The sequence below is a fragment of the Netta rufina genome, assembly GCF_964035555.1.
Source record: "Netta rufina genome assembly, chromosome: 6".
NCBI lineage: Eukaryota > Metazoa > Chordata > Aves > Anseriformes > Anatidae > Netta > Netta rufina.
In genome coordinates, this window is record NC_140129.1 from 1,521,494 (window position 1) to 1,809,851 (window position 288,358).

Consider the following 288,358-nt stretch of genomic DNA (forward strand, 5'->3'; position numbering starts at 1 on the left):
AAATTGGAGTAACTTTATCTGAATACTTAAGATTAAAATGTCTTTTGTAATATTTGCTTCAAATATTGCTGTTATGTATTCTGTTGCATGCATGTTGTCTGCATTCTTCACATCTGCCACTGCAGAGTTTTCTGCAAAAACACTAAGCTCTGATATAAAAGGTGAGGACTATCTCTACTTTCTCTTGAGTTAGCTGGAGCTTAGACCACTCGTGCTTTTGTAGAGCACTGCAGAATGAAAAGTACCATGCTATCACTATTTATTCTTTGGATAGTCAAAAGTCACTGACTTTATAGGCTTTGAAGTCTAAAATTTCAGTAAAGTGCATGGTAATGTATTGGTTTTAAAAAAATGGTTTATATACAGCTTTATACTAGGTCAGTGGGATGATAAATTTTCTATATAAGAAGTGCCAAAATGCCTACATGGTATTCTGGGATATTCATAATAGCAAGCCTAAACATACAGCTATCTTGCAGGAAGAAATGCTTTGCACAGTTTTGTGGATATATTTTATCCAAGCAGAGTTGGCTGCATACTGACACTTATATCTGGGGAGGATGGAAGGTGGTCTTTTCATGTTGGCCCTTCTGGTGAAATTTGGTCATACAAGCAGTTTCTGGAGTGTGTTGCGGTTGCACGATAGGTTGCTTGAGAACATGACACAGTACTGGAGTTTCTTATTTTTTATCATGTGTAGAAGAGTAAACACTCATTTTGATATGGTGCTTAATTTTGCTTGAAATTTTACTGTATTTTGGTATTAAACTCTGGTTTTGGTATTACTTTGAGGGCTAAGGTGGTGTAAAGCAGCAACCTTTTTGGTGAAATGGTTTCACTTTCTTCCACACAATACAGCATCTTTCCTTTTTCCTTCAGGAGTCTTTACAGGTTTCTCTTCTGTATTTCAGGATGAGATTTCCCCCCATCTATTACTGTGATTGATAATTTGAAGTGCATTGTGGAGTGAGGAAGAAGCTGTTGACAATCATTGAGTGCAGTCCTGTATTTCTGATCCATGAGTTCAGAGCAGATTGACAGAAGTCAAAGAAAATGATATAGAAGCACACTGTCTTAATTAAACATAAGCCTTTACTTTCTGTTGTGACAGAAGCTTTACTACATCAAACTTCAAAAATTGCTTTAGTAGTAATAGAAGAAATCATGGTTCAAAGAGAAAGAGGAATGCTGTTCACATTCATATTTTACATATTGTTTACATTTTATGCTATTGCTTCTGCCAGTAGAGCATTAAGGGCTGAACCACAGAAACAAAGTTTGTCTATAGAGGGTATAGTGGTGGTAGAAGAAAAATGCATGTCAGGCTTAAACATCTTATTTTAACTCTGGATAATAGTGAGATGACTTGGTTGTAATAGATCCTGTGTTTTAAGTACTCTGATTCTCTCTAAACTGAGAATCACTCAGTTTAGTGATAAACTGAGAATCACTCAGTTTAGTGATTCTTCAGATTTCCTCTGCTGAATCTTCTTTCTTTTCAGTTGTTTTAATCTTATCCACACATCCAAAATACTCTGTAATAGAAATTGTCATTATAGACCTGTTTCCAATGTTACAGTAATGCAACTTGAGCAACTGTTGATTTTACTGGTTTGTAAAATGAGACCAGACCTGAGTCACTACTTCATGTTGTTTTTCAATATGGTATTTCATTTTAGGAAATACAAGAGTGCTGGTAGCCCTCGAGCACCTATTTGGAGGGAGGTGAATCTATTTACCCTCTCCTTGTTCTTCCATTCTGTTTGCAGATAAGATTTGACTGAACAGATTTTTAAAGAACAATCCTGGTAACAGGGATCTTTGAGTTAGTCTGTTACGGTACATTGCACAGTCCTGTGAAGAGGAGGGACAGGCAGGGAGCTAGCTCTCTAGGTGAGAATTTTTCTATTACATCACCTTTTTGGTGGAAATAATTTCATCCAAATTATTCTTCGTGGAAAATACAAAATTTCATTGACAAGAGTTTTTTTTTGTTGTTGTTGTTGTTTTGTTTAAAAAAAAAAAAAAAAAAAAAAAAACTTTCCTCTACAGTTAGAATGATTCCTTTCTTGTGTTTTACTTAAAACTGGAACTCATCCCACCCCATGGGTTTGCATCAAGTTCAACATTCTAGGAGTAAGCATTTAGAATTAGAGAAGCTCACAAGCATTTTTTTTTTTTTTTTAAACTTGAACTTTGACTTCTTTTGTCACCTAGTTTTCCATTTACCTGTTTTGTTCATGTCATTGAATTGACTTTTTCCTCCTGATTTATCTCTCTGCAGATCAGCATTTGGGTTATTTTTGAGTATGTCTGACTTCAGTGAGATTGTGGAAATCAGGGTCTGCTCCTCTTCATTCTGGTCATTCATTGTATGTTTTCCTTTCCAGCACTGAGTAGCACCGAACACTTAATCAGGGTGTGGGAAGGTGGAGTGGCATGTAATTTCAGTTATAGCACAGGCTGCAATATAAAACCCACGTCTGCTTTGTCTGTTAGATTGATTCATATGTCTGTATGGATTTCTAATTAGCTTTAGCCTCTCTCACAGTATGCGTTTTCAGGATTGCAAAATGCTGTCAATATTCTGTAGTTTCTGCTTTTTAGGAGCTGTTACTTTTTTTCACCGCTACATGAGAGGGCAGCAGCTGGCTACTAATGTGTGCATCTCACGGCATTCTCTTTTGTTCTCAGCTTGCCACCTGGTGGCGAAATATGGAACGGTGTGGAGGAATGGTTAAGTGAAGTAGGTCATGTGAATGTTGAGCAACTAGGAGGCCGCGAGCTAAAAAAGTATCGAACGCAGCTCATATGAGTCTGAGAAAGTGCGTAACGTCTGGGAGCTAATCAGGCACAAGGACACGATATCTGTTGGTGGTTTGGGAAAGTACTGACTGTGTTATTTCGGTCGATGGGAGTGAGAAACTAGCTGATAAAATAGAGAAATGCACTAACCAATCATGAGCTTAACTTTTGCAATATGTATGAGCTAATTATATTGAATTAGATAAAAGACGACTGAGCTATCCAATAAATTGAAGTTCACTGATCACTCATATTGAGCGTCTGTGTCTTCCTTCCATCGACAACAAAAGTCCTCGCAACAGAACGGTGCTTACAGGAGCACAGTGGACTAAGTCCTGACTGTTCACCAAACCCAGGCTCTGTTTCCAAGTGAATCCTTTGATTTTAAATACCACAAGAATTTTCATAGGGGTCCAATGTTAAAATACTTGGTTTTGTGCTCTGTATCAGAAGTTTGAGGCTAACTCTGCTTTTGCTGAAGTAAACAGTAAAACTTGTATTTTTTGTGCATGTTGTATGCATTAGAAGTAAATATTAATTGTTTGTGTTTTTAACAACTTCAGTGTTGTTATAAAGTGGTCACGTTAAATCTTTTCTCTTTTTTAAACATCATGTTGTTTGGCATTTCTAGAGTTTTATTACAGGATCCTATTTTTACATAATTTTCAGCAGTTATTTAACCAGGGAAATAAGACACATATATATATCCTTAGTTTTTAAATGGCTTTTTGATGTATTACTTCTTGAATAATGCCAGCATTATCCCTCTTGCTGAAGGACACCATTATTGAGGCAGTTCTATTATGAGTTTTAAGGAGCTTAAGATTAGAGTTTAAGATTACTTGTAGTAAATATACACTTATCTGATTTAATTAAAAATAAAGCACTATGTAGATTTCTTTCCAATGTTTTTATAAGTAAGATTGTATTCTTTAAAATTTTACTGTAATGAATAATTTGTATTTCATGACAATAGAAGTTGAACTTCTACTTTTGTATATGTATAAATATGAAGCATATGGATATATGTACAAATATTCAAATATGCATCCTTCAGTGAAAATGATTACTTTATTGTATGCTCAGAAATGCTGCCTTCACTTAATGCTGTTTTGCTGTTGGTTCTGTCGTGATGCTTAATTTTTAATGAAATTAAAACGCGCTTCTTCCTTTATTCTTGGGCCGTTTCACATTCAGTTCCTCAAGGAATTGTGCAAGGGCAACATTAGGTTTGCATTAGTGTTATTTTTCAGATCATGCACATTTTGCAGTCATTGAGGGTTCAAAGCCCATGACAGTTTAAATAAGGTGGCTGTTTAAATTGTAGACCTGAGAGCTTTTCAATTTTTAATGTTTGTCTTCTGAATAAGAAGATTCTGGTATAATTTAAGATGCTTTATTGAATGGAACACAGTGAACTGCTCACGATGAAGCAGGCCTTACTGAGGTTGCCTTGGCAGTGGGGTTGATGGGATTCATGCCAGTTAATCAGTCTAAATATATGAATCAGAATATCCAGTTGTGCACTGAAACCTGGACACTGGCTTTGAATAACTTTTGGTTAGAAATACCTGATAATTGCATACCAGTTATCAGATGGGTTTTGTGTTTATCAGCAATGACTGCCAGAAGGTCATTTATCCCTCCAAAGCATGTAGCCAGCTGTGAATCTCTTAGATTTGTGTAAGCAAGGCTACAGTTGCTTCCCAAAGTACTTAAAAGCATCTTCAACATGCAAAATAACTTCATAGTCCCACAAACTGATTAAGCTGACAGGAACAAATCCTGCAGTTCAAAGTAATCATACTTTCCCCCATCTGGTTATTTCAGCCATTTTGCTCTCCTTTGCTCTATTCCAACTCAGTGGTTTATAAACATGGTAAATTAGGTCAGAGTCTAAGCCATTTTTTGTAAATGGTGAATTGATTGATGACAATACAAAAGAAGCTAGAGAAATCAGAAAGCTTCTAGCCTGAATGGTTGAGTGATGAGTTGACTTCATCATGTAAAGATGGTGAAATAGCCAAATTTTGAGTCACTTATGTAATCGCCAGCCTCTTAGGAACATATGATTAAACAGTACTAATGTCACTCTTAAGGAGACATTTATTAGATAACTCATCTAAATGATTTTTCAGTAAGTGCATACAATAGCTGGTGATTCAGTTTAATGGTGCAACTTCTTAATGTTTGTATGGTTAAGTCAGTGCCCATGGAAGCTGTGTGTAAAGCTCTGTCACCTTAAGCATCTACTTACTTCTGGCTAGAAAGATGCAATTTTACTTGACCTCTCAAATGAGCAACAGCAAATCTGACTTTTGAGTCATGTTTCACTCTTTTTTCTTGGGTGGGGAGATAAGGATAAAGATACACGATACAATGAAAACATTGCACATCTTATTTTTATTGGCCATATTTTTCCGGTATCCTTCCAAGTAATGAAAGAACTCTGGAGTAACACCTGATGTGTCAAAGATCAAGTGACAAAACTGCCCAGTTTGGTGGAACACAAATAACTGTTAAGGGAATAGCTCTTCGTTTTCACTTTTACTGGCTGAATAATATAGTCATCTTTTTGATGCCAATACCAACTGCTAGCTGTGCTTTTTATTGGGTGACAGTGCAACAAGCCTTCATTTTGAAAAGGTCTGAATCACCTGCAAGTCCAGTTTACATCCTAGAATAAATTTCAAAAGCGATTCGGGATGAAAGCTTGCCATTTGTTGGGCTGTAACCTGAAGAATAAAGAAAATGTTGTGTTGTACAGAGATGGAGAATAGTATGAGAAAGCTAAAATGCCACTGTAGAAAACTAAGACTTGGGTTTACTTGAACTGCTATGATCTGGTTACCAGTTTGCAAGAAAAGCTGGTGCAGCAAAACTACACTTTTCTCATTAGTCAATTCACTTCGTTCTTTACTATGATCTGGTCTGACACAATTCCATTTCTTAAAGTTTTTGTATGTAATGTGTGTGTATATTTGTATATTATATTCAAATGCGCATATTTAGTATATTTTTATATATAAAAGTATACATTAAATATTATTTATGGCTTGTTTAGCCTAGTAAAGTGAAAACAAAGTGATAGCTTTAAATATGGAGGAACTAGAGGTGGGATAAATACCAAAAAAAAAAGAAGTTACTTAAACTGAAATGATGGCAAAGAGCAAAAAGACATACTATGGTTATTAATAAGTTCCAGTAAGAACTTAGTCTACAAACTATCATTAGAGTGAGTCTTTAGAATTGTGTTTTGTAATTCTAAGAGAAAGAAAAGGAACAAGGAAACCACACTACTTTTAATTCAGAATTTGATAAATTTGAGTGGAATCAAAGATTAGATCAGCCACAGACTGGATATGTAACCTAGGAGGTCTTCTCCCCGGTCTGCTATCACTAAATGAATTGTTTTGAGTGCTATAATATGACACAAAAGTAATATAAATTTCACATTAAATACAGTGATGCTCTTAAATGTGTTAATATAACATGTTAAATGACCATATCTCTTTACATTTTAATTTTAGCACATTTATTTTGATAGTACAAAAGAACTCTTAGAACTGCTATGTAAAACAGCTTTGCAAGTTGCCATAGCAATTAAATTGTGGAGTTCAATAATGTTTCTTCCTTTGTCTTAACTCTGCTGTATGATTTTTTTCAAAATCAAGCCAATATTTCACATTTTCTTCTCATTTTTCTGACTAGTTGAATAGCAGGTACAAATCATGTTGAATTTTGATTTGTGCTCCGTGCCTTATCTGTGCTAAAATTTATCACCTGTTTCAATTTTCTAATTTTGGTTCTTCCTGTATGCTTAGCTTGCTCATACAGACTGCAAACAACACAGGGCAAAGCCAATGATTTCAAAGTATCTCTGACAACCTGGGTATCTGTTCTTCTGTTTTAAACATTGTCCCTCTATGTGGCTCCATTTAATGCTTCTAAGCTAAAAATAATAAGTGGGAGGGTCTTTTTCCCCTTTCTGCTTTGCTGTTGATCTTTAAAATTATGAACTCAGGCAGAACATAAAGAAGCTGTGCTAAGACTTTTTGCTTATTGTATTTCTCCCCAGAGGCCACAAATTAGCATGCAATAAGAGAGCTCCTCTCCTGGAGTATTTTCAAATAAAAAATGTATGACTGTGGGAGGGAGAAAAGAGTGATAACTGCCATTTGATGGAGGAGGATCTGAAACACCAAGGATTATATTCAGTATTTCTTCTATAGTGACCAAGTTGAAGAGCTTTTCCTCAGTTCAAGATAGCTTCTATTTCTGGTCTTTGCACTCTTGTTCATTGAGTCCTGTGATGTGGAGAAAGTCGTTGTAGTATGAGTGGGACATAAGCTATGTTGGAGTATGGCCCAAAGCAGTTAGCAGTTAAAGGGGGGAGGCAGTGAGAACTTAGACTTGGGAGGGGGGGTGGGGGGCAACAACTAGAAATTCTCAAGCTTCCCACAGAAAGGGAATTCTAGAAAATTAACGTTCTTGAAGGCCCTGTAAATAAAATATCATTTGTTCTTTTGTTATTGAAATGGAGCAGACAGCCGCCCTCAACTCCTGGGAGGCATCCTGTGAAATACCCCTACATTAAACAGGTCCCCATAACAAATCTATGAATCTGAAGAGTCAGGTAAATTGCCAGGGAAGTAACCAGTGTCACAGCAGAATTTTGTCGAATGTTTTCCATGAAACATTTTTATGAATCAGTATTTTCCATCAAAAATCCATTCAATGAGAAAATTTCCACCTATAATTAATTCCCAGTTGTAACTAGATTTCCAAAGGCCATTGTAGAAGACTGTCAAAGCTGAGAACTGAAACAAAACCTCTCTGGGTGATTACATTACTGGCAAGACTAATTCCAAACTTCTGAAAATGAGTAAATAACCATTGTGGAGTAAAGAGCTGCACACAGTGTTCAAGGTAAGGCCATACTAATATATAATATGGTATGAGAATTGCCTCTTTTGAGCAGCTGGTGTTTAATGCATCCTAAAATGCAGTTTGCCCTCCTGGCTGTCAGGGCATGCTGCTGACTCACGTTGAGCCTGTTGTCAATCAGATTTGATAGATTTTCTGTAGGAAGATTATATCTTTTAAGTGACAACAGAACTGTCATCTTGTTTTCTAATAAGCTACTGTGTATTAGCTTGTTGTTTTTTTTCCTGTAAGATAAAAATACTTCATGTTCTGAGTTTTGACTCAGAGATGCTTCCTTCCATTGAAGTGGAAGCCTGTCTGAGGTAGCTTCCTTGTGTTCTTGAAGACCCACATCTCTAGCTGAAATTGGTCAGGTGCCATTTCTTCATCATCTTTACTGGGCAATATTGCTATGTATTTGGCATGTCTGTGGACCCTTTTTTGGCTGTGGGAAAAATGGCTGCACTTTGTGCTGCATTCCTGATCCAGTCAGAAATAACATTTTTTTTTTTTTACTGTTATGAATCTCAAGAGCTTGAGTTATGTGGTTTCTGGCATAAACATTTCCAACTGTTTACATCATGGGCCTTTGATCAGTTGCATCGATAGGGCAATGCCCCAGAGCCTGTCTTGGACTAAGTAAGCTCTGGGTCTAGCCAGTGTTTGTTTCCTGGATGATGTCCTCAGAAGGAAGACTAACTTGTACAAACCTCAAATCCTAAGCAAGATAGTTTAATACACCTTTCCCTGCTTGAGAAAACAGGTAGGGAAAGGCACATAGTTATTTCTTTCTGGAGGGCTTTATCGCAAGGCCTTTGGCTCAAACTGGGATTCTTGGAGACTTAAGAGCGAAAGGTTTTGTGATCTCTGGTGGACCTTCATAAATTTAAAAACTTCTGATCTTGAATGTGAAAACTTAATGTTCTCTTATTTAAAAGGTTACTTGTTTATCATTGATTTTCTGAAGTTAATATTTTGACTGTAAGTTACCTGCAGTGCATATCAAGTTTTTTTTCTAAAGGCTTACAGTACAGGTGCTGAGTGTTGTAAATATTGAAGTGATATGAAAAGAAATAAGGAAGAATTTCAAGAGAATCATGTACATTTCTTTACCAGGAATCAGTAGAATAAGTCCTGTTTTTATTGATGGTATTTAGAGAATTGGGCTGCAGCTGGAAATGCGACTAGTCATCTCCAGTTGTCTTAATCTCTCTGCCTACAGCAGACTATAGCAGCCTACGCTTGTCCTTACCTCTTTCCTAGCATTAGCAGTTATGGTGATCAGCACAAACTACTCCTTTTTTTTTTTTTTTTTTTTTTTTTAAGAATTGAAACTCTTTTATCAGAATGAGAAAATGTCCCCATGACAATGCCAATCAGAGAGGAATTCCCTTCCAAAATGTGGGAAGCAGTAGTCACCAGCTCTAAAACAACACTTGCAACATGTGGCCTCTCCTTTTGCCATCCATTTCTGAAATGCCTGTTCGTGACCTCATTCAAAGAGAAACTAAGCAGCTACTCCCTAATCTAGGTGCAGCTGCTATTGCTGACCCTGCTGTGGCAGGCCTTCAGCCAAGGTATGAGAGAGAAATTGGTCTCTAAATGAGGAATAGGTTGTTGAAAGGAACTAGAATATCTAGCTACAGATGTCTTAGTTCTAGCCCTTCCCCAAACAGTATTGTCTCTTAATGAAATATCTCCACTGAGCAGAGAAAAAGTTCTTGTGCATAAACTTTGTTTCTGGGAGGATCTTCTCTACCTGAAGAGCCCAGACTGCATTCTACATCTAAGCACTGTTGTACATGTAGAACACACTATGTGTTTATACCTGTGTGTGTGTGTGTATATATATATATACACACACACTTACATGTGTCTATATGCGCATGCATGCACATGAATACATATAAATCGTGTGTAAGTGTTTATGAATTTCCCAATCTGTTTTCCCAGGCTTTCTTCAGGGAAGGAGTGGGAACTGGGTAGCATTCTGAGACTGGCTTGGAGGAGCCATCTGTTGGCTCTGATCCAGTTTGTAAACACTTCTGTATTGTTGCTCTGCCAAATGTAAAGCATGTGTTAAGAAAGTGACAATCAATGCATTTACAGTAAGTGCATTCTTATGCATAGGCTCTGCTTAATGTTTAATTCTGAAGCAAAATACAATGTATCTATGGCTATCCAGTATCCTTTTGTTAATCCAAATGAGAAACCATATATGACTATTTATACAAACTGTGAAAGTTCAGCTGAAACTATAGTACAAAGCTGATGGAGTTGAAGGCATGTTATACTGGCAGAAGATCTCATCTAGTGATCTCAGAACAGTTCACTGTCACGCCAAATGCTTGAGTTGTTTGCTCAAAATGTCTATGCATAGTTTCAAGCTTCAAGAACTGTCTCAAATGTAATACTGTAACTCTGTTCTGAGGTAATGATTTTTAAATGGCTAACAAGCATCCAGAAGTACTTAACAGCTTACATTATTTTACTTGTATTCAAATTATAGTTAATAGAGGGAGTTGGATATAATATGCTGCTCCCTCCCCCTTCTCAGCACTGCACAGAGAACATCAATAGTCAGTGCCTGGGAAGTGACAATGAACACTTAATCTCTCCCATAAAAAAACTCTTCCCTTGATAGAGCAGAGATCAAAAATAGTCAGGGGGAGGCAGAAAAATGGATATAATGTTGTTCCTTTCCAAGGTAAATGCAAATCCTGCTTTCCAGAACAAAGGAGCTGGCAAACAACAGGAAGCAATTTCCTTGTGTATAGCTCAAACCCTCCTTCAGCTACCACTTGAAGCTTTTTTTTCTTTCAGGATCATGAAACTAGTGCTTTTTGAGACTACACTTGACTTCAGAGTTTTCTTTTCCTCCTTTAGTGCTTTGCTTATCCCATGCTTTTTATACAATTCAAACTTCTGGCAAGTATTTTGGTCGCTCTTGCTCAATATGATTCCATACACTAAAGTTTGAAAACTATTTCAATTTTGCAAAACCATTACAGTTTTAAGGTTTCTTTGAAGGCATCAGTCCTATCTAAATTTCAGCACTTGTACAATATTCACAATGACAATGTATTTTTGGAGACACCTCCCTCTATACCAGGTTGTCAAAAGAAAACGAGAAATTTGAATTGTGATGTTCTCATTCATAGCAGTTTTTAGGAAGGGGATGAAGCAACATCAAAAGGCTGATCCGACACTGGTTTCAGCAAGTGAGAAAGTAGTCAGTTGTTTTTGGGCCTGAAAATGTCCCAGTTTGTCATTCTCTAAGACCAAAAATGTTCCAGTGGCCTGGTTTTCTTTCAGAGGGTTTTATTCAACATTTTTTAAAGCCTGTGTTACCAAAATGGATTGTGTACTGACAGTCCTAAGTGCTAATAACTAAATATACAAATGAAGATGACCTACTTTTAAAAGGCTATAGTTTTCAAAGATATTATTTCTCAGTTCAAGTTATTCCAAAAAAAAAAAAAAAAAAAGGCATATCTGATCATTCTCCATTACAGTGTTTTTATCAGTTTTGCAAAGTTAAAGAACTTTTTCAATATAAATAATGTCTATTCTATGAATTTTGGAGCCTATTTTTACTGTCTGGTATGACGGCATTCAGACCACGCAGCCTGGCAGGCACTGGTCTCTCCTAGTGGCTTACCTCCCTAGTGACCATTTGTTTGCTGTGTCTTTTCAATCCTTTCACAGTACAAGTAGCAAAACTTCATCGGACTAGATTCTCACACAATTTGTACTCAGGCTAGCTAGAAACCTAAGATGTGCTAGAATCCTAAATGAGTTTATGAAATGTAAATTAATAATCCATGTAGAGAGCTGGACTTTCCAGTTCTTTCTGTATGTATAAGCTATGTAAGGGCTAATGGTGATCAGGAGCAGTGGAACTTTTTTTCCTGTGCATGAGTAAAGCATTCAGCTTGTAAGTACAGTGTGGATGAAAGGTGTATTTTTTTCAGAACTGTTAGAAACAACTCCCTGAATAAATGTCCTTAAGTCACTTTGATATAGGTTTATTCACTTTCAATATATTATAAATAATGCAAATTTAATGTCCATCTGGACAGTAGGTTTTTTGCCAATTCCTACCACCAGCTGCAAAATTCACTGACTACAAGCTATGCAGCTGCCACACACAGTCAGTGCCAAGAAGGAGCATACTGCTAATGCTCCTTCAAGTGTCTGGGCTGGTATGCTGTACAGGAAAACAGATTAACTATGAGTGAGAAAGCAGGAAGAGCAAAGATTTGTGGTGGGGGCATGCACCTTTGTTTTAAAAGTTCACCTGGGGGGGGGGAGAGAGAGCCCAGCTAAGATCTAATCACCTTTGCTTACATTGGTAGTGGCCTTCATGACTTGTTTTATTTTGTCTTCTATTGTAATGCATGTTGTTGACATTGTCTGCAGTTTGTCATATATGTTGTAGTAATAAGAGCTGCATAAGTGCATAAAATTACTGTGTACATATGATTTTTATGTATGTCTGGATGCTTTTTTTTATATTTTGCTTAGTCTTCCCTGGTTTATAGGCTTCTTGTCTGAATGAAATGGTAGTCATCTTTCCCTAGGGAGAGCTCTCTATCAACATTTTCAGACTATTTTGTCTGCTATGCTTTTGGATCCACTTGTCAGTCTCTAAATATTGAGGATCTCCTCCATTTCTTTAGGCAACCAGTCTGGTTTGTTTCTCTCACTGTTTTGGAACGCACGTCCCAGGGGACCTGAAGATGCTGATGAGGAACCTAGAGCTAACACTCCGTAAACTGAAATGGAGAATTCATAGCAAAGGCAGTTGAAGCTGATGATGGGAGAAAATACAAGGTCTACACTGGGGATGGATCCAAGTTTGTTGCGAGTTTTTTTTCATTAAGAGGGTGTTCTTTACCTTTAGGGAGAGATCCATGCTTTTTGACAATTGATATTTATTAAATTAGCTAATATATTTAAATCTCTAAGCATACTCCTGTGATTTGGACACCCACAGTATATATTAGCTATATAAAGCAATGCTCAGTTATGAAAGAATATTGCTTTTCAACAAGGACTTCAGATGGATAAGTGTAGTAGTCTTAAATTGAAGGCATCTGATATTCAGTCATGTCTTCCGGCTGCTTTAAGGTTAAGGGCAGAGTTTAAGCTAGCAAAAATCATTTTTTTTATTATTTTAACATGAGCTGAGAAGCCAGGTATCTCTTTGTCTTGGCATGTGTGTCTAGGTGATTATGCTGCTCTGTTTGTGGTGTTCACCAACCTTAGCACTGCACTTGGGGAGGTTTCCAGACCAGGAAGAGCAAGAATCTCGATCATTTTGACTTGTTCCGTATAGTAATGGATGCTTTGGTGGGAATTAGACTTCTCTGCTACAGAAAACAGCACCATAGCACCTTAGTGGGGAGGCATTCCCAAATATTTGTATTTAATATCTGTGTAACTAGCCTCTTCAGCAATGAATGTTTCAAAAGTCCTGGTTTGGGGAGGTTGTTGTGTTATTGGTAAGTAATTCAGAACTTACCCAATGTTAGTCACATTACAGTTCATAAGAAAAGGAATTTCATGTTCCGTGTAATAAAAGAGCAAAATAAATTCTGGTCCTCCTTTGTCCTCTTCTCTGATTCAGGTGCACTCACAGTTGCTTTTTGAGACAGCCTATATAAGGATGTCAGATTCACTCTGAAAATAAATACTGTGATGGCAGAATTCATTTTGAGTAGGAAGGAAAGCTATTAAAGTGAAAGATCACCTTGTTTTTTTTTATTTTTTATTTTATTTTATTTTTGTGTGTGTGTTTTTTTTTTTTTTTTTTTTTGTATGTTTGTTTTTTAGAGATTTTTAGAGGTTGTCAGCCTCTGATGGTGTTCCTCAACCATGTACTCACTGGAAGATTTTTTCCCAAATGTCTTAGGAGCCAGGGTGTCATTACTTTGGGAACAAGGTAGACAAACTGCAAAAGACCGAGTTTAGTCCCATTCGTTTTTTATAAAAAAAAAAAAAAGTATGAATAGTGATTTCAAGTTTCCTTTTTTACAAATGTTCCTGCAGGCAAGAGAATTTTCTCAATTAATGAATCAGCTCAACCCTCTAGAATTCGTAGTGCAGTCTCCTGTGTTTAAATCAATTCAGTGAAAACAAATCCTTCATTAAACTCATTGTGAGTGTAGGTGTGATGTTTCTCTATATGAGTAGTAAAAAGAAAGGTAGAAATGTTCATACAGAGGAAGTTTCACAGTTTCAGATGAGCTTACCTCTTCCTACAATTCTTTACCACTATTACATTTACCCAATATTGTAACAGAAGAGACTGCTGGGGGGAATGTTCCTTTCTAATTAAGACATCATAGAATGATGGCAGTTCTAGTGTAATTACTGAGTCCATTAAAAGCACTGCATAGAAATTAGTAAAATTCCTTCAAAACATAACTCAACCTGGAAGTACGTATATGAAGTCTTGGATGTTAGAGCTGGCTGATTTTAAAGATTCAGAATCTCAGCTACCTCCAGTTTTAAGGCTTTCTTGATCAACTCTCCAGTGTCTATGAAGAATGAAATGTGCTTTGCGATGGTCATTCTAATAGCTTGTTTACTGAAGTCCAATGTCAAAACTACTAAACCCTCAGTATCTGTGCGAACAGATTTTCTTATAAAACCTCAATGTGTTTATGATGGACTCAACCAACCCTCAAAGCTGAACTTACACAGATGCATTCAGCTTGGCCCTATTTCTATTAAAATCCACCTTGTGATAACAGGTGCTAATATCAGCTTGTTACTGGGTAAAGCTAATGAGTGGGAGACACCTGTCATGATGACAGGGTGGGTGTTGAAGGCTAATAATATTCTTGATGGCTAGTCTGTTGCTGACTGCCAAAATGTGCCATTATGGTCTCCAAGTAAGTGCCCTGGAGGACTTCATTGCAGCTGCAAGATATGGCTTTCAAATAGGAAATATTTCTAGGAATTAAGTCAATCAGAGATTCCTTCTGAAGGAAATATGGCAGAATGAAGCAGCCAAGTGAGAAATATAAGCAGCCTCAGGAAAACTCCTAAATAAAGGACACTTTTAAAGCTGAGTTTAGAGATCTGCTATTTTTCCTCCCCTCTCCTCTCCTGCCCCTACCGACACCTCTTTCAAAAGCTGACAGGCAATAAGGAGACTGCAGACAGAACTTTGCTTCTGTGGAAGGAAGTGGTAAATTCCTATTGACTCGTATTGCTAGTTCACTTTCATAAAACGAGGAGGTAGAAAGAACTGATAGGCACTGGTGGAATGGGGATTAGCTTTTAGGGCCTTTGTGTTGTTTTTTTTTTTTTGTTTTGTTTTGTGTTTTTTTGACTTTGTAAAGTTAATTTCACATGAGAAGAGGAAAAGAATAGAGAGCATGCATTATTTTTTCAGTGCTCTTTTTTGGATCTAAGTCTGTATGACAATAAGAACATGATTGTGAGATTAATGCATAAATTTGAGGAAATCTTGGCTATGTGGTACAGCCAGTTCCAAGTCTTTTTTTTTTTTTTTTTTTTTTTTTTTTTTTTTTTTTTTTTTTTTTTTTTTGTCCTCTATAGTGCTACGGCTTCACCTCTAGTTGACCTGAAGTCAGTGTTTGTAACTTTTGTTAGCTTGGTTAACCTCTACCTCTGTCAACTATAAAAAGGAGCAACATGTAGCTCCCAGAAACCAGTTATTGTTGCAAAGTCCTCTGCCATCAGGTGATGTTATGTAGGTTGAATGTGCATTGTTTCTATTGGGGAGCTCCTGTGAAGCATCAAACAGACCATTAATCAAATCAGTGAATACTAAAGCTGCTCAAGATTACTAACTTTTTTCCTTGATCTCTCTGTTCATCAGAGCATATTCCAAAAAGTGAAACAAAATGGTCAACATGTATGTATTTTAAGTATAAAGCTGACTTCACACCTTCTAGATAATGCTTGCTGAAATTTTGCACAGTTTTCATGTTTTTATTACTTCAAAGCTTATTACTCATATATTAATTACAATATTATTTTGAATTTTATTTCAAATTTATTTTAAAACTACTTTTCAGTTCTGTTAGCTGTGAAAGATACCTTCTTTGCCTTCTTTGCCTCAGTCTTTAGCGGCAATACCGGATGTTCTCTGGATACCCAGTACCCTGAGCTGGTGGAAGGGGATGGGGAGCAGGATGTGGCCCTCACTATCCACAAAGAACTGTTTGGTGACCTGCTATGGCACTTGGATGTGCACAAGTCGATGGGGCCGGATGGGATCCACCCAAGGGTACTGAGAGAACTGGTAGAGAAGCTGGCAAAGCCACTGTCCGTCATTTATCAGCAGTCCTGGCTATCGGGGGAGGTCCCAGTTGACTGGCGGCTAGCAAACGTGGCGCCCATCTACAAGAAGGGCCGGAGGGCAGACCCGTGGAACTACAGGCCTGTCAATTTGACCTCAGTACCGGGGAAGCTCATGGAGCAGATCCTCCTGAGAGTCATCACGCAGCACTTGCAGGGCAACCAGGCGATCAGGCCCAGTCCACATGGGTTTATGAAAGCCAGATCCTGCTTGACGAACCTGATCTCCTTCTATGACAAAATGACACGCTGGGTGGATGAGGGAAAGGCTGTGGATGGTGGTCTACCTTGACTTCAGCAAGGCTTTTGACACCGTCTCCCACAGCATTCTCCTCAAGAAACTGGCTGCTCTTGGCTTGGACTGGCGCACGCTTTGCTGGGTTAGAAACTGGCTGGATAGCCGGGCCCAAAGAGTCGTGGTGAATGGAGTCAAATCCAGTTGGAGGCCGGTCACTAGTGGCGTCCCCCAGGGCTCGGTGCTGGGGCCGGTCCTCTTTAATATCTTCATCGATGATCTGGACGAGGGCATCGAGTGCACCCTCAGTAAGTTTGCAGACGACACCAAGTTAGGTGCGTGTGTCGATCTGCTTGAGGGTAGGAAGGCTCTGCAGGAGGATCTGGATAGGCTGCACCGATGGGCTGAGGTCAACTGCATGAAGTTCAACAAGGCCAAGTGCCGGGTCCTGCACCTGGGGTGCAATAACCCCAAGCAGAGCTACAGGCTGGGAGATGAGTGGTTGGAGAGCTGCCAGGCAGAGAAGGACCTGGGAGTGATGGTGGATAGTCGGCTGAATATGAGCCAGCGGTGTGCTCAGGTGGCCAAGAAGGCCAACAGCATCCTGGCTTGTATAAGAAACAGTGTGACCAGCAGGGCTAGGGAGGTGATCGTCCCCCTGTACTCGACTCTGGTGAGGCCGCACCTTGAGTACTGTGTTCAGTTTTGGGCCCCTCGCTACAAGAAGGACATCGAGGTGCTTGAGTGAGTCCAGAGAAGGGCGATGAAGCTGGTGAGGGGCCTGGAGAACAAGTCCTACGAGGAACGGCTGAGGGAGCTGGGCTTGTTCAGCCTAGAGAAAAGGAGGCTCAGGGCTGACCTTATTGCTCTCTACAGGTACCTTAAAGGAGGCTGTAGTGAGGTGGGGGTTGATCTGTTCTCCCACGTGCCTGGTGACAGGATGAGGAGGAATGGGCTAAAGTTGCACCAGGGGAGTTTTAGGTTGGATGTTAGGAAGAACTTCTTTACTGAAAGGGTTGTGAGGCATTGGAACAGGCTGGCCAGGGAAGTGGTGGAGTCACCATCCCTGGAAGTCTTTAAAAGACGTTTAGATGTAGAGCTTAGGGATATGGTTTAGTGGGGACTGTTAGTGTTAGGTCAGAGGTTGGACTTGATGATCTTGGAGGTCTCTTCCAACCTAGAAATTCTGTGATTCTGTGAAAGAACATTTTTGGACAAAATGTATTGGGTTTTCATGTAATAAATAAAAAATAACGTTAAAGTAATTTTTTTATGATACAGGAATAAGTTGGACGAATACATGCTTTGAAAACACTGACCAATATTGCTCTTAAGGGAAAATCATGGTTGCTGTAGTGTACCAATGTGGTTACTCAGCCCTAGCTTCTTTTGACATGGTTAGTGTAGTTCTTTACTTTTAAGGTTAAGGTACTTTTAAGATCATGTTTTTCCCTGGTGAAGCAATTCACCTGATGATTGTGATAGCTCTTAAGGCTGAGAGATCCGTAAATCACGCAGTCTGAGTTCTTCCAGTCTTTGCTTAGTACAGGAATGCAATGAAGGTCTCCATGGAAATCATTATTCACACTCTTACAGCTGCCATGGACATATTCAGAACATAAATATAAGTTTTTGAAGCCCCTATGATATGCTGATTCTGGTGTGATGGTTAAATAATTTACCATCAGATTAAAGATATGATTTGACAGACTTGAGCAACTATGGGGAATTGCTGAGATATTGTCAGTGTAATTTTACCCATATAGTAGGATTAATCATAAATCCCAGTCAAGCTCCCTTTGGAGACAATGGAAGTCTCAGATGAGCCCAAAATGAGGCTAGAGACAGGGGCTGAGGTTTGCAATGCTACTTAAAGTGGTATTTGGCCACTCAGGTCTCACTGAAATGAATAGAAACTGGGCATTAAATACTGTAGATGGCTTGAAAACCGGTCTTGAATTTTAACAATGATCTCTCTCAGTCCTACTGAGACTGTTAGCAGGCGGCATAAAAGAAATAAACAGCGATCCTGTCCTGAGTCTGGCTTCTTTGTAAAGACAAGCTATACCAGAATGTGCAAAATAGCGCAAATAACAAAATAGCAAAATAGCACAAAATATGTGCCATACACATATTCAGCCTAATGGGTCAGCCTGTTTGACTTCCAATGGTGTACTGTCTTTATTAGAAAATTACTGATTGGGCAAGGATATTTAAAATATTAATTTTGGTGCCTTAGGCCAGGTATCAGGTGGCTTTTATTATGGCAATCTGTGTGGTCCCACGTTTAACTCCATGGATATATAGAAGTGCAGAAAACACTGTTACCCTCATTTATTTTTCGTATCACATAGCTGAATAAACATCTTATCTTTCAGATCTCTACCCCATCTTTTTTTGCTAACTAGTCTCTTTTTATGTTATTTCAATGAATAGGATCTTAAAGTTTTTCTGACCGCAGATGGTTAACTATTTGCATATGGACAATTCTGTTGTTAGCATCAAAGCGATTGGGATAATTCCTCCTTTATTTTCATTTTTTTTACTCAGTGTAATAAACCCACCACAAGCATCTCAGCAAGGTTTGGTTTTAATGCCTGTTAGCACTGGAATGGGCTTTGAATTAGCACTATATATATATCTATATTTCATTTGAAATTTGAATTAGCACTATATATATATATGTATATAATGATGAATTTATATGTTGAAGGAAGCAGATAATGCCTCATATTAAAATAATATTTAATTAGAAAAGTAAAACAAAACTAGAAGTGATGTTTCATTTTAAAAATAATGCAGAATAGAAGTGCTGGCCTATTTGACTGTTCAAGAATTGATTGTGTGGTGTGGGTCAAAGAGGGGCCATTAAAACATTCAATGTGATGATATTTTATACTAGTAAGATAAGAGCATCTGTTTTTTTTGTTTGTTTTCTAACAGGGCTTTTCCCTTTTATCTTTACCCATAGACCTGTAAGAGAGTCTTATTTGTCTTTGAAAGAAGAGTCTAGTTCTCAAGGTAAACAAAACTAATCTTAAGGGCATACAGAACACTCAAAAGAAGAGATCAGTAAAAAGAAAGCCAGAATTGTTGTTTTTATGAATATCTTGATTTGGGTGGCCTGATTCATGGTCTTTTAATTTTAGGTGTAGGCAATTAAGTATTCCCTGGTGCTTTATGTCTTCCTTGAGCTGTGCATGCACTATTAATTCACACCAGACCCCAGAAAAAAGATTTGCTTGTTTACAGGTAGAAAAGTGAGACAGAGACTAAATGACTTGCTAAAATGTTGGTGTGCAGAGGAGAGAAGCAGAATTTGGTGTCCTGCTGAGAATTTCAGTTGTCCCAAGCCCAAGGTTTTTGTTTCTTAGCAGCAAGAACATTTCCATCCTGTTTCTCATCTAATCGTCATGATTTGGAAAGGTTTACATGTCTTCTCCTTGGGCTTATTGTGTTTTCACTTCTTTGTGACATAGGGAAGTCCTTTGGAATATCCCTTAACCTAAAAATAATCCCAAATCTTTTTAAACACAATGAGGTATTTACAGCTCTCAAAATATTCTTGGAAGAGGAAAAAACCAAGTCTCTAGTCTCTGAAACTTGGTTGCTGGAAGTACTGAGCTTCTGGTGACTTCAATTGGCTTTGTGAGTTAGCATGACAACAATTCTCAAACTAGGCTTACTTCTTTGGATGCTTAAGCAGATGCTTAGTTAGCTAATTTCACACTTGGAAATGTTGGCTTTAGTTGTCTAGATGAAAAACATGATAAAACCCCGAGGAACCATTTGTGTTCACTGGAGTGCTAAGGGCTAGCCACTGCAGCAATTTTCTTTTCAACAGGCAGGATAAGTTCTGAGGTAATTTAAGTATTTCCTTTGTCTACTTCAACTGACTGCTTGCCTCAACTTTAACTTTGCATGGTGGTGCCAGAAGATGCTGGGGAATCCAGTGCCAGATGCACCACTAAAGCTGCCCTGCTTGCTCTGCAGTTGGATTCCTTAACAATGAAACCACATCTGGAGCATTTGCTTACCCAACTCTTCCAGCCCTGTTTCAGATGCACACAGAGGAGTGTCCTTTGAGGGACTGTGGTGGTAATATTTGGGTCTCCATATTGGTCTAAAAAAATATTTGTTCCAAATAACCTCAAAGTTCAGTACTGCCCATGATGCCCAACTTCAAAGATAATCTTGGCTGTGTAGTAGAATTATTAGTATCTTGTTGGCACAGCAGTTTATTTGCATATGATTGTAATTAGCTTATTTAAACAACAAGTTTCATAGCTTTACTTTGTTTTTGTTGTTGTTGTTTTTGTTGTTTTTCTTTGATTGTCAGTAGTAGTTTGAATTAACTGGTCTTGATGTAGGTATAAGTTCTGACTGGTCTGGGTAGGCATTTGATCATTTGAACTGCACTTAACTGTAATTTTGCTGTTCTAAAAATATAATCTTCTAATAATCTTCTAATTCTGTCAGTCTAGAGGCCTGCTCTTTCAAGGAACTGTTTGCTCCAAAGATATTAGTAAGCATCAGGATTGTGTGGGACTGGTGAGGTTGAGCCTACCAAGAAGAAAACCTTTGTGTGCTTTATGAATAGCTTCCATGCTAATAAGGCCCAGGACATAAAACAAACAAACAAACAAACAAAAACCACTTGGTGCTTTTGTCAGATTATCAGTTTATCTGAATGTGAAATTCAAAGCAAACCATGGAGGGTGTGAACGTAGATGTGAACCAAAACCAGAAGAAAAGTTCATACACCACCATGAGAACTAAAACTGACTTTTTGTACTGTTCTCATCTGGAAGTTAAATACATCAAGAAATCAAACCTTCACATAATGCCATCTTAGTGAAGAAATATGCAGACATTTTTAGACTTCTAAAAATGTAGTGATCTGCTTTGAACAGTCAGCAAGACCACTAAAAAAGGAATAGAAGTCAAGTATGGGGGCTCGGAGGAAGTCTCCACTGTTTTTGAGAGTGGGAGACTCAAATTTGGATTCAGGCTTATGGTTAGACTGCTACAGTTTGATTTCTTCCTCTAAGTGAAAGAGAAACTCAAGTTCTGGTTGTTTCAAAAGTTAGCATTTCCAACCAGAAACTAGATTCATTCTTCTGCTGTAGGTCCCTCAAATAACAGAATAAGAGTGCATTTCCATCAAACTGCCTTACATTTTTTTTTTATTTGTAATAAGGGAATGCTGCGGTCCCCTGCTTCTTCCTTTTTCACTCTTTTATTTCACATATTCATTAGCAATTTGCATTTATCAAATATTTGAACATATTTAGTACCAGATTGCAAACTCTAGTGGAGATGGATGTAAATTAGTCACATGTGGAATCAATAAGCCTACCCAGGTGGGCTCATAATCCACAGCACAAGATTCACTAATGTGCCCATAGTGATTTAATTGTCAAAAATATTAATTGATGATTGTCTTAATTTCTTTCTGAGACAAGTTTAATAATTGCGTCATGACAACAGATAAGCTCTAGCAAAGATTCTACTGTACTAGCTGCTGACTACAATCGAAAAAAAGGAGAGTCCCTGCCCAAAAGGCATATAGTCAGTGTGGAAACATTAGTGTATGGGCAGAAAAGCACGATAAAGTGTTGAACACTCATAGACATTACAGCAGAGAATACAAAGTGATGTGGAAGAGAACAGTGAAATAGTTTAAGTTACCTCCTGTTGTATGTGAAGGGCCACACAGAACAAAGCATGAGGAGGCTTCTCTAGAAATGCCACAAGTAGGTAATGAGTGCTGCAGAAGGGGGTGGGGGGGAGGGCAGAAAGACATCATCATGACAAAATATGAGATGATACAAGTAGAGTAAGATTTGTCCTTGATGGCCTTGAAATAAATGTTGCATCTTACTCAACTTCTTTCTAATAAAAGCAGATCAAAGTTGAAGAGCTATGTGAGATTAAAGAGAAAACATTCTTTTTTTCTTATTTGGCAATTGCTCTATAAACTAATTGCCTCTCTTGAGTGTCTTGAAATTCCTGTGAAGTGGATGTCATTATCCATGATATTCAGAAGAGGGCAGCATCAACCTAAACAAGTGGTGAAAAATTTTTAAGGATTTCAGTCTAGATGGGAGAGATTCCAAAAGGTAACATAAATGCAATTGTTAGGTTTGTTAAAACCAGAATTTAGATCTGTATTCTGACATTAAAACAAAGCAAATCCAGAATTTAAAATTATAGGAGTATTACGGTGTTTCTGTTGTGACATGGTATTTGTTTTGTAATCTTGCAATCGTAACACATTCCTTAGAGTAGTGGTTACAGCACCTGAACTATGATTATGATACCTCTAGCCCTGCAGTTGCAGGTCTTTTAAAAGATAAAATTGGAAACAAATTGAAAAAAGGACCAAATCCTAAACATTGTGCAACCGAAATGCTACTGAAGTCATGGCTACAGCTAAGGCAAACTAGGTTTCAGTACAGGTAGCAACACTTATACTGGTCCTGAGGATCTGAGTTGGTAGGAAAGTTCTCAAGGACATTTTGGTTTGGGTTCAGGGATTGAACCAGATGTAGGATTTGGACTAAAGCAGGCAAACACTCATGTAATTAAGTGGTACTTTTAGGTTTAAGTAAATTCGCTAGAAGTTTTGACTGAACAAGGACTGGAGTCCAGTGCTACTGGATTAGCCATTCTCTATCTTCCAACAACTAGTGATGCTCCATGCAATGTTCATGAATGTTCTGTTCCTATTTAATGAGCCAATAAGAGAGTAACAGGATTTTAATTTAACAAAGCACTTATAAATGTGGTCACTGATGTCAATGGTACTTACATATGTGCGGAAGTGTTTTGCTGAGAGGACTCCAAAGCAAAATCCAGATCCTTAGATCATCAATATAGCAAGACTGTCAGTGTGTACAGTGGCAATAAGTGATCTGGAAAAAAAGAAGTGTGGGAGCTTTAGTTAGAAGAGTTATCTAGCTATATTCTAAATCAGGACACAGGGAGATAAAAACGTACATTGCAAACATTATTGTTCTCCTGCTGGCTTCGTTTTGAAGTGTTTGAGTAATTACAGATTTTTTCCTGGATGTGTTTTAGAGTTCTCTGGCTGAGGAAGGTGCATCATATTTCGCTTAATTCCTTTCTTACAAGCTAGAAGAACTGGAATATGTAAGCTGTTCTATTTTGTGAATCTCAAGGTGGGTTATTTAACCTTGCATTATGTGTCAAAATCCTGTTTCAGCAGAAAGGCTGCATGTGTATGGACTTAATGAACAAGACCCTAAAGGTTTATAAAGAACCTAAGTTTATATGTTCCATTAAATATGATCTTCACTGGCTAATTAGTTAGAAATTTCACCCTTGCTTATAGTATATATAATTTTATGGTCAATAATAGTAAAATCTATGTAAACCATGCTCTTTATTAATAAACATTATGTGCTTCTGGCTTTCAAATAAGGAAATGGATTACTTGTTTTTCTCTTGTGTCTGGACTGCTAGCATTGTAAAATTCAAGCAATTACCATTATGGATAGATCATTTCTTGTGAGATATGAAAGCTGTACAGATAATTTAGTTTTATAAAAGTAAGACTTCAGCAAGGACGCTAGTACAGTAAAGAAAACATCAAGCAATATCTAATCTCACATACTTCTGGAAGGGCATGAGGTCTCTGGCGATCAGTACCGAATGGCTTGTTTTTCCCCTCTATGTTTCAGGTTTGGATCCAACCAAGATTAGTACTAACTGCAATTGTTGGATAGCTCCTGTCCAGTTCTTTGCATATAACTCTAAAATCTCCATAAATGGCACTGTTGGCTTTGCAAACTGAGACACTGGAAATGGAGTGATCCTGGATGTGCACCACCCTCCCCATCCCTGCAGGGGCCTCTCTGGGTTAGCATTTGAAACAAAATGGTGAAATAAATTATCTCTGTGAAGCTGTTATGTGATAAGCTGCTATTCTGCCAAGGCACACAGACATGATCATCCTTCCAGTCCAAGAGCTCTCCAGATGATACGTACTTCAGTGATGATATATAAACGATCAACTCATTTTAACTTGTCATCTAGTGGGATTTTCAGTTTATGTCAGCAGAAAATACCTGTGACCTAATGTTTGTGCCCCTTACTTCCCCAGAGAGTGACATTATTGAAACAAAATGGCCACTCATCCTAGAATGACAGGTTTACTATGTACAGTTAGCCATGTATGCCATATACAAAGACATAAAAACACATGGCAGAACAAATATTTTTATTAAATGTCTCTTGTGGTAGCTGTCTCTTCCTTAGCCACGCTTTATAAACAGATGCTGCAAGTATTTTAATGATGTAGTTAGAAAAATCAACCTAGTAGTTCCTGTAGCTATGACTAAGAATTGAGTTTGCCTTTGTACTTTGCAAATGCAGTTGTTCAGCAGCAATAAAAGACTTAGACTGAGTGAAGAACAATTACTTTTTTGCAAAGAGCTCATTGTATTAGTCCTGTCTGGAGAAAGCAGAATGTTCATCTGTAAATATGGTGCTGTTTAAAATAGTAATGCTAGCAAATAGCACATCTTTCTTATCCCTCCAAGATATTTCCAGAACAGCAAACATTCTTAGATACACGGAGAAGCATGTGAGCCAATATTCAGCTGAGAACTACTCATTTCTCCACTTAGAAATGGAGCTGTTAGGTATGGGAGACTTCCCTCCTGTATATTCCATTCTTTCATTTCCTTTTTGGCAAGTATGAATTTTATTTAGAAGGACATTAGGAAACTTTTCATACCTTTTTCTCTCATATAGTATTTCCTACAAAATACATATGTTAAATTAACTTTATGGGATACAATTATTGCCAAGTTTGAAATCTTAGGATGTATGAAGGATGAGTTAACCTTTCCCATGAGTGCTTTTCTCAAAGCAGCCTTACAGTTCCTGAGGTATCTATGGATAATTTTTTACATTACTTCTTCACTAGACTATGCAATGGCTTGGACTAAGGCAGATTTGACTCACATAGAACTAAACAGTTCAGCCCTGTGTGCTGGGGCAATGACTAGTCATGAAGTGCCTCTCCCACCCTCCTTTTTTTCCTTACCTCCCCCTCCCCCCTTTTTTTTCCCTGGAGTTTAGATCTGATTTTTCTCTAATTAGTTCTCAAACAGACATCAGGTATATCCAGGTGCTGTGAACATTACTGGAAGTGTCTTATGTGATGCATGTATGTATGATGTTGTGCAGATGAAGGGCAAAAATTGTGCCATTCAAGTCCTCTCTTTTGTGCATCAGTTTTTCTTCTTCCAAAACAACCTTCTTCTGATCGTTCATATTTTTACATGCACTCAGAGAAACAGTATTTTATTTTTTTTTCCAAACTTGCATGGCTGTTCCTGACTCCTGAATTTCACAGTTCTTCCCCAGGCCAGGGACCTAAGTACTGAAGTCTGGTTGTATTCCACATGCTGCCAAAGTCACCTGGTTTAGAGAACATAGGAGCATGCTACAGACAAAAGTAGAATGCAGCTCGTTTCAAAATACAGGCTTGGAACTGGTTGTTATCCAAGCTGGTGTTATGCTCTTGCATTTTAAAGGAAAACATTTTCTTCTGAAAATGTGTTTCCAAAAGTAAATTGCTTTTTCTCTAGAGAAGTAAAGAGGTGTTCAGATCACAGAGCTGAACTTCCATCTGCTACAGAAATTGTCTCCTTGTGCTAAAAAGTAGGGGCCTGTGGACGTGAGTGGATGCTTTTGTTGCTGAACATGAAAGCACATTCATATTGCTACTTGGATGGTGGATTTCCCTTAGTAGGCACCACCATTTTATTTACAAGGAAATCTCAACCATTAGTGTGTATGCAAACTGCTTATGGTCGGTTGTTTGGCTTCTAGTAGAGATGACACAAAGAAGAAATAAGACGTCTATTGGGTTGAGGTAAGCAGTCTCTATTACCACATCCATATTACTAACTTATGTTTAATTGCTCAGCATTTATGAGGTTCATAGTTTATTGTCTTTCTTGCCACACAATAGGCTGAGCAAGTTAAAAAAGCTCCAAGTTTCAAAGGCTAGAGTTTTGGGTGCCTGCCAGCACTGATCTGTTTAACAAACAGGCAGCAGGGTGCTTATTAGTAGCTTGTGGTTTGCAAACTGTGAAGCCTGTGGGGCCAGATGCACTGATCAAATAGTGTATCTATAGATCAGTAAGCCCATTAGATGAAAAAGGGGAGCACCACTGAGTATAAATGTATTTTTCATAGGCTTCAATTAGGCCAGCATAAATGACTCCTGTAACTCTTTCTATTGACCCGGCAGTCTAAATATTAAACATCAGTATAAGCGACATTTGTTTCAAATTGCTTCTCTTAGAATTTCCCGGTGACTTATAATTATATAGTACCTGGTACTAAAAGAACAAGTGCCAAATTCCTTTTATTATTTCTGTTTATTTCACTGTAACACATAGTGCCTACTTGCAACTCAAGGTACTTATATATTATTCATAAAAGCACAACAAAATTTGGCAGTAAATTAACCACTGCAACAACCAGGTGATTAGCTGGTCTGAATCACCTGGTTCTATGAAAGCCAAGATGAGTTTGTGAGTTCCCTAAAGTTACTGGGGCTATGATAATTTCGAGTTGTTCAGCATCCAGCCAAAGGACTCTGCAAATGACATTTCACCCCTTTATTTTCAAGCTTCAGTTGTAGCTGCACAAATGGCTACAGCAGTCAATAGCTTCAAGCAGTGGCTTCAACCATGAAGTTTATGAGAGCAGGTTTTACAAAGTCAGTTACTTGAACTTCTTTGACAATTGATTTTTTTTTTTTTTTTTTTTTTTTTTGCAGTTGTTTTGGCCTGTGAATCACTTGTGAATTCTTTGTGAAGACAGCTGCTAAAAATAGTTTATGCTGTACCTCATCACTTAAGTCACGTAGCGTGGTTCCTTTTTTCCTGTGTACCTGCTGAACTGATGGCACTTCTACAACTTGAGCATTCCCAGTCCTGCTCCTTTCTGTAAATGTTCTTGTGAACATAGTTTTAGTGTTACAAATGTTTGCAAGGAGAAAGAGGTTGTAACGCCACTAAACCATCACGCTTTTAATGCAAAAAATTGTGAATTCTTTTTGTAGTACATACCTGACTCTGGTTTCATTTTCTTGACAGGAAAGATTGGTAGAAAAGAAAGACCTGAAAGAGTATTTTGAAGGTTGATCCAAATTTATTTAGATAATAAGGTGGAAAAAAACAAATTAATTTCTGCAGCTGAGAATCTTACATTGAAAATGCTCAGAGAAATAGAACAAAAATAAAGTACTCTTCTCTCATCCTCTTTCTACTCTGTTGTCAGCATCTTCTCTTTGTTTTCTTTCTGTTGTGCAACTCAGGGCTGTCCTAAGTTTTGAGAAGAAAAAAAAGACCACAAAAGAAAACATGATGGTAATATTCTTTCGGTGATTTTCTCAAGCTTTGCACAGTTGACATGAATTAATTTAGTTAGGAGGTACTGGTCACAGCCAAAACTCTTACTAATCTGTATTTTCTGTGTTAAGAAAAGTGAGGTACTGCACCCATTTGTCAAGAACCCGTTACAAATAGCATTATCAGAATGACATCAGGTCTCTGTACTACACTGGTAGAGAAACATATATTTGCATAATAGAAAAGGTAACCAGGCTTGACTTTGCAGCTCATCTGTTTAAAACTCTACAATGACTTCAGCAGCATGCAGCTTTATTTTAGGTCTCATATTAGCAAGATACCTAATTACATAGTATGTCTGTAGTTCCACACTGACATGCGAAGGATAGTAGTTTGTTTAAAATTCAGTGTTTCTTTCAGTGTATCTTAGGCTAGTGCAAACTGGGGCTTTGCAGTAGTGGAAGTGAGAGCATGCTCAGTCCTGATGTCACCAGCTAAGTAAAATAAAAATAAATAAATAAAGTTTGGCATTTTCAGAATGTGTAATTTACTTGGATGTTTTTTACCCTTCAGTTACAAGTCTACTTTAAGTCAGATCATCTAAGGACTATGTTAGCTCTTTTTAGGTAGGAAAACAGAGTCTATTGTCCTAAGATTAAATTAGGACTAGAGGACAGATTAATTAATAATGATTCCCTTTTCCAGAATTCTTAAATGTTACTGTGCAACTCTACGTCTCTAAGGTTTATTAGCATCATTATTCTTGTGCAGAACTGACATCTAAGAGCACAAACAGGAACAAATACTAACTGAAAAAAAGCCTAATGCGGAATACCTACATGCTGTTGAATATAGGGCAATCTAAAATGCAAGAAGCTATATTGTAAGCATCTTTATTTTTTTAGCTTATTGCAAGGGAAACACAATTGCTCTGTGACCCTTATGTTAAGTTGATCCATAAATTAAGGTTTTTTGGTTTCCATGTTCTCTTCTTGAGTGCCAAGGACTATAACCCAACCAAAGCAACTACTCACTCCTCCATGTGTGTGAGCACTGATAACCCCTGTCCCCGGTCTGTTTTTGAAGCCTATGAAGTTTCAGAGGGAGAAAGGCAAGAACCAACAGGCCTTACTCTGTTGCCATCATTTTCTATAACATTCCCAACAGGAACTGGAGAAAAATCTTTTCCTCTTTTCTTGTTGGAAGATCTCTGTAGCTGGAGAACCTTTTTCTACTTGTACAGCTGGAGTACAAAATAGCTGTGCAGGACTTAATGCTTTCCAGTGACCTTGGCCATGGAAGGGAGTCTTAAATAAAAAGCAGTAGCAGTTTTTCCTTGCTAGAATGTCTCCTCAGAATAAACAAGAGCACATTAATCTCTCACCTCTTCATGTCAATCTCAATACCTCTGTCTGTTGCCAGTTAGTCCAGTATAGGAAAACCTCTTGCTAGAGCACAGTTGTTGTGACATAAAGGTGCAGTAAGGAAGGAAGTGTTCAAATTTTAGCTCCACCCATAGTTTTTCTTCCATCTCAGTTCTTATTTGTATGATGCCACACCAGAAAAGGGCCAAAACTATTTGGATTGCTCAGATGAAAAATCCTTCTGCTCTGGCAAAAACTGCTGTAGTGTGCGTTAGCTCAGACTGGTTAAGCTACGTTAACTACGTTGATTTGAAATGCCAAAGAAAAAAGGCACATTGGATTTTAACTTGGGATAGTGCTTGCTGTCAACTTCAGGTTCCTCAATTGTCTGTTACTTTAGCCTTTAACCTGTGTTTGAATCTTAGTTTTCTTGTTTTCAGTATAACCAAGGATAAATCCACCAACCCCTTTTTTTCCTTTTCTTCTTCCTGATTTGCCAAGGGATAGGTCCCAAAGGTTTTTGTTGCTGTGTTGGAGATGCTCAAGACTTCTGAACTTTGAATCTTTAATGATGCATGGGAAAACCAAGAAAATACTGACACTCCAAGAATACCACATGCTGCATGTCTGTTGAGGAAGATGAAAACTCTTTTATTCTACTAAATCAATGGATTATGGATAATGCCATGAAACTGGACCAATGTTTTCACAAAACCAAGTCGTCTTTTTTGAATTCATGCCATCTTGCTTTGCCTCAAATGCTCTGTTTGGCTGAAGTTCAGCAGGGGTATTAGGAACTGCTGCTAGCAGAATGCAGAACAAACTCTCACAGCCAAAATTAAGAACAGTGCTGTCTTCTGCAGAGTTTTTAAAACCTAATTAAAGCAAATACTTGGGAATGATTAAAAGGCACACACCATTTTAAGATAAAAGTTTATTATAGTTAAAAAAGGAAGCTCTGTAATTTAAAATGGAAAGTTTATGAAGCTTCAGGATAAACCTCAGCTAGGAAAAATAACAGGTTTCAGATGTTCCAAATATCATACATTAACCCCAAATGATCGTTCTATAACACCAGCTTCCTTAGTCCACGGTGGTCAGAATTAGAACACCCAGTCTGCTTAAAGGCACAATGCTCACTACAGTCAGCAGTTAATCACCCCATTCCTGACCCACAGCAAGGCTCCATGCTTTGTGATTGAAAAAGGGGAGAGTGGTTGTACATCTCCCCCAGCTGAATCTGATTTCATCATTTCTTGGCCTGCTTTGAGCAGGAGGTTGGACTAGATACCTCTTGAGGTCTTCTCCAACTTGCACAATTCTAGGGTTCTGATAAAATAAATGAATGCTAGAGTAGTATATAATAAGACCAAACAGCTAGGAAATAGTGTGTTTTGCAAGATTGTTAGTGAATGAGAAAGGGATAGAATACTCAAGTGTTATTTACTTAAGAGTAGCTGTTAATTTAATCTACAGAGTCAGATTTATTTCAATAGTTGCTATAATTAAGTTCCAACCGACTACTAGAAACATATTGAAAGTTAACAACTATGTAATAAATTTTCTAAGAAACAACTAAGTGTGTTGGGGAGATGAGTCTACAAATCTTTCAAAGGTGCTATCAGAAAGGAGGCATTAATATGTGAAAGCAGTAGAGTTAAAAGTAAGGTATTAAAAAAAAAATAAAATCAGCCTTTGTTTTGCCCTTTTGGGAGCACCCACCTGATAGTGAATAATAAAATACTGTGCTGTTAATGTAAGGACCTGTTTGAGGCTTTCAGTGTGCTGTAATTGAAATTAACCAAAACATGAGCTGGAGTCTATTTGGTGTAAGCAAAAAGAGTAGCTCAGAGAAAATTTCTGTGAGGTGTGTTACTCAGGGTATTTCCTGATTTTGCATTTATGCCCTCAGCTTGGACCACTAATGCCTGGCATTTTTTTTTTCCCCTCAAACAATGTGTATATATATATATATTATTTTTTTTTTTTTTGAATTGGTATGTAACAACTAGTGCTTTGGGTACTTCCCAGTAAATAATTTCATCATAAAAGAAAAGTATATAGGGTGACAAGTGCAAGAAATACAGCAAGACATATCCTGAGTTAGTCAGTAAGATAAACTGAGAAAATCTGAAGCCTGTTCAATTTCTAGCTACTCTACTACTTTTTTGATTTTGTGCCAGAACTGTGGGGTTTCACCGTAATAGGCATAAATAGGTGTAATAGTAATCTTGTCATAATCACGTTTGGTGAAATAGTGTCAAGGATGTCAATAGTTTCCATTAGGGCAAAAGTTAAGTGAGATATTTTAGAATTAATCCCAGAAATACTGTGATTTAGGAACTAAATTCTTTTCCTGAAAATTCGTTGTTGAACTGGACTGGAAGTATCAGTAACTGAAAATCCTAAAACCAGAGGGCCTCCTTAGAAAATACATAGGTAGGTTAGATTAGGCAATCCTCCAGATGGTTCTTAGAAGCACCATGAAATCCAATACACAGCAAAATACACAGTGCCTTCAGTAGGCAGATGGAATCTGTTTTTTCCTTGTTGGAAAATTTGATTACCTGAGGATTCCTTTCAAAATATAACTTTTAATACAGAAAACTGTGCTATCCATTATATTATAACCAGTCTCTCAATCCCAGGCCAAAGTCATGGAGAAAGTACAACAAAAAGTCTGAAAAATCATTGAATCATGAGACAAGCTGTTACTGTTCTTCGTGAACAACCACCACATGGCAACAAAAAGAGTATTGGATGTTCCACCTTGTTCAAGCTCTTCATGATCCTCACAAGGGGTTATCCATGGTAAACCTCTATGCCATGTTCTGGAACTGCACAGCTAGAAACACACATACACGAAAGGACCTTTATGACCTTTCTGCATACCATGCAAGTCTGAAGATCTGTATCTTGGCTAACATGAAGGACTAAAATACACACTGCTAGATCCAGAAGCTTTCATCTGAGATAAAGAGAGACTGAGGATGGTAATGTCACATCCTCTGGACGTATTTGCATCTAATATATCACAACCACTGTACAAAGGCACAGAATGGTCCTTGAAGAATCGGTCACAAAGTGTCTTATTTCTTAGAATGTTCAGTTTAATATAATTTAGCTGTTATTTTCCTCAACACATAGGGTATGATATAGAGCTTTGTCTGTATGCATAGGTGAGTTTGAATTTAATGCAGGACCCGAATCCTAAAGTGCTAAATGTTAAGATGGCAATCACATTTCTTGAAGCAATTGACAGCACTGGTAGTGCTTCCTGGCTGAGCTGTTTTGGTCATTTTGGTGGAGTCTGTTCACCCAGTGAACCTCACCAGTGTTCACGAGGACTTGAATTCATACTCACAGTGGGAAGAGTAGCAATGTTTCTTGTTTATTCTATCTGTGTGACCTGAGAGTATTAAAATTAAAGGGAGGTGTTGAACTGTTTTGTAAATTCAGCTCTGTTGTGATAAAGCCTGGATGGATTTGTTGTGCAGACAATATGTTGAGACCATTTAATTTAATTATCAGATACAAAATGGGGGTGTTTGTTTTCTGTTATTGTGGGATACAGCAACCCACTATGCTTACTGTCAGCATGCTGTTGTAGCTCTTACTTTGAGTTCAGCTTTGTTTATTTTCCAGTTATAACTGGGATTTATCTGTTGTGGCAGAACCAGGTATCGATTTGGATCTTCAAACATCTGGGATGCTAACATACATATGTTAAAGAGCAGCTTGATCTTGCACTTCTTACACAGACAAAACTCCCATTGACTTACTGAATCTGACCTGAAAATGCTGTTAATTGAGTTATCAATAAAGCTTTATTGTAGTGCCCTGGGAAACAGCATGGAGTTTTACAAGAATATACAATAAATGGGTGTTGGTTTTGCTTGTGCTTTTCTAAAGAAAAAGAACACTAGTGCTTTTGTGATTATAAAGGCATAGTACTTCTTACAACCTGAAGGAAGGCCAAGTGCTGTCTTACTGATCAGTGTATGGGTAGCCAAATACCACATGGTTACATGGAGTGGGACTTCATGAATGGCATGACATTTTTCCATAATTTTTTTGCACTCCGTTTTAGTGCACTTTATCATTGGTCGTTCTATTAGTTATGCATAACTTAATCCTGTGATTGCTTGTCACTAGGCATTGTATTTACTGTGGTGGGGAATATCTTCACAGTAATGAGCATTGGTATGATTTGGCCTTCAACATATGATGTCTTTGTGGTTGAAATGTCATTCAATCTTTTCCTTCACACTGTGCTGTTTTTATAAACAATAATCCAGAGAAACTCTGCAACCATAGAGTTCAATAATACGCTGTCAGCAATCAATTACAGAAACACATGATATTCAGATACACTGTGTCAATATTAAAGTACAATCAAAGGATAGTAATAGCAGATCAAATTTTTGCAAAGGATAAATTAAATCCCTAGATCCCAATCAAAACAGCTTCTTTTCTGTCCTTTTCCCTTTGTTAAATGTGTTCTCTGCTCTTCTGAAAGAGCTTTCATTATTCCTTAGAGAAAGCCTGTTTTAAAATCATCACAGTAGCTTCATGTCACCCGTATTTTATATTTTTTCCCATAAGAAAAGAGAGAAAATTCTTCATCTGCTAAGTCTTGACTGGTATTTAGCTCCCTCTGTTTCTTTCTAGTCTAGTCATTTCATTCCTACTGTGTAACAGTCCTTAGAAATTTTGCTTCAAAACCCTGGTCTTGAAGAAAGGTTATGCAATGGGACAATATGAGCTTCATTTCAAGATCAAACCTCAGTCACCAGAAATTTTGTATTCAAACTTTCCAATAAATGAACCTAACTATTTCTGGGCACACTGCTTTAAACGAGTAGTTAGCTAAGATCCTTAAGCCAGCATATCTTGATTTATTGTATCCAACTCTCAAATTAACTTTATGATCCATATCCCCTCTTTGCCAGCCACAGCGAACATTTATTAAATGTAGGTATTAAAATGCTCTCTAGCATAAGAAACTTGTATGATGAACCCTGGAGTTGTTATAATGTGCTTCTCAACTGACTCCCTTAATTTGATGAAGTTATCTATTAAAAGTACAGTCAACACTAATATTTCCTGGCTAAAACTGATGACTAGCTTGAGCTTTTTAAAGTATATGCTGATAAAAATATCTGCTAAACACCAAGAGATTATCCAATCAGGCTACCCATCATTTACCATTGGAAATCTCACAATTAAAAAAAAAAAAAAAAAAGAGAGAGAGAATCTATTTATAAAGCAAATGTGCAGGTAGGCTATGAGATTCTTTTCCACACTTTTATGGCTGATTTATTTTACAATTTTTTCTTTTCTCATATTTGCCAACCACTTGATATCAGAAGATGTGCTTTAATATTTCTAGTACGTAATAGATGGTATAATAAAGGACAGCGTTCTGTAAATAAAACTTACAAAGTAAAGAAAAAATAATTTTCTGCTTTGATTTCAATTAGGATCAATTGCTAATCAATCAGAGAATCCTGGAAACTGGTCTTGTGTGTTCTTATTTCACAACCGGCATATCTATCTTAAAAGGTTACACATAGTACAGGTAAAGATTTCATCATCTGCTCTGTTGCCAGGCTTGCATTATTATGGCCTCCTGTTTTCTCTCAGCATTAAGGTGATACCGGTATCACAATTTAGACACGCCTATCAGAAGAAATGACACTGAAGGACTTTTTATAAAAATATATATTTTTTTAATTTGACCTTCTGCGATTAAAGAGGGCTCTTTGGGAAGCTGCCTGCTTGTCACTCAGCTACATTTCTCAGAAGGCAAAGTTCAAATAATTTCACAACTGCAGTAAGCCACAGTTTTAGGCTGTGCATAAGCATTTTCAGGACAACTGGAAGGCTAGGCAGAAGTTGGAAGTAGTTTTACATCTCACCCTTTTCCACAGAAGAAATTCACACAGAAGCACTCTGCAGCTCACTAAACATGATCATGTTACTGTTCATTACTTTCACTGCATATTTTTGTAAGCTGCTTAATTTAACTTAAACTCTAACTACTCTATCTCAATAATACTATGTCTTTTTTTCAAGACAGGTTGATATGCTTTCATAGTACTCAAGGAAATGCCTAAGAGCTAAAGGAAAAAAATCTCAATCTAGCCAATGTCTAGTTAGCCTACCTTAAGGGACCAAAGGAGGTCCCTCCCGTCCATGGCTGCTGGCCTAGCACATAGCTTAGCTGATATCTGTCTGTAGTTTATTGAAAATGTGAAGAGTAGAGGTTCTGTACAAATTGTTTTTAGAAAGCAAGTAACGTTTGATGAAAGGTTAGTACGACAATTATAAATGTATGCATTCATTATCAAATGAGTTTCTTGAACTGCTTGCCTTGGTAATGGTAACTTCTGTGTTTATAGTTGATGGTGCTCTGTTGTCTACAAACTTTTTTCTTTTGAAGTAGATAGCCTAGTCACGTAGAAGTCAGTTCTAATCAGCAGATGCCGCATTATGGTGTTACCTGTCAGTTGTGATTCTCTTATATAACATTAAATTTTGGTGCTTTCACACTTTAATGACTCTTTGGTGAAACAACCTAATAAATAAGATATAAACAAATAAAATGGATATGAAAAAAACATCGACATTCATGATAACAGATTTTATTCCAGGTTTATTTTGATACTTATTTGAGGTGGACTGGATTGTTTTTTTTTGGATTATAACCGTAGCATTGTTTAGGAGTTATCTTTCTGAGCAGTTTTGCATCATTTATGCTGAATTAACTAAGTGTAATGAAGTGTAATTTTCTCCGCATGTAATTTTGTATAATCTGATAATAAGCATGGTTAAAAAAAATGGTACACGCATCATGTTTTAAGGGGTGCAGTGTAGTTTTAAAAACACTTCATGACCTGCTGTGAATTAGTGTGTGTCTGAATTGGACTGAGGACTGTTGTTTCCATTGGATCTCATAGCGCTTCACAGTGCAACATGTTTTCAAGTAACTTGATATGAACTGGGAGCAGAACACTAATCAAAAGCCCTCTGAGTGCTCAGCGTTATCTACTTGACTCCTGTACGTCTCATGATCTTATGCATAAAGAGGTTTATTGATTTTTACACAGTTCCAGTTATCAGTAGTGGCTTTCTTTATTTGGGGCGAACATCAAAGTATTCATCTACTGCAGACTGTGAATGGAAAAGCATAGTCAATAACTTTTCCTCTTTATAGCTTCATAAAGAGGACTTACACTTAAAGAAAGGCTGCCAAAGTCTTTCTTCCTTTGTTCTGGAATCCTGGTGGCTTGTTTCCTAAAGATAGAAGAGGTGGTATTTCCACCTGTGGAAAAGGAACTAGGCAACCTGCTCTGTTGGTCTTGATTTTAGAAGTGATGTTGTACTAGGTGATATACAAAGGTATCTTCCAATCTCACTTATTCTGTCACTCCTTACCATAAAGTAGGACTGACCAGTCAAGAACAAGAACTTCTTTGAACAAAGACTTGTCAGGCTCTTGAGAAAGACAGACAGAGCAAGTTTGTTGCCAGCAGCCCTCAGCAGTACTTTTCATACAAGTGGAAACCTCTCTTAACACAGAAATGCTACTGCTGTTCCACTCATCAAGTCACCAGGAGAGTTTTTTGGTGCAAGGTTTCTTAAAGTATAATTCAGTTTATGCTTCAAAATGGTAGAAGCTGAATTAAGAAGTTTTAATTACATTTGAAATGACCTGCTGGCTAGAGAAAAGTGAAGCCCATAGCAATATTTTGTTCCTTTGTCTTTTGTATTGGAAAATATCCATTGCTAAAGTTGAACTTCACAGCCACATGAGCACTAGAAGTCAAAAGCAGAAACTGATGGCTTACATTGCTGAAAGAAAGTATCAGCCAGTATCATTCATGATGCTTGGTATGGTTGAAGCTATGCATCAACAGAGAGCTAGCCCCTTTCTTGCTGAAAACCAGAAGGGAAATCACAATCACTGCCACATAAAGCTTACCCTGTAAATGTCCATAATCATGTAAAGAAGTGTCTGCAGGATGTTGTGAGAGGCTTGCCCTTTTCCACTACTTTTATTAAATAAATTTTCTTTTATTATCACAGAATTGTTAAATTATAAATCAGTGTTTTTATTTCTAAAGTTTATTTATCAAAATAACACACCACAAAATAGGTCAGATGTGGAAAGGGTACTTTCTTCAGGTCAGAAGCTGTTTATTTGTATTTTGTTATGTTAATATAGGCATGAAGCTGTTATTCCATAGCACCCATTATTCATCTTATATGTACCACATTGGTTTGCATGGCTATTTCCATAAAATTCAAGAGTGAGGGAATGTGACTTTAGTTGAAGGTTGGAGCTCTTCTGTTTTGGTGGGTAGATTAGTGCATTATGAAGCAGATTTAGAACCTTTTAAGTGACATCATTAGAGAGCTTCCTAAGAGTAAATGACATGTTCAGTGCTGAACTGAAATGGTATTGTAGCTGGAATCATTACAATAACTGTATCAAAGGCACCCAAGTCCTCTGGTTATGAATCCTTTTCTTTAGGGATTTTAAGGTTTGAGAGACTTCTACTGTGAAAATTTTACATTCTTCCATAGCAGACCTCAGCACAAACGTGACTATATGGAAAATTTGAACAAACATACTTCCATCATCTATTTGTGGAGAGAGAGAGATTGAATATATTGCATAAGAGAGAAAAGATTGGAAGACTTTAAATAAATTCTCATGAACATAATGTCCTCAAAACCATGGAAGGGAAAATCTGAGCTTGATGACTTGGGCAATCCTAAATTCTGATAGATTAACAGTATTTACAAGTTGCTTTCTGCTCCCTGTATAGGATTACTTCATAACTGGCTGTTTTCACCTCTAAATTCTTTCTGTCTTACCTCCTACCCTTTTCCTTTCTCTTTACAACATTTGTAGTTTCCATACTTTTGTTAAAAAGATTTCAGTACTAGCAGGACATTATATATTCCAAATTGACTCCTTTTCATGTTTCCAGACAGAGTGACATTGTGGGAATGGGATCACATCAGTGAAAGGGTATCCAGCTTGGCATACAGTGTTGTGCTGGTGATTTTGATTTAAAGAGGAGTTGGTTAACTGACTTGAAGAAACAACCACAGTTTTACAGCTGTGGAAGCCTAAGGAGACTTGCTTAAATACCTTACTGGTAACCTTTACTGGCTTTTCAGTAATTCTTTCTGTTGCTCGCGTCTCTGGGAACTTGTGAAGTTTAAAAAGTGAGTAGCTATGTCCTCAAAATTCTCTGAAGCAGGTTATTACTCCGTTCTATACCTGTGCGAAGCCCAGAACAACAGTGATCCCATACTTTGGGATCCTCAGTGACACAGCCATACAAATGAACAGCAGCAAAGGCTGGTTTGCTTGCATTTGAAAATAGTAATTCAGATTGAGTGGGGTGTTAGTATGTATGCATGTCTGTGTGAAAATACATGGCAGTCAAGACAGAATGGTGTTCAAACTACATTTATAGACAGTAACTGAATGATCTTGTATATGAAGCCATAAGCAGACTGAGCAAAAGCATATATTGAAACTTCTGATGCAAGACTGTGTGAAATTCACCTGTACTTTCTGTACATAGTAGCATTTGGGTCTTGCATCTACAAATGCTCATAGTTCATTCAACAGAATAGCTCTTAACTGTGCTGTTGTTGAATCCAGTAAGGTGTGTGGTGTTGTTTGTTTGTTTGTTTGTTTAAGGAAAGGACGTAGTTATAAGACTGGTTAAAATCCCACTAAATCTGGTTATATAGCTGTTTATCTCAGTGCAAAGAGAACTGAGAGTAAAGCCTGTTTGTTCCCATTGGAATACCTGAAAAATCCAGGCTCAGAGTCAGAATTTCTTAAGGCCTACAGGCTACTGATGAAGCTGTGCTTGCATGGAGATATGCCTGAGGACACCCATGTGCAGCAGTGATCCTTGAGGTCCTGACCCTGGAGACTTGTCTTCACAGTTAAATGGGAGGAGAGCAAACACATGAGGATGTAGAGAGGGCTTACAAGAATGTGTGTTCCACTTTCCCACCTTGTTCCCAAGATGACTTGCCACTTCATGTTTGGAAATAATTGGGCAGCTGCTCAGCTTCTGTAAACTGCAGCTCCATTGAAATAAGCTGTGCTTTGATTGTCCTGCTAGCTGTGGCACTGTCCCAATATCAGTTGTACGCTGCTGTCTGCATATGAGCAGTTTTGATGCATGTACCGTGGACTGTGGAATAACTACGTAAGTGTGCTCTCCATGTAGTAAGTAAAACACAGCAATCTTCAGGAGAAGTGTTGTGGGGGTTGGGAGGGAGCATGGAGCATATTACTTATGTCCCTTTGCAAATAAAATGATTGTTCAATAAGCTCTGTTTCCCTTTGATGAGTCAAGGTCAGTCAGGGAATTTGAAAAGAAAAACACTCATGGTGTCCTTAATGTTAAGTGTCCTCAGACTTAAGAGGGCAGTGCATTTTGGCAGAATGGTATTGCACTCCTTCTTTGGTGTTTCTGGACTATGTAGTTATTCCCTACCTACCAGGAAAAGGAAAGTCACTGTGGTTTTAAAATACTTTAAGGCAAATTAGGTTACTTTTCCATTGTAATAATTTGCTTACTTTATAAGCAAGCCATTGTTAAAGAGTGGATATCAGCCACTGGTGTAGCCACAAACAATATAGATGCAAGCTTTAGCAAGAACAAAACTAGTTCAGTTGTACTTGCCCCTGACTCTTTCTGTCAGTAAGGATTTTATTATAGATCAGTGCCTATGCTTACCAGCCTTTGGTGTGGATCCTTGCTGGTCCCTAAAGTGTGTCAAAATCCTGCACATATACCTTTGCCCTCAAGCAATGAAATAGAACACTAGGAAAAAAAAAAAAAAAAAAAAAAAGGGGTGAGGAGTGAACCCATTCAAATTTGTGTTGGTTTGTAAACTGGGTAATTTAGCACGGGATGATGCTTCCCACTCCTCCCCTGCCCCCAGAACTTAAAAAGATGAAAAAGATTTATACATTTTGTGAAACCTTATACTAAAATTTACCACTATTTAAACAGCCTTTTCTAGCTGTGGATGCTTTGCCAGGGAGATGATACTTAAAAACAGGTGTATGTTTCCTAGGAGGCACAGAGATAACAAAGACCTTCTTGCAGCTCAGTGTCAGAGACAGTTTTCCTGGTGCTTGCTACTAAAACACACCATTTCTCCAAAGAGGATCTGATAGTGCTCTGTTTCTTCATTGACTATTGTTCACTAGCCCTTTAATCTCTCAGGATACTGGACAGTGGAAGAAATTTCAGTTCACTGCCCGACTCCACTGCCATACAATTCCTTACCCTCAGTTGATGACCTCAGCCCTGAGGTGGAGGGGCCATTAAGGGCAATTCAGCCCACATTGTGTATTTAACTTCTGTTTTTTTCAGATGAGGCTGCCAAAGCAGGGAATGGTTAATGCCAATTACAGTTAATGCCTATTACAGTCGTGGCTTTTGTGTGAAGAACATTAGTCCAGTAAGAACTGTCCTGGGACCACCAGGCAAGTAAGCCACCCAATGAGTCTTGAAAGTACGGTGTCTTGCCAGAGTCTTGGGGAAAGTTCTCACAAATGCAATCTTTCTTCACATGTTGAAACCAAGAAATTCCTTTCAAGGCCTTGGTGACATCTCCACCTTGATTTTTTTTTTTTTTTTTTTTTTTAATAACGCACTTCTGTTTTTTCATGAGTGTTTTAAAATAATCTTCTGAATGTGATTAAATTCTGTATGTGCTTGAGGCTTTCGTGAACAAAACAGATTTTAAAGTGACTTTTCCTTTTAACATAAAGTTACATGTAACCAAGAGCCTCTGCCAGAATGTACTGTGTGAAAGCTTCTGTGCCAGGTAGGTTCACATTTCACCAGGGTAGCATTGATTTCTTTTCACTCCTCAGTTTACATTTCCAAACATATCAGTATACAAGTTCTGGAGGATTAATTTTACATCTTGTAAAGAGGTTAGCATTGTTCATGATAATGCACAGCCTTTGTTATAATTACAGCAAGTCATGGGAAGGTTCAACTATTTCATTAGCTGGCTGAAAACAACAGAGTCTAAAGTTTCATTAAAATCAGATGTAATACTTGCGTTCCAAGATCATTTGGAAACTAATAGGAATAATCTAAGCCATAATATCCCAACTAAGTCTGAGCTCTGCTAATTACATTGGGGATCATACTGTAGTGATTCTGTATTAAATTCTGTATTAAAATTGTATCACAATCCCAGCCTCTAGATGTACTCTCCAGGAGATGTGGAGACTTAAGGCAAGACTATGCATACTTTGTATATGGGAGCATAATATGTGGGGCTTTTTCTTGCAACCAAGTTCCAGGTTAAAGAGCTTATTTGGGTACCCTGGTTGTATTTTTCTCATAACTTAATCCATCACAAATAACAGCTGAAGGGCATGACAGATTGCCTGAAGAGCCACCAACAGTCTGTGGGCTCCTTAGTTTGAAGGCTGTGCAGAGTTTATGCAGGGATTCCCTCTCCAATTATTTTTTCCAGGAAACAATCGTAGTGGTATATAGAAGTGAAATATAGCCTGTTGATTACCAATGGTCACATTTGGCTTCTCACTTCCTCTTGCTCAAGGAAACGAAGTTGAACTTGATTGTACTTTATATTTAAAAGCAGCTCCTAATGGTAAAGAAAAGAGATGGGGATTTGACTGCTCTTATCGCAAAGAAGTCAAATCATTTTAACAGCAGCAGTACTCACTGCTAAGCTTTATAGATCCCCTTGCTAGATCAAGAGTTATATCCTTCACATTAACATAGGCAAAAAGGGTGCACAACTGGAGGGTTTTGATGGACTCTTCCAACTGGATTTCTTTTGCACCTGTTTCGACTTAACTGAGACAAGAAATTTTGATAGGGTTAAGACAAAGAAGCATAAACAACTTTTAACACTCCCTACATGTAACAGAAAAAAGAGAGCTGCAGTTTTCCTTTCCCTGAAGTCGATGAAGTAAATTCTTGCTTTTCTTCCTTCTCCCTTACAGATGGTTTGGCTTGTGCCAGCTACTGTCTCCCATGTCCCATACCAGTGATCAGCACTAGTTTCCTGACCAAAATTCTCCCTCTTTATGTTGGAAATGAGAAATATTCTGGAGATAATGTAGTAGTGTAAGTGTCAAGACCTTTTCCCATTATACCCAGGTTGCCTTTATGGCTGTTCCCATCAAAGAAAAAAACAAAAACAAAATCAGATACCTCTCTCCCTCCCCATTTGTTAGCCTGTTCTCTGCACAGCCCCCTTCATGCACATTTTTCAAAATCTAGCTATTTTCCTCTGCAAAACTCTCCTCTTAACTTAAATATGTCCCCAGCCTCCCCTTAACCAGGTGCCTAAAGGAGGGTTTCTTTCAGAGGTCCCACTTCCATATTTTTTTGCAGTCCCAGCCCTATATTAAAAAAAAATATAAAACAAAAACAAAAACAATGCTTTGGACAGCTGATGAAAGCCTTACTCTACTGTACTCATATAGAGAGGTGGCAGTTTTCAGCACCGTACCTAACCACTAGCTGTGGCAAGCTGGGCACTTTTAGAGTGTTTAGGAAACACTGCATCTTAAGCAGTTACAGAAAGATGTGGAGGAATATTGGAAATATCTTCTGAAGTCTCCAAATAGGTTATTAGTGTGACCAAATCCTCCAGGGACTGTAAGTGAACTACCTCAACAACTCACCAGGTTCTAGTGCATGCTGTGTGCGTAGAAGAGGCTGCCTCAGTCACCCTCGTCTTCTGAGAATCAGTCTTGAAGTCTCCGTGGCATGGAAGCTGTCCAGAGTTATGTGGTCTGGCTCAGCTCAGCACATACAGAAGCTTAAGCAGATCCTGAGAGAGAATAAAACTTTGCCCCAGGATGTCTCAGCAGTGCTTTTGTGGCTATACTGCCTTGGCCTGCCTGGAACAGATATTTTAACCCTGCTCCACTGGTCACCAGGGTTTAAATGAAGAAGGACAGGATGTGTATAATATTCGCTCATGCTGCCAGTAAGGTAATATTCAGTTTGTGGTGGGGACATGGGAAGGCAAGGGAAAAGCTGGGCTAAAGTTTTCGATACTCACTACTTTATGGCATGCAAAGAAGGGCAGAAAAGCAAGGTTTCAAAATAAAGGAAGCAGAAGAATTTGGTTTGTTCCTTTCATAAAAAAGTCTTCCCCAGCATGAAAAGCTGAAAAGAATAAAATAATTGTGCAGAATCTAAGAGAAAAAAATAGAGCCCTCGATTTTTTCTTTTTTTTTTTTTCTTTCTTTTTTTTTTTTAATATCTGTTTAAATTTAGGAGCTAACACAGTGCAGGAGAAAGCCTTTGTTAGAGAGCAGAAAACTGTGTCTGTTAAGCGAAGTTGTAAAAGCTGTCATTATACATGTTCTGAGGAAATCCCAGGAAACGGAAGTTAATTCATCGTGATGTGTTTATAATCGAATTGCATTCTGATGGGAAACACAAAAACCACAGTAACACCATGCATTAATATTAGAAATACAACAATCAAGAAACTCATGATCAGCTCTCAGCTCTCCGTCTTACAGGGGGTGTTATGATTGAAGAGTTTAACCTTACTGTCTTTTCTATAAGTAAGCCTCAAATGATGAAGCAATGAAGGGGTATACAATTCCCAATCCGTTTTCTTTAAAAGTAGATTGAGAACTCTGTGGAAAACCTACAGAAATCAAGATGAACAATTCCCAGGGACTTCAGTGGGATTGAATCAGGTACAAAATCATTTGGGGTCTTACTTCCCAAGACTTAAGAGCTGGAAACTCTGCCTTTTCTTTAGCTCCCATGAAGAAATCATCTGCGGTGAAATGGAATGAAACCGAATAGAGCAGGACATGTCTGAACTTTAGCTGGACAGCACACCTGCATTTGGATAGATACAAAGAAGGCTCTAAATGAAGAAGAAGGTATAGACCAGACAAAAAACATTTTTTTTCCCATGGTAGCAAATAGTTTGTTTGCAGTGCCAGAAGTGAGAGTTCAGCTTGGGGAACTTGAAAGACTGTTCAGTGTAGGAACATCTGTGTGAGTTGCTAAGCAAGAGGTTTCTTAAACTGCAGAATTCTGAACCCCAAGAGAAATTTGATGCTGAGAAACTAACTTGTTAGAAAGTGTGCCTCTGATAAAGACACCTACATAGTGAGGGAGGCCTGACTGGGTTAGAAGAAAGCTAGGAATATAAAAGTGATGCAATATAACCTAGCCAGTGTTTTGATTCAAGAACCCTTTCAAGGAATGAACGGAAGTAATTGAACTTCACATAGCAATACAGCCTTACTTGTGCCATGGTACCTTTCATCAGACAAATTAATATTCAGCCCAGAACTAAAACATTAAATAAGAGGATATGAAATGAAAAATAAGAAGCAGAAATCATGACTTTTGACTAGATGAATTGGCTGTAAAAACTGGGGTGAAAATGTTGAGGTTTAAAATTATCAAAGCTCTCTTTGCAATTTTGCAGCACTTTCTCAACCACAAATATGCTTTCCCACATAAGACAGTAACTGTGTTTCTTTGTAGACCTATCATTAAGATCGGCAGAATGCCAAGCGAATATCAAAGCTTTGAATGCAAACTGTTAGTGTTTTCTTTCTTTCTTACTGCCTTTAGGAAAAAAAAAAAAAAAAAAAAAAAAAGAGGTTTATTTCAATTATGCATTTTTAACAGATCCAGATTATAAAATAGTATGGTCTATACACATATATAAATGTAGTTGCTGAGAATTTCTTTAAGTAAGATCTTTTTTCAAGATCTCTTCTTTCCTGTGGAATGTGTATATGAGACCTTTGGAAAGGTGAAGAATATTTTCAGCATACAGATGGTGATCTATGTTTTGGTGATAATGTTTTCTAATTCTACTTTGTCTGACTGACCTGGCTGAACGTTCTTACTGTCCAGAAGTGTCCGGAGCATGCATGAAAACATACTAACACACAGCACTGAGGCAACAGTAGTGGACTGAGAACAAGTATTACATGTGAGGGGCATTTCAGTCTTTGTAGTTTTGGAGGCCTGTTAAGTTCTTTCCTCATAATTAGATTGTTGCAACAGCATAGCTAATGAAACCACAACTCCATCTAGGACTGAGGTTGTGTTACAAGAAAAGTTAGTTATGTCTACATGGCACAATGCAGCGTTGTACAGCTATAGCAAGCTAGATGTCAGGATCAGAAGTATAGCCTTATGAGCTGCAAATATATCCCCAGTGTTGTGCGACGGAGGAAGCTCAGGAATGTGGGTTGGTGGCAAGATAGCCACAGGCAGGCATACTGAGAAGTCTGTGTAGCCATGATCCTCCCTACTACTACCCTGTTGACATGCACTATTTACTTCATTGTTTGTGAAGAATGTGGTGGATATGCGTATGTTCTTTTCACACTGCATCTAGAACCCAGAGGTAGGAATGTACAGGCAAGAGTGCTTCAAAACGTTGTATTATATAGCGCTCAAGAAGAGGATTCTCTAGATTGATGGCCTGTGTTCCTCAGGGTTACTGTGCATAGCCTTGGCCTCTGTGAATGGGCCTGCCAGTGGGTTTTGTGCAACAGTAAAGGTCAGTAAAATTAGGATGTGTGTCTGTTTCTGCCGTGTCTTTGGGATACAGATAAGTATAAACTTTCTCCTTTATTCTTATTTAAATTAAATAACTTCACTATCAGTGCTGAAAAAATTGTCTGCTTTAGGTACTGTCCCATGTGCAGTTTAATTCGGTTATACAAAGAACTGCCTCGCTGGAGAGTAACCATTTGAGGGTTTTTAGTTATTGTTGTTGGGTTGGTGGTTTGTTTTTGTTGTTGTTGTTGTTTTTGTTTGTTTTTTAAGTGTCAGCTCTCATCTGGAATATTTTAGAAGAGGATTAATCACTTCCCAGTTTTGTTGAACCTGAAACAAGACTTTCTGACTGAAATGCATGTAACTTAATTTTCTTGTGGCTGAATATAAAAACCACCAAGAAATCATGTCATCCAGTGTGGATACTTTAATTTGGTTTTAGGGAGAAAGAGGCTCAGTTTGGCACAGAGTCATGGGGCAGGGGGAACACTCATGCAAAAATAAGACAGCCTTTTTTTTTTGCCTATATTCCTGATTCAGTAAGCATATTTTCATTTCCAGAAGCATGGACTCTCTTGCAGGGGTTTCCTTGTTCTGAGAGAAGATAGAATCAATTGGCAAAAATCACAATCTTGCTTTTTCAATTTCATGTTGCTTGCAGGAAAGCAAAGGGAACAACACAGATTCAGCACTGAAGTGAAGTAAGTAAATTATGTGATGGCAAAAATTAGGTATAGGAAAGACAAAATCAGTGTTTACATTTAAGAGTAGAACATGCAGATCATGTTGAAGTGTCCCAGCTAGCTTTCATCTTACTAGCTGGGTAGCGGTGAGTTGGAGGTGGTTTAGTTTTCAGCACAAGCACCATTCCTACTCGTGGAAACATCCTTTGCTGAGTTTGATGCAAAGGGGAGAGGTTCTGTGGGCTGCAGGCAGCACAGCTGCTCAACACTCCTCTAGTGGAGATGGTCATCCCCCTGCCACATCTACTGGTGGAGGTGCTTGTGGGATCAGAAGGGAACCATTCCTGATGGGTTTTAGGCCAGCCTGAAATCTACCACTGCCTGAGCAGTGTTAGATTTGAAGGAGGCACTACTCCCCAGCAAAGGTCAATGCTGAATAGCTGGAGTGTAATGAATAAAAACATGTTTTTCTTTTTCTTTTTCTTTTTCTTTTTCTTTTTCTTTTTCTTTTTCTTTTTCTTTTTCTTTTTCTTTTTCTTTTTCTTTTTCTTTTTCTTTTTCTTTTTCTTTTTCTTTTTCTTTTTCTTCTTCTTTTTCTTTTTCTTTTTCTTTTTCTTTTTCTTTTTCTTTTTCTTTTTCTTTTTTTTTTCTTTTTCTTTTCTTTTTCTTTTTCTTTTTCTTTTTCGTTTCCTTTTCCTTTTCCTTTTCCTTTTCCTTTTCCTTTTCCTTTTCCTTTTCCTTTTCCTTTTCCTTTTCCTTTTCCTTTTCCTTTTCTTTTTCTTTTTCTTTTTCTTTTTCTTCTTCAGATTATTTGCTGGATCCTGTCCTACTGCATCTTCACTGCAGTCATCAGTAGATTAGGAAAAATAGAGCTACCTCAAGTAGGCCATTAGTTGCTGTAATCAGGCTCCAGTGCAATTGATTTACCCTGTTTCACCTCCACAGAGAGTATTAGCATACGTATCAAGTCACACACATCAAGAGGCAGATTAGCAACTCCCACCTCACACTTCCATGTAATTAGGATGTTTGTTTTTTTCTTGCAGACATGCAGTGCAGAGCCACAGCCTTTTCTGAGGTGTATAGCCCATCAGAAAAGCACAAGTAGTCAGTAGATCACTGAAACACACCATCCCTTGTCTCTGGCAGATAGTGGCATGGAGCAGGAGGGAGGATGAAAAGCTATGCAATGTCCAAGGTGTGAGTGAAGTATCAGGGCTCTGTACTCAAAATGTATTTGCTAATACAGTCTAATACAGAGGCCAATTCTCTGTTACATAAATTTATGTGACAGGTGCTGCAATCAGCTCAACAGGTCATGGCACTGTCTAGTTAGAGGAAAGAATTCACCCTCTTTCTAACGAAGACTTAGAAAACTGCTCTTGTTAAGAGCCATCTTCAAAACTGTGGCTAAACACCCTTTCACATCATTGTTTCTGATATCAGTTTCCCCAATAGTTTCCTATCAAAATATTTGTAAACCTAGCATAGCCTATGTTTATCAATAAGAATTTTTGTTTCTGCTAAATTCCTCTATTTTTTTTCCAGAAAAGTAATTTAAAAAAGAATCCAGATTTTCTAAAACAATAAGCATGTAATGGGAAAAGCTTTTCACAAGAAGAAAAAAGGAAAATAAATTGAGGGCTTTGGTTTCCTGTAAAAAGTAGCTGTGAAAATCATGATAAAATTGATTTTACACGAATAATAAAAGATATTTTCAATATTTGAGCTTTTTCTGTTACTCTGTGCTGAGAGCAAGTCTTTATTTCATCATAAACATCATCAACAGCCACATGTGTGATAATCAAAACAAAAAAAAAAAAGGATGGTTTGTATATCTGGATAATCTCTCATTCACTAAACAGCATTTTCAATGGGAATATTTGTACATAATGTAGCCAGTTCCATAAAACCCCAATAGCACATCAGTAGCTCAGTTTCCATTTCTTAAACAACTGCCAGGACCTCTGTGTTTAAGCATTGGTATTGTTACGGATGTAGAATCCTGACTCAAGCAAAGTATCATGTTAAAGCATATATGCATATAGTGTAGTGTCAAGTGCGAATATTGGCATTCAAACCTACCATTTTCCAGACTGCCAGCCAAATGTGTGTTTAGGATGTCTAGCCAGAGTCACATAAGTGGCTGGAGGTTTTCTATCCATCTGTTGTTGCAGGTTGCTTTCTATGACTGACTGTTTGGCTTGTTTGGTCATTGTGAACATTACTTTTAAAAATTCCAACTTTCTTGCTTCATCCAAGATGGAATTTAGATATCTGAAATAGGTGGATGCACAGTGTGATGTACTTGAGAAGGATTCTGGATGTCACAAGATTTATGCCTAACTTGAAATGTTTGAAGAAATTTAAACTGATTTAAGATGTTTTAGATAGGCAACCACAAAAATGAAACACAGCAAAATCACTTCAGAAACTTCCTATGTAAAACTTTACCTTGGTTTACTATGACTTAGCACTGAGAAATCCAACTGCAAAAAGAAGACAATGCTGTAATCTGGGATATGCAGTTTAGTAAGTAGTGTGACAGCATAAGAGACCTTTCCAAACATAAAAGATTTCCTATTGCTCTGAATACTTGTGTTTGGAATGGGAACAGTTAAAAAGAGAGCATGTCATGGGAAGTGAGGCTGAAACACAGGTGCTTTGTCAACTGTATGTATGCATGTAGGGCTTGTAACTTGTAAACATTACTCATTGTTATACTCATGTGTAACATCAGTGGGTACGGCTTTGCTAGTTAATCCTTTTGCAGAAGTTCTGAATGTGGAGAAGATGAGCGTCTTGTGGATGAATCTGCACTGATTATCACATCAGTATCAACTCAAACTCCCATTTTTCATTAATTTTGTATTCAGGCTTGATAGCAGCTTCAAACAATCCAAGCAGATCAGGATCCTAAAATAAGATGCATTTCTAGGTCTCCTTTCTCACCCAGAACAATGTGATGTACTTTCAGTGGTCATGTTCACTGCAGATTTTAACAGTTTGGTGACTGAGCTCTCAGTCAATGTGTCAGTATAGGTTCAATATATTATGCTGTCTAACTTGCAGAATGCTGAGGCAGTTCCCAGCTCCTGGGTTAATGTACACTTATTTGGTTTGTTCTGACTCTGTATGAAGGCAAGAATGGACATGCATCATGCTCCCTATTTTCGACGTCTTATTTCAGTGGGATGGCAGGTGCGCCACTAGGAAAGAGCTGTGGAACGTACCATCCCAAATTATTTAAGATGGAAGTGTGTGCTGCAACATACCTGCCATACTACATATTTGGAAATGGGTATTTAAATACTCCCCTTCCTGAATCCTTGTGATTTTACAGGAGTGTGGCCTCCATACTTACAGAGGTAAGATGGGGAGGAAATTTACTTTAGAGTCCCATCTACCCTCGATTTCGCATAGATTATCTGAGGTGCAGAGATGCATGTGAGAATAGGCTAAATATTATTTCTAATTACAAGAAAAAAATCTATAAAGAAATAAGAATATATATTTATACGGGACACTTTATATCTATTGTGTCTCTGACAAAGTCTCTGGATAAAGTTGACTGTATTTCAAGGACTCAATAGATGATATGTGGAAAAAAATTGTAATAGCATTTTGAATACGCAGGTATCTCAGCTTAGTATATGGATGCAAATATACAGCACTTTGTTCACTGAACTTTTCCTAAAATGCTGTAAGTACTGTTGCTAGGGTTAGGGTTAGGGTTAGGGATAGGGTTAGGGTTAGGGTTAGGGTTAGGGTTAGGGTTAGGGTTAGGGTTAGGGTTAGGGTTAGGGTTAGGGTTAGGGTTAGGGTTAGGGTTAGGGTTAGGTTGATAAATGCAGTGTCAGTATTATTGTAGATAGAAACCAACATTTCAGAAGAGGATTATTTATCTTATGACATCTGATGAACAAGTCTCAAACGCTTTCATGTAGAGCCTTTGCATGTGACTTCCTTACTTTGTTAAGACAAAATTCTTGCACTACTAACTATCTACTATTATGTAGTTGCCTTATCACCTAAAGGGCAGTGATTACAGCCACTATAAAGAGGTGAGAAAACATCTCTGGTGTTCTCTGCTTCAGTAAGTGAAGCATGAAGTTGCTCATCAAATTCCTTCTGCAGTTGATCCCTAAGGCAGATAAGTGTGGTCACCTCCCAGGTCTGCTAGTTCTGACTCATCTACTTTGAAAATGGCAAATTAAAACATCTGCAGGGAGTGGAGACTGCTGCTGCCAGTGCACATGGTCTGCATGTGAACCTGTGGTCTTCTTGGGATCTCAGAGCATTCCTCACAGGGCACTGGGATGGGCCAGCCTGCCCTTTTTAGGATTGATGCAGTTTAAAATCCCTGCCAGACAATTAAAAAGCTACAGAAAAACAAAAACTTCTGTGGGTTCCTGGAAAGTTTTCTGCATTGCCCCTAGCAGGTTTGACAGACCTCCAATCACTCCCTGGGAGGAATGGCAATGCTCTCCTAGAATCCAAGCTGCCTCTGGGTTTGTGAAGTTGTGCTACAGCCATTAGCTGAATATGAGGCCCTCTAGAAAGTGCCAAAAAACATAATACAAAAATTTCATGTGTTGCAAACACTGCAGCCTCCTGCTGGAAAACATGGAATACTTGTAATATCAATTCAGTGATACAAAAGTACTTCATAACCTAGAAAACATCTCTGTCTTTTCCTTGCTGGAAATGTGTTCAACATCAAATTAAATGTACATGACAGTACACCACAAGTTATTATATGTTGTTCACTACCACTGCAACATTGCAAAAGCCTCACTGGTGGCAGAGTAGCATGAATTCATGGCATTTGATACAAAGCGTCTTTCAAAAGAAAGACATGCAAAGACTATTAACTTTAAACCATTTCATTGCTGTCATTCCCCTAAAGAGATATGTGAAATGAATTAGTCCATCGTCCCTCATTAAATCATTTCTTGTGCTCAGCTGTGGAATTTCAGGACATTAAGAAGCTTGTGAGACAGAGGTGTTGATTGCCAAGTCAGCGGAAACTTTAGAAGACTGTCAAAACTAAGCTTGTTTGACATGTGGGACCAAAATATTTGCAGTTGTATAATGAAGAGAAGATTTTGGGGTTTGATTTGGGTTCATTTTTTAATAGCTCTGGGATAGCAGTTGATGTCCCATTTTGCAAGACTCTAATATCAGAGGACTCTGATGTGGAGAAGAAACTGTTATTTCTTGGGTTGTGCCATCAGAGGTTGTTGCTTCATAATGATGAACAAACAGTAATGAAAACTTTAGCTGTCCAACTCGTGGGACAGAGGTCTCAGGCATACATTGTTCATAAATGCACGGGTACGGCTTTGAACTGTACATACCACATTGCTCGCTCCAGTGTGTGTACTGCATGTCTATGACTCACAGGTTCCCATGGCTGGCTCGCCTCTGCTGGATGGGAGCTGGGGCTGGCTTATACATATATGCCAGTTCTTCAATTAGGTTGTCTAGCCTGTAGATTTTTAATGATCATCATGCAGGTCTTTATCAGTATGCTAAGTTTTGAGGATTCTTTCTGACTGATGTGTCACCAGGAAGAGTTGAAGCTAGTCTGGCAGTGGCACAAAAAACTCCAGTCTTTTAAGTTTTGGGCTGTTTGGTTCATTTTTAAAATGAGTACTTCTTATTCATTATGAAATAATAAGGAATTATCTATTGTAGCATCTTGTGCATTCCAGCAACAACCATTCCTGTAACAGCAGTGCAGACCTAGCACTAATTCCAGGTGACTCGTATTCCCAGGGAAAGATGTTCTGGGAGAGGAAAATGAGTACTGGTGGATGTTATTCTGTCTGTTTTCATTGTTTCAAGCACTGCTATATTTAGATATGTAATTACTGATATTGTGCTGCTCTTCCTATCCTCTGCAGCAACCTCCCCTCCCTCCCACCTCTTACTGAGCTTTGTCTTGGTGAGAGACTTGCATGAGGGAGTAGTCAAATCATACGCAGCATTTGTTCCCCTTGGAAGCAATCAGCCATCAATCCAGGGAAGCCCCACACTCCTGCAGAGCTTCAGGTGGTAATGATGGGAACAGAGGATCCTGCACACTGTCTTTGATGCATCGGTCACAGATCCATGGGTTCTTGGGATTGAGCCCTCTGCTATTCTAGGAAGGGGTAAATCCCATCACTGTTGCCACCAAATTTATTAAAACTCAACAAAGTAAGGTGGCAGAGAGGTGTTTCAGACAGCAGAAAATATATAGTCTTAAATAAGCATTTTGATTAGTTTGAATAAAGGTAACAGAAATCTAACATTAAGCTGGTTTAGCTGCTTTCAGTCAGTTAAACAGAACCCAGGCTAGGACTGAGAAGATCTGTGTTCATTTTGTTCCCCTTCAGAATTCCTAAGTGACCTGGAGAAATCATTTAATCTCTGTTCCCATCTAAAAAGACCCAGTTATAAGACTCCTTTTCTTTATCTTAAGTTTTTAAGTTATGAGGTTTGACAGCAGGGATTGTCTATTCCTATGGGAATACAAGGCATTCAGTAGGAGGGAACCTCATTTCATCTGAGTCGTTGCTGTTACACAGGCAATAATGGTACCTGTGAATACGACTGTCCTATTATTTAAGTTTAAGACTAAAGGAAAAAGTTATGTGTAGGCTCTGAGGCTTTTCAAGTTACCAGGAGATTTCATACATCTCCCCAAAGCCTGTGTTGTTATAGAATTGGCTGGAGGCAGAGACTTGGAATCTGGAACTGCCCGACAGAGAAAGGGAGAGCATGGGCTCTTGTATTGAAACAAATCCTATCAGTGCTCATCATATCTGTGGGAGAATAAGGGAACTGCTGTGCACAGCAGAGCAGGTGGACTACTGAATTTGGGGCACAAAGAGCGAAGTTACTGCTGGGACACAAGCTGCCTTCCTTTCATGTTTTAGGTAGTAAAGGCAGCCATGATTTGAGTGTCATTGCATAGCTTTTGAATGAATACAAAGGAACAGACGGTTCCACTTAGTTCTGAAATGAGATGCAATCATATCTGTGAATCACACAGTGGCAAATCACAGTAATCTGCATTACAATGTATCATGCTGTTGCGCTACCAAACTGCGATGCACTGCAGCAGCAGCAAGCCCTCCTCACTGACCTGGACTGTGTCTGCCTTAGGCATAGTGCCATTGAAACAGTAAGATACAAAAAGAAATGCTTTCTGCTGCAGAAAAGAGCAATCTTAACTGGAGTCAAGTCTCACTAATCCAGGACTAGCATTGTTTTATTCACAGTTTGCATGATTGCATCTTGTGAATAGTTACTATTATTGTTGTTCTTCAGAAAATAACCTACCATTTTCTAAGTTGGCTATTTGAACATGACTTCCCTACCAACTCGCATAGAGTAGTGTGAAGAGGTACTATCTTAGAGCTTTCACTTTCAAAATAAATTGAATTTCTCCTATATTATATATGTAGATTGTCTTCTATTTCTGCTGTCTTGAGACAATATGAGAACAACTGATTAATGAATTTTGCCTGACTGCAGCAGAAACAGGATCAAGAAAATATCCCTACCTGTATTTTTCTAGTCCATTCATCTTCTCAGAGCATTTATTCTTATTCATATCATTCTTATTCATATCATTAAAACAGCAAATTAAAGTCCTGTAAGTAGAAGGTAACTAACACGAAAGCCAAATGAACAGCTGATAATCACAGCCCAGATAGTTCATAAATACTTGCCCTTCTCACCACTTCGTCTCATTTTCTTTTAAAATACTAGAATGGTATTTAAGTATTAGAGCACTGAATGGAAGGAAACAAAGTAGCCACCTGATACAAAAACCTGGAACTCTATAAATAAGGAAATTCAGGTGCTAGCAGATAGAGAAACAGTCAGAAATCTAGCTAAAATCTGTTTTCTGATTCTTTTAATTCCAATATTTAAGCTTATAGATCTTTGAAATAAATAAATCAGTATGTTTGTCTTTTCTCCAGACTGAAGGTTGTTTGGAGATTATTTTATTTTATTTTATTTTATTTTATTTTATTTTATTTTATTTAGAATTAGAATAGAATTTAAAATGATTTTGCTTGATTGAGCTTGTTGGAAAATCGGAATTTTTGATTCTCTGGATTTTTCACTAACTGTAGCATAGAAAAGTAGCCTCTGCACATAAGGATTCTCATTCTGAAGAGTAGCATGTATGGGAAAAGTAGGTGTACAGAACCAAGTTTTCTAAATAAAATAACATATGTGTTTATTTTTTAGAGGTTTTGAACAAAACTCTTTATTGTGAAGGAGCCATAGAATTTCTTCCATTTGACTAGATAGTGGCTAGTTAAGGCAAGGGACACATGGATTAATGAAGTAGAAAATGTTCCTGTACAGAAGATTTACTTGACTATGAGTTGCAGCCCTTCGGGGCTTGTGTGCTTAAACAAGTGGCTAATGATTTTAGAAATACACATGTATTCACTGATAGTGATGATAACTAGCACTTGATCTCCTGCCTTCAAAACCCCCATGTCTTTTATTTAAGCAAAAGCAGATGTTGCTTTCAAGTCCAGAGTCTTTAGTTCTTATGCAACAGATGAATACAGGTTCATATTTTTAGGATCTGGTGTTAGATGGGATCATACTGAGCCCAATATGGAGGAACCAAGGCCTCCAGTATATGTGCCCTTCTGTGTTCTACGTACAGGTCAAATGTATTTATTTAAATGTAGAGATTAGGAGGGTGTGGATTTTCACAGAACCACAGAATCATCTAGGTTGGAAGAGACCTCCAATATCACCTAGTCCAACCTCATACCTAACACTAACCAGTCCTCCACTAAACCATACCCCTAAGCTCTACATCTAAACATCTTTTAAAGACCTCCAGGGATGGTGACTCAACCACTTCCCTGGGCAGCCCGTCCCAATGCCTCACAACCCTTTCGGTAAAGTTTTTCCTAATATCCAACCTAAAGCTCCCCTGGCACAACTTTAGCCCGTTCCCCCTCGTCCTGTCACCAGGCACGTGGGACAACAGACCAACCCCCACCTCACTACAGCCTCCTTTAAGGTACCTGTAGAGAGCAATAAGGTTGCCCCTGAGCCTCTTCTTCTCCAGACTGAACAAGCCCAGCTCCCTCAGCCGCTTCTTGTAAGCCTTGTTCTCAGACCCCTCACCAGCTTCGTTGTCCTTCTCTGGACTCGCTCGAACACCTCCATGTCCTTCATGTAGCGAGGGGCCCAAAACTGAGCACAGTACTCGAGGTGAGGCCTCACCAGAGCCGAGTACAGGGGGACAATCACTTCCCTAGCCCTGCTGGCTGCACTGCTTCTTATGCAAGCCAGGATGCTGTTGGCCTTTTTGGCCACCTGAGCACACTGCTGGCTCATATTCAGCCAACTATCAACCATCACTCCCAGGTCCTTCTCCGCCTGGCAGCTTTCCAACCACTCATCTCCCAGCCCGTAGAGCTGCTTAGGGTTGTTGCGCCCCAGGTGCAGGACCCGGCACTTGGCTTTGTTGAACTTCATACACTTGGCCTCAGCCCATCGGTGCAGCCTATTCAGATCCTCCTGCAGAGCCTTCCTACCCTCGAGCAGATTGACACACGCACCTAAGTTGGTGTTGTCTGCAAACTTACTGAGGGTGCACTCAATGCCCTCATCCAGATCATCGATGAAGATATTAAAGAGGACTGGCCCCAGTACTGAGCCCTGGGGGACGCCACTAGTGACCAGCCTCCAGCTGGATTTGACTCCATTCACCACAACTTTTTAGGCCTGGCTATCAGCCAGTTTTTAACCCAATGAAGCGTACGCCAGTCCAAGCCAAGAGCAGCCAGTTTCTTGAGGAGGATGCTGTGGGCAATGGTGTCAAAAGCCTTGCTGAAGTCAAGGTAGACCACATCCACAGCCTTTCCCTCATCCACCCAGCGCGTCACTTTGTCATAGAAGGAGATCAGGTTCGTCAAGCAGGATCTGCCTTTCATAAACCCATGTGGACTGGGCCTGATCACCTGGTTGCCCTGCAAGTGCCGCGTGATGACACTCAAGAGAATCTGCTCCATGAGCTTCCCTGGCACTGAGGTCAAACTGACAGGCCTGTAGTTCCCTGGGTCTACCCTCTGGCCCTTCTCGTAGGTGGGCGTCACGTTTGCTCGCTTCCAGTCAACTGATAGCCAGGACTGCCGATAAATGATAGAAAATGGCTTGGCCAGCTCCTCTGCCAGTTCTCTCAGCACCCTCAGGTGGATCCCATAAAGCCCCATCGACTTGCATACATCCAAGTGCTGTAGCAGGTCGCCAACCCTTTCCTCGTGGATTATGAGGGCCACATTCTGCTCCCCATCCCCTTCCACCAGCTCAGGGTACTGGGTATCCAGAGAACAACTGTTCTTGCCACTAAAGACTGAGGCAAAGAAGGCATTAAGCACCTCAGCCTTTTCCTCATCTCTTGTAACTAGGTTTCCCCCCGCATCTAGTAAAGGATGGAGATTCTGCTTGGTCCTACTTTTTGTGTTGATGTATTTATAAAAACATTTTTTGTTATCTTTAACGGCAGTAGCCAGTTTGAGCTCCAGATGAGCTTTTGCCTTTCTAATTTTGTCCCTGCACAGCCTTGCAACGTCCTTATAGTCCTCCTGAGTAGCCTGCCCTCTTTTCCAAAGATTATAAACACTCTTTTTTCTCCTAAGCTCAAGCCACAACTCTCTGTTCAGCCAGGCTGGTCTTCTTCCACACCGGCTTGTCTTTGGGCACGTGGGGACGGACCGCTCCTGAGCCATTAAGATTTCCTTCTTGAAGAGTGCCCAGCCTTCCTGGGCTCCTCTGCCGTTCAGAACCGCCTCTCAAGGGACTCTACCAACCAGTGTCCTGAACAGCTCAAAGTCAGCCCTCCAGAAGTCTAAGACTGCGGTTTTACTGATCCCCCTCCTGACTTCACCAAGAATAGAGAACTCCACCATTTCGTGGTCACTCTGCTCAAGACAGCTCCCGACCACCACATCGCCCACCAGTCCTTCTCTATGAACAGAAGGTCTAGCGGGGCACCTCCCTGGGTAGGCTCATTAACCAGCTGCGTCAGGAAGCTATCTTCCACACTCTCCAGAAACCTCCTAGACTGCTTTCTCTGGACTGTGTTGTGCTTCCAGGATATGTCTGGGAAGTTGAAGTCCCCCACAAGAGCAGGCGCTGACGATTTCACAACTTGTGCCAGCTGCCTGTAGAATTAATTCCTCATCCGTCTCCTCATCCTGGTTTGGCGGTCTATAACAGACCCCCACCAGGATGCTAGCCTTGTTGGCCTTCCCGCTGATCCTAACCCATAGGGACTCAACCTGACTGTTCCCAGCCTCAAGTTCCACAACATCAAAACACTCTCCGATATAGAGTGCCACACCACCACCCCTGTTGTGCTGCCTGTCCCTTCTGAAGAGCCTATAGCCAGACATTGCAGCACTCCAGTCATGAGAGTGGTCCCACCATGTTTCCGTGATGGCAATCAAGTCATAGCCTGCCTACTGCATGATGGCTTCCAGCTCCTCTTGTTTGTTGCCCATGCTGTGTGCGTTAGTGCAGATGCACTTCAATTGGGCCATTGCCTTCTCCTCTGGCCTAGCCATTGTTCCCCCTGGCACGCTTCCTCAAGCCTTGTTTCAGCCCCTTCTTACCTAGTTTAAAGCCCTGCCAATGAGCCCTGCCAGCTCCTGGGCTAGGATCCGTTTTCCCCTTAGAGATAGGTGGGACCTGTCTGCAGCCATCAGGCTGGGCGCCGAGTAAAGCACCCCATGGTCAAAAAAACCCACAAAATTTCTGTGTTGGCACCAGCCTCTGAGCCATATGTTTATCAGGTGGCCTTTCCGTGTCCTGTCTGTACCCCTCCCTGCCACTGTAGGGATAGACGAAAACACCACCTGTGCCCCCGCTCCTTCCACTAACCACCCCAGTCCCCTAAAGTCCCGTTTGATAGCCTTCAGGCTTCTCTCTTCAGTGTCATCACTGCCAGCCTGGACTATCAAAAGAGGATAGTAATTAGATAGTAAACCTCACCCACGGGTCCCTCAAGATCCAGGGCCTCAAATCTGTTATGTAAAGGCACCTGGGAAGGTGGGGCCGGTAGGGAGGCCATTGCTTGCAAGGTCGAGCAGGGACCTGTCTCCATTCCTCCTCAACTCCCAGGTCCCCTCCCTCTGCCCGACGGAGACAGGGCAGGGGGTCCACCCCTATTTGGGGTGTCTCACCCCGGTACCTCTCCTTCAGGCCCTGCAGGGAGTTGCTCCACCAGTCTATCTCCTGCTCACACTCCTTGATGGCCCTCAACCTTTCCACCTCCTCCTTGAGCTCTGCCACCAGGCTGACCAGGTCATCCACCCGCTCGCACCTCACACACATGGTGTCTCCACTGCCCTCAGAGGGCAGCAACAGGCTCAGGCACTCCCTGCATCCAGAGACCTGAACTGCCACATTGTTTAGCGGTCAGTCAGTCTGGGTGGATACAGACTTCCTAGGGAGAGCTCTCTGCCTGGTGTAGACCATTGCAGCCTAGCTAGTGGAAGACAGCCATTAGAGGATTTGTTCTTATGGGCGGGGGGATTGCTCTGCCCTCCCTGCCTGCGCGAACTGATGCGCCACGCCATTTGCCCATCCTGTTGGCGGCGCTCCTGGTTGCTCGTGCTCCCTACCGGCTGCTTTTGAACGTCAGCCTAGAGGGGCACTGCTGGCTCTGCCTACACCTCATCAGCCTCCCTCATGAGGGCTGCTGGGCCCTGGTGGCTCCCTCGGCTGCCTCGAGTGGCCTTGATGCTGGAAAAAAAGCCATGCCTGTCCCGATCCCCCACTCCACTGCAGAACGCCTCTGCCCCAGAGCCAATTGCCTCAGCAAGAGGCATTTTAGTATTACTTGTCCATTATATTATCAAGTTGCAAGCTAGTTAGCAGTGAAATGTTTTAGAAGTTTTAGGAAGTGGATACCTAGTTTAAATATAACAGGAATCAATCCAAACCTGCAAATATGTGTGAGAGGTTTGATGGATTGAACAACACATTCATATGCAGTTCTACATCCAATCATCTCAGTCTCTTAAAGTGTTTGGTTTGACAGTGAAGAAGAGTGTAAAAGACCCTAACCTGACCTGGCCGGGAAGGCTGCTTTCTGTCAGCACTCCCGTGGTCATGGGAAACCAGTACAGTGGTAAAGAACAAGGGGTGGCCAGAGCAGGAGTCTGGAGATTTTGCTCTGGTACGTCAACATCTCTCAACATCTCGTACCTGAGGGAGAAGGGGAGAGGGTATGTGACTATGGGTTTGAAAGGACATCTGCAGGAGTGGCTCTTTACCCTGGGACTGAGAAGAGGATGCTGAATCTAAGGTTGCAGAGTTTGGGGAATACTCTGCTATCTGCAATGTCCAAATAAAACTAGCCTTTTGAAGATACATGGAATAAGAAGTGAATGAGAAAGACCTATTCTTGACTGGAATCAGGGATGTTAAATGAATATCTTTCAGAAAGGAAGATTTATATGGCAGGTAATGGGAATACATTCTCCAAGAAGGCATTCTGAAAGCTTTGCGAAACAGACATTAAGGGAGCCTTTGGCACCAAGGTGCTCGCTGAGGATGATACAACCACACTGCAATTCTTTGGTCAAGTGTTTGTTTATTATTTCTAAATTATTGACTGGGATCATGAACAGGCAGCAGCTTCACTGCTGTGACTTTCTTTTTCCTTTCTTATCTTCTTCCTTTTCTTGAATGTTAACATGCATTTTTAGTGTGTGCTAGCAGTGCTTTTTAAGCTGTTGTGATGATGTGAAAGTGAGAGGAAAGAGTACTAGGCTAGCTGTACTGGGTGAGCTTTTCATGCAGGCTGTTTTCTTAGTTTCAGATGAAAGGTCTCTGACAAAATCCCATCTGACTCTCTAAAAGTGCAGTATTGACTGCTGACAGGAAAACCAAGAGTAGATGGTGTTTTCTACAGCTGACAGCATGAAGCTTTATGGCTCTTGGTATGTATTAATGCAGCATGCAAGCTACTACACAGCTGTGTCAGGCCTGTGCAAGTCCTATTCCATATTGGGGTGAAGCATTCAATACTGTAGATGCTTGAGTAGCACCCTGGTGTAAAGAAGCTGTCAGCTGGGAAGGGCACACACTTGTACTGCTGAGTATTTTTGTGTAGCAAGGCAAACAACTCTTTTATCTATTTAACTGCACAATGCAAAGGCCTCTTGCCAATAGCCTCTCTTCTCAGTTTAAATATGTGTTAATTGAATAATAGCCAATATTTGTCATGAGGGAACTATATATCTCAGGGATGTCTGCCACTGGATCCTGACAAGTTCTGCTGAGCAGTATTTTCTTTAGCAGCATACCCTTGCTGCAGTGTGTGGGTTCTGCTGTGGCTATAGTTCCAGACAGGACTGGCCATAACCCCTGGAATAGATCAGCAGCATGAGCTTTGTTTTCTTATTGTGGTAACTCTTGTAACTTGAGAAGTCAATAGCTGACTTCTTTAGGTTAATTTATCTTATAATACAGAAATGGCAATGTGCTTCTGGTAAGGAAACCCAATTCTGTTTATTTTTTCCAATCCATAAAGAAACATTGTGTTCACCAGATCTTACTACTTCAATCATTTTCAGACTATGGTCTTGAGATTATCCCCCTTCTAAAACCTAGGAAGGATTTTTCTGTTTAAATACTTCCAGGAGCCAAGATAATTTTTGCATGCTTTCGGTGCTTGTCTTCATCTAGGCTATCAAGTCACTAATACTTGAGAACTTTTGGAAATAAGATTGCAGGACAGTCCTGAGATGTGTTAAACAATTTTGCCTCTCAGATGATGGATACTCAGAACTTAGTAGAATCAGTCATCTTTCAGATATACCAGATCAGATACTCAAAATCACTAGTCATTTTGAGTGCTTTTTGACAATGTATCATACTGAAATAGGACTTGTTTTTTAAAACTCGTAACCACTTTGGACATCTAGAATGATATGAGCTGTAGTTCATAAAAACTGTATGAAGAAATTTGGACTGAAATTAGAATCAGACTGCTCCTGCTTCTGGAACACATTGTAAAAGTATTGTACCAAATACATATCAGCAATGACTGAGTTATAAGAAGCACTGTGGCCAGCAGGGCTAGGGAAGTGATCGTCCCCCTGTACTCGGCTCTGGTGAGGCCGCACCTCGAGTACTGTGCTCAGTTTTGGGCCCCTCGCTACAAGAAGGACATCGAGGCACTCGAGCGAGTCCAGAGAAGGACAACGAAGCTGGTGAGGGGTCTGGAGAACAAGGCTTACAAGGAGCGGCTGAGGGAGCTGGGCTTGTTCAGTCTGGAGAAGAGGAGGCTCAGGGGCAACCTTATTGCTCTCTACAGATACCTTAAAGGAGGCTGTAGTGAGGTGGGGGTTGGTCTGTTGTCCCACGTGCCTGGTGACAGGATGAGGGGGAACGGGCTAAAGTTGTGCCAGGGGAGCTTTAGGCTGGATGTTAGGAAGAACTTCTTTACTGAAAGGGTTGTGAGGCATTGGGACGGGCTGCCCAGGGAAGTGGTTGAGTCACCATCCCTGGAGGTCTTCAAAAGACGTTTAGATGTAGAGCTTAGTGGTATGGTTTAGTGGAGGACTGGTTAGTGTTAGGTATGAAGTTGGACTCGATGATCCTGAGGTCTCCTCCAACCTAGAAATTCTGTGATTCTGTGATTTTAATGTTAACTTCTTATCTGCTGTCTGGGAACACTGAGGTGAATTTACTAGCCACAGCCACACTAAAACACACCACTGCTGGCCCTGGTAGAGAACTTAGCACAAGGTGGTAGATCACTAAAACAAATTAGACACACAGGCACAGTTCTTAGGATCCATGAGGACACAGAAAGCAAAATGCCAGAGTTGTGTAGGCTTTCCCTACAGCAGGAAGTTCTTGCTCAAATTTCCCAGCTGTTGTCACTGTTTCATTCATGAGAAAGCTTGTGATGGAGAGACTCTGTTACTGAGATTGCCTTAATAATTGTTGCAGGGATGTGTCACTTAACCTTGAATAAACTTTGATGATAGGAAGTTTAAAATAGAATCACATTCCCAGAGATCAGGTTATACTTATGTTGTTGTGACAGGCACTGGAAGAAGACATAGAAAAAACATCCTATCATAGATGCAACTCAGAGCAGGAGCATCCTCCAGCTTTTCAGCCACCTGCACCGCATAATTCCACCTTTTACCTAAAATAATTCTTCACTTGCATTAGAAGTTTGCTCATAAGTGAGGATAAATATTGAAATAGAGATGTAATTGCACTTAAGGCTGCTGCTATTTTTTAATCAGTCCTATCATTAAGGCCACAAAAAAGTTCCTGTTGCCCAAGAAAAAAATTTGTGGAGCCATCTATGTATTAGGGTTTTGCGTAACAGCAAAATTTTCTTGTCTTTCAAGGGAATTCCTCTGAAGGACCTATTTGGTCTTGTTTGAAATCATACCCTCTAATGAATGACTGAAAAATGAGTGAGAGCAGGGGGTTCTGTCTCACACACTAGAGTGGCCTAACAGATGATACTGTGAAATCAAATTTTAGAAAAGAAGATTCTGATTTGGTATTTCAATCTGGTACGAGCTCTTCACATGTATAATTAGGTGCATCAGAAACTGAGGAGGAGCTGCCTCCTGAGTAGCCAGAGGAATGTAAGCTGAGAGGGACCTTTTGGAAAAATTGGCATCAAGTTCTATAAATTTGGTTATATTTGGACTTGAAGTGAAGCATCAAAGGTGCAGGGATGGCCAGTGCTATTGTAAGAGTTAGCCGAGAAACTGCATCAGTCATTTCACAAAGCCTGACTGCTGGAGGAGGTGGTAAGGGTGAGAGCTGCAGGGTGTAAAAACTGAAATCCACAAAACTTTGCGCTGTGTATTTATATAGGAAGGGTAAGAATACTGTGAAGTAACACATAACATTACTGTGTGGTTAATGCAGGTGTAACATATTTGGAAAAGAAGGGAATTTGATTATAATACTAAAATTAAGAAAGCAGATTAGCTTGATGCTGGCAGTATGGAAAAAGTGTTCACATCATTTTGGAAATGATGTCTAAGTCTGTGGTCAAAGCATTAATGTCAAAAGATCAGATCTTTCCTTCCTCTTCACTGTCTCAAGTTTTTGTTTAGATCTGGGCAGTTAGACAGCACTAATCGGAGTTTGGCTTGTGAGCATGTTTTTAAAATTTTATTATACACAGCCGTTTTTTAAACCTTGAGCCATCCTGGGGTGTATTTGTGTTTTCTGGACTCAGTGTGATCCATTTCCAATGGCTTGTGATAAACTTAGGACTGCCAATTTGAAAGTAAACTCTAAGCCACGCAAGGTGTTTCTAAAATATGTGATCTGTTTTGCAATGTGAGGGGAAATTCCACTGAGAGAGAAAAAGATGAATCGAGAAACAATTAGCTGACTCTCTTGACGCTCTCTGCTGGGCAGTTGTAAATTATTCTGCTTCCACTAAGGTTTATTTGTGTGCTGGCCAATGCGGCTAGATCTGCTTTGCAAAACGGACTGGGACCATTTCAGAGATCAGCAGAGCAGGGCATGAAACACAGTTTCCAGAGTAGCTCAAACGTATTCACTAACTGTTCAACTTCTTGGAGACCCCAAGGCAGCAGATCTCATGGCAACAAACATACTGTCTCAACAGAAGAGTTGGACTGTGTGACAGAGTAATTGGAAATGATTTTTGTAAAGGGAAAAAAAATAGCAAAGAGTTTTCTACTGAGTCAGCATAGTGAATTAGCTCAGCAAGGAGGAGAGCAGGCTGTGTGGACAAGAGCAGTGGCAGAGAGGAGACAGATGGGTGGAGGGGAAGCAATATTTTTCCCTTTCAGCAATGGAGACCTGCTAGACGCCTACCTGGGCAGCCTGCTCTAAGGAACCTGCTTTGGCAAGGGGGTTGGACCCGATGATCTTTCGAGGTCCCTTCCAACCCCTTCAATTCTGTGGTTCTGTGGTTCTGTGGTAGATTGGCTCAGCTTTAATGTAGACCTTTATCATTGTAAAACATAAGGAAAAAATGGGTGATGGGTATCAATCCTGTTGGGAAAAATAATAACTGGAAGTGTTATGATGCTTAGGAGGAGGCTGTGGAGGAAACACGTACTTGGCCATGGAGAATACTTGCTGGTTCAGAATATGTGGTGTCTCTGAAACCAGAAACCAAGGACTGGAAACTGGACCCATAGCCAGTTCTCCCTTGATGGGCTTTGTCTGCTACCGCCACCTTGATTATAGACATGAAAAATGATGTGGTTAGAAATACAAATGTGGCACATGGAGGAAGCAAGTTTAATTCCCCATTTCACAACACAGTTTCAGTGCTGCCCTGGAGGATTTTCAGTCTTTTTATTCTTTACTTCTTTTGACAAATGATCATTAGAAAGAATAGCAATTCCTCTTTTTGCGGGGTGTCACGAAAATAAATACCTAAAAAGTAGAAGGTGCTTGGACGCTGTGCTAACAGAGACCATACTGAGACATTAGATGGATAGCATTGTAAGTTAATTTCTGCTCAGCAGTGAGGAAAAGGATTCGTTTCCCTGACTTTCAGCCTTTTACTAAAGTATTGGTATCATCTCAAAATATGCATTTCTTTCCATCCATCAAGGCTTTCTAAGCGAAACGATTCAGGGAGGATGGGGACAAAAAGCATATTTTAATATGATTATAGATAATTCAATTTCCATGCTGGTGATCAGCAATTAATTAGTAGCTGAAAACATTAATCCAGTCTGTGAACCACAAAACTACAGGCTAGTCCAATGACTCCAAGATAGAGCAAACCTTTGGAGCCAGTTTAGTAATATAAGTAGAGCGCAAATCTAACCAAAGAGATCTAATGAAAAAGTTCAAGCGCGACCCAATGGTCTCTAGAAAGTTAGAATTCCAGAATAATTGAATTCAGAGTAATTTCATCCATTTGTGTGGGCTTCTGTGAAGTGGGAGATGGACAAGAGTTTTATTTCATTCTGGCTCATCTAAAGAAATCTTAGACTTTTCCTTACCGATCAGATTACCTTTAGTTTTCAGTACAACTTTTTATAACAGCTTGTTGGGACTGTCTGCTATTGTTCCTCACGTAATCTTATGGAAATTCTGGGTAGAAGGAAGCACAATGGTTTTACCACCGTGATTGGTACATATTTTCCACACTCGATAAATGTGAGTGATTTGCTAAATGCCTGTCAATTACATACTGTAACTTTCCCCTTTAAAGCAATTATTCATATAATCTAGAGACTCCAATCAGTGTTAGTTTGTGAAGCTGCCTTTATAATAATTAAACCGGTTGTGGTATTGAAATTCTTGTATCTTCTACTGGCAGCTACAATTTTGGTTAAAAGGATGGTGAATATAATCTACAACAGTTCCAAAAGAGGGAAGTACTGCATGCAAATTCAAGCACAGTTTTTTGTCTGGCTATTTGCAAAGTTCCCAACAACTTCCATCTGTCTACTCCTGGCTTCCATGTAATAAGTTAATAGTGCAATAATAGCTGATGAACTGGGAGGGAGCAGAGGAAACAGCAGAGCTGTGCTAAGAATGGAACGATGTGCCCTTACTATGATAAACTGATCCCATTCCATTAAATCACAAAGCTGTCTCCACTCTTCTCTTCATCCCGTATGAGCGGCTGAAGAAAAAAAATCATGGAATTGCTATCGCTCACTGCAGCTGTCAGGAAATGATACTAATTAGTTTAATTTGCAATAACACAAGCACTTAACTCTCCAAATAATCTAAGTTAGTAAGTCAGTTTTTATATTATGACAATGACATGTTTAAGAGCCTCTGGAGCAGTGATTTCTTTAACCTCTGACTCAAATGTCTTACAAAAGGAACATGGCAAAACTCTTTGTCCCAGGTTATTTCAGTATGTGTTTGTGAGGGCAATTACTTGTTAGGAAACTGTGGCAGCATAACTTGGAGGAGAAAATCTGACAGCTGTCATACACTGGTATTCTGCAAAGCAATGTCAAGTAAAGAAATCGTATTTAAATCAAAAATGTCTGTCCTATGGTATTAATTACTGTAAGATGATACCAACAAAAATGGTCAAATTGACTCTTTTTCTTCATTTATTCTTTGTTCTGTTTCTGCATTTGGCTGTATTTTCTTATTTGTTTCGCTTTCTGGCATTCAGGAACTTGTCTTCTGGTATTGTGTGCGAATTTCTAATTCTTCTGTCCAAGCCATTGTTAATGAAACATTTGGAAATGATAGCCAAACTCAAAAAGAGAAAAAAAAATCACCAGATCGGCTTCAAAATCATGAGATTAAATGAACATTCAAGCAAACTATTAATATGTTTGGTTTTGCTTACTGCCTTTACACCTCTCACATTTTAACCTAGACAGTCAAAGGTGGCTGTACAATATTGTGAATTTCTCTGATACAATCAACAGCAATTTATTGTAACATCAACATGCCAGCTTTAGAGTGTTAGAATAATCAAAACTTAAAAATGAATGGGACACTTTATACTGCTCCAAGTCCTTGTTCTAGGCTCTATGCAAATTCAAATGGTACATTAATTAATGCATTGCCTTTATTTTCAGTGGTTACTTTAGCATTGCTTAATATAATGATAATGATGATGCGGAGAAAGAGGGGGAATGGGCATACCCTGTTATGGCTGATCTTCATTTTTACATAAAGAATTAAATTTTGGAGCAGAATTTTGTACAAAGAGGAATATTCAGTGGCAAGTCCCCAGTGATGGAATTGTGGAAACTGAAGGCTTTCAGAGCCAGTGAGCTGACTTTGAAGCCTTGACTGTGTTGTCTTTTAAAGGCAGCAGTCAGATTTTCGAGGTTGGGGTTTAAGAGCTTTGTGTAATTGGTACAGTTTCACTGAATCAATCACACTCCTCTCAGCATCTTTCCTCTATTTCCTGAATTTTATTTCAAGACATACTATCCCCAGCCTTTAAAAAACTGAATGCCAGGAATAGTGATAACAGTCTTGAAAGAGTATTGGTGTAATAAACAGAAACAAAAAAACAAACAAAAAAAGAAGTCTGTAATCACACACACACACAAAAATAAGAAAACAAAAACTTGCTTACTTAAAAAAAATCTCATAACTTCTTCTTTGTCCTACTTTCTTCAAACCTCATAATTCAGTTTATCAACTGTCAATAACCAAATGCATGTTTTTCTTTTCCCAAGAGCTGATTAAAGCTGTGGTCTCCTCCTGTAATTCATGGCATTCCATTGTGTTTGTTTCTCCTGGAATTTTCAGGCTGAATTACTGTAACTAATATACCGCTAACTCTGTACTGCAAAAGCCCTGACCTTTTGAATCTCTCCTTTTTAGCAGAAAATTGGCATAGAAAATTTCAACACAATAAATGCTTTTAACATTTTTCTTTATCTCAATCCAGAAATACATATACACCATCTTATTAAGTTAGTTTGCCACCAGTATCAGGTTGGGTTAGACAGTTCTGAAGATGAGGAGATAGGAAAAGATGAACTATTGCATTTGCGGTGGATTAGCGATAACAAGGAAAAGACTAAAAACATGGTCCTTTTGGCCTCACTCTGAAAATGGGAGCATGCAGTTAACTCATGTGTGCAAGTACCCATACAGACTCTGATCGCAAGTCCTCTCAGAAGTCAGTCTTTTTCCTTTTGGAAATGTTCAGTTTTTTTATATCTCCTTTAAAAATTGTTGGATAAATGTTTTGTAGAAGAAAAAATTACTATCGGAAGGATAGTTTTGATTATTCCTTGAATTCAGTCATATCATTAGCTCTTTAGACCCTGCACAAGTTGAGAGTATTTCAAATCACAAGTGCTAAATATCTTTGCTAGGTAAACAGATACCATCTTCTCGTGGTCATTGGTACCATGTCAAGATTGCTGCTTATGATGGAGCCTTAGCAACATATTCTGTTATATGAAATGGAGGTAGTGGAGGTTTACAGAGAATGTCTTTTATTAGGCTTATAGTATGTGGTATTTGGAGGGTTATAAAATGACACTCATCTGGGGGTGCTTAGGTACTTTTTGAACTAATTTAGGAAGTCAGTGTTGAGTCTGCTATCTTTTTTCCTAATGTTGTGAGGCAAATGTTGGTATTTTTCAGGCTGTTGTATGTTGCTTTTGCAGACACATTATACGCTGAAACAAAAGCAATAAGCTTTTGATCAAGATAGCACAACATATAAAGTGAAATTACCCTTGGTCAGGGACTTGTGTGCTTTCTGGGCAGCATTTTCAGGCAGAATGACGTGTATTTTCCTGTGAGTTCTGGCTAGGCTGCAGGCATGATGCATGGAGGAATAGATAAATGACTTGAACCTCTGTGTGAAAAAGCAATAACCAGATAATGATAGTTCTCTGGCTGTACGAAACTGCAGGATTCCTTTGAGAAGTAAAACCTTGCTCAGCAAGTGAAATGAAAGCCTCAAACTAAAGGTGAGTGATCTAGTTGCCATTGGAGGGACCTCACTGCAAAGGACCAGGAATAACAATATTCTGTCTTTGCTAAAGTAGTTTCTGATACCTTCCTCATTAAACTGGAGCTAGTGAAAAGGGGATCAACTAATTTCAGGTAGTGATATGGATAGAACAATGCAAGTTTCCCCCCACACCTTTTCTCATCCATTGTTGCTGATTCTCATCCTCGATATACCTGTTTTCTAGTGCTGACTTCAGTGTTATAAAAAAATTAGCTTTTTGATTCTAAATCCAATAAAATACTCAGAGCCATGTCACAGCTCAACTAGATAAATTCCTGTACAGACCGGTGTTCAAAGAGTAAACAGATAAACCACTCAAAAAATTTAATTAAGATTCTTGATCAACAACACAAATGTATTATTTAAAACAGGATTTTAAAAAACGGCAACATTAAGCAGGGTTGAGTATTTAGGGGAAAAACATTGTGTAGTCTTTGCAATCTTTGTACATTTAGTTAGAATCAAAGCAAGAAGTAGGTTTTTCATGGAGTCTGCTCTCTGAGGACAGCAACATAGCTGAATTGAAATACCCACATTCTTTCTGCCTTTTTTTTTTTTCAGTAGGTTGTTATGTTCTAAATGCATCATGAAAAATATCTTCTCCTAGAGTGTGTAATTACCCTCTGTCACTCTCAAATCTCCTCTGGCTTCTGAGCTCATTTAGTAAGAGTGAAGAGATGAGCAAAAGTTACAAATGAAGGTACTGTCAATTTGATACTCAGCACATAAATACCTATAATGATAGTGTGCTTGTCAGTGTCCATTGTTTCAATTTCTGTCCATTTTCTTTTTCTACAGGGAGGATCATCCTCTTGCTCAGAAATTGAGAGACAAATAGGGATTTCAGGCTATACAAAAAGGGTCCTAAGAATTTGGGAGTGTGTAAAATGATCCCTTTATTCCCCTAGGTTTTAGACTGCTGGATCAAAAAGTTTTAAGTTGAAGATTCACATCTGCACTGCCCTGTGACAAATCTGGACAGATTCACCTGCTTGTAAGAAGCATGTTGAAAGAGTGAATCAGGGCAAAGGGTATAGGCTTATCTCCAGTGTGTCAAAAGCAAAACCCCATATTGTATACCATATTCCACTTTATCTAATATCTAAGTGGACTAAGCAACAAGGAAATGTCCAGAGAAGAGCAGTGGAAGATTCTGAAGGGATGACTGAGAGAGATTCATGGGCAGCATTATCTCGTACGGGAAGAAGACAGAAAAAGAATGCAAGTCCAAGGGTATAAAACAAAGAATCCCTTACAATCTGCCTTACAGATATTTTGACCTGTGACTATTGCCTTGTTCTTGCCACCTCTCAAAGCTTCCTGGCAGCCACCTTGAAGTCATAGCAAGCATTTAATTGAAAATATTAGAATAGTGTTTATGCTGTAGTGGACTGTTCCTCTGATAGCTGTGGGCATGGCTGGCTTGTAATGTTGTTGTCATTATAAACAAGAAAGCTTCACAGGCCCATGGAGGTTTTCAGTATCCCAGTATGCATGCAGGGCTGGTGAAAGGTTACAGCAAAAGAAACCAGCAGCTTATATGGGGTGGGATGCTTTCAACAATAGATAGTCCAGTCTTGGAAGGTGCTGTCAGGGCCCCTTCCTGGAGTGTTCCTCCAGTATCTCGTTTAAAGTATTCTGCTCTACAGAGGCAGGCCTGGGGAGGATTTGGCCTCTCACGTGTCACCCTGGGAGTGCTGTACAGTTCCGGTGTTATTCTCATTTTCAGATGTGCTAAATTTGTAAACATATCCTGCACTCTGTTCCAAGAGGAAGCCTTGAACTCCAGAGCTTGCTGGAAGTGAGGAGACATCACAGACCCCAAATTATTTTGCTCATATACTTTAGATCCACTGGGTTTTTGTGACATACATGTAGGGACCACGGGTCAATTCGAACATGCCTGAACCCTGCCACATCGTAGGCCACCCTTGCTAGAAGAAATATGTCTTGTGCCAGACCTCAGATCTCCCTAAATCCAGTAAGGATGTTGTGTGGGCAGGGTAGGGCAGAGTTAGCCATTGCCATTCTAGGGGAATCTGTGTGGGTCATGTGGGTATGTGTAAACATGCACACCATTTCCTCTTTTATTTTTCTGTTTTCTTCAATCTTTCACTTCAGACAAAGACCAGATCTGAATCTGCTCTTTCAGAGATCTGCCCTGCCTACTTTTTGCAGGTAAAAAAAATGTCACTCTTCTGCGTAATATTTCAAACATCAGTATTTGCAGCACAGGCTTCTCCAAATGGATTGCTCTGATGTTGCCTTAAGACAGCACAGTAGAGATGGGACAAGGCTGGGTTGTGACATTTTTTATGAGCAGTGGGACAATCCCCTCAGGGCAATCATTTGCTTTGCTACACACAGACATTCCAGGGCAGAGTCAACAATGGTGTCTAAAATACCTTCCTTCTGAATATATCCTTGTTTTTGTGATGTGAAGTGTCGGGCTTCATCAGTGCTATATAGGCAGTGCTCCCATAAAGAAATTGTTACTCAGTATTCTACTGTTTGTTTGTTTCTGTAGGGATATGGCCCATGTATCTTAACTCTGAAAGGAAACACAGATGCTGCTTGTCTACCTTGTTTGCCCTATTGTATTTTCCAGAATTGAAGGCATAGTCAGTGGAATCTGAGATATATGTAAAACCTGCAAAAGAAAATATTCTGAAAGTGAGGTGGAATTAACCTCTGAAACATCTCCTGCATTATGTTGTTAGAGCTTTTTTTCCTTCTTCTTTAATAAATTGTTTTCTCTGTCAAACACAGAATGAAACTGGTTTATAGTTTTTAAATTGATTAAAATTTTAGGACCAGCTTAGTTAATAATGTATATAGGTACTGAATGGCAGATGTCATAAGGATGTTTCTGAAGATATAATTCATCATTCACTTTTCACTTACTTTTAGTAATATCTCCTAAAAAGGTTTGCTGAACTGCCCAAGCTCCTGATAGAAGAAGACATTACTGCCTTCTCGTTTGTAGAGCCCGATCTTTGAGCTGAAACCTGCCCTGGTTCTATCTCCGTCATTTCTTTTCATATCAGAACTTCAAGTTTGTGACTTCCAGTGTAGGATTAGAGGGATATCCCAAAGAGTCTGGTTGTTGATAAGACCTGGAATTTTGGTAAGAGTAAGGAGGACAAAGATAAGTCCTGCCCAGCAGCAGTTCTCCCAGCACTCACTTCTGCTCCCTCACTATTCCTGTGTGTGAATGCACACACATGCATGTATGCATCTCCACAGGGAAGTGAGACCATTATGCCTCTCATTCACTGTATTTTACCCATCTTAATTTAATTTCACGAGGTGCACAAGACACTGACCTGTAGATAATTAATTATAAGTTACATCTACAATAGAGAAAGAGTGTTTATTCTGTTTGTCTTTGTCTTTTTTGTCTTTTTTTTTTTTTTTTTCCTTTTGTTCAGATCAGGTATTTTTTGTAAAAACATTCTCTGCTTTTTGTATGTGTGTTAGTTTTATAGGACAACAAAAGCTCTTTCTGTGAGCTGGAGTGAAAGTTAACAATGAACACTGCTCACTGAATTCGTTAAAACCTTTTTTCCATATGTTGGGTCTCTTGAGAATAGGTCCTAACTCCGGGCCTTGTCATCCAATCCAAAGCAATCCAGGTGGTAAATTCCTGATCCAGAAGCCCCAAAGTCACAGGCTGTGAGTCCCTGCTTCTATGCAAATATTCCATATTGATCCTCAGTTTCCCACCACCCACCATTGCAAGTTTCAGCCAGCAAAATGCTGTCATGATCTCCATCAGAAGGATTTCTCATTCAGCTTCTCTCCTCGCCACACCTGTACAGCAGCACCAGTTGGCTCAGCTCACAGTGTAAAAAACGAGATACAGCTGCATGCATCTTTTGTTCATTAAGCCATCCTTGAAGTGAACAAGATAAGCTGCAATGCTTAACTTCAATTCAGATGTAGTGTAAGGGATGACAGACTGTGGGACTATATGAAATAAAGGAATGGGTTATGTTTTTTTATTGATTGAATAGATGTTCAGTCAATATAAACCTGAGGCCAGATTTGTGTTGTAACTGAGCCCAGTGATTAGTATCACAACTGTGAATACCACAATCAAATTCTTACTGATTTTATACAGTACTTAAAAATAACTTGCAAAACCACAAGGTGATATTACCTACCTATAGATCTTTCTTCTTATTAGTTTTGGGGTTTAATTATATTCTTACTTGTTCTGTATCTCTCCCAGACCTTCCTCCCCCTTGTCACTCACAAACACGTGTGTACAAATGATGTACACAATATATTGAAAAGACCCAGAGGTGCTTTGCAAATTGTGGACTCTATTCTTTCTTTTAAGCCATTAGCTTTTCACCTGTGAAGTGTGATGAGCCAGCTAAGCCAGCTGTCAGGCTGTGCCAAATAACTGCAGCAGTTCATGGCACTTGAAAGCAAGAGGAGGTTTGGTGCTTTAGGTCTCGATGTCCTTTTCTCCAAAGAAAGGATCTTCTCCATCCCCATCATAGCAATGTGCCTAGAGAGACTGTTAGAGCTAGAGGCCTTTATATGTGTGTACATGGGGGAGAAGAGATGCTGATTAAAAAAAAAAAAAAAAGTGAAAGAGGATTGGAAAAGTCATCAGTCATCTGTTTCAATGACCTTCTAATTCTTCTGTACTGGTACTCCAGAGGATGTTGCTGTCAACGGCATTTACATCTATGAACTTAAGGGGATATATGACCATGAGTTAAGGACATTCATCCATCCTTTAAAATTATTAGTTGACTCAGTTCCCCTCCTTCCTGCTTGAAACAGAAGAATACTGCTTTCTGAGAGCATTTGTAAGACCTAGCTTTTGTTTTCCTCAAAATATAAGTACACGAGAGCCAACTGTCAGGGTTAATCATGCTCTTTCAAAGGCAGCAAGAGGTAGCATTACAGTTAACAATTGGCCAGCTGTTCTAGGATGAACACAAAGCAGTCTAAACTCAGAAGTGGAAGGGAACAGGACAAGACCGTGGAACCCTGACCATGTTGTGTGTCCCAAGCTGACTGGTGCTGCCGTTGGCAAGACTGTTGCCAGGTGCTAGCCAACAAAATGTGTAAACTGATTTTCCATCTTACAGAAAGGAAGAATGAAATATAGAATTATGTTTTGCAGGTAGTTTCAGCAGTGAATTAAATCAGTTTCTGTTGATGTTATTTGATTTTTCTTTTAGTTATCCCACAGTTCCTATGTTATGTAACCCTGTATCCTGTGATAGAGTTATACTCTTTTAGACATATTTTCAGAAATAGTTGGTTTTCCATATAAAGAAACCAGTAAACACTTATTTTGGGGTTAAAAAAAAACATACAGGATCAGGTAAAGTTTCCTTTGTAACAATGACCAGATTTTGCCAACTGAAACTTGTACATGTTTAGTGTATCTGAAGAGAACAGTTCTCACAGTTCAAAGTCGAAATCACAGCTTACTCAGGGTAAAATAAGTTTGAAAAAGCTCCTCAAATAAGGTTTTTCAGCTAGGAGAGCACTCAGCTATCATCTGAAATTATAATGTTTGTGCAAGTTTGCATATCAATAAATAATAATACATCTGCCATTCAGGTCTTGTTCTTGAGAGCTGGAATGGAAGAGCATATATTGTAACCTCTGCAGTTTTGCTTTTGCCTGAGGCAAGATCCTGGCTCTACTGAAAGCAATGGCAAATCTTGCATGAGTTTAGTAATACAGGATTTCTTCTCAAATTTTTGGTATTGCAGCGGGCATCATACCCCACTAACCACAGTCTGTCTCAGTACCCCAAGCATTTACAAATTCTCTCTATTAGGAGGAAGTTCTAGTGCTTGCGTTACCAGAAAAAAATAATTCAGTTTTAGAGTTATTGACATTGGGGCTGAAGATAGGTTATATATTGCCTTTGCACCCAGAAAAATATGCATAAGTGCTCCACACCTGGTCTAAGGTGCAGCAAAACATCATATTTAATTTTACTCCTTTTTTTTTTTCTTTTTTTTTCTCCCCCACAGTTTATAGCTAGGTGAATAATTATCAAGGCCAGAGTCTACTAACAGGCCTTCATGGCCTCAGCAGCCTCACCTTGGGCCTCCACTTACACCCCCTGCCTCTCAGCCTAAAGACTGCATTTAAGCTCAGCCCTGGTTAGCCTCGACTGCTTGTTGAAAGTAATACACTTCGTAAATCATGAACAAACAATCTATCAAGAAGAAAAAAACACGTTCTAGTTAGAGAAAAAAAAATCTGGAAAGGTTAACCTAATTTATTCCATTGAAATCAAAGGGTAATTTTTTTTTCCCATTTGGAGCTATTAGCTTTGTTTTTAAATCACTTGCTTTTTAATTTATTTATGTTTTAAGTGGAAAAACAAACAGACAAACAAAACAGAATTAAAAGTGTTGTCTGGAAAATGTTGTGAAGAAACAGTTGTGTCTAGAATGCAAGGGTCCTTGTCCCCAGATACCTTATCTGCTGTTGGGGGATGGAATGGTGCTGTGCAAAAATGCAGGTGGTGCAAAGATCTCTTTGCTTTCCCCATAGTTGCTATTTACAGCAGGAAATGTATGGAAACTTGATGGCTCCTGACCCTCATGCTGCAGCTCGCTATCTTCTCTTTTCAAGAAATTCTTTAACTGAATGCTAGATTCAGGCTGCTTGTTTACAAGTTCACAAATATAGTATATTGAATATACATGCTGAGTAATGGGTTCTCTATGTGTACTTTTTCTCCTGGTTCTCTTCCAGGTTCTTCATACTGCTGCTTGTCAGAGCAGTACTTTCTAGCATCCTCATCTGCTGAATGTCACTAATTATTTTTTAATGGTTGCATAATTCTCTTGGCTGACAATTCTGAACTTTTCCCACTAACTTCCAAATATTTGCTAAAGACCCATGGAGAATGAAAAGGAGATGAGACAGAAATGTGGCATGCAATTCATATGAAATTAGAAATTAAATGCACAATTGGTTTTACTTTCTTAAGGTAAGTAGATTTCCATTTTTCACATGAGACTACTTCAGTGGATGTTGTTCTTAACATATACAACTAACATAAAACCAAAACAGTTACGAGAAATAAATTTCTCACAAAGAATGCCAGCCTACAGAAACATTACAATGAGCTAGAGCATGTTTTTTTAATCTCAAATACCCCAAACATCATGCAATTGCCTTATTTTTGTACAATGTTTATTACTAATGCACTGTCAGGAAAAAAAATAAATCCAAATTCCTAAAAATCATTTTGAACAATTAATTATAGCCACTTGTTTAAATAGACTGTCTCTAAACCCTAAGGCAACAGGATTTGCAAGAGAATAACTCACCTAAAACAATAGCATTCATCTAATGTCAAGGTCAACATCATCTGGCAACTAGCAAGTGCTGATGAGCTAGCCAGGACTTGTGGCCAGTGGCACAAAAATGAAAAGTGTTTATGTCTTTTAGGTAGGTATCTCAATGAGGCAGCTCTGAACTGCAGGTGAGTGGCTTCATTTGCAACCCTACTGGATATCACAGGAACATAAAACCCTGTGTGTCTATCAGAGCCATTATTTGGAGGTCTTGTTATAAAGCTGAAATCATCCAGGCTATCCATAGTCACTGAATCCCAGAGGACTACACAGCTACAAGCTTTCTGAATTTATTTAAAGCTGAATGTTATTCATCTTTCTGTAGATACTGCTAAGGTTGAAGTTTTTTTTGTAGAATCATAGGATGGTTTGAATTGGAAGGGGCCTTAAAGATCATCTAATTTCAACCCCCCTGCCATGGGCAGGGACAACTTCCACCAGACCAGGTTGCTCAAAGCCCCACCCAGCCTGGCCTTGAACACTTCCAGGGATGGGGCATCCACAGCCTCTCTGGGAAACCTGTTAAAGGGCCTCACTACTCTCTGAGTGAAGAATTTCTTCCTACTATCTAATCTAAATCTACCCTTTTTTAGTTTAAAAACATTATTCCTTGTCCTGTTGCTACACTCCCTGATGAAGAGTCTCTCCCCAGCTTTTCTGTAGGCCCCCTTTAGGTATTGGAAGGCTGAAATGAGGTTTTCCTGGAGCCTTCTCTTCTGCTGGGGCTGAACAACCCCAACTCCCTCAGCCTATCTTCATAGGAGAGGTGCTCCAGCCCTCTGATCATACTTGTGGCTCTCTTCTGGATCTGCTGTAATAGGTCCATGTCTTGTGTTGGGGGCCCCAGAACTGAACACAGGGCTCCAGGTGGAGCCTTACAAGAGCAGAGGGGAAGAATCCCCCCTCTCCTCAACCTTCTGGGCTGCAAGTGCTCACTGGTGTCTCCTGTTGATCTTAACAGCAACCAACACCTCCAGGTCCTTCTCCTCAGGGCTGCTCTCAATCCATTCTCCTCCCAGCCTGTGTTTGTGCTTGGGATTACCCTGACCCAGGTGCATGACTTTGCACTTGGCTTTGTTGAACCTCATGAGATTTGCACAGACCCACCTCTCAAGCCTGTCCAGGTCCCTCTGGATGGCATCCCTTCTCTCCACTGTGTCGACCATCCTGCACAGCTTGGTGTCATCAGCAAACTTGATGAGGGTGCACTCAATCCCACTGTCTATGTCACTGACGAAGTGCTGGTCCCAGTACTGACCTCTGAAGAACACCACTCAATACTGATCTCCACATGTGCATTGAGCCATTGATCACAACTCTTTGGGTGCGACCATCCAGCCAATTTCTTAGCCACCAAGTGGTCCATCCATCACATCCATGTCTCTCCAATTTAGAGACAAAGATTTTTCAATGGTAGTGTCTTTTTTTTTTTTTTTTTTTTTTTTTTTTTTTTTGACAGGCTGCTTGAATCTAATCAGGGTTATCTGATTATCTGATTACTCATTTTTGTCACACTGACAATGAGTGGTGTTCTTGGAATTTATGATTTATGGCCTGGATGAAAAAACACAGCAGTAGGTGGATGAAAAAACACAGCAGTAGGTATGCTAACCTGGCAAAGTTTGCCTAAAATATTTCCTTATATCCTGCTATTGGCTACTAATTTTACATTTGCATAAGGGGCTGGGTGGCTTTGTTGATATGATGACACTGACAGTTCATTAACTCCTTTGAGTTAGTAACAGCAAAAGTAGTTTTCTGAGATAGGAAAGACTTGTGATATGAGTTGAGGAGGCCTCGTGGAGTAACCCAAAGAACAACAGAAGACAGAAAGTTGGGGAAAAACTTCCGGTTTTGCGTTATTGCAAATTTTAGTTGACTTTAACAAGATTGTTTTAATTTCTGTCAGGCTGCACAAATCCCAGGCTTCTTCAAACACACAATAGATAAGAAAGGAATCATCTGGAGGTGTATTCAATGTTTGAACATTCTCTACAACAAGAATTGTCAGTGTAGAAAAGGAAAGATATATGACTATTTATTGTAGATAAACCTTCAGTAAATTGGTGAATGGCGATTGAATAGCAAAGGGTTAGCACATTTTAGCATAGTTACTTGTGTAACAGTACAGAAACATATTCTGGATGCAACTGTAGAAATGGGACTTTTACCATTGATTTTTATACATGTAAAATTAAGCCCTGACTCTGAAGCTTCTTTCTCACATTGACTTGATTATTGATTCAGACCAGGTGATGAGCCAAATGAAGTTTTAAAATATTTTAAATGTGTGAAAGAAGATAATAAGTGATAATAAGAGATAATAAGCACATACTATTTTTCCTAGGGAATTTCTAGATGTTACTATTAAAAGAGACCTGACAAAATGTGTAATCCAAATATTTGTGTCCCAAGAGACAGTTCAAAATGATTCTAAATATGGAAAGTTTGCTGATCATCCAAAACCAAATGAAAATCTGAGAGTCTGGATTCTGCTTTGCATTTTGGAAATGTTTTCCCAGATTGGGAAATTGGGATTGGTCTGGAAGAATGCACAGCACAGGGAATCAGGAATGACTGGGGAACCTGCCAGGGACCAGCTGTGAAGCCTTGGGCAGTCATTCAGCTCCTTGTCTCACTTCTGCCTTGCGCAAAATGATTCTCAGTGCATGCAGAGGGTGAGAAGCTGTGGAGCAGCAGGACAAGATCCTTGTCTTTCTTGAGCCTGCTTTCGTGTGGAACAGCAGTGTGATGGTTCTGCAGGCACTTGACTTCCCCGTACTTGAGGAAATATCAAGAGCTGTTTTTGGCAAGTCCAGTGGTTTTAAAACAAACAAACAAAAAACCCCTTACAATTGTCAGCAAATATATCCATATAGATGTCTGTAAGATTGTCTAGTGGGTCAGATTGGTTTCCGTTTCCAGATGTGGAAAATAAGAAGTGACTTCAGAAGAAGAGGTTCTTAGTTGTTCTTTTTGACTTAAAAGGCTGAGTCTGGTAGAAGATTAATCAGACTTGTGCTTCTGTGTCAATAATGTTTCTGAAAATCCCACCCAAGAGATCTCTCTGTAAACAGAGAACTGGAGCAAAACCAAGTGTGTAGCCCAAGCCTCTGAGTAGCCAGGCTGTGCACTAACCATTACACCATCTCTTCAAAACAAGAGCTAATGATTCTTGAGCTCTACCAAACATTAATAGGAGTAAGTAACTGCTCATGTGGAAGTTGTCAGGTGGCAATACTACATCCCAGAGGACAAGTTCTGTTACTTGTTATGTAGCTTCAGCTCTACTAAGCCTAAAACCACATTCAGCAAAACAAGTCCCAGATCATTCTGGCTCTTAGCATGTGGGATAGATATAATGTTTCACACCACTGCAGAGTCTGGGTCATTCTTGGTATCTGAGGGCTGGATTTGGGATGGTGCTTATTCTCTTCAGTGGCTTTGTTCTGGACAGTGGAGGAACAGGTCTGGACTTGTATGTGTTGATTGTATTTCATCTGCTTATATAACCTTGGAAGAAAAACATTGTCTTCTGTACTGTTCATAGTCTTTAGCAAATCCTTTTTCTTTTCTGAGAATCTGCATGCTTTAAGTGTCCGAGTTTTTACCTGTTACACCTCTTATTTCCACCCCCTCTTTCCCTAGCAGCTTCTGAAAACCTTACAGTAGATCATAAAACAAACTAGACTGCCAGTTACTAATCTAGTTCAGTGAGTTCACTGACTGATAAGGACCCTTAGCGAAGTTCCACCAGCACTTGCACTCAGGTCTTGAAAACGTACACTACCTGTCTCTTCTGTTAGGCCAGCCTTTGCTGTTGGCAACTGGAAGCGTGATCAGGAAGCTGTACCTGCATCACTGTTCAGATGTTGTATGTCATGTTTAACTTTGCTTCTGGTCTGCTGTGCTTCACTGTGTTGTCAGTAAGTGCAATTTCTCCTTCCACTGAAGGTTTCTTTACCTTTCTCTTCTGTATATGAGCACTGACTTGCTGTCACCACTAAAAACATGAAGAGAAGGTAAGGCAAAAGAAAAAAAATAAGACAAAAGCCTGTCTTCTCTCTTTTTTCTTTTATGCTCATAGTGTTGTGACAGAGCTAGCGTCATAAGATTATCTTCACTTATACTCTCTGGGGATATGATTGTGAAAAAATGTCACTACAAATCCTAAATATTATTTTTCAAAGTATTTTAATGGAACTGCCCTCTTTTCTACTCTTGTAGAGGCTGTGACTAAGTACTTGAGATGAAATCCTGAGGCTGTTGAAGACAAATGGAAGTTTTCTTGTTGATTTGAGTTAAACTAGGAGTTTACACTTAGAAGAATGAGATTTAGAATGTTATCCAGGGGAAATAATAGATTTTTAAAATTGAGCTAATCTTCGAATGGATCGGTTTATGAAAAAGATCTGATTATTTGGTTGTTGGGGATTATCTGTTTAATGAGAGCAATGACTGAGAAGTGATGACCAAGGTGGCCTTTTTTTTTCTGTTTGGAAAAGAAGTCTGGGAGCTCTACCTGTGTTCTAACCTAGATGAAAATTGCTAAAGAAGTAGATTTGTCAGTAGATAATGTTGTTACTAAAATGTTACAACCATAGATTGCCACTGTGCTGTTACATGGGAAGGGACAGATGTCATAATGACATAGAGAATTAAATATTGATCACACGACACAGAACATTCTGATTTAATTTGCTTTTCTACAACTGTACAGAGGCACACCACAGCAACGCTGAGTAGCTGGTTTTCTTCCGTATTCATCTGGTTTATATGCATTACACAATACTGTACATTTTTACAGCAGTGTGCAGGACCTGGGGTTCAAAAGTATGAGCTGATGTTCAGCCCTTCTTACTCCATCTTATGTAGAACTGTCAGACGCAGCAACTGTACTGGACAGAACAGTCGTGATACTGAGGCTAACTTGACCACAGCAGTCTCCATCAATACTGTTGCACTGTCTTTCACACCAAAACAAGGTGGCTTCAAGTAACTGCCTTTTAGGGTTGAAGCATGGCCCAGGCTAACTCTTGAGACATGTCCAAGAGCTGTTTCAGGGAATGCTAGTTGGCTTGGGCCAACACCATGCCAAGAATTGGTCTAAATCTTTGGTGGCACAGGCACATGTTCAGGAGCCCAGGAGCGTTCCTAAAACTGCTAGATATTTATTATTATTGACAAATCTGCTGTTAGCTGGCACAAAATGTGCCTTGATATGCATATATTAAAAATATTTAGGGGGAAAAAAAAAGTATTTAAAACCTTTCAGTTGTGTCAATAATTGTAGTTTTGATTGTAGTAGAGACGCACAAAGGTAGCAGGGACATCAAAGCGTGGTGCTGATAAGACTCTGCAGAAAATGAACAATGAGAGCTTTCATGGCACCCCAAAACTCAGGTGGTTACCGAAGCTTTCAACACCTGAGCTGATGATAGGAATAACTAAACGTGCCACTTTGTCATGGCTGTATGGTGCCTTTGCAGGAGGCGATGTGTGGTCTTTGTTCCTAAATGACAAGAAAAATATGATAGAGAAGGAAAGATATGGGATTCAGAAAGGATTTGCAGTACAAACTATCCCTACCCCTACCCCCCAAAAAAATAATAATAAAAAAAAGTTATGAAACATTCAAATTTTCAACTTTTTGTTGTGGTTTGAAATAGAAATTGTTTTTTATCATCTTGAAAATTTTGTTAAACCAGAAAAACATCTTATATACAGCTCTGAGCAAAGTATTACAGCAAAACTCCAAACAGGGTATCAGCAGGCCAAAAGAGATTCTGCAGCCCACCAGAAGTCCTAGAAAAGACTTGTGGTGGAGAGAAATTTGCCTTCATTTGCATAAGAAGAAAAAGTTTGCATGACTCTAGAAGTGATGAAAGATAGCTGAATAAAGGCTCAAGGAACTGTGACTGTAGTGAGGGAAGTGGGTGGACAGATCCCTGTATACAATGGTGCTAAGAGATGTGAAATTGCTAAAATAGCCCCTGCCTAATGTAATCACCTTTCAAAGAATATTTGAGAGGCATTTTGTCAGTCAAATATAAACAAAGACTATGTTTGAAATTCAAAACTTGTCCAAAGTAATTTTTCTTTCAAAGATTGTTTCCCCTGCTTGTGCTCTTGCTTGTGCTTTGAAAAAGACATCTTTTAAAAGACAAGCTATTTTTAATTGTTTGAAAAACAAAACACAAAACCTTTTACAAAGCAGTAAGGAAAGCCAAATGTATCTTCCAATAACTCTGGTCTTCTAGGAGCAATAGCAAACACAATAGAAACCGCATAAAAGCATTCATTACCCAGGAACCTTTAGGAAATGCTGGTGCAATTTCTAGAGCAGATATCTTATGAGCATATAGAGAGAACAGTATGCCATGGTACCAGTAATTTTGTTTTACCATTTATAAAATATATACATAGATAGATAGATATATGAACAGGAACCACTGAAAGGGAAGGGAACAAATCTTTTCATACTGTCCTATTAGCAGTCTTTAAGGCAAGAAATTAAAGAATAATAATAATAATGTTCTTATTGCTGTCAAACTTATGTTGGGAATTGAATTGTGGAGGATGTAAATTGGTGGCATTGAGATTGGACCCTGAATACTATTACACTTGTGACATTTCACAGGGTATCATCCGGTAGCTCTTATAATCACAGATAATCAACTCTTCCGTCTTGCATCTTGGACCCGCAAGTTCCGTGAACAGCGGGAACGGTGACGTGTGGTTTCTATTGGGTTTGTGTCTTGTGGCTCACTGAGCTAGGAGTTTCTTTCCTGCAGGTGGAGTGTTTATATAAGCTTTCTTCCTCTGCTGATCCTCTCCTGTCTAGTAAGATGGGTTTGTTTTGAGGCAGATCACAGTGGGGGACTACTGGCAGGATTGCCCTGCTCTCCCCATCTCCGGCTTGCTCACCTCTGATGGGAAGTTTCTCCCTTCTTCTGGCTGTGCAGGTCTCCGTAGCTACTTTTGAACCATGGCTTGTTTAACCATCAGCTGCAAGCTTGTAGAGGGAGCTGTGGGTATGTCAGAACTGTGCATAGCTTGATTTGTAGGAAACTGGATTGCAAAAGAAAACAGTCACTGGCACTGTTTGTAGGCATTAGTAGAAATTATCTCAAAGGGAAATATTAATTATTGTGCACTTGCATGGCTTTAATTGGTTGCAGTGTCAGGCACCAAAAAGATTCAAAATCCCTTCAAAAGCCCTTTGTATGCTCTGCCCCTTTTATGCTTGGAGTATAAAGATAAAAATAAAATTAAAATAGGAGTCTTTGCTCCAAGGAGGCCTCGGGGAGGGCACAGAGCCCAGCTCTCCTCAGACCCTCCACTGGGAAACCTGTGGTTGTACAGTGTGGGGAAGGAGGAGGGCTTGTGGCCCCCACTGCCATCCCCAAGAGAAAAGTCACTCCTCCACCAGCTCTGGGCCACATCCTGCTGTCCTCATCCACTCAGATGGCCAGCTGGAGCCCGGGTTTGGGATTCGGCCCTATTCTTTAAAAATTTGGTGTAACGGCTTGTGCATTATCCATCAGTCCTAAATAAAGGAAAAAGCAATCCAGCCTGGCAGTTGCGCAGCTACTTCCCATGCCTCATTTCCCATCGAGTCTACCTCCCATTTTGCTTCTTTATTAGCTGTTGTTTCTAATTTTTGCAAAGGGTCGGGAAGTCTGTCTTAGCTGCAGTGAGTAAACTGGCGGGGCAGCAATAACGAAACTGTTACAAGGGAGGGGCCGCTACACTGTGCGGGGTACTTAGTTGTCTTAATCGAAAATACAAAAACAAAACAAAACAAAACAAAAACAAACCTCAGACTTCCTCTCCTTTCCTTTTCCAAGCTGCGAGGCACCCGAGGCCGCACCAGAAGGGGCCGGGCGCCTCCCTGGGCTCTTGCCGAGGGAGCTGCCGAAGACGGTGTAGATCCGGGTGAGCGGGCTGCCGGCGGGCCCAGAGCAGCAGGGCCGTCTGTCTAACCGAGGTGGCAAGCAAGGAAGTGATTTACTGGGTTCTCTTCCTCGTCACCCCCCTTCTCTTCCTTTCCTTTCCCCTCCCCGCCCCGCTGCCGTACTGCCCCGCTCGGCGCTTCCCGGCCTGGTCGGGGCTGAGCCCGGGGGGCCGAGGGTCTGCGGGCGGCCCCGCCGTGCCCCCCGGGGGCGAGGGCAGCGGGCAGGCAGCTGCAGGCGTGCAGGGGCAGCCGGAGGGCTGGTTTCTTTCGTACGCTTGCGACCGCTCCGCAAATATTTGTTTGGCTGTGGTCACCGCCGAGGCAAATGTGCGGGGGGGGGGAGGGTGCTCCCAGGGCGCTCGGTTCCCAGCGTCGGCGGGGCTTGGGAAGCCTGCGAGCGGCCGGGCTCCCGTCCCCGTCCCCGCCCTGCCGGCGCGGAGCCCCCGTTGTGCCCTTGGCTCCGTGCGCCGGTGGCCGCTACTCCCCTACAGGCTCCCGGGGCCCAGCGAGGGGGTGAGGACGGGGGCGCTCCCGCCCCGGTGCCAGCTGTCAGGCGCAGCTGCTGCTGCGGGCATGGCCGAGGGAGCAGCCCTGGGGAAAATGTCCAGCGGTGAAAACCTGGCCCAGACAGGTTTTCCGTTTGTAGGCCCACGGAATAGCCCCCTCACCTGCCGGAGGGAGCCGAGGGGTGTGAGGAGGATGAGTGCGAGCGAAGGACGGCGTTAGTTATGCTGCTTGCACCGTCTGGATTCCCCGCGGAGAACCGACGGACTGCGGGAATGGCGACCGGGGAAGGGATCCTGCCCCGGGGGCATGCTGCAAGAAGGGGAGGGCCCCGGGCGTTTGTTAGGCTCGGGCCGCCGGCCTGGCGGTGCTTCAGTTCGGCCGTCTTCGTCTGCGGAGCGCCAGAAAGAGGGAGATGGCACAGGCTGCTTCCTCCCCGGGCTCTGAATACTGCCCGGCGGCCTCTGCCAGGCCCGGGCGGCGCTGGAAAGGGTTCTGCTGCTGCCCGTGCCCTGTCCTGAGCACTTGGCCTGCGTCGGGCGCTCTTCCCGTGCCTGAGACATCCCTGCGGTCGAGGCATTGCTGGGGACAAGGAGCCACCGCCCAGCCCCGTCTATCGCGTCGCTGGCGTCGCCCCGGCCCGCGGCACCTGCGCCCTGCCCTGCTCCGGGCCCTGCGGGCAGCGGCGCTGTGCCGGTGGCGAGGGCAGTCGCCGAGGTTGGAAGCGTGCAAGGCCAGCCGCTGCTGAACCTTCCCTGCCGGGCGGCAGAAACGACACCCTCCTGTCCCCATCCTGGGGAAGGTCCCCGTCTCTTTCCTACTCGATGGGTGGGCGAGCTCAGACTGGGTGCGGAGCAGAGCAAGAGGGAGGATAGAGCAGGGAGCCGCCGGGACGCGGGGGGCTCATAGCAAACCTCCGAGGTGGGCGCTCCTCTCCCGGCCGGGCACACACGCCGCCCTGGGCCGGAGCGGGGCAGCGCTTTGAAAAGCCGCCGCAGCTGCCTGGCAGGGTGGCCGCACTTTTGGACAACCTCTCTAGCAAGCGCATTAGTAAAAGGCGTGGGGCTGAAAACAAAAACAAAAACAAAACAAACAAACAAACAAAAACACACCACCACCACCAACAACAAAAAAGCACTTTGCTGAAATTGAGCAAATCCCTCCCCGTTGTGCGAGGGGAGAGTGGAGCCACTCGCACAGTGCGCGCCCGGGCAGCCGCTGCGACTTCGGGCTGCTATCCGCGCTGCGGGGATGCGGAACCTCAATTGCAGCCCCAATCATCCCCTCGGATCTGGTTCAAAACAGGCTGGTGCAGAGGGGCAAGGTGCTGACAAACCGCCTTTCCCCTTAGCAATTGTGCGCAGAGACGCCACAGAAACCGAGGGGCTGCTGCTGTTCGAGTCGGGATGTGCAGAGCTATGGCCAGGGACAGAATAAATATCTGCACAGAACTGAAAGCACCACAAGTTGTTGCAGAGATGAATTGATCCAGTAATCGCGAGGGCTATAACACCCTTGTTTATGCTAAAGCATGTGACACAATATTCAAAATGTAGTAGCTCCGAGTTACCACCTCTTTATTACTTATACAAGCTAATAGGTGAAGTGACTTTTACCTTCTTTACTTGAAGGAGGCTCAGAGAAGCAGACAGGTAATTCCACGCTGCTAATTTTTATGATGTGATGGGTAGGGAAGGGAGAGGTTAAAGTAAAAGATAGAGACCGATTGCGAGATGTCGGAGTTGAGTGACCAGCTCAGATCTCATCTTTCTTTTTTAAACTGCCGTTGCAAATCTGAAATCGTTAGAAAATCTGGCACCTAATCTGCCCGCATGTGAACCGATTTGTTTTGTCCGATGGTTTAGTAATAGGCACCTCCTGTTCTGTCACTAATTTGAGATCTCTCTATGATATTAGCGCTTTAAATCAAGTTTTCAGTTGTTGCGTTTTAGGGTACGGAGAGAGGGGCACGGTACAGCAGAGCATTCAGTGCTCCCGCTCCGGGCGCTCGAGTGCCGGGGGAGGGATGTGAAGGCGCGCGGGAGCGGAGCGCTCCTCTCGCCGCCTGCCGCGCTGGGTGCCGGCAGTGTTACACTTTGTCTCCCGGGAGAGACTTACCAGGCTTAAGGATTTAAAAAAAAAAAAAATCGTCTCATACAGAAAATGGCCAGAATATTTACAGGTAATTGTGAATGTCAAATACTCCACCGTGTTGACGAAGCGCAGAGGTCTCGGAGCGTTTCGTCTCTCAGAGGTGGGGTTGCTGCGGCGGTGTGGGACCGAGCGCTGCCAGGGGCGCCGGGGGCCGGCCGGCCGCCCGGCGGGGCCGTTGGGCCGAGGGCCGGGGGTGCCCCGGCTCCCCCGAAAGCCTGGCCGGGAGGAAATAACTGCGGCATCCCCCCAGCCCCGAGAGGCGCTTCCTGGGGCAGGAGCGCAGCGGTTCGTGGCGCAGAGCAAGCGAGAGCTGTCAGCCCCGCTGGGACAGACCCGCTGGTTACGTCCTGATTTAGTCGAGTGATTCCGTGACGGGGAGCAGACGAGCACCGCGTCTGGTCTTGGTTTGTAATGGGATTTCAAATGGCGGATGCCGCTAAACGGTTCCTTCACAAAGCTGAAATTTGTCACGGGAGCTCCGGCGCGGGCTGCAGGGGAGCGGGACTGGCGGCAGAGCCCGTGCTGCCGGGGACCGCCGCGCTCCCCGTCTGCGCCCCCCGGGCACGCAGCCGCCGCCGGCCGCTCGGCGCTTCGAGCGCTCTCCCGAGGATCCGGCCCCGTCAACGGGGAAGGTGCCCGCGGCGAGTGCCACCCTGGGCACTCGCCCTGTCCCGCTCCTCACACCGGTCGGGGCCGGCGGCGGGTTGATGCGCGCCCGCCGAGGTACGGGCACGGCGCCCTCGGAGGCCGGGGAGGCCGAGCGAGGCCAGCTCCGCGGAGCCCAGCGGGCAGGAGCAGGGGGCAGGTGGGCTCCGGGCCGTGCCTCCAGGTCCCCGGCCGGTCAGAATCTGCCCGGAGGCGTCTGCCTCGTCCCGCCGCGCCGGACAGCCGGCAGCGGGGCGCCCCGGGACTTTCGGTCTCCCTTGAACCCACCGGGAGAGGCCGGGCAGTCCCAGACCTGGGGGGTCCCATCGCGAGCCAAGTACAATCCCTGGCCCCGAGATCTCTTTGCAAGTGCCTGCGCATATAGGAAGGTGAAGTCCTGAAATCGGGAGAAAAGACCACAGGGTTGTTTGCAGGAGGAAAGGCAACAGGGTTTGGCCTCTTCCTCCCCCGGGGCCCAATCTGTGTGTCCTCTGCGGAGAGCGCTCTGTCGGTAACAGTACAGGGCTTGTGAAAGCCTTAAACACCTGAGCGTTACCCGGTGTGCCGCTTGCAGCTTTCCAGCAGCGGTGATTTCCACGAGGACAGGGACGACCCCGCTTCGTGGCGCGACTTGGGAAGGCACCGAGCTGCCTGACATTTGCTGGAGCTGGGCTGTAGCATGTTTGCTGGTCTTGTGCGTGAGGGTGCGTTTCCTCGATCTGTTCAACGAGATTTTCAGCCTTTACAGTTCAATAAAACCTCTGTTGTTTATCTTCACTCGAAATTCCCTGCTGCGTCTGCCCTCTTTCTCAGGGCAGATCCACAGCTTTCAGTTATTTGCACAGAAAACTATAAATCCCCAGCCCCAGCCTTGCAGCTCGGCCACCCCAGCTGCTGGCCGACCCTTGGCTCCAGAGGGGAGCAGGGCCGGGGAGGTGGGGGCACGGCACGGCACGGCACGGCACTGCTCCCGGGCACCATTTTGCGCTGCGGGGAAGGAGCTGCCGGGAGCCGCCGAGCCGGGCTCGGAGTGCTCTGCCGCCGGCGTGGCTCGCCGGGGCGGCTCACGCGAAAAGCTCGGCCTAACTGCCACGGGGCAAAATTGGGATTTGAGAGAAAAACGGCCCCGGTTCCGCAAGGAGTTCAGGCGCCGGAGCACCGCAACGCCCGGCACTCCACGCTGAGCGCGGGGCGGTCCTGGGGCCGCCGCTCCGAAGCGGCTCCGTCCTCTCGGCGCTGCCGCCCGCCCCTGGCCGCCGGGACGCCGCGGGTCTTGGGAGGCGGCGGTGCCCGACGTGGGCGGGCGATGCTGTGCTCTCGGCTCGGAGCCGGGCGGGGAAGCCGGGCAGCCCTAGCGCTAATTTACGTTAAATCGTTGCAATTAAAACGATTCGTGCCCCGGGGTGCAAGTTTTCGGCGCTACACGCTCGGAAAGCGCGGCTGGGCTCCGCCGGCGCTCGCCCCCACCTCGAACAAGAGCTCGGCGAGAGGCGAGAGCGGGCCGGGCGCGGAGGCTCCTCCCCGACACCCCGCGCCCCGCCGCCACCTCCGGGGGGCACAGGCAGGTGCCGGGCTAGCCTCGGGGCGACGCCGGGCGGCGGGGGCCGGCTGCCCCCTCCCGCTTTCGTTGCGGCGGCGGCCGCTGGGAGCTGCCGGAGCTGCCCGGCCCGGGGCGCCGGAGCTCAGGGGCCTTGGGCTGCAGCAGCCAAAAGTGTGCCCGGGCGGAGGGGAGCGCCTCAGCACTTGGTGGGAGTTTCTTTCTCGGGTCTGGGGGGTATTCTTTACTCGCAACGAAGGAGGCAAAACTCTTCCTTCGTTTCTGGCTGTGAGCTGTTCGTTTGAAGAAGAGCCGCGGGGCACGGGTAGTTCGGGCTGCCTCTCTGCTCCCGACAGTTTAAAGCATATAAACCGATTTATTTGAGCAAAAAACGTACAAAACCGAAGAGTCACGCAAGTCTGCTAGGGTGAGGCGGGTCGATCAGCGTGAAATCTAGCGGATGAAATCCCTTGCGGCTCGCCGTGCGAGCGTGTGATTGCGGAAAAACGCAAACCGGCGGCCAGGGGGACAGGACAGGCAGGGGCGGAAGGCGAGTGCGAGGAGCGGCGGGGAGCCGCAGCTGGCCGCGGGGCCGCAGGGCAGGGAGGAAGCGCCGTGGCACCTGAGCAGCGACCGCTCGGCCCCCGCGGGGCGCCCCCCGGCCCTGCCCTGCGCTGCCGGCCGGGAGACAGCTCTCGCCGAGCGCTGCCTTCCTGCCCGCCGGCCTCCGGGGAGATTTCCTCCTTGGTCCGCTGCTCCTTCTCTGTGTACTAACATTAGTGGCAGACACTTACTACTAAAATCTCAGAAGGCGATGGTAAGGTCTGCAGAGATAGTGTGCCCTCCCGAAATCGCTTATTCGGAGCCCGGACGTCTTAAAGACGCTTTCGTTTCTGTGGTGGTGGTGTTTTCCTTTTCCTTTTCTAACTGGCACGTTACAAACGAGACGTGCGGACCCCGGGGGCTCCGGGGGCGGCTCGCAGGGGAGGCAGAGACGCCGCGCCCGCCTCCGCCAGCTCCCGCGAGGGCTGCCCAGGCACCCCGCTGCTGCCGGCTGCTAGGGCTCGGGCAGCGGCCGGGAAACGGCGACGTCGCGGCCGCCATCCCGCCGGCCCGGCCGCTAAAGGCTATGCACGGGGACGGGGCCGGGCTTCTCCCGCCGCGGGGATCGGGGCCGAGCCCGGCGGCCCGGTTTTCGCCTTAGCGTCGCGCCCGAAGCCCGACGAGCGTCGAGCGAAAACTGGCGGTGGCGGGGCCGGGCTGTCCAACAGCGGAGGCCTGCCGGAGGGGCAGCGGGCTGGGAGAGCCTCGACGGCATGCGGCGCGCCGGGCGAGGCGGCAGGGCGGAGCGACGCTGCCGGGCCCAGGGCACCAGCGCGACCCTCCCGCGGAGGGCAGCGGGGCCGGAGCGGTCCGCAGCGCCCAGGAGGGGCCGGCGGTGCCGCGGCAGGTGCCGCTCGCCCTGCCTGGCCGCACCGGGCCGCGGGTGCCGCCGGCGGATGGGAAGCCGCTGCCGTCTTGGGCTGCGCCGGCGCCGCCTCCCGCGCGATGGCGCTGTGCGAAGGGGAAGGCGCCGGACGGGTGGTGCGGGGCGGCCCCGGCCCCGGCCCCGGCCCCTGCCCCGAGGAGCGGCGTCTGGCCCGGGACCCGCCGAGACGGCGGCCAGCGGGAAGGGAGAGCCCGGAGGCCCGGCAGGAGAGCACCGTCCTGCCCTGCCGCAGCCCGCCCGCCCCGGCGGTGCCCGCTGCGGTCGCTGCCCCGGCGGGGTCGCCCCTCTCTCTCCTCTCCTACCGGCCGGGGCGCCTCCGCGCTTCCAAGTGGCGCCCCACGCATCGGCTCCCCCGGCACCCAAGCGGCCGGGCTCCCGGCTCGGCCCAGGACGCGGAGCTCCGCCGCGCCGCAGGGGACCCGGCCGGCGGCTGCACAGGCGGTCCCCCGGGCAGGCTGCGGTCCCCGCGCAGCCCGTGGCCTAGGGGAAGCAGGAGGAGGAAGGGGGAAAAGCAGGAGGCGAGGAGCGCGCCCGGGAGCCCGAGGGCAGAGCGCTCCGGTGGATCCCGCTGCAGGCGCTGCGGCCGGATTTCGGGCGCAGCCGCGCCGGGCCAGGGCGGCCCCGGGCCCGAGGCAGCCCCGCGGCATCGCGGGCGGCAGAGCCGCGGAAGCGCCCGGCCCCACACCGCCGGCCGCTTACGAAGCCTGCGCAGGAACACAGCCGCAATGGCTTCAAAAGTGGTAGTTAATGAAAAACAAACCTTGCCAAGGAGGTGTTTTTGTTCATTTGTTTTGTTCAGATTTTTTTTTTTTTTTTTTTTTGGCAATCAACCACTTGAGGCGTCCATAAACTTCGGTAACGGGGAGCGCTGGAAGCTTGAAGCGCGTCCACTCCTGCTCTCACCAGCGCGTGTGAGAACAGAAAATTCTCGCACTGGAGTTTGTGTTAGAAAGAGAAAAAGAGGTTACTAATAACAATTAAAAATGCGATTTTTTTTATAACGAGATCGGGGGACGGATTGGGGAAAGCAATGGGAAGTAATCGCCCTTTTTTTTCCAGTGGAAATAAGGACAACATGTGAAAATCATACACGGGAGGAAGAAAAAAATATATATTATTCGAAACAGAAAGAAAAAACTTTTATTGGGAAAAACATGTTAAAGAAAAATAAGCATTTTGTATCATAAAATCTGTCTAAATTAAATGATGTTAACAAAACAATTTACCAACCAGCAAAATGTCTATGCGATCGGTTCAGTTTCCCCTCAGTTTTAGTAACAAAACCCTTCACTTCTGTGTCGACGTGTTCAAATGGTTGCCGCTCCTGATTGCAAAGTTAAAAGAGAGTTTTATAGAAATGTTCATTTTATAAATAAAAGGAATATACACATAATTAGCGATCCTAAGATTCCCGTGAATGCACAAATAAAAAACTGGCTGCCGGTGGGGAAAAATGCAAACACGACATAAAGGTGCAGAGGATTCATTGCAAATAAAGTAATTTCTACATATATATTTAAATGTATTTAATTGTATGCATTATTTAAATGCTCTTCTGAGTAGTTTAATAATTTACAATCGATAGTTTTCCTAAAAACTTTATAAAATATTTACACTTAATAAAATATTAATCGATTAACAAGCCAGTTGTACTCTTACAGGAGCTTTACTAAAGTCCTGTAATCGTGCTTTTGCCACACGTCTCCGCTGTTAAGGAAACGATCATTGACAAAATGTAAATGAAGATCTTCAGACGGTGGTGTTTATAAAATATCTCATTAATGGGCTTGGATTGAATCTCTCCATCCATCCACATCATCAGATATAATAATAGTAACGAATCAGACAGGGAAGATCCTGTCTAAACCATTGGCATTTTTTTTTCCAGAAGTACTGAAGTCCTAAATCACCAATTCTTCTAACTTTCTGGCCATTGAACCGCGGGAATTCGTAGTTCAACATCACAGGTAAGAACAAAACATTATTCAATTATTCGATAGCTGGTGAAAAATGTTACCTTCCTGTTACATAGCTCTTTGAGATTTTATAAAAACGGGGAGAAAAAAAATAAAAAAGGAAAAAAGGAGGAGGGTGTACTTAGGTGAGGTTATTTAAAAGAAAAACGGGAGGTCTCCAAACTTTCGGGCTTCTTTTCGAAGGGGCCGGCAGTTAGCGGCTGGCTGGCGGCAGCCGCCGCGCTCCCTCCTCCTCCGCTCCTCGGCACCGGGCGCGCTCTCAGCGCCGGCTCCGCTCCTCCAGCTCCCGAGGAGCCCCGGCCCCGCGCCCCCGGCCTTCCGCTCCCCTCGCCCCCGTTCCTGGCCCCCCAAAGTTCATCTTTCGGGACTCGGCTGCCACCTCCCTGCGCTTCCTCCTGCCCCGGGCCGAGGGCACCTGGCCGGGACGGGTCCCCCTGCCCCTTCCCAGGTGGGGAGGGACGCGAGCCCTCCGGCCGCGGCGAGGGAGCCGCGCTCGGCGCTGCCTTTCGGGGGCACGCAGGGAGGCTGTGGCTGCAGCCCGGGGTGGACGTGGAGGCGAACGAGTTCTCTTACCCTGCCCGGGGATCCGCCGCTTCTCCCGGCACCGCTTCCAGGGGGGGCTCGGCGGGCCGGCACCGCCGCTCGGAGGGAAAGGGCGGCTGCGGGGTCGGCGGCGGCTGAGCTGCGGGGTGACCTGTCCCTGTCCCTGTCCCTGTCCCTGTCCCTGTCCCTATCCCTGTCCCTGTCCCTGTCCCTGTCCCTGTCCCTCCCTCTCCTCTCCTCGACCCGCAGCAGCCACGGCAGGGCTGGCCGCGCCGGACCGGCTGCCTGCGGGCAGGGGACTGCCGCCGCCTCCCCGCCACCCGCGACCTGCCGGGGAGAGTGGGGGGGTTCTCCGGTGTGCTCCCCCCCAGCCCCTCTCTCTCTTTTTTTTTTTTTTTTTTTTTTTTGACCCTCCGGCGCCACCGTAAAAGGCAGATCTCTTAAGGGGGCCCGGCGGGGAAGCCGGCGCCTGCCAGGCAGCGAACGGGGAGGCGGACGCCGGAGCGGGGTGGCGCGGCGGCCGGAGATGGCGTCCGCTCCGCCACCGCGCCCCCCCAGGCCGCCGCCCCCCGCCCAGCCGCCAGACCCCCCCGGCGAGGGCTATCTCCGGGCTCCACCTTAACGCGGGGCTCGTTCCGCTGCCGGGAGGCCGGTGGCGGGCGGGGAGGGCTCGGCGGAGCGGGGCGCCGGGTGCCGGCTCGTTCCCCGGCGCCCCCCGGGCCGGGCAGGGGGCGCTGCGGGCTGTCGGGGCGCGCCTTCGGGCATGGCCCCGTCGGGCAGCGCCCGCTCCGCCGCCGGCCCCGGGGCGCGGCGTGGCTGCACCTTGCACCCGGGGGAGCGGCGTTCGCCGGGCGCTGCCCGCCCCGGGGCCGCCGAGGGGCCCGATCCCGCCCCGAGGCTTCCCCGCCGGCAGCCGCCGGAGCCTTCCCCTCGCCGCTCGCTCAGCGCCCATCCCGTGCCCCGTCCGCAGCTCCGCTATTAAATAATTCAGCGGCAGCAGCGGCTCTTCCCTGCCTGCCTCTCGCCTCCTCCCGTCCCCGCCATCAATTATTCAGGCCCGGCCCGGCAACTGCCTGCAGCCGGGCGCGGCGAGGAGGGCGGCGGCGGGGCCCTACCTGGGGCCGGGCCGCTGCCGGTACCCCGGGGCCCCCGGACGGAGCGCGCCCGGCCCTCGGGGCGGCAGCCCCCAAAAGTTCCTGCCGCCGGGGGGAGGCTGCGGGGGGAGAGAGCGAGGCCGCGCCGGCTGCGTGGGACCGACCCTAGCGCCCGGACTGGATGCCGGTGGCAGCTTTGCTCTTCCCCGGTCGGTCCCGTTTCTCCGGCTTCCCCTGTTTCTTCTTTTTTTTTTTTTTTTTTTTTTTTCTTTTCCTTTTCCCCCCTCTCTTTCTTCTCCTTCTTCCCCAGCCCCTCCTCCACTCCTCCCCCCTCGGCCCACCCCCAGCCCGGCTGCCCCTGTCCTTGTGCACTTCTGCCCCGGGTCTCCTCCTGTCCCCGCCGTCTCGTCCCGCCGCTCTTCCCCTTCCCCACCCATCCAGCCCCGCTCCCTCCCTCCCTCCTTTCCTCCACCTTCCTCCCTTCGTGCGGCCCCGCGCTCGCTTTCCGCGGCCGCGATGTGCGCTTTATTTCTCGGGCTTTAATTTCCTGCCAGGTGGGTCCCTGCCTCCCACCCCGGTGCGCAGCGGTGCCGGCCGGAGCGGCGGCGGCTCGGGCAGCGCAGGGAGGGGAGGCTGGGGGGGGGGGGGGTGCTGCCGAGCCGTCGCCTGCGCCCGATCCCGAGCTAAGCCCGGCGACTTTAGTTTGGCGGGGGGGCGGGGAGGGGGAGGGGTGTCGGAGGCGAGGAGGGGTGGTGATGTTTGGGATGCACAGCCCTGGGACGGGAGCGCCGCGCAGCCAGACAGGCAGGCACGCACACACGCGCGCGCACACACACCAAATCCGAAAGCGAGGACAACCCCAAAAAGGACTCACTTTGCCTCGATGACTCAACGCAACTAATAATCGTTTCTCCGCTCTCTGTGGCGAGTCCCTCCTGCCGCTGCTGTTGCTGGCAGGGGAGGGAGAGATTGAAAGTGACACATCGGGGGCCGCCGCCGCCGCTTCCCCGCGCCGCCAGGCACCCGCCTCCGCCGCGGAGCCCGGGAGAGCGGCCTCTGGGGGAGCGGCGCAGCCTCCTGCCCCCGTCTCCCCCGGTAGCGCTTTTCTCTGCCGAAGGTGTGAGGAGCCGTCTCCCTCTCCCCCTCTCCTCCGCGCCGGAGCCGGCGGCCCCCCGCCCCCTCGCCCCTGCCCGCTCCTCGCCGCTCCGCTCCGCCAGGCACCGCTCGCCACCGGGACCCTCCGGGAAGGGGTGCCAGCCCCCGCCGCCCCGCGCAGCGCGGGCACACCGCCCGGCCCCGGCGCCTCGGCACCCCGGGACGAGGGCAAGCAGGGGGCTGGGGGTGGGGGAAGGACTAGGAGGGAAGCAAGCGGCGCGAGAGGAGGCACCGAGAAAACTTTCCACCCTGGATTCTCTACTTTTGATCCATGGACAGAGCCCAACTCAGCCAACTTACAGACAGGCTCTAAGCAGTAAGTACGGCGGCAGCACCCGCTAGAGGCTTCCTCGCCGGCAGCCGGCTGCTTCGGCGGCCGCACAGCTGGCCGGCGCGGGGGGGCCGTGCGAGAGGGGCCGCCCGGGCTGGCAGCCGCTTCCCCGCGGCCCCGGCGGGTGGGGCAGCACCTGGCTGGGCGGCCGGCGGGTGGCTGGAGCCCGGCTGCCTGCCCGCTGCCCCGCGGCTGCCGGGCACGATGGGCGCCGGGGCGCAGCGCTGCCGCGGCGGGCTGGGGCCGGGCGGCGGGACCCGAGTCGCTGCCAGCCGGGCGGGTAAGGAGAGGCACGGCGGCGCGGGGACGAGCCGCGGGCGCCCGCTCGCCTTCAACGGGGCCGCATCGCGTGGTCGAGCCCGGCCCCGTCCCGCCGGGCAGCCCAGGGGAGCGCCGCGGGGAGCCGGGAGGGCGAGCGGGGCCGGGGGCGGTGGCGGGCGAGCGGGGCCGGGAGCGGGCCGGCGGCCGCTGAAGCGCCCCTCGCTTCTCTCCCCTAGGTCCGTGCTCCTTCTACTGCGACCTGCCAGCGGGAGCCGCGTCTCCAAGCATGGAGCGGAGGAGTGAAAGCCCCTGCCTGCGGGACAGCCCCGACAGAGGCAGCGGCAGCCCCGATGTCAAGGCCCCCCCCCCCGGGAAGGTGGCAAGGCTGGAGCAGAACGGCAGCCCCATGGGCACCCGCGGGAGGCCCAACGGCGCCGTCAGCAAGCCCGTGGGAGGTAACCGTGCGGCCGCGCTCCCGGCCCGGCGGGCGGCGGTTTGCGGGAGGCTCGCCGCCGGGTGCCGGCGGGTCCCCGCCCGGCCGCCGAGCGCGGCGAGGGGCAGCCCGGGCCCGTCCCGCGGGGCAGCCCCGTGGGGACCCTGTCCCGGCGCTCGACGCCCCCTCGGCGGAGCCCCCGGCACTCAGCGGGGGCATCGCCGCCGCCTTAGCGCCCGCAGCCCGGCCGCGCTGGCGGCCGCAGGCGGGGGGAGGTCGGGGACACGGCTCCCGCAGCGGGGTCCCCGCGGAGTGGGGAGGGGAGCGGCAGTGGTCGCGGGTTTCTTTCGGCCGTTAATAGCGCTTCGCAGCAGTTCTCTCGTTGGAAGAGGGCAAAGCACATGCGAGGTTCAGCTCTTTCCGCAAAATTCTTGAGCGCTAGTTTTGCAGCAGTCCCGCACTCTCTATGACGCTTTAACTTTTAGGCTCCCTTTGCCATCAAGTTGCTGGGCGATTTTGTACTTAGAGCGTGCTTAGAGCAAGTTCAAGGAACGCACGTGGTTGCTTTTCTTTCTTTTCTCCCAAGCGGGTAGACTTCCTGGGAACTTCTCCTAAACGCTCGCTTTTTTTTCCAGCCGAACTCTGGTGCTGTTCCATTTAATGCAGTGAAGCCTCACATTAGGAAAAGTATCTTTAAAACTCTTGAAATTAGACCGATGTTATGAGGAAAATAGCGCAGGGCAGGCCACGATTAACTTTACCCTTTTTAAAAAAGCTTCTGTCTGTATTTGTATTTACCAACGCGCGGAGAGGTAATACACAAATGTAGTTGTTTATACACAAAGAGTTTGTGTAAATGACATTTCAAGTGATACTTTGATACGGTCGTCACATGACTCTCTATTATGTGAGGTTTATTTAGCGATTTTCCATTAGATGCTTGTTTTAAACCTCTTTGGCTCAATAGGCTTTCCAATTGTCGAAGTTTGCTAAGCGGCTGCAGATTTTATTTTCTTTTATTTTAGAAACGTAGGATTCATTTGTGTACCTAATGAAGGGTAAGAGATCTCACGAGTTTTTTATGTTTCTTGGATCACTATATGTCTGTTTTTAAACCTCTTAACTGTTTTCTTCTAATGTACAGAAAAAGAAGAAACAGCTTTGCAAACAAAGACTTGTAGCACACTAATCCACTTACACATTGATGGAAAAATAATTTATTGAATAACTGTAAAAATCAACGAGTTAATAATTTAAAAAGTGACAAAGTAGTAATATATGTAGTTTTAGATGCCTTTTGAGAGACTGAGGCATTACAGCTGCTTGATTTTAAAGGGAATGTTAGAGATAAATCTTTTTGCTTGGGGGATTTATTGAAATACGCTTTAAAGGAATGTTTTTAAATGTTTTGGAATATATATGTTGCTTGCTAGTAGCCACTGTGTTAGCCAAGAGAAATTCACAAGGTTTTATGAATATATTGGTGGTTCAGATTGAAACTGGCCTGTTAGGTTCTAGAAGATTTCTTACACTTATGAGAAAGACTCATTTCTGAAAGCAAACTTTTAAGAGCTTACGTTTTCATTCATTACTCTTTGGCTCATTTATAACATCGGTGTAGAATAGAGTGTAAAAGTGTGGGGACATAGGAAATGCAAGAGTACGTATTTTTTTCCTAGCTGGTGTTTTTTAAACAGTCTGAACCTCTTTAAGCAATTCATAATAAAGTTTATACATTACTCCTTATTGATACTGAAAGCAAGAAGAAAATTATTCTTGTCTGAATACTTACCTAGGTTTTGTAATACTCAATACTAAATTAGTTAAAGCAGATTTTTTTTTTAATAAGATAATGGTGCTGTTTAAAATTGATTTTTTTTTTTTTTTTTTTACCCTCTTGGAAATGCTCTCAGGATAAATCGACATAGCTGATTTCCAGATATTTTTCCTTTGCTCTTTTTGAAGTTTGATCTGTAAGAACCTGTGTGACCAAGTGATCTTTTTCTGAACGCAGATCACAGTGTACTGGGTATTTCTGGATGTCTGCATCTTTGTAGTGAATGCTGCGGCATTAGTAATTTTTTCTGTTGAATTGTGAAATGCAGCTGTAGACATTTGCAGAAAGACTTACTTTTAATATACTGGCAGTCTACTGTAGAACTTCTCTTCAAATACATATTAATAAAAGTCCTTTTAGTGCTATTCCTGATATTTGATAAAAAGGAAACTATTGAAAGATGTAGTGAAATGACATCTAAAGCTTTAGTTGTCAATTTTTCAGATTATTCTTATCTTTCAAGCTCAAGAAAAAGTGCTTATATTAATTGAATGTGAACTATACTGAGGAAAAAAATGAAATACTTTATTGAAACTAGAGATCATTTTAATTTGGATTTTGTTTTATTTTTTATTCTGAAATGTGTATCTGAAGATTTTGATGAAATCTGAAGATTTTAGCAGACAGATGCTAACATTTTTTTTTTTTTTTCTTTCTTTTCCATCTCACGTTGGGCCTTAGATATGTAAATGCTGAAATTCCTTCCTCCTTGTCGAATGTCTTTCTGGCATAATACCGTGTTTCTCTGCACAAAATCCCTGAGCATAGAAAAATAAGCTCTCAGCTAACTGGTGCTACGATGGGATTGATGACCTTTGGTAACAAGTTTTATAATTACAGTGACTGCAACAATTGTTTTTACAGGGACTTCCTCAGAAATAGAGAAATATTATACTGCTGTAGATGTTTGTTGCTGTTTCTCTAGATCTTTGAGTGAAAAAAGATATAGGAATAAGCTTTTTTAGCACAGGCAGAAAATCAGTTGTTCTCATGAGAAATTTTGTCTTTGTGGCCCTCCTACTCCTTCCTTCCTTCCTTCCTTCCTTCCTTCCTTCCTTCCTTCCTTCCTTCCTTCCTTCCTTCCTTCCTTCCTTCCTTCCTTCCTTCCTTCCTTCCTTCCTTCTTCTTTTTCTCTTTCTTTCTCTTTCTCTCTCTTTCTCTCTTTCTTTCTCGCTTTCTCTCTCCCTCTCTCTCTCCCTCTCTCTCTCCGTCTCTCTCTCCGTCTCTCTCTCCGTCTCTCTCTCCCTCTCTCTCTCCCTCTCTCTCTCCCTCTCTCTCTCCCTCTTTCTCTCCTTCTTTCTCTCTCTCTTTTTTTTTTTTTTGTTGTTCCTAAACTGAATGTACTTAATGCAAAGGGCCATTACAGCAGCTATAATAAACTAGTGAACGTCACAAAAAAGATAAATGGGCTCTTAAAGGTTGTGGTTTAATAGGGGATTTAAAAGTTTTGGTGCTGTTTACAATGTTGTTAGTGTAAGTCCAACGTGTTAGAGTCCAATTCTGGTTAGCCCTGACTAACCCAGTGCTTTCTAAAATGTTTCAGCAGTTACCAACCATTCTGTTTTAAAAGTTGTATGTAGTAAAGCACAAGTGCTCGGATGTTCAAGAGAGGCAGGTTTTATAAAGGTCCCTGGGAAAAAAAAAAAAAAAAAAAAAAAGGAGAAGAAAAAAAAGAAGAAGAAGAAAAAAAAAAGGCTAATATCACTTTAAAAAACATATGAAGCCTGGGAGAGAGTTTAGAGCAAGCAAGAGCACCATGGTGTTGACAGCTTTATGTCCCTGTTGGGTAACATTCACTTACTAGAATTGGCGTTTTCTCTCAGTTAGTAATTCACTCCATAAGGATTTAAAAGGGGAAAAAAAAAAAAAAAAAAAAAAAAGATTAATGGCTAGGAAACTTATATTTGCAAATTTGTTGATTGCAATTCATGAACCTCTTTGTGTGTGAGTGTACGTGTATACGTATTCATTTGTTAGGAAGAGCATAGAAAATAAGCATTCAAAGCCTCTGAATGTAACTTCATATGCCAGCATAGAGACAGAGGTGTTCTGAGGTTTGGTTTGCTGGAATAAAGTGTAGAACTGACATACAGCCAAGGAACACGTTCGGATTTTGAGCAGGAAATTATTGCAAAAAATTTGATGGTTAGATTAGTTTCATGCAGTTTGATAGTAATACATTCTTATTCATTTATCTGCTAAAATTTGTGATTTACTTTAGAAAATATTAATGGAAGAGAAAACTTCCAGACAATTCAAATCAAACTCCGTAACTGGGATGTTAATCTGTAGCTGCAGTTCCTGTGCTTGTATGGAGTCATAGGCATTGGAAATGTGGACGCAGCGGCTCTTTGTAGCGCTGCTGCTAATTGCGGTGAGCCTCTTCGAGATCTGATGTATCAGAGCCTTGACTGCTTAGGTGGAGTGAGAAACCTGGTCTGGTATCTCTCTGGGGCAACAAAAACATTGACCAAGGACGACAGTTAAAGAGTTTGTCAAAATCCTTTGTAACTATTTCTGCAAAAATGTCGTAGGGTTTTCGCTACCTCTTGTACTTTTTACAAGGATTTAACGTACTTTAGTGAAGAGAAAAATCCACTTGTGTGCAGCCGGAAGAGTAAAGCTTGATCAAATCTGCTCCTCTCTTCTAACTGGTTAGGTGGCATTAAGCTCTGAATGTGATCCAGAAGGGAGTAAGGGAGCATGTCCCAGTTGTCCTTACAAATTGAGCAAATCGAAAGGTTAAGATTGTGGCAGTCTTCCTACCTAGATGAAGAGTATATTCTTACTGCCTGGAAGAAGTCCACAGCTATTTGAAAAAACTGAACGTATGGAGGTGCAGAGGCACGGAAGCTGTGAATCCCTGTTAGTGTGGGAACCAGCAGTGCGTGAACATGTTTTATGTTTTATCTGTTGTAGCATAGTTGGAAAATGTTGTCCTTTGTTTCGGTATAATTAAGTAGGAATTATGAGGAAATGCAATCATTTTACACGTTTCTGACGTGTAATGAGGAAGAGACTTTTAGTTTAATGTGAACCTTAAGAAAAGAAAGACAGGGATTTCTTTTCCATGACCAATGCTTAAAAATGAGTTTCTTGTCTTTTTGATGATTCTCCCCTCCCCCTTTTCCAATCAGATTATGTCACATAAATAGAATAAACAGAGCAATCACTCCTGGAGGGTCATGTAGTGCATCATCTGTATTTTTGCTGAGGTAGAAAAATAGCCTTTCTTTATGTGTATTCGGTAGTTGGCCTGTTATTAAAATAAAGACACAGTTGGTTAAAATATATGTGCAATTGAACATACACATTAAACAGAATATAGGGTATCCACCCATTCAGTGACCTAGGCATAATTTGATGGTTAGAGTAATTTTGGAACTCTAAGTTGCATCTGAAGAAAGCCACTGACAATTTTGAATTCAGGATTTAAGATTAGCTGTAGCAAGATTTTATTTTTTCCCGCAACAGTTCCTAAGTATTTAGAGTCATCTCCCCACTTCCTCCCCACCCCAGACACATAGCTGCGTTAGTTAGCTAGATGCTATTGCTCTCATCATGAGCCAAAGGAAAGAAAAAAAAAGCAACATCTTTGAAAAAGTCAGTTTGAATTCTTCTCCCCCTTCCATTTATAAATTTGGTCCTGCCTTTTCTTAGTGTCACTGGGATAGTCAGAGTAGATTTATCATCAATTATTTATAGGACACTTATTTGAAAACTCCTGCTAGGGTGATTCAGTGACTGCCCAGGATTCTCTTCATGCCTGAAGAAGATGGCAAAATCATATTAAAAATGACCAAGATGCCAGTGAGGAAACATAGTTTTGAGAAATTAGTTAGCGAAATCTTTCTCATTCCAAATTTAGATGAAGGATTTGGACATTGAAGAAAGAAAAACAGTATTAAACTTTTATTGTTAAGAATAAACATTTGAATGTGAGGTGTAAAGATTCATTTCCTTTCCTAAATGATTATTTTTGGAGAGAATTTATATTCTGTTTAAATTTTACTGTGCAAAATATTTTGTCTAGATTTAAAAATAGAAGGTACCTGGCGTAGCGTAATTTTAATCAAGTTGTCATTTCAACAGCCTACTGTCACCCTTACAATTTCTGGTTTGTAGCACAGGTTTTCAGATGATACCTTAAAATAACTCAAAAAGTATTTGAGTTTAATGCTCTTTGTTAGGATGCTAGTCTGAGTATTTATTTTTTGCAGTTGATTTCCATTATTACTGTTTTCCTTGAAGCTGTCTGTCTGGCATGGAGAGGAAAAGGGACGCAAAATTGGTTTTGTCACTCGCGGTGACACAGGAGATGGTAAGGCAGCACGGCATCTGTGGTGGTATAGGCTGCGGACAGCTTTACTGCAGCCATGTACTTGTATTCGCCAAACAGCTGCGTGCCCTGTTTAGGAAAATTCTTTTTATGTGTGTGATCGAGCAGTCCCCAACCTGCTTTTAAATCCTATTTTTAAACTTCTCAAAATAACCGAAAATCTCTAAAACTTAAGATTGTTTTGAATCCCAAATTGCAAAGCATAGATAAGCTAGGCCTTTAATTACTGTCCCTCATCATAATTTAGCTAAATTAGTAAGTACTGCTGTGTTCTGGATTAAAGGCACAGTTTTCCAAGGTATGAGTTATTCCCAACTCCCTTTGAATTGATATGGCTGGGGTTTGTTCAAGATAACCTGTGCCTGATGCAGGCTCAGTAACCACTGACCAAGTGTCATCTCCTTCTGAAGCACACGGCAGTTTTCTAACCAGCCCAGTGTGTTGAACGATGAATCGATGCCCTGTCTACCTCTGGAAAAATTGTCCTGGGGTAATTGGTTCCTACTGTATCGAATGTGCTGGGTCATGTGCATTGATCCACATGATGACATGTGTCACTAACGCAGATCTAAGAAACAGTCACAACAGACAAAAGGCAGCTGAGTCGTTGATGGCTTCTGAGAAACATTTCCTAGCCTCTAGCCATACTAAAAAGAATTGTCGCCCACCAAGCGTAGTACTTGTTGCAGAACGCTCAGCGGTGACGTACCTGCTCTTGGCTTACATACAAATGAGTTCAAGTTGATTAGTGGTACGAAACACAAAATATACACTTTGCCATTTAATTTGGGAAGAATTGTTAGCCCATCTAGCTGAGGGTCTTGTGGCCATTCACAACGTGTTAACTGCTCTAATGTGCAATATGTTTTCTGCCAGCAAGTGATGTTGTCGATACTGTTGCAGTTCTACAATTAGGATTTTTTTTTTTTTTTTTTTGGCATTCTACACTTTGTACAAAAGCATGTATTGCAGCTGTTATGTGTACTTTGTCTCCTATCTTCATATGCATTCATCCAAGTTTTAGTGTGGGAAGAATACGTCATGTAGTATTGCCAATTTTATTTTCTTTATTTTAGAGATTATTTTTTTAATGTAAACTAGTATTTTAAGTTTGTTTTTGACCTGTGCAAGCTCTGCTGGTATCCCCTGAAGATTTACAAATTTACCAAAATATCAGCTTTTATCTTTTTGCAATATATTTGTATTTAAGACTGCTGATGTTGTAAAGCCCTTACAAACAATGCTTGAACAGCTTTTGTTTTGAAATGTGATTTTCTCTGAGTTTTAAAGATGTTAACACCGATGTTGCTAATATCAAGGATTTATTTAAAACCCTCCAGGAATCTTTTCTGCTTGGAATAAGACTACCCAAATTATTTACAGGGTTGCTTAAAAGACTGAGTGGGAGCCCTGCATTGCTGGTATTGTAATCCGAATGCCAGGGCAGAAATTGCACGTCTGAATCCAAGATATGTTTTATATTTCCTGTCAAATGCTAAATGATCATTGGTGTTACATGCAGACATGTTAGGAAAAATGAAATAAGACTGCCATCATTTGTAGAAGCTGTATGAAGGAAACAGAAAGAATTTGAAAAAAAGAGACAGGTAGCTCTATATAAATGCTTAAGTATATGACTTGTTTTCTAAATAGAAAATTACCTGCCTAATAGTTTAAACCTTGTCAGTCATTTTGCTTTACCTGGTGTCCTTGTATCAGACAGGCATGCAATATTAAACAGTCTCAGTACAACTATACATTGTTAGTAGCAGTGCCAGCAAGGTAAAAAGGCTCAGAAAAAGCTTAATAAAAATAACCTGTCAGACTGTTTTGTATGAAGCTGAGGCGTCTCGTGAGATAACCATACACCCACCGCACTTTCACAGTGCAGTAGAAATGTCTCCTACTGATATATGCTCCCTTCTTATTTATTCCCCAAAGACACTCAGTGAGATGAAAAGACACTGACAGTAAACCTTCTCAAAAGTACTAAATCTGGTAAGAAATGTCTGAGGGGAGTGTTTTGTGTATTAGAACCTTGCCTTGTATCACTGCATACAGCCACAAGGTTTCCTTCTTCTTTCTGTCTCCCTTTTTAAGATTTTCTGTTTCTATTTGTATTTTGTTGAGGTGCAACAAGATAAGTCGGCCTTTGCTTATGTATGGCAGACACTTCACCCTCTAGAAGTTGCTGACTTTGTCTACATTTGCACTGAAACTTCAGATAAGTGAGGAAACTCAAATATAACTATTTACCATCTTAGTAATCTAAACTCACAGAGTGTTTTGTCATAAATTTAGCTGACAGGCATATATTGGAAATGAAGCATGTCATTTTCAAAACTATAACCAGACTATTTTTCCAAAGTAATATAAATTCATATTTTGAGCATATTTTGGTTTATATGCCTTCCTATTATTTATATATTAAAATTAGATGTGCACAATTTCCAGCCTTATTATTTTGAATGGTTATTAAGAAATGTAGTTATAAATGATGAGTTATACAATACTTCGGAGTAAAAGGTGATTTTCATAATGTCTTTTCGCAACTTACAAATAACTTTTTTTGCCATAATACAAACATGCTAGCAGAACAACATGATAGATGTCTCTTTAAGTATCGTAGTAAAAGAAAATGACTTGTATTCTGAGGCTGTGGATAGTTTATGTTGTTTTGGACCCATTTCCCAAGCAGTGATCGAAAACAGATTACAATAACAATTATACAGTCAGAAGATGCAATATCCATTTCTGCTTTAATTGAGTGAAAGAATAATAAAAACATCATTAAGAAAAATGAGGTGGACCTGTCATACACTCTACCAATTTTTAGACTTGGAGAAAATGCAGAGTAACAGAAGTATGAGCTTTTTTTTTTTTTTTTTTCCTTTTTTTTTTTTTTAACTTGAGTTTGTTGCTCAAGCTCTGGATGGTAGACTTCATACAGGCTGCTGTGAGCAAGTGTGCAGTAAGTAGGCATATTGCTTGACAGTAAAACATTATCTGGGTGCCTGGGTTTGGCTTAATAATGAATGTAATGTTTTTGTCATTGGTTCAAGCCTTCCTGATTATATTAGTCTGAACACAGTGTAATACTGACCTGCCAAATAGATGAGTTCAGAGAATGCCATGGACAGGTGGAAAATAGTGGAAAAATAAATAAATAAATAAAATCCTCCTTCAAAATAAAGTGCTGTTCTACTTGACGGGGGAAGAAAAATGCTCTGATTTCTTCCAGTTTTTTCTTCTCCAAATCTGTGGACATGGGTGCCAGTAGAAGTACTAAATCTCTTAGATTATTGCTAGCTGGGACAGACTCCTGGGTAACCCTTTAGCTGTCTCCCAAACTGTCTTTCACTGAAGCCCTACAGATGGAAAGGCCCTGTGCCAGGCAGCATGTGTAAGCCATGTTGCCCTTGAAATAGGACCTCATTGCAGGTGAAGGTCCAAGGATTAGGGAACCTGCCTCTCCATTTTCTCCAAAGCTGAGTCCCAGAGCTGCAAGCAGAAGTGTCCTTTCTGCTGTACATACATGGAAAGAGATCCTCGCTGCAGCAGCCTTGGCTCTAGTCAGGTGCCATGCAGCTTCATAAATCAACATTTGGAGTGGCATCCGGAAATGAACTGGGAGCCAGTTCAGTCTTTGGAGAGCAGATGTAATCCGCTCTCTTTGGCTGACACCTCCGAGCAAGCACATGCCTTTGCACTAGCTGGAGTATTTGATTCTCCAGTGCAGCTCAGTGTACGCAGTGCTGTAGCAATTCAGCCTGCTGAGCCCCAAAGCATGGATTGCTGGCTCTTAACCAGTGAATCCACACATAGGAGGTTGGCCTGACCAGGTCCTTTGCACTTTCTCCCCAAAATGTAGCATACTGGCTAAACAGAGTAAGTGTTCTGTGTGTACTTGAGAAAGGGAATGTACCTATTGATTCTCGTTCCTTGATCTTGTGACCTGATTGACAAAGATGTGGTATTTATTAAAAAACGGGAGATTGATGTGACCTTCTGGCTGTTAGGTGTGCCAGGAGAATAATGTTTCAAATGGAAAGTTGTCAAATGTGTGATCTCTTCTTTCTGAAAACATGGAATGCTTCCCCCACAGCCCATTATCTTTAAAAAAGCTCTTTAAAAAAGGAGGAATTTGGGAATGCCACTCAAAAAATGTTCTCTCTCCAGGGGTGTGGAGGATAAATTTGTAAGTACAGGCCAAGCCCCAGATGCCTGTCACTGCTCTGTGATGTGCTGGGTTGTAGGTGCAGGCTGGCTGGAAACGCGCTGCACATGGAGAGTACAGCTGGAGCCTGCAGTTGGTCTTGAAGACAGGGATGTAGGTGCAGTAGTTATTTTAGACTCTTGGTAAGCTACTTAGCTGGTAACATGAAGGAGGATGATATAGTTTCTTCTTTTTCTTGTCAACGGGTGGTTCACAGAAGAATGGAGATGAAGGAAAAAAGAGGTTGCTGGTGGGTCCCAGTGGAGGTCCCAAAGCAGGCTTGAGTGTGCTATGCAGCTCTTCTCCAGAAATAAAACCTCAAACCTGCTACGAAAGCTTTTCTATTACATTCCAGGGGACTTATCCCAGTACCAGGAGACTAGTTAATAGAACCTTCATTAAAATGCTTCTGCTGGAAGATGTTTTTTTTGCCGTAAAATTACATAATATGGTGTCATCTGCTAGCACCACCAAAGTTAAGGGCTTATTAGTGGTTCCAGTTTTCAGGGTTTAAAAATGTTGGTTATTAAAATTAATTCTGGGTGGAACTTGGCACAGAAAGTCTTAGCCCCTTAGGCAGTTTTTGTTAGTAGTTGAGAGAAAAACAACAGAAAGCAGTCCCCCAAACCCAGAAACCCTCCTGAACCCTAAACTTGTTTTTAAATTACAGAAACCAAAACCTAAAACTTATAGGAAATTAATGGCTTAAGATGATTTTTAAAAAATATGCTAGTTTAATTTGAAAGAGTTTCCTTCACTGGTTTTGAGTGAAATGAGTATATTTTCCATTAATTCATATTATAAAGTACTGCTGCAGGGTATTTTTTCTTCTTTTTAACTGGGAGACACGTTGAAACAACTGAGCTCTTTTATTTAGGGAAAATGTAGCTATAGTGTCTTCATGGTTGCCTTTCACTGTGAATTGGACAGCCTGTGTACAGATCCCAACACGGGCATGGGGCTGGTACTGGCACAAGTGTTTCTGCATATCAGGGGGGCTGGCAGGGAAATGTTGCTTTCAGCTAGAATCACGGCAACAGTTGTTTGTGCCTTCTTCGGTCTCGGGCTTCTGTAAAACCGTATTTTGAGGTATGGGCTGCCGCTCTCCCTTGTCACTCGTTTAGGTGCCTTTGTTCTTCTGTTTAATTGCCTCTGCCTCCTGACTGCCTGCACACTGCTTTGCCTGGGCTAACCAGGTGGCAGCAGGGAGGCCGTGCTCAAAACTCAAGCGTCCGCTCTCTTCCTTGCCCTTTAGACCCAAGCAGTGTGACAGATCTGGAGTTGAGGCTGAGTTAGGGTAACTAGTTTAGTAAAGGCAGTTAGTCACCAGGAACAGCTGAGCCACTGTCACTAACAAAATGCCTCGTCTCCCTTGAGTGCCACTTCTGTCCCAGACACGCAGCAGGAGGGGCTGCACTAGAGGTAAATATTCCATATCCCTCTTTCTTTCTCATTTCTTGTTAGTCTAAACACATGCTCTTAATACTGCTTTTCTTTTATATAGTTTTTTGAGAAACTCGAGTATTATCAAATCAAGTTATGAGATTCATAATATGTTTCTGTGGTGGAATAGTGGCCTGGAATATTTTGTGTTAAACAGTAAAGTTGTTATTTCAGCTAGGAGAAGGATTCTTTGGCTAGTTAAGCTGTCAGAAGCAGGGGACATCTGCAGAGATGTTAGTGACTTCTTTATAAAATTTTCTGAGAGCTGGGATAGTTGTGATGGTTGGGAGACTGAAGCCACAGAAAGGACTGGAAGCTGAAGAAGGATGTAAATAATATCTTGTGGTTTGCATTCACCATTGGCTAAAATATAATATGTAGAAATGCATTTCCTGCCTACAGATCTATTGAATATTTTAAGCCAGAAAAAATAACAGGGGAGGAGGAGAAAGATATTGTCCTTAGTTTATTTCCTCTGGCCCTCCTAAGTAGAAAACTTCTACAATGTAATATTATTTAACATGATTTTTTATTTGTTTGTTTCTTTGACAAACATTGTATTAAAATCATCTGTGGACTGAGCTCTTCTTTACCAAATTGCATCCTGGAACAAATTATTTGCAACAGGCTTATAAACCATTGAAGAGTAGGAGTTTAACAGCATCACATTACTGGTTGTGTACAAAATTAGATAGCTCATGTTTTGTCTAGAACACATTGGAGAGCAGAGGATTAGCAGAAAGTAAGGTTCTTGTTTCTAAACAAAATTTTTTATTGTAATGAGGTGCTTGGTTCTGTTTTTTTTTTTTTTTTTTTTGTTTGTTTGTTTGCTTGTTTGTTTTTTTTTTTTTTTTTTTTTTTTTGGAGGGGGGGTATAGAATTGTACAGTTGTGAAGACGCTGGTGCAGTCTCTGATATTTGATGTACAGATTTCCCAGTGGCCTCCTGTCACTGCATACATACAGCTTTCTTCACATGTTTCCAAGTGGTTAGTGACAAACAACTGCAAAGTAATTCTTCCAGTCCCCAGTAAAAAAAAAAATTTACAGTGGAAGAATGCCCAGCCTCATAATGAAACTGTTGTACGTTGGTGCTTGATGTGTAAAATGGTGAAACACAGTCCATTTACCCAAACCACACATTTATTGTAAGTAAGTTAAGTGCCAACAGCTTATATTCTGTCCAATTTAATTACATTTAAAATTTATGGGGTGGCTTGAAAGTGAACCCTAATGGACACGACTAACCCTTGCTGAAACGTGTGACCTCTGTCTCATCTACCTCTTTGCTGAACTGCACAGGCACAGGCTGAACCCAGGATCTGCTTCAAGCCTGATCCTTCCTGAGTGTGAATAGTCAGATGTGTGTGTCAGTGTGGGAATGGTCTGGTTCTGCCTACTCAGCCTGTCACTGTGTATCCTGTATCTAAAGGCCCTAATTGGACTCCATGGGATTTTCTGGGTAAGATCTCGCATTACCACTAGCTCGAGCTGTGCTATGATTTAAATAAAAGTGGTGTTGACTTCAGAATGACAAAACTATTTTTTTTGAATACATGTTGGTTTCCTTCCTCTTGGAAAGAAATGGAATGCAGTTGATCTTTTCTCATTATAAATTTTTCTTTTCTCATTATATGCGGCTAGGCGAGTCTTGAATATATAACTCACGAATACAGACATACACACTAGATTTTAATCTCTGTAAGCTGTAAATCCTGAAGTGATTGCAGTTTTGAAGAATTGGCACCAGGAAGCTTCAATCTTTTTTTTTTTTTTTTCTTTCTTTTTTTTTTTTTTCTTGGTGTTGGTGGTCAGTTTTTCAGAATAGAAGCTCTGGATTTATGTTGTAGTAAGATATGATATGGACATCTTGTTTTGATCAGGTGTTTCTGAATTTGTTCAGGTGTTTCTGAATAACCCAAAGCTGTGAAAATTAATTTCTTTTGCCTCTTCAGTTAGAGGTGCAGGATGTGAGGAGGAGAACAGGTAAACCTCTCCGTGCCAGGTGGATGCTGCTTTTTCAATTTATGTTCATTTTTCCAATTCATTTAAAAGAAAGGGGAAGAGAGTTAAATACCAAATCAGTATATTTAAAGTCAGCTCTATTGTGGTGCAAACATAAATAAATAAATCGATTGCTTTACTGCCCCTGCCTTTGTAGAGTGAAGTGCTCTCTCCTGAAGAAAAAACAGAAGCAGATTAGTTTTGAGGACTGTTTGTAGTTTGATTGCTTCCTGTGGTTATTCTCGGTTGTGTAAGCATGTTTTATTGTTAAACGTATGGAATCTTTATCCAGATAATTTCCTCAAGATGACCTACACTCTGCTAACCGAGCTGCAGAGCCTGTGTCGCAGGGCAAGGCTCTTATACTTTGAAGTCCAGCTGAGATTGCTAGTAACTCAGTATTTCGAAGGCATTCAGCACCGAGTCTCATTGCAGATCAAGTACAAACTTCAGATGCATTGGACAGTCAGAGATGGGGAACAATGTGCTTTTATCAGGTAGATTAATTTTTTAGTCATCTTAGTGTCCTTTATGGTTTTGATTTTTTTTTTTTTTTTACACTGGATGTGGAGGTGTGTGTGCAAATAAACATTTGTGGATATTGCTTACCTTGTCTTAGTTTTGATTTTTTTTTTCCTATTGAAAAGACTAGCTTTGAGAATGACCCATGCTACAGTCTCTGCTAGGGAAAATGTTTTCTGCATGCAGTAATGAAGAGTTTTCAGTAGTTTATGAATTTTTCAAATAAATGTCCTGGTTTCTAAACTCCCAACAATAGAAATTTGCTTTGTCTTTGAGAGAGATTGCACTGTGTGTATGTCTGTGTTCTGTTAAAAAAAAAAACAAACAAACACAAAAACAACACAAAAACAACAACAACAAAAAACAACAACAATAACAACAACAACCAAAACCCAAAGCGCAACAGCAACAACAAAAACTTTATTTTCCATTTTCTTCATTTGATAAAAATCTCTCCACTCTAGAATGATTTCCTTTGGGTTTGACACCACCATTTGATCTCAGTTTTTAATAATTTTGGTGGGTTTCACTCCCAGAAGAAAACATGTTTGTGCTATGAAGTATTCCCACTAGAAATCTGGGAAGTCTTAAAACCTCATGTTACTCAGGGCTAAGAACTGGCTTCTTTATTAATTCCCTGCTAGACAACCCCTGTATAGTAAATCTTTCCATAACACTGTGCTGTTGAAATTAATCAAGCTGATGTTTGGAAATTGTTCAAATTAGATTAAATTAAATAACACCTAGATGGGGCTTAAAACTTGGGCTGATGAAAACTGATTTTAATCTAAAAAGACACAAATTTTATTGGTGCCTTTTCTCATTGGTTGATCCTCATACTTACTAGGATGAGCAAGCACTGCTTCTGATTTAACGGGCAGGAGTGCTGGGTGGCTGCAATCGTTTAACCTCCTCTGCAGCTTTCCATAGTGTCTTCTTTTTTGGTTTAGGTGCCAAGCGTGGGGTGACTGTGTGGTACTGGGTGATGTGTAGAAGTTGAGCGCTAATAACATCACATTTATTACTTGCTCTGAAGTGTGCACTGGACAAAGTATCATTTGAAAATGAGCAAAATTGCTAGTTATATGCAAACTTGTTAAATATCTGTCCTGTCTTGTCTTTCTAGTTGGCTATTGGAAATTAACAGCTTCTGCTTGTAAATCTTGTAGCCTAAATTGTTTTCTGGGGGCTGCTTGTCTTCAGTTTGATAATACTTATAACGGGCTGCAAGCTTTTTTATTAAATTAACATTTTACACAGCAGATTGTCAGACTTTTCACTTCTTGAACAAAGTACCTGTTTCCTTTTTCCTTCATTTTTAAGAATGAATTACTCCGCAATAAAATAAAACTATACAGTGAAACCAGCAAGGAGGAGAAAATGTGCATTTGGGCACAGGTCTCTTTAGTACATATTTAATTTCTTCTTGATTTCTCTGCCACTTAGAAGAGTCTCAGAAAAAAAAAAAAAGGGCAACTAAGTTTACAAAGCCTTCTCTGTACATTGTGTGTTTTCAATGAAAGCAATAGCAGAGCTTAGCTTCCATCTCTGATCTGCTTTAAAAATATGTGTTATACAGAGGTACCAGTCACCACTCACCGTTCAGTTCTTCTGGGAATACTTTGTCCCTGTTCTCATCAGTGGAATACAGGGAATTCTTGCAGTGTGTAGATGTTTTTATAAAAGCCTTTACATGGATCTCGTTTTATGTTCCCTTAACTTTTTACATAGATGCTATCTATGTGTGGTCAAAGCACTGTCAGAAGCACTGAAGAAATGTTTATAAGCCAGCTAAATGAATTAACATCAAGGAGAAAAAGTCTTTTGGATAATTTATGATCATTATTAATGTTTTGTTTTCATTTCGGCATGGTGTTCCTCCTTTAAGGAAACAAAATGTTTCCTTTTTAGCCCTCAGATTATCCCTTGTTTTCTCCATGTGTGAAAATCAGTGCCGTATGTCATCCACCATGAATTATACCGCATTATTCACTGAAGCATCTCTCTAAAGCTGGGAGAGCAAATGCACAGAAGTTCTGCGCCTTTTTTGTCTGTATGCATGGGAGAGGGAGGATGACTAGTTCTGGCTGATCAGGCATCAGGGAAAAGAGCTGAGGGGTTTCAGGATTTATGAGTAAATTTCCTTTTCTTACTGCATGCAAGACTTCATTCTGGATGCTTAGTATCCTGCTCTCAGGGTATTGCTATAAATTGTTCAGCTGGGATGCTGATGAGCACTGACTAACTTGAGTCCCTTGTCTGTAAGGGCCCTGTGGAGGTGCAATAGATGCATCTCGGAGCAAGACATTATGCATGTTGGTGTGTAAAGAGATTGTTGGTTTTGGCTGCAGGTGTTTTTTCTTCTGATTGTAATGTACTGGAAGTATGGTAATTTATATCCAGATGACATCGGGAAACAGAGAAGTTGAAGGTAATGAATACATCAGAGATGTTATAGCTTAACTCTCTCAGTACAAAACAGAGGGAAAAGCAGAGAGAACTTTGGATTGAGATTTATTTGAAAGAAGTTGGATTACTATCATTTTTTAGTAAAGTAGTGGTATTAAGACTGCATATGCTAGAGTGAGAGGCATCAGAATGTGTTAGCAGTGGCAGATGTGGTAACCTGCCCTTTGCTCTCTGTTTTTAAGGTAATCATAACAGCTTATTGTCAGTTACACTGGGTCATTGAGCTCAGAGATGTTTTTGAAAAAGCTGTTTCTGTAGCAGGGTTCCTGCAAGCACGGGCAGCAGGAAGGGGCCATTTAGAAAATCATCACGGGCAAGGCTCCTGTGGGTCTGTCGTGGCATCCCTCCTATGGTACTGTGGACAATGTCAATTCCAGCATTTGAGGTCCTGTTTGTATGGAGACAGTAAACAATGGGCATAATTTGTGCCGAGAATAGGTACAACCTCCGTGTTGAAAAGGTGGGAAGACTGTTCTGTGACAAGGAAAGCATGCAGCAAGAGCGTAAAAGATCCAGTGGCATCCCTCTCATTAGTTTGCATTCACCCATGTATGCCGTCTTGCCAAAATGCAATTTACACAACTGATATCACAGCCGTAGCATTTGGCCAATTACCTTACTCTTTCTTTTGAGACATTAATAGCCTCATCAGAAGTGCTGTGACAGACTGTATGTTTGACAGGAGGGCAAGTTTGTCGCTTGCAGAGGTTAAGTTTCATTTGAAATAGTTAAATCATTTATGGACAAACAGAATTCATTTTTTAACCTTTGAAAGGAATAACAATTTTGTTGTTGACTTCAGTGAGAACAGGATCAGCCTTGCACTCTTTCCAGGAAAGCACCCAGAGATTTTTTTTTTACCTTATGTTCTTGAGTGAGTATGTTAATATTTGGCTGCTTGAATTTGCAAAATGCATCAGAATAGCCCAAAATCAAGCACTAAAGAGGAAGCAGCATCAATATGATGCTGTAATATACCTACCCGTTACTAAAGGATGTAACACAGAACTAAAACCCATCAAGTGGATATCCAGGCTTGTAGCTACTGCTGCTGGTGTGCAGTTCAAATCTCAGACAGCGAGCTACTCCATGGCAGCTAGAGCAAGCAAACGATCAACATGTATCTAAAATACATTTTTAGGATATCAAGTCTCTGCAAATTCAAGACAGGAGGATTCAAGTCCCTTAGCAGGTGCTACAGGTATGACTGTCTATTTCAGGGCAGGGCAGCTCTTCTGAAGGAGTATTTAACTGTTGGTTTGTAGATACTTAAACTGCTAATAGTAGAAGATCTTGAAAATATTTAACTGACTGTACAGAAGGAGATAGGAAACGTGACTTTCTCCTCACTTTCCCTTAAAGAAGTGCCCAGTCCAGGAATACAGTGATTTGTATCTAGCCTTTTAAATACTTTCATAATAATTATTTTCATAGTTATTAGCTACTAGGAATGTTTCTAGTAGCTAATAGAACTAGAACTAGAAATGTTTCTAGTTCTTTATGAAGAACAGGAGCAAGAGGTAAACTTTCTGTCAGTACTGTGAGCCCTAGATAGCACGTTTTGAAACTGCTTTGAGCTGAGATTTATCTTTACCCCAGTATTTTGTAATTTATGTAGGGGCTAACAGATTGTATCAAATTAATGAATTTCTGTTACTGGAGGTAATGCCACACCCTACCTGCCCTATAGAGAGTGATGGAAACGGATGTTCCAGCTCAGTAGGCATTTTGCACATTCCTTCCTTGTGTCTTCCCTCCATGAATGCACTTAGAGTACTATAAGGCCATCTCCTGCAGATTGGCTTGTTTCTGTACTGTCTGTAGTACTGGATCCCTTTAAGTTCGTGCCCCACAATTTATTGCCATAGATGCCTTGATCCTGTAACCACAAAAGTAAGTTTACAATAAAACAGAACAAAATTGAATCCAGACCATCCCTTGAGTTTTCCACTTCTGTGGTTCCTCCTCATCCTTGATCCTCTTTCTAAGAGAGCTGTTCTCAGTCTCTTAGTGCATGCAGTGGGAAAACAGCCACTGGCCTCTTTGGGTCTGCCAGGCCATCAGCTACCAACACCAGAACATGATCCTTTTCAGCAAAATCTAAGCAAGGTTATTTTCTTTGCACAATGACATGGGTGGCCAAGGTCTGAAAAAGTGCAAATAAACTAACCCATCCCAGAAGTGCATCTGGTACTAACCTCTGTTGATATCTCCATGACATTCACTGCATCATGGAGAAGCAGGAGAGCAGTATTTGTGTGTCAGGTTTTCATATGGCCGAGTGTGGAGAAACTCTGACTTGCAAGAATAAGACATTGACGGAACTCTAGAAAACTTCTGCAATGTTGAAAAGGTCTTATTAGGAAATCTTGTTTGTCCTCATACTAACTGTGATTCTGTTCCTGAGTTGTATTCTCTGGAGCTTCTAGTGTGGTTTTTAAATGAGTCAAGTGATGAGACTTAAGTATTTCCCTTGGAAAGAAAACAAAAGCTATCCCACGGGGAAGAAAGGCAGATATCCACTTAAGATGAGCCTTCTAGGAGGTGTTTTAATTTAAAGCTTTAATCAGAGATGTATGACACATTTCTTGTTCCTCTCTTAATAACTTATTTTTTTTCCATCTAGGTTTGATGATTCCAGTCTTTTGTGTGGTGGAGCAGTCAGACACCTCTCTTGAATATGATAATCGAGAAGAACATGCTGAGTTCGTTCTGGTTCGCAAAGATGTGCTCTTTAGCCAGCTGGTGGAGACAGCGCTCCTGGCTCTGGGGTATTCCCACAGCTCTGCAGCTCAGGCACAAGGTATTCAATAAAGTTCTTTTCCCCCTTCTTTGTACTGGCAGAAGAGAGCACCAGAGGTTGTTCAATACAAGGAGAAAACAAGAAATTTGGTGGCAAATCTTGAAATTGTTTTACTAAATTGTACTGATTGCTTAATCTTAAACTAGGTGTACAACAACCCCTACCTTGTTAGACTGTCTAGAAAGCATTAGCTGGATCTTGCTGAAGTGTGAAATATGGTGATAATGATCAGTCAGCATATTTATGACACATTTGTTCTGTATCTCGAGCCAGGTTGCTGCTTCAAGGAAGTCAGCACAGAAGAGCTGGGTAGACCCTCTAGGTGTACGGCTAGGTGGCATCTGGTATTTCTCTTTGTATCAGGGCCACTTAAAAAAGTGTATTATAATGTTTCATTTTTTAAAATGATATAATGTATATAATGGTGTTATACATGTATATAGTGGTGTATTTATGGCCAATAGCTGTAGTATTAAATGTGCAGACTCATTTCTCTGTTTCTACTTACCTACTATACTGCTGCAAAGTCCTTTGCAAAGCCCTACAGTCCCTTTCATTTAGAGAAGATTCTCCAGAAGTGGTGAAATCTTAAAATAAACAAAGCTTTCCTCTTTATACCCAAATTATCAGCATGCAGAAAACAAACCCAAAACCCTAATCTTGAGGGAAACAGGCAGGAGGTGGTGGGGTAGGAGAAATCTTTCCAAAAAGAACTTTGCATTTCTAGAGACTTCCTTATCCTAAGCAGATTATTTAATTGCTTTTTCTTTTTGATGAGAAACCTGTAACTTTCATCTTCATGTCATCAATAGAACCTGTGTGTGTTTAGAATAGTTCAATAGTAGCTTTGCCTGGGGATAAGGATTTTAACTGTTGATTTTAGTCATTTTGTATAGCTAGGAATTTGAACGTGCGAACAGAGTGAGCAGTGGTTGTGTCGAATCCAGGAGTTCCAGGCAGTAGTTAATAGCACAGCACTCCTTGTACAAACTTCTTTCCAAGCAGGGTGATAATGATTCATTTCCTCTGTCAGCCTTTCTGTTCTGTGAGAGAGGCTCAGGATCTGCTTACAGGCAGAGCTCATGCACAGCGCCAATGTGCTAATTTGCACAATACGGTACTAAACGCTATATGAGAAGGTAGTTTCATTTTTTAATAGGAAACATTTTATGTCATTTTAGGAATAATTTTTTTATTTTTCATTTTTTATTTTTGAATGTAAAAGGTCAGCGTTTCCCACTGTTTTCATCCTGGTGAGCCAGTTTCCTGTTTGACAGCGCTATCCATCTCAGTTAGCACAGTTGCTCAACATGTTGTGGGCTAACATGTGGAACACGCTGCATTCGGTGGCCAAGATTTGTATCTTGGCATTTACAAAGGGGAGTGGGCTTTGGAAGAAACCTGCTCCAGGAAGGCATGCCACTCAGTGCAGTGATCCACACTGGCTGAGCATCTCACTTGGGGAACCTTGCTTTTGCAGCATCTCTCTGTGGTGAGAATACCAAAGAGTAGAGACAGATTGACTCACAAAGGGAATTAGTCACTGTGCAGGGAGGAAACGGCCGCTGCGTTTTTAAACTACAGGCTTTGACAGTCATCAGGCTCAGATACTAATCTGTCACTTGGTGTGTTGCTCAAATAACTCATCTAGAAAATAAAAGTTGAACCTCTAATTGAAACAATTAATCTAAAAGACAATGCCATTTTTGTCTTTAAGGAAGCAATTACCTTCCACTAGAAAACATCAAATGATATAATATTTAGAAAGGACAGAAAATACCTCAGAGGTCTGTCAGCTACCAAATCTCTTACTTGGTCAGCATATTTACATTCACACTGAAGGACTAGTTCTCCAAAGTCTATTATACATCCTGTGCAAATACTGTAGGGCATGCTGGTTATAACATCTGAAGCCGAAGTGTGCAGCATGTTCTGTAATAGCTTATTCCTGTGCTAGCTGTCAGCAGGCTGAGATGAGGTCCAGGCAGAGACAGAGTGCTAATAGGTCTCTGAGATTGTTTAGTCTCATGTGAAAATTTATAAAATATTGGGCTATAATCTGTCAACCAGTGTTGACTGAAGCATGCTGCCAAATCGTTGATAAAAGGATTTATTTGGGAACACAATTTTTTGGTATTAAAAAGGGGCTATTTGCTCTGTTCATTCTGGTTACAGGAAGAGTCTGCTTCTGTTCTAGTGCTTGGGATTGATTTCATTTGGCAATATACATTGATAAACAGCCACTTAGTTCTTCTCTATGCTTTATGATCAGCTGAATTACAGGATCTGCCTGAGAAGCTGGAGATCTTCAGGTGCATTTCTCAAAACGGTAAAGCTTTGAGCAGCACACTCTGCAGAGTATTGGCATGAGTAGGTGTCCTCGTTTTCTCTAGGGACAAAGTAAATGTGAGCATGTCAAACCTTTTTGTTTTGTAAAGGCTGTTTAGGCAGTAATGTAGTGTGTAATAGTTGCCACCTTTTGAGTTAGAAAAATGTGTAATTTTTTCCTTCCTCTTGCTTTGGCTGACTGTCAGAGAGGAGTACCAGTGTTCGCTTCATCTCATGGGAAACTTTTTGAGTTTGCATGCTCCCTTCTGAACAGGGTCTCCAGTGTCAGATAAGAGCTACTTGTAGGGGGAAAACAGAATTGTAGCAGCGAGAAAACTGCTGTGCAATTTCACATCACCCTTGCTGCAGTTCACCATGGCACTTGCATAGACCTGCCAAGTTTCAATCAAGCGGTGTGTGACTTGTCCCATTTCACACCCACCAGCTGTACAGCAGAGTCTGGGGGCCAGAAAGAAAATGTGGCATGGGGGGAGTTGGGGGAGGGTATGTGCCCCAGGGGTTCTGCTGTGGGGCTGCCTGCCTGTATAGCAGCCCAAAGCTGTGGAGCTCCCCAGGGAGGTGGTGCTGTGGCTGGGCATTCAACCTGCACCCTGCACACACAGCTGGCACCTGGCCTGGATCACCTACCGGCTCACGGTCACTTGGCTTGTCATGTCTAATTGTCTGTTCTGGTCATTAGGTAAATTGGGGAAGTCTTGAGACAAATCTATAGTGGGAGATGGACGTGAAGGTGGCCTCATGTCTCAGTGGAAGAAGCTCTTTATTCCCATACAATTTGGGTAGGACACAATTGATACACCAAAAGCTGGTTGCAAACATTTTTTGTTGATGGTGGCAAGTGCAGAGACTTTTCCAGCGAATACTAGCCTCGTGAAACTTCCCTTTTCTGACAGGCGCTGTGAAAATTCTTCTGGAACAGAATGGGAATTTGTTAACAGCTTGGCATTGGGGTGTGAAAGTTGGTGGTGTGAATGGCAACAAAGGTTTAATAAACATTTATGTATTTTTCTTCCATCACTTGAGTCTACATCTGACACTAGGGAATGAGTGACGTGTGACTTCCAGAGAGGAAAAGAGTCATGCTTTAAAAGGGCACCTGGCACCTGTTTCATGTGTAATTTAATAATTTTTATTTTATTTTATTTTATTTTATTTTATTTTATTTTATTTTATTTTATTTTATTTTACTTTATTTTATTTTATTATTTTATTTTATTTTATTTTATTTTATGGTCAGGGTACTCTAAATAGGCTGTGTAAGAGGAGACAAATGGTAGGGACCAAGTACCGTGACCCAAGTAATATGAAAGTATCTGCAACTGGAGTACTTTGTGTGTAGTCTTGCCGCTTTGGGACCTGCTTTGAAAGCTGACTCCCTCCCTGCTATGGGGTGGAGGAAGAGCAGTGCTAATTTGACACATTTGGCAAATTCTATCAATTTATTAGAATCCATATGAAAAAGAAAATAGCGGGATTTCTTGTGGATGTATGTGTATATATATATATATAGGTATATATATATTTTTTACTGGTTCCTTGCTAGCTGTTGTAAGTGTACACAGAAGTGGTGTATGTTTTCTACAAAGCCTCACAAAGGTGAATGGGTCATCAAAACAGGCTTAGCCTTCTCCAGGGTGCTTTTGCTGGACAGGGCAGTGTGGAGTGCCTGCCCTGATTGCTGTTTGCGGGCTTGTGTTTTTGTGGGTAGCTTTAGCTGGGCATTGGTGAGACAGTTGCCTGGGATGCACATCTTGAATGTTGCTGCTGTGTGATGTTACTGGCTGGGATCTACTTCTCAGGAGCAAAACACTTTGACAAGGACCTGGCTGAGCAGGGGCTGGGAAGAGAGGCCACCACAAGGAGAGGGGTGTACAAAAAAGTGAAATGGTGCTGGGATGCCAAGTGGAGCAGAAAGGACGGGTGAGAAAACAGCTAAGGGGAGTTAACACAGAGCAAGAGAAATATTAGATCTTTCCCATCTCTGTCACTGCAGAGGTTGCCAACCCTTGCTTCTTAAGCAATGTATCACCACAAGCAGAGCTGCTGCAAGAGGCAATGCCTTGTGTTAATGCCTTGGAGGCCTTTCTTCACGATGCCCCCTTTCTTCTAGTGCTGCACACTGCCTGAAAAGGGAGAAGCCTGGGGGCTGTACAGAGCTATGCAGAGTGGCAGTAGCTGAACACGTAGAAGGGTGATGCTATGTGGGGGTCATGACTTGGCGAGCTGAGGTCAGGCAGCATCAGTCCTATCAGCCCTGCACAGCCAAGTAGGAAAGGGTAGAATTTGGTTGATGCTGGGTAGTGCCTGGCCAGAGTAGCTGATGGGGTGCCTTGGCCCTGATGTTGTGCGCCCCAGAGTTGTATCTTAGGACCAACTAACATTCTCCTGCTGCCTCACCTCTGAGGCTTTGTTGTTGTTTGCAGCTATGGGAAGTTTTAAAACAGACTTGGCTAGAAGAGTTTGGTGCTGCTTCTGCAGCATGCTCTGCTCTGGAACATGAACGTGAGCACTCCTTGCAGTGTGCTGCAGCAAGAGAGAAATGAGAGGAAACATGGGGTCAGGTTTCTCCCTGTAAATAATGTGCAATAAATTACAAGGATGCTATTATTCAGGGTCTTCTGACTCCTTAGCCAAGTGTCCAGTGCCATTTGTATGTCTGAGCCAATGCTCCCTGTCCACGGGACCAAACACCTTCTAGTCAATATTATACTGGCTTTAATTAGTAGAAGAGACATTGATGACATGGTGACTTAAGTAACAAGGGAATGTGATGATCAACAAATCAAATGTTGGGTCATTTCCTAGCTCTATCACTTTAACACAACTTTTTGTTTTTCATTTGTGTAGAGATAGCATACTGGTCTCACCTAACAGCTGTCGGTCATGTAGACTTGATGTATTTCTCTCCACTCAGACTCTTTTGCTGCAGAATATGATCATCCTTCTAAACTGATGAAAACAACCCAGCTCACTTCAGAACTCTTTTCACCATAACAGTCTTACTCCATTTTTAATTAACAGCTCTTTACATTTAGTAATCCCCTGTTGCTGACCTTGCTTCTATTTGGGACACTTACAGGTAAACTCTTCTTTCTCCTTTCCAGCTTTGGTGGTGAAATTATGAAGGGCCCAGATCAAATCATTTAAGAGTAGTAAGCATGGGGGCTACAGTTCTAATGTACATCTTGCAGTAAACTCAGACATTAAATTTAATGACAACTTTGTCTGGGATTGCTAAGCAGGCTGGATTTCTTACAGTGATACTCAGCCATCCATATCAAAGCACTCCTTGTAAAAGCAGCTCCTTGAATTGTACATTGCTAGAGTTGTATCCTTTGTCTTTCTCCCTGATGTTTAAAGAAAGTGAGCTGAGTACTGCTCAAATATTTATTTCCCTCCCTGTATACAGACATTTACCAGCAAATCACTGTTCTGTCTACCCTACAAAACTTGATGACAAATATGAATGAAACTCAATTACAGGAACCTGAAGAGAAAGTCAGAATTTAATGAGTATGCTGAAAACCTCTTCTTGCTTTGTTTTTTGATAGGTGTTTGAGTACGTAATGGACACAGGGTTTGAAAGGCACTTGTTAAAGGTTCAGCATCTTCTGCCTTTTCAGTTACAGCCCAAGAGTTGTCTCTAAATGTTGCTTGGAACTCTTAAGAAATCTTAAGTAATATATTAAAGAAGAGAGAGAGGTTGAGGCTGCATATATTTAAGGTTTACTAAAACTAAGGCGAATTTTTTGTGGAAAAGTTGACCTACAAAGAAATGTTAGGATGTCATATTCAAATGTATAATAAACTGAGTACATTTCATGTTTTACTTTTATATAAAGAAATGAAATAGGTATTATATTTGTAATTTATATCTACAATATGAATACATATATAATATACATATGTAAAATAACACGCACACACACATATATATATATGAAAACAGAAGTTCAAAATCCAGTAATAGCTCACCTTCCAGGTTGTCACCCTCGTTCCCCATCCATAATGCTATTATAAGTTACTTCATTATCCTAGCAGTGTGAATTACAGTGAATACTTCACTCTTTGATAAGCTCATGATGGAAGTTCTTTACTTTCAAGTAGCGGTAGAGAAGTGTGTCTCTGTCCTTTTCCTCCCTGCCACCCGCTTAGTGCTGATGTGTGTAAATGTTGTCAGGTGGTATTGGCTTTCTGATCCCAATATATTATTTACAGGATTCTTGTGATGGAACAAAACCTTCTACAAATAATAATCTATTTTTCTAGATGGCAAACATCTGGGTAGTATAAGTAAATGGGTAATTTATTGGTGTTTGAACAGCTTAAAGGAGAGTAACCAAACGTAGCCCTGAACAGCTCAGCACTTCTGATGGCTGCTTTCTGTCTCATTTGCAGTTTGTGACTGAGCAAAACACGGCTTGTAATCAGGAGGAGGCAGGGATGGAAAGAGGAGAATGGAGGGGACAGAACAGGCTTGGGCTGTCACAGGAAAACACCCTGTCTTCGTTTGCTTCCTGCCTGCCCAAGACTTCTCATGCCTGGGAGGAGAGAGCTAGGCCCAGCGCTTTGAAATGCAATGTGCCTTGGTGACGGCTTCGGGCTCTGACGAGCTTGTGGCAGCTGAGTGCGTGTCATTTGGTTGCTCCGTGCTCCTAACTGATAAGCCTCAGACTGTGTTACAGATAGATATCATTACGCATTTTGTTCCTCTCTTTCCCTTTGTTTCTTAGAAATACTGCTATGGCCGTAACAGTAAATCTGTGCTTCTGTTTTATGAGTGCTGTAGCCTGTAGTGCTTCCCATTTGGCGTGTGCAGGCTGTGTGCAAAAAGGTAACCGGGCAGGACAGGAGTTTCTTCAAGCGTCATGCTCTTCAAGGATATATTTTCCTGTGTTCTGGTAGTTTTATAGGCCAGTGAAGAAATGCTGGGGATGTTGAGCCACAGGCTTCCTTTTTTTATTTTTTATTTTTTTTATTTATTTTTTTCCTGTCACAGAAACCCTTATAATAATTTGGGTTGAAATAAAAATCAAGCTCACATTGAAAAGCCTGCATGTGCTTGATTAAGACTTAGACCAAAAATTCTGATTTTTCTTGGCCCCTTCCCAACCTCTCAGCTAAGCCTGCAAACCCATGAACCACTGGTATTTTTTGAGGAAAATTGGGAAATGGTGTTTATTACTTTTAAATTGAAAACAACAAAAAATTGTCTTTCTTGCATGAATCCGATAAGCAGAGTTATGTTTAGAAATGTGAGTAAGTTAGGTTAGACTTGGTCTTCCCCTGTCAAGAGAAGGAAAATGAAGGGCATTTAGCAGCCTGGTAGCTAACAAGCTAAATATATTTTAAATGTTCAGTAGCATATGAAGAGAGCAGAGCCTGGTGAGGCTTCACACAAGTTAGGGTAGCTTTTTTTTTCAGTTTGATTTTTCTTTTTAGATATTCTTGTCTACTGAGATGTTTTCCAGTCCTTGCTCTAGATAAAGGCAGCAGCATTTTAACCCCATAGCATGATAGTATGCTTTTTTGCCACAGCTGCCCATGGGGCACAAAGCTGGGCCCAGCTCCAGCTGCTTCTGTGCTTGACCCTAGCAAAGGCAGGGCTCATCCACCACATTGATATCTGCTTTTTGGGAAGTACATCCCAACTATTAGGACTTCAGAGGTTCCCCTGTGCAGTGTTTATAAGGGGTGTGCTGCTCTGGATAAAGCACAGCTCTTTCTGGTGGCTGTTCTGCCCCAGGTCCCTTTGTCATGAGAGTGCTCTGGTCTGGGTCTCCCTGCACATGTGAAGAATTGGTTTGAGCATGTGGGGAGCAAATTTTCTGGCTGTGGGGTCCCTTTCAAGCTCATGGTGTACCAAAGCAGTACTTCAGTCCCCTTCAACTACATCCACAAGCTAAGCATGAACTTGCTCTGTGTTTCTGATCATCTCTTTAGGAAAGATCCTTCTGGCATGGACAACAGGGGGTCAATTCTGAGTGTTGCTCACCACCACATATGAGCATAGCAGAAGGGATCCAGCTAAATATACAGAATGAAAAAGGATAAGCAAAAGACAATTTTGTTGGTGACCTCCTTTTGCCAGTTAGCATAGAAACCCATTCAGAAAGTAACTGATTAAGGCTCCAATGCAAGCTGTGGATGAGAGAAGCTGGTGTTTATGCCCTCCTGCTGCCCACTGAGCTACTTGGCTGGTCAGGGTGGGTCTCTCTCCCTTTCCCTGCTAATGTAGGGCTTATGAAAGGATCACTCATGCTCTGTCTTTCAGTCCATAAATACTTTTGGTTTATCCAGGGAAAAGAAAACAAAAAAGTTTATACAGGTGTGATTTAAAAAAAAGGCATTGCGTCAAATTGAATTAGATGAACTTAAGATATTCTTCACTGGATATCTGTGGGTAAATTTACTTCCAACTTCATTCCAATAGAAAATAAGTTTTCTAGGATGAAATATCTGTCAATTAAAGAATGAAGCAATAGTAATCCTGGGGTCTGGGGTCTGTATTTTAATGTCTTCACGCCTTAATTGTGTACATGCAGCATCTTCAACTTCACCTGGCTGGTTCCACAGTTACAATAAAGAGTTAAATTCAAACAAGCAAGCTAAAAAGAGAATGTGTGCCAGTCAGGATTCTTAGCTAAATTGCTTTCATATTTTGTTTTTATAATATATTTGCTGCTTAGCCACATTTTGGCCTTTTTCCTTTTTCTAACAAAAATCATTATGTGGGATAGCTAGTAGATAGTTCCTGCTTTTGCAGTGACAGCTCCATGCTAAAAATGTCCCTTGGCATAGGGATTGTTAACTGATGGCAATTTGTCTGCCTTTCTGAGTAGTTTTTTTTCAGCACCAGCTAAAGAATCTATGAAATAGTCTGTGGGGGAAAAAGTGTTTATTTTGTGTTGAAACTGAGGACGGACCAAATGCTTGAGGAAAGAAACATATCAGCTAATGAGCTATAGATAATACCAAATCTTTTCAAGATCCTGGAAGGAGATATTCAGGCAGAATTGTACAGCACTCAGTATGAGAAAATTGGCATTTTATGAAATGCTTCCATAGAATATGTTTCAAACGTCACTGTTTATATATCCACTTATATAGATAGCATCTATTACATATTTTTAAATGCTGATGATGGGTCTAAAAACTGCATGCATTACGAACATAAAACTTTCTTTTTCTGTGGCTTGAGTGTGGAGAACGAGTGTTTTTTTTTGTATCTGTAAGCTGTATTTGCTTAAAAGAACATGGAATGGCATTTCATTGGTAATATTCTCAAAGATTTATTAATATTTTATCGTCAAGCTTTTAAATAGAGGGCTACACATGCTAGTTATTTTTTTCTGAGATGTCTGCTAAAAGAGCATAGCAACACCATGCATTTGCATTTTTCGATCACTAAAAAAACCCCTATCATAAATGCGTATGTGAAATTGAGAACCTAATTAAAAGATTAACAGCATGTACAGTACTTTACCCAAAAGGCAAGTGTTAATTTGTTAAAACACTAAAGATTTTTATGCTGTCTTTTTTGACACTATCAAAATATTTTCAGTGGAACTGGTTGAACCTGTTCTCTTTATTATAAATTCTTCTGCAGAGTAAGATGACTTAATTTCATATCTAATTGCAGAAGGAGTTGTAAATTATCTTTTCTAAGAGACCTATGACACTAAAATGCAGAACGAACAAATAAAACTGATTTGTTCTAGTACAAATGAAGATATATGGCACTATTTTTATTACAGACACCATTTGTTTGTGTTGCATGTCTGAATATTTTACAATAAGATACAAAGTGCTCTTTGTAGAGCAGTCATTCTAGCAATGCATCTTAAGGTGTTTTACAACTAATTGCCATGAAACAAAGAAACCCAAATCAACAAAAACCAGCCCCACCCATAAAATCAAACCCCATGCTGAATGGGACAAATCTGTTCAAAAGGAAATACATTTTATATACGTTCATAGAAACAATGAAATCTGCTTCTTGGATCAAAGATACATGTAGAACTTTTGTTTTGATCTCTGAGGAAGGACCTGTTGATTTAAAAAGAATGTTTTATCTCTGAAAAATATGATTTGCTGCATCAATAGCAGTAGTTTCCAGCTAAGTAAAAGATACCACAGTCTAGGGCATGGAGGTGAATCATTAACAGTCTGATCTATTGTCAGGAAGTGTGACTGCTGTGAAGGACGGTGTGCTGGAGGTGGGCACTTCTGCAATGAAAAGGGAAACGCAGGTCCTGCCATGGTTCCATTGGTGCCACATAACCCGAGGAGATTTGGTGCTGCAGAGTTACGTTTCCTTTCACCCCTGAGAACTTTGTAGGAATCTTGAATGAATCCCACTGGCTGCTCTGTCCCATAAAACACGATCAGGATGTATTCTTCCGACACAATTGGCTATTTGCCAGCAAAAAGTGGCATATTGCTTTACAAATTGAGTATTACCCTTATGGCAGAATTTAGTAGAAACTGGCAGTTGTTAAAATTTGTCTTTTGTAACTACTCTCAATGCAATTTTATTCTGTCATTAGAAGTTTAAAATGTTTTATAGTGAATTTACCATTTTGTACTGAACGTTATTGCTGTGTGTGCCAAGGCTGTTAGAATGCTACTAAACTTCTCTTTAGCCAGGTTGGATCAAACCTTATTAAATTTTTTAGATTTGGAGTATTTTGCTCGTAACAGAAAAAAATCATATTCTACTGACCTTTCAAGGGTTGAATTAATAAATTTATCACCAGGATAAGTTTGCTACTGTATAAGAGAGACATTCCTTTATTTCTTTGTCCAGGAGTACTTTTATCATGAAGTTTACTGATAGAAAGCTGCTTCTGTTAAGCCGATTGTCATTCCCATATTCTAAAAGGACAGTGCCAAATCATCAAAATCCCAATGTGTGTGTTTATGATTTTTTGTTTTAGAGAGGTGCCAAAAGGGTAGTGTCTGACTTTATAAAAGGAAGTAGGAAAGAAATGCAATATTTTTTAACTAGAGATCTTCTATGGTCTAGTTTGAATAATATGAGAGGAAAACTGCAACATTTATGGTGATCTGTGCATTACACTTTAAAAAAAAAAAATTGTCTCATAATCAAAGTTGATTTGAATAACAAGGCTAAGGCATATTTTTATTATCATAAAATCATGATTTTTTTTTCCTCACCTTTCTGTAGCTCTGTAGTAAAATTAATTTTTTTTAAGGAATTTCTACGCTTTATAAATATGTTGTCTGTCTGTGCAGTAAGGTGGGGAAGGAAAAAGAAAAAAAGGAGAGACTGCCAAGAAATAAAGTGTTCCCAGGCTGTTTGCAATCGCAATGTCAGGGCTCTGTGAGGGGCAGCTGCTTGATTTTTTGGTACTGTGGTAAGTGCTTGCACCATCTCACTGAGGTGTAGCAACTCCCCTGTCCAACAGTTTTCCATCTCCTTATCGAAGCAAAGTTGGGATAGAGGTTCAGGTACAGCTGTAGTACCAAAGTGGTCACAGCGTGGATTTTGTTGAAGGAGAGGCACAACAAAATTGCCATCAGACATCTTCACAGCTTCTCCTGAATCCTTCTCTTAGGTGCATCTCTTGTGCACAAACTGTGGTTTTGCATGTAAATGTGCAGGAGATGGAGAAATCTTAGCTAAAGATGGGGGAAAAAAACAAAACAAAACAAAATAACACAGACAAAAAAAAACAACCACTGTCTTGATATTTGAAAAAATCCAGAATTAGAAGGAGATAAATTTATATAGCCTTTGCACCATAATAATGTGGAAAGACCTGGCACAAAGCCATAAGGCTTTTTTCACAGATCCAGTTGTCTGGAAATTGTGCAATGCTGTTTAAATGGAATGACTTTTAACAGATCACAATAAATTTGAAAAAAAAAAGTCATGTTTTCAGCAAGGATTACACGATGGCAGTGCTAACTCCCATGCAATTAATAGACAGTACTTTGTTTTCCTTTGAGTACTTAGCTTTTTGTCTAGATTTTATCTGGCCATGTATCCAGGAACTGGGTATGGATGCAAGCTGCTGGTAACTGTACTGTGTCAGAACTATTAAAACACCCTATGGACTATATGGCAAGACTTGCAGCTAAATCAGCATTTGCAGCAATGTAGCTGTTGCATGTGTATACTCCAGCAGATAGGCAGCCCCTAGTCCGTGTACTTTTAAATTTAAATTGGCTTATGACAAAATAACTTTGTGTGTCTACATAACATTTGTCTTGTACAGAACAGGCAGTTATTTTCCTGTAGCTGTTAGGAGATGCAGTTTGTAGCTTTGCGGGACAAAAGGTGGAACAGGTTCTAATTTTGGCTTGGGTCGTTGGGCCGTTGAGTTATGTCTTGTGCTGCAATTGTTGCTTGTAGTTCCTTGTTGCCTAAGGCTGGTTATTGTTTCCCTGAACTCGCACACCTACTGAATGTCATTTTATACACAGCTAGTTGTGTGATGTAGTATTTAGGGGTACAAAGATGCTGTCTGATTTAAGGAGCGATGAGTTTGTATCTAGAAGCAAAATACCCCATTATTTTTATACTTGCTGGATTTAAGCCATTTCTATAACATGCTTTATAGAAAAAGGGTTACGTTTGTACAGAAGGAGGTGCCAAAATGCTGGTAGAAATATAGTAACTCATCTGATGGGTGGGATAGACTTCTACATGCTATTCTGGAACAAAATTAACACTGGGTGGGATTATAATACCTAGTATTGTTAGCTCTTGACATTTTCGTTCTTTTCCCTATGCTTCTGGGGTTCTTGATAAGGGTAACCTCAGCTTTTCTTTAAAAATTTAATTTGTAAATGTAAGAAAATCTTAGAGGATTCTTTCAGACGCTTGTTAGCATGATCCCATCTTTGGCATAAGAACACGGAATAGAAAAGAATGCAAGTATTTTAATTTGCTGGGAACGAAGCAAGAAAATGCTTGGTGACTTTAGGATATGCTATATGAAGCACATTACTTCATGGGTGCGCAGGCATGTGATGGTGTGATCGTAAATGGGTGTGTGTTAGTTTCAAACATGACTGGGGCCTCCTGTGACCCTTTCATTACTTTTAAGCCTTTGGAACTGAGTGCTGGTGGGGGATGTGTGGAGATGGGGAAAATGAGAGAAGCTAGATATTAAAACCCAGTAGCAGATTTCAATTAAGCAGAAACCTCAGTACGTTATAAACTTGTAAGGCTATATATACACTATGGCATGTGGCTGGACCATAGTCATGCTCAGCAAACCGCTGAATATTATAGGACAATTCAAATGTTTTCTAGTTCATCCCAGAAAAAAAAAGAGGATCTCAGTACTGAGTAACATCTTATTTTTCCATTAACAGCAGCACAGCAATTTGAGCTTGCAAAAATAGCAGATTAGCTATTTGCCTGAAACTACATGAACAGTTTTGCATGTTACTGATGTTCTGGCATAACATCAGAGGGTTTGAAACTGGGGCTGAAGGGGACTTAAGGGAGCTACTATAGCATAGCAAAGGTTATAAAATAGCAGGGCTGTTCAATAGATTTCCTATAAACCATTGGCTATTTAGACAATGTGGAGATGGGAAAGGTAGAAAGATGCTGAAGTGCACACCATAAGCATATCTTTTTGAGCTGAGAGGAGTCAAGGATGATAATTCATTTGGGGCTGTGCTTCTTTGGGAGAAGTGCACACAATTCTGCTAGTGTTAATAATTTTTTGTGCTGTACTTCAACAAAGGATTCTTTACAAAAAATAAACTGTGTTTTAAGTTACAGCAGTGTAAATAAAGTTGAATGCTTCTGAAGTCAGTGGAGTTTTCAATTCCCACTGATGCAGCTGAGGGCAGAGGTTGAAACATGATTTTTATTTCTAGATATATCTCAAACTACATTTCAGAACTTGTTTTATGTGAAGAAGTAACTAGTCTGTTAAGAGGCAGTTTGATTACAGCATAGGTAACACAACTTCAGATATTTTTATCTATAAAAACAGTAGCTACTGTTGAGTCCTTGCAAAGAGCTTGTTTGGGATGTTCTGTTCACATAATTTTTCAGCTGTGTAAGGAAAACAAAAAAAAACAAACAAAAAAAACTTGATGCAACTATTCTGTGGCAGGTTACTTAGCTACTTGTGGGATAGGCCAAAGCTGTTTTTTGGCAGAACATTTTTTGTTATATGAAAGCAATCAGTCTGCAGGATATTTTTGTCTAATGATCTTCAGAGTATCTTGATTATTTTTTGTAATACATCCTACAAGCTTGGGTTTAGGTTCTTGCTTGCTTACATGAATACCCAAATAGATGTGAATACACTTAGGATGGGACAACAAAATAGAAATTACTCATAGGAATCCTCCTAATGATGCAAAGAGAAAGATTACCTGTGTCCTCAGAGGACAGAATTGTGGGAGTGCTGAGGCTGAAAGTGGGGAAATGTGTTTATTTCAGTAAATATAAGATTTGACCTTGTTTCAAGTACCTTTCTTGAGAGCATAGGAAGAAGAAACTGCATAAAGTAGAGAGACGCATGAAACCTGAGGCTGGGAGTCTTACAAGCAGGCTTACGGTTTTGCTTGAGCTGTGTGTGTTTGACTGACGGTGAGGATGGCAAACATCCACCTTTTTGAAAAGGACTAAGAAGTTGGTCTTCAGCTTGACTAATATGTATGTGGTTTTAAAAGCAAGGGAAAATACTTGTTATATTTTTTGCACTATTTGTGGTTGAAATATCATAAACACTTGGATGTAATAAAGGAAATACAATACCTTTTTTTTTTTTTTCTTCAGAGAACTTGTTAGAAGTATTGAAATTAAGAAATATTGAAATTAAGATTCATACGTTTTTGTGGAGGAGCTGTCTATATGAGATTTTAATGTGAAAGTTGGATACCCTGTCTAACAGTGTCCGTAAAATAAGATGGTGCCTTCTTCTTTACTTTAAGACTGAAGGTAAAGTGTTTTCTTTGTAAAGCGTAGGGGGTTTAGTACTTGCCTGTAGACCTCTAACTTGAAATGCACAAGATTATTCTTTGATTCACCTTTTTTTTTCTTTTTTTTATTTTCTTTTTTTTTTCTTTTTTTTTTTTTTTTTTTCCATTTATTAACACAGTGGTTATGTGTGACCATTCATCAGAGGCTTTAGAAATCATGGGAGATTTATGATGTCATATGATGTCATTACAGCAATGTGTTGCATTGTAAAACTTGAGAGCCACCACTGCAGTACCACCGGAATGAATAATGGACCATTCATTCACTCCTACCAAATCCCAACATAAAATATTCCATGGGCTCTCTTAAAACAGAAATAGTGCGTATAGGAACACGTAGGGCGAAGTTACGCCTGGGAGGGTGTAATGTGAGCACCTCGCAGGCCCAGGTAGACACTTGAATTCCCAGCAGTCTCTGTGTTAAGACTGCACAAAAGCTAGAGCCTCTCTGAGGTCAAATCCCTTCAGAAGGAAGTGAAAAAAATCTTGGCTGGCTCTTGGGGAGCTTGTGAGAACAAGTACTAGAGGCCAAATTCTGCCCTGTTACACCATCCTAAATTTGGAACAGTGCCAAAGAGGAGTGCTTTCCCTGCTGCGACTAGGCTGGAGGGAGTACAACTTGGAGGGGTCTGAGCAACCAGTGACTCTACTCTAAACCACACATAAAATGAGTTTAGCAATCTTGGACTGTTGAACAATGATTCATTTTATAATATGACCACAAAATGTAGCTGAGTTGGTAATGATTGCTTCAAACAGCTCAAGAAATTGAATGAGCAAGGAGGAGTCAGGATTACCCTTAGCCCTACTAAGTGTCCTTGTCGGGCCGGAGGTCAAGGCTTCCCGGCATAGCTCTTGCCCAGGGCTGCAGGGGCAGGCAGGGGAGAGCTCTGCCCGCACTAGAGGCAGACAAAGGTCTCATTCTTTACTGGTAAGCGTGCCTTAACAGCCACCGCTGCATGCTAGTGCTTAAAGTGAAAGGAAATGTTAAGTCTGCTGCATGTTACTTGTTCAGGATGTTAACAGCTGTATGGCAAATACATCTATAGCATAGGATGAAGAGCAAGAAAGATACAAGCATAGTTTTGCAGACATCCTTTCATATCTGTAATTACATCCAGACTTAACAGCAGTGTCATTTTATTTCACAGTGGAGTGTGGCAGTCCTTGAAGTGAGATTTCTTGGCGTTTAGTCCCACATGGTAGAAAAGGTCCCTTGCACTCTGATCTGCTTTAAAACAAACCACACCAAACCAAACCATGCATGTGTGCTCAGAGAGCCCCCTCTTTTTACAGACAACTGCCATTTGTTGCAGGGGTTGTCATGTTAAACAGCAGCAGAAAATCCTATCTTGATGCTCAAGTGAAATACTTAGAAATTGTAAGGAGACAGATTTTGAGAATATAAATTAATTAAATGGCAGTAATTGCATTATTGCACTATCTTGCCAGGGAAATAGCTGTTCCTTTGACAGTCTATTACTGTGCTAGGTCTTGAAGCAGAGTGTAATTTTTGAAAGTGTGTTAGGTTTTCCAAATGTGTTTTTCTGATTATATTTAGTTCTAACTACTGGTAAGCAGCAGCTCAGCACTGCAAAAGTGGTCATCATCCTGCATGCTTAGTAGTTATAACAGTAGGAAGACTGAATGAGCACTTACAATTTGGGCTTAAGCTGACAGAAGTAAATAAATACAACCTCATCAAGCTGGCCCAAGTAGCTGCTTGGTAGCTTGCCCAGCTGGGATTAATGTTTTTGGATTGGGACAGAAAATATTAGGCTTCTTCCAGAGAGCAACCCTTCAGCCATCTAATGGGTGTTTTCTTATTTGGCTGCTGGAGGTGCAAAGCATCAGGAAGGTAATAGGCTTCTATGGTAAATTTCTTCATTTGCAAGAAAAAGAAAAAAGCAGGCCAAAGCTACTTTTACATTGCTTGCCTGATTTTTTCCTTACATCTTGACTAGACACTTAACACTTCTGACCTTAGGGTTGTAGTTTCATCCTTCAAATGCCCAGTACAAGGATAAAGAAAGAAGAAAAACAAAAAATAAAAACTGGTTGTGGTCTAGCATATTTTTAGTCTGATTAAACAAATTGCTTGGAAATATGTTTTGCTTTTAATGCTGAAAATAGGCAGTTCTATATCTCTACATATATAATAGCTATTCATTAGAGCATTTCTTTGTATTTTGAGTGGAACTATGTTATGGTCCTTCGATAAATCTGGGGAAAAATGAAGGCTAAAATGCCTGCTTCACCAATCTAAAAGAGAAATTCAGATTTTAAAGGACAAAGAGATCAAACTACTATATATAAAAAGGAACGTAAGATGGACTTTGTAAATACGTTACCTTGAGCCTTACTCAGTTGATCTAGTGAGTGAAGTCCTTATTTCAGGTGGGGCAGATGCTTGGTGTTCTCCAAGTGTCTTTGGTCTTTGCTCAGTTGATCCGGGCAGTGGTATAGCCAACATCTGTCTGGCGGAATGTGGGCACAGGTCAGTGACTCATTATGCCAATATTGCTGTTTGCTTTTGTGTGCACATTAAGAATTGGGCAGCAAGAGCATGGCAGTAGCCCAGACTTAATACCTACATGAAGGGAACTCTTCAGGAACTCTTGGATCTTCTCAGTTTTGCCACAGCTTGTTTGTCTTTGAGAATTCATCTTTGGCTGGTGCTACTAGTACAGCGTGATTCAGTTGGTTGTGCTTATGAGCAAAGTTAAATATGTGCTTCTGCCAAACTTCCAGAGTTCATTTTAGTGCACGAAGGGTGTCATTTTGCACGTTTTCCTTACATTCCTGAGTAGGCTGTCCTGAGTAGACTGAGTAGGCATTCCTGAGTACACTGTGCAATGCATCCAAGGAATGCAATGTAACGTAACAAAGCTTTTGCATTTTGGATTGAGTCTGATATTTTGGTAGGGGGGAACCAGCAAATTCCCAAATGGGATTAAAAAAAAAAAAAAAAGAGAGAGAGAGAAACCTAAGAATGTTTATAGGTAGCTCAAGTTAGCATCCTCATCTGGAACTGGCAAAGTCTAGTTCAAGTTTCTTTTCATGCCACTGCAGTTGCCAGCTACCTCTTAGACTACGCATTTGTAGTGATTCAAGAGTTCAACCCTGTGTTACAAAAAGAAAGGCATTTCTTGTGGAATCTCATTAAAGGCTGAGCCAAGATTTTTCTCATTTAACATTTCTTGAATCCACTGGCTTTCATGGTGTTTTGGGTAGAATTATTATTTCTTGTTACATTTATTGTTTTTCAGTTGAGAGGTTTTTCACTGTATTTATCCATGTTAAAATAATCTCATGTTTGAGGCTAAAATTCATGTATTTTGAGTACCTGGGTATTCTGACTGTCACTAGTGCAGAGATTAGGTATAGATGACGGAGTGTTTTGAAAAGTATCTTTGTATCCACTTATCAGCATTTATCATCTTCATAAAAACGACAAAGAATCAAATAATCTTAAAAGTATAAAAAAGGTTAATTAAAAACTACTTTTCCGTACATGTTGCAGTCATTCCTTATGGGTAAACACGTGCATAAAACACTATAACTACACCCATAACATTCATTCTTACTAGATGTATACACTTTTTTGTACTAACTGCATGGTAAGTGAATAATTTCTAACTTAAATTCTACATTTTTCCTGTGTGGTTACAACCAAAATTATACAGATTCCCTATGTGGTATTATATCCTAAACTATTGTACCCTGAGGTATTTTTAAATTTTTCTTCTCAACGTGCATTATTTTAATTACAGCACATAACAATTATCTGGAAGCTATTGGTTACTATGTCAGTTTGAGGTGCCACTTAAGTCCTTTTCTTCTGACAATTAACAAAATAATAATTGTTTCAAAGGCAGGCTGTGATACGAACCCAAATCAAATCATAGCAGGCATGTGATTATCGTGGCAGGGGAAAGCAAAGGAACAGGTCTCTCCCTGGGTGAAAGCATCAGGAAGAAATGGGTGGTTGTATTTCTTTTGGCAGGCTGAAGATGTTGTGAGCCCAGAGTCCCAGCCAAAATGGAGTGAGCTTTGAGTTGGCTTGGGCCTTTTATCAAATGTTTTTGTGAACATTTGCTTTTTTTCCTGTATTGTTTTAATGACAATTCTCAATGGTGGGAGCGCCACACCAGACCTTCCCTGTTTTGGGCTTATTTTTAAAAGGATTTCTCATCAGCTAATAACCTTAATTTCAAAAAATCTTCATTGGTTGGGTTAAGATCTGAGCTCAGATGTGTGATCACATAAGGGAAAATTCCGTGGAGACTTGGAGTGGAACGAAACCCCCTCCTTAATACTTTTGTCTAACATATGTCCCTGTATTAAAAATAATTACTTTGGCTCCTTAGAGAGGAAGAGGAAGGTTTTGTGCCTTTTTTTTTTTTTTTTTTTTTTTTTTATAAGCTTGAAATTCTACATTGAGTAGGCATACAAACTCCTGAGATTGCTTTCATTTGGAAAGGATATTTTATAAGGTACCTTTTACTTGAATGTTGGCCAGTTTAATTTAGATTATTGCTTCTGACAATTAACCTCATGTTGGGCTGCACTTGTCTCATTAGCAATGTGGCAAGTGATGAACTTGGATGCATGAGGGCTGAGCCCTCACCTGGAGAACTCACCCACCGGGGCAGTGCTGCTGCTCTGACAAGTAACAAATCCACCTAAAAGCCATCCATGGAGGGCTGGTGCTGGGGGACTGAACAAAGCTATTAATAGTCTTATCAAATACATTGAGTGCTTTTGCTGGGAGAGAAAGTTAAACAGCAGGGGAGGCATAGAGCATGAGATTTAAAAATATGTTATTTCAAGGTGATCTGGTCTTGATTTTTTCCTGTTTCAGCTTTTTCCTCTTTGAGACAGAATTCCTACTTTAAAATGTATCTTCTTTAAAAAGAGTTTTTCAAATAAAAAAGGCATAGAGCAATAGGGAGGGAGTAAAGATAGGGCTAAATAATAAAAGAATAAAATACTTATATTCTCTTTGAATGTAATGCTTTGTCTGTCAGGAAATGATCAGTTTTTCATGTAAGGAAAAACAGTTATGCAAGTTGCAGTTTCGTGAACTGACTCTCTTCCTCTATCCAGATTATTGTCCACTGTAACAAAATATCTGTTACTTCCACAATCTACAGATCTATATTACACAGGGAATATTCAGAAAAAAATGTTGTCTTTTGGGGGTGGTTTGAGAAGCAGAAGGATTAGAGGTAATTTTCTGCAATGGAAATAATGGCTTTACCGGCTTGGTATAGTTGAAAACTTCTCTTCCAAATATTGTCAGAAAATGAGTACTTATGTTCAAACCTCAAGACAAAATGTAAAGGCATTTTCTGGCATTACTCAGAGAAAGAAAGAAAAAAAAAATCTAATTTACAAATTTTTAAACTTTTTTTTGTTGTTTGTTTTTCATTTCTTAGTTATGCCAACATGCTATGTACACATATCTAAATGGATATACATTTGAATGTATCAACTATGTTGTGTCCAAAATTAATAGAAATATACATATGTTTATTCACAGAAAAGGGGAAAAGTGTTAGTATTAGTCCCTTAAAGTAAACACTTTTTTTCCCTTTAAATTTACTTTCTGTTTTATGGTGTTGGCTCCCTACAAATACTTTACTACTTCTGCTGTGAAAATCAGTAAGAGGAGTGTGATTTAAACTTACTGCTCTGTTCTCTCACATTGAGTGGCTATGTACATGTATATAATACTTGCAGCCACTTAAAAGGCATTAGACATGTTCTAGATAAATAGTTATTCCATCAAGTATTTAATAATGTATACATAAAACTGATCCAGAAGAGAGTGTATGGAAAAAAAAAAAAAAAAAGCTATGGCAGTAAAGTGGATAATTTTAGTGGAAAAATCATTTTTTTAGTCTTCTTGACTGCAGGGAGAGAAGGGCCTGTGCACCCAACTGGTTAAATGTGTAGCCCGTATGTGCACAGTGTGGACAGCTAACGCTGAGGTGCAAATGTGACTGGCAGATGTCATCATGCCTGCCCGCATCACTTCTTTTTGATCTCCATGGGAAGCTGCCCTGTGCCCTGGAGGCTCGCACTGTTGTGCCTTCTGGGCTGCTCTTCCCTGTACAGGCTGAGTGAGCCTTGAGGCAGGTACCCTCAGTCATGGCAAAAACGGTCCTTGAGGAGAAGGCATCCCTCACTTGTCCCAGTAGGCCAAAACCACGGCAGTCTCTAATGATCTCTTCTTCCTCCGTTTTTTTGGGGTAAAGTGCATGGGAAGAAGATGGGAAGAAAGGTCATGACTCAAGCTAAATTGAGGGCAAGTGTTGCCTTGTAGGTAGGAGGAGGGGATATTAAAGGTTTGCGGTCTGGTCTTCCTGTAGAGCTCCAAGGTGGCTGCCATCATTCTGAGACGTAGCAGCGTGGCGTGGTGGGAGGAGGAAGGCAACAGTGATGTGGCCTGGGGTGGGCAGGTGAGCAGGAACTGACCAGCAGAGCTGCTTGCCACAAGGGAGTCTTATGGATTGTGACTAATCTGAGCTCTGTTTTAGTAGGAAATAAAATCAATTAATATATTTGTAATCTAAAAATGAAAGTAATTTGCTTTGTATAGGAGGCCTAAAGGGCTGTCAACAATGTCAAGACACAATTTTCTAGCTGGGACAGTTATTAATGGAGGCTTTTGCTATCTCCCTGAGGCCTAGAAACAGTGTGCATCCTCATTGCCTATCAGCCTGTCAAATCTACCTGTTGCGAGATTTTGGCTCTGCAAATTCCTGTTCTACTATTGGCAGAAAACCCCTCAGCCGTGATAATAGCATGATTTTGTGATTCTGACAAGATCTTTCTAAGGTTTGAGTGCTGACATTTTGTGACATTTGCTAATATTTTCCTTCATTATAAAAGTTACTCAAAAGATTCTTCAGATATGACATTCCTCTTATTTAAATACAGCGTATACAAGTACAAGATACAGTTAATGCAATATGAAGCCTTTCATATTCTATATACCTGCATAAAAGCTGGCTTGAGGCCTTGGTGTCTTGACTTTGGCACCTTCATTTCATGGCTGTTTGTTAAGAGTTTATGCTGCCACAGCCTGAAAGCAGTGTATTTCCTTTACAAATTGTTACCTTAGTTTCTGTCAGTTAACAGTGTTCTTTATGCATTTCCAGATTATGGTCTTCCAGATCTTCAGTTCTTTTCTTTAAACATGCAATAAAAAATGTTACCTCAGCAAAGGGGGAGAAGGTAACACAGAGGCCAATGTTTTGGGCCACCAGCAATAAAATCACTTATGTTTGTAAAGATGGGTTAGAACTTCATTTTCAGCATGATTTGATTGGACAACTTCTCAAATTTCATGTAAGCAACATGTTTAGTATTGAAAAGGAAGTGTATTTAAAGCAAGCCATTTCCCATACAATCTTACGGATTCATCCATTACTTATCAATTTTATTTAATATTTAAACTACTATTTTCCTATATTACAATTTTAACGGTATGGTGCTGGCCTTTTATGTCTAGACCACAATCGTGCCTGGTCACACTGACTGGTACCCTTATTGCAAGAGGAACTCTGCAAATTAATTATTTTGTGATAAAGTGTGTGGATGTATCTCAGGAGATACCTACATCTCTTCGCTATCTCATGAGCATGTTGGCAATGCCACCAATACTTTAGCCTTTATTGAGACTTGCAGCATCTGGTGGTGTCCCTTAAACTCCACATCTTTTAAATCCTGTGATTACCTAAGAATCTTAGCAGGTACGTAAAGAAGCAGTAGACTTCTGGAAATGCTTCAAAGCATGATTTACACATGCTGCAAACCTCCAGATTGGAAAGGTGAATTACTCTTTCCAATCTTTTTCATGTGCACAAAAATTATTTAAAATAATGAATTTGTTCTAGTGGTCTTTTATTCACAAACTAATGTGAGGATGGAAATGCAAGCAAGATCCAAAAAGGACCCAGTGGCTTTGTAAGGAAATAGACTCAGTTCTAGGAAGATGTGGGCTAAGAAAACAAATCTGGGTTCATCTCAGCATAGTGTGGGCTCATGAACACTACAAGAGGAAACTGATTTTTTTTGAGTGTGGTAAGATTCCTGCTTGTTCTGAGTCATCTCCGCTAGTGGTAAACTACAGCCTTTTTTTTTTGTTTTGTTTTGTTTTTTGTTTTCTGTTGATAGGAAATATAGCATAGTTTGGTAACCAGCTAAGCTTTATTTAGATTTGTCAGAAATGCAGAATTGTTCTGCTCTTCCTTAGAATAGAACAGGGAGATGAGGAAGCCAAGAATCAGGTTACTGAGTGAAGTGGATGTCAGCGAAGGAAGGATTTGTATTGAATTTAATGTCATGACCTGAACTTATAATGCTGCCCCAACTAGGGACTAGGATTGTTCAAATGTGTTTTGAAAATAAATATTGCAACTTAAAAGATACTATTCTCTGTCTCTCTCTAGTAGATCTATTTATAAAAGAAGGGTAAGATTCGATCATTTGCTTCTTACCCCTTTGTGAGCTATGATGAAGTCCTTTGCCTAAAGATCCTCAAACCTTCAGTCTCTGGTATATTGCATATTTTAAATATATGTATGCATGCACATTTACATATAGATTTTTTTTAAAATGCATATAACAAGTACTAGAATACAAGTCTCACTTCATTTGTTAACTGCTTCATGGTGGATCTAGTTCCTAGCTGAATGTCATTGGCGATACTAGAATTAAGCCTACAGACATTGTAAGGTCTTGTATGGGTCTGGATATGCTTTTACAATAATGCAACTTCAGAGAGCAAAAGAATTGAGTCAAATTGCAGAGGTAACAGCAACCATATCTTTACATATTGTATTCGTGTTGAAGTAATTAGCAGAAGCAACTGTTCTTTAGGGTTTTCAGTGAAATCTCCTACCCCTTTCTTGCCTTAGCAATTCATGCTTTTCCACCCTGCTAGTTAGATGTTGTCCTACCAGTTCTTCAATTGTTCAAGTTGTATTTTTTTTGTGGAAGTCAAGGACTGAATGTGTGGGGGCAGAAAGAAAAGACAGAAGGCAAAACAAAAGTAGTAATTTAGTGAAAAACCATTCTGGTAGTTTTGTATGCAGTGTAAGGAAAACCCCAAAGTCACAAATCTTAAACTAAAGAGATTAAGCTGTTAAACTGTATAGGCCAAAATATGAATCTGCATTTGGTTTAGGGGTTTGTTCATGCAGGATAGCATGCTGTGTGTCCTTATTTTTCTTTGGTCTTGAGACCCATGGATTTTCAAATCTACTTGTAGTTGACTCAACACAGAGATGGTTGGCTACTGTATGTCTACAGTCTGAGCCAGATTTCTGTGCTCTCTGTAGCAGTGTTACTGTGAGTAAGCAGGATATTCAGATTCATTCAAGGCCAAACAATGTCTGGAGGCTTAATTCTAAGCCTATTAGCCTCTAGAATGTCCTATTAGCAATGCTCTTTTATAACCTTTAAAATGTGTTTTATGTATTCTGTTGCAATGCCATGTTATTGTGCTTTTTTTTCCTGCTCAGTGGGCTGTCTTGCCATGTGAAGATTATAGGGGAGCATTGAAGCTGGGTGAATTGAAGTCTGGGACCTCTTGCATCTTTTTAAAAACAGATACAGGATTTTTCCTCAAAGAAGGAAAACATTTTTCTGCCTCTCCCTCTCTTCTCCATTTGAAAACATCACAATATAAGATCCAAGGAAGGCTTCTGGAGGGATGACCAAGGACAGCCTCAAAGGCTGTCTGCCCAGGTGCTTTGTTCTCCTTGGTCAGGGTGCTGTGAGGCAGATTTTGTCAGTGTGTTGTGCTGGCAGGAGGCTGATGAAAAAGGTTCAAAAGCAAACCTCTTGTGTAAAAGTTCTGGTCCTTTTACACATATGCAGGCTCTTGTAGGTCATGAGGTGGCTATACAGTCACTGAGTCCAGAATTTTGGACTAGATGATCCAGGTACCCTTTGTGGCTGTTAAAGAAACATAATGTGCAATGGAGAAAAGCACCAGCTGTTAAGGATGCTTGCATTCATGTTTTTCTTAGTAACTGAGGCAAAATCACTAAAGCTCCAATTTTCATCCTGCAAGACTGAGGTGGAAGCACATTACAAGTCCCCACCAGCAAGATCTGTCTGCATTGGCTCTCTGGGGCACTCTGAATTACAGACAGGAGCTGTGGTCCCGGTGCCAGGCAGGATGGCAGAGAAGCAGCCAGTGTTTTTCCAAGGAGGCTGGGACAGACTCAGCAAGAGGCAGCTGCTCCAAAGCCAAAGGAACCGTGGTGGTTTTTAGATGCCAAAGCAACCCTCCATGCATGGGAGCAGCTAAAGAAAGCTCTTTGGCCAGGGAGCAGGCTGAGTCATGACACTGCTGGTCTGTAGGTGTTTTGCTGGCATTCAGCAACCACTGCTCCCTGGCAGGAGGCGTAGCCTTTGCTCCTGTGGAGCTGAGCAAGTTCAAATGTTCCCAGGTTTGAGCTGCAAAAGATCTTAGTGTAAGTAAGAGTAGAGGTTGCCCCAAAGGCAATAATTACATGCAAAAATGGAGCGAGTGCTGTCCATTGAGCATTATGTGGAGATTATGTCAGTGAAGGAATGAGTGCTGCAACCCTACAGGCACTGGGGCTACTGAATAATACTGCTGAGGAAGTGTAATGGTGGAGGGTAAAGCTGAGCTGTGGGGTTACTTGTTATGAAGCAGCTATTAGGAGCTGTTTAATATCCTAGACACAGTAGCCTTTCTTTCATGAGTTTTGATAACGGAAAAGACTTATTTTTTATACTATGGAAGTGACACAGAGGTTTGGTTCCCTTTCTCAGACGAAAGATGGAGAATGAGGAGTTCTCTTTCTTTATTCAGGTATTACTTCTCTTTATTCATGTATTACATCTTGCTATCTAGGGTAAGTGCAGACTTATTCTCAAAATGCCAAAAGAGAGGTGTTATGCAGGGGTAAATGTTTTTCCTCAATGGAAATAAGAGTTTTAAAAAACATACAGAGTAACAAAAAATAAATAAATACAATTTTGGTAATATTTTTTAACCTCTTTTGGTTCCTTAACCTTCTGTGTATTTGAAGTATTCATCATCTATTATATAACAATTTAAAAAATAATCCCCTGAAGTAAATAACATCAACTTTTTTTTTTTTTTATGTTGTTTTTCCTTACCAGTTATTGGCTGTTTTTCAAACAGAATAGTGGGTTGGAAAATTAAATAAAGACTTCCAAAATAACAAGCTTCAGAAATTTTTATTTAATTTGCGGGTTCATGCTGTTCTCCCACCCCCCCCTTTTTTTTAAGAAGATCTTTATTAATTTAGTCTAGTAAGTTAGTACCTATATTAAATTAATCTAATAAAAGTCGGAGTCCTAACATAACATTTCCCAAATGTGAAACAGCATCTATTACATGAGGCACAATCTTTATACAGTAAAATGTAAACTTGATATGTAGAATTACAAGGCTGTTTGGTATATGTTAAGTCTAATACTTGAGTATCGTCATGCTGGAAGAAAGGAATGGACAACACTAACATTCAAAAAATTAAAAACTCTAACCAAGCTTCATATATCAAAGCAATTTTAATTTGTGAAAACATTCTAAAGTTCAGCAATTAAACCTCGTCATACTAGCAATCTTTCTGTTGACAGTTACTCACATCCGTGTTTCTATAAACATTTTAATATATAATCATATAAGTGTATAACCTATATTAACATCTGCATATTAATGCAGATCTGAAAGCCAGAAGGGCTAGGTGAGAGTATTTAGACAGACCAACCAATAGATGTGTTGTTGTACCACAAAAATTAATTCTGTAAACTCACTTTTATACATGTAGTTTACATGTATGATGCCATTTCAAAAACAGCAATAGAAAACATCTCCAGCAACAGCCGTATAAGCAGCCTTGCACTGCCAGAGCTTCAGGTGGCTCAGTCTTGCCTTTCCCTTGGGTGAAGGTCACCCTTTTTTGCAGAGCCTTAAAGTTGCATGAGTCTGATCAGCTGGGATGGAGAATTAGTCATTCAGGGAGTGTGGGTGTTCCCGTTGACTTGTGGATGTGTACATCACAGTGTAATCACATAGTTTATTCCTGTTCTCTCACTGAATTATTTATTACAGTCTGAAATGAGGAAGGAGGGGGTTTCTTTTGTATTGGCATAAACATAGGATTATGCTCATTGTGTGCCTTCAATCACTAAATCATTGATATGTCAATTGGCATAATACAACCTACCTCACAAGGATGTTACGAGGCTTAATTAATAAATGTTTTTTAAAGTGCTTTGGGGTCCTCTGGTGAAAGGCGCTTTAGAAGTGCAAAGGAGGATTATGCTGATTATTTTTCCCATCTATTACCCCAATGTGTCACTGATTGAAATTCAACAGAATAATATGGGCACTCTTATGATGGTAAGCATGTTGGCTGTAATATTTTAAAATTTGCAATATGGTCTAGAAAAGGCAGCTTAATAATATAATCATGTAATACAAAAATTATTATTTTTTATTATTGTTCCTGTTTCCTTTTTTCTCCTTTCTGCTTGAAAAGTCATTCCCTTTGCTGGATTAACAATAATAACTACAAATTATGGCTTGATGTTGTTACAGTTTGATGATATACTACAGCCAGGGCACAGGTTAGAAACACAGGCTGAATTATTATGCATTGCAGGGTAGTGATTTCCTGCAAACTGATTTATGGTTAAATAATTCTGTGTACTTATTACATGGGACAGGCAGTTTTTAATTTCTCTAACAAAGCACAGCTGAACAAAGGAAAATTACATGCTATCATATAGGGACAAGATGAATCTGAAGAGGATAAACAAATGCAATCAGCGTCGCAAGAGCTTACCCATTTTGCAAGGGGATCCTGTCAGTAGTGGTTGATGGATAAACAGCTTGATTATCCTTGAGGTGGGGGTTTTATTGAGTGTTTCATTGAGGTCTTTCATTTGGAGTTGTAAAATGAATCAAAAGTGTTTGGGCACTAATGCCAAGCTGTAGTTTCTTCTGGGTGTCTGTTGTGTTGATAAAAACTCTGTTAAAAAGTAAGGTGGTTAAGCAAGGCAGTTTGGTTGAACTCATGGAATGGCAGCAGATGGTTGTGTTCTTCACCCAGCCTTGTGTTTGCAGTCAGATGTGTTCAGGCTGTGATCCTGTAATGCAGGAAACTGAACTCCTGGCCACCTAGTGTGGCTCAGGAATGGCCGCAGCCACACAAGGCACAGCATTGGTCTGGTATAACTCTGCCGATTCAGATTTGCTCAGAGCACTTTGAAGTGGCAAATATAACTCAGGAGATCTTATGCTGGATTGGGCACTGCCTAAACCATTCTTAAACTCACATAAACACCATGTTGTTTGCTGTGTCTGGTTTCACAGACACATGTTCTTGCCAGGGCTGGATGTAACTTTTGCCACCAAAGAGTGCTGACCCAGGGTCAGTGAACATGGAGCTGGAGTCTAAGAAATGAGCTTTGCAGTTCTGTGTTTTACAACCTGAGTGTGCCCATCCATCCACAAGGAGAGCAATTGTCTGCTTTAACACTTCATCCATATGAGTCTCGGCAGGTTACATTTATACTTATGTTGTAGTAAAAGAAAAGTTTTGGTATTCTGCATCAGGGATTCAAATGGTTTGTCAGCTTAGTGTTGACAAGTACTTTTTTACCAATGCTTGGTAAAGAATTGGTATTCTCTGCAGTCCCTCTTTTCCCCTTTAGCCAATGAGCACAAAATTTCATCCCTTTCCCTCTCTATACATATTTGGGCAAATGTTGACCATTAATTTTGTTGCTGTCTCCAAAAGAATGTTGAGGTGGGGGTGGTGATGCTAATATGAATTTTGAAATGTCCTTAATTTGATCCAGTGACTTAATTTTAGCCCTAGCAGATTAACATTTTACATAAACTGCATTACTCCTGTGTCATTTACCTGCAAGTATCCACTTAGGATGTAATTTAGATATGCTCACAGTTTAGGAAAAGTGAAATCAGGAATCTAACTATGGTGGGGATGGGATAGTTTGTGAAGGAAGACATGAAGAACCTGAGATGTGTTCCTGTGTATTCCGTTTAGCTACAGAAAGGAGTTTGGAAAATGCCCTATTTTGTGTTTGCTTTTACAATATACTCTATTAAAAAGTGTCCAGACTTTTGTGAGATGCTTCAGTAGTTCCTGTAGGACTATCCAGATGAAGTTGGCAGGACAGGAGACTGGGAGATTCAGGACCCAGACTTCATGTTCTTTATCACCAAGAAATGTTATAGTTAGGCTATAATATGCAGTATTCTAACCTCCCAGATATTCTGTGAACTGCTCTACTGTATGGCAGACTTTTTTTGGAAAGACAAATGAGGCTTCTAGCCCTATTAGGTAAATAATTTTCTGGGATGATATAAGGTACATAATAATGAAAGGGGCTTGCCAACTTAGCTGGAGCTTTTTGCCTTTTGGTGTTTTTATGCCATGTTATGATTATTAAATGCTCCTAACATTGTTATTCTAGAAGTGTGCTTTAGCTCCAACTTTGCAGCCACTCCGTTCACATCTCATTAACATGAAGTCCTAGGAGTAATCCAAGTGCTTTGGATTCATCACTCTTTTAGGTGAAACTTTAAAGGTCATAAAGATCCTGTGACAAGTTTTGCTAGGCATAGAAGTCAGTTGTGATGTAGCTGGTCAAGCCTTTTCTTCAATGTGTTGTATTGCTCTCACATGCACAGTTATGACTTTCTTCTCCAAAGTAGCTGCATTTTAAATTAAATTGAAAGCACTCTGGCACAATGGTAAATCATTGGCCAAAGTGGAAGAGCAGCAGTGAATTGCAGCAGTTGTTGTGTATGAATTTGAGGCTTGAGCTTGAGACCCTTGAGAATTTTGCTTCTAGTCTGTTATGGTATTCTTGTGGGTAAAGGGAGTTGCACAAATTTAGAATTAGGCTGCTGTCCTTTCTCCCTGTCTGCATTTTAGTAAAGCAAACAGCAACAAGTATGTCTTCAATGGCAAGTGAACACATTGCTGATGCTTAAATTTAATAAAAGACCTGTCTGTAGCAGGACATGCTGTTAAAGAAACAACAGTCAGCATGGGTAGAAAATGCCTTGTAAAATATTTCTTTTGAGAAAACTGCTTGGTCTGTTTATCGTATTTAATTGACTAGCTGGCCTGGGCTACATTCAACCATTCCTTTATGAGTTTCTGAGAGCTGTTGTTGTGTACAGCCATTTCTTGACCATGTAAGCTTTGAAATCTGTTGAACTTCCCTTCCAAAAAAACTGTTCCAGGAGGAGTCCCAAAAGGTCATTGATACAAGAAAGACAATGAGACTCATTAACATGATAGTTTTGTGAATTCATGATAGGTGTGCTTTCAGAATTCCTGAGCAGCCTAATCTGAAGGTCTGGAGCTGTCAGAAGAGTAATACTCCTTGAGCAGTAGTGTATTCATTACTAAAATATGGTGTTTTGCTGATTTCTGTCCTCAGTTCTAAGTCTCAGGTCACAGTAGGATAAATGCTCGGTCTAGCCAGTTAAAGTGATTTCATCAAAACTCAGAACTGTGCCACTTGGAGTCAGTGAGTGGAGCCATAAAAAATTGTATGTGGAAGGGACTCCTTGCTACCAGGCTGTTCCCATCTTGGCGATGCTGTTGCATTAGCAACACCCAGCAGTCCTGGATGGGAAGGGACCTCCTTGGGGGGAATATTTTATTCTGCTCAGATTTTACATTCAGAGCTATGCCTTGTAGCGTGCTGAGAATGGATTTGCTCTACAAGCTGGCATCATCTTCCCAAATGCAGCCCAAGAGTTGCCCTAAATACAATGCTGGAGCCATGAAACAAACCACCTGCGAAGTGTGCTGAGGAGCTGGATGGAAACCATGGCTTCTGGCTATCGTTTGGACCAGCTTAATGTGTTCTGGAAAAAAATTTATATGTCGTATCACACCGGCTGAAAAAATAGCGTACATCAGCAGTGCTGTAACACAGAGTAAAGGACTTGCAGCAGGTGTTAACATGCAGAGGCGCAGAGCATTATGGTAACACCTGTGTTTGTCTAAATCCAGCCAAAACAATTTCCTCTCCAGTTATAGAGGAGGATTAAAAAAAAAAAAAAAAAGAAAAAAAAAAAGGGAGCCTACCTAACTTCCAGTAGTAGCAGACATTTCCTGTGAAACAATTTGCATAGTATTTTTTTGTATTTTTTTTTCTTTGTACTTTCTAGTTTGGGGACACCTTTGGTAACTTCAGTGCCCCCCTACTGTCTCTTTGTCTCTCACCAGCATTGCCAGGGCTGAGCAGTTGCAGATGGTATGCTCTCTGAGCGCTTTCCTTAATTGAATGAAAAATAAAGCCTCTTGTAAAATATTACCAATTTAGATGTGACTTATGGGGCACATATGATGCTTATTTTTTCAATTACGTGAAAACTTGGCGTGGTTAAACATAGGAAGCCAAGTGTTCTGTGAAGCTGGTATAGATTTTTGGTTTTTTAGGTGATTTTGCTCTAAATTATTATATAGCAGAAGGGGGTGAAGAAAGTCAGCAGCTAAACTGTGTTTTCCCAGCATGTATTTCACTCAGTGGACCCTTGATGCTCATTTCATGACTAATATATGCTGTACTATATGCATTTCTTGTTGTCACCAGAGATAACATTAAGTAAACTATCCCCTTAAGAAAAACAGCTTTTCTTGGCAAGTGAAGTATGACTCAAGGAGCCAGCATTGGAGACATACGGTACTGTGAATGAGTGCTGTGTGTTACTCTACTGGATCTGAGTCCAGGCACTATTTATACTGCAGCATATTCAGCACCAGATTGTTAAATCTTAATAGTGAAACAGTGCATCATTTAAATGTTTTTGTTCTGTTTATGTCCCATTTTCAAGCATTGGATATCAAGCAAGCTAACTTTTTATTTCATTTGGACAAGATCTCCCCTTGCCAAAAGCTTTCTAATCTGCTCTTGAAACATTAGCCCGTCTGTACTAGCATGTTGCAGTGAAATTTTGTACCACTGAAGACGAATTAGGTCTCTTCTAGCTTCTCTCAATATGTGGTGATAGAATACCTTGCAAATCAGTATGTCCATGGTAAATGCAAGCATTTAAGTGCTACTGAAAAGGAGTTGTGCTATAATTATTTCCTCTTCAACCTGTGTAGGAATGAGACAAAAAATAGTCCACAGCAAGTATTTCATGTGCTCATCATATTGTGTCCTGTTGTATCTGTGCAAGAAGCTTTGTTTTACTGTTTCAGACGTGTTATTTATTTTACAATTGTACTTTAAAGATAAGGATAAAAGGCCTTTGCCATTTATTTCAAGCTCTGGATTAGTTCCAGAGCTGAGAGTAGAATGTGAGGAGGAGAGGGCTGACATTTCTTAGCATCATAGGATCCTTCCAGATAACCAAAAAGGTGTCTTGGAGCTGCTGTTATCACAGAGGAAGTGTTTTTCTCATGTATTAATGTATTTCTTATAATAGGGCTTGCAGATACTCTTTGGGAAGATCAGAGAATATATAAGCAGACCTCAAAAGTCGTTGGTTTAAATGTGAGATAAGGTAATATGTGCCTTGTAGGGCTGTGCTAAGAAAAGTTATGTGAGCAGAGCAGTGGGGCAATGGCAACATGGTGAAAGAGGAAATAAAAGTGATAGTTGTAACGTGTAATGCACTGCAGAGCAGGGCTGAGCTGCTCTGTTTTCATGTAAGGTAGCACTGTGGCTTTTTTTGTTTGGTGTCTTCCTGGAAGTCATTCCCGGGTATTAGTCATTGTTTTTGGTGGGGGTGGGCCCTCTGCAATTGTCTAAACAGAAATAATACCTCTGCCCCCAAATGGTTTACCACCCCAGTTTATAGCCTTTGTGACAAACCCTAGAAGAAGATCCCTATTGAAGAATGAGCAGAAGTAGAAACAGGATTTAAAACATCCCTCCTCCCCCCTGCTATTTTGGATCTGTGGTCAGCAGCCTGCAGTTGCTTGTTGCAAAGAAAAGCAACTGTCTGCATAGTGCAACTTGCAGCTGGGAGTGAACTCTTCCTACTTCATAGCTTTCCAGTGTTATCCACTGGCAATCATACCATGATTAGATTGTAACTGTGCTGAAAGCCCACACATAGGAATTTTCCTGTTCAAGTCAAAACCAATTCATTTATTTACAGAAGGGTTTTGGAGACTGCAGAGGACCACAGAGTATTTAAAGCTTCTTCTAACTTAGAAAAGCAGACTTTAGTAGGATGATGAAAGATGTGACGGGAGGAAGCATCCTGTGCTTCCTTGAAGTAATTTAAGAGCCAGGAACATGTCAGCAGTCTCTGCTAAGAATTTAAAGTCTATTCTTACTGTTTCCCATAGTTTGCTTCAGGATTCAGTACAAAACATCTTTTTGAGCAAGATTGGAATAAACCTCAAGGCAGATCTTGAATCTCCTGAACAAACAAGCATATCAAAGGGGTTAGTAAACAGACAGCAAAATGTAAAGTATGAATGTTTTGTTTTCTTTTCAGGAATAATCAAGCTTGGGAGGTGGAATCCCCTCCCTCTCAGTTATGTGACTGATGCACCAGATGCGACAGTAGCTGACATGCTACAAGATGTCTATCATGTTGTGACATTGAAAATCCAATTACAAAGGTGGGTGTTTCTGAACATCTGTCCTTGTCTATTCTCTGAGCTGCTCTGTCGATTACAGTATTACTATAGAGATTAGCACATCCTGTCTTCATTAATTTCTGGTCTTTTGATGAAAGGGAAAGAAAAATGAAGAGAAGGGTAGGTCAGCTGACAGCTAATCGGTGCATGTTCCAACTGATATTTTGTGTTTTCTGAAGCAGCAATATGGTAGCAGAGAGAGAAACAGAAAGTCAAGTACAGGTACGGGGCTTTAAAGGCAGAGTTTGCTACAATCCCTGATTTAAGGGGTTATTGAGGCCTTATTTTATACAGAAAATAAACACCTTGCCTTTTTCCAGGGGTTACATTGTGAGAAGCAAGGTCTTCTCCTGCCAGTAGCTGAGATGGGGGAGGGGAGGAGCTTCTTGACTTTCCTTTGTTCTCCAGTGGTCTTCCCAGTGGAAGAGCAGAAAGACGAAGAAGGGATCTGTTACTGCAGATCTGTTTGGCCTTTGGAAAATATTTTCCTTCCCCAAATGCTAGTTCTGACTAGCAAAGCAAAACCTCCTGATGTTCTTATACTTACTTGCTCTCCCTTCCAAAACTCCTGCCCACCCCACCCCTCTGTTGCTCTTCAGAAGAGTTCTCAAATAGCAACTGATGCCTGTGCAAGGAGATGTTGCAGGTCCCTGGGAGTGCATGGCACTCCCTAGGAGTGCTTATAAGCCTACATTGCATGGTCAGTTGTAGCTTTCTGACCAGGAGATTTCAGGGGAAAAGTGAAAATAACAGACAGTCTGGAATAATTTGCATACAGCTCCAGGAAGCTCAACCAGAACAAAATAAGGTTCCATTGTGAATTGTGTCAGCATCCTTTGGTGGCAGGTACATATCTACCAACTGTTCAGTTCGGTTTGGAATTTGAAACTAGCTGCTTCCTCACTGACTAATGACAAGCTCACAATTAACAACATTTTTTTCCTGTTATCTCTGATGGGGTTTGGGGTTTCCAGTTCTCATTTACAGACCTTTCCTTGGTTTTATATGCTGTTACTGTCTCTCACCTAGGCTGCATCTCTGCAGCATAGTTGTGAAAGCATCTAGACGTCTGTACCTGCTGTAAAACTGGAGTGCAGTAACTCATCTCCTCAGAAGTATGAGCTACCAGGAGCCCACCTAGTCTACTGTCCTGTTGGAGGACAGAGGTTGTCGACCCAAGATGAAGGTCTCATTCTTTATCTTCCAAATGCTTGAAGATGCAGAGTAAATAAAAGGTAGCCCATGACTTTGAGATAAAGATAGTCATTGACTACTTGAACTTCTCAAGCACAGCTGAACTTTTCAGCTCTGAGGGTAAAGCCTGTCTTTATAGGCACAAAGCAGAACCACCTCAGCTGACTGGAGAGCATGCATTAAGTCTCTCAGGCATCAATGGCAATGACAAGCTTCCCCCAACTTTTTGATGTTGATGTTTGATGTTTTTTGGTCTGTCCCCCTGTATGTAGACAGAGACCATGAGCTTGTTAAACTAGAAGAGGCACAAATCACACAAAGACATAAGGTTTACTACATGTGCAATTCTTGTAAAATGAAAGTGAGAATGAACTGCATGTGACAGATGTTGGGCATATGGCTTAATGCATTTCTGAAGGGCTCTCAGATACTTTAGTGATGAGGGCAGTATAAAAACCTGTATACAATGAAATTCATTTTTCAGACCTACTGCTCCACACAGTGAGGACCCTTATTTTGCAGTGATTTTGTTAGTGGCAGTGCTGCATATATGTTTATTTTTCTATCCCAGCAGGAGTATCTTTGTTTGGAGAGGATGGCTTTATCCAGCCAGTTCTGTGGCTTGCTTTACAGAGTTTCTTTGCTCTCTATGAGGTCCTTCCCAGAGGAAATGGTTATGCCACACAGTATCATAGTAGGATTAACTGCTATTCCTGCCACGTACTATCATTCTTTTGGTTGAACTTCACATCTGGGAGCTGGGCTTGGAGGGGAGGGGAAAGAGGAGAGAAATACCTTGATGAGCTGGCTAAGTAGGAAACAATAAAGTTGTGCTCACTGCTTAGAGGTCTATGGCTCTTGTACACAAAGAGTAAGCATCTGTGAAGATGATGTTTCTATCTACTTTCTGCTTTCTGTTTTGACAGTTGTTCAAAGTTGGAAGACTTGCCAGCAGAGCAGTGGAACCACGCCACAGTTCGCAATGCCTTAAAGGAACTGCTCAAAGAGATGAATCAGAGCACATTAGCCAAAGAATGCCCTCTCTCACAGGTCAGTGTTTTTAGCAGGTTTAGGGAAAGACAGATTTCCAAGATCCAACGTTTGTATTTGTTCAGTAAAGGGCTTAGTAAAGGGGGAAACAATTCCATGAATATTGAATCATTTTCTTGTTTTCCTTAGAAAGAAAAAATTCTAATTAATATGAAAAATATTATTTGTATACCAGGTCTTATTAGTGGGTTGTCAGGTGGAAACTAAGAATTAGTTGATTTATATTCAACTATTCTGACGGTTTTCATCTAGATATTTTTCTGAAGCTTTTTCAATAGGACTGACAATTGTCAAGGGTGAGCTCAGAGTAGCTTCTTCCCACTAGGACCTGCCTCCCCTACTAATCCACAGGTAGCTCTCATCAGCTTCCAACTTATATAAAAGTATGCCTTTTTAATAGTTGTGCCTCAATTTCTAAAGAACAGCAATAAAAACATAGATGTAATTATTTTTAAAAAGGAACAAAAACTCATAGTCTCGTTCTCCATGACTGCTTTATATATGACAGTAATGTCATGTCTAAGACAGACAGGTTCCTACAGATATCATGAGCTCTATTTGTACTTCAGATTGTCATAACCAGAGGTTCAAAAAGTTTTAATGACTGAAGCCTCCTTGCTTCGCACAAAAACAGAAAAACATTTCATCACTCAGACCAAGCAACTTTGCTAGGACCAAAAAGTATATTACCTTCTAAAAACTTAATTAGAATCTTACGTTAATCTGTTTGTTGTATCTTTTAAAAGTCAAAACATCAGTAAGTCCTGCTTGCTAAAAATCCATTGCATCCAACTGCCTGTCTTGCGTTACACTGTACGCTCATCCTGCAGTTCATGATCCAAAGCCTCTGTGAACCAAAAGAATTCTTTCTATCTGTAACCAACACAAATTTGCCTCACTGTCTTATGACTACAACTCCAGGGAAAGCATGGGGGTACAGAGGTGAGTTACAGAGCAGAATTTAGGTCTCTGCAATAGGTAGGAATTGCTTTCCAGCAGAAAATGTTCCTCATCTTCCTTAGTCATGTTAGGTCTGCAAATCTAAAACAAATGGAAAGGCTGGTTAAGGAAAAGCTGTGTAAGTTGCCTTACTTACTAAAGCAGTAGCAGCGACTCGAGATATGCACAGAGCATAAGTGTGTTGAATACGGAAGTATTTTTCTTTTCACACAGTTTAAGTGTAATTTCTTTAAATAGAATTATCTGTGGAATCTGGTCAGCTAATGATGATTGCAGTGTATGGTTGTCTCTGCCCAGTCTTCTTCAATATGCAGTATAACTAAACTATGCATCATTTCATATGCAAAATTCATTTGTTGTCTAAGTCTTGTTCCTCCCACTTGAGTTTCAAAGCCTACCAGGTAGAAATGCTGTAGTTGGTTTGTTCTTCCCATAACATCAGTATGACAGATATTAACAAGATTACTGGTGGCAGGACTGTAGCAGCAAGAATCCTTGCCCTAGTAGTTATTTAGTGGTCAAAGCTAAATAGAGATAGAAAATTAAACTTGCTGAGTTCTAAGCACAGCTGTAGGTCACCTTGAGCAGTGACTAACCCCTGAACCAGGACTGCAAGAATTCAGCATTTATTATTATTATTGCTATAAAAAGTTTTAGTCTCTTTTTGTTTTGGCTCAAAAAATGCAAAAGATACAATGGAAGGTTGTATAGGAACTGTCTATTACCATCATCTGAATATGCCTCTAATACAATTCCTTCTCCCAAATCAGTTTTAGAAAAATATCGTGCCAAATGTGAAATGTCATTACAACCCCCTTGTGGTTAATATATTATTGACAGCAGCAAATTGCAGAGTGGTCTCTTAGGAGTCGAACTGCAGAGTAAATGCTGCTGCTTATTAATGTGTTCACAGTGCCTCAAGTACAGAAGTGGAAAGGGGCAGCATGGGGAGCTTTCGCTTCCACCCACAATGGTGCTCCGCCTCTGCTTCTCAGTGCATGAGCTCTCCATGCAGCCCAGATGGGCTGATTGCCACTAATGGGAAATGTAATCATTCACTTTGATTTAAATTTTTTTTTTTTTTCTCTGCTAGGTGTATTATGTGGCTGCAGCTTAGCTACCCTTAGCATAAGGCTGCTGTTCAAACAAATAAATCCCAGTTAACCAAGCTGAGAGGACAGAGGGTAGGTTGGGGGAGTGTGTGTGGCAGAAGGAAATCCAATTACTTCAGCATTTCCATCTTTGCATAGAGACCTCTATCTTTCCTGTATACTATATAACTCATTTCAATGCTGACCATGTATTTTGTCTCCTTGCTGGAGCAAGATTTTTTGGGATGTGAGCATATTTTTCTCCTTGAACTTACTGCACCAAATTTTCTTTATGTGGATATTTCTCAGGTTCAAGTCCCAGAAGTTTTCCTTTGAGATGGCAGTCTTGATGACACCAAACATATCCGCTGCTTCATATAATCTATTCCTTTATTAAGGATTTTTACGGGAAAGATATGCACTATTTTGAAATTTGCAATTAGTGAGTGGTGTTTGTTTGTTTGTTTTTGCCACTCTCTTCTGGATATGTATTCCCTTTTTGCATACTCATCAAGATTACTGACAAAAATACCCCTAGGATTCCTTTTAATTTAATAATGAGGGTTGTTTGTTGTTTTTTTTTTTTTTAGTAGTCTAAAAGTTGTTACGGTTCTTTCCTCTGCTGTATTGTCAAACCGCTGAACAGAATCTGTCCTGAGATTTTTTGCCAGTGGTTGATTTACTGCTTAAATTTACTATTTAGCTTAAACTTTGCTTTCTCAAATAAAGGTTAATGGGTTAATATATTCCATGATACTTAATAGCCCTACATTTTCAGTAATGTCAATTTATTGTAGAGCTAGAGGATTTGGGGAAGAAAACCAGCAAAGCCAGGTTGTTATGTAGACAGACCTAAACAATTTTCCCACCTTCCCTAAGTGACTGGAAATGTAACTAAAGTGAGATTAAAAAAAAAGGAAGTTAGCTCAACTTTGTTCAAAATCCTTCCTTAGCAGAGGCTAGCACTGTACCGTGCTTTCAGAATACTGCTGCTTATTAAAGTGATTCAGAACAAGGGAGGATTTATGGGGAAGGAATTGTTGCTGACTACCACAATGCTAGGTTTATGTCTCAAAATATTGATTTTAATTAGAAAATTGAATCTCGGTTTTAGAAATTGAAGTTGCCACTTAAAAAGGCTCTGACTTTATAGCCTTCCAGATCTACTGCACTGCACCAGAGCAGCTTTTAAGTGGAAAAGTTAAAGTGCAAAGGCACAAGATCCTCTTTACTAAAAGTGAAATTACGTGTTGAAGAATCATACCAGCCTGCACCAATCAGTAAACTTAAGTCTCTCAGTTTTGCTCACATTGTGTTTTAAGTCCCCCAGGCTCAGGACTGAGGAGCAACTGGAGTTGCATGACACTGCAGTGAATTGTTATAAGGATAGATAAATCTGGGAGGGAAGAGGGGATGTTTTTGTTTTTAAAACATTGTTAAAATTGAGGAAGCCAACATGTAAGCTTCGTAGCTTTACAGAGATGGCGTAGATCCCATTTTGCTCAAGACCCTGCAGGAGCCTGTGGGCCAGAGCTTGAACCTACGGTAAATAGCTTGTTTTAGTCATGAGGTCATGCTAGTTATTTCATCTCTGTGCACAAAGGTCGTGCAATGTGCCAGTGTTTTTTTCTGAGCTTTGTTATTAAGTGAAGAAGGAAGACAGAAGAAAACTGATTTCTGGAGAAGGTGCTTTGGCTCCTGTGTGTTAGTGGTGTTAGATTGCATTTCCTTGCTTGAGCTCGTATACAAGCTGGGAGTGATTTGACCCTGGAAGAGTTAAGGAGGGAAAAGCAAAATGTTGTTTCTAAAAAGATGCCTCCTTTTCAGAATGGAAGAAGGAAGGAAAAAAAAAAAAAGAAGAACTGCCAGTAACCAGAGTCTTTCTCACCCTATGGGCAGAAACATCCCACATATAAAGTATCCATTTTACGGGTATCAGGTGCTACAGAACAGCTCTGTTCCTCTCTGCTTCCAGTTGGCTTGCAATGAGAGTCACTTAAAGGGAATTCACAAAGAGCGGAGAGAGTGGCAGTGGTTAAGCAAGTGATACTTCAGTTTTGTTCATCTTTGTTGTGGTTTCTGGCTGTTCTCTATTATAGTATGCATAGTTACTTTCACCCTGAATAGCACTGTTAATTTCTCTTATGGGTGATTTTTCACACAAGGGCTAATCACATGTTTCTATAAATTACATTAATTTAACTTATTTGCCTAACTATTGTTCTGTAGTGAGTAGCACGGATGTTCCCTCATTCTTGGCTGTGTGGTCTCGCTGCATTTGGAAGCAGAACAGAGACATCTGAAAAGCGTTATTTGGATTATGCATGCTGAAGCATCTAATCTTACCTTTAGGATCTGGTGCCTAAATCATATTTGTTCTCACCCGGGTGCAGTGAGCATGTGTTCACCAGCATGGCACCAACTTTTGCTATGCAGCCAAAGTTTAGATATTGTAAAATCGCAAGGACAAATTAAAGTAGAACTGTCCCCACCTCCGGCTGGTGCTGCAGGTTTCAGTCGAGGTTGGTACTGCATCTTTTTTGCTTTATAAGTGAACCAGAGTAATTATGTTTGGGTATTTACAATGGAGAATAAAACCAATTTTGTGTACTCATCAGACACTGCTTTTTGGTTTTAAAGGCAAAAATGGGTGACATGCAATGCACTTGCATGTCATTCACTTACCCTGGAAAAAATTCTAATTATGCAAGATATTTTAAAATCACTTTTGTCTTTTTTTCTGTATTTCCAGAGTATGATTTCATCCATTGTAAATAGTACATACTATGCCAATGTTTCAGCAACCAAGTGCCAGGAGTTTGGGAGATGGTACAAAAAGTACAAGAAGATTAAAGGTAAATTGATTTTTTTCTAACTTTCTAAGTTCTTTACCTTCTGCTGACAGTTTGTGATTATTTGCTTTAAGTAAAAGTGATAATAAGCTTTAATAATATTAGTGAATTTGTCTACAAATAGGACGCAGTCAGAGCACATTTGAAATTTAATCTGATACTTTACAAACAAGGCTAGCGTGAAGACATAGGCGTCTTAATACATGCTTCTAATATCCCATTTAGTTGTGCTGAAAGATCAACTGTGTTTTGAATTAAACTAAAATGTTTTGAAAAAAAGAAGTGTTCTAGTAGCTCAGAATTAAAAAGTTAGATTGCTGTGTAAATTACCTTAGTTGCATTATATTCATGAAACCTTAAAACCTTGTCTTTCATGTGTCCTTGCTCTCTGTTTTAAATACTGCTAAGCATTCTGGCATTCCTGACATATTTTGTCATGTAGAATCTGGATAACAGTGGAGCATTTAGTACCCAATTGTTAGGAGACATTACTAAATAATGTATGCTGCTGCACCCACTGAAGTTAAGATGAAAATAGTCCATTGTTTAAATTATTTCTACAACGAAATTGTATTAGTTTGTTGGCAGTAAAATGCCTGAGGTGGTAAAAATTATTCTACCTATGTTCATACTGCTCTCACCATTGAAATGTGTGATCACCTTCCAGTAGTACCCAAAGTGATGTGACGTGCATCCATCATGTGTAGTTTGTTCTTTTATTCATCCTTTCCTTTGGGAAGGGACTTGTGTGTGTGTGTGTACTGGACTTTTTTGTTGTTGTTTGTTTTTTGTTTTAAAACGTATGTCATTTTAGCACAAGTTTAGCAATAGTCAAAAGCTTTTCTACAGTACTAATTGCCTCCTCATTTTACAAATGACTGTCACCCCTGGAGATTAGCGTTACCCTATGTTAGTTTTTTTGTTCCTTTGTTTCTTAAGTTTTTCTCTTTGTTACACCACTGAAGGGGAGGGTTCATTGTCTGAAGGTAACGTCTATTTTTGTTGTTTTTGTCTGTGATCCTTTCAGTGGCCAGGAAAATAATAACACGATTCACAGGCCTTATGCAGAAATACAGTAACGTCCTGTTCTTCTTGAGAAGCTATTATATTTTTAGTTACGTGAAGATCAGCATCTTTCAAAAATAGTCTACAATCTTTTTCTCATAAAAAGCTGTCGTACATGAGATAGGAAAGTTAGCTTTAGTTTCCATAGGATAGAGCAGAAATCAGCATAACAATACCATAAAGAGTCTGCTTCTCAAATTAGGAACACATGAAACATAATTGCGTAAAATATCAGAATAAGTTCTGAGGCATCTGTCTTTCCTCTGATATCCATCTGGCTCATGTGACACATACCTGTAGGATTCCCAGGCTTTGGTTGTGTAGTGATAGATTTTCACTAGGCAAAAAATAAAAGGAATGTTTTATAGTAAAATTACCTGGGGATGGAAGGAATATTGTTCAGGCAGAAGTGGGATAACAACGTAGATGAGGAAATGGAGGTGTTGCTTTTCACCTGTTAAAATGGTTTAGGCTAGAAGTAAAAATGTTGATTGGAAATTTTAGTTCATGGTTACTCTGGTGCCAGATAAACTGGATAGTTTCTTCTCTCTCTAAATTGCGGTTGTGTTATGCAGAAGTGTTTCTTTTCTCTAAATGGCATCTCTTAATAAAAGAATTTTATTTGAAGTGCTCTAACATATCCTCTTGGTTAAAAAACAATCAAAGGAATCAAACAGCTTCAAGGTCATCACCGTTCGCTTTTACTTGCCATTCTAGGAGAACAGAGATGGGCTTTTTTCTTTCTTTCCTTTTTTTTCCTTTTTTTCTTTTTTTTCCAAACTGGGCAAGGGTGTAATGCCAGTTGCAGAGGCACTGGAAGCTCTTAACTGTAGTGTTCTTCACTGTAGAGATGCCACTACAGCTTCTGAGTGCACACTGCTGGCTTACACTTTCTTCTATTCTTAGGGCATTGAATTCTTTACGCTTTTACATTTTATTTTATTTTATTTTATTTTATTTTATTTTATTTTATTTTATTTTATTTTATTTTATTTTATTTTATTTTATTTTATTTTATTTTATTTTATTTTATTTTATTTTATTTTATTTTATTTTTTTACTTAGTAAATGCACAGTTAAATTGTTAAGTGCCGTAAAAGCAGAATGAGACCTCAATCAAGAGGTCAAGGATCCAAACCTGAAGAGTTTACCAGATAACTCTGCATATGTGCAGAGTCTCTGCAAAGAGACAGCCAGTCGTTGCTGTTTGGAAGTGTGTGTGTGTGTGTGTGTGTGTGTGTGTGTGTGTTAGTAGGAGGAGGAAAAGGAAGGTTAAGGTATGTGTGAAGTAAACACAAGCTGCTATAAAGCAGTTCAAGTCGTGTTGATTCATCAGCCATATGAGTGGAAGAGAAAACAAAGAATCTATAGCAGGTAGATTGGTGCATGAAGAAAAAACAGCCATGGATCTTCACGGCAGTAATCTAGACCCCCTGGCAACAGGAAGGCTTCTGCACTTCTTTGGGCAGTTTCGATTTCTCATCATCTCTCTTTTCAAGATGTTTTGTTTCTTCTCCGTAGCCAGATATTTCTACAGGACAGTTCAGTTAGTATGCAAAATCAGTGACTACATGCTTCAGTTATCACATATTCCTTTAATAAAAACAAAACAAAACAAAACCTTAATTTTTCTGTAATGGTGCATAGATGATGCAACAATTCACTTTTGGATAATCTGGATAGATTAGATAAAACTAATTTAGAGTCACTGAGACCAGCACCCATATCCATGTGTAAGTCTAGAGCTGGTTTATTAGAAAGTAAAAGCAAAAAACAATTCACATGAGCTGTGGTAAGTGCAAAATAGGAAGGCGCTTCAAAATAACTTTATTGACGTTACAAACTAAATGCAGCCTACAGTGTTAAATGTGTTTCCTATTATCTGCTAATGTCAGTTTTAATAAAACAGTGGGAACTAAATGGTTGCTTCTTAATCAAAACCATGATTTCCTAAACATAAGCTATGTGATTCTGTTACAAATTGCCACATATAGATCTCCTAGGTCAAACTTTTTTCCTTTCTCATAGAAATAAATAAACACTAAAATAATTATACACTCTGGAAGATCAAAGTAATTACAACTGAAGCCATGCAAAAATAAAAAGTTCTCTGGAAAAAAGAAAAGCAAAGCATCAGGTTGCGGAGTACATAGTTAATGTTTAAATAAATATAAGAAAGTGAACAATCAATAATTTGATATCATTAGCAACAGATGTAAAAACTATATACAAATGGAATTGTATGAAATCTCAAGTAAACATTCTCAGTGTGCATTCTGTTGAACTCACCGAAAAGACAGCTAAACTATTTATGCTTGTAATTTAAAAAAAAGTTTTCAGTTAGTTCAGCTCAGCATGGTAATTTTGTCTTGTGACAAGACCATGCTGGAATAAAATTCTGCTTGAATTTTTTCTCCCACCCCAGCCCCTTACGGTTTTAAGACGTTCACAGTTTACTCAGTGGCACGAGAGTTAGTATACAGACAGATCCTGCAATTTGCTGGTGTGAGGATGGAGACTTTTTTATCTCCTCCTGGCTCAGAGCCTACCACTGGGTATACGTGCAAGGACATGAGTGAATTTCTAACAGCATGTCCACTCTTTTCAGTCTGCTTGGAATACACGTGTATTTGAAAAAGAGATTACATTTACACAGTTCTAATGGAAAATATATAGAAGTTGGGAAACAAGAAGCTTACAGTTCTTCCGTGAACTTTCTCTTCCCCCTGTGGACCTGTGTAATCATTTGGGGCAGTAATTAAGCTATCTAGTTTGCATTGTTCAGAATATACACCATGAATAAATGTAATATTACTGTGCAAAGCCTTTTTTTTTTTTTTAAAAAAAACCCCTTTCTTTTCTTTTTTCTTTTTTTTTTTTTTTTCATCTTTTTGAGGGATGCATGACCTTTTGGTACACAGTTGTGTACATGACAGGGCTTAGGTATGTTTAAACCCACTTGAATGAAGAATCACACTTCACCTTTTTTAATAAAGGCTACATACTATTACTGTAATGATAAGTGTACAGCAGTGGCTTAGTCCACTGATTCTCAAGCTGTCTTCCTGCTGCCCAGTCCCACAGGGATGGTCCTCTCAATCTGAAAACCATGTCTTTGGTTTCTCAAGATGCCGAACTTCCTAAAGCTGGGAGAAGGTATTTGACATTGTTGAAATTCAGGATTTGAATAACTGGCTTAATCTTTCTTAGAAGGAAAACAATAATAAAATGTAAGCTTTACACCCAGTGGTGGTTCAGTGTCTGTCAAAAAAAAAAAAAAATGCTTTTCACTATCATTACCTCCATTTTACAGGTGGAGAAATTGGGGCAGAAAGGAGCGTAATGACATGACCACGGACAGTCGGAAAACCATTGTCAGAGCCAGAGTGCCACCAAACCTTTTGTGCGTGGTTATATGATGTTTAAAAGGCTTGCATTAGTTCTTCATTAGATTAACAAATAGATATGCAAATAAAAATAAGACCTTGTAAGTAACTGTATACACACAGTTCTATATGGAGAGAACTATGCCAGAACTTTGCCATGCAACTCAGGTCACTGTCAAGAGATAAAACTTGTACCAGTTACCTACTCATTACCCAGTATTTTGGGTTCATAGCATTTCAAATATTTTTTAGCTCTATTTCTCAATAGATATTTCACTTCCCAAGTGTCATGCATTCTATTTTTATCAGAAGGACTATCACTGTATCAGAATTCTTTCACAACTGAAACTCTTAACTTGTGTGAATCTTTTCTTTTTGCCTGATGACACAGCTTAGCTTGGTGGGAGGAAGTTAGGAAGGCAGAGGGCAGAAATAAAAATACTGTGAACTTAAAAATAAAAAGACATATTTTCTTTGTCTGCGTATTAAGAACAGTTCATTTTTTTGCTCCTGCCATCAGTGGCTGTCAAAATATAGCTTTCAGTGGATGTGAGTTTTGAGACTGTGGCTGTCTCAAAGTTTTTGTGGAATGATGAGTCTCTTCTGTTTAAAGGAGGAGGGCTCAGTTATTTCTATTTCAATAGATCTGGAACCAGCTTCCATAAGAATAAGCTTTTATAGCTTCCTTAAATAGAGAATCTGCTTTGGCTGCTCTTTGTTTTTTCCAGTATTACTGATTGTTGTTGTGTGCTGTTTCATTCTTGAAAGTATGTTTGCTTACTTCCCATAAGGGATAGACAGAGCAATGTGCTTTTCTTTTACTGTGTTCTAGACGCCATTCTAGGTTAAGACAGGTTAGAAATAGGGTTCAGACGGGTTCCCAGCTTTGTTGTTTCTAGGCTGAAGGAGCCTAGGATTGCAGCGTGGTGATAATGCCAGTGTGAGTCTGGTGAAAATATTCATTATGTGCTTTGATGAATAGTTTTGAATTGTTCCTCTGAAGCAGATGTTGCAGAAGCCCCATGAAAAAACACACCAGATTATTATCATGCAATGTGTTTAACCTTTAAAAATAACCTGTTTATTGATACATGCATATGTGTATGTTAATAGGTGTTTTTAGTTATGTGTGTATGTGTATATATATGTATGTATATACATATACAGAGAGATCTTGACCTTTAACCTTTTTAACTAACCAGTTACCAGTTGAGGCAGAAATGTTAATTTTTTTAAGAGGAGATAATTTCATGTGCTATTTGGATATTAGTTGCAGCTCTGGCACTAAACCAGATAGGGTCATTTAGGTCAGCTGTGTGGCTCTTGACATTACTGTAATTTTTGCTTTGCTTGCTTTTATACTCCTGACTGTTTTTATTTCACTAAAAATAGCACTTTCCTCACTTTCTTACAGAAAATGGTAAGAAAATAGAATAATTCACAGGCAAGCATTTCAGCATCTCGATCACAAAAAGGACCTAAAGATTGTTTCTGACTCGAGTACATTCTTACAGTCTGTAGACTGCTGTGCTGTTTTATAGGGAGAAAAGTTCCTTGATTTGTACTGGACATGAGGAAAAAGTAGAACCTCTCTCTAAATAAAAGCTTAAACTTGGCACATTTCAGCAGGAGGTAGAGTTGACTACCGGTTTCTCCACCCGCATTAGAATTTTGTATTCCAGTCTTGTCCCTGATGTTAAGTACCAGTTTGGGGGATTTGTGTGTGCATATTGTTAAAAAACAATTTACCCACTGCAGTGTGTTCCAGGAGCTCTATGAATTGTGGCTCTCTTGGCTATTCCTCTGTATAAAGAGAATTAAAAGAGATGCCTTTTTTTTTTCTTCTTCTTCTTAAGCTTAACTTTTCTCTAAAGTAAATGCATGTATAAATTTCAGCTTTGCAAAATGTCTTTAATTTCTTGTGGCTTTTTTGGATCAGTGGCTCTCACTCTTAATAGTAGATGTGTCACGGCAGGAGGATATGTCAATTATCTGAATGCCATCTCATGTGCATGCATGTGGCTGGAGCTGCAGATATTGCTGCTGCAGGGAACATATGTCAGTACAACAGAGGTTGGAAGCATTTCTGTAGAAAAACTGCCCAGCCATCCGTCCCCTCTATTTTGTCCCTGCCATGCAGAAGTTTCTTATGACTACTGATTTTATTCCTTTTTTTTTTTCTTCTTTTTAATTCAGGGATACCAACTGACACTGCTCAGGTAACCTCACTCTCTCAACTTAATGGTTTTAAAATGTCTCCTGTTCCAAGCACAGTGTTATTCTCAGTGAGGACCGGTTGTGCACTGAGGCTGCGACTTCTGTCCAGCCACTTTTGTTTTCTTAGTGAATATAGAACGGTCTTCTTCATTTTTAAAAGCAAATACTTTTTTTAAAATCTCTGGAATTTCAAAATAATTTTTCCTTGATATGTAAAAAATATTTTGAACAAACAACATGTTATTTCAAAATGAAATTTTGTTGAAAGTAAGAACTAGTAGAGATTAGATTGGAAAGGGAGGAAGACCTGAAGCTTAGACACAGTCATAAGCTTTCCTGGTGTGAAAGCTGCGATGTGACTGTCTCTCATCATGTGGCTTTCATAGTATACATAATCTATTCTGTCACTACAACAGAGTTGAATTCTGTTCATTCCTAGTATCTGAAGGGTTTATGTGTCTGTCTTAATGATGTTTGTGTTCTGTCTCATTCCTTTCATCATCTCTGATATTATGAGTCAGGAAGGGGTGTGTACGTATCTCCCAGAGGGACTGCACAGTTGTCTGGGTTTTCTAGGCAATTTGCACCTCCTTCTTGAGGTGTCCATGAAAGGTTAGTACTTAAATAGTGGGACAGACTTCCATCACAGTACTTTGACAGGGAGCAAGATAATTTTATATCAGATGAGACAATTAGTCCATCTAAACCAGTATGCCATGTCATTTCTGTCAGTTCTGAGTAATGTTTCCCCTAATTCTCCTTTTCCATTTTACACGACCAATATTTATACATTAGACTTTGTGGTCTCCAAAGCGTCTTCAGTGTAATGCTTTTCTCTGCCACATGAAGAATGGAGTTCATACTGCTTTATGCCCTCCTTAGCCTATACAGTAACCCAGAAATAATCTAAAATTAATTAATGGATTATATTCTTCCTTTCTGAGAAGCGGCTTTGGAAGCAATGCAATCCAGGAACAGCCCGTCAGAAGAATATGACTTCCTATGTTTAAGCAGAATTGACAGAAAGCATGTTAGCATCTGTGGGTCCCAAGGGATGGTGTGGATCTCGTCTCAAGGACAAGAGAAAGTCAGCTGCACAGAGATAGGCAACAATATTACTTCACTCTGCTCAGTTTCCCCAACACTGATGCTAATCAAAGGCCTACTTTTATGATGATTCTTCCAAAATACAAAAATAGTGACTTTTGCTTTGGTGGGAACTGGGTGATTTGCAACACAACAGAGAACAGACAATGGCCTTTCCTGTCTGTTTTCCATTTGGCTTGGATAAAGGCCTTTGCTACCCACAGCCAGCGGCCAAACAATTTCTGTATGTGCTCTGTAGCTATTTTGAGGTTATTTGCTGTCCTGCAGGAGTAGAGGAAGGGAAGGGTTTTAAAAGTTACAATTTCCTATCAAGCGTACCTCTCCAGTCAACCTACATTTTATCCAGTCTTGACTGCAAGAACAAACACTCAGCCAGAGGTCAGACAGTAAAGGAAGCCAGTGAATGACTTTGGGTAAATATGAAGATTGGATGTCGAATGAAAATGAGACTCCCCAGACCAGCCCTCTACACTGAAGTGGTTAAGTGGGCTGTGATTAAAAGAAATAAGTAGTTATCCTAATTATAGATGAAAAGATACAGAATTACCACTTTAAAAGCACCTCCTGTGCTCCTGAGTGGCTCTGTTATTTACCAAGTAGTAGTTCATAATTGCGTACCATAAGCAAGAGGGCACCTTGTTGGAGTAGTGAAGCCGCCCCGTCTCTCCGAGTCGGAGGGTGGTGTGGTGTTGGAGAGTGCTTTATCCCCCAGGTTCAGATCTTGCCCTGGTGAGTAGGGTGGTGCTAAGCCATGAGAAGTTGTGGGAACCTTTCTATCTAAAGTTTGGTGCTGGGCATAGTGAAACTCACAAACAGAGCTGTGCTGGCCCAGGCCAGCTTGGTTTGGCCATTACCGCTGCTGGTAATGGCTTTTATGATCACCAGGTTTTAAATAATAAAACAAAGAAGCAAGCTCTGAAGCCATTGCACTGGAGAACAACCCTGGGGTGGTGACATCCTCTCACAATTGAAGCATGGCAGTTCTGCCGGCTAGTAACATATTGCAAAATGTTTCTTTACCAGCCTCTTCCTGTTCTGTTTGGGGCAAAGTGCCTGTGTGCCCATAGTACTGAAAAGTCTGGGACTCGCTGGGTGATGGGTGCTAGAGGGTCCTCTATGACACCACTGGAGTGCAGTGCTGGGAGACATGTTAAGCTCTTGCTCTCCCAGCTGCATCCATTATTGTGTGTGCTAAGGAATTTAGTTTCCAGTGCCGTCCGTCAGTTCAGTGCCGTTCCTAAGCCCTAAATACCCCACAGGCTCTTTGTCAGAATGTTCCTATTAACAGCTTGGTGAAAATAAAGGGTGAGGGGAAGGGAAGGTGGAGAAATAAATCTTATTTTAAATCTCTTGAGCTAGTTTCATTTCAAATGGAAAGTTGCATGTGGACCACCCCAAGCTATTGTGCTGGGGACTGCATCAGTTGTTTGTGTAAGGAAGATTTGGGTAGAGGTTAAGAGCATCACACAGGGGAAGGCTGCGTTGGGTTGCTTTTGTGCTGTATCCAGGAAGTTTCTAACTCAGTATGAAGTCAAAATACATTGACGCACGTGGTAATCATTATGAGAAGAGAAAGGAACATTAAAACACGACAACTTGCTGCTCCCATTCTGGGGATTATGTCGGTCTCCAGCTGTTGCAGGGGCAGTGACATGTTGTGGCAAAAGGAAGGGCAGACACCATCATGGAGCACTCTGTGAGCTGCTTGCTGAGCTCAGGCATGGTACCTGTTATCCAGACACCTTGCATCTGCCTACCTGGGGTATGGCTTCAGGAGAGTGGGCTCTGAAATACAAAGGTACGGTTGTACTTGGCTTAAAAGAGCTCTCAGGGGAAAATGCTGAAGAATTGTATACCAGGCAGCACGATGCAGGGAGAAAATGCAAAGTCTTTTGCTTTGGTCACACCACAGATGGGAGGTAGGTAACAGCCTCCTTGACTAGCTTTTGTGGAACTAGCACAGGCATTGCTAGCAGGGGAGCTTTCTTAGCAATACTTGAACGTAGACTTCACATGTCCATGGTGCCCCATCCTTCACAGTTTAAAGACTTGCTCCTCTGTCTTCACTGTTTTGTACGTCAATGTATTCAATTTCGTAAAGGATTATGTGGGCTGTAAATGTACCCCGTTACAGTGGAGCAGTAGGAGACACAGGAAGGAAAAGAGAGAGACTGTAATGGGGTAGGGACATTGAAAATGGAGGACGCAAAAGGAAAAAACCCAGTTCAGGAGGATCTGAGGCAGAACATCAGTGTCACAACAGCTTTGTGGCTCCTGTATGCCTTTTTTTCTTAGATCATTGCCGGCAAGCTGACCTGCTTCTCAGGACTGTGCCAGCCTCCATCTCAGCATTGTCTCAGGCTTGCCTCTGTCCAGGCCTCGCAGAGCCCCCATCAGTCTGTAGTTACCAGCGAACAACAGGGAATCTAATATTGCAAGTGGGCTGGAGAAGGAAGGAGGCTTGAGGAGTTGAGTAATGCACATTTTTTCCATCCAGCGTAACTGTTAATGGTAACCTTTTATTATTGAAGTGGTTGAAGTGACTAGAATCCGGTTTGTTTATTGGTAATATATGCGTGGTTCTATAGCCTAATGTGATCGAAAAAGGGAACTGATAATAAGGGAAAAATACACCTATGGAAGCAAGTCAGGTGATGTCTCTGTGTAATGTAATTGCAAGTAGCACTGCACAAATTAACAGCCTGGCAGCCTTTTCATCTTAAACTTTATTTTTATAGGGGTTTATAACTTGGCACTGATGTCAGGAGTGGGTGGAAACTTGGCAAATGTGGTTCAGCCCAGAAAGTGAATGTTATTTATATTTATTTCTCACCAAGTTTTCAAAAACACTTGGTTACTGTTTTTGTGTTCTAACAAGTAGTAATTTGTTGGTTTCAGTGACTTATTCTTGGTATATTTCTTAAACTGCAAAATAGTTGAAAAATTGTTTCAGCTCTCCTGAAGCTTCTCATGGAAGGACTCTAGATCTCCAAGGGTGTAAATGGAGACTGAAAGTAGTTCTTGTTGTATTTCCTTTTAGAAAAGTGTTCCAATTATTTCGTGTGCACTGAGCAACATCTTTATTGTATTTACATGAGATTAATTCCTGATTCTGAACTAGCTACTGCACCTTTGGAGTAATTATGTTTGGTTTTGCTGGCAACTGTGTGTATTTAATGGTATTACTCAGGTACAGGCTCACCGCAGAGAGGCTCGGGCGATCATATAGCCACATGCGCTCTGAATGGGCCATGACACAGAACATGGTCTTGAGCTGTGACAAAGCAGCCCCTCTTCCCCACATGCCTGCCTGCATGTGCCATCTCTGTATCAGGGCTCCGTCCCTGATGTTACTACTGCTCACGTTGATCTCTTGTCTGTTCCTAAAGTCAGAGAATAGCAGTCTAGAGCCTTGTGAAACTGGCTGTCAGGGAGAAGTGCTGGCATAATGGGGAGCAGCATTTGAACAGGGATTTTCAGTATTTTCAGCAAATTGAAATACTGTATTATGTCTCTAGCAGGCTGTGTGTAATGTATCAAAATGGCCAGTTATTTACAATAGTGCTTGTATATTGCAAGTATTCATTGCTTTTCATAGTTGTAATATCCTGCACAAATAAGCACTTGAAAAATCACTTGGGTTGAAACACTGGCTTTTGTGAAAAGATGGAATTAAGAATTTTATTAGAAATGTATTTTAAAGGGTTTGTTTTTTAAGCAAATATTTAATTAAAGGTTAAAGGTTTTGTGTATTTTTTCTTTAAAATAATAGACAGAGGGAGTTAAAATTTCCTAACATAAAACAAAAATCTTTGGTACTAATTCACTTAGTTTTAAAATTCAATACTTGTGATGTTCTGGAACATCTCTAAAGATAGAAGTGGTGAGTGTTTGTGTGTGTTCTGGGCATGACTCCCTCCCTAGTGAGAATTCAGCCCTCTTGGTCTGAGATTAACTCTGGAAGGTGAAAAGAGCTGTCTTTCTATTTAGAAGGAAACAGATAAAATCATCAGTAAACTGTTAACCTGAGTATTAACTGTGTAAATATTTAAAGCTTTATATAGATTAAGTTTTTTAAAAAAGAGTTCAAAGACTTATACAGTTGTTAATCATTATACAAGATGTAACAGCATTATGGCATTTATGAAATAAATTCTGTCTTGTTTTTTGGTGAGGGCAACATACAAATGAGGTAGTAGTTTGCTAGTTGTGTGACACTGGGGCCCAGGACACATTTATATCAGATGGATAGATAAACACCTACCCAATTCCATGTAGTGAAGCTCATGGAATCTGCAACCTACTGTAAAATGGCTTCTGATTACTTAAAGTTATCTAACTAATAGTTTTACTTACATACTTTTAAAACTTACTTCCTATTTCAAATTTTTTGTTGTTTTGTTTTTAGAGGAAATTTAGTTTTGTAATATGTGCGCTTAATTTTGCAGTTACATGAAAAAATATTGCAGTATTGCTGATGTCAGGTATTTAAAAGGGACATACCTGCATATATAATTGCAGTACATGCATTTGGTTTGTAGTGTTTTGTTCTTTCTTTGTAGTATGGTGGCATTTAAGATTAGTGGATCTTTGTTGGACTAAGCAATGTTATTTGAAGACTGTGAAACTATAAAATAGCACTATAAACCAGCAAAAAGGTTGCCATCAGAATCTGTTTTCTGTAAGATGGGCATTCATGCACAGTTCCTTCAAGCTTTCCAGACAGGCTTAGAGTGGTGAGACTCTGGATACAAGAACAATTGCTCTAAAATCTTCTCATGTCTGAATCAAAGACATGCATGGTTTTGTAGAATGCTTTCACACGAGCAACTCAATTCTGCTGTAGTGCATCCAGGTGAATTGATGATACCTGATAACTTTATCCACACTTGACACAAGGTAGAGATTATGTTGGAAAAGATATAGCTGCTGAGTTTGCAATGAAAAGTAGTGCCATGAGCTATGCAGGGAATGCTCTGGTTTCCATTGGATTGGTGTGGGTGGATACTAATTTAGGTTTCTTTCCTTCACCTAGATGACAGTGATTCTGAAACACTCACCCCTTTTAATAGTTATTCAATTTAATGAAAGATTCAAAAGCTAGTGACAGCATGAGTGCAAATGTGTAAATTCTTTTTTTTAGGAAAGGAGGCTGGAAGAACCTGATACCAGTTTGGTAATGAGGCTTCCAAAGCAGTGGGTGAAACCTGAGAAGTACAAAAGAATCTTATTGTTGCTCTTACTTTGTACTGCTTTTGCTTATGTTTTTGTGAATCTTTTATGCAAGTACAGATTTGCAAACTAAAGCAGGTGCTGTCATGTGCCTGCAGTAAACCTTACCCAAATGGTCATCTTGTAAGTGCCAACTGAAATGACAGCAAACTAATTTTTCTCTTTTAACAGTGGAAAGAGTGGAAAGAGAAAACCTTTCAGACTATTGTGTTCTTGGTCAACGTCCCATGCACTTACCAAATATCAACCAGCTGGCAACCTTGGGAAAAACTAATGAACAGTCTCCTCATGGCCAAATTCACCACAGTACTCCAATCCGAAACCAAGTGCCAACGATGCAGACAATGATAAACCCTGGGCTCCTGTCTCCTCAGCTCAGTCCACAACTGGTGAGGCAGCAGATAGCAATGGCCCATCTGATAAACCAACAGATTGCCGTCAGCCGGCTATTGGCTCACCAGCACCCCCAAGCTATCAACCAGCAGTTCTTGAACCATCCACCCATTCCTAGAGCTGTCAAACCAGAACCATCAAATTCATCGGTGGAAGTCTCTCCAGATATTTACCAGCAAGTCAGAGATGAGCTGAAGAGAGCCAGTGTGTCTCAAGCTGTCTTTGCAAGAGTAGCATTCAACCGCACACAGGTATCCATTTCTATTTTATAATCAAGAAGTTCTGAGGGGGCAAAGTTGTGACTCTTGTGGGGCTGCATGGTTGCTGCAGATCAAGGCAGCAGGTGTACCACAGAAACAAGTCCAACCACCTGCCATTTTTCCCCCAGTCTCATTGTCATGACTGAGCAAGACTGTTTCTTCCTGGAACAGTTGTTTGTTTGCATTTGTTTACCACAGTACTGCTACCTGAGCTTTGCTCTCTAGCCATAATTCTGCTGGTGTGAGTTCTTCCCTGAGTTCCTGTCCTTGGTTATGAACTTCCACATCTGCTCCAAGGGACTGTGGATGTCAGCGGTGACTTGCAGCTGATGTCACTTTCTCAGTTCCTTTCTGTGGTAACCACTACTGATGACACAACTAGTACTAGAGGCTATGACTAAGACAAGTGTGCATAGGCCTATAGACAGTCTTGGTGCTGGCTGGCTGTGTAAGAGAAAACTGACTGCTGGAAAAGATGTCTGCCATTTGCAGCAGACCCATCTGACACAGGTTTTCTCACTCAAATAGTGGAATTCAGATGTTGAAATAATCACATGACAGCATCAGCTTAAGCCTAGCACCTGGAGTACCTTGGGTGAATGCAAGTACAGAAAGACAGGCTGTTTACATTTAACCTACTGCCAGATACCATTCAAAGCACACGAAGAATGGTCTCTAATTTGTGAAACACTATAAGGCTAAAGAAATGGAAAGTGGCTTCATATTTAAATATTGATCCTATTTTCTTTTGTGCAATCAGAAGTGATCTTTTGAGATAAGCTTCACCAGCAAGACAAGACAGGCCACATGTGTATGTTTCCTGGAGTCTGTCTCTTGCCCCGTACAATGCCTTTGTATGTTCTTCTGGATTAATGATTTTCTTTGGCACTGCCATTTTGGAAATCCCATGTTATGAGGGAACTAATTAAAGTATGGAACACGTTTTTATTACTTCCCTTTTGCCATTAAATTCCTAAGATGGCTGCACTCAGAAAAAACATTCATGTTCAATCAACATGACTTTGAGTTCTGGGGTTAGCCTTGAGGATATCAAATGAAAACTACATAGGAATGTATGAGTATTTCCTCTTTAAAATGCTGCTTTTAATTTGAAAAAGCTTTTCATCCCTCTGGGATCATAACCCGTTGTATATAAAGCCCAGCATAATCAAGGTAGATGGTATTGACACAATGTCACATTCTGAACTTGAGTGAGAGGTCAGCAGTAACAGCTGGGGTGGGTTTTGCCACTGTCATTGAACATGAAGCTCTGCTTTAGCCAGATGGGGACAGCTGGATTGGTAATACCCAAGTCTGCCATTAAACCAAAAGTTCATCCCCAAATGAGAAAGCTGTCGTACAACTTGTGTGTTAAATCAACAGTTCTGCTATAGTATTTAAAATGAGGCAAGGTTTTGATTCTGTGTGTCTAGGAAACCCCAACCCTTGCATATCCCTGACTGAACATTGCATTTGACTTCCCAAGATAGTAAGTGAAAAGATGGGTATTTATAAGAGACCACTGATCTTTTCCTAGCAGTGGTACAGCATTTCATCTGCCTATGGTGTTCAATAGCAGCAGTGATTGAGATTGTGCCACACTCAGACAATCTGAAATCTGGTCTAAAGCAGATGCAGTATGTTTTGTTTGTTCTTACTTTACTGCAGTACCCCTGTATCCAGTGTTTTTTTCAGATTAAACAGGACTTTGGGAGAAATGTGCTTTGTTCCCAACTTCAGTGGCTACTGGCAGCATGTCTGTGGGTCAGGCAAACCTAATGGCATTTTCAAAGAACACCAAGTTTCACCGAATTTCAGTTTCTTCAAAGAGTAATGTGCACTATAACTGAGCTCTTGACTAAGCTCTCTCTCCACCCATATGCATTCCTCTTTCAGCCGAGTCCCACATCTTCTGTCTGATCATATCTGCGTTCCAGTTATATAGGAGAAAGAGGGCAAATACTGCTATGATTTTGCTTTAGTTATGGAAACCTATGCCTGAACTTTTTTAATATTGAATGTACAAACACTTGAAAATCAACATTAAGGAGATGGGTTGATAGACTAGCATGGAAGATAATTTCTGCAATGAACTGTTATGGGACATTCCTCGTGTACCTAACCTGATAGCAGAGTAGATATGTTCTTGGTATAAGTTTCAAATATCACCTTGCCTTTTGAGAGTAGACCTCTGTTCAGCTGCCTTCAGTTTCAGGCTGAAATTTTGATCTGGGACATGTCTACACCACACAGTACAGGACAATACAGAAAACTGCAAGATAGTGCTGACCAAACCAGTGCAGGAACTCCAGGCCATTGTCCTGTGCACTGCTGTGGAGAGTGCTGTGCTGCTGCTGGGATCTGAGCCAATGTCTCTTCACAGTACTGTACTTCGCCAGGTGTGTAGCTGTTCAGACTGAGCTCAGTCACTGGGAAAAGAGACCTGAGCAGCACTGAGTAGTCATCCCAAGGTAATGTCCTTTGAGAAGGTGCCAAAGCACCATTCCTGGACAGAACTGCAACAGGAAATAGGATGTTGATGCTCTGTTCTCCAACCAGTTTACACTTGAGGTCGGTATATAAAGTAGAGTCTGTAATTCAAGGTGCAAGTGTCAGTGGTTGTGTCAGTCCCCCTATCCTTTCACTGACATTTGCCTTAGGTTGCAGTAGCCGATGAAGCTTTTCTTAAAAAATAAAAATTGATCACTTCACTGTAATTTATCAGACACACCTAATTTTATATAAAAGGAAATAAATTACTTACTTCTTAGTCTTTTCTTATAAATAGTAAGATGTACTATACAGTCCATGGCAGCGATTCCAGAACAGGCAATTCTTAAACACAGAAAAAGAGTTATTCATCTCAGGGATATGCTTCATTAGTCTACAGGGCCTTAATATAAAAGAGCGATGGATCTTATGTATAGCGCTTGCCCAATGAAACATCACTGTAGCAGAAGAGTGTAGGTACATATTTACACCTTATTGTTCTCAGCTTCTAATTCCAACTCAAATCAATCTCCCCTCAGGTCAGAGGCTGTCGCCCCAAGTAGTATGAAGAGGTGCTCAGACAGTCAGTGCACTCAGACAGCTCAGACAGTGCACTGCATAGTAGAAGTTGTGGGATGTTCCTAAACACCCATGATGGAGAAGCAAATTCTGTACAAAGCACTTGAAGTGGAGTTCAGGTCTGCTCTCACCTCCTTCCATTCCTCTTGCTGGGTCCTATGCTCAGGAGGTGCAGAGATGTGTGCATTTCTCTCTGGAAATGTTTGGGTTTGTTGCCTTTCACTTCAAGTTCCAACCTTAACAGAGATCTATCGTTTCTCGTGATAGCATCAAAGAATAGATGCCATGTTCCAGCCAGCTAATAATTGTATTAATCGCTGCATTATGGGCCACTGCTTAATCCTTCTTCACGGTAGCCCTGGAGTGCACATTAGCCTATAATTAAGTATAGCTTCATGAAATATGTACTGTGAGGCTTGTTTAATAGATAAACTAGTCTCTAATTTATTTTAAAGTCCAATGACCTACATACTCAATGCTGAACCCATTCCCCCCCCGCCCCTTACTAACATTATTTCTCCCCCGAGACCTTCCATCTGAGCAAATCTGTTAAATGAAGTAGAGGAAGCTTTGGTCCAAACTAGGCTAAATCCATCGGAACAAATGGCTGACACATGTATGTGTGCATGTGTGTATGGGAAGGGTGGAAGGAGGGCTGGAAGATAGAGAGGTGGAGTTGCATGGTTGTGAGACAGCCAAACCTTCTTCAAAAAGTTGGAAAATCATAGCTTAAGACAACAGTATTTCCTTCTGCCTGTGGCCATCTTGTTGTGTGCACACATGAAAGTAAAGTGCTTCAGTCTTTGTCATAAATACTGTGCTCCCACTGCAGTCCCAGTCTGAGATGGGGACTGAACACCTGGCAGCGTAGTGCATGCTCTGTGCACAGGAGAGCTGCACAGAGTGTTTGGCTAGGAACTAGCCACAAGGAGTGTTTCTTTCAAACACAAGGATCCAAAATGAACATTTTAAGATTTATTTGAAACTGAGTATAAAAACCCCTCAAAGTGCATACAGCTGATTTTTAGTAAATACTTTGGGCTAACTAACCTATGGGCTACCTAACCTATGTGCCTTCTTTTTACATTATCATTAGAGAATCAATGTCACAATTTTAATTCACCCTACTACAGAATCTAAATGTTTATTTATTCAACTGATGGGACAGTTAGAAGAGAGAGAGTTCATAGACCCCCCAGAGAGATGACAGGTACCTTCAAAACGTTTTAAATTGTTGTGCCCACTAGCATGTTTGTTTTATCTACAATCTGCTTAGCAATGATAAGAATAGTGTTTGTTGTAAGACACCCTCTTAGGCTTTAGGCATACTAGTGTATGCCAGCAGCACTGCAGCTCTGTACTACAGGTAAGGTCCTCTTTTGGGGTCTGCAGTGAGGCACTATTCAAATTGATCAGTTTGGTTGCGTAGCCCAAGAAGTGGGACTGGGGCTGTTCTGCTGCAGACCAGAGGCCCTGCTGAGACGTGTAAGAGGCAGGCAAAGAGGACAAAAGAGAAGGGATGCTTGAATTCCTGGCCCTGTGCTTAGTTGGCCATTTCCCTCCTTCCAAAGCAACTGGGGAGGCCTCTGGCCCATACAGACAAAGAGGAAGTGGTCAATTGAGGCAGTGGAGAAAGCTGGCCATGGTGAAGGTGGTTAGCAGCATGGCTGGGGCAAAGAGGTTCAGTTTTTTGTTCATATAATAATGTCACTTGGCTGTACCTGAGTTTTCCATGGCTGAAATCCTTGGCTGTAGTTGCAGCTCTGCTGGCCTGCAACCCGTAAGTTGGAAGTTTGCAGGCTCACCAATTTGAACATGTTGGTTGTAGACATAGTTTGTTCTCTACATTTGGACTGCTAAAAACTAGTAACCCACTAGTGGAAGGCTAGGCTTCCTTGGCTGGCTTCAGGTCTGAAAAACTGGATGCAAGGGTGTGGGTTCATTTGAATGGAAGGCAGAAAGCTGGATGAGGCCCATCAAACACTTGACAGTTATGTGGTCATACCTGCTATCTTTATCTTAAAATGGAAGGCATCTTCATAAACAGTGCTTACATGCAGCCAACCTGTAAGCTGAAGTTACTATTAGAAGGGGCATTATCAAAAGCTTTGCTTTCAATAAGAATTCAGTACTTTTTGACTGTGTAAAACCACTCGATCTTGGGGGGGGGGGGGGAGGGGAAGGGAAGTCTGATTGATGCTGCAAATGCACGGTTATTTCACTTCCCAGTGATGACAGTTGAAATAGAGCTCTGGGCTGAGCAGCTAGAGGAGTGAAACTGTTAGGGGTAGAGCAGATGCATCTCATGCTTGGAAATGTCCTGTGTGCATTTCTAAAAGTAGCCAAAATTTTGAAAAGAATGGAGTGAAGGACATGCCTGCAAGATAAAGGCTGCAGAGGGTGCACAGGATTTAATGTGCAGGGCGAACAGCTGCCCCTTGTTAGTTGTGGACCACCAAGGTGTTGTCAGAGATGGCTGGAATTCTCCAAAAAATCCTACCTGGCTTTAGCGTGCATCTTGTGTAAATCAGGGTAACTTCCCAAGGTGGGACAAGGGGGTTGCTGACCACAGCTGCTACTTAAGGTTACAGACTTCCTCCTGGAGAAGAATACATTCAGGAATTTGGGGAGACCTCAGGGCATATTCCATGTACTGTCTCCCTCTTGTGCTGCCTTGTCTCCTAGTGCAGCATTCAAGTTACAACCAAAAGGTTATCACCAAACTCGCTGTATCACAGGTTGTAACATGCCAAGGAGTGGGCAGATGCTGATGGTTACAGAGGAAAGAGAGGACTGGTTTAAAGAAGTGCATGAAAATGCTCTCTTGAGTGTACTTTGTCCTTCTCTGAAAAGTTGTGTTGTTTTTGTTTGTTTTTCTAGTTGTTGTTTGCCCTTTTTTTTTTCTTTGTTTTGTTTTGTTTTTAGCTAGTATGGAGTTACTGAAGTGATCTGTGATCTGCAAAATCCTTAGCTTTAAAGCAGCTAAATTGAATCCCGCTTTGCACGAAGAAAATGAACTTGCTCTCTTCTTCTCCTTGCTTACTGGGCATTCCTCATTGCTGCAGGCTCAGACAGGGACATGGAGTTGCAGTCCAAATGAATGGTCAGGCTGTAGGAGTCCAGACAGTCTAAATCACTGGACCAGGGAACTGCTTTTCTCCTCATTGGGAATGCCCAGTGGACTGAAAAGCCTATAGACTGAATGAGTGTTTTCTGTTTATATCATTTTTTAAAGCATCTTTTTTTTTTTTTTTTGCCAATGTTTTGACATAGTAGCCAAAACTAGTAAAACGTATGGGCGAATAGCCAGTGCTTATTTTACTGAACAGTCTTAGAAACTGGGAATATCCATGAACCTGAGGTTTTTTGAATGAAAAAGCTGTGGTGCCAGATACAAAGAGAGCTGGGGGAACAAGCATGTTTGGGCTGCATGTAACTCTTTTCCCAAAGAGCACTGCTCCTTCCCTCTTTTACTAGCTAGTAGTGGGGAAGCTGGCTTTCCAGTTTGCATGTAGGAAGGCAGCACTTACCCAGGTTGGCTCCTGCCTGCTTAGCTGGTGCTTTGCTGGGGCCTTTTGGGGTAAAAGCAGGTAACAATGCAGGGAGTGGGAAGCTCTGCCTTACCAACGTCAGATGTAGTGAAACTCATAATGAAATAAAATAAACTGATCCACCTTCTTTGAGGGATTCTGCCATACCTTGGCTGCAGGGGTGGGCTGTGGCATAGGGAAATGCAGGCCCAGTTTTGGATGCTGCCCTAGCTTGTGGTGTGACAGGGGGCAAGTCCAGGCTTCTGCCACAGGAAGGGAAAATAGTGCTACCCTTCATGCAAAGATGCTGCCGGTCAGGTATAGGGGGGCTGGAGGCTCTGGGGGCTCAGATCACGTGGCCAGTGAGGAAGCTTGAAAGGCAGTCTTTGGAGGCAGGCAGGGAGGGAAGTGGCTGATGGCTCTTCATTTGTGTCTTGTTCTGCTTTCTTTGGCAAAATTCCCCTAAACTGGAGTGGGAACAGAATTGGATCCCTTAAGAAGATTTTTAAGATTATAAATATGCTTTGTTGAAATAGCTAACTCTTCCATCTCTGCTTGCTTGTGAGCCAAATCCTGGGTAGAATTCCTTTAGCAAGTAATTTTCCTTTGACTTAAGTGAGAGAAAGATGAGCAGCTTTAATGCTCTGCCTGGTATCGAGTGAGACATTCATGCTGCATTCATTGCCATGGTGCCTGTCCCATTGTGCGCAGACTTTCAATTATCGAGTGTTCTGTTTTTGTTTTTTAGGGGGATTTTTTTGTCATATTTTTCCCCCATAGAAAACTCTCTCTCACTGCATGAAAACGTTTCATGCTGCCTGCCTGTTTTATTCTTATGTGTAATGTGGCACAAGCAGTGTTCTGTTGTACTCACAGGAAAGAAGGCAGTCTGTAAGGGAAGTGCTTAATTTAATAAATTGCAGATTTTTTGTACATGGGATATTTGTTCCAACAGTGGGTTTTGCACTGCCCCAAATTTCAGTTTCAATTAACTTAATTGTATTCAATAGGCTGAATGAAAAGATCTTAAGTAGCATGTGAGTCAGGCTTTCAGAATGTGTGCTTGTAGGAGGCGGCTGCTGCCTGCTCAGCTGATGCACAGGAGTCCTGAGCCTTGGAAGCAAACGCACAGTTATACAGTGTGCACGAGCTCTGCGTCTTGCTCATTTTCCAGCATATTTCAGTACAAAGGTTTGACATGCATGTCATATAAATGGTGGCACTTTGTGGCTGCAGGTGGTTGGTCTTCCACTGCCTGGTTTTCCCCATGCATCCACATTCAGCTCTACAGGCACATCCTGTCTTCCTTAATAAAAAGAGATACTATAATAAAAAGAGGCTTTATTAAACTAATGCAATAAAGGCATTTTCTTTGAGGATTTAAACGCTTCATTTTTAATAATAAAAATCAAATTGTCATTGTTGGACCCTGTATAAGTTTTATTCAAATCAGCCTCTAAATGCTGTCTGCCTAAGCAGCTCTCTCCTGAGATGTACGTATTTTAGCATTAGTTAAATGAGTTTAAGAATGAGGCTCATGCTGTGTCTATAAGCAGTGAATCTAGAGATCAAGAGATTTTTTTTTTTAATTTTTTTTTTTAAAGAGGGACCGATGTGATGTATTCAGCTGCACTGAAGGGCATTAGAAGACAGCTGGTCTCCTGTTTATACTGATGGAAAACCTGTCAAAGTCCTTTGAGATCTGAAGCTCGCGTAAACGGACAAGAGCATTGCCTCTTGAGACAGAAGGAGTTGGTCAGGGAACAGGGTGCAGAGTTCTGCTTAAATGGAAACTGTGACAGGATGGATATGAAGGTGCTTGGTTTGGCTAACCACTCAAAAATTTCCAATGACTATCTAAACTAATTTTGCTGAACAAAATTGGAGTGGACACATTGCCAGAATAAGCATTTCTAAGAGACTTCTAGCACTTCTGCTTCATGTCCTAGCTGAAATTAGGAAGAGATGCAAGGGAGTGGAAGTAAAGCAGTAGGTGAAAATGAGCTGGAGTCGTAAGAAGCCTTCATATAGAGTTTATTCCTCAGTGCTGTATACTTAGAGACGAAGAGAAGTTTTTTAACAATTGATCAAAGTTTTTAAAAATTGGTCAGTGTATCTTATTCAGCCCATAAGACAATATTGGAGGTCTTGAAGTTTGAACATGTAGTTAATGCCAAGAGGCAGAGATGTCATGGCGTAAAACCCTAACCTGACATGAGAAAAATGCAGCAGGTGCAGTCGTTTTGTTTCCTTGAAGGGTGATGAGAAGTTAGTGCGTTTGCTGCAGAGCTCTGCAGGCTGACCTGCCTCCTCAAGCTTTCTGCAGGCAATTTTAAATATAAGCAGTCATTTCAGTCTGGCAAAATCAATTTGGGTTTGTATGCTGAAGGTAAGAATTCAGTGTAGTTCACTAGGAATGAGCAGCTAACCAATGGTTCCCCAAGTGCTGCCTTCCCATGCTAGAAACAGGCCTTTCATGCTGAACAGGGATACTGAGAGGGGATAGGCTTGTATCACTGATCTTTAAGACTCAGATTTTGAATTTGAATAAATACCTATGTTTTCTGGTCCCGATCAGAGTCTCATCTAAACTTGAGGGGAAGCAGAACAGCTTTTTTATTGAGATGGCCAGTTACAAGTACTGCTTGGGCTTTAAGTACTGCAAGAGCAATATTTTTCTAGTATTTCAGCATTTTCTCTGTTGCTCTTGGCAGTAGCTGAAGTATGGAGAGGCACAAATAAACCGAAAGTATGAAAAAAGTGTTTATGCTTTTTTAGTCTTTCATATATATATATATAATCTCCTTACACAGAACATACAAACTGAGGTTTAGCATGTGAGTTGTGTTTATTCAAGTTTTTGCCTTGGCCAGCGTTTCAATTGCCCAAAGCCTGTTTTGAACCTTTTTAAAGTTGTATCTGCTCTCATGGACACATCGCTGAGGTCTGGATGAGGGGAAGTGCAGCTCCTGTCTGAGTCACCAGACCTGACAGGCGTGAGGTCCTGGCCAGCGCTTGTGAGTCTCCTGCTGCCTGATGGCCCTTATCCTCTTCTGTCCCCAGGACATCAGGGTCTGGGCGACACTCCAGCATAACCTCCTCACCCCAATCCAGACTACATTTGAAAAGCCTTGTTGCAAAACTGTCCTTCATTCGCTCACTGGTAGTGCAGTCTGCTGTCCCACTGAGATCTCATTTACGCCTTTACAAGCCTGAACCAAAGCCCTTTGGGAAGATGGCAGAAAAACTTCACTTGCCTTTGGTCAAGCCTTTGTGTTGGCCTCAAAGGCTGTTTAGTCAGTCCTTTGGATCTGGGAGTCAGTCTGAATAACGTTTGCTCTACATTATAGTGCATTATCTTTTAGAAGCTGCTTAGAAAAGATTCCATGCCCAAGAAGTTTGGGTTGTTTGTCCTGGAAATTCTGTAGGTAGTAAAAATAAAATAAATATGTTCACAAATGGGGTTTCATAGAATGAGTGCAAAGCAAACCCTCAAGACAGTGACTTTGCTGGCTTGTTTTTGAAAGACTAGATTTCAGCTAGTTGGAAAAAAACACTGTCAAAATTGCTCCTACCTTAAATAGCTCCAAATACTTTTTTATTTTGATTGGAATTTGGCTGCTTTCTCCACCTCTGGTTATTATTTTTTTTAAAGTTAATTATGGATCCAGTGTGCAATTTTAAAAATGGTGCAAGTTCCAAGTATAAACCAAGCTGTGCCTGAGCAGGGTCCTTGTCTGGGGGTGCATGCATTAAACTTGTACATTGCCTCTTCAGTAACTGGCTTAAAAATCATGTCCAAGAATGGAAAAGGAAAGATTATTATTAAGCTACCTATCCAAAAGTGTTTCCTGAAAGCAGTGTTCAGTAGAAGAGATCTGTTTGGTCATTTAAAATCAGTTTGAGACTTTCTAGTCCCTGAGGATCTTCTTTCAGGTTTACAGAGTTGGTTGCTCTGCAAATTACTATTTTATTTATTTATTTATTTATTTATTTATTTATTTAAATATGTGAGATGTAAGTAAGTCGGAATGAGCCAATGGAATTTTATAACAAATGTACGAATGCTGTGGGTTTCCCTCCCTCACTCCCTCAAGCAGAAACATAATTTGCAGAAATGAAAACAGTCTCTGGCTGGCTTTAGGGTTTTCTCAAAAATAGAAACAGTAGGGCTTGTCTGGCTGGGCCAGTTTCCTCACCACACACCTGGTGTATATCACTTTAAAAAATAAATTATGCCTCATTAAATTACAATTAAATGAAATCATGATCATTTGTTTTTCTGGAAGGAAGATGTTTTGCATATTGAAAGCCTAATTTGTTGCAGGTGACAAAAAGGCTGAACAGATTATTTAATATCTATTTTATAATGTTGCTCACTGGTTAGTTTGTGTATACTTCAGTAGCTCAGAATTATATTATTGTAAACGTTATTGCTCTCAGGATACTTTATTTTATTGTTCTACCCCATCGCTCATTTATCTAACCACTGTTGTTTACCAGCGTTATCTTTAGTTGCAGGAGGACATGCAATTTTTCCCTCTGAGTCAGTTTTCTTATTATCTGTCCCGCTGTTTGCATGGCTCCAGAGCTGCCAAAGCACTCGGCCTACTACAGCTGAGCTGCAGACCAGCTCTGTGCAGCCAGACCTCCCACTTGGGGGCCTGGAACGGGCATCAGGGTGCAGGGCTCGGCCCCTCTGTGAGCAGCTGCCTCTGGTGCAGCACAAGCCTGGCAGTTTGGGGGAAGGAGCTGGCTGCTCTGCTGGGCTGGGTGCCTGCTTAGCAGGTGAGGCTCCCTGGCTCCTGTGCAGGACTGGTCACCTGAGGAGTCAGTACTCTTTGCCAATTCCCCTTCTGCATGGCTTTTTCCTCTTTCCAGGTATTTGTGAGGCAGTTGTCCCATCACTGCTGCTTATTACCAAGCCCATTTACCCAGGGTGGTTTATGGTAATACACCAGCATGCCTGGTGATTGATTGAGCAGCAGTGTGAAATACTGCTACATCCCTAAAACAGGGGTGAGATCCTTTTAGAAGTAAGAGGCACAAGCTAGGGCTCCAAAGCCCCAAATCTCTCCCATGATATACCGCTTCGGGTGATGAGGCAGAGCTTCCAAGCCCCAGAGTTGGTATTTCAGGCAGCCACATACATACCTCTTAGTGCCATTACCAACCCACTTGTACCTGTACGTCCCTGATTTAAATAGGGAGGGAATGACTACAATGAAAAGTAATTGCTGGCATGGTTTCACATACGTTTTTGTTCTCCATTTTTGAAATTGAACTATAGGTTTAAGCAGCCTAAGGTGGGGGCAGAAAAAGCTGCCTTAGAGTCAACTCCAGCAGTTTTCAGGTACCTGTCTTTCAAACTAAATCCATTCATTTTTGGATGCATATCTTTTGTTAAAAATAAATAAATAAATAAATAAATAAATAAATAAATAAATAAGTTAAGTATCCTTTAAAAGACACAGAAATTTAAGAATTTAGAGAGCCTGTGGAAGTGATATTTATTTACTGCCTTTGGAGAATTTTCCATTGACTTTAAGAGGACTTCAGCAAGGCTTTTGACACCGTCTCCCACAGCATTCTCCTCAAGAAACTGGCTGCTCTTGGCTTGGACTGGTGCATGCTTCGTTGGGTTAGAAACTGGCTGGATAGCCGGGCCCAAAGAGTCGTGGTGAATGGAGCCAAGTCCAGTTGGAGGCCAGTCACTAGTGGCGTCCCCCAGGGCTCGGTGCTGGGGCCGGTCCTCTTTAATATCTTCATCGATGATCTGGACGAGGGCATCGAGTGCACCCTCAGTAAGTTCGCAGATGACACCAAGTTAGGTGCGTGTGTCGATCTGCTCGAGGGTAGGAAAGCTCTGCAGGAGGATCTGGATAGGCTGCACCGATGGGCTGAGGTCAACTGCATGAAGTTCAACAAGGCCAAGTGCCGGGTCCTGCACCTGGGGCGCAATAACTCCAAGCAGAGCTACAGGCTGGGAGAGGAGTGGTTGGAGAGCTGCCAGGCAGAGAAGGACCTGGGAGTGATGGTTGATAGTTGGCTGAATATGAGCCAGCAGTGTGCTCAGGTGGCCAAGAAGGCCAATGGCATCCTGGCTTGCATAAGAAACAGTGTGGCCAGCAGGGCTAGGGAGGTGACTGTCCCCCTGTACTCAGCTCTGGTGAGGCCGCACCTCGAGTACTGTGTTCAGTTTTGGGCCCCTCGCTACAAGAAGGACATCAAGGTGCTCGAACGAGTCCAGAGAAGGGCAACGAAGCTGGTGAGGGGCCTGGAGAACAAGTCCTAAGAGGAGCGGCTGAGGGAGCTGGGCTTGTTCAGCCTGGAGAAAAGGAGGCTCAGGGCTGACCTTATAGCTCTCTACAGGTACCTCAAGGGAGGCTGTAGTGAGGTGGGGGTTGGTCTGTTCTCCCACGTGCCTGGTGACAGGACAAGGGGGAATGGGCTAAAGTTGCGCCAGGGGAGTTTTAGGTTAGGTGTTAGGAAGAACTTCTTTACTGAAAGGGTTGTGAGGCATTGGAACAGGCTGCCCAGGGAAGTGGTAGAGTCACCATCCCTGGAAGTCTTTAAAAGACATTTAGATGTAGAGCTTAGGGATATGGTTTAGTGGGGATTGTTAGTGTTAGGTCAGAGGTTGGACTCGATGAGCTTGAGGTCTCTTCCAACCTAGAAATTCTGTGATTCTGTGAAATTCTAATAGGGACATTCTGTATTGATCTTGGAATGCTTCAAGTCACGGGTTCAGGCTTCTGAGATATCCTGTTTTTGTTAATTTCCCTCAGTGTGGGAGCCTGGTAAATTTGGAATTTTTTTACAGTGTCCCCAGCTTCTCTGTAGGGTGGTAAACTCTGAGGAAGAAGCTGGGTATGAGCATGCATCTATGCCACGGCTGCAGACAGTCACAGAAGCAAGGCCAGGGCCTGCCCAGCATCACACCTTCTTTAAGCTTTTTCCTGGCATGGGCCTGTTTCACTAGCTGGCTTCTCGCCAGCCTTCTCCTCCAATTTCTGGTCAGAGGGTCCCACTGTGGCTCAGTTCCCACTTCAGTCCATCTAGTAACTGTTCTGATAACAACAGGAAAATAGAAGCAGGAATCCATCTCTTTATTTTGTAGATTAGGAACTGAAAAAATGAAGCTGTGTGCAACCTACCTGCTGGTTGTCTGTGGAGCTTGTTTTGAGCACTTCTGGCGTAAACTTTGCTGAAATAGAGCTTGCACATACGTGTTCCAATGTAGATGTTTAAAAGCAGATAACAGATAAAGCAGATACAGACACACATTTGCTCGTCTGTTTTGTCAGGAATTGTAGTCAATAAGATCAATAAATAGTAAAAATGCTGGCATTTGGTCATTACTGGGCGGCCGCATGGAGTTGGACACTGTGGCTGCTGTTCTGAAGCACTCAGGCTTGCGGCAGGCAGGAGAAATTATCCCTCTCTGCTTCGTTGTACACCAGCACATGTAAACACACAGAGTTCAGGAAGTGACTGTTACCGCTTCTTGGAGTGAAATAGCCCTTTGTAAAGTGGGGAATGTAGCGGGGTGCCTCAGAGAAGCTGGTTGAATGCACTCCACTCTGGTGGTTTCCATCAGCCCTGATCTAGGCTTGTATATTGTGCCTTAACTTCTAGATAAGCTGTGGAACTACTGAATGCTTACAGTTATGCATAATTTTAATCCTGTCATTAGATTTAAGCCTCTTCTAATAGTAGTCTAATCTTTCCAACTCTTTTTTTTTTTTTTTTTTAATTTTTTATTTTTTGGAAGTACTGTACTTGTTACCTCCTGGCATAATGCTTTTTGTTAAAACTATGAGAATATGGTGTTCATTAATTGCTGCAACTTGAAACCTGGGGTATTTTAAAATGAGACGTGAAAGAATGGGTTAAATCACTAAAGCTAGAATCTGAGGCTTTATTATTTGTTCCATTTTTCTCCTCTCAGAAACAACTGTCCAAACCAAAATGAACGGACTGTAACATCTAACCCCAGCCAAACATTTTTCTTTATAAACCTCCTGCACAGCTTAAATGTCGGAACTAAATTTACCAAGCTTGGCAGATTTGTCAAAGATGAACAAAACTGCCAAGTGTTCCCAGCATCAAGTAAAAGCAGAGAGAGAGGGAGAGAGAGACAGAGACATATAACAGCTCCTAAAATATTTGCAGCAAGCACCTGGTGGTAACTGTAATTTCTTCTACTTGGTGTACCTGCCTTCATATCTAGCATCTCCATGCTCACATGCTTATTACAGTGCCAGAATAGGACTGTCCCAGAATAAACGCCAGCCCCTAGAAGACAAACACAAAATATCCCCTCTGGGAGAGACCATGAGATTCTGATGTAGGTTCCCAATATTGCTACCCAGCTGGTTACGCTAAACAAATTTAAAAAAACCAACAACAACACGACTGGACTTTTTTTTTTTTTTTTTTTTTTTTAACCAGGGCTTGTTGTCTGAGATCCTGCGTAAGGAAGAAGACCCTAGGACTGCTTCCCAGTCCCTGCTGGTAAACTTGAGAGCGATGCAGAATTTCCTCAACTTGCCTGACTCAGAGCGTGATCGTATCTATCAGGATGAGAGAGAAAGGAGTATGAACCCCAACGTGAGCATGGTGTCTTCAGCAGCCAGCAGCCCAAGCTCCTCCAGAACCCCCCAGGTAAGATGTGATTCCTCGTTACCTGTTTGTTGTGTGGTCCTTTTGATTAGTTCAGGGAAGGTATTCCTCTCTGCCCTTCCTCTGTCTGTTGTTCCCTTCAGCCAGGTGAGTTGTGGAAATCCTTTGGTAAGGTTTTGTAGCGGCTCTTAAGAGATGTTTGTTGGATTTCAGCAAGGCGTAGTAATGATTCTAGCTTTGATCAATGCCATAAACACAAAGAAGAATGTATGTGACATTAATACTTGCAAGGGTACATATGGGCTTTACATATAGGCTGTTCGTATATGTTCACTAAATGCCTGCTGCAGACTGCATTATGGAAAGACTACTTACATAATTTTTAGTCTTAGGTTTGTCTGTTAGGTTCTGCAGAACACAGGAAATTTTGGGGCTTATGAAGAGTTTCATATATGTTGCAATAAAATGTGTGTAGTGAACAGGAGTTGATAGTGGGTTAGATAGCCTTTGCTAGAAATCAGTGCATTCTGTATTCTGCATAGGAAATGATGGTCCTAGAGTTACAGGTTTACACTAGTAATTATTTGAAGTACTGAAAGTAGAGATGAGCAGGGCGCTGGGACAAGAGATGATGCTTTACAGTTTCAAACCAGTTAAGTCACCTCACTGATTTAACTATGTGTGTTTATTAATGTGCTGTCGCCACCCACTTCCCTGAATAGGTTGTGCCTTTGCACTAAGAAAAAATCTCCGCATAATACACTGTTATGGGGTATCTACCCTTCTACCTGGCTGCTTGCAGTCCCAGAGGTATACTCTGAAAAAGAGAGGGTGCTTGCACAGGGACAATGATCAGCTCTTGTCATGATATTTGTCTGACTTGAGTTTGAAATTTCTAGCTGTGCAAACATGACAGCTCAGCTCTAGCACTTGATCTTTCATAAACAGGCCTGAAAAACCCTCCTGCTTTGGTGCTTCCACAGTCAGGTAGTCTGCAAAGCCTCTGAGTGCTCGCTCAGGCTGTGCGTGTTTTGACCATTCTTGTAATAGTATTACTGAGCATTTTGCATACTGAATTCTGGAGCCACAGCTGCTAAAAAGAAGTAAGCATGTTGGAGTGGGGGGTTGAATGCAAACTAATCATTCTTATGGAAGGTGTGCTGATTTTGTAGAAACTGTTGAGCACGTTCTGTTTAACCCTGGTTTGGGTGCACTTCACCACTATACATGATATAAAGAACTGTTTTCACTGACAGCAAGCATATTCTGCCAATCTGAATTTGATGACGAATTTTTGTATGCAAAATTCATTGTTGTATAACTGTTTTTTGTTTTGTTTTGTTTTGTTTTGTTTTTTGGTTACCTTTCTGTGTGTACTGGTTTCAGTTAGGACAGAGTTAATTTTCCTCCTAGTAGCTGGTAGGATGCTATGTTTTGGATTAGGATGAGAAGAGTGCTGATAACATGCTGATGTTTTGGTTGTTGCAGAGCAGTGCTTACACCAAGCCAAGGACGTTTCAGCTTCTTGCTCTGTCCTGCCAATGGGCAGGCTGGGGGTGCAGCAGGAGCTGGGAGGGGACAGACCTAGGACAGCTGACCCAAGCTGGCCAAAGGGGTATTCCATCCCATCTGGGGTCCTACTGAACAATAGATAGGGGTGGCTGGCTGGGGGGGGGGGGAGGGGGCGGCTGCTTGGGGATCGGTCCAGCCTGCTGATGGTGATCACTTGCATGGTGATCCATCACTGATGGTGATCAGTTGCATTTTGCATTGCTTGTTTTGTACACATTATTATTATTAGTAGTACTATTATCATAATTATTGTTATTATTATTGTTATTTTCCTGTCTTAATAAACTGTCTTTATCTCAACTCACAGGCTTCACTTTCCCGTTTTTCTCCCCCATCCCAGAGAGGGAGAAGGGAGGGTGAGCGAATGGCTGTGTGGTATTTAGCTGCAGGCCGGGTTAAACCACAACACTGTGGAAAAAAAAAAAAAAAAAAGGAGAACTATTTTAGCATCTAAGTAGTGTATCCTCTTTATGCATTTATATTTACAAGAAAAGATTAGTTTATTCCTGCTACAACAAAAAACAACAAAACAAACAACAAAACAGAAAGAAATGGACAGCTTAGGTGCAGTCCGGTGAAAATAAAAATCCAATCTCTGTCAAATCAGTCACTCCAGCTCTTTTCTTTGTCAAAATAACATTTTTTTCCCATGTTCACCACAGCTTTAAAATAAAGGAAAATTTACTTTCATTTTTAAGAGCTAAGCATTGTTAGAAAACCATACTGTAAAAGTATAAAGCAGCCCGTCCTTGCCTTATTTTATTGGAGAATCTGGTGGAATATTGTGAGATTTTTAATCACGAAAAGCGACACAGAAACCTTTGTGTACCCAGTACTTCTCTTGTGCCCACTGGATAAAATTTCCCCAGTCCTCTGAGGGCCAGCACTAGTCAGCACAGGTGCTGTTTTGACAACTTGGACACCTCTGCAAATGAGGCTGCTTCCCAGCTCCTGGGCAAGCAGCATGGATACTGTGCTTCCCCATATGCCCGGTATTAGTCCTGATGAGACAAATACCCTGTTCATGCACAGCGCAGCAATTCCCTGAAGAATCACCATCCAAGGAGAGTATGTTATATACCCCAGAGAACAGTGCTTTGGAGGTAGTGGTGATTATTGGTAAAGAGGAACTGTACTGGCCTTTCAAGAGTTATGTTACAGTGCTGGAGAAGTTGATTTAATGGCATTTGGAAGTATGGTTTCCATAGATACCAATCTCTTGAGGCAATACTTCTGGGAATGATTTTTCAGTGTGCTGGGTAGCGTATCAGTAAGTGCTAGGGCAGCTGTAGAGGTAGGTGCATGAGCACGTGGCATAACTCAGCTCAACTCTCTGCTACTCAGAGTCAGCCCTGAAGCCCCCTCACGGGTTCTCCCCAGGCACAGGCAGATGCTGTCCAGGACAAGCGTGGAGGTGAGAGCAGCAGATTGATGCAGCAAGTGATGCAAGTACTTTGGGGAAGGGGTTCTGAGCTTTTAAAGGTTAATGCATACATGTAGCCAGCTCTCTCCTCACTGCGGAAGATGAACAGTTACTGCTGAGATTTCAGCACTCTGGCATTGTGATTACAAAACCTTTTTTTTTTTCCTTTTCTTTTCTTTCACCATTTCCAATGAGACATTTCAATAATGGCAAGCGTCTAGTTAATATCAAGACCAGTTTTGAGTCTAGGCCTCTAGCATCAAGCACTCTATTGTGGTAGCTGTGATACTTTCCTACCTGTTTTGGTGATTAAATAAGAAATGGCCCGGCTTTCAGGGCGTGTAGGGCAGGCTGGTTTCTGACTTCTGGCTGCAGAGCTAGAAGCATAGGGGACCCATGCAGGATGAAGCTGTATTTTGAAACTTTCTTTTACATGCTAATTTTGTTCTTCTCAGAATCTCAGACCTCCGTAACGACCTTTGGGGCTGCGGTGACCTCAGCTGCTGAGCTAGCCAAAGGCTCCATCAACTGGGAAGGCTTTTTTTATACTGTTCAAAGCCCTGCAATGCCTTCTGTAAAATTAAGCTCCAGTAAATGAATCCTGACAGATTTGGACAGTATTCTTCCTTCCCATGATCTATTTGTTGTTTTCCTATGTTTCCCACAATTGCCCTCTCTCTTATCTATCTGTGATGATCCCAGTTGGTCCATCCATCAGGCTGTACCTGCTCAGGGCCTGTGGCCAAGTCGGGCCCTGGCCTCCTGTGGTGCCAGGGGTGCAGGAGGCTCCGGCCTGCCCCAGCTGTCCCTAGCAGAGGCAGAACCAGTCTTGGTCCCTTTCTACATGGGTCCTGTGCTGCCAGCACTGCTGTCTCAAAACAAGCAGAGAATGAGCCAGGGCAGGCTTAAGGCAGAAGGGGGGCACTTGCAGAGCCAGGGGCACATGTTCAGTTGGGCACTGCGCAACATAGCGCTATGTGGTTGTGCTCAGTGAGCTGCTGCATCCGATGCTGGCTGCTCCTGACCCCCTTCAGACTGGCTTCGGCAAGAGAGGAGATGTAGGTTGATGGAAGCTTGATCTGGAAGCAGTAGGAAGAGTGATTGGTCTATATTGTTGTCTTGATTGGATTTTGTCTCCATTATTAACATGGGCCTTGGTGCAGAAAAGATGTTAGGGATAGGAAGATTTGGAGGAGAGCAAAATAAAAGAAGTTCAGAAGGCTTGGTTTTGCCTAGTTAACCTTCTCATTAACAAATAGGCATTTGGGCATGTCTGCCTAGTTAAAAATTAATGTTAGATGTACTCTAGCAGCCTTCAAATCTGGTGCAAAAACAGAAGCCAGCTGAAAAGATCTATAATTGGGCCAATTAGCTGAACATCATCGAAGTTTATGGGAGATTTGGATATGTCTGGATGTATGAGCTTTGCAACTTAGCTTGGTTTGTTTCCTAAGACCTTTATGTCTCAGGAGAAAACAGGGATTTTATGTCAGTAACCTATATATTTCCCCTAAAAGATGTAAGAGTTCAGGGATCAGCCCCAGCATCCCTTCTCTTTGACCTCAGGAAAGCAAATGAGATCTGTTACTCCAAGGGGCTGCTGGTGCGAGTGTTCAGCAAGCATCGTGCTGCCATCACTCCCTTGCCAGCCTCCATCATCTGAGGATGGCCATGGTAAAGGGGCTTTAAAATAAAAATCTTGTAGGAGCCTGCAGAATTGTACTGATAGCAGCCTTGTAGGGGTAGTCCAGCCTGGGGAAAGTACTGGCAGCATCCTTTATTGTCCTTCATTTGTCACAGAAGCTGATGGGAAATCATTCAATTAAAAGGAGTGCAGTGGAATACACAAAATCTCAATATGAGTTTAGGAGAATGAGGGCAGCACATCAAAGGCATGCCAAAGCCCAGCTTTATGAAATGATTTTTTTTTTTTTCATTTCCACTGATTTCCTAGGTGAAATTAGGTGACTTTCTGGCCAGCATAATGATGATAAGGCTGGGAAACCATACATACTCAAATGACATACATATAGTTTTAATAAAGGATGAGGGAGACTTGAGGGAGTGCATTAAATTGAGTAATAATTTATTATTTAGAGACCTCTACCCATTTACTCATTTTTTCTGGGAGAATTGGCTCTTCCTCCAAGGTGTAGGCCACTTTTAGAGAGGGGGGAAGAAGGTAGAGGCTGGTGTCTGTGCTGTAGCAGCTAGCTGGCAGAGCAAAAACTTCAGCAACTGCCTGCAGCCAAGCGCCCCAGCTACCTATCGTGTTGTTGAGCTGTTCAATAAACATGCTGGGAGAGGGAGAGGGGGAGAGTTGACAGGGCCTTGCATGTCCTATAGGAATGCACTGCAATTATTTCCAATCACAATTAACCTGATTAGAATAATGGACAGGAAGTGTCCCTCTGTAGCTAATGCAGTTTGGCATCAGCTGACTGAAATCCTTTGATAATTTCTGCACAGATGGCTGGGCTGAAAGCAGCACTTTTTAAATTATTATTTTCATGGTCTCTTGGTAGGCCAAAACCTCGACACCAACAACAGACCTCCCCATTAAGGCGGACGGCGCCAACGTCAACATCACAGCTGCCATTTATGACGAGATCCAACAGGAGATGAAAAGGGCCAAGGTATCTCAAGCTCTGTTTGCCAAAGTGGCTGCCAATAAAAGTCAGGTGAGTGGTAGAGGGAATTTTGTTGTTGCGGGGCTTTTGGGGATTTTGTTTTTAAAGCAAACTTTAGGGTTGGAACTAGACCCATATCCTCCTCCCACCAGTAAAAATACTGGGGAACGTGTCGTTTTTTTGGTGTTTGCCTACGTAAGTGGTTTCCTTTTCCCTTTTAAAATAGGCTGGGAAAAGGACCAGCTCACAGCCAGGCTTTTTCCCTCCTTTTGTAGAAATGCGTATGTCTTTTCCCTCTTGTGGTATATAACTTACACTTCTATTGGTGGGACAAGGACCTTCCAAAATAACGGTATCATTGTCATTTGACAGGTAAAGAAACTGTTTTCTTAAGTAATTAACTGAAGGAAGGCAATGGGAAACTGCATATTAGGCAGGTGTTTCCTTTTTTCTTTTTTTTTCCCTCTTGTATGTGCTGCATATGGTATTGCCATGTGAATAATTCACATCAGATCCAATCCTTTTTACAAAAAGGGATGAGAGGGCACTGCAGTGTATTCTCCTAGATTAAGTTTCACCTTGGGTGTAGAAAATACATGTGGGTGAACCTACTCCGGGGTGAAATTGTTGAAGAGAATCCAGTAATTTAAAAATTTCATCCAACTGTTTAAAAAAATATAATATACAATAATGGATTATGTAGAAAGGAGGACAGACTTCTCTTGTAGGAAGGGCAGCAAATGGATTGGAGACCACTGGAAGGAATTGTTTACTCTGTGTGAAAAGAGCTGTTTCTGATCCTGGATAAAATTACTCTGTTGTGCTAGGAGAGGGCATCAATATGGACACAAAAGTGCACAAATGTGTCTGTGAGAGGATAGAAATATCCAGAAATATCCAATTTCCCTCTGTGCAGGAAAACAATATTGTAGTGATTAAAGTTGATGTAAAATAAGAAGTTGAAAGGCATATAAGCAAAGCATCAAAGGCTACCAAAGCACAGGGAAGAGCCTTGTCCTTGTTACAGGTATTTGCACCCTGGCACATGGAGGTCTAATCCATTTTTCCTTTCTCATTTAATCTTTTTTTTTGTTGTTGTTTTCTCCTCTTGCTTTCTCTTGTCAGGGCACAGGGGTTACAGTTCACAATCCCTTTGCCCCCCAACAAAATCCCAGGCACAGTATTAAATACATAAAAGGAAAATACCATGGAACCCTCTTAAACTGTTAAATGCATAAAAATCTCATGTACCACATGGCAAAATATAATGAGAACTGGAGCTGTTAAACGAATAAAGCTGTTAAAAGCATAATGCCACTTGGCACAACTACTGTGCATTTAACGGTTTTCCACTGTGTAATAAATGACATATGTGGTAAACGTGCAGTAAATATAAAAACTGCACAATTGATTTTGCAAACGTGCCCCTTATTCTTTACTCCATGCAGATATCAAAGTTCCACCCAGAATCCGGACTGGACAGCTTTTAATAAGGAGTGTGTAACACAGACTGAATGCCAGCTTCTCTGAGGTTTGGCTTAAAATTGCCTGCAAGCTTCCTGTCATTATACCCAGAGGCTTCTTGAAATAGAGAGGGACTGAACCACCCAACAATAATTTGGGTGGCTCACCAGCTTCAGTCTGTGCCAGCTTGAGTGAGCTTCTCTGGCAGCGTTGCACATCAGCACCAAAACAAAAATAAGCTCCATAGTCTTTCACATGGAAAAAGAGCAGGGCAGATTTTGAAAGCCAGATGCAGAAGGTTAAGAACAGGATCCGCAAATGTTATTGTTTAAAGCAAAGTCACTGCCCATAAAGGTTCTGTTTCTTCAGCAGAGGCGAATAAAGAAGCGTTTCTCAGGCTAATGTTTCCTTTGTTTCACAGCCCTGCCAAAGCAATACTGGCTCCCTGGGATGACCCAGCATTTGCCATGCTGAGATGTCATAGCTCTCTGTTGGAGCATGAAAGTGGTTTGTGAGGGCACTGGAAGGCAGGGACAAAGAAGCTGTAGTCACCAACCATAGCAATACACTGTCCCCCCCTGCCCAAAGCCCACCTGCGCGCCCACCCCCAGCCTGTTTGGGTGTGCCTGTGGTGTCCCACAGCTGGCTGGAGTGCCCTGTGGCCAGGGGGAATGCAAAAAGTAAAGACACAGCTGATCGCAGAGGGGTGTGTGGTGGCACAGTGGGGTGGTCAGTGTCACCTTACGTCTAGCTTGCCTAAAATTTAGTGGTGGGGCTTTCCCATTGCTTCGGACAGGCCTGTTGTGCCAGTTACAGGCTATTCTGGTAACAATGCTGCTGATTTCAGCAGCTGAGTTATGCGGTGGGAAGTGCTCATTGAAAACTACCCATATTTACAGACGAAAGAGAGTTTGAAAGAGGGGGAAAAATGAGCTACTCTGAGGGTTTGCTTGGACTTTCCGCCAAGGTTCGTTCACTTGCTGTTCTCCGCAGGCCTGGCTTGCATTGCTTTGGCTTCTTCTATTATTCCCTCACCCCAGACTACTGAGAGGCTTCCAGTTTGCTAACAAGGCATGTGTTATGTTGGGCACTGCTCTTCTGTCAACAGCAATCCACGGTGCTGTGCGATCTTCACAGTTTTAGCAGCCAGTGAATCTCCGACAGGGCTGTTTTGACATTTTATATGCAGGGCTGTATGTCATGTACCCGAGAGAGCAACCAGAGCCAATGGAGGCCTCATTTCATCTTCTGTCTTTGTACAGGAAGAGTGGTACCCACTGAGAACAGTTATTACAAGCAGCATCATCTACTAGTGGAGTTAATTGACCTCTAATTTAAAAAGTAGCCATCTTTAGTCTTAAATCATGGCAGATTATCAGTTCAGCAAGTAAAGGGAAGGGCAGCTGGTAGAATCTGAGAATACAAATTGTGGAGCTCACAAGGCAACATAAATGTAAGGAACAGGACCTCACAGAAGTACTGTGGTGGTATGGAGTCGTAAAGATCTCAAGCCATTCATTTTAGACATTGACTTGTCACATTTCCATTAATACACATTTTAGTCCTTGCAACATATATAGATATTTTTTGTCTTGTTTGTGAAGCGCTGTGCATTCCTTTGTCCTTCTGAAGGCAGTAGGAGCTGAGGTGTTTAGTGCCCTCCAAACTCAGCCTCCAAAAGTGTTATCCTATTTTAGTTGCCAGCTGTAAGTGATGTACCCCCTGGATAGCGTATTTCTCTCGGGATGCTGCCTGCTAGTGCCCTTTGTCCTTTAAATGAATAAACCTGAGACTTGTTTTATCACAATGGGAGTGGTTCTGAATGTGGTGGGAATACCAGGATTTAGCCTCCAATCTGCACTTCAGAATCTCCTGGTTATATTTAATTCATTGGGAGTTTCCAGCATGCCTTTTCACAGAGGTTTGGATGGCCTGCATGTCTCCAGAACGGAGCAGTGGGACAGGTAGAGACTTTGACCTAGCAATGCTGCAGGTTTGAACTGTCAGGAAAGCTGGTTTCCATGTCCAGTTCTGCAGCTTCTCTACAGGTCAACTTTGGGGAAACCTTTTTCCCCCAAGACCTTGTGCCAGCGCTTCTGTAACACTGTGCAGCAGTGTCATCCCTCTGACCTCTGCTAGTGGGAGTCCTAGCAAGTGGCTGTGTTGTGCTCAGCAGATGTTTTTTTCCTAGGCTATGTAAAACAAGTTCAGGAATATAGATCTGTTCATAATAAACAGTCACTATCAAAACATATAGTGGGCATAGGTAACTGGACCCCTTGCTGACAGTCTGAGGGAAGGCAAAAATTGTATGAACATAGGAGACCAAACTTCCTACAGTTCACTCAGGCAAGTGATTTTCCTTAATCAGGCTGGAGCAGCCTGAAGAAGAGAGGCACAGGCTGCTGGGCATCTGCCCCAGGCTAGGGTAGATGGAACAGTTTGACCTCCAGCATCACCAGTCCAGTGAAAACAAAAAGCAAACCCTTGAAACTCAAATTCTTCCTCAAGGGACTGGATTTTTTTCCAGTTACAACACAGTAAAGCAAGAGAGAACTCTCTCTGAACAACATTTGAAAGAACGTTAAGCTGGCAAAGCTCAGTCTCTGGGTCATGTCTTTGTGTCATTTAAAAATGAACAAATGAAGAAACTTGACTGGGGGTGAGGGTTAGGGCAGGAAAGCCCTTCAGTTGAGCCCCTTCATGGTCAGAGAAATGCAGGGCTGTGGATAGAAATCATTGTGTCAATTCCCCTGACTTTTCATTTTGAGATCCCTGCCACACCACAAAGATTGTCTCTGGCCAAGGACAGGTGTTAGCCCCGCAGTGGGAGCCCACTCTACATGGTTGTCAGCACTGTGGCCATTGTCACATTGCCCCTGCTCCAAGAAGAAACCAGGGGTACTGTGAGAGGGATGAGCAGTCACCCTCAGGCAGGTTTTGTCCTTCACTGTCTTTCCTTCACAATTTATGTTCCCTTATTTCTTATGATGGGATGCCTTCTCTCCCCCTTTTAGCTTAGAATAGGTATTTTCTGTGCCCTTAAACTAATTAGATTCCAGTGACAATGAACAACAGCTAGAAAACACAGCTGGTTGTGAAGGTGCATAGTGCATATAATGTATGTATATATGGCCTTTCTTCCTGCTGTAGCATCTCAGTGCCTTTATGATGCTTGTGAATCTCTATAGCTGGAGGTTATCTGTTGTACTGACATTTTGATGTTCTTTTTACATATGCAGGAAATATAGAAAGACATTTATCTCCTTAACTAAGCTTAAAATTTCTCTTAAGTACCTTTGACATTAGCTGACCTGCATCTGCAGCAGCACCTCTCTCAGCAAATGAGCGAAGCAGGGGCAGCTGTGGAGCTGGGGTTTTGCTCAGGAAGTCTTTGGCAGACTTGGGTGTTGGTGGCAGGCTGCTTGCCTGAACCACGAGCCTGCACTGCCTCTCCAGCACGGAGAGGAGCTTGTTTGAATTTGGCATGCAGGAAATATTCTCAGTGCACAGCATCCTTCCTTATGAGGCTAAGAGATGTAAGCAGACTTGGTGTTTCCATCTAAGATGTCCCAGGGTTCATGTACTTCATTCATTTTTTGTATTATTTTTTGTTTTATAGGGCTAGTGAGAAACTAGCTGTAATGGAATTGGGGCTTTTTCCAGTGCTTTTGCATTTTGCTTTAAATTTTTGGAGGAGGAAAAGTACTGACTGTTTCAGAAAACTCAGGCTATCAAGCGATTAACCTTGAACTGTACCAAAATGCTCTCAGTAAAGCTTCTCAGGTTTAGTCCCCCTCCCCTGGCCCTCATCAAGAATTCATTGAAGCCATGACAGAACTCTCCATTACAGTTAGTCTTTTATCCATTTCAGCTTTCTTGATTAGGTTATCTTGAATCATTATGGGGTTTATTTATTTTAATAGACACTTATTGGATTCATGGAAAGAGAGTTTGGCGACTAAGGAACAAGAGCTGAATATTATCTGGCTCATTTCGCACTGCAGAGTCCCAAACTGATCAGAAGGAAGAGAGGCCAAGAAAGTTTGACCAGAGGACTCCCTGTGATCCCATGTAGAAGGGGAGCTTTCTCTGGATAGCACATCATTTTTTTCCTGGTCTTCCAAGACTTGCATCAATCATTGCTGCTTTTTTTCCTTTTGTCACATATGTTGACATTTTCTGCACTGATTATGTGGGTGAGGAAATGGCCTTTTACATTTATTTTTGAGATTTATTCCTGAATCACTCTTACTAAAAACTCGTTTGCCTACTCATGCTTTCACTGGAGACCCTAGAAAATGTCAGGACAGAAAACTAACTGTATTATTATTATTATTATTATTATTAGTATTAGTATTAGTATTAGTATTAGTATTATTAATTTCAATGTGAATATAGGGAAGCACAAGGTCATTTCAGTTACAGTTTTAACCAGGCTGGAAGTGTCTCGCAGTCCAGCTCAAGGAGATGAGCTGCTTGTGGGTAAGCCACCACAGATACCCAGCTGCTTCTTTCTGCAGTGTCTTTTGGTAGAGATGCTGCTAGAAGCCTGAGTACTGGCCTGTAGCCCCAGTATAACTTAGCCCAAACATTTCCTACATGCTTTCTTGTCCTTTGATCAGAAATTTGGCCCTTGGTTGATTCTGAGTCGAATCAAGGAAGCAGCTAGGGAAGTTAAGATATTTGTGCCTACCTTTTTTGAGACTGGAAAACCTGAGCTTGATGCAGCCTGGTAACTCTGGCTGCTGGAGCAGCCTCCCCTGCTCTAGGGTAAGCTGAGCAAAAGTGAAAGGGTCAAGCTGCTAAAAAGGGCTCAGGAATAAGTGACAGAGAATATGTCTGTGATTGCTGCACCAGCTAACTGTCCCTCGAGGGGGTTTGAGTGTGCCAAGGACAATGCCTTGGTGTAGTAAGCACACTGTTTCTTTAACAGCATAAAAGCACAATGGGAATGGCTGGCTTCCTGCAGATTTTTGTTGTTGTTTGCCTAGATATGTGGAAATGTATTTGATTAGGAGACAGAGAGAGAGGTTAAAAATAGGACATTAATATGATATTATTTGTTTTATCAAATAAAATGCTTAGAAAATGTTTATGTTGTCTCATGAGAACAACAAAAATAGAGGCCAGCACTTCTCTGCAGTTCTCTTTAACGATCTAAATTGGGCTAGATTCTTGATGCCTCCACAAGTTTTGGGGTGAAATGAAGGAAGTTCTGAGCAGAATTCCTTGTAACCACAAGCACTGGGTGTGCCTGGCTGTAGAGCCAAAAGCGTCCTTTAATTGTACTGTTTTTCCTCTTCTTATTTCTAATAGAAGACATTCCCATTTAAGAACCTTAGAAGCCGACATTAAGGGCCAGATTCTGCCACCCATATTCAGGCTGACATCTGAAACTCTCCTGGTAACTCTGTGGCATTCGAGGGGGCTGGTTGTGCTGTGGAGTGAGACTTGCGATGTGCAGGGGAGGCAGGATCAGAAACAGGGTATCACGGCTCCGGGGAAGGGTATGTTGTTAGATTTTTAGAATATGTTCACAGAAGTTGGATTTACTTGTAATGAAATTAGCTCAGATGTTGTGGATGAGTGAGGGAAAAGGTGGCGAAATACTGTGTCGTTCTTCACTTTTCCTTCTTTGTGCCAATAAATGCAGCTATAGGTGAAAATGCACTGTGAATGGCTGTAGCTCCAAGAATTTCTGTATGTTAGCATTTCTTAAACGAAATAATTCTCCTGGAAAGCTCTGTGTAACATACACAGACCCAAAGAAATAAATAAAAGAAAAAAAAATGCAACCAAAAAACCCTAAGTTGATTTTTTTAACAGAAAAAGGAGATTTGCGTATTAATAATTCATGAGTTCTCATTGAACATGCACGAAGAAACGGTGCTATTCAATAGAGAATACTGTCATCTGTCACTGTTTTATTTGACATTTACACTTTTTTTTTTTTTTTTGCCTGGTACTGTAAAACTTTCTTGGATGGCATGCTAAGATTATTTAAATAAATAATTTAAAAAATCCAATGCAGACTTTTCATCTGTACATGGGGAAGACAGTTACTTGCAGTCATAAAGAATGTGTGAGTAAGCTGCAGTGCTGTATTTTCTCGCACACTAGCCCTAGCTATTGCCTAGTAAGTACCCCTGTACATGGGTAGATAGGGTCTCGAATGGATGGGTGAGAGAATGGGTGCTCGAATAAATAAAGGGAAGGGTAGGAAAAGAGCAGTGAAAGGTCAGATTTGATGCAGATAAGTGTACACATGCACACAGTGGGCACGCGTGTGTATGTGTGGGGGTGAGTGAATGATAGCTGTTGTGAAGAAAGCTGCCACAAATACATTGCCATTGCTGATTCAAAAATAAATATTTATAAATGGTATTGGGGGAGATCCAGTCACACAAAATGTGAGAGGAGACAGGGCATTTAGCACAATGACAATTCAGAGTTAGGCGCACCTTGCAATTTCTTGCTAATATTAGGCTCATGAAAATCTTTCTGCTCTGTAGGTTAGTTATTATTTATAAAAATCACAGAACCAGCTGATACATTCATAAGCTAATTATTGTAGCAGCTGGGTACACATGGTGCAATATGTCTGAGGCTGTGAAGTATCACAGATTTCTTGGGGCCTGCTGTGGTGGGGGTGTGCTGTTGAAGGCTAGATCCCTTAATCTGATCAGCCAAGCAAATACTTTGTAGGGAAACTGGATTAATATCTCTCTAAATACCATGGATGTGCTTCACCTTCAGAACCAGGCTCCTTTAAACGTGCCATTAGCCTATCTCCTTTGGGGAATTGAGAAGTTCTCAGGTGTCCTCAGGATGACAGGGTCTTTGCCTGGTGCCTCCCTTTGCCAGAAATTAATTTGGTTTGCTCATGTCTGCACACATGGTCACACTACAGTCTAATCTTTTCCCTAATAGCTCCAAGGTCAGGACCTCGCATGTTGCCAGGCAAATTGAGCACTACCCTTCTTAAAGACTAATGGCAGCGAGTGCGTAGTCCATAATGAGGCCTGTAGTGTTTCTCTAAGTGATTGTAATGAGCGCTGATTATAACGGGACAGATAAATCAAAATGCAGCCGTCGCTGTTGGGCTAGCTGGGCCAGCTTTGGGAAGCAGAGGTGGCCCGGCCGAACTGTCCCCGGGCTCTGCCAGAGCCAGGTGCCCCTTAGCCCTCGGGAGAGACCCGGAGCTGTCCTCCCACAGGCCTGCCCTGCACTGGGCTCAGCTCCACCAGATGCGGGGTGTTGTTTCTATTTGCTGTTAAATGATTGGTCTCCATGCTGTGGCATCCCTTGGGAGATGTTAAACATACCTGCTTGAAACGTCTGAAAGGGTTTGGTTGGAGACTTCCTCAGATCACTGAAAAGCAGGGAGAAACAGGAGCTTGTTTTTTCCACAGACGTTTTATTTTCCATCTCAAATTTTTTTTCCTTTGTATGGAGAACCCCCTGAGAACATACAGTGGAGCTGGGAGGTTTTTCCTGTCTTCTCTAAAAGAAAGTTTTGGGGAATTTCTGAGTGGAGAAAGGGGATTGAGGAGAACCGAGGGCAAGGGATATGGTCAAACCAAATTAAATTGCGGACATCACCTGGCTGAGAGATTACCCAAATACCAGTCAAAATACTTTGAAAAATATAGATTTTTTTCCCTAAGTAAATGATTAGATATCTTGTTTTCATCCTTGTCCCCCCATCCCCCCAGCCCTCCTAGTTTATTGCAAGAAAAGATCAGGTCTGCACAAATGTGGCCTCTCACTTGTAAAAACAAGGCAGTGTTGTGTTACAGATTAGTTTATAAATCCCTAGTGGCTTCACAGTTCAGTGCCTACAGCTGCTGCAGATGGGCCTGGGTTTTTGTCTCTTCGCTGTGTTGCAGCCGGCAGTTGAAGGAGAAAATGGAATGATCAGGTTATTAACATGTAGGCCGCGAGGAAGAGGCTGCACAATGAGAACAGCTGGTGTTGCTGTCTTGGCTGATGCAGCGGAGATAATCAAATCTTGCCTTTTTTGGGGGGGTGGTCAGAAGACACAGTGGAGAGTGAGACAAACAACGGCTTATGATATTATATATGGGGCTTATAGTGCACGTTAGAAGTTGTCAATGGCTTACAAGTTGTGATACAAAAAAGCAGTACCGAAAAAACACCGCATGAGCCTGTAACGAACCTGTCTGTTCAGCTTGCTCTCATCAGTGTTTGGAAAAACACAGTTTTGGCTACTTCTTGTACTGTACAATTTTAACATTGATCAAGTTATCTTTTAGGTATTGTAAGGTGCCTGTCAAAATGGTGTCAAAATGCTGAGTTGCAGCTCGAAAATGATAGGTTATAGAGCTACTAGGTAAAATATTTTGACAGGAGTCAGTAAGGCGCGTTGACAGCATCCTCGGCATTATCTTCTCGTTTTCTGTCATTTGCATTGCGTCTCCTTGCACACAGGCACAGGAGAGGGATTGCTGTCCCCAGCTCCAAGCAGCACTGGCTACTGGCAGGCAGGATGGGCTGGCTGCGTCCCCCTTGCAGGTGCAGCAACAGCCCCTGTCCCTGGGTAACTGCTGGGGAGCCCAGGTCACCTCCACACACATGTGGGCTGTTCTCATCTTATTTCTGCTGCCATTCTGCTCTCTGCCTGGCTTTGTTTTTAGGATGGTTTCCTTTTCCTGAAGTGCTGGTGCTTCCTCCTGCAGTGATCTGAGCTCTCAGCCCCTCTGGAGAGTACAGTGTTAACTTTTTGATGGCATTTCAAGTTAACTATAAAGTAATGTAGCAGGATTAAGCTCAGTTATTAGGATTGGTAGCTGGCTTTAGAATTACCTCCACATAATGTCTCTCTGGATTTATATAGTAACTTCTGGAGAGCCCTGTTTGCTTCTTTCCTGTTAATACTAGAGGATTCCCTTCCTGTGAGGCTGAATCTTCTATATTTAGTGGCCATTATTTGATTGTTTAAAGCTGTCAAGTTTTAGTGGGGCTCAGAGGTGGGGGAGTCACATATAGCAACAGTGGATCAAAGGGCTTTACTTGATAATGTCTTCTTTCAAACACTTTCAGTGGTGGTTGAATTCCTGGTCCTGCAGCTGCAAACCTTTGCATGAGGATTGTTAGCCAAGTGTTAGAGGTTACATCTCCCATGCTCATGCTCAGATGATGACATAAAGGGACTCTGAAATGGAAGAAGTAGAGATGCACCTTTATTTCAACTCTGGGTTTTATAGGGAAAAAAAAAAAAAAAAAAGATATTCGAGCATTCTGTATGTGAGGTGATATTACAACAGCAGGCAAGATACTGTGCTTCCCAGTTCCTGTTAAACTCTGCTGGTTGTTTCTTTGAATGTTTCTTTACATTGTAGAAAGTTTAATATATCCTGCATTTGTTAAGACCAAAGGGCAGCTGAGGATAGGGGAGGTTTCTGTGTGAGATGAACAGTAAAACTTGCAGCACAGAGCTTTAAGGCTAGCTGAGGTTTCACTCACATCTGGTTCCTCAGTGAATTAACTCTGCTGACCCTCCTGTTGCAGGGCTGGCTCTGTGAGCTACTTCGCTGGAAAGAAAACCCAAGTCCAGAAAACCGCACCCTCTGGGAGAACCTCTGCACCATTCGCCGCTTCTTGAACCTTCCTCAGCATGAGAGGGATGTGATCTATGAGGAGGAGTCCAGACATCACCACAGCGAGCGTATGCAGCATGTTGTCCAGCTCACTCCTGAGCCTGTGCAGGTCAGAGTGCTAACATCCTCTCAAGGAGTTTTTGTGGGTAACAGCTGTCAGGAGTAGAGAGAAGCAACTCTTTCCAGCTTCCCTCTTATGTGTGAGTTAGGACATGCTGATTTTCATCTGTCTGTAGGACTGCATGCAAGCCACAGTTCTCACGTCCTGAGCTCACTGTGTGTACATTGCAGCATGTGTGTTGAGAGTGTGTGCATGGTCATGTTGGTGGCTCAAGAAAGGACATGTGACAGTCTATGCCAGCAACAACATTAAGGTCAGTGGTAGCGATATTTTGGAGCTCTCTTAGTGTCAGTAGTTGTGTTGTGGTTGAAACAATTTAGTTGCCTAAAGCTGCCAACATTTGGAGGAGTACAAATATGTTCCTCAGCAATACCATGAGAAGTGTGCGGTTAGGGAGAATAGGAGTGGGGTTTCATCAACTGTTCCTTCTCACAGAACATGAGCACCCCAATGCCCGCTTTCTGACTGTGACCAACAGGCAACAGCAGCCATATTTCCTCTAGTTTCTGTATCAGCTGTATGCACATCCCTAATAACTACTGAGGGATATCACAAAACTGAACATGTCATGGTGGTCAAGAGAGGCTCAGGACTGGTCTGAAGTGAGAGCTGGTCTTGGAAACTTAAGAGATCCTTTCTTCACTCTGCATTTTTTGTGATCCCGTAATTTAAAACGTTTACTGGTTTCATGGTGGGAAGAGAGATTGTGAAGTGTTACTTGTACTTTGGTCATGGCACCAAACACTGGAGTAGCTCTTAATCTGAAGTCTCTCTGTTAGGTGTTGTTTTAAAAATTAACTAAAATGAACAGTGCTATTCTACCTCAAAGGTCTTCCAGCTGATGGCAAGTGTCATGCAGTAAGTGAGACCAGCACACAGTAGAGGAAGGGACCAGGCCAGTAGTGGGAGGAACCTTCTAGAGAGGTTGATGGTTGTTTGGGCTGGCTCTGGGAGCAGCATGGTGGCTACAAGTTATGAAGAAGCTTTTTATTCTTCTGCTTGTTTTATGTAGCTATTATTTAGGTTACCAGTATTCTTTGGTGGTACTTCAGAGAATGGGGCAGAAAGAAAGGTAGTGTTACAGAAGAGCACAGATTTGGCATTACATACAGAACAGCTACTGTGGAAGGAGGACAAAAGGTTGATAAATGACAACAGTGAGGAGGGAGGATGGATGGAGGGAGGATGAATGTGTGACAGTTCATGAAGCTCAAGAGAACTCCAGGGGCAGAGATTGGACAACTGAGAGGGGATATGTTTGTTCAATCCACAAATCTGAGGCGACACCTTCTGTGGCACAACATCCTCTTGAATTGTCACTGTGCCTCAGTGCCACTTGCCTGATCCCATTGCATGGCCATTCTCAGTCATCCATACTGTGTTTCTCTCCGATAATCTCACAGTTCCTTCTCCCACCTTCACTCTCCACATTGTTGTTTGATCACAGCTTGCACTGCTTTGTTACTCTTGCTGTGAACCTTGGCATTCAGCCTCTATTCTTTGTCTCTGCTCTTGTTCTGCTGCTGCTAGTACTGCTGCCAACAATCTAATCACCTTTTTCCAAAGGTGGTGGTGGGGGGGGGGTTCTGTCTTGTAGCCGTGCCCCTTCTGAAACACTTTTTTCTCACCCAGATTAATTATTGCCTCGTTCAGTCTCCTTTGTCTCTTCTGCTACTGACTTCCTCCTTGCTCTCCATTCTGTCTTTGCCTGGAAGAAAAAAAATGTGGTTCTTGGGGTTCAGATCATCAGAGTGGTAAAATAGACGAAGTGTTGTTAAGTAATTAATGTTGCAAGTTTTGGCTTCTATGTTCCCAAAACTTTGTGAGATCTTGGAGGCAAGGAGCTACAAAAGGGTAAAGGGTTGAGCTAACATGTGGGAAGATGACTAGATTTGTGTAGATTTTGAACAAATTAACCCAGTTCTGGTGCCCACACCAAGTAGGATTATCCTCTAAGGGACAGTTTGAAGAAAAAGTTTCCTTGAGCTCTTGTTGGTGACCTTGATGATTAGCCTACTTTCCAAAGTCTTCTGCACATCACTTTTCTGTGCAGTGCAGGTCGGCTCTTCTGAGTGACACATTACACTGCGTTGGAATGTGATGCATTTGTATTTGTCAGCAAGTTACAAAGCCATGGATTAATTATTTATTACAGTCAAAATATGAAAAATGAAGAAAAATAAATGGAACCAGCTGGCAACTACATACAGCAAAACTCTAGAGACCCTGATATACAGTTGATACAGTAGGCTTGTGTTTTGGGGGGTGCTGCATTTTAGAGCTATGTTTGCCCATCCAAAAACCCCAGTAGGCTTCTGCAAGGCATGCTACCAGTGCAAGACACAGGAGGCTTGCTCTCCACCTGCTCCCTACTGTCAAATGATACCCCGCACCAAGCAACTTTTGTGTAGTTTTCAGTCTCTGGGACTTGGATTGTTTCGGGCAGCAAGGTTTGTTTTTTGGCTTTGGTGCAAGGGTCACTATTAGGTAATTAGCCATGAAGAATCAATGACAGCAGCAAGAGACGTAAAACTGAGGTCCTCACACTTAGAGTCACTGGAGATTTTGTGACACTTTGCATAAGAGTAGGGGGTCTTGGGCTCAACTCCTGGCCAAACTCCAGGCTGAGTAATTACATTCTGCCTGTCTAAAATTCCCTCTGTAGTGTCAAGTGGGAAAGCAACTCTAATTTCCTTCTCAAAGCAGTGGCGGGTGCAGAACGTCTGCTGTGGTGCCTGGCTGCATTTTAGCAGGGGATGGAAACATCCAAGAGCTGCAGTCACTGACCTACTTCGCTTTGCAGACTTTGCTAGTGAAAAATGCACTGTAAATGAAGCCTTTACCTGCAGCCTTGATGTCAAGATGACAATCCTTTGAAGAAGCCCTGAGTAGCAGCACCGTAAATAAGAGCAGGTGTAGTGCTGTACTTCTGAAGCAGGCAGGAGTCTCTTACCTCTGCTTTCTCTCTCTGCCCACCCTCTTCTTTCTCTCTGTTCTGAAGGTTTTGGCATGTGTGCCGTAATTTGAACCTGATGCTTGAATCTTGTGCTCCTCAAACTGTGAGACTGGGAGAGCCTGAAATCAGGCTGCCTCATGCTGCTGCCAGAGCTCCCTGCCACCCCAACTGAGCCCTCTCTAAGCTGGGAACATCCCTCTGTCAGGCTGAAGGGCTTGGAAGAAACTCCCAGCTATCATCAAAAGAGGCATAGCCAGGCTAAAGATATCAAGTAGATCAACTCCAGACTTTTCCAGATACAGGCTCTTGGAAATGGCAAATATTTCATTGTGATGAACTTTGTGTAGTTCATGTGTTGATTTTGGGCTTGGGTATACCTTCAGTGAGGGAATCACCCCAAAGCCGGGAATGGTTTCTGTACTGTAGAGGCAAGGTGTGTGCAGCAGGGCAGTTATTGTACTGCTGCAGAAGATCAGCTGGACTGAACGTGAATCTTGGTGTTTAAAGGATTGTTGTTTCTGTTGTGGCAGGTTCTTTCCCTCTGCTCTGTATCGCTTGCCCTGTTTAGTTTTAGGCTTGGTGCTTTACAAAGAAACATATATATATTTTTTTGTCTTCCATTAGATTTTTCCTGTCAGCCATATATTAAGCCATTTAATTAAATATTTTCCTGTTTCTGAAATGAAAAATATCTATAGTGGAAGCTCAGTGCACAAGGAATTCTTCCCTGCACACTTGATTTATTTGTTATTGTGCTGAAGAGTCATAAAAGCTGAGCCCTGTGGAGCTCTGTGACATGGCTGTATTTGCTGGCAGCATCGGGTGTGACCATGTGGATGTGCTGGGGCACGGATTTTCCTTTGCATGCCGGTTGCAAAGCATCCAGCCTACACCTACATGTTGCTGTGCACACAGGCGTAGCTCTCCACAGCCATGCACTTGGCTTTTAAGGACATTCAGGTGTGCACTAAATAGCTGTTTCTCTTTCCTGTTCTGTTCCGTGTGTTGTAATCACCAAGTGCTGCTATGGGACTAAGGAGACCTGCAAGCTTGTGCCTAGCTCAATACCACGAGGAGTCCACCTTTGATTTACAGAATGCTCAAGTTGTGGGTTTCTAGAGGATGGGAGGGTATTCTGGAAAGCATTTTTATATTTTTCGTCCTGTTCCCACCATCACATGTGGGATCCTGGCTGAAACTTCTATCTGGCCTGGCTCTTCATATGCAGCTCTGCCAGACAGACTGCATGTAAAGCAGTTCCTTTGCAGCAAGCAGTCCTCACATTTCTGTGTTTAGTTTCCTGCAAAGGCAAGGGTTAGTTACCCTGTTGTACTTTCCATCCCTTGCTAAATCCCACTGTTTCCAGGCTATTTGCTGGCATTGAACCTTTCTGGTGTGTTCGCACTGTGAGGTGCCTACAGACCCCTTCCTGCTGCTAGCCAAGGGATTTTGGTGTTTGTTACAGACATGCTGGGACACAGTAAATCTAATTTCCCTCCCTTCTCCCAGTACTCGTCTGCTGTGTCCAAGGTGACCACCCCAGATAATAACCATCTTGCCTGGAACTTTAATATAGTGCTAATTCATTGTTAATTGCTGGGACAGAGAAACCTGACTCAGCTTGGAAAATGATGAATCAAGATGTTGTCTCTGGAGTGTTAAGGTGGATAAGCCAGTTCTCCGGAGTAATGAGACCCCATGTCTTAAAGTACCTACTATTCAGAAAGCAGGGAAACCTTGCATTTCATTTGCTGCATAAACCATCAGATAGAAGCTCGTAGGTATGTATTGGTTTAAAAGGAATCAAATGTTGACTTTAAAGAAACAGGAATGGTTTTTCCATACTTTCTGATACTCTGTTACTTTTGAAACTCTTTAAAAATGACATCCCTCCACCTTTTTTTTTTTTTTTTTTTTTTTCCCTCAGGAGCTTTGATTTAGACAAATCCGGCAATTCATAATAGTTCAGATCATAAATCATGAGGGAACATTAGTAAATAAAAGAAGGCATAGCAGAAAGCTGCAGGATAGGTCTTTTGTATTGTGTGTTCACTGCAAACATTGTGGTCTTTCTTTAAATATGCGGAAAATAACACACCGCAGAAGTAAATGAAAGACTAATTTTGTCATTTTGTGAGGGATGGAAGGGAACAAATATTTTAGAAATGACAATGAAATACAAAACAGTAGAACACAGATCCTTAGTAAAAATGGGTCAAGGCAAGTGGCGATGGCAATCCAATGAAACTAATTTCATATTCTCTTTCTAGAAGTAATAAAGAAGGGAATGAACACCACAGTGGTGCTTCCTAATGAAATATCTTATTCAAACAACATCTTAGAGTTCATGGGTCGTAGAATACATAGCATGCAGATGGGGAAAACACTGAGGCTTAAAATTTATTTTCTTAAAAAATAATATTAATTAATAATACTTGGGCAGTCACAGATGATGAGTGAAACAAAGATGTGTTATTCCACAGAGGAACATAGTGGGTTTAATAATCTATAGGATGATATATGCAGTGAGTTTTCACCATGGTTGTGTGTACTACAGCAGTAGATTTCATATACTGGAAGACACGACTGGGTTGTCTGTGAAACTCAGGCAAAAACTGATTTCCCAAACCATGCTTAGCTCTCTGTTTGACTTGGTGCTTACTGTCTAAGCTGAGTAGATGCATTGGGCCATTTAGAAGATGTGGCCACATCCCAGCAGAAAGCAGTATGTGTAAACCTTTCCAATGTCTGCTGTCTCTGGACTGCTCTCTTGTATGGCTCCAGTACCCATGTCCGGGAGTCAGACATGCAGTGTTTGGTAGCAAAATGGGGCTTCATGCTCTGCTTTTCCATCCCAATGCACACCTGCTAGTTGCACCTTCTGGTGCCCACCATTTTCTTGACAGGCTGTGGTAGCTCAGGAGCCTTGCACAAGTGTTGACAAAGGCAACAGGAGCCTGTGTATGACAATGAACCCCTTATATTAGACTCTGAGGTATTCAATAGAGTTTCTTATGATTGATAGTTATTCCAATTGCAGTGGAAAGCCACCAAGCTTTGACTGCTATAGCCAAAACTACCTACTGCGCATTTTCAGCTGTTTCTGTTTAGCGTGGATATCTAATGTGGCTGAAAAGTGCTGCTGATTAACTTTAAGCCTGTGATTCCCCTTATAATGATAGTGAGGACTGCATTCAAATTAAAGCAATACTGCTTCTGCTCTGAAATTAATTTAGTTTATTATTCTCTTTAATCCTAGAAATGGGAGATCAACTACATAGTGTTTTTTGTTGTTGTTGTTGTTTTTTTCTGAGGTGGCAGTTTTTATTCTGCCAGAGTTGTCTTCTGCATAGCAGTCATCAGTATATTAAAAGACTGTGCAGCTTTTGGTATTTGTTCAGACTCCTGGAGCTGTGAGGCCACCTCTGTGCCACCTGCTCCCAGACAGCTTTCATTTGGTGCAGGATCAACTGAGAGCAGGGACAGGAGTGAGGTGGGACTCAGGAAGGAGGGAGCTGTCTGCCTGGCTGGCATTTGTGCAGGGCTGCCCCGGAGTAGTTCTGCTCCTGCTCCCCTAGCTCCTACAGAGGGTTGCTCAAGGCAGAAATCCGTTTCAAATCTGAATGTGTGGATTTAGTACTGTGGAGACTTGGCAGGAATCAGCAGGGTGGTGGTTTTACATTGATGTTGCTCTGACAGGTCGTCTTTTTAGCAAATTACATCACTGTTGCTCTGGCCCCTGCCGTCTCACCCTTTTGCCTTTCACACACAATTTGATCAGATTTAGCCCTTGTTTCTTCCAGTGCTGGCCTTGTTATAAATGCTAAGCTGCCAGTGTTGTAAAGAGTCATGGTAGGTTGAGGATGAGCAAACATCCAGAGCAAGATTACTAAATAAAGCTCTTTAAATTCACGTAACCTTTGAAGCTTGTGCTGGCTGGCAGCAGGCAAATCTTGAGGCTGGATGAGCCTCCATTCCACTTATGTTGGAAAATTTTGCAGTTAAAAACATTGCTCTTTTTTGTTTCATTTTAGCGTTCCCCGAATGTTCTCTGTTCCTCGCATTTGTATATAAATGGTAATGTCAGGCTTTAGAGCTGTGTAAGTGTTTATAGGCTATTGGTTGTAGGCAGCGTTTTATTCTCATGCTCCATACAGAAGTCTTAGAATAAAGTTAGAGCCCCAGATCATTGCAGCTGGCCCTTGTGTACAGATAGGCAATTATAAAAATTACATGGGGAGGGAAATAATATTGTATTGTGCTGTCACAGTACATGGCACTGTTTGTCCCCCAAAGATCTCAGAGAGCAAGCAAGCTGCTTTTCCTCCCATGTTGCACAGCATCCCCCTAGGAAACTGTGCAGCTTCTGGGCAGTGCTGGGAGTTAGGCTATGACAGAGAAGGAAATAGATGCTTGGTCTCCCTGCCCTGGGCCAGTCTTTTCAGAAGTTTGTTGGTGCAGATCTCTCCTCTCCTCTCCTCTCCTCTCCTCTCCTCTCCTCTCCTCTCCTCTCCTCTCCTCTCCTCTCCTCTCCTCTCCTCTCCTCTCCTCTCCTCTCCTCTCCTCTCCTCTCCTCTCCTCTCCTCTCCTCTCCTCTCCTCTCCTCTCCTCTCCTCTCCTCTCCTCTCCTCTCCTCTCCTCTCCTCTCCTCTCCTCTCCTCTCCTCTCCGCTGTGTATGCATGTTGTTGCATGTTTGTATGGACTTTTATAGGAATTACAGATTGAAACAGGAAATGTTTCTGTGTGTATGCACTATTCTCACACATCAAGTATCCAGAAGTACAGTAGCACATATTTTTTCTCACAGTCATCTATGCTTACAGTGTTTCAAAGAATATTCCAAAATATCTTGGCACAGACAAAGCGAAGCTGTTTGCAAGATCCCTAGCTGTGGAACAACAAAGGCTACATTCTGAACACACATCACACATGACTTTAATAAAAGTCTTAAACAAAAATCAGATAATGTATTTAGAAAATTTAATTTCTCTATTTATGATGCTACTCACATGAAAGGAAGTAGGTGTCCCCTTATGCCTCCTTTCCAGCGTCTTTTTCTCCAGTTCTGCTCACTTCTTCATGTTTTGAATTAGAACATAAAAAAATGTGTGCTTAAATACAAATAAATACATTTTAAAGCCACTGGCCAGTAATTTAGGACCAACTCAAATTGCAGTACCTAATTTCAAAAGGTCTCGGTGTCCAGAAACCAGTGAGTACAAACACATATATGGTGCCTCTCATGGAGCATTCGGAAGTTTGAAACATGTAAATTCATAAATCTCCTATCAGTACATATGGCAAAAAGGATGTGGTAAATCACAGAACTTACCCTGGCTAGTATAGACCCAGCCATCTCATTAACTTCATGTCAAAAAACATTCCTCGGTTTCCAGTTCGGACCAATTTTAGTTTTATGCTATTTGTACTGTCATGGAGCAAAATAATGTTGACATCCTTGAAATTCCTGGTTGCTTTTTCTCAAATTTATGGTTTGGGTTATTCTTTCATTAGACCATGCCCATATGATCCAAGGCACATGGACAAAGAGGACAAATCCCATCACATGGGTGTTGAGGAAAGAAAGCACATTCTGCAAAAAAAGCTTAATGCAGATTTATAGTTTGTACAGGTTTTTAGCAGAATGATGTGGCTAAATCTCTTGGTTAGGTTTGGAAAACCCTGGTCTCCTCAATCTTGCTTGCAAAAAGCTTGGCAACCCAGTTTTCTTTTTACTTTTTGGGGTTTTAGTAATTTTTAGACTTGAAACATGCAAGAGATTGCAGAAGTATACTACCACTGGATACAATAGGTTTGTGCCTGCGAGGAGGAATAGCTCACTCCTATTCTGTGCTGTGCTGAGAAGGATCGTGGTGGCAACTGCAAATCCATCCAGTTGTAGCAGAAAGAAAGAGACACACTAAAATTCCAGGACTCAACAGGCCTCATAAAAAGATCTGTCTGGACAACACTTCACTAGCTAAGTGCTAAGTTATTATTATTATTTATTATTTATTTCCTCGTCTATTTTTTTCTTGTACTCAACAAGCAGGAAATATCTTTGTTATTTCGTTATAGGAGTGAGATAAATGTATTCCCTGCAGTGTTTGAAATTTTAATAATCCATAATAAATAAAATCATATCTAATAGCATAACTGCTTTCAATTGGCAATGTGATCTAGATGCATTGCAATGGCAGAAACATAAATAGTTGCAGCCTCTGAAAGCCTACTTCCTATTTGCTAAATATACTTGGCTTGCTTTAAATTCCTTTGTGTGCAGTCATTAATACAATCCTCTTTGACAGCATTTAATTAAAGTGCTTTTCTCTATTAAATTCATTAAAACTTTTTTTTTTTCTTTATATACAACTGTTTCCCAGACACTGAATGTTAAGGACCTGTAGGCCTCTCTTCAAATAACTTCTCTCTCCTTGTTGTAAATCGTTAATTAAATTTAACTTAGACTGTTTAAAGATGGCTTGGAAAAGAAAGCCAGATTTCAGTATATGGTCTCAATCATGTCTGATCTTTTTTAACACAATTTTTTCCATGTAGCTATAGGCTGCACGTTATATTGTTTATGAACGTTGCTGTACATTGAAGCTGGAACCAAGCAAAGAAATATCCTAAAAAGCCTCATTCCCATCTCACTTCAAAAATTTGCATCTTTTTTTTTTTTTTTTGTGCACTTTTGTAGCCTAAGAGTATGTGCATGGAGGAGTAAGGAAGGAGGAGCTGTTTAGTATTAATAGATTATTGACAGTTTAATGTCTTGGCACCTAGACAGCCCATAAGGTATAATAAACAGGAAGCTGTCTGATGTGAGAGCAGTCAATAGTGTATTCAATCAGAACCTTTCAGTTAATTGCTGGTTGACCTCAGAGATTTCCTTTAAGTGAAACTGTCCTTTGCTCAGATCTCATCTGGTTTTCAGGGTTTAATTTGAGAATGCCCTTTCCATATGGTAGCTTATACATACGTTCCTGGTTGGAGTTTTGCTTTGCTCCCATGCACGGCATCGCAAGAGCCAGCGTCTGCGTGGGGCTGCACAGTACACGTGGCTGCACGTTGCATGTGTGCAACCCCTCTGAGGGCTGAGAGCATGGTGGGAGGCAGGAGTGGTGCCAGGGCTGTCGCAGTCCCAGTGCCTGGCTCACCACATCCCCACAGGAGTGTGCAGGGGCCATGCCAGGCTCTGGTAGGAGCTCCCTGCTGCCCAGTGAGGCTGGTGGCACGCAGGTGGCACCCCACGGCCTGGGGCTGGGGCCAGTGGAGCCAGGTTGGCTGCCCTCTCAGCCCTGGCTGTACCCAGCATGGAGCTGGACTGCCAGCAGACACGAACACAACAGTTAAGGCAGGGAGGTTGGTAAACTGATGGCAGAGGCATTTTCAAAGCAGCTGAGCTGTTTCCCAGTGTTTTGGGTAGAGCTCGGCACAGCTTGGTGGCTGGGTGTGCACGGCGGTGTTAGGAGACCTGACCTGACCTGTGCAGGTGAGCTGTGCCACAGCCCCAGGAGAGGGCTGGCGCCACTGCAGGTGAGCCATGGGCTCACATTCCCCAGGTTCTCCGTGCAAGTGCAAAACAAGGCTCATTTGTAGTTGGTTACCCTCATTTCTGCACTTAGGCATTCTTATTTTTTCGGACTACATATCTTGATGAGATCTAGATAAGCTACAAAGGCAAGCAGGCAGGAAACTTCATGGGCAGTCCCTGACCCTGGCTAGCTGGAAACCATCTGCTTATTTGGGGAGAGAGCCTACATGATAATCTTTCCTAGCAAGTATGCTGTGTTTGGGTTTTTCTTCATTTCCCTCCAACTGTTGACTTCAAGTGTGTGTGTTTTCCTGAAGTGAGATGAGGGAGGGTCAACTGCAGCAGCCCTTGCTGGCAGCAGAGGGGTTTGGGTTTGCCAGTGGCAGCAAGTACAGCCCCATGAAGGAAATGCTTTTTTACCAGACCTGGTTTAATTTACATTTCATTCAGTCAGGAGACTTTTTTATTGTCTCTAGATCTTCCAGTGATTTTGTCTTTTAGCCACTTATCATGCATTCAGACTGTGGTTTGCTGAAAGGAGTATTATTACTTTTAATCTCTAATTTTGCCCTGGGTTTCATTCATTTCTGTGGTTATCTTTGTCCATCGGCACAGAACAAACTGCTTATGGCTTTTAATGGTCTGATTAGCACTGGGGAAGCATTGCTGACTTAGAGTAATATTACTGTTGTTATCCCCTGGTTTAGATGAGATCAGGCTTCAGAATGCCATATTGCTCTATTTGGGATTCATTTGAGTCCAGTCTGGTTCCCAGACTGAGGTAGACTGTAAATTTCTTGGATTCAAGAGTGTCGGAAAAGTGAGGGGAAATAGTCTTGCTGACACCTTTTCCTGGGGTGTTTGAATGATGAGAAAGGCTTTGATCCGTTCCTTCTGGAGAGAATGGAACAAAATATGGTGAGATGGACAAAAAATAAGGATGAGTTCCCACATAAATGTGTGTTCCTTTGGCCATCAGCTGTAACATGCACTCTTTGTGCTGAGAAGACTCCAGCCAGAGTATATTCAAAGGTACTTTAAGGCTTTTATCAGACTTACTGACCAAGCTGCTAATTCCATAGATGAAATTACTCCCACATGCAATAAAAACTGTAAGCTGTATTGGATTTTGAGATATGAAAGATTCACATCCAGTTCCCTTTATAAACTGTGTTACATTCCATTCCTTCCCATCGGTACTGCCCTTTGTAATTGTGACCGCAAAGTTCATAGGTAGGAAGATGGCTGTGAGCCTCTGTTACTCGGGTGGTACAGCCCAGAACTACGTAAGTGCTTGAGCTAAGTTTAAGAGGTTGCTGACATTTTTGAAATATTGAAAGAAAAAAATATGTTGGTGCTTTTAAAATTTTAAAATAGGAAGGAAGAGGGAAAAAAAAAAAAAAAAAAGGTTTGTAGCAGTTTAGAGCAACATAACACTTTAAAGGAAAATAGAAAGGAAGAATTTGAAGGGCAAAAGTTACTCTGAATAAAAGCTGCCAGATTTTGCTCTTTCATGAAAAATGCCGAAATGACTGCTTGAACTTTGTCAGAATATTTCCCCCTTCCCCAGGCAAATGTCTCAGAAAAGTAGACTTTATTTAAGCAATACTTTGATGTCACTCAGTCAAAACGTTTGAAACAAAGATTTTTGACTGAAAAATGCTACATAATTCTAATCTTAATGAAGAGAAGAATGGCGTTTTGCATTTCTAGCAAAAGGCTGGGGCTCCTTACACACAGACCTATACAAGATGCAGGCTTGTGTTAAGTTTGATCTTTCTGCCACAATTAGGTGTGTGTAGCCAAGCAAGGGCTGGGCTGTCAGCAGAGCTCTCCCCAGCAGGCAATGGCCAGAGATGGCTACAACACAATGTGTTTTTCTGTTTTGTCCTATTACAACCTTGCTGGCTATATAGTAAACTATTTTGTTAAAAATGAACAAGTACCTTTTATTTTCCAACTGCATATATTTTCTAGTACTGTGAAGATAAACTGCAGGTGCTGCTGGTAGGAGACTTTCCATAAAACCTTTTTCTTCCAGCATCCATAACCCGCAAAATATCGGCACAGGTCAGAGTAGCGAGCTGTCAGAAGCAGTTATGCCAGCACAGCTTCCTCACTCTCCTAGACATACCCACCTTTAGCAGAGTGTTATCAGGAAGACAAAGAATTTCAGATCTAATTCTCCAAGGCCTCCTGTCCTCAGTGCCCTAATCTACGGGGCAGAGTGTACTTTGGTCATTTGATTTTTATTTACCCAGTTTCAAGCTAAGGGTATAATAAAGCACATTACGCCCGTTGCATGTGTGGTAATGCTGGGTATTTTGCCTTTTACCATGGTAGTTGATTATAATGCACTTTTTAAGACTTACTTTCTAAAAAAAGGAATATTTAGACTTTTATGTGTTTGATTCACACAGTATAGTTTGCTCAAGTCCTGTTATTAAGTACATTGGTGGTTAAGTCTAGAAAGCAAAAAACATGCTGAGTAGTGTTTTATCAGCACAAATCTATTATTTTCACTAACCATAACAGTCAGGTTCTCCTGACTTGTAACTGCCCCCATTGTAAAAATTAACAGTACAGTTGGGTATTCCTGGAACCCCAAATAGCCATCTGTGAGGACCTAAAACAGTTTGATGGGACAAATAATTAACTGTCCCTCCAGAATCCAGTGTCTAATCCAAACATATCCTTCCTGAAATAATTCAGTGCCTACTCCCGATCTGAGTAACTGGAAACAGCATGATTATAGTGGCGCCATTCATGCCACCACAGTTAGGGGTTTAGAGATTGACCCTAAGGATTGCTGTAAATTGGGGCTTCTTAGAGAAGATCTCGCTCAGACTACCTGCAAATGCTCCTCTGATTTTTCAGATGAAAAGGAGAACATGTGTAGTGTTAATTAAAAAAGAAAATGCAGAGGATACCAGAAGTATTTTGTCTGAAGTAAAGCAAACCAAAAAGCCTTTTGTTACTTCCTTAGTTCCTGTGGCATTGTGCCAGCTCCTCATTAGGATTAGCAGGGTTGGGACAGGGAAATTCAAGATCAATCTGAAATTTTTGGCAGACCCTCCCTTCTGCTGCACCAAGCTTAGGCTCCATTTGGAGGCTACCAAGCTGGGCTCTGCATGCAGTAGCACCCCAGTGAGCCTTGCTTGGGCTGCAAGAGAAAACAGGGAGGGAAGTGCCAAGTCAGAGGCCCACAAAGCTCGCAGTTGTGTTCTGAAGAAGGTAAGTGTTAGCTGGAAGGGTCTGGGGCCCTCAGTGCACATACACTTGCGTTCAAAGTCCCTCTTGGGTGGGACACCAGTTAGGGTCACCATGTAGAAGAGCATTGCAAACCTTTATGGGGCTGTTGCATTTTCTCTTGTGGGGTGATGAGGCCTTGCTACTGCAAGAGAAGTTCTGCTGGCTTATTTAAGGCCGGCAGAGTCCTGCCTGCCTGCTGGGGGATGCAGCAAGCCAGCCCCTGTGCCAGCTGTGCTGGCCATGCCCCATTCCCAGACAATGGAGCCATCCATCACTGATGCCTTCAGGAGAGAGTCTGCAGAGGCGTTGTGCAATGCTTCCTGGACACATTGGCCTCTCTGTCACCAGCACCCTGGCTTGTGCCAGCAGAAGCCGGACTGAAGCCGTTCGGTTGCGTATTTATACAGTAGGTATGTGCTGGCTCCACCTGTGGGCTAAATAGTATTTGTTTACAACACTTCCGGGCTGCAGCTAGATACTTGAGAAAGGGATGGATATTCACTACTGCACAGTTACTATGCAGTAAAGCTAAGAATCTGGCTTAAACCAGCCAAAGATGGGAAATGCAGAGCTAATCCACTAACGTTCATCAGCATGAGCTCATTTATGCTAGCCCATAAAATCAGCCAGTTCTCAGGCACTTGCACAGCAATTAAAGTTGTGCCTGTGTTTTTGTGGGAAGAGTTGTGTTAGCGTTCGAGAGAGAACAGTTACCCCAGGAAACACCGGGACATTGCTCTGCATTGTCAGAGTTTTGTGATTTATTTTTTTAACATTATACAGACAAAATAGTGGCTATTGTGTAGGCACGTGCTGTCTATTAGCAGAGATCAGGAAAGGGAAATAAACCACGCATTACTGAAGAATAAGATCATGATTGCGGTCAAGTGATGGCAGAATTTTTTTTTCTCTTTGTCAAGCTGATTTGTAAACATTCTTCAAACAACTGTGCAGACAGCAGCTCCACAGCTCCGGGAAAGAAAAGCAAAGATGAGAACAGATTCCTACGCACAGATGTTTTACAGTAACCTTAAGACCTGTCCAAAAGTTATCTGGTCATCACTGTGAGCTATGCTGCGCATTCAGCCTCTTAGCAGCGCATTGTAATCAGGCTGTAATTTATGTTTTATCTCCAGTGATGATAGCTCTTAAAAATGTTTTGTGGTGTATTTGCTCTTTGATGCATGCTAAGCTCCTGGTAGCATTAAAGGGAGCAGTGTGTGTGTGTGTGTGGGGGGGGGGGTGCAGGGAGCAGACACCTTCCCTCCCGCCTGTAAGTCAAGATTAATTGCATTGTGCAAATGCTTATGCTGTCATTTTTGTGTGGTGGCAAATGCAATGCACAACTGAAAGTTTAGCTATTTTTTCAAATTTTCATTTCTTTGTTATCTCTTTTGACTCTTTTTGACCATTTTTTATAGTTTGATCCCGGAGGAGAATTGCAGGATTGCACTATTTCAGAGACAGGGTATTTGTTCAGTGCTTGCCATGTTTTCAGATCACTGTACTTCCTGCCCTTAAGCAACACGACCGCCGTAAAGCAAAGAGAAGCATGTGGAGAGTGTGCTCCAAAGATGTTGAAATGAATCGCTTCAACCAGCTCACATTCCAGTCTGGAAAACAAACTTGCCTTTGAGTTTGAATTCCCTGTGGCACTCATTTCTTTCTTCAGATTTCCTCCTTATTCCCCTTTTTGCGTGTCTCAGAGAAAGAATTGTACCTCAGAGCTGGGAGATTTAGGACATAGGGTTTGTCTGATCCAATATTCTGACTCCGGTGGTGGTCAGTAGCAGATGAACAGTGACAGGAAAGACCTGAATATTCAGGGATATTTTTTTTTAATTACTGTGTGAATGCTTTGTCTCTGCAGCTAAATAGGACCCAGGGCACCTGGGTTACAAGCTGTTCTAGCCAACAGCTCGTAAAGATTTGGTCTGGCTTGCATGAGATGGGACACATCATATCACAAGCATGTATTATAATTATCTGTAATAATGGTGTTTACCCTTGTGAAGCAATTACTAAACTGCATTGGAAAATGCACAGGATGTGCTGTTAGTATTTGAGTTACAAAATTAAAAGAAGCTCGGACTGAAGTTAGATGAAAGGGAACATATTTATCCATGTCAGACTTCCTACCATTTTGCACGCTCATATTGATTTCTTTTGACACGGTCTTCTTTTATTGAGTACCATATATATATTTTTAAATCCCTTACTGATAACAGTACCTGCTACGGGCAATTGTAAAAGGAAACTAAAGTATATTAAACCTGCCTGAAGTCAAAATGTAATCTAACACCTGTAGTCTGCAATTTGTCATCACTTCATAGATACTTTTTCTTTTTTAATAACAGTTTTGGATTTTCCTGAGTTTTGACCTTAGGATACTGTATAATCCAAGAAAAGCAAGGGAACTAAACCACAGTCTTTAACACAGCTTTATGATGTCAAGGTGTGAAATCACCACTGTGAGAACGAGCCCAACGAAAATACTTCATTTGGGGCTCAGACTAGTGTTGCAACGTTTACCTAAATTAATATATTTTTGCAAGGGAAAAAAAAAAAGTAGTCTAACAACCACATTTTTTAAAGGAAAGAAATGAACACAGGTGCAAGTTGTAACTTCTGCTACAGTTTCTTGTACAGACATTCCTAGTAAACCTCTGAAGTGTCTTGGCACAGTGATTGTATCTAATTAATGCTCTTGCCAGAGTGACCCCTGGCCTGGGAGGCTGTCAGGGTGTAACCTTGTTTATTGCAGCAGTTTGTTCTGTTGTGTTCTTGCACATTTTCGTATAGGAAGATAAGCTGCCAAAGACTGGGGGTAACGGGTGTAAGGTTGTTTGTTTGAATAGATAATCTCCCACAGATTATTTCTGTAAAATCTGCTATGAGGGACAGACAGTACATCCTTCTAGTATAAGGTTTCTTTGAAAGGTGATGGAGGTTGTCTCTTAAGTAAACTCTTAGCATGATAGCCAGGCACTCACAGAGCTGCCTTGGAGCTCTCGGCTTGCAAAGGTAAAGTGTTGCAAATTCCATCTGCAGGTCTCAGCAAAGTGTAGCTGGACACCTTGTTTTGGCTTGTCCCCTACACTCTCTTTGACTTTAGCAAGTCATTGGGAAGGAGCTTTTCCAAAGGGCTTGCTTGCACGGCCAAATACGTAGTGAAGCCGTTTTTGCACGGAGTCCAGTTGGTGGCAAATCCTGCTGACTAGTTGTGTATGCTTGTAAGGGATGTAGAGGGTGGCTGGTGCTAGATGTACCAAAAAGATGTACTGAACCCATGTTTTGCGGTGTGGGCATTCTTTCTGGCACTTATTTCGGGCTCCTTAAGCTTGCTAAAACTGTACTCTCTTTGGCATGAAAGTCTTTTGGTGTGATATAACAGTGTCATGGTTGGCTGTGAGAGTGATGTACATGTGGAGGGAAGATGAAAAGGTAGCCTGAAGCGCAGTGTCTGTTGCTAAAGCACAATCTCATCTTCCAAGAATTTTACATTTTTGATGTTTTTAATACTAAGGGACACCTCATCATCTCAGCAAAACCTGTTGGAAAGGAGCTCACATGGCTAATCCTGTCTGCAAAAGGAACAAGAGAAACACAGCACGAAACAAAAGAATTTGGGGTTACCATGTAGAAATGCAGTTCCTGTTTCTAATCTGCTGCAACGGCTGCACAGGCAACAAAACGTGGCATTTCATGGAGTGAGTGTCATTAGCTGGTGCCTTGCTGGCTGAGGGTGCATGAGGGCGTGTGTGTGCCCTGCTCCAGCATCCTGCTTGGCCCCCTTTAGTGTCTCACCTTGTTCACGTCTGGGTTGAGCTAGAAAGTGGGTGAAGATGTAAGTGAACACCAGTGGGATAGTGAATCCAGCCAGAATTAAATACAGTGCAGAAAAGAGACTTCGATGACGTGGTGTTTGTTCAGTTTGGGTTCACTCACCTCTTTTCTGCAGAACATGGCTGTCTCAGGCTGCTGAAGTCAGGTTTCTCTTGCAGACATGGGGAGTGGATACATGCGAAGCAGTGCGGTGATCCCTTCCCCCCAATAATACTTGGCTTTGGATTCTAGAAAGACCACAAACCCTTAGCTTATTACAAGTAATCCTGATCACTGCCATAATGATACACTACATTATATACTCTCCTAAACTTAATCATTCAATATCTCACTTCCTTCCCTGTAGGCATGTACTATTATATTTTACACATGGCTTCCAGCTGGTTTTCATTGTGGCCTTCAAATCATATTTCAGTACAGTGTGATTTAAGACCAGTCATTTTATCTTTTAAAGTCAACTTCCATCATATTAGTTTTCTTGCAAGTTTTCTGCCAGGGCTGGTTAATTTGTTTGAAAAAATGAGTTTGTCTATGAGGTTAAAATCTACCTGAATGAAACTTCATATAGCAACATCTTTCATACCCGCTCTGTTCTGAAACGCTGAGAACGCAGTGATGCCTGTAGAGTTTAAAAATGAAATCTCTGGAAGGGATGGAAAAAATAAGTCCTGTGGGCATGGAAGGAAATCTATATCTTCACATTTGATTCAAAAGTAGATGGGGAGATGGTGAGGAGGGGGGGGGGGGGGAGGGAAGGGCGGGGGAAGTCAGCTCCGGATGGTGGTGGCTGGGGAGCAGGAGGCTGCCCCCCCTGTGGCCAGGGAGCAGTGGGGAAGGGCACGGGTGGACAGAAAGCAGAGGTGGGATGGCAGGAGCCCACGAAGGATTTTTCAGTGAGCAGAACAGATGGGTGAGCTGAACTTGGCAGCAGAGTGGGATGAGGAGAAGGCAGCCCTGGGGCTGCGCTTGGGGAAGGCACAGAGGTGGGAGAGGTGAGTGGGAAAGGGGACAGGGGGAGCCTACGCCTATGTGTGCCCCTTGTGAGCCCAGCGCCAGCTGTCCTTGGGAAAAGGAAAGCTGCATCTGGCCATCATTTTTGTACCTTCTCTTTGAAGCCCCACTATATGCAGGGTGCTTAGTGGTAGGTTCAGACCATAATTTGGGAGGCTTTAGCTGCACTGGTAAATGTGCTACAGCCTGTACTCTAAGCACAAAAGAATCAGCGGGGTTTCCTTTTTTTTGCAGTAGAGCACCAGAACAGCACTGGCCCAAAATACAGAGTGTATGGCAGGGTGTGTACAACAGTGTGTGAAGTCAGTGGAAATTTTACTTGTGGATTTAAGAATGTAATAACGGCCCCAAAATCTGAAAATCTGAAACCACCAAAAATGGTCAGTTTCCTTCATGGGGATGTGGCATGCAGAGCCAGACATGAAAGAAGCAAATTGACTAAATCAGTGCATTTTACAAATGCAGTTGAAAGCAAATATTTAACATAAAGGTAATTTGGATTTCATATTGTATCATGTGCCTCAACCGTTGATCTATTTTGCATAGAAAAGTATGCACTTTTGTACTAAATGGCCCATATTATTGAAAAGAAGTACAAAACTAGTCACAGCCTAAATCTGAAGGAAGGTCTGTGCGTTTATACATCTGTGTGTGTGTATATGGATAATGTCTTATCATTGAAATCCATTGTTAGTGCCATTAGAAATCTGGAGCAAGCCCATAGAAGTCAGTGAAAACATGAGATTTATGTGGTGCAAGAGTAGCTTCAGAGTTCCGTGTTATTTAAGAAAACGGTAAGGCAAATAAGCCACCTTTTTTTTCTTTTACTATTTTTTTTCTTTTTCTATTTTTTTTTTTTTTTTTACATTGATATCCTCTGCATTATGTATTTTTCTCTTTGGAAAAGGCTAGAGAGGTCACTCCAGAGAAGGAAGGGTTAAGTAAAATTATTCTTTCCCTCCTGCTCTCGGCCCTCTTTGGTTGATTGCTTTATAGATGCTGTAGGCATCTCTTCATCTCCTTCAAATTAAACATTTTACTGCTGCTGATTTTTGGATTTTTTTTTCATCATTATATTTGATTGGAAGTCTTGTAACATTTTTCAGGCTGGATCATTTCTCATGCTATTTGTCAACTGAAAAGGGAAAAAAAAAATGACTTTCAACTCCAACAAGAATGAACTGAGTAATTCACACTCTTTCTGGATGTGTTTCTATCTGTGTTAGCTGCTACTTGAATTCAGCTCCTGATCAGCAATGCTACATGAGGTTTTTCATATGACACTGGCTGTAAATTCACTGGCAGTTCACGGTGTTAAATCCTTTTCTTTTTGGCTGCTCTCGGCCTTATGGTGTCAGGAGATAGGACCAGAGGGCACAACATTGGAGATAATGTAGGTAGCAGCTGTGGTACAAATTTATGGGGCTGGGTCCTCAGCTAGTGTCAGCGAGCCCAGCTCTGCTGCATTCAATGCTCCCTGCTGATGCTGGTACAGATCTCACCCTCATCTGTAATGCCTCTAGTTGAAATCGTCACTCTTTCTCTTTGAAAACAATCCATGGACAAAAAAGAAATGCTCAAAGAGCAACTGAGCTATTCAGTTCATTGGAACATTATGCTCTTTTATTACATGAGATGTAGTAAAACATAAAACAGAATACCCGGCATTTCCATTTGAGTTTCTCCTCTCCCCCAGTGCAGCTTGCTTAGCTCCATTTCTTTACACCTGGAGTGGTTATGTGCTTGGGAGGAACGTGAATCCATGGACACTGGAACACAGCTGCAGTTCTGCTCAGCAGCATATCTTCATAGTTGTTCAGACCTGCCTGGCACTGCTGGCAGCACCTGCTTTTATGTGACTGTGTGTAGCTGCCGGGAGCTGCCTCCTCGTTTGGATGTGTTCTGCCACTTGGATGAGCACTGCTCCGTGGCTGCAGCAGTGGCTTGTGCTGCAGTCATCAGGACATGCAGTTGTCTCCACACATGTGCGCTCTCGCCTGTACCTGCTGTTCATGGAAACACCATGTCTCTCGTGCTGGTGTTGAGCATCAGCTGGAGACATTTTTTGCCTGCCAAGTGCCTCCTGCTGCCACAAGGCACAGGCAGGAGGAACATAATCCCTCTTCTGGGCTGCGAGTCATGTTGTTTTCGCAGCATCTCCTCCAGGTCCGGCTCTGCGGCCAAACTTAGGCAGTGGGCAGCTGTTGGGGACTTTTATATTCTCTTCAAAAACTGTGATGTGGAGATTGCTAGTATTGTAAAGTATTATGACAGCAGCATTTGGTGAAGAAAATGAATAAAAGGCTCTTTAGCACAGAGACATTTTATTTATTTGCACGTATTCCACAGTGAACTTCCTCTTGCATGAATAACTCTGATAGAGTACAATTTTACTAGGGCTTCAGTATGTGTGTAAAATTCAGTGCTAGGTCTCAGAAAATTTCCATTATTTTTTTTTCTCTCCCCTTTAGAGAGCTTTAATGTAGGGTTGATTTTCTTAATGTTATGGTTTGCAGCAAAAACGTTTTCTTCTTTGGGTGAAGAGCCAGAATTCACTCTTATTTGTGGAAGAAAATATTTATCCATATTGATTTTGTTAGCTCTGTAGTATTGAGTTCTAATAATTATTTCCCTGCATCTGATGAAACCTCTGGGCAAATAGAGTCTTCAATCCTGTAGGGGACTTTTGCTGGTAATCTCTCTTATATAGATTTGGTTTTAAAGAAAGCATATGTAGTTCCTCTGTATTTCTAGCAGTTTAGAGCAAGTGTTTTTGTTTTGTTTTGTTTTGTTTTGTTTTCCTGAAAAAAGGGCTGCACAAGGCCCTTTTTTAGCCATTTTAAGTGGCTGTTACGAAGATTAAGAGCTACATATGCTTTCTTTAAACTTTCCGAAAAGGAGATACTGCTGGTGAAAATCTGTTACAAGACTGGAAAATGTTTGCCCAGAGGCTTTCTCAGAGTGGAGGGATATAATTATTTGAACTCTTCAACTAGTGAAATTAATACTGATGTAAAACAGAGAAATCTTTACAAGAGGTGCATTTAAACCAGATTTGATTAAAAACAACAACAACAACAAACACTGAACTGTCTGTGATGTCACTCTTGATAGAAGGAAAACTTATAAAATCTCTGGACTTCTATTAATATATATATTATTATTATTTTTTCCATAAAAGAGCGGTGATGGATTTTTAATGACAAATCATTATTCACAATAAAGTTGCACCTCACAGTCTCGCATTTGATTAGGTCTGTATGGTACTTGTCATATTGTAGAAATGGTGTCTCTAGCCTAAAAAGACAAGAGGAAACAATGAAGGGGCAGAAGAGGAGCAAAGAGGAACAATGACTTGTCAGAGATGGGACAACTGGCCAGTTGTGACAAAGAGATTACAACACCTTTTGACTTAATTTTGGTTTTGGCTATATATTTTTTTATTACCTACATTTTGTGTTTATTACTTACTTTGTATGTCTATTTTTGGCTACATTGTCTTCTATATTGCTTTCTCCTTTCAGCCTGTAGTTACTGGTACAGCTGTGTTAACGGTAAAAAAGCTAGTGGGAAATGATTAGTACTTTTCTTCATAAATACAAGTTAGACCCCATGTAGTATCTCAAGCACCAAGGGGGTCACTGTGTACATGAAATATTTGTCTATTTAATCTTATAGGTGCTGCACAGACAGCAGTCCCAGCCTGCAAAGGAGAATTCCCCACCTAGAGAAGAGGCTCCTCCTCCACCCGCTGAGGACAGTTGTGCCAAAAAGCCAAGATCCCGTACCAAGATATCCTTGGAAGCTCTAGGTATCCTTCAAAGCTTTATCCACGATGTAGGTCTCTACCCTGATCAGGAAGCCATTCATACCCTGTCTGCTCAGCTGGATCTCCCCAAACACACCATCATCAAATTCTTCCAGAACCAACGTTACCATGTAAAGCACCACGGGAAGCTAAAAGAACATTTGGGAACAGTGGTTGACGTGGCAGAGTACAAGGATGAGGAGCTGCTGACAGAGTCGGAGGAGAATGACAGCGAGGAGGGTTCTGAGGAAATGTACAAAGTGGAGCCTGAGGAAGAGAACCCCGACAAAAACAAGGCAGCTCCAGTGGACATCGACCAGAGATAATGTGAGATAGGAAAACAGAAAGCAATACATTGATCCAAGGATTTATTTTTTTCTTTTTACTTTTGGTTTGTTTCTGTTGCGCATGATCCATGTGCAAACTGAATGAATTCAGCATTGCCCAATCAGACCGCCTTGACACAGACACTTGAGTGTTACACTTCCTACATGTGACTGAAGTAATCATTGTAATCACATAGGATTATGCCTTCATTAATCTTGCACTTATGAAAGGGACATCTAGCAAGTAAATGGGAAGAAAAAGTCCTATGAAATCAATGAAGGAAAATTTACAACTTTGTGTGTGTATATATATATTTACATAAAATATATATATATTAAAATTGCATGGGACGGAACTTTACAGCCTGAAAGTATAGACTGTGAAATGAGTTCTTTAAATATGAGACTTGTTTATGTATTAAAACCACTTCACAATGAGTTGCTTTGGCTTTTTGATAAACTGCCGCCTGCTCTCAGGGTGTGGTGACTATTTTTGAATTTCTATTTATTTTCTATGTTTATCCCTGATTATTTTTTTTATTATTATTATTATATGGCTTCCTATCTGGCAACTTGATGGATAATTTTTGAGGTATGTATTTAAAGACGTAAATCAACACTGCCAAAAAAAGAGGAAAAATGAAAGAAAATGGAAAAACAAATCAGGGCACCTTAAAAAGAAAACTAGTAAGTTAAAGTACTTTAAACAAAATGCACACTTAAAAGGATACAGCATGTTCCACTCTCCACAGTCCTTTCTGTAGTGAACAGATGAATTTTCATGGGAGTAAGAATGACTAAAACTGTAATTCAGTGCATAGAAGACTTGTCCGCTAATGAGGTCTTTATAGAAAGAGAAGAAAAATAATGTGTTGAGATTTGATGTATGGAATTCATACTATGAACCACATTTTACTGTGGATTTTATTTACCTGTTCTCTGTTTCAGATCTTAAAATTTATAAGCTTTCTTCTCGTTGCTTTTTGTTTTTACTAAGGTGAAACACACACACACAAGTGTAAAGTTACATTGGGACATGGAATACTACAATCCCAACAATCCTGTCCAGGTAAATTGCTGAGAGATAAAGGGTTTGCATTGGTGATTTCCCACTCACCCTCTTCTCCAGCTTCCCCTGTGTTTCTGTTTTAGCTGGGCTTCCTCTGTGTCGCGCATTTGTGCCAGTGAAATGAAGTGTTTTCAGCCACGGGTCTCCCAAGCTGCAGCCCACCTCCAGCGCAGAGCACCCGAGGCATGAGTGCTTTCCAGCCTCCCTGCTGCGGGGGCACGAGGCCCTTCACAACCAGTTACCCACTTGTCAAAGGGTTTTGCAGCTACATAACTAGCAACTACGTTACATAAAGCAGAACTAATACTGACTGACTCTTCAATGGTGTGAGCACTAAAGCTGCAATCTACTATAGTTTCCACCTGTTTTGAAGCATCTTGTCGCCAGAGACACCAAGTAGTATTTACTTTTCACTTCTGTGCAAGGATTTCTAAGAAGAGACCTCACCTTTGCTACTGTTGCAGCTGGATTGATTTCAGATGCCTGTTCAAATTGCAATCATAACTGTACCAACAAGGTTTCTAGGTTGATTTTTTTTTCCTTCACAGGGGTTTTCATGTAACCTTGACAAAGACCTCATGCAATATCACTTTGAAAGTTATTTTCTGTTTACTACACCAGGCAATGTAATATAACTGTTAATACTATTTATATATTTGAAAGGTATAAAAGGTAGGAGTTAAAAATTAAAAACAAACCTCTATGTGTAGATATTTACTCAGAACAGACAATATACAGGGAGAAGGCGTTGCAATACAAGCTAATTCTAGCTGCTCAGTAACCTCTGGAATTTTTAAGGGTTTTTTTCAAAACTAATGTTTGAAACATAAGAGTATCTCTGCATAAATTTCATACACCTTTGGAAGATGATGGTGGGTTGCTTACTTAACACCCCTTTTGGTCTTCATCCTTTATTTCTGTAGTATGCTGCAGCTTTAATCAGCGTTTCAATGGTTGCTGCTTTATGTTTCTCTCAGAGCTACTCTTTCAAAACTGTCTTCTTATCCTGTAGCTGAAATCACTCCATACATTTGAAAGGAAACTGAATTTTGCCAAGCTTTGTTAGGTTGTTCATCTGATGATGGCATCAACATTTAGTATCTTTTACACTTCAACCAAAAATTTTATTAGGTATTTTTTCAATGCTGAGTCTTGCCTTTTTATTTTAAATTTCACTGCCAATTTTGCAGTGGTTCTAAGTGAATCTGTGGGCATTTTAGCCTGTGGTCTTGCCAGAACTTTGCGAATTACAATGCATATATGTCTATTTATTCAATATCCATCATATAATATCTATTTGGAGAAAGAAACTTTTCTTGTAGTGCCTCTTAACAAAGCACAATTTTCCGCCTTTTTTTTTGTGAAATAAAAAAAAAAATGAATTGTGTTTTATTGCGGTATCAACAATGTGAATAAGGATTAACATATTGTAAATGTTCTTTTTTTCCATGTAAATCAACTTTATCTTTGTTATCACTAAGTGATAATTAATTTTTAACTTATGTGCATTGTTAGGCTGTTAGAATTTTTTGGTTGTTGAAATAAAACGCATTCAATAAATGACTTAATTTGTCAAGTAATTTACGGGGCTTTTTTTTTTTTTTTTCCTGAGTTCAAGAGGAATGAGGTCTGCAAAATGGGAGGGAAGAAACATTTGCATATTGGAAAAAGTGCTATTATTGGCATTTGAAAGACCTCCATGAGCCCACGTGGGTCAGCACAGTTGACAAATTCCTATCACGCAAGGTCAACCAGCCGTGTTACTTGATTCTTATGTACATGTATATACACACGCAGAGAGTCTCCTATGGGATCTCAAAGAGGGTGTGGGTGCTGTCAGCCTGTTGAAGAACACGCTCAAAAAACACCCATAAAGATCCACTTCCAGTCTGCTGTCTCTTGCTGGTAGAAATTTTCTGTTTATAATTAAAAAGCCACAAATGACTGCGTGTCAGGAAACTCTTGGAGCACACATGTCCATGGTTAATGGACATAATAAAAGGCTTTATTATATTTATAGCAAGGCATCCTACTGAGTGTCTAGAGGAATGCCGGAAGGATTGATGTATCTGAGAAATGTGTGAAATGATTTTGGGAAGAATACAGATAAATGGAAAAAACTGCTCAAAATTCTTAAGCTAACAAAGTGGTGACTGCATGGATTCAATCCTAGCAGAGCATACACTGCACATCAGAGTTGAGTTGTCTAGGAATTGAGGTAAAGCAATTTTAAAAAGTATTTTATATTTTGCTATAGTTGCAATGCAGTTCTTCTTAAGGCACATTTACATCCTATATAAAGTATCTATTTGCTCCATTGAGAAAAAAATAATGGGGGGAGGAAGGTGTTAATAACCACATCTTTTGGTATCTAGCCACCTGCTCATCACTTGAATTAAATTTGAGACCAAATAAAATCAAATGTCTGTCTGCTCAGGGAATGGCTCAGCACTCAGAAGCTGTGCACAACTGCATTTGGCCACGTGCAGCGTGCTGGAATGCACAGCTGTTCTCCCTACATCTGAAAGGGTCTACTAAGCAGGAAAAGGCAGATTTAACAAAACATCTCCTTGCCAGAGATGCGGCCTGTTTGTACCAGCTAATGTCCATACTGCAGAACACCAGGAGCCTGGCACTGGTGAGCTACTTTTTGTTCTGAACTGCTGGCAAAGTCCCAGTGTGTGAGGCAGGAAGGTTAGGGTGGGTTTCCACAGGCCTCAGTGGGTGTGGGAGGTGGCAGAGAGAATGAACCAGCCTTTGAAAATGCCCGTGCCCCAGGCAGGCAATGTGAAGATGTCAATGGTGTTGGATTAGGTGCCCTTTTCTGCTTTCCAGTGGGGCAAGAAACAAAAGGATTAGCAACTCTCACTTTGCTGATAGACAATTTTATTCATGCACTCTGTGTGTGTGTGTGTCTTTCTCTAAATATTATTTTAATTGGGGGGAAAAATCCTTTAAACATATGGGTTCTTCTTCCAAACCGTAAAAAAAATCATTTAATAGCTACTATAGCAGAAATATTTCTATTAATGCTTCTACTTCTCTATACTTTACATGCTGCTGCTCCTATCTGTTTTTCATGTTTTAGTCATCCGGACATATGTATTTCCAATTTCAAACCTGTGTGAGTGAAAAATAAACATTTTAAGATTAGTTTAAAATGTTTTTAAGATTATGAACATACTGTCTATTGCCTGAAGTTCATTGTTGCTTAGATAAAAGTAGCTATTCAATCTCTTCCCACTTAGTAACCAATTATTTGCACTAGATTAAACGGATTAGAATCCTCCATTGATGAAATTTTGTTTCTATCCCCAACCTGTTAAACATGCAGGGATAAAAGCTAGATATATTTGACAGTGAGCAAATGGGATCTTAAAATCATAAACGAGTCATTACAAAAAAACTCCACTTACACTATGAAATGCAGTGATTAATTAAAGATGCAGTTTTAACTTATTTATAGCCATTAAAAAAACATACCAGTTTTAACACAAAATAACACAAGCCAAGTCATCCAGGGGAGAGATGCTGGCAGCCTGAGAGTTGGAGAGCAGGCAATGTGACAAAGCCAACAGGGAGCAGCAAATGCAGGCCACCCTTGAAACCTTTGCGCAAGTTCAAAGAAGGCTGGAAAGGGTGGCTCTGGTGCCCCTGTCACATGTCCATCTTTTTGCTCATATACAGACAGCTCAGAAGTGTGAAAGCCCCATCTCACTGCGATAGCAGGAAACCTGCATGCTCATGCCTTGGCTGCAGTGCAGACAGCGGGGAGCTTGCCAACCAGAGAGTGTGCTGTGGGTGAGTCAGCCCTACCTCAGTCAAAAAGATGATCTGGGTGAGGTAGTGACAGCAGCAGTTCAAACAGATTTGTGCTGACTTCCCCCCTCCCAAAAACGGTGATTACTGATGGCCAAATGCTGGACTTGCTTGACTAGTAGGTGTGGTTCACTGGAGCCAGAAGAAATAAGGCAGTGGGGAAAGGATAAAGACTCACTGCTATGCCAGAGTGTGGAAGGCTGCTCCACTGCTGAGCAGCTTACCTCTGTTGGGTACTGGTCCCCAGCCCTGTCCGCAAGGCAAGGCACAGCACATCCCCTCTGTCCCATGTTGGTTGCTCAGGCACTACATTTACTTCCTCCTAAGAGGAGTGGCATAACTTACTCTTCAGTAGGGGGTCTGGTCTTGATTTGAAGACCTCAAGAGCTAGAAAATCTACTGCTGCCCTCAGTAGTCAGTTTGAATGGTGGTTTTCCTCCCTGCTAAATCTGTACCATATTCTAATGGGAATTTGGCTGACTTTCCCTTCCAGTCTTTATTTTTTTTTTGGTTAGGCTTTTATCTTCTGTGTAAAAGTCCCAGGTATTGAAGGGTGGTTTTTTTTTTTTTTTTGTTTTTTGTTTTTTTTTTTCTGACTTGAGACCTTAGTGCTCAACTGAAGCTAGCTGTGACTATTTCAAGGAAAAATCTGCTTCTGCTAATGACAGAGTTTACCCTTCTATTCCTTTTAACAGGAGGAGGGGGTTCTTTTGATGAAAAGGCTACTTGCTGCTACTGAGACATCACCTATCACTGTTCGTTATAGTTTCACTTAGTTTCACTCTGCAAGTATGCTACATATGTGTAGCATTTCATCTCAGTAAGTCTGAGAGACAACATAATGGGGTCAAGAACTCTGATGAAAAGTTCTCAGAAAGGAACTTTACTTTTGTGACCAACCTTTAATCAACATTTGTTGCACTCAGTAGCAAATTCTCACCAAATGAGATATGAGAGTGGCACAGGGTGGGTTAGGATTTCTTTACCATGAGGTGAAAGTACATGCAATGCTTATCACCATTTCAGCTACTTCTCACCAGGGATGCCCAGAAGTGTCCAGCATGTGCTTCCCCTCCAGGGAAGAACAAGATGGAGCCGATGGGTCTCACTGACACGAAGGGAACTCTTGCAAGTAAAGGGGAGTAGAATGGGGCCAGCAAACACAGTCCTCTGCCACTGGCTTCAGCCATCAGTTTCACAAGCTGAAGGAGTCTCCTCTGTATTTAAAGGCTATTTTTCTCCTCTATTTGTATTTAAAGGCTGTTGCGGAATATCACTCCCTTAATGGCGCTATTTTCACAAGTTATTTAGCATTATTTGTTCTGTGTCAACATTGTCCTTTCATTTACTTTTCCACACCCAGTGTCCCCTCCTGACCTCTGGCCACCCATCACATTCATAGACAGCAGCCGCAACTCCTGCGAGCCCTGCCGCGCTACGGCTGTGCCCAGCCGGTTGGCACCTTCGCCCAGCACTCCTGGAGAGTCACCCAGCTGCAGAGCTGTCACTCACGTCGGGATCGCTCACAGCCAAGGCAAGGCCAGGCACAGCCGGTGCCTTGGCAGCGCCTTTGGCCCCTCACGCCACCCTGCCCTGCTGCTGCACTCTCCATCGAGGAGCCACGGGAGTTGGGGGGGGGGAGGTAGGTGCTGTGGCAGCCATTTTGTCACCCCTGGTGGCCATTTTAGGTCGTCATGGTGCCCTATGCTGCCCCTGGGCAGGGCAATGGCGTACCCTGGCCCTGTCCTACCGAGCGCTCCGATGGGCCCTGGCAGCGTGCTTCAAAGGCAGAGCCCATCCCTAGAAGTGCTTGCAGCTGCCCCAGTAGTGAATGGCTGGGACGAGATCCAGCAGGAAGGCAAGCCTGTCTCTGGCTCTTAGAAAACCTCTTTTGCACACGAGGGAGAAAACAAAATGCCCTGTGTGGGTGAGGTAATGAAAGGCCATGATAATATCTACTAGCAGGGGAATTGTGTTAATCACAACTGATGTGGAAGGTAGTGGGAGTAACTTCTCCTTCAACGCACGGAGATGACAAAACGCAGGCTGTGTGTATCTGTAGTATAGTGTGGCTGGGCAAATGACATCGTTCAGCCCTACCTGAGCATTGGCGCTGCTTACCCTGGCCAGGGACTGTGGCTGCTCACACCTCTCTGTCTGAGGCTGGAAGTAGTTTCTTTTCCAGCAGTTTCCATGCTGGAAAACGAGCAGGATTACAGCACTGGCAGCAATAAGCACACCTGTGCCAACCTGCACAGCCCTCAGTTTTGCCCTGGCTTGGGGACATTTGCCACCAAAGTGTCATGCCACAGAGGGAAGGACAATAAATAGGCCTCGTGCCTTAAATGTCCCTTTAATCATCCCTTACCCACCTTGATGCACCTGGGCCGCTTGGGAGTGCTCAAAAAAAGCACTTGGGGAGTACCTGCTCTCATAACCTTGCAAGACTCACGGGGATTTGGCATGTGAAATTTTAGTGGGTGTTTTTGTTTCTTTGGCTGACTTCTGTCACTGTGTACAGTTACAGACATGTCTTTGGCTTTGAAGAGACCCTTGGCTGTTCTAGTTCCTTTTGTGTTTAATCTCAAAGGCATTGGGATCTTTCTTGCTGTCATGTTGCCTCTAAAAATGTGTGCATGGCTGTTGGGTGGATGTTGGCTTCATAATTGATGGACACGGTCTTGGCAATATCCTTTTTAAGCACCATTCCTTGTCATATAAATATCATCTATCAGTGCCCATTGTCTTTATAGCGATCTTGAGCAAACAGTTTTATTTCCAATGAAGACATCACACATTGATCTAAACAGTCATCTGTAATGGATCAATTTACATTAGGAGAGCAGTATTGTATCATTGCTGTTCATTATATTGAAAGAAGTATATGTTTAGTTACAGGCTAAAATCAATTAAACATCCCTCTGCCTTTTGCTGTGAGAAAGTCAACAAGCCAGTCTGTCTTGGACAATTACCCATCTACAGCTCCTTAAAAAAAAAGGCTTCCAGCATCATCCCTGTCCTTGTAGTTCTCAGTTTCTTCTTCAAGGACCTATTCTGCAATGATTTGCTTATTTTGCGGTCTGGTAAAACACTCTCAGCTAAAATGCATAATGAGAGAAATGAACGTGGTCTTGCTGCTGCTGTTTTGGAGGAATCTTTCTCAGGGCCGTACAGAGTCACACATCCAAAAGGGAAGCCTGCACATTCACCAGAAGGCTGTCTGTTAACACGTGATGGTATACGTGGGAGATGCTGAAAAATGTAGATGCTGCTGTTTGTATCTTCACGGGTGAGATCAGTATCTCCAAGTGGCCCTAATTTCAGGGGAGGAGAAAAGGAGGAATTGGGAGGAGGGGAAGGATTTGTACGATGCTGTACTATTTCTTGCTAGGCTGTAGGAGAGAAGACTGCAAAGAGTGCTGATGTCTTTCTGACAAAGGGAACGTTGTTTCAGTTAGTGATGTAGCTGCAGAGGGAGAAGGAACCTGCAATTTCAAAAGCAAAACACATTGGGGAACTGCTGGGCAATTCAATGGGATTTGAGGTGCCCACTGGCCTCTGCCTGCCAGCAGCAACCATCAGAGCTCTCAGGGCTGGGGGGAGCCTGTGGGAGGCCCTTGTGGTTGTGCTGGGCAGGCCAAGCCTTGCCACAGCCATGCCGGGTGAGTGTAAAGCAGGATTTTTTTTTTTCTTTTCCTTGTGCAAGCAAGAGGTAAAAGTGATCAGCAGGGGTGGGCTCTTACCTTGCATTAAGAATCCCCTCAGGTCTGTGCTAAGGAGGGTTGTCCAGCCTTCCTGTTTTATATACCTATACATATAGCTCACTGTTTGGCTTGAGACTTTGCCCACTATCTCTACCAGACAGGCCACGCCAGCCCTTGTTGTACTCTTTCATTACATGCACAAAACACTGATGCAATGCTAATAATAATAATGAGAGGGAAGGAATAGCAGATATTACAGAGCATATTAAGAAATTGATCTTAGTTTTGCTTTTGAATAAAGAAGCAGACATCAAAGCAGATGAAGCCATTCAGTTAATTGGTTTTTGGCTCTCCTGAGTGATTATATCTGCCCTGGTTCCACCAAGTTCAGCAGGTCTCATGCTGGCCAATTAGCCTTTGGCATTCAGGAAAGGAAATGCTTCATTCAGGTTTTCTCAGAGCCTGTTTCTGTAGCATAAGGTGGGCTTGGCAGTGCAGGAACTGAGGAGTGCTCTCGGCCTCCCCCTGCCCTTGCCCTGGCACCAGAGGGCATTTTTGCCCGTGCCCCTGCCCTCTGAAGAGGTGGATGCTGTTCGGCGGAAGAATCTGCCCCAGGACCTGGACCACAGGAAGACAGTCAGAATGAGAGGGGTTTTGGAGGACAACAGACGTTTCCTCCTGAGTGATCTTCACTGGGGGCCTGTGTCTCCGTGGGCTGAGCACACGACGGGCTGAGCTGCCTGGCTGTTCTGGCAGCACTGATGGACGCCTGGTGCTGGTCGTGGGCAGCCTGCAGGCTCTCCCAGTGCTATGGCTCTGATACCTTCAGCATTACCAGGGCTGAGTGGAGCGGAGCAGCTGACGCCATTTAGTGGCTTTTCCTGCCAAATGCTTGGTCCTGCCTTCACCGCTATGGCTTGCCAAAGGGCTCCAACACTTGCGTTGCTGTGATGCAGACCCTGTAATAATAGTTGGTTACATCCAGAGAATTCAGTTCAGATTTTAAAACCTCATCAAATAGTTAATGACTGACTATTTCAACACAGCAGTTTCTTCAAGACTTGGGAGAGAAGAGAGGGGGAGATGGAAAAGTTATTCATGTCCCATCTGTCTGGAACGCTTGTCCCCTCCCTCCCACCCACTGAGTCACTTCCTCCCTTTATATCTCACTTAAAATTTTTCCTTTCCCCTTTAGCTTATGATTAACAGGCACTCACCCTCTGCAAATTGTTTTTTTTTTTTAATTATTTTTTTATTTTTCCCCCCCGATGCAATGTTTGTTAAGGTTCTGTGGATAAGTAGAGCATATTGTCTTGCAAATAGATGCACGGAGTGAAATGCAGTATATGCTGCATGTGGCCATGTAAATGAATGTATCAACCACTGCAACATCCTGTTGGTGCTCCAGCCTTCCCACCTGAGCCAAGGAACTCGCAATACACCGCGATGGTGATTTTGTCCCTGTTGCTCAAAGCACAGCCATAAGATGCCCAGGGAAAGGCAAGTTGCTTGAACCATGGGGTGGAAGTGTTTTGTGGAAGCAGAACCTAGCAGGAGGGCTGGGGCAGCTGCCAGCAGCCCTGAGAGGGGTTCATTCAGCTGTGCAGCCTGACCCAGGTGGGTGTGCAGGATGGGATCGCTTGCTTAAATGTCCCAAGGTGTCTTGGGGAGGGGGTGATGTGATGGGTCAGGACGAGCCAGCCCATCTGAGGCTGTCACACTGCTGTGCTGCCAGGGATTAAGAAGGCTCTCTGTTAATTAACAGGTAATGAAGCGCTTTGGAGACGAGGAGTATGCTCTCTGCAAGACAAGAGAAAGAGCTGTGTTCCAGTGGCCTCCCAGGCCAGGAGTTGCACAGCTTTTGAACACGTGCTGGCCTAGTGAAGCCTGCCAGGGAGATGGGCTGTGCAAAGCCTTCTGATGGCCTGGTGGAGGATAACAGCTACAGGAGAGGAGCAGGTCAGTGGGTTCGTCCTGAAAACATCCAGATGTAGGAGGAGGAGCCTGGGTGCTTCCTGGTCAAGTGTGGGAGGTGGTGGTGGTAATAATAATAATGATGATGATGAGAGTGTAAGCTGTGAAGGAGGTGAAGGCTGGGAGGGGAGAACCTGAACCTCCTTGCACAGGTTATCTGAGTTACTGAGGCTTCTCAGTAAAGGTGATAATGTAAGGCCTTACATCAGATGTTGTGGAAACCTTGCATGTGCTCCACCTACTTGAGCCTTGCACGTGACTCAGAGATGGGGCATCCAGGGATGTTGGGTCAAAAACACTCCAAAAAAAAAAAAAAAATTCACTTTGTTTTAGCGCCAAACACTTGAGCAGTTCTATGTGATTGGGGTGATTCCCATCCCAGAGAAACACCTGCAATGAGTGTTCACTTATAGTTGCTGCCCTTCTTTGTAATCCCCTTTTATAACAAGATCCCCCTAGCTTTTCTGCTTCTAGGCAGTTGGCCATAAGCTAATGGGTGATGCAGTACCCTGGGAGGTACATCCACTGTGGGATGTGCTGAAGGCTGGGGCACAGATGTGTTGCAGAACCTCTGCAGAGAGCCTCCCGCTGGAGGTTTTAGCTGCACGCAGGGCAGCAGCCATGGACTGACCCACATCAGCCTCCCAATTCCAGGAGCTTGCTGCAGGGGTGCCTGAGCTGCTTCTGCACTGGTGCTGGTCCATCAGTGCTTTTTTGGCTCTGACTCTGTTTCTTGGCAAGTATCTGTCCTGTCCCCAGACCTGTGCATTACAAAGAGCTGGGACAAGGCTTTGGAGCCCCAGCCTGGCTGGTCTGGCCAGCCTCTGGGTGTTTGGCAGCAGTGTCCTCATCCTATGCACGTGGATGGTGATGCGGGTGGGCTGACAGGAGGGCAGGGCAGGCCTGTGTTTGCTGTAACTTCACCAGTCAGGGTCTTGTGTCTGCAAAAAGCTCCTGGTAAAAAGAGACAAAACTGGAGGTTTAAACCTTTTCACTTCTGTGACACCTAGCAGGAGATAGCTACGTGGCCAGACACTAGTGTTCCATTGAATTATAGGAGAGCTGATGAGTCCCAGGATGGAGTCCCATGTTACTGGAAGTTGAGCAAGCACTAGTGCTGATGTTCCTGAGTGTTTTTTTTTTTTAAAGAAAAGTTTGTTAGCTTGTTCTCCCATGCCTTCACTGTGATGGGTAGCTATGCATTCTTTAGAGATTTCCTCTTTCAGCTTAGTTTTGGAAACCATTTTACATGCATGCAGGGACAGTATAACCGCCCTTGAATTATGTATGACAGCTAATGAAATTAGTATTTCATTTGCCCTGGGCAACCTTTGGAAATAACACAATAGCTTCAGTTGTTTATTTCTCTGAGAGATGTTAATGATTAACTCTGAAAAGAAAAGTAATTCTTCTACCTGTACTACGTAAACATTCATAGCCCTGTGCAATAGGAGGATATCTTTAGGTAATGTATGGCTTGCAAAAAGCTAAGCTCTGTAACGTTACTGTGCAGATAGATTTGGCTGCTGGAAAACTACTTCAGCCTAAGATTTTAGTGGTGCCAGCTGGCGGAAATGATCATATATGTAAAACCTTAAGCTGAGCCAGAAAAACCTGAGTTCAAATCTCTTGCCAGGGATTGTAGGATAGAATGATTAACCTGATTTTATATTTTTGGATAACTATCAAGTGCCCGAATATTTATAGTAATAAATGTTTTCCATATGTGCTGATATTGCATCCATGGAGTGTGATAGCATGATAAAGTTATTGTCTTACTTGAAGACACAAATTATAATTAATCCTATAGGCACATGAATCATGAATCACTGGCCCAATTTCTGCCAGCTTCTGTGAGGTACATCTGACTTTACTCATGTGAGCAATGCAGGTCAGCAGAGAGCAAAAGGCAAAATTCAGATAGTGCTGGGGATCCTGAGTTCTGTTTTCAGAAGTGATAGTACTAAGCGCTTGGTATTTAAGCACTTAAGCTAGTAAAGTGCCCACCTGCAGCTTCATATCTTTCCACAGTTACTAGTAGGTGCCTGAATGCATCTTCAAGTATCAAGATGCCACTGAAAATACAGCAGCTAAGCTACAAGCCTGTGGTCCATTTCACATAGCCCTGCGAACCTCTAAGTCAAAATTGGCAGGGGACTCTTAGGTTTGTAAATCTATTTGGTGCCTGCTAGACTGGTGCAGTAACCATGCTTGGAGCAATGCTGGTGCCAGTTGGGATGACTCAGTGTGGTGCTGAGGAGGCTCAGCTCCTGCAGCAGTAGTGCTTCTCCAGGGATGTGATGGCTTACCGGGCCAGGCTTTTAAACACACTTTCATGCAATGGAACTTCTTCAGTGCATGATCACAGAGCTACTCTCCACTTGGTTACAAAAAGCAACAGAGGAACTGCATGAAGGTTGTAATGTTGTAGTACAAAGGCTGTAAAAACAGAGAAAAAGGGACTAAACCAAAGTTCCAGTAGTTTTCTCTTCCCTTGAAATAGAGGTAAGCCTGCCCAGACGTCTTCCTTTTAAATACTGACTACTGCATCTGTTTTAAACCAAAAATAATACCTTTTGATTGGAAATGTTTCAATAACATTATTTGTGCATTTTATTGAGGCAGAGATTGCAATTATTAGTCACCAGGAATTTCAAACATTTAAACATAGCCTTTATTTCTCCAGAGTAAACCACATCCCTGTGCAATTATTCTTCTATCTAAATGCTTTTAAACCAAGTCCTAAACCAGATTTGACGTTTGTTGTTGGTGGTCCCCCTTACAAATCAGCCCTTGAAATGATCCTGTGGGGCTAGACAAATGCCAAAGAGGTTGGGCTGGTCCCAGGGGCTGCTGAGAAAGGCAGAGCCCATTGGAGTGCAGCATCCAGCCCTGGGTGGATCCTGTGACTCTGAGCTGGCTGCTGTCAGTCTGGTCAGGTACTGTAGTCTGGGCCCTGCAGACTTTAATAGAATAAAGAGAAGGGTTTGTCTGGTCATGGAAACCACTTCTTCGGCCCCGTGATCTCTTTATGGCTTTTCCTCTCACCAGGAAGCAAACAACTGCATCTGTGGCAGGGAAGGGACTTGTCTCAACAGCCAGAATACTCCCCAAGCATGCTCTCAATGTTGACCCTTAATCTTGTCAGCAAACTTTTTTTGAAACTTGAATTAAAAACCTGAGAATGCTGGAGGGCCATTTCCTTTGTTTTCTGAATTTTCTGAATTTCCTTTGTTTTCTGGCTTCTCTACAGCCTCTGCTGTCAGCACAGGGGCTAGGCATTTAAGCACTTTCAGTTTCAGTTTCTCAATGCTTCGTTTCTGCACAACATAAATAAGAACTCGGGCCTAAACGTTCTTTAAAATTTGGTCATCAATCAGAACAACAAACCTTGAAGCCAAAGGAAAGCTTGAAGCTTAGTTTGGGGTATAGAGAGATGGGAGCTTGCTTAGGAGGTGATCTGAGGCAGCAGTAGTAAAGGAGGGATCCTCATCACCTGACAAAGGAGGTTCGGACACCTGCCTATTTGCATCCCTAGTAAATGCTAACTGGTTTGGAGGGAGCAGGATTAGGCTCATGGTAGAGCGTGAAGTTGTCGGTCATGACTTCTGTTGTCTGTGTCATCTAGATGCGTTTTCTCTCAGGTACTATTTAAGAAGAGGTGCTCTGAAATCTGCATGACATATCAGGATGCTGGTATACCTGGTGAGGGAAAGGGTCCACCACTTAGCCCTGTAAGTCCCATGGGAGTTGGTTGCTGTCCCATAGCAATTCTCCACGGTTTTGGCTTTTGTCATCCTATCTGAAGTGTGTGTGCCCCCTCCCTTTCCCCAGGGTAGCAGAACATTGGTTGCCCCCAGACCTGAAACCTGAACAGTTCTCAGGAGAAACATTGCTCTTGCTTATTCCTGTGAGGATGGTGAGCCTGCAGTAATGAAGGAGCAGAGCAAAATGTGTAACTTTTTTAAAAATAAAATAATAATAATTAAAAAAAGGCCACTAGGTCTCAAACAATTGCTCATCTGAGGGCAAGCAGGTTCCTGGCAAGAGTGTGTGTGTACATGCATGTACTTGGAGGTTTTTGTCTGTATAACAGACCGGGTCTTGAGTGCACTGTCAATTAAGGGCAGCAATTCAAAGTGATTCACAGCAGATTACACCAGCCTGTCTCTTGATGGAGCACACTCTGGTTCTGTGCCTGCAGGTGCTGTGCAGACTGCCAAGCCTGGAGCTAGCCTGCAGTTATGCTGTCAGCCTCGCTTAGATCTAATGCTTTATGACAACTGTCTACCTGTAATGTGATAATGGGCTGAAAACCTCTGCAAAATTGATAGAGTCTCTTGAAGGAAGGAGAAACTTCTGATGTGGCAGGCCTGACTCATTCTTCCTCAAGGTCCATATGAGCTGAAAGGATTTCTTTGCAGCTCCTTCTGCCCCTGATGGGAGGGGTGCTTGTGTTGGTCTATGAAGCTACTGGTCTCCTGCTTTCTCCAAGTGCAGGAAGGATCAACCTGTTGCATTTTTAGGCACTTCAAATCTGCAATTAACTCTGAAATCTAAGATAATCTTGGCTTCTACCTCTTAGAGCTTCCAGTGTTTTTTTGTTTGTTTGTTTGTTTGTTTGTTTGTTTCTTCCCCTGTACTTTTGATGTTCTGGATAAAATCATCTTTGCCTTCAAGATGTTTCCAGAGTTTATACAGTAACTTGGTTATGTTTAATCCCTAAAATATGAGTCATTGGCTAGAATAAGTAGCAGGTAGTGTTCTAAAACAGATAATACTTGACACTGTATAACACAGCCTGTATTAAAGGGGACAGATTCCTACCCACCTTTTAGTGGTGTTATCCAGGAATAACTTCAGTGACTTTGTGCTACACCAGTGTGCAGTGAGAGTTGGACCTGAAACATCCTAAAATAGCTTAAAGTACTCCAAATTTGTTATCCAGGTAAAAGAGCAAGAACACTACAACTGGGAAGGTTGGGATGGTCCCAGCCATCCCAAGAGATGGATGGTCCCCATGCTGTGGGGAGGCCCAGCCATGTTCCCCTGTACTACAGGCCCTCCTCTCCATGGCTCCTACTGCAGTTGGTGCCACAGCATTGGCACCATCTTGGTCTGGACAACCCAAACCTTGCTTCACAGCCCAAGTGTTGTCATTATGGCTGGTGCAAGCAGTCACAGCCTGTCCTGTTCCGGCTGCTCTGCATCCATCCCAGCCCAACCAGGCCCGGGGCTGGCGTGAGGCAGGGCCGGTGCTGCAATGGGGACAGCAGGACAGCTGTGGGATGCTGATGGCTGTGTGGCAGACCTGGCCAGCACAGGTGGGCAGTGCACAAACACCAGGCCCTGAGGGATGCCCTTCCATGCAGAAGCAGTTAGTTGGATCCTCAGGTGAGCTTTCTAGTGCGAGTGGTCCAGCCCCATCCTCATGTATGTTTTTGGGAAGCCTGGACCAAGCTGTGGGGCTATGGACTGTGCTCTGGAGATCAGAGTCCCCTCCAGGGAAAACAGGGATGTTTACACAGAGCAAGACTATCTTAACGGCCATGTGCTAATTGTTCAGAGGCCTGAGGCTGCAGCACAAGCCCTTCCCTACCACCTTCTCATCCTCCAGAGCACAGGCCCCTGTGGTAGCTCTGACCCCCATGTCATTCACTGTCACATCTGTAGGCTTATCTTGCTCCTTAAAGAGCCCATAAACCCATTAGCTCTGGGTAAATAATCCCTGGGCTGTCTTTAGAATAATTAAAACCAAAAGGCAAACAGTTACTCTGGACTATCAGCACCCTATCAACAAAACTTGTGTCTCGAAATGTGTGTTCAATTTCTGTTATTAAAAGGCACGGAGCCATATGTGAAACATTATCACGCATCTTTGTGAAATGAGCAGAACTATTTGAACAACCATTTTGTCTCTATCAAAACAGAGCCTTGTTATTATTATTTCTTCATACTGTGTAGGAAGGTGAGAGAGACTTTTGGAGAGCAGGAGGGCTGAGGCAGAGAAACCGACTTCTGTCGGCCCTAACTGTGTCTGTGTGCTGTGGAGAAGCCAACTCTGTCTGAGATGCCTAGGCAGTGCTGGTCATAAACTGGCAAACAGGGGGAAGAGCAAGATGAAGAGACACATACTGCTTTTAATCTTGAGATCCAGGAGACTACTTGGGTTCCCTTTAACTCCTTAATTGCTCTACTTTGAGTGAGGCTTTCACGGGACTTACCAAACTCAATTCCCATTAAAGTCAAGGGAATTCTCACTGCTGAATCAGTGGGAAAAGAAGAAAATCCAAGGCTAAGTGTGCTTTGAAATTCCCACCACTAATGGTTAGGAGCATATGTTAGAAAAACGATGTTGCTTCTGACTCCGTATGAACTTTGGGGACCTGGGAGTTGGACTCAGGGATCCTTGTGGGTCCCTTCCAACTTGGGATATTCTTTGAACCTTCAAAATAGCATTAGACCTCTTTTTAAATAAATGAATCTACCTCTTACTTTCTTGAACTAGCCCTCTGAAAATGGCACCAAAACCACTTGAGGGCGAGGTTTTCTGAAGGAAGGGGAAGAAGGAAGAGGAGCTGCTTCTGATAAGGAGTGACCAATAACTGTGGGCAAGGTCAACATGTAACCTGCAGCAGGGTTGGAAGGAAAACATGGTGCAAAGTGTTTTGTCCTTTAATGGACACTTTAAAATAAATAAAGGAAGAGAAAATAATTACTGAACTGTTTGGAAATGCATTTGCCAACTGACACTAGCATTCCAGCCCGTCCTGCAGAGCAAATGCCTCTAGTGCTGGCTTTGCATGGCATGCAGTGGATTTGTAGCTTTAATGGTCATAGTTGGATTCTCTTTTGGTTAGGCACTTCTGGTTTCAAGGGTGTTGAAGATGAACAAGATCATATTCGGAGACAATGATTGTTAAAGAAAATGCCAGTGCTTCTTACAAGGCCTAGTTATCAGCCAAATGGATTGAGATAAAGCAAAACAACTGAAGAATAAATACGATTTAGTCTGCTTAGTTAAATTGAACAACACCATCCCTTGATTGTCATAGCTGAATCAGCAAATATAAAAAAACAAAGACAGACAACCCTACACTTACAACCCACTTGAGGTTTTCATGCTGACAACCTAGTCGCTAAGTATAAATGGTCCTCCCACTACTTGTTTGTCTGAGTCTCGGGTTATATTCTGGGATATGACTGCATCACTAGCCCTTTGGCCTTAACTCGATTTTTCTTTTAACTGAACAACTGCATTAGAACTTTTCTTGCTGTGCCAAATATTTCTGCTAGAAAATATTTTGGAGGACTCGTGTAATAACAAACATGTGAAGGATTTCTGATATGAAAGAGTCTTGCTTATATTCATTTCTTAGGTCCAGAATGAGATTAACTTTGTTCAACAACTGCTTAAAATCTAAACCCATATGTCTCCAAATGTACAGTGCTCAGAACTACAGGCTCTTAGTACATCTGCCATAAAAGCACTAGTTTTAGAAACAGTAATGTTCGATGTGACCCCTGATTATCCAGACTCAGCTCCCTTCATTATTAATACAGAGTAGTGGCTTTTATCCTCTTTCTGCAGAGCTGTGGCTCCCAACTGAAATTTGGCATGTTTTCCTTTCCTGAGAGGATCCTTAGTGGTTCCTTTTAGAAGCAGCTCACAAGTACCTACAGTTGTGTGGATCAGAGCTGAAAACCAAGAATGGGGAGAAACTTCAGACCTAGATATTCATCTATATTTGTGTATCAGCAGCTGTTATATATAATTTTCACTATTTTTTTTTTGGTCTCAGCTCCAACACCCTGAATTCAGGTGCTATGGACATCATGACTATCTGTGGTGTGCTAATACTGCCAGGATGGGTGTCCTCGCTCATCTTGCCTGGACATGATGATAATTGCCCTGGATGTTGTTCCTTAATGTGGGGATCTAGGAGGAGCAACAACTTCATCAATATTGGACGTATTAAGTCCCTGAAATACAATAAAATACCATTTCTGAGAGCTGGGGGTGAGGTGTAGAAACCTCTCCAGCAAGGACAAAGTTAATAGTCAGAGCCTGATAAACTGCAGTTTGGCTCTGATTGCAGTGGAGATATCAGTCTGGAAAACTGCCCGGTGTGCTGTTGCAAGAGCTCTGTAATTAGCACGTGACTGCCGCTGGTGGTAGATCGCAGGGTAATAAGAACGTGACCAACCTCATCTCTTCTCAGTTGCTGCAGGCCCTTGGTCTCTAGCTCTTTATGAAGCTGTGGGTAGCCCTTTAATTAAAGCTACCAATTATGCACTTGACGGAGATCCTGTAGGCCAGCGAGCTGTAATGCTAAATGCCAATTGATTAGGGAATGAATGTCTCTGCAACTTTGCAGCCCTGTGATCCACCCCATATCAGTGTTGTAGTTGGATGTCTTTTGAAATTGTATATAATCAGTGTCTTATTAAATCTACAGCATCCCTGTTAAATTATGTGCTGTGTGTAATGGTTTCTAGAGAGCTGAATCTCAATGTAAGTGCTGTGTGTAGAGAAGCGGAGGCAACTTTCAGTGTTAGCCCCAGCAAAGGGAAGGAATGGCTAAACCGAACCCCCTCTGGGGATGCTTCTGGGGGCTGCCAGGCCCCTTGAGATGCTCCACCTGGGACAGCTCAGCTACAGCAGGCCTATACCGAGGAGGGGTGAGTAGGCAGGGACATTGTGGGTGCTGTAAGATGGGGGCTGTGCTAGATGAGGCAAGTGTGCACCCAGAGCCAGGTGCTGCCCCTCATGTGCTGCAAAGCCCACGTGCCAGGCAGGCTTTTGTAAGTGTTACAGGTGGCATAATTGTTTGGTATTTGAAGTATATGTACATCTTATTCCATTAAAGATTATTTGAGATATAAAATTAAAATTCTTCGGTAATAAAAAAAAAAAAAAGAAATGTATGTTTGGGATTTTTCCTTTATTATAGAAGTTGGTGCTTTATGTCTTCCAAAATAGTCATTTTAAAAACTTTCAAAACTGTTAAACTTCCTCTCCCCTTGGTGTTTTTTGTTTGTTTTTGTTTGTTTGTTTGTTTTTTCCCAACAAACCTTAAACATTTCCCTTTTGTAATTGGCAAAAAAAAAAAAAAAAAAAAAAAAAAAGTCATATTGAAGAAATTGGAAAAACAAAATCCTATTAAAAATTCCTAAGAGGAGAAACCATGACCACAATGAGACTGTGTCAGTGATGACACTGAGACAAAATTTGGCATAGAGGAGTACAGGGTACATAAGCTGTAAATCTAACTAGTCTGTTGCTGCTGAAGTCCTTTCCCTGGTGTGTCCAGACCTTGAAGGACGTGAACCGAAGTTTATATGAAGAGTGTTATGTCTAGTGCCTACAAAGGGAACTAATATTCATAAGTTTGCTTCAGTACTTTTAAAGACTCTTTGGTTTTGCAATATCCTGTGGCAATGATTTCCACAGTCTAATTGAGATTGTTTAGTTTACATGCACGAATTCTTGAATAGGTGATGAGGCTCTGTCAGATTTATCCATAGATACCGTAGCTACATACCAATGTCTTTCAAGGGAATTAATAATAAGTTTAAAAAAGCCTGCTTTGGAAACAGCACTGTGATTACCTATTTATCTTTAACAATGCTCTTTTAATGCCATTCAGACTCATCTTCCTCTCTGAGCTCCCCACTGAGGTGCATGCTGTAAGCCTGCAGAGGCAGCTCCTCCTTTTCACAGATGAGCTTTGCTGTGGCTGCCTCCCTGTCCCTCTGGCACAGCCCCTCACCATACCATCAGCCCTGGGGTCACTGCTGTGCCCTCCACTGCCACTCTTGCATGCCCTGCTGGCAGCCAAGCTGCTGGGGCTTGGCAGAGTGGGACCACCTGGGCCCCCTTGGCATCTGGGAGTTGGGGGACTGCAGAGCCCCCTGCTCCTGCAAGCTGGCACTGGCATCCCCTGGGAAGATGGAGACAGCAGAGGTGAGTTTCCTGGAGTGACTGGTGCTTTCTGTTGGTACCAGTGCTCAGCTTTGGCACAGCAGCCTGTTTGCTGACCTGTTGTGCTGGTGGAGCTCTCTGATGGGAGAGTACACGGTTGTGAAAAGCTTGGCTTCTCTATGCTTTTTCTTCCTGCATGCTAGGTGCAGTACAAGTGACCTGTGGCCAAGCTGGGAGCCTGGCATTTGAACAGATGCCCAGGGCAGCTAGCTGGAGCTAGCTGCAAGCAGGCACTAGCCCTGGGAACAGCTGAGCTGTCTTAGTTCTGTGTAGACCAACTAATTAGCCTGGGCAGAGAGCCCTGCTGGTGTGGCAGTGCTGCTTCAGATCCCCAGTGACCCTGGGTATCCGCCCTAAGCTGAATTGCCTGTTGTAGACATTCCCTGTCTTTGCCAACTGCAACTTGGCGGTGGAGGATCAGGCCTAGAAGTGTTCTGTATTCCTGTGATGTGGGTAGTTGCATGTCAGGGGGTGCTCAGCTGCACTTGCCATTTGTAAGACAGTCACCTGTAAGTAAAATGCACGGCAGCTTTCTGTGCCCTTCCTTCCACAGGAAAGTTTCAGGTTCTTCTGGCCAAACCTCAGGACAAGACAGGAGAGCTCCAGTAATGTTGCAGCTGTATCAATTCACCTAATTTAGAATGTAGTGCAAATATGTTACTGATGTAGAAAGAAAAGATGTGTCTAGAAATTATATCTTCATTTGTGTTTATTAGAAAATTGTGTAAAAAATACATGCTCAATTGCTGTTGAATTGCTGTAATTTGTTACATTATACTTTGAACTACTGGTTCAAGTGCGTGCTTAGTACAGCTGGACCTGGACTAAACTTCATGTCTGAAGGTGCCTGTGTTCTGCAGGAGTCAAGGTACAAATCTGAGCTCTGCTTTTGGCATTTAAATGATTTGGAATCAAAAGCTCCTTTCAAAGAATTTGGACCCAAGCAGAGGAGCTGAGACATTCACCCCAGCACTTGTAAGTCAACACTGTCAGAAGTGTGCTGGCAGGAGTTCTGCTTTCTCACTGCTACTCACACCTAGACTTTTTGTAGCTTTGTTCATAGTTCTTTCATACATTCAAAGGTATTTCACCTGCTGTTAATAAAAGAACTGTATCTCTGCTGAAGTACTAGCCAGAATGAATTCCCTCCTTCTATGCTTGTTTGGGGATTTGATTTTTTCCTGTTCTTTTAACATAGGCTTAAATCTTAGGGACAGAGCACATGGGAAACTTACCAGGAGAAAAACTAATGTGCAGATTGTACTAAACTGTAATCTTACTTTTACCCCTGAAGACCCATATTAAGCTGTGAATCTAAAGTCATAGCTGTTCCCTAGTTAGTTTAACAAAAAGCTTCCACTGAGCAAGGGAAGCAGCTGCCCTTTCTCAGAGCAGGATGCTCCCCATCGGCTGCAGCATGTTTAACAGGCAGGCACGTTGGCTGGGGGCCACATCTGCAGCTCAGGTGCAGCAGCACCCAACTCCTGCAGCCTGCCTGCTTTGGGGAGAACATGTGGGAAGTCAGCACAGCCTGAGGAGATGGATGAAAGTCTAGTAACAAACAGAAGGGCGTTTGGTGAGGTCTCATCTACAACTCTGTCTGGCATGCTGATACGGTCTAGCCCTGGATGACAGATCTACCCCAGTGCTCCCTCCAGCACAAGGACTCCAGGGTTGTGCTGTGAATCCTCCTGCTGGGTGCTGGCTGCCTATGTGGGCCCTGCTGGTGAGCTAAGATGTTCCAGTTATGAAGGCAAGTCCTCCCTCCTGTGTCAAGGGTCCTAGTGCATCCCTAGAAGGCATCACCAGCTGCGTAGATGGGGGGAGAGCAGTGGATGTCATCTACCTTGACTTTAGCAAGGCTTTTGATGCTGTCTCCCATGACATCCTGCTAGCAAAGCTGAGAAAGTGTGGGATAGAGGAGTGGACAGTAAGGTGGGTTGAGAACTGGCTGACTGGCCAAGCTCAGAGGGTGGTGATCGGCGGTGCAGAGTCCGGCTGAAGACCTGTGACTAGCGGTGTTCCCCAGGGGTTGGTGCTGGGTCCGGTCTTGTTCAACATCTTCATTGATGACCTTGATGAGGGAATAGTGTCTGCCCTCAGCAAGTACGCTGATGACACAAAGCTGGGAGGAGTGGCTGACACGCCAGAAGGCTGTGCTGCCATTCAGTGAGACCTGGACAGGCTGGAGAGATGGGCAGGAAGAAACCAAGTGAGGTTTAACAAGAGCAAGTGTAGAGTCCTGCCCCTGGGAAGGAACAACCGCATGATCTGCTGGAGAGGAGCTCTGAGGAGAAGGACCTGGGGGTCCTGGTGGACGACAGGTTGGCCGTGAGCCAGCAGTGTGCCCTGGTGGCCAAGAGGGCCAGTGGGATCCTGGCATGCATTAAAAGGAGCGTGGCCAGCAGGTCAGGGGAGGTGATCCTCTCCCTCTGCTCTGCCCTGCTCAGGTCTCACCTGGAGTCCTGTGTCCAGTTGTGGGCTCCCCGGTACAAAAAAGACGGGGATCTCCTGGAAAGAGTCCAGCGGAGGGCCACAAAGATGATCCGGGGCCTGGAGCATCTTCCCTGTGAGGAAAGGCTGAGAGACCTGGGTCTGTTCGGGCTGGAGAAAAGAAGACTGAGCAGGGATCAATGTGTATAAATACCTGAGGTGTGGGAGACAGAGGAATTTGGCCAACCTCTTTTCAGTGGTTTGCAAGGACAGGACAGGGGGCAATGGCCCCAAGATAGAGCCCAGGCAGTTCCACACCAACATGGGAAAGAATTTCTTCATGGTGAGTGTGATGGAGCACTGGGAGAGGCTGCCCAGGGAGGTTGTGGAGTCTCCTTCTCTGGAGATATTCAAGGCCCGCCTGGACGCCTACCTGGGCAGCCTGCTCTAAGGAACCTGCTTTGGCAGGGGGCTGGACCTGATGATGTTTGAGGTCCCTTCCAACCCCTTCAATTCTGTGAAGACTGAGCTGTGGTCTCCTTTAGGAATCTTTTACAAAATCCCTGCTTCAGACTCTTTTAGAATTTTCTGCTACCCACATCCTCTGCAGAGAAAGAGGAGGTTGTTATTTTATTAGTCTTATTATTAGTCTAATTAGCATTATCATAGTTTATAGTTGCCCATTGTCCATGGGGATGCATGCATCCATTGGGATGCCTGTGCTGTAGCACTTAGCAAGTCATAGCCATTTCACTACATCCAAGTGCTCCGTGGCATGTTGTGTCCACCAGACATCACCACAAGCTGCCTGGAGAGAGGTTGCCCCAAGTGCCAGCTCACACAGCCAAATTTATTGGGAAGCCAAGGCTTGCAGGTACTGTTTTCTTCAGTTCATGGACACTTCGTGAGGGACCAGCCCTGCTCCTGGTCAGGTTCACAGACCCGGAGAGGTGGGGGGAGTGGGCAACAACCATGCCCCTCAGCTTCATGCTGCGCTGGGCCTCAGACCCCCCATTTAGCAGAACAGGTACTTTTAATGTGACTTAAAATTGTGGGTCACAAATGACTTGCCAGGTGATTTGCTCATATTAAGTTGCACTTTAGACTTTCATTCTCAAAGGTGAACATTGGCTTATTTACAGTTCTCTAAGGGAGAAAAACAGAATTTAATAAACTTGCTAAATAGAGCAAATGAGGCTGCTGTACACATCTCTCTGTTATATATTAATCTGGTGTTATTAAGTGTTAACTTAACAATGTGTTGTAGGGACAGCTGAAAGGGGCCAGGAAAAGTCTGAGTGTCAATCATGTAAACAGCTAGTTCTTTTTATTGGAATCATTAACTGCACTCCAGCTAAATCCTTTGTTTTCCTGGCTGGTTTAAATTAAACTAGCAAAATTGTCTTAAAAAAAAAAAAAAAAAAAAAAAAAGAAAAAGAGTTGCTTTTAGTATGTATCAAAAGGTTCAACAGCAGAATTTCATTTCATGTCTATTTAAAAGATTTTGTAATTTTTAAAAATTTGATTTACTCAAATTTCCTTTGCTACAAAGCTGAGATTGTCTAGGGCCAGTTCAGGGATGCATGTTTAACACATCCTTTGGGGGCACTACTAATACAGTCCATTGGTACTTGGCAATTTTAAACACATGCACAGGACCTGGGGATGTCCTCCTGAGCCGGGCCCTGTGATGCTCACCACAGGGCCAGGCTGCACGTGTGTTGGAGTTCCCCTGTTCCTGCCCCAGTGCTGCAGCCAGGCTGGGCACGCCGAGAGCCTGGGAAGAAGTAAAAACCTGAGCTGGGCTCAAGTGGGATGTTTGATTTAAGCTCAGGCAGTGCTGCGGTCTCTCTCCGCCAGCTGGTGCTCTCTGATGAGTGTGGGGCCTGGCCAGCCCCAGGGCTGCTGTAAATCCTTGCACTTCTCCAGCCAGGCCGCTTGCCCATGGGCTGCCAGGTGCTTCCAGTGGACTGCCAGACTTGCCCAGGCCCTGCAGCGTGCAGAAGGGCTGAGTGCAGCTTGGTGCTGGTGGTGGAATTGCAGGATCCCACCCCCACCTGCTTCACCTGGTTTCAGGTGCTGCCAGCTGCTGAGCCGTGCCCAGGGCTCTGCTCTCCCTGCGCGCCCACGTTGTGCTCAGCTATGTGCTCCTGGTTCTCTTCTGCTAGGAGGGCTCTAGCACCTGATGGGCAGGCAGGACATGCTGTTGGATCCCACTGGCTAGGGTTACGATAGGAGCTCCCCACCTGAACGTGTTGCTGGCTGGGCAGTAATGTACATCTGAGACCTTGGCAGGATCCTGTATAGCTTTTTTTGTTTGTTTGTTTTCTTTTGTTTTAAATGTAGGTGGGCCTGGTGAGGCACCTCCCAGAACTGGTAAAAACTCGGGAAGTAATTTGTGCAGGTGACCAGAGAAGCTCAGAGCTGTGTTGTGGCGGGAGTTTTGAAAGGGTGATGGTGTGAGAGGTGTTTTGTGTGCCTCTGGTGTGAGTTACCTGCCAGGGTCACTGCTCCCCCAAATGCTCTTACGGCAGCTGCTCCTGCATGCCCTCCTTAAGCAGCTGCAGGGAGGAGTAGAAAAGGAGGTGGTGGGCAGCAGGAGACTGAGAGTGAGCAATTACCCTCCCTCACTGGGAGAGGGAACTTGAACAAGACCTAAAATCAAATAATCTTAATGGTTGCAGGTGGGGGAAAGACAATATAGAAGAAAACGTCCCTGTCCTTCCCTCACCTTTCTGGGAATACTTCAAAAGGAATGAAATGGGCAATCAGTAAATGATTCAACAAAATGCATTCCTGATTTATCAGTAAAGTCAAATGAAATTACCCAAACAATTTAGAGATTAGGAGCACTGGAGAGCTCAACTCTTCCTTGAGGAAGGTACACCCACAGTTTGTATTTACCAGAGCACTAAAATACAATTTGTCTCAGTCGGAGATGGTAGGACTTTGCTGGCTTCCCTTCCGAGGGTCTGGGCCTTGCACAGAGGGCACACCTGTGGGGTAGGATGAGCTGAGGAAAGAGCCAGGGCAATGGCAGTGGCTGGCTCCCCACATAACTTTTAGGGACTCATTGCTGAAATGTCTACGCGCAGAACTGCTAGCCAGGTTCCCCAGACTTTAAATAGACTTCACTCAGTGCTAGAAACAACAGGATTTTTTGTCTTCCGTGTGTCTTTGAGGTTGGGACTGTCTCTCCTGTGGTGTTTCTATAATGAATAGTTGGGAGGTTCAGCAGTGTACCTAAGACTTCCCCATTCCCGTACAATGATAAATCGCGAGGAAGCTGTTTCAGTAAGAGGCTGCACAGAGCCTTCCCCCTGCACTGGAGGAAGATGTGGAAGTGTACCAGCTCAGGCAGGCCCTGATCCCTGCATCAGGAGCTTGCAGGCAAAGCACTCATGCATACCCTCGCCATCGGAAAGGAGCTTTCGATAAAGCTGGAGCCAAGCTATTATTCATCATGCTGTCCAGATCCTTCAGAGAGGTTAGTTCACCTCCTGCCTTGGACAAAGCAAGTGAAACACTGTGGTAAGGAAAGGGCAAGCATTCAAAAGGCTCCTTGGGGACTTGCAAAGTATGAAGGAGTCTAAAGTTGAAATATTTGTGATTGGTTGGGGAATACTTTTATTGCCTGATGCACCATTGCCCCTTGGATTCTTTCAGTTCCTGAAGCTGGCTCTGGAATTGGTGAAAGAAAATATGCAAAGGCCTTGGTAAATGCAACTGTAGTACTGTTCTTCTTCTTTATTTATTTTAAGAGGAACAGCAAGGCACTGTGGAGCTATAATTTAGTGACTTGTGCCCTTCTGCTCAGTGCAAGAACTGATTTACACTCCGTTAGGCAATAAGATAATATTTATAAATGTTTCTTTCCTGATAGTGTGTGCAAAAGCCTTCATCGGTTTTGGGGAGGGGGGAAATAATCAAAACCAAATATTACCAATTTTTATTCCCCACTGCTTTCCACACACAGAGGCAATTACTCACCCTCCTCAGCTCTCTCCAAGGGATATATAGAAAAGTTTTGCTGAGAGATGCTTGGAACAAAACAGAGAATTCAGAACATCCCATGCTTTGTGCATGTTCCAAGTTAAACCCAAACAAAGCAGCTGCAGTCTACCTTCATGCTTCCCCCCCTTACAGCTAGTCATTCTTTTTTGGTGTGTGTCCCGGAAAGTTAAAGGCTTTGCCGAGAGGATAATGCCCTATTTTGTTTGATGTGCAAGGGAAAGAAATCACAAACCTTCTTCTGGGATTTAAATGAAGAGTTTGGGTGCCATTGCTTCTTTTTTCCTAAAGACACAAGAGACACATGGCTCCTTCTGTCAGATAAATGAGCAGAGTGAGAGCTGGCAGGCAAATTCTGAACTCGGAGCAGTGCATTGCAACAAGCCTTGGCTGTTGTGCCCTCCACATCACTTCATGTGGCCCACAAACTCTGTCAGCACACCTGCTAGGTGTGAGGCAGTGGTGCTGTGCCTCTGGGCCACAGCAGGTGTTGGGTTGCTTCAGGAGGGGCCCTCAGTGGGCCTGCCGGATGCTGTAACCCCGGGCTGCACGTGGCCCCTTTGCTAGCTGGCTGATTTAAGGATTTGCCAGCTGATTCCATACAGAGAAGGGCTGGAAGGATGGGTTGGCCACTTCATGGGAACTGCAGTCCTCTTGCTCCAAGCAAGGCCAGATTCTCATGTTGTTGTTCCCCCACAATGTCCATGGAGTTAATCCCAACCTACAGTGGTGCTGGAAAACTCTGACCTCGGCAACTAATTTCCAATTGTAATCCTGAGAGAAGAATGGTTGGCTAGTTTGGTTTTTCTGCCCGTGCTTAAGTGCGTTTTGCTTTCATTATGGGGTGTCAAGTTGTTAATATTTATGGAGTACACAAAAGAATGCAAATTCTGTTTCGTGTTCAATCTGACATCTTTTGGCTGCACAACCCTCTACTCATGGTAGTAGTTCTGTTTCAATTCGGCAGTGCTCTTTCGAGATGAAGTCCTTTAAAGTGTGGTTTGGCTCTGAGAAGGGATTCTATGCAAATGGTATTCAGGGGGTCTGTCTTTATTGTTTCAGATATTAATAATTTCCAGATCAAATGCAATTTGCCTTGAGTTTATTTCCTTGTTCTTTCTTCCTGTTCTGTCAAGTTGGTTAAATGTATCCTGGTGGTTTTAAAGTCAACCTGCTGCTTTCCATGGCAAATGCCACCCTAGCTGGAGAGACTTTGCAGACCTCCTCCTGCTCAGTTGCCCCTAATACTCTGCAGACATGCAGGATGAAGAGTGAGGTCTGCACAGCCACAGCTTGGCCTGGGTTCACAGGAGTATGAAGTCGTAGGTGCAGAACTGGAGGTCAGTGAGCGAGCAGTTCTCTCTAGACTGTCCTAGTCTCCATGGGGTAAAAGGAACTGAGCAGTGTGAGTCCTGCGCAGACGCCAGAAACAGCAGACAGTGACTCCCAGGAGCTGTACCGGAGGCTTGTGCTTCTCCAAGCGGCCGTGCTCGGTGTCCGGGGCTGTTTGCAGAGACACGAGATGCTGTGCTCCCGTGAGCCTGCAGTGGGACACTGCTCTGCCTTGCTCCTGGACAGCTCTGCCTGACCATATGCTGGCACTCGTCCAGATCTGCTCAGCCCAGTGCAAACCCGAGGCTGTTGCAAAGGATTGCCTGGGATGATGTCATTGCTGGCATCATGCTGCAGTGCCTAGCCCTGGAGGCCTTTGCAGCTTGAGCAGCACTGCCATGCATACTAACGTGGGTGAGGTGACGCTGCTTTTCATTAATCTTGGGTCAACATCGCTTGTTTTTATGGAAACAAATGAAGAACGGAAAAGCCACGTTAATACCCCCACAGCTGTGAACATGCTACGGTCTGGCAGCAAAAATACACCACCACCACCCACCTCCCCTAATCTTCCAGGAAGCTGGGGAGAGGGAGAGATCTTTAGTGAAAAAGGTGTTTAGCTTTCTTGTTGGAACTGCCCAGAAAGTTAAAGAACACTAAAGTACAAGTTATGTACCGGCACGCACAGGTATAGTATGTGTGTTCAAAGAATGTATGCTCATGTGTCAACTACTTGCTCATGATCACGCGTTGTTTGTAATGTGTGCTTTGCATGAAGAGCTGAACCTATGGAATAGAGGAAGGATGCAGTGCAAAGAGATGTTAACTCCTGAAGTGTTTTATAGATCTAAATGTAATTGTTGAAATCACAGTTGTCTGGAAAGCCTTCCCGTAAGTGCACTACGTTCACTGCTGAGATTTCATTCAGCACTTGATGTATTAGCTCGGGCATGCATTGCATATCTGTAAGTCAATACTTACAAAATATTCATTTAGACCAAATCTCTCTCTTGGAATAAAAACTTTCTATGTTAGAACAATAATCCCATGAGAGAACGTGCTAGATAGTTTGAGCTTCTTTTTCATTCATTTTTTTATAGTTCCTTACTGCCGTGTATTCTACTATTGATCATATACTCTATATTAATAGATTTCTAAATTATGGTTTGTATGTGAGGAAAGAAACACACATATTTGCAATTGGACATAGACAAAACTACAAAAGAAGTAGCAACCTTTGTGCTAGAGGCTTGGGTCATCAGTCACTTGGATAACCACTTGTTACTGCCAGTGACCCTGTAAGTACAGATGTTAACGCTGCATGTCCTTCATGGGGTGCGCTCTGCCACACTGTGTTAGTATTTAATGCACTCTGCACAACCTAAGTAGGATGTAACATAAAAGTTAATTTGCAAACTTTCATGTTTTCTGGCATATTTCAAAGTCCATCCAGACACTTTAGCTGGGGTTATGGTGCCAATGGATTGTGCCCTTTGATCCGGAGGAATCCAAGCTTAGCTTTTGCCATGCTCGCCTCCTGCTGTGGTCTGTGTGAGCTGCCAATGGCTGTGTCTAGTACCTGGGGAAGCAGAGACTGTCTTGGTTCTGCTCGGTAGAAGGATCCCTATGTAAAGCTTGAGTTGAAGTGTTCTAGGATGCTGACAGAGTTTTATTTTCCTTCCACATTTTAATGACCAAATGAAAGAGCAGTCAAGAAGGGCCTAATGTGCAGGCAGGATGCCCCTCTTTTTGTTTTATGGAGGAAAGAAAAAAAAAAAAAGAATAAAGACTTTATTTATTTATTTATTTATGGGATCTTTAGCACAATTTCTCTTCTCTTTTGATAGGAAAAATACTTGTAGCTGCCAACAACACGTGGTTTGCTGCATGGGCATGGTTACAGTTCCAGGGAGCCTAGGGACACTTTATGAGCTATTAAGTAATTCATTAACTAGGAGGCTGAGGACTTGACACGAAAGGCCCAGGTGGGCTGAGGTGTCTTCTGATGTGGTGTGCCACAGTTTAAAGATGCAGCAAATGAATGTTCCTAATAGTACATCAAACAGCTCTCCTCCTGTAGACAGCTTGTCTTGTTAAATGGCAGACAACATTTGTCTTTGCTGCTGGATCTTTCCTAGCACAAGCACCTATTTCCCATATTGGTAATGTTACTGCTAGGTAAAGCTTACTGTGCTATCAGGAAATGTGTTAGAAAAAGTGGAGTTGCTCCACTATTAAAAAACCTTTCTTTGTAGTCTTAATCATTAGATCTGAACCTGGAAGCTAATTATGTCAGTCAGTGATGATGACTGCTTTTGGTTCATACCTTTACCCTGGAGTTTTGGCTCAGCTGTTGAGTGTGTCACAGTTGTGCTCCTACACTCCCCCACTGCCTAGCACCTCAGCATCTTTCACTTGTAAATATGGTGTAGGGAAGAGCGACTGTGAGTTGAAAGTGGGTGCTAGCAGGGGGTGAATGGCTGTGTGCTGGTGGCCAGAGCTGACTGGCCAGCACCTGGTGGGAAGTGTAGGTGTAACAGCACAGCCAGTGCCTCGAGTCAGGGGAGCTTTGCTGTGCTAAAGCCTGTTTGATTATGGTTATTACAGAACAGTTTAAGCAGGGCATTATCCAAGAGGAATGCTTGTCTCTTGCACCAAAGCAGAGAAACACCAGTAAGAAAAAGGGAACAGACCAAGGAGACAGCAGGGTCCTTAGCGTCCTGCATACACAAACCCTAACCCAGGGGAAAAGGGGACCAGTGAGTGCCTCCCTGTATGAGAACAAAGAAGTGCAACCCTTTCTCTGACTTCTTTCTTTCGCTCACTTGCTCAAAAAATCTTCTCAAACCCTTGCAGCAGTTTTGGAAGAAGCGTTGCTGTAGTGTGATGTGATGTCAACTCCTGCAATTTAGGCATGGTGAGTGGAGGAAGAAAAGGGATGTGGTGGGAAGGGGAAAAAGCTGACAAAGATCAGAGCTAGGTACCACATCTGTCTGTCTGTCACTGAGGACTGCAGTGCTTCAGAGGAGAGAACCAGCTAGATCCATTCCCTGGCTGAGCACCTTTATTTATTTATTTATTTATTTATTTATTTATTTATTTCCTCCCCAGTTAGTAGCTGCTCCACCCCTGCTGCTAACAGTGCCAGTTCCTGTGATGTGCTTGAGGCATGATGCTAGCAGTTAATCCATGGGCTATATAATTCCACCACATTAAATGTGCAGTAGTGTCTTATTTTGCCAACTGTGTGCAGGAGTTGGGGAGAGGAGAGGATGCTCATTGCAGCACTTGTAGCGCTGGTGTCCAGGCTTTTGAGACTGGTGAGGGAAACAGAAAGCAGAGAAATTCTGCAATTCTGCAGTATGGACCACAGGTCAGTTGGGTAGCACTGTTAACCCACTTATGCCACAAACAGGCACTCTGTGTTCTCAGAAGCAAAATATACTTCTAGGGAAACCATTGATTAGAATGGCAATTCCAAGTTAAAGCAGTTCTCTTGTCATTGCTAACTGTGAAAATAAGGCACACCCATTTTTTGGTTGGGGAATTAGTTCAAATAGCTGTCTTTTTTTTTTTTTTTTTTTTTTAGCTTTCAATTTGATTATCTCTAACTTCTTAAGAAAACATAAAAATTGTGACAATAACATCAGATGCATCAAGCCTTGTTTCCTTGTAGCTTGTCATAATTAGTAAGAAGTGCAGATAAAAAGGAAAACAATCACACCGTACCGTTTCATAATCTGTGTAGACCATCGCAGACAAATTCACAAGATAAATTGACATCCTGACTGCTTAAAATTCCCCGGCAGCCCTACTGCTTGCAGGTGACTTCTTCTTGTCAGTCTCAGAAGCCTCTAACATAGCATAGAAGTACCTGTGCTCTAAAACAGGTAAAACAAAAGACCTGCTCTTTATTCCTCCCCTGTATAAAATGTCATTAGAGGCAAAGAAGTTAAGCTTTGGAAAAATTTGGAAGGCAGTTGTCAGATTTGAGTCAGTATGGCCAGAGCAGATACAAAACCGTTGTATACATGCAATTTGGTCAGAATTCCCCTCTAAGGACAACAGTGTTGTGGGCTTCCAGCATAGTCACAGTCCTTCGATGAAGTGAGAGCAGAAAAACTGCTCAGATTACCCCGCAACCACCAGGCAGTTAGCTACATCCTCTTCAGCCTACTTTAACTCCTAGATTTCCTTATCCAGTTGAAATCTTTTATTACTTGTACTGTATGCAATGTACAAAAATTACAGTTGTAAGGTTACTAATATTATATCATAATGTTCAAAACTATTCTCAGTTAATAATATCAATATTCTCAAGCCTGGCTACTAGAAAACTACAACTCAGGTGCACCAGAACTGAGTCTTAAAAATGTTGAGACCTTAGCATACAAGCCTCATAAACACCCTCCTGATTTCTGTTTGTTCAGGATGCAGTGGGCTTCTGTGTTAAGCACTCTTTCCTCCCTGTAACTGGGACAATGTACAAGTCTGTACTTTAATCAAATGCAAGTTAAAATTCTCCCACTTTCACCTGACTTACAGCTGGTTCTGCAAGATGCTTGACAAATACTGCAAGACTCTGGCTAAATATTTTGGCAATGCTCCCAGTTGCTTCCAGCTGATAGATATGCATCAGACTTGGATGATATAAAGTACTAGAGGGTACTCTGAAAAAAGGTGCACTAGCAGGGCATGAATGAAGTAAGAAGAACAGAGTTTGTTCCTTTGTATGTTATTTTTGTTGTTCAGCTTTTTTGCCTAAACTGGTTATTGTGGTGGGGAGCAGTTGAGGCTGGAAGGGACATCTGGAGACCATCTAGTCCAACCTCCATTTGCAGAGCAGGGTCAGGTAGAGCATTTCGGATTGGAAAGTGAGTCTCGTGCACATGAGAAACCATGTGGTTTGAGTGATGAAGGAAAATGCACTTGGCTTTTCAGAAGTTTAGTTGCTTTGACTCAATTCAAAGTCAAGGAAGAGGAGCAAAGTGTGATGGGTTCGTGGGAAAGAGAATGTGTCTGCCTTTACTGACCAATTTTCAAGTATTTACTCTGAGTATATTTGTAGTGCCCTTGATCAAACACCTTTCTGTGTGTCCACCATTAAGGCTGGAAACAGATACAAAATTCCAGAAGTATTTTGCTGGGCTAAATGACATGGATATATGAGGTGTGTGTGTATATATAAATATAAATGAATGTCATGCTTGGGAAAGGTAGAAGATGGCAGATCTGCAAAAATTTTGGAACATTTTCTTCAGGCAGACTTCTCTAATGACACATCTGTACAGCTGTGGGACACAGCAAGAAGCTCCCAACTTCAAGAAGTCAAATTTGCAAGTAGGCACTTCAGCTGCAGAGCAAGCACAACAAGTGAAGTGCAGATAAGAGGTGCATCAGAAACGGGGGGTCTAACACACCTTGGAGGCCGTGTACTTCTAGCTGCCACCACACTCTTGTTTGGTGGCTTCTACTACTTACTGTAGCAGAGGAGCAGGAAGGTGGAGGTGTACCAGTGACTGCAGGGAACGACTCTGAGCATGGGCTGTTGGTGAGGAGACAAGGTTCCTGGCTAGCAAGAAATCTAAGTGTTTAAAAACTAAAATCGATTTGTAATTAGACTGAAAAAATAAATTCTTAACATCTTAGGTGAAGTAAATTCAGGAGAATGTTGATTATCTCCCTAGACATGGTTTTGTTGGATTTGATGTTAATTCGTATATTAAATACGAAATGTGTGGCTATGAAGAGTCAATGTAAATATTTACTGTCGCATTAAGAGTTATGGTGTGATGGCAAAGAAATGTTTGCACTATTCTCCCCATTAGTTTTATCATAGTTGATGTGTTTCCCCAAACATTTTGCTTTGAACAAAACGATACTGATCTTTTTCATGAAAAAATATTTTAGCATTTTTCCAGGCAGGTGACACATGGGGTGGCAACCAGGCTGACCTCGTTCCTTCCAGCAATCTCTAAACTGTTTGCAGGAGGTGTCCCTGGCTGTTGGCACCATCCGGCTGACACAGCTTTACTTCTTTGCTCTCTCCAAGGTCTTGCCCACTTCCCAGGCAGCCTCTGGGCTGGCTCGCATCTGCATGTATCCTAGAATCATAGAACATCCCGAGTTGGAAGGGACCCAAAAGGATCATCGAGTCCAACTCCTGGCGCCACACGGGCCTACCCAACATTTTAGACCAATTTTAGATCCTGCCAAGGGAGGGCCAGCTCTCTGCTGTGAAGCAGCCGCTGCAGGAAAAGGTACAGGCAAAGCTGGTTCCTGCTTTCCTGCTGCTTGGTGGTGGGTTTAATCATTTTCCACTTCTGTGAAGAGGCAAAGCCTTTCCTACTGCTTCGCCTGTCTGTGTGTGGTGGAATAAACATCTGTTGGGCCAGCTCTAATTTGCAAGCAAGGGCAATTACCCATGGCACAGGTGTGTTATCCTCTGAAAGATTTTATTCCTCGCAAATGTGGACATATCTGCAAATAATTTGAGGTACTGCCATTTTATAGCCTTACACCCTGTGGAGGATAATTACTAAGCTTTTTTTTTTTTTTTCTTTTTTTTTTTTCTTTTCCTCACCTTACTGTATCTTTGTTTTATTCACCAGAGGAAAACTCCCACTTATGCCCCTCCCATTTGCCACATTAAAACTCTCTTTGAAGTGGGAATACAAGTCACAATAAGTTTATTGTTAAAGCAAATTAGCAGTGAATGAGAACACAGTGTATGTTTATGAGCCAATACATTTTGGAGAATGAGCCATTAAATTCCAGTAGTTTGGCTCCCGTCTTTGTGGTTCACAGCTGGCTTCTGTGAGGGTTCGATAAGAATCAGTGGAAGAATGAACTGACCATCTCCTGCAAACAAAACGCTTTTTTCTGACCTTTCTGTCTGCGAAATGCAGAACCTTTTGGGATCTGTTTCCTTTCATTGCAGGCTGCATCTGCAGATGATTGGAAACATACCTGCAAGTCCCAGGTTGTTCAGATCCTAAGTCTTGGAAGTTCAGTTCTGCACCAAACCCTTTGAAGTTCATTCCCATCTCTGCAAACGACTGATGGAAATGGCTGAGCATCTGAAACTTGTTAAGAACCCAATACAAGGACCCCCGTTTAACTTAGTGGCGTTTGGATCAGGCCCTCGCAGTGAACTCTCCTAAGTAAGGGACATCCATTTCCCAGCTCAGTTTTGCCCTATTTTTGACCAGTAGCAATCTGAAGTGGTCAGACAAAATCTGCTGGGATTTTTCTTTCCCTGCATTCATTTCAATAGCTTTTAAATGACAACCTGACGTAAAGTGATGTTTGAAACAGGGCAAGATTAACAAGGAATTTGTGGGCTTCAAAATGCCATAGAAAATTGAGGTCCTGAAAATTTGGGCTGGACTCCAGCACTTATCCAGCCATTTTCTAGGTTCTGAGCCTCATTCTGTTCCTGAATACACTAGCAAGTTTGGGTGGGGACCAGGGTAAACAGGGAATGCAATTGCTTGATCTGTGCCTTCTGGCCAGGCTTCCCTTATTTTGGGATGACTTCAGGTTGTGCTGTTGGTGCATAGTGCTCAGCAGAGCTCGATATGGGAAAATCTCCTTACCACAGGGCATTCCTGAGAGGCACTGAGTGGTTGTGGACGTTCCTGTGTTGCCTGTCTTCCCCATGATCTCTGCAGAGAAGCAAATTCTCCCTGCCTGCTCTATCTGGCTCAGGACTGAGTGTGCTTGGGGTGCGCTGCCCTGGCTTAGCCAGCTGGTGAGCATAAAGTGATGCCAGGACCTGGTGAGCGTGGAATTGTCTCAAAAAGGCCTTGTGTCTGTTTGCAATGAAAGTCGTAGAGCTTAGGAAAAATTGTCAGCTCTAAACAGCCCACGGAAAGAAAAGTGGTAGAGCTGACAGAGAAGCTGCAGAGCTGGTGCATCTCCCCTGGGGGTTCAGTCTCGGAACCCTGTTCACTCTCTCCTTGTGCACCTCTCGTGGTGTGGCCCTTCCACGCAAGATGGGAAATCCCTGGCTCTGCCTGCCAGATCTCTGGGTGGTATGACAGAGCAGCTTCCTAATGTTAAACAGTTCTTCCTGAGGTGGCATCTTGGAGATGATGTGAACGTGGAGTCCCCTTAAAACGATACAGCATATTCACTTGTCAGAATAGACGAATACATTGATCTTGGCTGAAAAAAACACCTTCACGCTTCAATGTCTGACAAAAACGTACCTTCTGAGGTAGAAGATTGACCCACTGAGGCCCATGCTGAAGTTAACCCCTAGAGATAACAACACGAGTCTTCCTTGGGCTTGGGAAGCGTCAGCCCATGTGGTGTGTTTTTTCCCTGCAGGGTCCCGTAGCCCAGCTCTGGGGCACTCTGGAGGCCAAGAGCCCAAGGCCTGGGATGAGGGGCTGGGCACTGGGAGCTTCCCTTGGCCTGTGAGAGGCCCCTGGGGCTGTGGGAGCCCATGGCAGCCGGCAGGCACTGCTGCAGCCCTCAGGCTGCTCCAGTTAGCACAGGGGTTGAAAGCCATGCAGTGAAACGCTTTGTGCTCTAGGAGCTGAAGTGCTAAATGCCATTTGGGAGCACAAGGCCAAGTAAAGCATTAACGCTGGAGTTAAGACAAATTCAGGAATAACTAATATTGTTGACTTTGTTTGCACAAAATGTCACTTTCTTTCAGCTTTTATTCTCTCCCCTAAGAACAAGTTTAAGGGCAAACACAAATATTAGTCATCTTTCTCCTATTAATTATTGTTAAAGATTTAAGGGATCATAGACTTTGAAGTTAATGCCCCATTCAATGTGGGAAAAGGCAAAACTGTGCATCCCCAGTGGTGGTGTTCTTTCTGGCTGGCTGGTTGATCACAGCCCAACTGTCCTGCCTTGCAACACCAGAGCACACCATACCCGCAGTCACTGTGGGATGCAGCAGGCTTCAGGGGAAGAGAGGAGTGCACGGACGTGTGTGCACCACACATGTGTGCACATGATCCTCAACACAGCGGTGAATGAATGTGCCAGGGAACCTGCTTCTTCAATGCTTCAAAGTTAATCCATTGATTAACTTTGAAATAAAATTTTGGTGTCCTCTGAACATGGGCAGCTTCAATGGCCTGCTCTTCTCCAAAAGCCACTGTCTCCAAATGGCACTGTGGGGCTTCTGGATGCACATGTGTCAGTTCCAGATCTGATTTGTTTGCTCTACAAAAGCAAAAATATATTTGTTGACCCCCTGTGCTCTTACTTGGGTCAAGATGGCCAGAATTCTTCCTCTCTTAGGAATCTGATCTGTTGTCTGCATGACTGCCCTTCTTCAGCCTTACACAGGAATTACAAAGGATGGAGTCTGGTCTGGTGTTTAGGGCTGTTACAGGGGATGCAAATAGGAAAAAAGGAACCAAACCTGCCAGTTAGATCTTAGGAAGGTTTGAAGAGTAGAACTGTTTTTGTGAACTTATGTTCATTAGACAGTATTGAATACAATATTCACTATACAACCATGGAAAGACAGACAACTTGCCTAAAGGTTTCATTTGCCCCAGAATGTAATTTTGGAGCAATCAAAGTCAACTGTTAATTTGAATAACATCTGATGAATAGTTTTGGCTATAAGAGTTGAAGTATGTCACATCACATCCATATAGCTATACCTGTATTTAAATGAAGCACATTGCACTTCCCAAAGCATTTCAAATTGGGGCATTTGTAATGTAGACCTGGGCACTTCTTCTGCAGAGATAGTTCAAACTCAAAATCTCAAATTTATGACTTGAGTTAATACTTTTCAGTTCTGTCTGGAGAAAAGGGAAGACAATATTTTGGAAGAGTTATGTCCTTATTTATTTTTTAATAAGCTTAGGTGATATTGGTGAAAGGGTTAAATAATCATAAACATTTTTTGTATCGAGAGACTCTAAGACTCTAAGGTCTGCTCCCATTTATTACAACATTTAATTTGTTAATATTTCTACTTGGCCACTGAACCCAAAAATTCATTGTTTCCACAGCTCTAGTTGTAATAAAAGCCAGGGAAATAGTGGCTAGCAGAAGGCTTTGCACCCATGTTGCTGGCTTGCCAGGGGAAAGCCCGGAAAGCCCTGCACTCCAGGGCTCTCTGGGGTGTTTGGCTCTGCACCTGGCCTAGGCTCCCTTCCCTTCTCATAATATTCAAGTGAGGGGACTGCCTTTGTAGCCTGCTCCCTCTTTTCTGTACATGGGAGTCCCTGATGCAAGCCCTTCCCTTTACTGAAAAAATCTTAAACGTTTCTTGGCATAGGTTGAATTGGTAGCTGTGGTCCTGTTGTGCACTGCAGTGTTTGTACGAGTGAAGCAGCACTTCTCATTCCTTTCTGAACTCATCTGCCTCTTCTGTGCCACTGGCAGGCTTGGAATGGCTGCTGGTTGCGACAGGTGAAAGCCATGAATACAGAGGGACTGGAGGAAAATTGCTTTGCAATCTGCCATCCGCCCTGCAAGCCAGGAGGGAGATGGTGCCGTGCCAGCACGCCCTCCGTGCCTACTGCTGAAAGGCAGAGGGGAGCTGGGCTTTAGCACGTTTCAAAGCCCAAATCTTTAAGCAAATGAGCAAGCATCCCGGAGGCAGCACCGGGCGTGCAGGGGGGGACCATCAGTCGGCAGGTTGGGGCAACGCTGCCGAGGGCCGCGTGGCAGGGGCAGGTGGGCTGTGCAGCAGGGGAGCGGCAGCATGTGCTCCGCGGCTCGGCGGTAATGAGACACCTACTGGAGCTCTGCACGCTCCTTAAAGGCCTTTTGGGCGGAAAATCGTTACGTTTACCCTCGTTCTTCACAAGTGAAAAAACAAACCGGGATCTTCCCTGCTGGACTGATTTGTGGGCTTCCTAGGAGACCTTTGGAGCCGTGCAAGTCATGTTGCTTGCAGGATGGAGGTGCTGAGAGGCAGACAGCTACTGCAAGCGATGCCCAAACCGGAGAGCCTTGTGCACAGAGGGGGTAGGGTTCATTGTGAAGGGCTGTTATTTGACTTGACAGTCAGGGGTGGGCTTTTCCAAGCGCTCTCCCTCTATCTGTGCACACTTAAAAGCACTGTCACTGCACATGCAGAAGAGAGCTAATGTGCCAGGGACAGAAGCACACAATGGAGAGCACCTCTTAGAAATTTGGCCCCCAAAACTAGGCTTTTATTTTTAAGCAGCTTAAGTATCCAGTGTGCTGAGCTCTTCCCACCAGGCTGGCTGTAGGATTAGCAGTGAAGGGGTAGGCTGTGAGCCAGTCAGGCTGTGTTTAAACGTGCTTTCCTTAGACCACCTGAAAGCTCTCAGATTCCTTGGTGGCAGTAGCATGCAGGCTGTGGAAAGAGGCTCTGTGCTGGAGAAAAAGCAGCCCAGTGTGCTCCCTGGCTTATGATGCATGTGGGCAGCAGGGAGGGGAGGTGCCTTTTTCATCTCATGCTGCTGCCAATCCCTTATGGACGCTCATTGTTTCCTTCCAAGGAGACACCCACTTTCCCTATGTTTTGAAGCCCCATTGCTCTCCTGCTCTGGTACTTTACCTGCACTGCCATTGCATTAACACAGCACAGATCTACAGCCTGCTCAGTCCCAGCAGCTGGAGAATTTGAGTGGAAGTCCTGCCCCCTGCCCCAGGAGAGCTGGTCCTCACTGGCAGAGCGCTAGGGGCTCCCTGCTGGCTTACCTGGGCTTTGCTGATTCCTGGCAGAGCAGGAAGCAGCCCTGCAGTCCCAGCTGCCATGACTCCTCCTGTGACCTACCTACCAAGAAGGACAGGGAAGAGAGAGGAAAAAAATAGAAAGTTAGAAGAAGTGTGCTGTTTGGGGGGATCTGGGGATGTCCTGTCACTTACTGTAGCTCGGACTAAGTGTAGCATCCTCTGTAGTACCAGAGCCAAGAGGCAGCAAGAGAAATGGATAATCTTGTGCCTGGTGTGGTAGGGGGAGGGGAAAACGTCTTTTAAAGTGTAATAACACCTAGGTTTTATAATCCTGCCCAGCTCAGGCTTGACAATTCTTCCGATAGCCCAAATACTATAAATTTAGTTGAAGATAACAGAACAGATGGGAAAAACATATGGTTTGTAGGTAGTGTGTGGTGGTTGATATTTGTGGTACATTAGGGGAATTTATTTTATTCTCTCTCTTTTCCTGTGTAACTTTTTTGATACTTTCTGGAGTTCTTTCTGCCTTTAGGTGAGCTTAGCATTTTGCAAATGTCTGACAACTCAGCCTCGTTCAACCAAATTGTCTTTTGCTTTATAAATCTCCCTTACAGCTGGAGAGTTTCCTGCCTGTGTCTCATTATCCTCAAGCTCCTGTTTGAGCCAGTAGAAACTGGATCACAGCGTTCAATTGTTTATTCCAGGTGTCCCGTTAATAAATATGTAGAGCTCAAGTGGCCAAATGGCACTGAGATGAGACTTCCCATTGCATGGCTTTGCCCGTCACTGTGTCGGGCGTGAGGAGATGCAGCATGTGCAGGAGCATGCCCAGGCTGGGGAGCAGCACGGTGCTGGGGCTGGCTGGGCAGTGGCCACCTCCCTGCTCCTGCTGGCCTTACCCTGCTGCAGCGTGGCTCCTCTAGCAAAGTTTGGTGCTGCCAGCAGCCCCAGCTGCTTCCCTTTTGGGGTGGTTTTGAGAAAACTATGGTGCTGGAAAACCTTCAGAGTATTAAACCCCTGATTTACCTGCCAATCTCCTCCCCACCAAACTCGTGTGTTATGCCAGAGCTAGATAGGATACTTGGATTTTTTGTGATACGGAATGCAGGGAAGCCAGACTGTGTTTAAAGCACAAATATACAAACCCTTCAGGTATTTGCTTAGGGAGATGTGAGAAAAGAAGCGTAAGAATACAAGACATGGTTAGAGCACAGACGTACCGTTAAAGGAAAGAGACTTTATACAGAAGTACAGGAGATGATACATTTGTTTGTAACCGTAAGACACTTGAGAAGAACCCTCTTTTTCTTTGGAAAGAACATTTGACCACAGATCTTTCCATGTGGCCATAGTTTGAAGAGAAGGAGTATATATTTGCTGTGGTAAATAGGGACAGGATATTAATAATAGGAGCCAGCTTCTGATAAAAGATGAAATCAAGCATGAACCGGACTGAGTCCCTGAGCCCCACCCAACTGGGAGGTCTGAGTTGGGCTGCTGACTTGCTGGCGTCCCATCCTGTGTTGTGAATGTATTCTTCTGATGCAGGGTTGTTGTGCTGGGACCAAAGCTCCTGGATATGTGCAAGGCTTTGTTTTCAGCTGCTTGACCATGGTTCATCATCTGCAGACCTACCTTCCTGCATGTCCAGAAACTGCAAGTCTTGTCTTCTTCTCACCTTCAATACCAAAACTGCATGCAGTAGTATTCTCAGTGCATTGCTGACCTAATGTGTCCTGCTTTGGTAAATTTATCTGAAAACTGTTTGCAGGCTTTTGACTTCAGCTTGAGCTAGGGCTGTTCCATATTATCTCAGGCTCCTCAAATCATCCTCATGGTGCACGATCTTTGGCTAGAAATGTGGAGTACAGAAACATCCACGAGTGAATGCTACAGATATTTTCTGTTTTGTAAACATGATAAATATATTGCCATGTAGGGTAGATGGCATGAAGTGCATGTAACCAAGCTTATCCCAATGGGAAAGCCAAGTGTGATAGGGAGCCTGCTGCCAGAAGAAGCAATGTTCAGGGAATCTAGCTCAGAAGAGTTTGGGTTGATGTCTGTGCTGGGGAGATACCAAAGAGCTTTACTTCTACCCAAACTGGAAAACCAAGCTGAAGATTACTTCTTCATCTGTGTCTATAAAAATGCTCTGCAAATTAATGGAAACCAAGTATGCAGTCTTGGAAAGCATTTTGCATTCCCATAATGAGGTTGTGCATGATGCAAAGATTTGATCCAGACGATCCAGGCAGCAGGATCAGCTCCGTGCTCCCATTGACAATGATGGGTTTGGGATTTGGTTTGTGGAATTGACTGGGACAAGCTCACTGACATGGATGTGTATTTCAGGAGCAGTGGTCAGGTTCCAGCTGGCAGAAGGTCACTTGCTGTGAGCTGCTGCTGAAAGCACAGCTCAAAGGCACAGGGAAACAGTAGAAGGATTTTCTTGGCAATGCAACTGGGGACGACCAGAATTTTAAGACTGATCAGCCTGTGCGCATCGTAATAGTGAAGATCCTTAACTCTGGCATCTCCCCCTTGAGGCCAGACTTTAAAATTACAAAATTCTGAGGATCAAAAGAAACTGTTGAAAATAGCACCAACAGCCCAGAGCTGTGGGCACTGGTGGAAGAGCTTTTGACTGCTGTGGAAACCAGGTAACCTTTCCGTCCTGTTTGCCTGGGTAGCCCAGGAAGCCAGGGAGTCACACTGGGGAGAAGGGAGCTCTTCACTTGTGTCCGTTGACACCAGTGTAAGCAAAGCAGAAATGAGATCCGGAACTTGGCAAGGTGAAGGCTAACTAACAGGCCTGACATTACTGGCAGAGGGAGCATGTTGTGATGTGTTGCTTGCTCCATCTGTGAAGGCCCACAGAGAGATGCTGCAAGTGGGCAGGATTGCTGTACCTGGGGAGCTCTGCAGATTGGTCTGGGTTTTTTGGGTTTTTTGTTTGTCTGGAGAACGTTTCTGCTCCAGCACAGTCTTTGTGAAACTGGAATTGGTTTGCCAAGTGACTTTTCACACCTAGAGCACATTTTTAGGAAGGGAATGCTCTGTGGGTCAGAAGTTTATTTATTTATTTTTTAATGTTTTTTTTTTTTTTTCAAGTGGTAATTGAGTTTCTGATGGTATTTTATGTATATATTCCACCTTAGAAATGTTTCTCTTGGAAGGATGAAGGATGTAGAACTATGCATTTAGTCTTTAGGCAAGGTGTTTTTTCACCTGTAATTGTGTCTTTTATTCTTAAACTTACATTATAATTAAAAATGTATGACAAGCTTTTGCATTCCTAAACTAATCCATTTAATGTGATCAGTTGATGTCTTTTTTTTTTTTTTTTTTTTTTTTTTTTCCTTTTCCCCTCTGTCTTTCCTGAGTTCCTAACTACCAGGTAGCCAGAATTATTTGTTTGCTACTAGTAGCTTTTCCACCCATTTGTCTCACCTATTTAGTGGTTCAGCAGTGCAGGACTTTAAAATAACCCAGAACCTGATTCTGCTTTGGCTTACGCTGACTATAGCTGTAGCTCCAAGAAGAGCAGGGAATAAGTCTCAATCTATAAACATAATTCCTCTGAAATATTTGGCAGGGACTTTTTTTTTTTTTTTTTTTTAACCTTATTGCAGAAATTTCCTTTGCAGGACCATGCAAAATGTCTTTTACACCTGATAAGGCATGTAATGAATCCTTGGTTCCCTCAGAGTTGCAATAAATGTGCCTTGCTGACAATTTTACAGACATCCCTATTGGCAGGGGAGTGGGACAGAGCAGGTGTTGCACTGCCTCTGGCGGAAGGAAGGTGCAGCACGCAGGTAGCAAACCCTATCCTGGTCCTCAAGTGATTTCCACCTGCTTTGGGCTGCTATAAAGACCACAAGTAGCCTGTGGAGCTGTGCTTGGCATAGTTTTCTTGGGGGCCAGAGGAAACTGGGACTGAGTAAAGCTATAGTGGCATCAACTGATACAAAGAGAAAACAGAACTAATGACCTCTGGCTTTGCTGTGGAGGAAGGTAAAACCACTGGTAACAGGAATGCAATGAAAGAGCCCATAGCTATTGGCTTTCAAGACAGCTGAGGATCCATCCCAGAGCTCTCGATCCTGCAGAAAGTTTTGTGGTGAAGGCACCCAGAATTGCAAGTGTCCTCAGTGTCCCTGAAGTGCCTTGGCTGGGTCCAACCTGTCCCTGAGACCTTGCATTCAGCTGCCCCCTCGCAGAGCTGAAGACCTGAAGGCCAGTTTGTTTGTCCCCACTACTGGATAGGGTGACTGGGATCAGTTGCTGGAAGGGGCTCCTTGGTAAGGGAAGTATGAACTAGTGGATGAAAGGAAAATGTTGACTTCCAGTTCCATACCACTTATAATCTGTTCAAGACCCAAAATGTCATTTATTACTGAAGACTTGTGTTTGTGCTGTCCTTTGTGTTGCTGCAAAGACAGTCTAACAAGCTAACAACCTAACAGCCTCTAACAGCATCTAACAGCCTCTGTTTGTATTTATTTATTTATACTGCTTGTACATGGGCCTCTCTTTTCCCTGCCCTTCGAAAAGGGAAAGGCCAGGAAAGTCTGTTAGCAGAGAGAGGCCATCTCAACCTGTGGGACACAGTGCTCTGGGCAGCTTCTGCTCCCCATGGTGCCCTGCCAGCGATCCCATTCCCTCTGTGTCAGCAGGAGCGTGTGCCTTGCTTGCTGACAGACCTGTCCTGGCTCTGTTTTGGCCCAGGACATATTTTTCTTCTGATTTTTTCCTCTTAAAAACTCATCTCTTGGCTTGAATTTAGCCAACAGAAAGAGAAAGGGGAAAAGGGCACCCAAGAAAGGGAGGACAAAGGAGAACCTTACAGAGGTATGGGAAAGATGGATTTAATGGCTGGCTCTCAAGGTAAGTGGAAACAGGGTGGAGAAAGCACATTGCACTGGTAGGTTTTCATCCAACTGCCCAGCGCAGAGTTTATGGCTTTTACACTGATGTTTGGAGGAAGATCCCTGGCATAGCTGGGCACAGGGTAAAGTGAGGCTCAGTGAGGCTCAGTGAGGTCCACCCTTGTGTCCCCGCAGGGTCAGGTAACTTTAGTTCCCATGCTTTTGGTGGATCTGGGTATAAAAGCGAATGCAAACAGGGTGTTTCTGTTCACCCTAAGTGAAATGAAGGCATAATAAATAGGTCAGTAAAACATGTCTTGGGGAGGAAGTAAAAGAGGCCCTCGATGTATGTAAGTGCCAACGCCCGAATTACTCTTGTAAAACAGAAGCGGCAGCTCTTCTGCCAGCCCCTTCCTGGTGTAAACCTGGTGGCTGCACCAGGTGTTTCTGTTCGTGCAGGGCGCCAGAAGAGTTAAAGCGAAAAAAAAAAAAGAAAAATGTACTCCTGAAAATGAAGAAGCAGTAGGAGCCTGGCATCTGATTTGAGAAGTGAAGATGTATGAGTAAATATTTGAGGGGAACAACCGTCTTAGTCTTTTTTTTTTTTTTTTTTTCCAGGAGGACAGCCTACCAGGTTTTGCTCAGGCCAGAAGGATGAGGTTCTGTGTTTGTCATTAGGACTGGGTACACACAGTTCTGTGGATTTTGTACTTTTACAGCTGCTCTGTGATAATGTAAGAGAAAAAATAATCCTTTATAGTCTGTGATTATCGGGCTGCAGTTTATTAGAGATATAAATGCCAGCAATTTAAATGACTCTGTATTAAGTTGTCCTTGAAAAAACATAATTTGTAACTAAAAGGACAGTGCAAGGAACTCTTTGTGAAGCAATAATGCTGTATGAGTCGGAACAAGGTTAGTATATTTAGAATTTTTAAGCTGTTGAGTGTTTTTGAGCAAAGTTGACGTGTAGTGATTATCTTCCTCCTTTATGGACAAAAATATTTTATTGCTAGCTATTATGAACTCCACAATCTCTAGGCAGAGATTATAATGGACTAGATACAGGGCACTATCAATAATCTTAGTTAACATTTCAGCTCTATTAGCTTACTACACTGATAGCAGTCATTGCGGCCTGGATGACAGTCAGAAGTATGCCAGAAGATAATCGGACAAAATTTACATTTAGGTAGAATTATTCTGCAGGGCCGCATGTCCCACTGATGTCTGAAAATTTCACTCTTCTTCAGATTGCAGTTTGCTACCGCTGTTTCGCTGTGCAAATGGTTGTAAAGCAAGAAGGTTACGGGAGGACGCTTGTGTGAAGCTCTGTTGAACGCCGGCTGCAGTGGCTTGTCGGTACTTGGTCGTCTTCCAGATCTCTGGGGTTGGGCTCCACCTGTGCCAAAGAAGTGTGTCGTCTAGTGGTTCCCATCCTTTTCGGAGCCAAGCCTCATGTTCGAACCCTGGCAGTGTCCCATGCTTCCTTGGATCCAGCTCCAACTGGATCAGGGCTCAGAGTCCTGGTTTGCCACTCGCACATGTATGCGTGCACCTGCGCTTTGATGTGAAGCGTTAGCAAGTACAGTTTGGCATGGTAATGCAAAATCTGTCAGAGCAGGTTGCCCACCTGAAGTTAGGTTCCTCAAATGTAGGGCAACCAAATTTCTGCTGTGATTTCTGGGATTCTGGAAATCCTGTCGCAATTTAGAAAGAAATTGTACAGTCTCCAGCTCTGCCTCTCTCTCCAGACTGGGAGCTGGACTGGTTTCTAAAGTGTAGCCTCTATACCCTGACTCCATTTGTGAATGTTCAGAATAGCCCGGGGCTTCTCTGCCCCAGGCTGGGGCACAGGCAAAGCACCACGATGGTTTTCTGCACCCTTTGATGCACTAATGCACCCAGGAAGCTGCTTGAGCTCTCTCAGATAGAGCAAACCTTACTCAGACAGAACTGGTGAGCGAACTGTTTCTTTCTTTTTTCTTTTTTTTTTTTTTTTTCTTTTTTTTTAAATGAAGTTCTTCAGATCAGCTTTCAATCTAGTACTTTGAACGTGTGCTTCTTTCCCATTGCTTTACAGTCAGATGTGCATGTGCTTCAGGGTCTCTTAAATGGGGGTATTTTCCACAACCAGGGCCCAATGTTGATGTTTTATCACAATTTTGCAAGAATTTCAGCAGGATGCAGTTTTCTTTCCCTTTCCATAAGTTGTGCCATTTGTCAGATGTGGTATGTAGAGTATCTAGGAAATATTTTTGCCTGGTTTGTAAAGGCAGTTGTTAGTCAGATGGGCAAAAATTTAAAAAGGTCTCTGCCACAGCTTGGAAAATTGGACAATTAAGTTAAAATAGTCTTTGGTAAGTGCGTCTGTTTGGTAGAAAATGCCTGCTGGAAATCTTCCACTCATAAGACTTTTATGATGGTAAATGTAATTTCTGCCAAAAGGAAGAAATGTTGACTTTGCCTGAATTTTGTAAGTTTATCATGAGAAATATCTAAATGTTTCAGATCACTATGGCCATAATTTCTGACTTGGTTTGTTCAAGCAAACGGAAGCTGTTATTTTTTGCTTGATTCACCCTAAATCTCGCTGACTGATCAGATGGAGTTGTTTTGGGTCAGATGCTCTGTACCCTGCTCTGTTTATGTTATGGGGGGTTCTGGCTGGGCTGCATGTCACACCCCATGGGCAGCCCTGTAGGCCCTGGGTGGGCCGACGGGGCTGGAGACCCCAGCCTCTGCCCCCAGCCCAGCCCCTGTCAGGTGAAGCAGAGCTCTGGGCCCTTCATTTGAGATGAAATGTGTTGGCATTTGTCTCTGGTTCTTTTCAGTTTTCCTGGTTCCACGAGCATGTCCGACGCCGTCCCAGTACCCAAGAGAGCAAGCAGTAAGGTAGCAGTGTCTCTGGTGGTTTTCCAGTTCTCCTGACTGCTCCCTCCGTATATTTTAAGTATCAGGTATATTTATGTGGTCTGTCACCCAGTGTGGCAGCATGGCAGCAAAGTGCCTGACATCCTTTCTCATCTGGGGGGAAGCTGAGCAGGGTTTCCCCGTCGTTCCTCCATCCCCAGGCAGCTGAAGCAGGAAGAGGCTGCTCTTCCCAGGCTGGCTTGGCCTGCTCTTCCTCTTCTTCTGAGGAAGGCCCCACCAGCCTGCTTCACTAGCACTCTGAAGCCCACAGGGCAGCTCCAGATGGACAGGTCGATGCAGGTAACAACATACTCCTGCCTGATCCTGGGGACCTGCGGTGTGTAGCAGGGCTTTTAGCAGGGTGCTGCAAGTCTAAGGTCCCATTTTCACTGTAACGTCCAAAGGAGTGTAGGAGATCCTGCCATGCAAATCATGAATATTCAGTTTTCCTTCACTCAGGCTTTATTAGCATTGTTTTGGTTTGCCAAATTCTAGCTTGAGTTGGACCCATGCTGCAGAAAGGCAAATTATGTTGTATTTGCTTTAGCCCAAAAGAGTACACAAAGCACTGGAGCTTTCCAAACCCACATCAAAGGTGAACATACCCTCTGCTGTTCAGACACATCTGTCAGAAAGGATAAGTGTTTGCTGCCGCATGGAAAGATACTTAACCTGCCTGCTACAGTATTAAATTACTTTTGCCCCTCCTGGCTTGGAAAAGACACTTGAAAATTAAGCCTGTGTAGTGTGGGCAAAATGCAGAGCAAATGTGGTTGGCAAACAGCTCCACAGAGAGTAGCAGAGAGTATCTATTTAAATTACAAATGTATATCACTTTATCACAGAATCACAGAATTTCTAGGTTGGAAGAGACCTCAAGATCATCGAGTCCAACCTCTGACCTACACTAACAAGTCCTTCACTAAACCATATCACTAAGCTCTACATCTAAACGTCTTTTAAAGATCTCCAGGGATGGTGACTCCACCACTTCCCTGGGCAGCCCATCCCAATGCCTCACAACCCTCTCAGTAAAGAAGTTCTTCCTAATATCCAACCTAAAGCTCCCCTGGCGCAACTTCAGCCCATTCCCCCTCGTCCTGTCACCAGGCACGTGGGAGAACAGACCAACCCCCACCTCACTACAGCCTCCTTTAAGGTACCTGTAGAGAGCAATAAGGTCACCCCTGAGCCTCCTCTTCTCCAGGCTGAACAAGCCCAGCTCCCTCAGCCGTTCCTCATAGGACTTGTTCTCCAGGCCCCTCACCAGCTTCATTGCCCTTCTCTGGACTCGTTCGAGCACCTCCATGTCCTTCTTGTAGTGAGGGGCCCAAAACTGAGCACAGTACTCGAGGTGCGGCCTCACCAGAGCCGAGTACGGGGGGACGATCACCTTCCTAGCCCTGCTGGCCACACTGCTTCTTATACAAGCCAGGATGCCGTTGGCCTTCTTGGCCACCTGAGCACACTGCTGGCTCATATTCAGCCGACTATCCACCATCACTCCCAGGTCCTTCTCCGCCTGGCAGCTCTCCAACCACTCATCTCCCAGCCTGTAGCTCTGCTTGGGGTTGTTGCACCCCAGGTGCAGGACCCGGCACTTGGCCTTGTTGAACTTCATACACTTGGCCTCAGCCCATCGGTGCAGCCTATCCAGATCCTCCTGCAGAGCCTTCCTACCCTCGAGCAGATCGACACACGCACCTAAGTTGGTGTTGTCTGCAAACTTACTGAGGGTGCACTCGATGCCCTCATCCAGATCATCGATGAAGATATTAAAGAGGACCGGCCCCAGCACCGAGCCCTGGGGGATGCCACTAGTGACCGGCCTCCAGCTGGATTTGACTCCATTCACCACAACTCTTTGGGCCCGGCTACCCAGCCAGTTTCTAACACAACGTAGCGTGCGCCAGTCCAAGCCAAGAGCAGCCAGTTTCTTGAGGAGAATGTTGTGGGGAACCGTGTCAAAAGCCTTACTGAAGTCAAGGTAGACCACATCCAAAAATAAATATAATATAAATGCCTATTTTCTTCCTATAGTCACCACTCCAGGTGAGGGCTATGGCATTTCCTACCACTGATGACCATCTGGGGTTAATAACCTGTCAATAACCAGACGTTATCATCTCTCAGCAGGATTTTTTTTTCCTTAGGAAATTTCCTGCCTTTAGGTCTGTATTGCTCAAATGATACTGCTGCCTTAAATGTCAGCTGGCATACAGGGATGCTCTTCTGGCTTACTAAGCTTTGTCTGAGAGCAGGGTGGGAAATTTTCTGTCAGTTTTGTTTCTCACGGAAAATACACTTTTCACAACATAGATTTGCTTCAGTTTGGGGAACGCTGACGTCAGGGATATTTGGTTTAAAGGTTCGCTCTTCTATTTATTTCTTTTCTGTTTTCTTCTTTTTCTCTTTTCTCTTTTTCTTTTTTCTTTCTTAAGTTAGTTTGAAGCTTAGAGTCAAACGCTTCCGTTTGTAAAAAGCTTCCATTTCTACGTGGGAATACCAGTTATTTTGGTGGTTCCCTCCCTCCCAGTTGTGCAACAGGAAACTACGATGTAGTACACATGGGTGGGGAAAGGGGACAGTAACAAAAGCTTTCTGCACAGAAAAAGTGGATTTTTCTGCAGCCGGAACATGTATTTTCTTCTTTAGTTGGTTGGAACATTTTTCCTACTGCAATGCTTTGCTTTGGGGGAGCAGGAGCATCCCATGGGCCCAGGTGAGCTCACCTGTTACTCCTGGGACTTCAGGTCTGGGAGACCAGCATTCACCCTGGGCTCACCCTTTCTGTGCAGACAGCTTCCCTGCCGATGGCCTTCCCCTGCTGCTGATGTGTTATGGGTTGTTACGGGGTGCTGTGGGAGCTGCAGGTACATCAGAGAGGAAAACCAGGCTCTTTGGCCCCAGGAACAGCTTGGAGCTTGAAGTGTTTTGTCATTAAACGCTTTTGTCTTTCTGAACAGAGTTGTTTCAACGTCACTTATTCCACAAGTGTAGGCCAACTTGAAAAGAAAAAAAAAAGTTATTTCTATATTTCAGTGTAGTAAACTAAATGCTGAATACTGGCATTTTGCTCAGGACTGAAACTTTTTCAGCTGTTGAGACAAGAGACCAGGTTTAGATGATAAAGTATTTGTGGTTTAGCTTCCTAGTTCCCCTCTTGAGGATTTACAGTACTGTAAATCTTGACTAACGTCATGTAAATCCATAGTAATGTAACTATATTTATTTCCCTCCATGGAGCTGTCTAGATTTACACCAGTGAGAATGAGAACAGTATTTGGCCCTTTAATATCTATCTCCAGATAATAAAAGTCATATGAGGGTTTCACTAAATATTTGGCAAACCTACTAAAACAAGCCCAACAAGCTACGCAGGACGTAGATTAATTTCCTCCACCAGCATCTGGGTTCAGCATTATAATTAGCAGCAGATCTCCTAGTGATATGCCAAACAAAGATGTTTATGTCAAATAGCTATTTCTTAAAAGAGAAAAAGAGAGAGAGAGAGAGAGAGAGAGAGAGGGAGAGAAGGGGGGGCTTAAGTTTATTGAATACCATGAATACCAGTCAAAGCATTCATACCTGCAGCCTGCTGAAGGCTCTGCACCCCCTGGACTGCCAAAGCAGGGCTGTGATGTGATGAGAATGAAGTTCTTGGTGGTGTTTGGGAACAGGGAGATCCCAGGCACTGCCAGGAGCTTGGGGAAGCGAAAAGATGGAATTAATCAGACCTCTGAAGGAGTTTGAATTGCTAGGAGCAGATACGGATCTACTTGTGGCCTTGATAAAGGAGACTCTGACCTTTGTGTGATCAGGCAATCATTGTAACACAGCACTGCAAGGAGTTAATGTAATCTGGAGGAGTTCTATGAATTCAGTTCTTCTGGAAAGACTCAATGAAATCATCATCTAAAATGATCCAGAGTAATCAGAAGACATATTTGGCAACTGTTCTAGACTGATTGAGCACAAAAATGACCTTGGGTCTGTAGCTGTGGCACACTGATGTGTGGACCTTCAGCTTGCATGCTAGAGGGCTGTGTCTCCATCAGTGGCAAAGGATGCTTTCACTCATTTCTAACCTAGAGATACTAGACATCACAACAAGTACAGTATACCAGCATGGTGGTAATATGCACTGCAAACTTCCCAGCTAGCATTCCAGGAGTATTCATCAGGCAGTAATTAGAATAATGCATTATAAATCTTCTGAAATGGTGCCAGGGAGAGAATTGCTTTCCATTTTGAACAGTGTTATTGGTACAGCTGGAAATGCTGCCTAATGAAAATACTTTTAAACATCTCTTGGTCTGCATTCGGTCCCAACCTGCCCAAGGAGCACAGGCAATCTCTTCTGTTCTCCTTGCTGGGTTGCAGAAGAATTACTTAACAAGTCGTCTGTCCTGATTACACATATGGAGGAGTCCAGGCTGTAATGCCACTGAACCCTACTGCAAAGAGCTAAAAATGGTACCTGGTGTGTAAGTGTATTTGTAATTTTGCCTAATCCTCGGACAGAATGCTTTCCCTTGCACCCAGTGTGACCTCCCGAAATCTCCAGTGGGACGGATCCCCCATTCTGGATCCTAATTTAGAGAGCAGCTGTACTGATCGGGACATTTGTTACCAGGATTTTAGGTCACCGCGATACAAAGAAGGCAACTGTCATTTTGGAGGTTTGGTTTCTAAGTATCAATGCAGAGATGTGACCAGGAAATTGATGGACTTGTCAGGACTCAAACCATGGCAAAACAAGAATGAATATCTAGTAGTGGAGTTTAAAATAAAACTTTAAAAGGTAGATTTCAAGACAATATTTACTGGACTTCTCATAAGGAGTTTTAATCATTTGTGATCAAAACTACCACATCTGCAATGAAAGATATCTTAATATTTATTTTGTTTATGACCTCTACCTGGGAATTGAAGCCCTGGGTCAGATCATGTTACTTTATTCAGAGCATTAGTAATAATAAAATCTGACTGTAGCTGTATTTTCTCCTGCTCGGATTTCGGAGTAGCATCCAGTTAATCCTGGGTTTTAGAAAAAGTGCTGAATGAACAGGTGCTTACACAGCTTCTTTCCTGCCCAAATCAGTAAGAAAAGCTCTTAGTAAAGCAAAGATAAATAGATTTGTCTACTTAAAATATTCAGATAAGATCTTTTCATCACACTAGCAACCAGTGTGTGGCTGTGTTTCCCACTAGGTAGGAACCTGTCTTCCACTGGACGGGAATCTTGAGATTCCAATAACCAGTCTTTGGGAATGTCTTCATGGGTTAATGGCGTATTAAGGTTCTTTAATTAGGTTAGTGGTGTAATGGTTTATCGCATGTTCTTTATACTGAAGACCAGGTCCTCAGCTGGTGTAAATCAGCACAGCAAGGCTAACCTGTGCTGACTTACAGCAACGCAGGGAAAGCTGAAGGAGATTAGCAGGGTGTCGTTGTCCTGTAACAGAGCCATGTGTATGCATGTTGGAGATGGTTTTGCTTCATAGCCCAGTTCTGTTGATCTGGGCCTCACACTGTACAGGCTCTTAAATATGACCCTTATCTGAACACTGAAATCTTCCCTGGGCCCCCCCTGCCCACGTTTACTTCAGTTTGCACGATCTCTGCAATAGCTATAATTGCTTTTGCGCTTCTGTACTTCCACAGGGATGGAGACCATGCTGAGGGGCAGCGTTTGTCCCTATCTGTGCAGGAAGGGCAGCGTGCCTACCTCTACACTGAAGAGGCAGAACAAGGCTGGTCCTCTGTCACTGGAGTGTCACCACCCCAGGGCTGCCTAGTCTGAGGCTGCTGCGACCAGCTGCGGGCAAGGAGGGACAGCACACACGTCTCGGCAGGCAGACAGCAGCAAGGTCACTGACTCGGGGTGGTGTTTGTCCCCGTGCCTGGGGAGAGAGACCCCATCTCTGTGTGTTTGCAAGGTAAGAGGGAAAGGAGGATCTTCTGCCTTCCCTTTCTGCAGCACAAGGTGAGCCACAGTTGGCACGCAACTTCGTTCCTTCTGCTTTCTTTTCCTCTCACTTTCTCTCTGTAGTACGAAAATAGTATCAGTAACACATTTATATCCTTCAGGAAAGGTAACATGTGGACAATGTTGCAAAACTCCAGGTGGGAGCTGTGGCTGTCGTACAGAAATGACATATGTAAAAGTTACCAAATATACACAGAAGCTTTGAAGGATAAAGGTGTGATTTCTGAGAAAATTATCTTGTGCTTCCTGAGACAAATGGGAAACCAGGTTGCTTGCCCCTCATGGGAGCTTTCATGGCACCGGATGACTTAAAGTTGGCCCTGAAAGTCCATATATGAAGTGAAGGACACCTAGCCAATGTCTGGCTCTCCTCAGTAGGTCCAGATATTGCTCTGTATCTAGGTGCAGGGAAAGACAAACGTACAGGTGTCAGGACAGGGCAGCTGGATCCTCAGTTATTTACAAGTTACCTGTGTGCATAACTGCAAATGGCAGAGTTGGTTGTGCTGCACATTATCATGAACATTGCTCCATCCCTCCTGAGGGATTAAGTGTGCGTGGCCTGAAGCCTCCAAGAAATGTCATCTCCCTTCCTGGTTTCTGACAAGCCATTGTGACCGGGCCTGGACAATCCTGCCTATGCCCAGCACTGCTGGTTGTAGCAGCATTTCAGAGCTGAGCTGATCAGAAAATCCAAATGCTTTTTTGGAAAGCATTTTAAGTGCAAAGCGAATTCTAATGAAAGTGACTTACATGGATAGAAAATACTAAGCATTTTTTAAAACTCAGATAAAAATGTTTTATCCTAAACCAGAAATATTGCCATTAAGGCCAGCATCCTGTCCACTTCCCGGGGTCCACAACTGCATTTCCATTCTCTTCTGTATGTAGGACATAGCAGCTGGTCTGCTCTTTCCATGATGCACTGCCACTGCAGCCGGGGTCTCCAGCAGTGACAGCTCCTCTTTCACAAGGAGTCCTGAATGATGAAGCAAGAAACCTGGGCAGCTAGCCCACATAGGAGGGTGGGATATCCAAACTACAATGCCTGTGTGGTATTGCTGTTCTGGTACGAATGAAAAATGTTCTCTTTTTTTTTCCCCTCTGGAAAAAAAAAAAAATCAATCCATTTCATTAAAAATCAAAGAGGTTAAAAAGTGGAGAGGTAAGTGGTTGTTAAGTAGGAAACAAAATAATTATACAAAGCCAGTTAGAGGCAAGACAGATTGTCCATCTCTTGGCTCTTGTTCTGTCAGTGGCTCCCTGATAGTGTCCATTATTTGTCCATCATTCATCAGAGAAACCCACACTGTCACATGCTGTAGCACTTAATTTCAAGTTCATGTCACAGAACTGGTGAATCTTGACTTTGTCAGGAACTGGGCTGAGCACAGAACTCAATCCACTTGGCCAGATACTCTCTAAAACTTGTGATCTTTTCAGCACAGGTTTTGTTTTCTTTCAGGTCATTCTGCATATAGACATCAGAGAATAAGCTAGCTCCTTAAATAAAAACCAAAGCAAAGCACTTGACTACTTCAGAAGAATAGGAGACCCGAAAGGAAAGGAAGGGGAAAAAAAAAAAAAAAAGACACTTAGGTACCGTATTGAGCAGATGCTGTGGGTTGTTATAGCAACTTGAGTTCTAAAACGGGAGAGAATACCCACATGCTGCCACATCTATTGAAGAATCCACACTCCAGACTTCAAAATTCAGGCACCGAGGAAACACCTATTTCCTATTATTAAAAAAAAATAAATCAAAATGTAAGGCTTCCTCAGAAAAATCCACATACGTTATCCTGTGGAAGGAAACAGCTCTTTAAGATGCTTTGCAAAGGCTCGTGGTATCATTTGTTTATGATATTTAAAGCAGACTGTGTGCATGCCTGCGTGCGTGTGTGTGATGTGGATTTCAACTCGCAAAGAGAACTTGAAAGCTCTCCAGCAAAAACGTAAGTGCTCTGACAAAGAGTTTGCAGAGGGAATAACTGGCAGCAGCAGATACCAAGGTGACAGTGAGCAGTTGTAACATCAAACCTGAAACACTTACCAGTTTGTGTACTTCTGCGGGAGATAATGACTACTCAGATGCTGTCTGTCTCTGTCAGTGCAAGGAAAAAACACCAATTACTATCAAATCTAGGAGATTTCAGGCAGGTATAATTGAAAGTTTGCATAGCAAAATATCACGTTAGATGTGAAAATGCATGAATCAGACTCCAAGTTCAGGCAGAAGCATACTTACTGTGGCCTAACGAAACAAACAGAAGTCTTTCTCTTGACTCAGCTGAGCACTGGATCAGACCTCAAGATACTTGCATGTGGAAGGATGTGAGGTTTGGGGTCTTTATCTGCTCCAGTTTCAGCTAAGAACTTGTGTGGAAGGGCAATAGCCTGAGATACTCCACCTGAAATGCCATATTTGGATATTATTCCCTATTTTTGTTTTATGGCTTTTTTTTTTTTTTTTTTTTTTTTTGTCAGAATGTTTGCACTGTAAGTAATCTGTGAATTCGTGCCTTGGGTAACCCATCCGCCAGCTGGCTTTGCAAAGCAGAAGTGGAGCAGTTCGCAGCACCGTACGGAGATCAGTCGGTGTTCAAATGAGGGCTGGCTGTGGGGAAGGGGCAAAGCGAGCACAGGGCTGCCCCTGGCACTCAGGGAGCAACAGCTGGATGGGCAGGAGTTTTTCCAGCAGAAAGACTGGACACAAACCATCAGTCTTCGCACCAGGGAGACTGTGGCCCTGCTCCAGGCCAGCCCAGCCAGCTTGTGACCCAAGGGGTGCAGGGCCAGGGTGTTTGCATGGGTGCTCCTGGTGTGGGGTAGAGCTTGGGCAGCCCTGGGAGTGAACGAGCTTTGCTGCCTGTCCTGCCACTGCCTCCCTGCTGCCCAGCAGGGGTGAGGCAGTGCAGGGTGAATGCATCATGGCAAAATGTAGGAGTCTCTCAGCTATGGCAGCAGTGAGGGATTTCATGCATGGGTTTTGAGGCAGACTCCACTGGCATATTTATGGGCAGAAAAAGTCACAAGATCAATGGCTTTGCCTCTTTTTTTTTCGCTCCAGTTCCTAACGCTGATGTTTGACTGTACTGTATTTTGATTGTTTGATGGGTGCTGGTGTACACCCCCTTTCCCTGAGGGCACTATGTTCCCCCTGCACAGGCTTCCCGTGCACTCCCTGGTGGGCTGGGATGGCTGGCTCGGGGCAGAGCAAACTTATGGGGGGCTGAGGCCTTGCTTGGCTGCTGCAGGAGTCCATGGCTCCTACAGCAGACCCCAAAGTCACTCCTCAGTGTCTCTGAACTTTTCTCTCCTACCTTCCTCTTTCCTAGAGGTATAATTTTCAGCAGAAGCTAGCTTGGGTCATCAGCTGTTTTTTTGTAGCCATCTTCCAAAAATAGTGCATCTGGTCAGAATTTTTCTTCTCTCTCCCTTTAATTCAAGTACGGCTGAAAGACGTTGCCCAAACATACCTCCAGTAGTAATAATATTTAACGATACATCTTCAGACAGAAAAGAATATGGAAGCTATTAAACCCAGAGGCAAATATTTTCTGAGTTATGAGTGTGAGAAAATTGAGTTATAGGTAGAATGTGAGTGGTTTTGCAATCTTCGTAGCAGGTGTTAAAACCAGTCTGCTGAAATAATTATTTATTTGCCTTAAAAGTGTAACCTTGGCTTTTTAAAGCTATTCTGGAAGGAGTGTAAAGGAATACGTTTTCATCTGTGAATGAATTAAGCAGGAGTTGGGGTATGAAGAAAAGGTAATAGAGTTAGTGGAAAGAGGAGGTATGGTTTTTAAAATAATAATTCAAAACACCAACCAACCAAGAAGAACAGAATAATCACATGAAGTGTAGATTTTTTTTTTCATTTGTTGGTGAGCCACTAGTGGTGAGCAGTCCATGGTACAAACTCAGCTATGTGTCTAGCGTTGGTGTTTTGTGGAACAGCTGTCAGCTTTAATTCTGAGAGATTTGAGACAAAATAGGCTCTAGGAAAGATTTCTTCTGGCAAAACTGGCATTAGCGTTGTGTTAGACATGGTGCAGTCACTGCGTGAGCTAACTTGCATTTTCTGCAAAGTCTGTAAGTAAAAAGCTACCATGCAGTGCTTGCTCTTGTAATCTCTAATGGATTTGTCAGAGAAGCTTTTCTTAAGGGTCATGTCTGTCAAGCTGGATGATAAACACAAGGTTGTGTCTCCTCCCTGCAGAAATCAATGTCAGGGATGGGAATAAAGGCAACAGAGGCGATACTCGTACAAAACCAGCCCAGCAAAAGGAAGGTGTCGGTAGCCATGGGCATACCGAGAGGAGAGCACAGGCACTCAGAAGATCTGCTGGTGAAGTGAGCAGTGAGTAAGCGTGTCGGGTCTCAGCAGAACACCCCTCTCAGGGACACAGGGTTCCAGAGCCTGAAACAAGAAGATCCCGCTCAGTCCACGGGAGGGAAGCTGCGGCTTTGGTCCTGGGCCTCTGCCTTAATGCAAGCTGCCACAGGTACTGGAACAGTGGCAATGCTCTCTGGGCATGAGAAGCCCCAGGCAACTGTAAATGCTCCGGCAGTGAAGATCTAAGCAGTGCTGGATGAGAAGCTGTACAGTGGCATCTCAGGAAACATTTCTGAGATGGAAAACTTGGGGACAAAATGGAGACAAGTGGAAGTTTCATTCTAGTAAAAACAAGAGCTCTGCCCCAAATCAGACCAAAGGGCAGTCACACAAAGGCAAATCCCTGCTCTGCCTGATGAAACCCAGCATTTTTTTTGAGGAACTATCCATATTTTGCCTCCTTAGATTTCATTTAGGCAGTCTCATTGAGGTTGAGGAATAACGTGGGAAAGAGCTTTTTTCTGCTTAGCAACCAAAGAGGTCCAGACTCCCATTTCAATCCCAGTGGAGACAAGAAGATTGAATTGTTGAGTTTCAACTAGGAAATGGGATGCAATCTTCATTCTCATGGTGGGTGGTGGAGTAGGGAAGGAATAAAAGACCAGATTTTGTCCTTGAGCTTACTTAAAACCCTTCTGAGCCTTGAAAATAATTCCTGGCACAGTCAGCTTTAAACCTAAGTTTGACTTTTTTTTTCCTCTCCTAGTACCAAACATGATTAGAACATAGTATGGATTAATTGCTCTGCCAAATGTCATTCCTATAAATCAAATCTGTTTTCTGACATATGAGTGAGTGTCTGAATACTCCAAGCCATTAAAAATATCTGCATAATTTTAAAACCTGCTAAATGTTGTTGTTTTCTCTCTCTCTCTCTCTTTTCATTCTTGGTACAGTATGGTATTTTACTGCAATGATGAGAAGTTGAATGGCAAGTTTCAGTCAAATGCATTTTTTTTTTTTTGCCATCCAATCCTAAAATCTTGACAATGGCACTTACAGTGGAAATGCCACCAACTGTAAATTTACACACGGACAAAACTTGGCATCCTTAATCAGCTCTTTTTCAGGCATAACTTGTGGGATCCGTGCCCACATTCTCTCTACAGGAATTAGTGTTATCCCACTGCTCAAGTATTCATGTTTTAGCGCTCCAGGTGTATAGCAGTGTACGGGACAAAGTCTCCAGAGCTCATCCTACTAGTCCGTACTGTGTTTCAAGTGTAATATGGCAAAAATAATTTCCCATGGTAATAATGAGCGCCCCTCTGTCTGATTAACTATATCGTGCAGCTAGAGTTGGGGAAAAATTACCCAGCACATCATATTTTTTCTTTGGTAATGGCTGATTTGACAGATCCAAAATACTTCGTGGGACTTCTTCAGTTCTGCCAGTTCTTGAGAGGAGTTAGCTGTGCTTGTAGACGGAGCTGTTCCTGACAGTGTGCTGGGGAGCGACGTTTGCAAGTGGCTTTTTCCCTGCCTCTGTCTGTGGCCCCTGGCAGTCTGTTCACCTTGGCCTGGGTCACTGTCATTCATCCTGGACTGGCTCGCAGCCTGCATGACAAGCCAAAAAATTCATTTGGGATCACTTAAAATTAAACATTTTTTACTGCTCCCTCCATGTTTTGCCTCCTATGAAGGGGGAGTGTGTGTGTGTGTGTGTGGGGGGGGGGGGGGGGGGGGGGGGGGGGGGAGGAGGAAGTAATTTTCTAAGAGTTTCTGTCCTGATTTAGAGGATTTATTTTTTTAATCTTTCAGCAGAGGAAATTCAGTTTCCCACTCATTTTTCTCTCTTGCTGCTTCAGTGCCTGGACAGAAAGCTGAGTTGCTGCATCTGGCCTCAGCCAGGCCCAGAGCCTCCCAGAGTCCACAGGGGCCTTCCTTGCTCAAATGGGTTTGTGAACAAGGCCTGGAGGGCCAGAGGAGTGATTGCACTGAGGAGGCTGACAGGTTTTCAGGTTTCCTTCTCTGACCTGCTGCTGTGTCCTGTGGCCGTAACAACAGATAGAAAGGTCTCAAACCATTTCAGGGGGCTGGAGGGGGCAGTCTGGCCAAGAAAAACATACGTTTCTTCCCACAGCAGAAACCACCAGCCTTTGAGATGGGCTCTTCTGGCTCACTCTGGAGCTGTTCTTCAAGGCAAGTGTTACATCTGCTCTGTGCCACCAGCATGTTTGCAGGGAGCTGGGGCAGCTGTGGCCTCTGGGAATAGAGCGCATCCATCCTCAGCGTGCAGCACAGAGCAGTACAACAGTATGTGAGTCAGAACCTACAAGTCCATCATACCGGGCACACTGCAAACTACCCTAAGTGTCTCATAGTAGATTTTGTTCAGATCAAGCTCACATAATTCAGTCATAAGGAGTCTTCCATGCCCACCGTTCTAGGATTCTCTGGCATTTGACCCTCTTTAGTTAGTTTATTTGAAAGGAAAATACTTCTTAAAAACTAAAAACTGGAAACTTTTGACAATCCCAGCAATTTTCTCACTTTTTGACAAACTGCTCAAATTGACTAAATTCTCAAATATTTCAGTTGTCCTAAACAATATATATATACACATGTTTATATATATATTTTCTGGAAGATGAGCTATAAAAATCATTTGCTATTCTACTTTTCAAAATATTTCGCATTTGTATAAATTCAGTTAATAACTACACAGCATTAAGGGATATGACGTACTGCTCTCCATTGAAAATGGACACAGGTTATCATGTAACCCAGTTCAGATCTTGTGCATATTGTATGGCTGAGCACTGTGCTATAGTAAGGAAAATGAGTTTCTATCCTGTTTACTGTCTGTGGCATGGGACCAAGTTGTTTCTCTGAACTGAAGAACACTCCAGAAAACGCTGTTTTTCAGTTTCAGAATTCGACTAAACCCTAATTCTGTTGACATCAAGATTTAAACAAATGGTGTAGAGATACCTAAAGGAGCAAGTGATTTTATGTCTGCTATAAGACAGTATTAAAGAGTCAAAATAGTCCATTAGAAGCAGATGTACCTGTACCTCCTTTTGGCCAGCTATGAGTTCCACCTTTGAAGAACCATTTCTGTTGTTTTTGAACCAAAGAAAGGAATAAAACTATTTCAAAAGGCCATAAAGCCTGCTAAGATGAACGTGAGGGGCCCAGTAGAATCATTTTCCAGTTCAATGTTGGTTTATTAAAACTATTTGGAGCAAGTAAAGCAGCTCAAGAGAGAGTGATCCAGCAAAGTGTGGTGGGGCCTGAGAGTGGAAGTGTTTTTGTCTCATCACTGATCTCTAGCACCTGTCTTCTCTGGTCTCATATCTTGATTTGTCTAATTTGTATATTTAGACTGGGAACTCCATAGCTGAAACTATTGTCTCCTACATAAGAAACGTGTATTGAGTTTCGGCGGTAATAAGAACAGGACTATTTATATGGAATACGTATGTATAAGGGGAGACCTACTGATTTTGAAAGCTTCTGGTGAAAAATGCTTGTGTGAGCACAAAAGTTCAAAGCAAGGCTATTATTATTCCATTTCCATATGAATGATCTAAACAATTTGTGTCTGGGCTTAATATGCAGCTACTAAAACCAGAGTTCGTATTATGGCCAGATGGAATAGGCAAAGGATGTGATAGCCACTGTGAAATCTGGCTGCTTCTTGGTGAACCTCACTGGGTTAGGTCTCTCCTTCCACTTCTGAGCTACTTCTATAGGAGGCTGAGGAAGACGTGGTGGGGGCTTCCCCTGTGCCCATCTGCTCTGAGAGCTAGTCAGTGCCAGGAACAATGCTGTTACACATTCTTGTCTCAGGTACTCAGATACACTTGTAGCTTCAGTTTGAACTAAAAAGAGGTGAACGATAAGCCAACATTCCTCCTCACCTGTCCTGCAGAAAAGCCCTGGGATACAGCTTAGCCTGAAGCCTTCGCTAGCACAACCCAAAACCTCCTGAGTAGAGTTAGAAGAACAAAAGCCTCCTTGTGCACAGCTGATACTCTTCCACCTGTCCTGCCCCATGGAGCCAGAACAAGGCAATAGAAGTCTCGAGAAAGACTTTCTTACCATCAGCTGTTCAAAACATCTGTAACCTAGCAGTGTACTTTCTTTATTATTGTTCTTTATTTCAGAAAGTGCATTTTTTTCACATTTTTCAAACTGCTGTCCATACAATCATTTGGAAACTAGAGCAGGTAGAACAGCTTTTTAAACAAAACCTCTCGTTTTGTCAAGAATGCAGCTTTATACAAATAAAGTAGATTAAGATTGAAGTAGTTGGGTTTTTTTGTTTGTTTGTTTTTGTGTGTTTGTTGCCTTATTGTTTGTCTGTTAGCTTTTTGTTGTAAACTGAATAATACTGTTATTCTGTAACCTGCTTCCAGCATCTGGAATCATAACAGAAGGTAAGTTCTAACTTGGAGCAAAAGCAAATGTTTCCTCCACCCTGCCCTCCATAAACAGCATTTGAAATGTTAAAAAATGTAATAATAATAATAATAATAGTTCATCCCCTCAAAAGGAAGTAAAGGTAAGCCTTCTTTTCCCACAGGCAGACACATACAGAATGTGCCCAGGACGTAGATCTGGGCTCTGTTCTGAAGATGACTGTACCAAGCTGCGTGGCTGGTGGTAAATGTGTATTCCAGACAATGACATGGGGAAAATGAAGGTCAAATACAGAAATACCCCAAATGTATTAATCAGCCAAG

At 42.2% G+C, this 288,358-nt stretch overlaps 1 protein-coding gene across 2 annotated transcripts; it reads left to right on the forward strand.

Moving 5' to 3' along the window:
- Positions 1–94,870: 94,870 nt before the first annotated feature.
- Positions 94,871–228,102, forward strand: SATB2 (SATB homeobox 2). Of its 2 annotated transcripts, none has more exons than XM_084288989.1 (11): positions 94,871–95,579; positions 96,092–96,310; positions 115,744–115,920; positions 149,777–149,903; positions 152,042–152,165; positions 156,969–157,071; positions 170,247–170,719; positions 185,782–185,994; positions 191,473–191,628; positions 202,576–202,773; positions 225,067–228,102. In XM_084288989.1, the coding sequence occupies exons 2-11, from the start codon at positions 96,142–96,144 to the stop codon at positions 225,520–225,522; spliced, it is 2,196 nt and encodes a 731-aa protein (XP_084145115.1). In that variant the 5' UTR covers positions 94,871–95,579; positions 96,092–96,141; the 3' UTR covers positions 225,523–228,102. The 2 variants fall into 2 exon arrangements, with proteins under 2 accessions (XP_084145115.1, XP_084145116.1); XM_084288990.1 differs by lacking the exon at positions 94,871–95,579 and adding an exon at positions 95,767–95,874.
- Positions 228,103–288,358: the final 60,256 nt, after the last annotated feature.

Excerpts from the sequence above, each read along its gene's own strand:
- SATB2 (XM_084288990.1), top strand. The coding sequence starts at position 95,799 with ATGGGCGCCGGGGCGCAGCGCTGCCGCGGCGGGCTGGGGCCGGGCGGC. Across the intron at positions 95,875-96,091 it reads AGTCGCTGCCAGCCGGGCGG|GTCCGTGCTCCTTCTACTGC; the intron begins GTAAGGAGAGGC and ends TCTCTCCCCTAG. Across the intron at positions 149,904-152,041 it reads TTGAAAATCCAATTACAAAG|TTGTTCAAAGTTGGAAGACT; the intron begins GTGGGTGTTTCT and ends CTGTTTTGACAG.